General features: G+C 32.9%; 8 protein-coding genes across 22 annotated transcripts; 3 read left to right on the plus strand and 5 right to left on the minus strand.

The window, feature by feature from the left end:
* Positions 1 to 3,567: 3,567 nt before the first annotated feature.
* Positions 3,568 to 10,491, minus strand: LOC127725244 (uncharacterized). Of its 2 annotated transcripts, none has more exons than XR_007992882.1 (5): positions 9,873 to 10,491; positions 8,876 to 9,016; positions 6,054 to 6,165; positions 5,654 to 5,790; positions 3,568 to 4,637 (listed from the first exon to the last, which is right to left on the minus strand). XR_007992882.1 is itself a non-coding variant. In XM_052232100.1 (5 exons), exons 1-5 carry the CDS (start codon positions 10,132 to 10,134, stop codon positions 4,310 to 4,312), a joined length of 966 nt encoding a protein of 321 aa, XP_052088060.1. In that variant the 5' UTR covers positions 10,135 to 10,490; the 3' UTR covers positions 3,568 to 4,309. The 2 variants fall into 2 exon arrangements, 1 of the variants encoding a protein (XP_052088060.1); XM_052232100.1 differs by having other exon boundaries at positions 8,890 to 9,016; positions 9,873 to 10,490.
* A 4,540-nt stretch (positions 10,492 to 15,031) lies between these two features.
* Positions 15,032 to 41,281, plus strand: LOC127725245 (SWI/SNF-related matrix-associated actin-dependent regulator of chromatin subfamily A containing DEAD/H box 1A-like). 12 transcript variants are annotated; one of them, XM_052232106.1, is made up of 23 exons: positions 15,032 to 15,073; positions 16,686 to 16,853; positions 18,189 to 18,317; positions 18,519 to 18,573; positions 20,228 to 20,448; positions 21,745 to 22,019; positions 22,430 to 22,526; positions 23,098 to 23,165; positions 24,276 to 24,419; positions 25,067 to 25,290; positions 26,445 to 26,535; positions 27,172 to 27,271; positions 28,427 to 28,565; positions 28,922 to 29,057; positions 31,007 to 31,144; positions 31,492 to 31,587; positions 32,264 to 32,512; positions 33,745 to 33,846; positions 34,731 to 34,826; positions 35,916 to 36,034; positions 37,076 to 37,258; positions 38,325 to 38,431; positions 39,127 to 41,281. In XM_052232106.1, exons 2-23 carry the CDS (start codon positions 16,691 to 16,693, stop codon positions 39,195 to 39,197), a joined length of 3,003 nt encoding a protein of 1,000 aa, XP_052088066.1. In that variant the 5' UTR covers positions 15,032 to 15,073; positions 16,686 to 16,690; the 3' UTR covers positions 39,198 to 41,281. The 12 variants fall into 12 exon arrangements, with proteins under 12 accessions (XP_052088066.1, XP_052088065.1, XP_052088064.1 ...); XM_052232105.1 differs by lacking the exon at positions 18,519 to 18,573 and adding an exon at positions 18,586 to 18,640; XM_052232104.1 differs by lacking the exon at positions 18,519 to 18,573 and adding an exon at positions 18,987 to 19,041.
* A 14,844-nt stretch (positions 41,282 to 56,125) lies between these two features.
* Positions 56,126 to 79,660, minus strand: LOC127725247 (probable serine/threonine-protein kinase kinX). 3 transcript variants are annotated; one of them, XM_052232116.1, is made up of 11 exons: positions 79,466 to 79,660; positions 72,978 to 73,163; positions 71,075 to 71,179; positions 70,473 to 70,502; positions 65,327 to 65,668; positions 64,370 to 64,402; positions 63,648 to 63,668; positions 62,830 to 63,090; positions 62,338 to 62,799; positions 60,794 to 60,841; positions 56,126 to 58,359 (listed from the first exon to the last, which is right to left on the minus strand). In XM_052232116.1, the coding sequence occupies exons 1-9, from the start codon at positions 79,508 to 79,510 to the stop codon at positions 62,338 to 62,340; spliced, it is 1,485 nt and encodes a 494-aa protein (XP_052088076.1). In that variant the 5' UTR covers positions 79,511 to 79,660; the 3' UTR covers positions 56,126 to 58,359; positions 60,794 to 60,841. The 3 variants fall into 3 exon arrangements, with proteins under 3 accessions (XP_052088076.1, XP_052088074.1, XP_052088075.1); XM_052232114.1 differs by having other exon boundaries at positions 62,338 to 63,090; XM_052232115.1 differs by lacking the exon at positions 63,648 to 63,668 and having other exon boundaries at positions 62,338 to 63,090.
* Positions 79,661 to 79,694: 34 nt separating this feature from the next.
* LOC127725946 (uncharacterized) lies at positions 79,695 to 163,900 on the plus strand. Its single transcript, XM_052233250.1, has 28 exons — positions 79,695 to 79,855; positions 86,437 to 86,644; positions 87,355 to 87,872; positions 90,933 to 91,070; positions 92,502 to 92,705; positions 93,608 to 93,862; positions 98,790 to 99,955; positions 100,950 to 101,074; positions 101,468 to 101,482; positions 123,172 to 123,224; positions 129,561 to 129,603; positions 130,623 to 130,717; positions 134,441 to 134,585; positions 136,015 to 136,175; positions 136,501 to 136,593; positions 140,700 to 140,836; positions 142,025 to 142,184; positions 144,459 to 144,572; positions 145,685 to 145,818; positions 149,783 to 149,846; positions 150,422 to 150,538; positions 151,937 to 152,016; positions 153,236 to 153,369; positions 155,097 to 155,182; positions 156,885 to 156,976; positions 160,086 to 160,227; positions 161,832 to 161,948; positions 163,817 to 163,900. The coding sequence occupies exons 2-28, from the start codon at positions 86,512 to 86,514 to the stop codon at positions 163,898 to 163,900; spliced, it is 4,605 nt and encodes a 1,534-aa protein (XP_052089210.1). The 5' UTR covers positions 79,695 to 79,855; positions 86,437 to 86,511.
* On the minus strand, positions 111,862 to 120,329 carry LOC127725248 (guided entry of tail-anchored proteins factor 1-like). Its single transcript, XM_052232117.1, has 5 exons — positions 120,224 to 120,329; positions 118,204 to 118,369; positions 117,475 to 117,542; positions 116,362 to 116,476; positions 111,862 to 112,593 (listed from the first exon to the last, which is right to left on the minus strand). The coding sequence occupies exons 1-5, from the start codon at positions 120,302 to 120,304 to the stop codon at positions 112,520 to 112,522; spliced, it is 504 nt and encodes a 167-aa protein (XP_052088077.1). The 5' UTR covers positions 120,305 to 120,329; the 3' UTR covers positions 111,862 to 112,519.
* Positions 163,901 to 188,366: 24,466 nt separating the features above from the next.
* LOC127725249 (zinc finger protein 37-like) lies at positions 188,367 to 192,756 on the minus strand. The gene is made up of 2 exons (XM_052232118.1): positions 192,664 to 192,756; positions 188,367 to 190,811 (listed from the first exon to the last, which is right to left on the minus strand). Exon 2 carries the CDS (start codon positions 190,746 to 190,748, stop codon positions 188,868 to 188,870), a length of 1,881 nt encoding a protein of 626 aa, XP_052088078.1. The 5' UTR covers positions 190,749 to 190,811; positions 192,664 to 192,756; the 3' UTR covers positions 188,367 to 188,867.
* A 9,526-nt stretch (positions 192,757 to 202,282) lies between these two features.
* LOC127725250 (uncharacterized) lies at positions 202,283 to 208,416 on the plus strand. The gene is made up of 2 exons (XM_052232119.1): positions 202,283 to 202,434; positions 206,771 to 208,416. Exon 2 carries the CDS (start codon positions 206,777 to 206,779, stop codon positions 208,379 to 208,381), a length of 1,605 nt encoding a protein of 534 aa, XP_052088079.1. The 5' UTR covers positions 202,283 to 202,434; positions 206,771 to 206,776; the 3' UTR covers positions 208,382 to 208,416.
* A 73,398-nt stretch (positions 208,417 to 281,814) lies between these two features.
* LOC127725251 (uncharacterized) lies at positions 281,815 to 286,972 on the minus strand. The gene is made up of 2 exons (XM_052232121.1): positions 286,906 to 286,972; positions 281,815 to 284,234 (listed from the first exon to the last, which is right to left on the minus strand). Exon 2 carries the CDS (start codon positions 284,226 to 284,228, stop codon positions 282,624 to 282,626), a length of 1,605 nt encoding a protein of 534 aa, XP_052088081.1. The 5' UTR covers positions 284,229 to 284,234; positions 286,906 to 286,972; the 3' UTR covers positions 281,815 to 282,623.
* Between the last annotated feature and the right edge of the window lie 1,386 nt (positions 286,973 to 288,358).

Here is a 288,358-nt window from a genome sequence, read left to right on the forward strand (position 1 = left end):
AATCAAGAAAGATAATTCTTTGCTTTTGATTTTCAAATCTAAACACCACAAATAATATACACACGCTTTTCAGGAAGGATTTCATTTGTTATCTGATTTTTCTTTAAAAAAACCTATATGTTGTTGATACATAAATTTCTGTTTTAATGATATAAAATAATCATATGGTCAACGACTTCGTTTTTTTTTTTTGGTCTAATTATCAATTTGTTACCTAGTTGGCAGTGAAAAACGTTTTACGGCCTGCAACGCGATGACGATCATATCGTAACTACGATTATTTCGACGTGTTGTGGTATTTTTTCACATAGAACACCCCTTTTAATGATGTATACCGTAAACACGAAGTCGGTGACCCTAACTTTATTTTACGTCATTAAAACGGAAATTTATGTATCAACAACATATAGTTTTTTAAAAAAAATCTATGTCTTAGAAATTAGAGATTTGATGATTTTTAAAAGACAAATTAAATAAGGTTTTTCGCCGATTTTATGTGCTTTCTATATAAATGTTGACCCATTTTGAAAGAGATTTCAGCAGTAATATTTCAGATGATAAAAGAAATCAATGCATTATTTTTTCGATTTTCAGTTGTAGTTCATCGAGGTAGAGTTGTATTCAAAAGTTTACTAAAATCTGTGACATAGCCCATTTCCTCTAACTTGACCTTAACATTAAATTAAATGGCAAATACTCTCAATCAGAAATTTTGTTTTTCCTTCTCCCTAATCAGAATTTGTTTTTCACAGTTGGGATTGGAATTTGTTTGGTTTTTGTTAAAGAAAAAAATACATTCCCCACATGCAGGTCACTAATGTCTATCAGTTAAAAAATGACTATTGTGGAGCCATAAAATACTAAAATACAAACAAGCAAGGTACAATTCAAAATATATGTATAACATATATCATTCGAAAAACGGGCTCCAGTCGGTTAGCCCTTTGGTCACAACGTCACATTTGAATACTATTATTGCCCCATGTCACCAGGTCATCTTAAAGTATACAGTTTTAAACTGATCTGAATTTCTGCTTTAAACATCATGAAAGGTCAGAGGTAAACCAACGGGTCTTATTACATTTTTTTTAATTTAAAACAGAAATATATCCATTTTGTTACATCTTGTGATCCGTTTATTTGGCAATCGCCAATGGCAGTCAGCAGGGTTTAAGAACATCCGTTGTTCGACCTGTTAGTCAAAAGCGTTTTGTTTAAATACACTTTTTCACTTTTTTTTTATATATATAAACAAGTCTAAATTGAAAACAACGTTCAAACCTATGATTGCGTTGGATAAAAACCGCAATTTTTATACGTGTGCATGTAAAACAAATTTCTTGGTAGAGTGGTCTAAATACAGCACAAACAACATTTTCAAAAAGACCAAAAAAGTGAAAAAGTATATTTTAACAAAACGCATTTGACTAACAGGTCGAACAACGGATGTTCTTAAACCCTGCTGACTGCCATTGGCGATTGCCAAATAAATTGATCACTAGATGTAACAAAATGGATCTTAATATTAATTTAATACCATACAGAAAACAAGAAACTTGCGGAAAAGATGATATACCACAAACATGAGGTGCAAAAATTTGTACACCATATCCGGATTTCGACAATTAATGTCTCTTCAGTGATGTTAGGGATCGAAACGGAATTTGGAAGGCCATATAATTTACCTCAGTTTAGGATAGACTCTTGAATTTTAAAGAGTCGAAATAGGATCTTAATATTAATTTAATACCATACAGAAAACAAGAAACTTGCGGAATAGATGATATACCACAAACATGAGGTGCAAAAATTTGTACATATATATATTAAATTTTTTTATATCGATTTAGATTGAAGGTGAACCTCTCTGTTGCAAATTGTGAACCATCTTCAATTATACAACACAAATATATATTGCATCCGCTTTTTGGTGTAGGGAATGAGAATAAATTATTGACAGGTGTAAAATTAGAGAATAGGCAGGTGTTTGCGAAATATCCAATGCCACACTGAGGTGACCAGTCGAAGGAGACCGTAGCGATGCTTTTTTTATTCACGCAGACTTTTTTTAATTTCATGCTGTATTGTAGGAAATCCGGCATTTTTCTTTGTGTCTAAAAAGACAAATTTTCTTCCATTGTGGGAGGACGGATTTTAATAACTTTGACATGTATTTGATTGTGCTATATAATTTCATTTTTTATGATTATTTATTGAATGTTTCTGTTATTCATTTAACCTGAAATCGCCTTTGAAAAGTGCGAACATGTTTGTAATGTTCCTGGATATTAATATTTCCCCTCCGGACTTTGTCATTACACCTTAACACTTGTATTGGTCTCCGTGTTTTCCAGTTGGTCCGAGTACACAGTTATTTCGTAGTGCATTTCTTTTAGACAATAAATGAAAATTAAAAAAATCCCACCTGCGCTTTCTCAATAATATTTTTACAGTGTGTTGTACTACTTTTGGGACAAATTATATCAAAATTATAGAAAACTTCATCGGCTCTAACTCAAAATATGGACAATTTTATGTTAAGGGGGTCTTCAAATCTTTTGACAGCTTCCGTAGTGCTAATTTTTAACATTTTTCAGCTGGACCAAATCACTACTTTACTTTAAAATTCATGACCCAAATTTTTTTACAGTGTCATTTCACCCCCCTACTTGCTATTTGAGTCATAAAACATGGAGAAATAAATTTAGAAGGGGTATAAAAAAAAATGGCAAGTAACACACTGTCCACACTAGGGACTACATTTACAACGAAAATCAAAGGACGATAACTGTGTACTCGGACCAGTTAGCTTTCTTTTTCGTTTCCCCCCCCCCCCCCCCCCCCCCCCCCCCCCCCCCCCCCCCCGTTCAATTTATAAGCGGAACTTGTCCTGATGACATGCTAATGCAGTAAAATGTTTCATACTTAAAATGTATGTTAATGTAATTACGCATTGTTTTCCCTAATGGGAATTTATTCTTTACATTAAAGTATACATCTGCTAGAATGGGGTGTATGATTCTTTCTTGAACAATTTCTATTCAACAGTGGTCGATTGTATAATTAGCTAAGTTATCAGTGTGGTTGTTTTGTGTGTTGGTTTTAAAGGGACGATATTTTGTAGGCAAGAGGCTTTGTAATATTAGTTTCAATTGAGAATTATTTTTACTCTAATGCAGATCGCTTCAGAATACAGAGTGAACACTTTGGTCTCGGTTGTTTTCTTTATCTTCATTATTGATCTGCAGCGACTAACACCCAATTGCTAAAATTGGTTAAATGGGACGTCTGTAGTGTACCCTAACCCCGAATTACAGATCTCCGTTCTCTTATAAGGATTGTTAAAAAAGGGAAAGAATACTCCCCATTAGAATTTATAAAGGAGCTCTTCATGTACATTTTGATCCAGGGATACTGATAGCATTTGAAACCCCCCTCTTTTTTATATATTGACATCGGGCCTTTTATAACAGGCTATGCAATATGCTTGTGCTCATTGTTTGAGGACAGTTATTGCAATCATACCACGTCTTCTTATATTTATTTATTTCAAAGATATATCGCAAGCTGGTTTGGTTATTTTTAATATTTGATACATAGTTCATTTTATCAGTTTTATGCGTAAACATTGATTAAATATAATTTATCTGATACATATAGATAGGATTTCAACATAAATACAATGATAACCAGTAAAGCTGATGATACATTTTAGCATGATAACTCTTGTGTAAATAACTAATTTAAAAGAAGGGAGAAAGAGACTTACTCGATCCCACTATTTTTTTTTTATTTAAAAGCCAATACATCTGTTTACGATTAAAATTTAAGCTCATTGCATTAAACGATATATAATAAGAAAAAAACATATCATATAAAAATGTAATGAATAAAATAAACCATATTCTTAACTACCATACTTGATAGTACAAGAATAGGAAATATATTAAATAAAAAACATACCCAAAAACAGTTTTCCAATTTTACCAAAAATAACGGGAAACAAGTATATAACAATGTAAAATCCCTTTCCCTTAAAATAACTGAGATTTTCAGACCCACACGATGCTGTTATCAGTATTTTAGATATACTTTTCCAACTCACTCCTCGAGTGACACATTTGTGCTTACTTTTTATTGAACTGATCTTTATCATTTGTGCAAGACTTTTCGTTGTTAACTGACCAATATTTTTCAATGATGCTACTTTTCTAATCTGTATCTCCTTTTCCTAACAGATCATTTTTGAACTATTTTGTTTACAATCATACATTTCTAACGTTTCGCCTTCCTCAATTTTAACTGAACATTATCTAGATAGTTCGTCCTTAATATCATCTACAGTGTACATCTGTTGCAACTCTTCCCCGGAACGCAATGACGTACTGCTTCGCCTTCTTTCGTGGTGGTGGTGGTGATGGTGGTGGTGTTTATGAGGTTTGCGTATGCGAATTGTGATTGGTGGAAGATTAATACGATATGTGTTTAACCTTTGACAATGTCCTTGTCGATGAAGAACCACTGAGAAAATACAAATGAGAAACAGTATTCCTACAGTAATTAGTATGACTACTAACGCAGTATTCATTTGGCTATCATGGTTTGGGATGTCGCTTGACTTTAATTTGAACATTTGTCTGAAACATAAAAACAGGTTTTAGTGTAATTGTAGAATATGATGAATTCCCTCTGAATATAACAATTGTGAATAGGAATTTAACTAAAAGTCGCCATACAAAACATTGTCAGACGAGTTTTGTTCTATTGTGTTATATTTTTAATAGATATAAGAAGATGTGGTATGAGTGCCAATGAGACAACTCTCCATCCAGGTCAGAATTTGTAAAAGTAACCCATTATAGACATATTTTTTATTGCCTATTTTTTATAGTTAATCTTTATTTAATTATTTAATCACAATGCTTATTTCATATATATACATTTTCTCTATTTTTCTTTACATCTTTAATTCGTTTTAGTACATATCAGTCTTGATAGATTCTTAATCAGAAACGCTGATCTATTTCATAATTCTCAGACGTTTCTTTTACTGAGAAACCAGCGTATTTTTTGTTACCCTTATAATTTTGTCTTGAAAATATTTGTGATTTTGTCCTATAGAAGCGATAGCAATATAATGTTTGAAAAACGGAAATGAATCATCTAAAATTTTATATTGTTCTATAAATGTTAAAGTTGAAGTCATCCTTTTGAAACTTTTACGTACGCCATCACGAGTTGGTTGACCATTATGGAATATCTGTTTCACAGATGACGACGGATATGTTCCAATTCAGTTTTGTAACCACAATCCGGTGGTCTTTTCCTCGAATGTGATCTACCAAATTAGACTTATCACCGGATTTGTACTTACATGAGCAACACGACGGGTGCCACATGTGGAGCGGGATCTTATCCTTCCGGAGCACCTGAGATCCCCCTCCCCCCAAGTTTTTGTTTGGTTCGTGTTGCTCAGTAGTTTTCTATATTGTGTTTGTGTACTGTTGTTTGTCTTTTCGTCGTTTTTCGTTTTTTGCCATGACCTTGTCAGTTTGTTTACGACGTATGATTTTGAATATCCCTTTGGTATCTTTCACCTCTCTTTTAAAACAGTGATGTAATGTAATGTCTGAAAGGAGATATTAAAGCTTACCTGAATCTTGAAACCAAATGATTTAACCCTGGTGAAATTTTGTCTTCCTTTAGTAAAACTTCGGCTTCAATTTGAATTTTAAGCAAGCGTTCCTTACCAAACATTTCATTCACCATTTTACCTGCTGATATTTGGACCTGAAATAATTAAGTCGTTCTCGTTTGTACATGTGTTAGTTTTGACCATCAGAGAACTATATTTTAATTAGATTGCCATTTTTCATATGCGACAGGATTAAATGTGATTCAACAAATTATCAACGGAACAATTTTAACCATGCGCTACTGAGATATATTATTAACAACGCTTTCCTTTCATCCAAGATGAAAAACATTTGCCATTGAATAGAATCAAGCGGTAAATGATTTAAATGGGGGCTATACGTTAAGACAACACATACCATCTTAAGTTCTCTTGAAACAAATATTACCACATCATTGCCACAATTACCATACGACCAAGAAACATTGTGGAGATAATCTGTAAAATTCTTTGCTGCTTCATTTTCCCCACTAAAATAAAAATATCATTACAGAGCCTGAATTTGATGCTTAACTCAAAGAGATCAATGGTGTCGAAAGATGAAAGTGTGACATAATAAAATAAAGTATAATTAACACTTATAGTTCTATATCATATCTTACAATTTTCAATTTCACAACTTAGAACTATTGAAGCTTCCTTGTAAACAGCAATCCTCCATCAAGGAAATCATGGTAAGAAATGCAAGCTTTTGAATATCGTATCAAAACTGGGAGATATTTATTTCATATGCATGCGCTGCTGGAATGTTGCTACATAGAAATGGGGAAGTTCACAATAAGGAAGCTGAAATCATCCTTTTTGTCGTAAAGTTTTGTTCTCAACCGATCATTATTGACAAATCTCGCTGAAAGTCAAGATATGAAGCAAACTCAACTGTATCTGTTGTATCCTTTATTTCAAGTTCGATTGGATAGACGCGTACATCATAGTCACCAAACTTTGAACTATTTAGTGAGAGGACATTATCTATATAGCGGAACGTGAAGTTAAAGGATAATTCTAGCTTCTTTTTATTCTTTTAACGTATATACTACTACATGTATACGTCATGTGTTTTTGTTCATTGTTGAAGGTCGTATGTTATTCACATCTTTGTCTTTAGGCCTTAAATAGATGTGTTTGGCAAAATTGTATACAGCTATATATTAAATCGAAAATGATCGAAAAAAAAAAGAATAAAAACACAATGTCCAATCCGATACTTCTCTAAAAAATGATAGATAAGGTCCTTAATATAGCTCTTATTTTTAGCTATTTTCCCCTAATAATCTATGTTAAAACAATGACTATATGAAAACAGTAACAAATAAGGATATGTTGTATGATCACAAATGAGACCACTATACACCAGAGATCAAATGATAAGAATGTTAACAACAATTTCAATGTTGACAATACAGAACATAATAGATCATAAGAATAACAATACAAGGCATAATATACAGAAACAGTTGAAACATTGTCTACAGTGGGAAATATATATCATGTATGCATCAACTCAAAATTGGAATTTAAAACAATGTATGTATAAGAACTAAACATACAGTTGATTAAATCCACGCCATTTTGACTTTGTTGGATAGTTGTTTCATATGCCATCATGCCACATCTCCTTATTCTATGTGGCATTGGAAACATTGCTCCGCAAACTGCCAGAGTCGATATCTACTTGTATTTTTTTTTATAATTCATTATCTTATACTGCAATTAAAAAAAAGTGCTAGTATGACAAAATACAGTAATGCATCTGAATCTGTGTGACTTGTGCATATATTATTAATCAAACCAAATTAATCATCTATAATTGAAGCTACGTGATAACTTGATGTATTGTTGAGATACATATACAAATACAACATGAAGATGTAATAAAGACAATCACAAACATATTTACTTCATCCTTGGAATTGATTAGTTGTTTATCTATAGGAGCAGATGCCAGTATTGTTCTTTTTTATTCTACCACACATATATTTCTTGTTATGATTGACCATCTGAATTAGAACGGTTTTATATCAGTTATCTCCCCTGAATTCTATTATGTATGTAACAAGGCATTCCACGACAGGTTACGCAAGTTGTCGTCGCGTTTCGTTCACCTATTTTGCCTTTTATCGTCATTTATTTGAGATCTTCCAAGATGCACTTGGTTCATTATTGAGACGTTGAAACGTTTTTAATTCTTAATCTGATTTTGAATATTGCTCTTAAAGTTTTAGTTTTTCGCTACTCTTCTACATTGGTGATACACAAGGTTATAATCAGCTTCGAGTGCTATAGGGAAACATGTCATTTATATTGTTTTAAAGTTGCTTTTATTTTTTATTTTAATCATTATTATTATTATATTTTATGACAGAAAAATAGATGTCCCTTTTTTCTGGACCAATTAGACTGATTAGCGCTAACTGCACATTTTAAAATTTTCCTTCACACACACACACACACACACACATATATTTATTTACTTATAATTTCCCAAAAGATTGTGCAATTGTTTCTCATTGAATGTTAAAGAACATGCAATAAAATGTTATTACTTAATAATATGCGGTGCAAATGCCAGATATGTCTTTATCCCTGTAAATTATTTTTAAAAAACCAACTCATCCATAGATAAAACAATAAGATGATGGCTATAACCCATGAAATAATTGATTTAATCCTTCAGAGAATAGTCATTGATGTATCTTATAGCACATTGTATTTCATTTGTAATGTACTTAAGTATTGTTTAACTTGTTCTTCGAATCAATATAGTGAATGGGTAATCTAGTAGTGGTAAGATCAAGTTAGTATCCAAACACACTTTATGGAAAACCTTTGACATTCTCATTTTTTTACAAAATAGACCTATTCAGCTATGGTAAAATGTTACGATGAATGTATGCATATGTTTTCTGTACGATTTTGTCTCATTGATGCTCATCAAACATCTATTATTCACATTTAAGGGTCTGGATGTGGGTCCTACGTTTCTGTATTCTTAACTTTTCTAGTACATTTTTCTATGTTCTTTCTTTATTTTTTACCCATTATTCCCTATTCTATATTTTTCTTGCCTTTTATTCTGTATGTTTTATCCATTATTCTCTATTCTACAAACCCCATCCAGACCCCCATATGTACCTAGTTCATAAGCAGTAGTAGTGTGTTTTCAACCAATCAAATACTTACGGTAGATAACTCACCCTGGTATGTAAGTAATCGAGGGTACCAACGCTATCGAAATGATATACCCTCCTTCATCCTCACAAGACAAACACGTACAAGGTGTTGTTGTACGTATAGCTTCAATCTCTTTGTCCAAGCCGTCAGCTACAAGATAGGAATTACAGAATACATTTACGTTGATGTCGAGTGATCATTTTAGTGTCTTTATACCTGAGTTTATCTGAGTTATTAGAAATGTGCAATGCAAGTTTGCATTATTAAAGCAAAATCACATTTATATACTAAGGCTCTGCACGTTAGAGAACCCTGGCAACAACTCTCTAGGGAGTCAGTAAGGCAACCTTTCTGTTCCAATACAACAAAGTATCCTTATTTTCCAGTATCAGTCCAAATCTCCCGTCATTCATCCTTCCAAAACATACCTATTGTCATTATTGTTAATGTGTTATCGTCATGAGACTGCATCAAATATTTGTCACTGGACGTTAATTTATGCTTGTTCGTGGTCATGTATGTATACTTTCCGTTTTCCTTAGTTGACATTTTTTAGGGTTATTTTTCTTCATTTCTGAAGGAATGTGAAGGGTTAGAAATTAAATATTAAATTTATCTTTTTGCAACTTATACATAGGGTCCACAAGGAGCATTAAAGAGTTTAAATATATAAAAATATAACAGGAAAAGAACTGAATGACTGATAGGAACGCTATAATTTTTTTCATTTTTATTTAACTTCTCTCTCATTTTCTTAAGTTGGTACACACAATAAGGAACAATTTTATTTCATTTGCTACCTTTTGCTCATTCTTTTGATATGAATAAAAGTTTGGAAAAATACATATATAGGCTACATCAGGACATAACGAAAAGACTGTAGAAATTTCTATGGATACGCCACTGCTATTAATGAAATCGAATGGTAGCAAATCAGTCTTTCAACATACCATTGCTCAAGTCTAGGTTTTAGTTTCATTTTACTTCAATTAATAGTATTTTTTACCTTGCTCAGTACTTATAATATGTCCAGGGTCACATATCCAAGAAGATTTACATCCTCTCCCACAAAAGTCACTGTTAATATCCGTCTGAGGATTAGGAAAATCTTCCTTGTCCCATGTTTTAACAAATCGTTTTGTCACACAAGGTTTTGTAGTATAATTATCTCCTGATTGTGCACGCACAGTGGACGATCCAAATTCCTTGACAATTAGTAAAACTATCAATAATTGCAAAACGCTTCTGTATGTAGAACAGTTAAACATTGTATCAATGGTATATCAGAAATATCGAGCAATGAACCATGAACTTACGGCTCTAAACAATAACTCGTCCGTATTTATTCTTTTGATTCCATTGGCTAACATGTATTTTAAAGTGTCCTGTCCGATAATGATCTTTTTTTTTCTTCTTTTTTATTTTTCAATTTTAAAAATTACAGTGTAGGAGCTACATTTTAATGCATGCATTCTCTGACCCAAGTGAGACAATAATTGATTAAAGAGTCAACCGATCCGCAGACATAAGTCATTTTTAAAAGACGCGTTGTATGATATCGTATATGCATTTATTTGTTGTTCTATTCGATCTCCTCATGCGAATCTTTAAATTATTCAACGTCTAATGATTAAGTATAATTACATGTTAAATAACAACATTTAACACGTTCAAGATTATATTTCACCATTTTTTTTACATTTGATTGGAATTTTTGTACAACTTCTTTAAACAATAAAGTGATCAATATAAAGAAGAAAAAAATACTAAAAATCTATTAAAAAATAATGGTAAAGTAAACACAGGTCTAAAAATAAAGTGATACTGTAGTATTGATAGTGAGTCTGGAATACATGTTTATTAAGAAGTCAATAATACATAAAAATGGTAACAGGAATTGTCAAACTATTGGACAGTACAACAAACCACACAAACCATATATAACCATGACTACGAATAAAATAGACAACCACGAACAACACATATAGCCTGATTTGGTACAGGCATAAAACCAGTTTATGTGTGTGTGTGTGTGTGTGTGTGTGTGTGTGTGTGTGTGTACAAACGTTGCCCCCTCTGCTTAACTAGACTATATGTCGTCCAGTCCAGCTACCAATAGGATTACAATTTACATAATATATATGTCGTCCAGTCCAGCTACCAACAGGATTACCATTTACATGATATATATGTCATCCCGTGAGTCCAGCTACCAACAGGATTATCATTTACATGATATACATGTCGTCCAGTCCAGCTACCAACAGGATTACCATTTACATATAATATATATGTCGTCCAGTCCAGCTACCAACAGGATTATCATTTACATAATATATATGTATATGAATAAGTTGAGGTAAGATTGCCAATGAGACATCTTTCTAACTCGTAAAAAGGAAAGTATAAAAACAACTAAAGACTACCGCAATGCTTTTAACAATGAGGAAATATCATACTATATATCCGTACAGTAAGCTTTGAAACGCGTCTGTATTGCAAAAAGTGTTACAATATAGAGTACAACTAACAGCCTGACTTAGGTTTCACACTTAGACAACAACCGGCGACAACCACTGAACAGCAGGTTTCCGACTTGGAGGAACAAGCCTCGTTAAGGACCGCAAAGTGATTTTGAGATGAAGAACAGCTGTAAATTTTGTGTTTCTTTAGGGTTTTTTTTTCATGTGCGTGAAGTGATTTTGTATCAAGGATTGACACGCTATATCCTTTCTTTCAATTCCATAAAGAATGTAGCGAAATTAAACATGCTATAACGATTGTATTATGATATGTCGGGGAGCTACTTAGGTCCAATTGCTACTTATCTGAAGCCTTGTGTAAGTTACCTTGTGAAAACGTTATCCTCCACTAAAAGTTCTTCAAATGTTGAGATAGTTCTCAAAACTTAATTTTTTTTAATAACATATGCTCTTAATTTATGGCCGGAAAAAGATTGAATGTTATTTCAAATGACTAATATGTCATGCTAAAAGCTTTCTTTGGAGGAAAAATACAGAATTGATTAGAGGTTCAGCCATGAACCACCAAGTTTAACAGGTAAAACTCATACATAAACCTCAAAACAATAAAGGTTAGCAACAGAAAATGTCAGCACAATACTTCGACCTTAAAGTGTTTTTTTTTTTCGAGCAATAGGGTTGTTGAACAGATAATAATACGCCGAGATCAAAATGACGTACAACAACAACTAATGAAGCTCAGATTTAGTCAAAATTTTATATTCAAGGAGCTCCGTAATGCGAGTTCAGAACATCAATGAATAATTATGGACTTCATGGTATATTTCTGGACCTCCATAATCAAGTTCCTTTTATCCGGATCAGGATATCCTGAAATATTTCAGTACATCCATAATTCGATTTCGTGATACCTGAAATATTTCTGGAGCTCCTAATTTTTTTCAGGACATCCAGAATTCGAATTATGCAAGTACTGAAATATTTCAGGATATTATGAAATTCAATTGTGGAGATCGTGAATCAAATTATGGAGGTCAACAAATATTTAAGAAAAATCTATCTGTTAGTCGTAATAATGTGTGGAGGTCTATATGATATATTATTTATGGAGAACCGAGTAGGATATTTTGTTCATGCAATAAAGATTAACACAGAATATTAGTTTGATATTCTTTTAGAATATTGAAAGATGATATGCACTTGTATCAAACGTCAATTCACAAAGTTTAACAACAAACATTAAATTATATTATATGTATTTCAAATGATCTCTTAATTAGTATGGTTATCGAAGATTTTCTGTTTACATATAAAGTAAAGCAATAATTTTACTAAACAAACAAACAAGTACTTGCCATGTATGAATAAAGAACTGAGAGGGGCCATATACAGAAAACAAATGCTTTATTCACAATATACTAAAAACCGGAGTGACAAAAATTGGGAGAAATTTAGAAAACAAAGAAATTTGGTAACTAAGATAAAGAGAAAATCAATAAAAGTATACTTTTTACAACGTTGCTCTGGTGGGTCAAAATCATGCGAGTTTTGGAAAACAGTCAAACCATTTTTCTCAAAAAAGGGGAACTGTGGAGAACAAAAAATCTTATTGTGTGAAAATGACAAAATTGTAAATAGTCCAAATGAAGTTTCAAATGTTTTTAATAATTTTTTCTCCACAGTAGCAGACAAAATTGGAGCAGATGTGGTATATGACCCCTCAAATCACCCAAGTATAAAAGAAATTTTGAGTAACAGAAAGCATGTTTCTGACTTTGAATTTAAGAAAGTATCTAACGAAAATGTCAATAATATCTTGAATAAAATAAACATAAAGAAGGCTACTGTAACAGGAGCTGATGGTATTCCAGCAAAAATAGTAAAAAATTGTAAATCTTATATTGCACCACAGCTGACAACTCTTGTAAATTTGTCAATTGAAAATAACTGTTTCCCTGACAAACTTAAAGAAGCCCAAGTGACCCCCCTTCATAAAAAGAGTGACCCATTATTAAAAACAAACTATAGACCAGTTAGTGTCTTACCCATATTTTCTAAAATCTTTGAAAAAATATATGAAATTCAACTAACTGAATACTTTGATAAAATATTTAATCCTTTTTTGTGTGCTTTTAGACGTGGACATGGATGTCAGACCACACTTCTCAGAGTGTTAGAAGATTGGCGTGAAGCTCTCGATAAAAACCAGTACATTGCAGCGGTATTAATGGATCTTTCTAAGGCTTTTGACTGCCTGCCTCACAATATCTTGCTAGATAAATTATCAGCATATGGTGTATCCCCCCATGCAGTTGCTCTTTTAAAGTCCTATTTATTTAATCGTAAACAACAAATTAAAGTCAACAATGTTCTGAGTGGTTGGGCTGACATCCATAAAGGCGTAGCACAGGGTTCTATACTAGGGCCATTGTTGTTTAACATATTTATAAATGATATTTTTCTTTTTGTTAAAAATGGTAGTTTGTATAACTATACAGATGACAATACTTTGCCTTTCTGTACTCCAGATTTTGATTTATTAATTTCAACTTTGGAATCTGAGTCAAAAATACTTATTGAGTGGTTCCGGGTGAATAAAATGCAAGCAAATCCCGATAAGTTTCAAGTTTTGGCTGTTGGCAAAAAGACCTTTGAACAAAACCCATCTATACATATTCAAAACTCGAACCTTACATGTGAAAAAACAGTAAAATTATTAGGCATTGAAATTGACTATCAGTTAAATTTTGATGTTCATATCAGCTCAATCTGTAGGAGGGCATCACAGCAATTAAATGTTTTAAAACGTTTGGGCTCAGTTTTGGATAGACTTAGTAAACTTACTATTTTTCATACCTTTATTCTTAGTAATTTTAATTTTTGTCCTTTGGCATGGCATTTTTGCACTGAGAAAAATTCCAAAAAATTAGAAAAGGTGCAGGAAAGAGCACTCCGTTTTGTATATGAGGATTTTACCAGCCCCTACGAGGACCTCTTACTTAAAGCTAAGGTGCCCTCCTTGCAGATTAGACGGATTAGAACAATGGCTCTAGAAACTTTTAAGATTATAAATAATATAGCTCCTGTGTGCTTACAAAATTTGGTGAGTGTCAAAAAATCTAAGTATTCTTTCAGGTATGTAAATATTTTAGATGTTCCACAGGTAAAGTCAACCCGTCACGGTAAAAAATCTTTCAAATTTGCTGCCGCTACTTTATGGAACAGCCTTCCAAACCATTTCAGGACTGAAAATAGTTTTTCACATTTTAAAAGTCTTGTTCAGTCCTGGAATGGTTTGGAATGTCGCTGTTCTGCTTGCAGATAATTCTTGAGATGTTTATTATTTATGTTGCTTTTGTTTGCTCTGGTCTAGCATGTTTCATTTCATTTTAAATTTGTTGCTAAATTTTTATTGCATGCTATGTAAGTGAGATTTAACTTCGTATAACAGGTTGTTTTATATGTCAAATTAGACTGTTTTTATGTTATGTATATGTTTTTATATTCGGTCAAAAGCTCCTTAGAGCTTGTGTTGTGTCTTTTAACTTATGCCGAATCAAAATAAAGTTTTCTTATCTTATCTTACTTTAGTAAATGGATTTGCTCACATTAGACTCAGTGTGAGTTCGGGATTGTTGTGCAGGTTTTAGGTTGAAAAAACTCTCTAATCTGAAGGCACGTTTCATTCTTCAACTGTCTCAGATTCTGGACAAAGAAAAATGTGGTAAAATGTCACCATAAAATCGCCTTGAATGTATCAGTATAAATCAAATAAGACATTTTAAATGAAAGACAGCTTTCTGAGATATATTTTTCTCTCAATACATGTTCTTGCTAGGCCCAAATCTCAAAGAAATGCCTCAAAAGATCACTGGTTGTACCCGCCATTTTTCAGCTTCACGGACAACCAATCGTTCGATTGCAGAATATTGTGTTGTTATGAGAATGCTAGAAGTTTGACACTTGTTCGACTTTTATATTGATCTTTCAAGACATTTTAAACTAGAGGAAATCACCTAGTGAGACTTTTTGTACAAAAAATACTAGAAAAAAAGATGTGAGCACATTTCTTTAGTTGTGGACATTTCTGAAACAGCTAGAAGTAGAACTGGAGTTCACCAAATATCTGAAAAACTAATTTATTTTTCCTGAAAGCATTAAATTTGTATGGTGTTTTGTATTGATTGGTGGTGTGGCTTGATTATAATTATGTCACTAGAAATATTAAATGTACATTTTCATCTAAAAAACCTATTTAATAGCCATGACAGACTTTGTGTGGTGTTGAGTTGGGGGTTTTGTCCTTGGTGGTGTGTTGTACATAATATGTTAGTGACACATCTCCATTAATCCTGTTAGAGAGTGTTCATCATGTTCATGGATACCACTGTACCCTCACAGCTTTCGAGGGGAGCTCCGAATAACGGAGGTATCAACCCAAACATACATACTAACTTAATTAAATTTTCATATTTTGATGAAGCTCTCCAATTGCTTGTTGTTTGATTAATTTTACACTGTTATACATGTAATTAATTGTTGTACACAAATAAAATCAATTTATATATATAAAGATATAAGGATTAATATTGCTAATGTGGCATCATTGCTAATGAGACAATTACAACTATCCGTTGACCATAAGGACAAAAATGTGAATAGTATGTTTTAGAAAATGCTGATTGAACATCACAGGTGCCAAAAGAAACTACTATATACACCTTATTGCTATAAAATCTGATCCACAAAACAGTCACTTAGACAACTTCCTTTTTGGGTCAAATGTCGCAAAAACAAATGGCATCAATAATTAGCTGAGGGAGGAAAAAGTTTAGAACGTGCACATTTTGAAATTATGATTGATTATCATCTAATTTTTTGAAACACAAATTAAATTCATACAAATAACTTGTTTGAAGTGTTTATGATGGTTTAAACAAGTCTATTTGAAAAGCGTTATGCACAATACATTGATTAAACAAGACCCCAGCTAGCTTCAACTGGTTTGTGACAATGAAAAGTTGTGTTATTTCAAAACTGATCTGGATTGGCACAAATAATGATAATGTTTTATTAGGTGCCGATTTGACTAGCATCAAACTGACTATAGCTTGACATTCTAGAAAGGATGCAGATTTAATCAGGTGTCAAACTGACTAGAATTCCCTTTTATAAGTATATATGATTTGTTTCATATGTGTATTTTTTTCTTTATTTGCTTTTGACCTTATCATTTATATCATGTCTTTAAGGATTAAAGAAGGAAGATAACATTCATCAGATTGACAAGTTCTCAGGGTTAAATTAAATCATAACTTAATTCTGGTATGTTTCAGGTAAAATGAGTGGAAATCCTAAGCTAAACACCCTGCTGCAGTATAGATTTATTAAAAAGCCTGTAAAAAAGATCCAGTCAGACAACAGTGATGAAGGATCAGAAAACAGCCAAGAAAATCAACATTCAGACACTGTAGATACATGTAGTTCCACACCAACTCTAAATGGTAAGTGGGAAGATCTGTTGATGTGTTATTGGTAGGTCACTACGATTCTCCTGTAATGCCTAGTTTTTGCAGCTACAGTTCAAGAGATTCTGGAGAAACCGGTAGTCATTTCAGAATCATAGGGGGATGTGAATTCTCTTTTTGAAACTAAAAATTCTTTTTTGTACTACATACAATTTCAATTTTGTTTTGTGTCTGAACTTACCATTACAGTTTTCTCAGTTCATGTCAGGCAACACTGTTGAAGATTAAATAAAAATAAAAAGAAAATATCATTTATTTATCAAAGTTCAATGAGGAAAACTATTCTGTTTATGATATTATGATATTCATTGTTTATCATATGAAAGACTTCATTACATCAAAGTCATATGAAACAAGTTTCTTGTAATTTTAATGTTATTGAAATTATTGAACCAATGCATGCATATATACTAAACTAAGTCATGTATGCACTATTTTTATACTTCATAAGAATCTATAACGTATTATCTACAAATAATATTTCATTCAGTGAGTGTTGATCGCAAGCTAATTAACTTTCGAGTGTGTTGCCAAAGTTTACCGGATCATGACATTGATAAACAATCAACAAAGAGCATGTGGAAAAGTAACAAATAAGTGAATAGATAAAACCATGACATTTGTTCCATGCATTCCCATTTGTTAATAAAACTTTTCCTTAACAGTTGTTTAATGATTTTTTGTATTAAATTTGTTCTTTTGGAATCAGTTATTACTATTTACCTTCAAGTGCAGGTTTGTTTACATTCTTTCATCATGGTTTTCCCTCGCACTTGGGCTGTGCAGTGGCTGAAGTTCTAAAGAGAGGTTCTGGGAATTAGTGTACAGGAGGACAATAATTCAATAGCAGTACATTTATGAAGATTTTGATAATATAAAGGATTTTCTTTTACGAGAAAGTTTTATAGTAAAACTTAACCATTCGAGTATATAAAACATACTCAACTTTTTTTTTTAAATTTGAAGTTTCATATGACTTAAGATATTTACTTACATGACTTATAAGGAAAGTTACTGATGACAAAAGCTACTTGATTATTCTTTTAGTGGTCAGGAAAAGGGAAGTTATGAACAGGAAAGGGACTCCTTTATCCCATTTACCTAGTAGTGAGAGCCCTGCATTGAAATTGTGATCATTTAGAGGATTCCCAGGCCTGAAGCTCTGGAAATGGTAGAAGCCATTTACTAAATTATTATTGATTACACATATATTTTTATTTAGGGGATTTCCTGGAAACCTTACTAGAAAATCTAGGCAATTCAATAGTAAGTCATTGACATTGTCATTATTGGTAGCTTATATTTATTTAGGGGATTCCCAGACAGTAGTACCAGAAACGCCAGAGATTCCTACTAGTCCCTCATCTCCAGTATTTCAACAGAAAAGTAAATTGATCAAGAAGAATGTGATAGAATCAGATGAGGAAGTTGAGTCTTCAGGTGATTGGTTGTCTAAAGATCAAGGCATTGTGACAAATGGCAATGGTTGTCAAAGGTAAGTCATCAGGTGATTGGTTGTCCAAAGATCAAGACATCATGACAAATGGCAATGGTTGTCAAAGGTAAGTCTTCAGGTGATTGGTTGTCTAAAGATCAAGGCATCATAACAAATGACAATGGTTGTCAAAGGTAAGTCATCAGGTGATTGGTTGTCCAAAGATCAAGACATCCTGACAAATGGCAATGGTTGTCAAAGGTAAGTCTTCAGGTGATTGGTTGTCTAAAGATCAAGGCATCATGACAAATGGCAATGGTTGTCAAAGGTAAGTCTTTAGGTGATTGGCTGTCTAAAGATCAAGGCATCATGACAAATGGCAATGGTTGTCAAAGGTAAGTCTTCATGTGATTGGTTGTCTAAAGATCAAGGCATCATAACAAATGGCAATGGTTGTCAAAGGTAAGTCTTCAGGTGATTGGTTGTCTAAAGATCAAGGCATCATGACAAATAGCAATGGTTGTCAAAGGTGAGTCTTCAGGTGATTGACTGTCTAAAGATCAAGGCATCATGACAAATGGCAATGGTTGTCAAAGGTGAGTCATCGGGTGATTGGTTGTCCAAAGATCAAGACATCATGACAAATGACAAGGTTGTCAAAGGTGAGTCATCAGGTGATTGGTTGTCTAAAGATCAAGGCATCATGACAAATGGCAATGGTTGTCAAAGGTAAGTCTTCAGGTGATTGGCTGTCTAAAGATCAAGGCATCATGACAAATGGCAATGGTTGTCAAAGGTGAGTCATCAGGTGATTGGTTGTCCAAAGATCAAGGCATCATGACAAATGGCAATGGTTGTCAAGGGTAAGTCTTCAGGTGATTGGTTGTCTAAAGATCAAGGCATCATGACAAATGGCAATGGTTTTCAAAGGTAAGTCTTCAGGTGATTGGTTGTCTAAAGACCAAGGCATCATGACAAATGGCAATGGTTGTCATAGGTGAGTCTTCAGGTGATTGGCTGTCTAAAGATCAAGGTATCATGACAAATGGCAATGGTTGTCAAAAGTAAGTCATCAGGTGATTGGTTGTCTAAAGATCAAGGCAATGTGACAAATGGCAATAGTTGTCATAGGTGAGTCTTCAGGTGATTGGCTGTCTAAAGATCAAGTCATCATGACAAATGGCAATGGTTGTCAAAGGTGGGTCATCAGATGATTGGTTGTCTAAAGATCAAGGCATCATGACAAATGGCAATGGTTGTCATAGGTGAGTCTTCAGGTGATTGGCTGTCTAAAGATCAAGGCATCATGACAAATGGCAATGGTTGTCAAAGGTGAGTCATCAGGTGATTGGTTGTCCAAAGATCAAGGCATCATGACAAATGGCAATGGTTGTCAAAGGTGAGTCATCAGATGATTGGTTGTCTAAAGATCAAGGCATCATGACAAATGGCAATGGTTGTCAAAGGTAAGTCATCAGGTGATTGGTTGTCCAAAGATCAAGGCATCATGACAAATGGCAATGGTTGTCAAAGGTAAGTCTTCAGTTGATTGGTTGTCTAAAGATCAAGGCATCATGACAAATGGCAATGGTTGTCAAAGGTGAGTCATCAGGTGATTGGTTGTCCAAAGATCAAGGCATCATGACAAATGGCAATGGTTGTCATAGGTAGGCACTGTCATTTACACAAAATATAATCTTTGTTATAATTGTGGTAAAACAAAACTATGAGAAAACCAATAGTCTGATTTATGACAAACCATTTTACAAAAGACAGCAACCAGGGACACTTGTAACTTTATTACCAGCCAATAGCCTCTCTAATCTGCTTCCATTTACATTTGTTCAGTATCGACTAGAAAAATGGAGGAAATTTAATTGAGAACATTTTTTTAATTCTCCTGTTTTTTTTCCAGTACAAAGTCAGCTTCCAAAAGAAAACAAAAGTTACATGTTAGGAATGAACTTGAGGAATCTTCTGACGATGAAGAACTTGATGGAGGACAAACAGACAAGGTCAGACAGATTAAAGATATGTTCCCACAAGTCAGTACCAAAGATGCTGTTGCTGTTCTCAGGATAAAGTTATGGAACACAGAGGATGCTGTTGACATATTTATGTCTGGAAGAGTTACTGGTGAGACTAGTCTTGAACAATGTTGAAAGGCATACAAATTAAGATATTGGGAAGTTTTTTATTGTTTAAAATCGATTTCAGAAATCATAATGGAACTAGTTTTCAGAATAACAGATCGAAAGAATTCAAAAAATGAAAATGTTGATGAAAGCATACAAATATTAAACAGTCATATGTGGTTCTTTCATTACTTTTCATAATAGCCACTTTTGCATGCTACATCTGTGACATACATGTATGTTGTTCATATGTTAAGTCCACATTTTGTTGGAAATATTCACTACAGTCATAATTTTGCTGTGACTGGTTATTTTTATGCCCCAGCCATATAGTGGCGGGGGCATTAAGTTTTACCCTTGTCCCTCAAAATTGGTTTCCGTCCTCTAACTTTAGTTTGCCTCAACCAAATGTTATGAAACTTATGCACAATGCTTATAATCACAAAACACCGATCAAGTTTGAATTTTGATGGCGTCACTTTTTTCCGTTCTAGAATTATGTCCCTTTACAAATGGAAAAATTGCTGAATTTTTCATTTCTGTTCTCTAACTTTATTTTGCCTCAACCAAATGTTATGAAACTTATGCACAGAGCTTATTACCACAAAACACATATCAAATTTGAATTTTGGTGGCGTCACTTTTACCGTTCTAGAGTTGTGCCCTATAACAAAGGGAAAAATTGCTGAATTTATCGTTTCCGTTCTCTAACTTAAGTTTGCCTCAACCAAATGTTATGAAACTTATACACAATGCTTATTACCATAAAATTCAAATCAAGTACAAATTTGGGTAGCATCACTTATACAGTTCTTGAGTTATGTCCCTTTATAACATTATATGCAAGCGGGGGCATCATCTGTGTCCTATGGACACATTCCCCATTTATTTTTAAATCAAACTGTATGACATCAAACACAAACTGCAAAGCGTTTTTGCTCAGCAATCTTTAAACAGTAGAAATCTGAATGATTAATCAAATCATAATGATAATTGTTGTTGTTGTATATAGTATGTTAATCATAGAAAGCTTACTGCGGATTAATTTATTTTTGCTGTACCAATTTTTGAGATTGATCGATAGTTTAACAAATTCTAATTACAAGCTTATAGAAGTTTTTATATTTTTGAAAACTAACATTTGTGGCAAACTTTAATCACCGAATCCACTGAAATCAGAACCCAACAAATAATGAATCAACAGTAACAAATCACTTCTTTCCTAAGCAAACCCACACACTTACACCCATTCTCCCTGACAACTGAAACCTTACAATCTACTTTTTCCTGTATTTAGAAACATTAAATCCACCTATGAAGAAGAAACGAGTTATCAGATTTAACAGTAGCGACTCAGAACAATCTGCTCCTCCACGGAAGAAGTGCCGTCGTGTCGAGTCTAGTGACAGTGAAGACATGGACAGTCAAACGACTGTCTCATATTCTCAGACTGCAGACAGTCAAGCTACTGTGGAGTACAACGTAGACAGCCAGGAAACAATACCAGGTTCTCAGGATCAAAAGGAGCAGATTAAATTCCTCGTTGAAGCTTATCCCGAAAAATCTAAAAAGGTAAAATTAATTACAGATGACTATAAGATGCTTGTTTTTGTCTGTTTTTGATTTATATGGTCAATATCTTACTTCTAATTATCCTCAGAAAAAGATGACAGTCATAAAATACACAATTTTTTGAAAAGATGAATAGAACTAAAATTATTACATTGGTTGAAAGGAAATACTGAGATATCCCAGGAAAATAAAAACTGATAATTTCACTACTCTTGACGTCATTTGTCAATGGCAAGGCATTGTCGATGACATGCATTACGCACATCCCTAAATTTATTTGTTGTTTAGTCACTTAAATACTTTTCGATAGTATAAGTTGTGGATTAACTTTTCTAGAACTATGTGAATTATTTGTTTTTTAGCAATCAAAGTTCAGCATGTGCATCAGTTTAAACATTGATATTTTTCAGTACTTGAAAAAGTTGTTATCAAAGAATAACTGGTCTATTGAGGCTGCAACAGAAAAACTAGAACAAGCTGCTAAAAGGTCCACTGATGATTATGCTGGTTCGTATATAGTACATTGTTTTGAACCATTTCTTGTTCGTTCAAAGTTACATGAGCTATTGTCTCCCTTTGTAAATCTGTTTAAAAATTGCTTTTAAATGTCATACAACCAACAATGATAACAAAATAAATCTTTTGGAACATATGTTGTAAAAAGGGACTGAAATCAGTGAAAGCATAGAGATGCAGGATCAAAGCTACATTGTTTATTAGGGCTATTCCCAAAATATATTACTGCTAATTCAGAAATTATTACATGCATTTAAATTTTAAAATATTGATCAATGGATAAAATGAGAGGTAAATTCTGGAAATGCTGCCCAACAAAATAAAAATAAGATTAAAGTTTTAAATACAACATATATTTAATTTGAATTGTCATATTGTTTTAAGGGCACTAATAGTTCAATCTTTATTCGTGATGCAGCAATGCCAAAAGAAATATATTGGTTTTGGGGTTCAGGAGAATGTTTTGCAAGAACCTATAAAGAATAATGATGCTATAACTTTGTTTATTATGTGTTCTTGTTCAAAAACATATATGATGTTGAAAATTGATTTTGATTGACAGATGCTTTAGATGATGAAGATGGGGATTATGATAGTGATGAATGTGTAGACAGTGAAGACAGTATTGATGTAAGTATGAAGATGAGGATTATGACATTGAGAGGAGTATTGATGTAAGTATGAAAATTAGAATTATGACATTGAGAGTAGTATTGATGTAGGTATGAAGATGAGGATTATGACATTGAGAGTAGTATTAATGTAAGTATGCAAATGAGGATTATGACATGGAGACCAGTATTGATGTAAGTATGAAGATATGAATTATGACATTGAGGCCAGTATTGAATTAAGTATAAAGATCAGGATTGTGACATTGAGACCAGTATTCATGTAAGTATGAAGAAGAAGATTATGACATTGAGACCAGTATTCATGTAATTATGAAGATTGGGATTGTGGCATTGTGATCAGAATTGATTTAAGTAAGAAGATGAGGATTATGATATTGAGGCCAGTATTGATGTAAGTATAAAGATCAGGATTATAACATTGAGACCAGTATTGATGTAATTATGAAGATTGGGATTGTGGCATTGAGACCAGTATTGATGTAAATATAAAGATAGGATTATAACATTGAGACCAGTATTGATGTAAGTACGAAGATGAGGATTATGACATTGAGACCATTATTGATGTAAGTATGAAGATATGAATTATGACATTGAGGCCAGTATTGTTGTAAATATGATAATGAGGATAAAAGTTAGGACACTGATTTTAGTTTTAAGATGAGGATTATGGCAGTAATAAATGTTTATACAGTCTGGTTAGTATTATCATATGCAAATGAGGTTTATCACACTATTGACTTCAGACAATGATGATATGTTTTGTATTAAAGTATGAAGACCAAGATTTATAATTGTAAAGAATGTAAACAAATGAGACAATTTTCTGCATTACATGTCAACTGTTATCATATATTCTTTTGATACTCTGGCTAGGCATTGCTAGTCACTAATTGATTGGTGCAGTTCCATATCCACTAGGCACAGATATTCTTACTCTAGTTTAAAGGTTTTGTGATTATTCTAAAGATGTTTGTCTTTCGATTGTTTGATTTGTTATTTTGCTATCTTATTGGTGTATAAACCACATTCTAATTTATTTTCATGTATATGTATAGCTATTCACATGTACAAAGGAAAAGAATATTAATCATTTTACTGACAGGAAGAAGATACTGGACAGAGATCCATCATTCTGTCATTCTTTGATGATGCTACATTAGAACAACTTAGCACTATGCCTGGAGTATCCAAAAGGAAAGCAGAGATTATAGAGGCACTGAAACCATTTAAAACATGGGATAAACTGGTTTGTAATGTTAATCGTTTGGTTTAAGTGTAAAGGTTTAAAAATGTTTCATTCAAATTTGAATAAAGATGAGTTTCAGATATGGTTTGTTGATCTGTAGTGACTTAGGTTGTTCTGAACCTCTTCTTTAGTCTCATGATTTATTCTACATGCTGTGTATTGATTGCTTAGCAATGTCACAATCTGGTAAACTTCGGCAACAAACTCGAAAGTTAATTAGCTTGCGATCAACAGTCACTGAATGAAATATTATTTGTCGATAATACATTATAGATTTGTAATAGATATAAAAAATACTGTGCATACAGGACTTAGTTAAGTATATATGCATGCATTGGTTCAATAATTTCGATAACATTTAAATTACAAGAAAGTTGTTTCATATGACTTTAAAGTATAATAATGATTTACAGATCAAGGTTGTGTTTTATTTCAATTGACTGAATTTTCATGAAAAGGCTACAAGGGGAGGTGCATATTCATATTTTAAGTGTGCACTTACAATGCAACAAAAGGTCTGTCATATGATATGAAATGTGATCCTTAGTTGTCATGACTTCATTTTATTTTAGGTTCAGTGTTTCACCACAACAAAAGGTTTATCATATGATGTGATCTTTAGTTGTCATAACTTCATTTTATTTTAGGTTCAGAGTTTCACCACAACAAAAGGTTTATCATATGATGTGATCCATGGTTGTCATGAGATTATCCGTGTCAGGAATGTTGTGATCAAGCTGATGGAGAAATGTGAGAAAATATCAAAGAACATGGAGAGTATCGTCTCCTATCTGACAAATAAACAGGAGCTAGAGGAGGCTGATAATGATGATATACAGATAAAAAAGCAACCAGGAAACTTAAATCCAAGGTAAAACAATCAGGTAATCTTAATCCTGGGTAAAACATTCAGACAATCTTAATCCTAGGTAAAGCAATCAGGCAATCTTATTCCTAGGCAAAGCAATCAGGCAATCTTATTCCTGGGTAAAACAATCAGGCAATCTTATTCCTAGGCAAAACAATGGGGCAATCTTAATCTGAGGTAAAGCAATCAGACAATCTTAATCTAAGATAAAGCAATCAGGCAATCTTAATCCTAGGTAAAGCAATCAGACAATCTTAATCCTAGGCAAAACAATCAGGCAATCTTAATCTAAGGTAAAGCAATCAGACAATCTTAATCCTAGGTAAAGCAATCAGGCAATCTTAACCCTGGGTAAAACAATCAGGCAATCTTAATCCTAGGCAAAGCAATCAGGCAATCTTAATCCTGGGTAAAACAATCAGGCAATCTTAATCCTGGGTAAAACAATCAGACAATCTTAATCCTAGGTAAAGCAATCAGGCAATCTTAATCCTGGGTAAAACAATCAGGCAATCTTAATCCTAGGTAAAGCAATCAGGCAATCTTAATCCTGGGTAAAACAATCAGGCAATCTTAATCCTAGGCAAAGCAATCAGGCAATCTTAATCCTGGGTAAAACAATCAGGCAATCTTAATCCTAGGTAAAGCAATCAGACAATCTTAATCCTAGGCAAAACAATCAGGCAATCCTAATCCTGGGTACAATGTTCAGACAATTTTAATCCTAGGTAAAACAATCAGGCAATCTTATTCCTAGGCAAAACAATCAGGCAATCTCAATCCTGGGTAAAATATTTAGACAATTTTAGTCCTAGGTAAAACTATCAGGCAATCTTATTCGTAGGCAAAACCATCAGGCAATCTAAATCCTTGGCAAAACAATCAAGGCTATTAGGGCTGTTCCAGAAAATACTATGTCCCCCCCCCCCCCACAAAATCGATATTTTGTATCACTTATTCTGTTGATCATTCCTATGGATTCTAAGATGAACAATTTCTGTCTTATTTCTATGCACTTATGAATTTATCTTGATGTAGATTTGAGGAGGCCATATTTAAAAACCTATTGTAAGATCTTCATGATGGAATTGACTTTATAGATCATCATAGGATGGAGATTAAGGTTAATAGTTAATACATTCTTTTACTTTTTACAGCTATCAGTTGAAACCTTTCCAGATGGTAGGACTGAATTGGTTAAGAATAATGCACACACAGCATTTAAATGGTATCCTAGCAGATGAAATGGTGGGTATCTGTGTGGAATGTGTTTTGGGGTTAAGTATGACAAAATGATCAGCAGCAAGGACGGGTCTGTTTTTTTTATACCTAACAATAATATGGTGTCTTGACACATTTAATGGTTTATTACATTAATGGAGGGAAGGTGAGAGTTTGGGATTATCACACATGGAAAATAAAATGGACCCCATAGATTTTTGTGTTACCCTTGTGTGTCCACTACTCAGCTATAAAGTATGATATTTATCCAGATTTTGTTTTATTATGCCTGTAGATGATGACCTTATTTTATTGTTTAGTTGTATATTGATGAGTGTTAGTTGTTATTTTCATTTGTTTAAATTGGTTTACTTTTAATATTTGACAGAATGTTAGACTTGAAACAAAAGAAAATATGATAAAAATTGTAGTTACCCATACTTTTTGTTCAAGCTTTTATATAGTTGCATAAGTTTCTCAGTTTTCTCAACAGAACCTTATAGCACATTTATAACAGAATGTATTATAGATATGATTGCTGTAATTTTGGGGAAGCAGTACTACATGTAGTTTTGGCAAAGTCTTTTTTATCTTGAAATTTTCATATATTGGCTATTCAGAAGACCTTTAGTAAAACATCAATGTATATTTTATCTTCTGCAGGGATTAGGTAAAACAATACAGACAATAGCATTTCTGGCACATCTGTTAGAGGAAGGAGAGAGTGGACCACATGTTATCATTGTACCATCATCTACAATAGGTATAAACTTCAAACTAGGTTGACAAATTACATGTTATCATTGTACCATCATCTACAATAGGTATATACTTCAAACGAGGTTCATAAATTACATGCTATCATTGTACCGTTATCTTCAATAGGTATTTAGTCGAAACCAGGTTCACAAATTACTTAAGTAAGAAATGACATGGAATTAAGTAGTAAAAAATTACATTGTACAAATTTATGTAAAAAATCTTTTAAGTTTGTTACTGAATAACATTTAGATCATTGAAAAGTCATGGAATCTCTGGAAAAGTTGGATATGGATGAATATATGTTAAAGAGGCATTAGCTACAAGATATAAAAAAAAATTAAAATATGATTTTTTTTTGTTCAATCGTTAGTGAAAGTGAAATAGTGAATAATAATTTGCTTTTAGCAGCCAGTTTGGTTCAATTTTGTCAAAATTAGCAAAGAAACATCCCTGATGAATTATTCACCTGCAAGTGAATAATTCGACCTCATTGAATCGTTATTCATGTAACCTTCAATTTAACCCCTAAGCTGGAGATGGGTTACGCATGAATTAGGCGTGTTCAGTTATTAGTAGGAAAAGAATGTCAACATTGAAAATATATTTTTAACCTATAATATGAAATCAAACAGACCTAGAAAAATCCAATTGCATGGGTTCGCTATCTATTTATATCTATATTTATGTTTATTTCGGGTAATATGACCGTTGGCAGTCTTCTGAGGTCACCACGATGGTAAATTAGATGGCATCTAGACTAAAATACACACGCAATTCTGATACATATTATCGAGCTCATGCATTGTAAATTGTTTATTTTAGACTTTTTATAATTTGGATATACGTTTTAGTATATTATAAATCAAATATGAGAATTTGAGTCAAATCGGTGAACATGAATTTGACAGCTAATGCCCCTTTAAAGTGCAGTGTTTTGATATACAGTAAAATGAAAATATACACTTGTATGTCCATCTACATTTTGTACAAAAGCAAGAGAATGTTTTGATCAAATTTGTATGGCATATTTGAATCATTAGACAATTTTCTTTGTTTATACTTTCTTGTCTCTTTTTTGCGAAAATTTCCAACTTAACAGTATCAAACAGCTTTTCACTAAAATGAATAAAATTGAAATTAATTTTGCTCTTTATAGACAATTGGTTGAGAGAGTTACATACTTGGTGTCCAGAGTTAAAGCCTCTGATTTATTATGGCTCTATGGATGACAGAAGATCAGTTAGGCAGTCACTTCTGTATGACAATTATGACAACTACAATGTAATAATTACTACGTAAGTACTATCCAGAGTTAAAGCCCCTGATTAATTATGGCTCTATGGATAACAGAAGATCAGTTCAGGAGTCACTTCTGTATGACAATTATGGCAACTACATTGTGCTAGTTACTATCTAAGTACTGTCCAGAGTTAAAGCCCCTGATTTATTATGGCTCCATGGATGAATATCGGTTCTGGCATTTATTCTATATGACAATGATGACAACTACAATGTGCTATGTGTTACAATGTAAGTGCTTTTTAGAGTTTGTGCAATTTTATGTTTGAATGAAAACTTGTGGGAGTGCATGGAATTATTATTTGCCTCTAAAATTAAGAAGGTGGTAATGATAATTTTTTTTTCTTTTCAGATACAATATGGCTACTGGCAATGTTGAGGATCGATCTCTGTTTAAGAAGCTAGGTTTCCATTATGCAATATTTGATGAAGGTCACATGTTGAAAAACATGTCCTCCATGAGATATCAAAATCTAATGAAAATCAATGTAAGTATCAAATGTGTGTGTGCGATATCTCATCTTATCTCAGAAATATGTCCCCCATGAGATATCAAAATCTAAATATTAGATTAATGTTAAGTATAAGATGTGTCTTTGTGAGATATCTCATCTCAGAATCTCAGGAAGAAACAAGAAAATTGTAAATCTATTATTTAATCCATAGAACACTATGAACAATCGGGGACAAATCAGTACATATAGATTTATAATCGCCAAAATTGATTGTCTGAGTTGAAGAGTTTTTACCTGTTTTCTTCAATATGTTAAACCTTGACTTCTGATGGATGAATATACTTTTCATTTTAATTAAGAAAATAGGAAATACTCTTCAGTATATCAAAATTTCATTTAGCAAATTTGTTTAAAACTTAGTAAAAAAATACACAAAAATGTCACTCCCTTTCCAGTATTGACAATGCCGATCTGAAATGTGAAACTGATTTAAATTCTTGTTATCTCATAAAATGAGAATAAAGATTCTGAAATCAATTAAAATTGAGAATGGAAATGGGGAATGTGTCAAAGAGACAACAACCCGGCTAAAGAGCAGAAAACATCTGAAGGCCACCAATGGGTCTTCAATACAGCGATAAAATCCCACACCTGGAGGCGGGCTTCAGCTGGCCCCTAAACAAAAATGTGTACTAGTTCAATGAAAATGGACGTCACACTTAACTCCAAAACATATAAATGAACTAGAATTAAAAAAAATACAAGACTAACAAAGGCTCCTGACTTGGGACAGGCACAAAATTGCGGCGGGGTTAAACATGTTTTGTGAGATCTTAACCCTCTCCCTATACCTTTAGCCAATGTAGAATAAACAAACAGCAATATGCACAGTAAAACTCAGTTTAAAAGAAGTCTGAGTCCGATGTCAGAATAGGTAACAAATAATAAATTAACAAAGGACTACTAGCAGTTACTGACATGCCAGCTCCAGACCTCAATTAAACTGATTGAAAGATTATGTCTTCATCATATGAAAATCAAGCACAATCCCTCCCATTAGGGGTTTAGTATCATAAAATATATGAGAAGAACATAACCCGTTTCATGCCAACAACTGGTTTTAGAATAAATGTGTTTATTTCCGATGCAAAGACCCTATGAGTGAATCAATATTAATACCAAAATATGCCATCTAATATGACAATTAACCTACCTGAGTTTTGCTTTAATGACATTGTTTGCTTGTTCTCACCTGTTCAACCTGAAATGCATTTATAAAATAAGTTCAAACAGATGTAGGGATCATGTAAGTGTTCTCACAAAAAAACTATGTGAGACTGAAGTATGTTAACAAAAGAAAATGAATTTTAACTTTAAGGAAGGTTACAAATGAGAACCAACGAAAGTCCATGCTATTACCTCAATATGCTTGTAACATTTTGCGATCTCTCTCTTCTGTTAAATTATTGATATTGAAGTTTTGAAAGATTTTTTATATAATAAGGAGATGTGGTCATCATATCAATGAGAAAACTATCCATTAAAGACCAAAGGACAATGAAATGAAAAATTTCAGGTCATAGATTAATAAAAACTTGAATTACATACTGGTTTACCATTGGACGTTAATAAGAAACAATCAATAACATACTGGTTTACCATTGGACGTTAATAAGAAACAATCAATTACATACTGGTTTACTATTGGACATTAATAAGAAACAATCAATTACATACTGGTTTACCATTGGACGTTAATAAGAAACAATCAATTACATACTGGTTTACTATTGGACGTTAATAAGAAACAATCAATTACATACTGATTTCAAATATGAATAAGTTTGTTCTGTAACAAATCCTTAATTGGTTAATTCAGAAATGTTTGATTAGCCTGTCATATATTGCACTTTGAATCAGTTTAAAAATTATATGTTATCATGCCTTTATCATTTCTTTAATTTATTGTGTTTTTTTTTCAGGCTGAAAGAAGATTATTGCTTACAGGGACACCATTACAGAATAATCTACTAGAACTAATGTCTCTTTTAAGTTTTGTCATGCCAGAAATATTCTCCGGGAAGACAGAACATCTCAAAAAAATATTTTCTATGATAACTGTAAGTGTAAAAGACAAATGTGGTTTATCGTTGTCTATATTTTGCACATTTTAAAACATTTTTTTAAGCTTGATATGAAAGTTGTAATTGAGAAAAAAATTTATATTGTGAAAGAAACAGGAAGTGACTTGACAAGAATTTACATGATTGGTCTCTAGATAAATTATTGCAGAATTACAGATTATACTTACTTTAACCAATTTCCCCAAAATAAATCATGGAAACAAGTAAACAAAGAAATTATGGCTTTGTGCAAGTTGTTTTTTTTTTATTACAGTATTGTTCATGTGTTCCAGTATTATATGTGTGTATTATAATTTGTTATGATCTTCTTATTAATGTTTCAGAGAGCTGGTGATGACAAAAGCAAGTATAGTGCAGAGAGAATAGCTCAAGCTAAACGTATCATGAAACCATTTTTACTGAGACGTCTTAAATCAGAGGTAAGAACTGTGTTTATCATATAAGATGTTAAATAGAACATACTTTTAACACTTTGTATATTTTCAAAGTCCAAAACCGGGTTGTAGTATTGTGATGTCAGTTGGGCAGTTAGGCAGACGTATGGATGAGCAGAGAAAAGTAGGTACCTCATTTGTGTAATCAACTCCTACAATTTTCAACCCAGATCCTTGAAACTTTACAGGAAGATTGAACATATGTTGAATTTGTGCACCTGCTATTATGAAATTGTTTGAGGAATTTTTTCTCATATTTCCAGACTGGAACTAAGTAATTTTTCAGCAAAATTTATGAAAGAGGTTTTCAACTTCTCCTACAGTTTTCAACCCAGATTCCTGAAACTTCATAGGAAGATTACACATATGTTGTAGTTGTGCACCTGCAAATAGGGAATGGTTTCAGGATTTTTTTTATTTTTCCAGACTTAGGAACATCTTTTTTTACCAAAATTTATGAAAGAGGGTACACGTTTTGTGTTATCAAATCCTCCTACAGTCTTCAACCCAGGTTTCAAAGATTGCATGTATGTTGATGTTGTGAAATATTTTTTTTGGGTTCCCCTTTGCAAATCATGGACATTGCAATGGTTTGGGGTATCACTTTGCAAGCTTTGCCCTGAGTATCTCCAGCGTTTTAAAATATTTGATTTTTTATCAGGTCCAGAAACAATTGCCAAAGAAATCTGAAGAATTAATCAGATGTGAAATGACTTCTGAACAAAAAATAAGCTATGAACAGACTGTGAAAACTTTTGCACAGAGATTGAAAGAAGAAGGGAATGAAATATTAAAAGGAGGTGGAGCATCTATATTGATGCAGCTACGCAAAATAGCTAATCATCCCTTGTTACTACGTAATCATTTCAGCGATGATAAACTCAGAAAAATGTCAAAAATTATTGCTAAGGTAAGAAAAGATTTTTTTCAAATTCAGAAATTGGTATAAATTGAAAAAAGCAAAAAAGGCAGAAAATTTCAAGAGCTATAATATTAAAAAGATGTAATTGGCAATAGAAAAAGTTATTTCATGGTCCATTTATCAGAACATACATCTACATTCATGTATTATTTGCTTTGTTAACTGTAAAATAAAGTGTATACTTGTCTCTACCATCTCCATTTCATTAAACCGCCTCGGGTGTCTTGTGGTAGTGTGTTCGCCTCAAGTGTGGAAGGTCGTGGGTTCGTGCCCCGGCTGGGTCAAACCAAAGACTTTAAAATTGGTATTTGCTGCTTCTCCACTAAGCAAGCGGCATTAAGGAGTAAGAGCAAAGGCTGGTCAGCTCGGAGTCAGAATAATGTGTCCGGGTAAGGTGACATAAAATTGAGAATGGAAATGGGGAATGTGTCAAAGAGACAACAACCCGACCATAGTACAGACAACAGCAGAAGGTCTACAACAGGTCTTCATGTCTTCTTGCGAACCGTTACCTGGTGAACTAGCACGTTAAAATCCGGCTCAGCGTGTCGGTCTAGTATAAAGCAAGGTTAAAACTCATATTACATGAACATGTTCTCGTCCTGAATATGCATATTAATTTGCTGCTGGACGTTAAGCAGCCATCATCATCAATTTCATTAACTGATTACAGGTGACTGATGTCATTTTGAAAATTTTTATATTAAACCAAACACATATGATACAAGAAATTGGCAACTACTTCAAATCTCATATACCACACAGCCCTCTTGAATTCATTAGAAATGTTAAACTACAAATCAAATTCTTATTTTTTCCAAAAATCACATACAAATTTGAACAACACCTGCAATTCCCTATCAAGAAATTATTTATAACATTACATTTGAACCATCAAAAACAAAAATAAAGTATCAACCATACCAACACCACCCTTCTTTCTGTGATTTTGTTAAATTTACAATATTTTTATGTTAGTTTTTGTAACTTGTAGTTAATTAAATCTTTATTTTCTAGGATAGTTTTTCAGCAATAAATTAACTCCTTGATTAAAAAAAAACTTAATATATCAAGAAGTAAGAAATGATTTATCCTATGGGCTTTAAATGTACAAAAATTATGTTTATTTTAATGTTAAAGTTAAATGGGGATTTGAAAGATTTTTTCGTATGATATTTCCTCTTGACAAATTTTATTTTTGTGCATGTTTTGTATTGTAGGAGCCATCACATATTGACAGAGGAGCTTTGCCACAACTGATTTATGAAGATCTACAAGTTATGCATGATTTTGAAATTATGAATCTCATAGACCATTATAAGGTATTAAGATCTCATAGATCATTATAAAGTAAGATTTGAAATTTTGAATCTCATAGATCATTATAAAGTAAGACTTGAAATTTTGAATCTTATAGACCATTATAAGGTTAGACTTGAAATTATTTACTTTGCCTTAAAGTTTTGTTCCTCACAGTGTGGCTCTTCCCATGAAATTAGCCAGTACAAGAGAATCATACTTTGGTGAAGCGCGGTAAGGGCTATTCCATTTTAATCAATGTGTAGGGTAGGTATGGACTATCAAAATCTCCCCACAAATATAATACAATGAATAATTTTGCATACATGTCCAAAAATAAGAATTCCTTTTTACCCTCCCACATTCATTTTAATGGAATATTCCTAAAATATCTTGTCATAAATTTTACAGAGGTATTATACAAAAGGAAAACATTATGAATTTTTAACTCTTAAAAAGATTTAAAAAAGATTGTGATGGTATTTGCAGAAGAAAGTAGAAAAATCTATAAATATGTCTGATGGTTTAAATCAATAAAACACAAAAAAAACTTTTGATATTTGTACAAATCTATGTGAATCATTCTTCATTCTTTTGATCTATGTATATTTTTATTACTGTAAGTTGATAATTAAAGTTTTTACACATCACTTAGTTAATAATTTAAATTTTTACACATCACTTTGTTGATAATTAAAGTTTTTACACTTAGTTGATAATTATCGTTCTGAAACATTATGTTGTTGATAATTATTGTCATTGTTTAATCAACCTTATAATATATCTTCTTCCATCTATCAGTATTCAGACTGCATTTAAGAAGTGCAAAACAAAATTTCTTAAAATTACTACATTATTTCTCCATTCACAGTAATTTGATGTTGACAATATTTGTGTTTCTTTGTAGAGTTATTTAGGACAATTCCAGCTAGACCAATCAGTAATAGGAGCATCAGGGAAATTTATCAAATTAAAACAATTACTACAGGACCAAAAGGAAAAGGTATGTGTAGCGATACATATAGTCCTAGATTGATCTGATGTTGTATGGACTGTTTAGGACTTTCTTCGGCAGAGGGACATCAGAGCACATTCCATATCGAAACTCTGAAAATTACCAAACCAGAATCCCAATAGATCCGTTTTGAAGTATCATTTAATACATGAGCTTTGGTTTGTGCTACAGGGGTTAGAACATTGATAAAAATAATATATTTATGGAATAAAATGAATAATGAATCCAATAAAATATGATTTTGGGACCGAAACTTGCCCCAAGTAAGTCTTGGTCAGCAATTTCCATGCTTTCTTAATGGGCTGCCTTCTGATGTCCAACAGCCCAAGTAATTCCAAAAAGGCTGTCCAAGCAATCTTAGACAAGGGTATATGTAGGATAGTAAATCTTAATGGAAACCCTTTAGGTCAGTTTCTATTGGTAAGGTTACTTAGGTCATGGTCCAGTGACTTTGAATTAATTAGCTATTTTCATTGTTTAGTTTTCTGCTTAAGTTAGTTTGATGGGAACTACTTGTGATAGATCAATGATATTTTGTATAAAGTTGCATTACTATCAGTCCGTATCAGTTTGACCACTATTTTGAAGCCCTGCCCCCCAAGGTCATGGTCCATTGACTTTGAATTAATAAGAAATGTTGCTGTTCGTCAGATTGTCTTTTTTTGAATTTTCAGGCAAGACATATCTCTGTGTCAACACTTTATGTGTATTTTTCTTATGATCTTTTTTAGTGATAATTTTTCATATCATGCTACTTGTTAGAGATAGAAAATTATAGCTAGTATCCAAGGACTGTTAGCAACAGCATTTTTTTTCTAAATCAAGGGAAATGTATGATGTCATTAACCTGTGTCGTTGATGTTGCCTAGGAAACAGTGATAAACAGATTATCAACAGCCTTTAGATTGATTGTAGCTGAGAAACACCCTATTGTTTGAAATACCACCAATAATCTATGAGTACATACTTATTTGAAAAAATTATTATCATCCTGAATATTATTGAACACTTGGGATATTATTATTGGATATTAATTTATCATTAGTCAAAGAATTACATTTTTGCTTTTTATTTTAGGGAGAGAAAGTTCTTATATTTAGTCAGTTTACAATGCTAATGGACATTATGGAGAAATTTTTAAAACAAGAGAAACATAAATATTTAAGATTGGATGGCCAGACACCTGTTACAGAGAGGTATATAGAAACTTTTAATATAGCAATACCAAAAAGTCTATTTTGGAAGTCAAACAAAGGATAAATCATGAAAACATTGTCTGGTATAATCATTTAGATAAGTCAGATTTTGTAACAAAACATATTTTTTAAAATGATCTTTTTCATTGTATTTATTGAATAATAATAAAAGGAAATTTGAGGACATCAATGGAACAGCATCCAAACAATACAAATATATCTTAAAAACAGGCTTCTAGAGGTCTCCTACCAATGAACTAGCCTTCCATATGTAAGCTCTAAATTAACTCTAGTCTACACAAGTTATAGAGATATCAACACAGATCGTTAAAAATCTCATATCAACACCAATGCCTAAAACGACAAAAAATTTCAAGATTTCACTTTTATATTAAAAAAAAAAAGATACATAGGAGAAAACTTAAGCATTAAACGTTTTCACTACAATCACAAAAGGAGTAGGCCCGGTAAGACCCTGTTTTGGCCCCAAAATATAGCGTTTTTACTAAGTTAAGAATGTAAACTTTTAGCTATTTATTGGAAAGTAAAATACTTTTGTTACATAAATATGGGTTGTTTTTGACAATACAATGGACACAATTTTAGCATTTGTGCTAATTTTAAGATGGTTTTTGTCTAAAATGGAAGTGGCCGCACTTGTGTTCAGTCTTAATATTTAGCTTTATGTTGTATTTAATGATAAAACATAACATATTTAAATGTTGAGACTGAACATGAATGCGGCCACTTCCATTTTAGACAAAAAACATTTGAAAAGTGACGTTTTATGGCATATCAAAAATCTTTCATCAGATGTACTTTGAATTTTAGACCGAAATTAGCCCTTACCGGACCTTCCCCTTTTTTGAGACAGATACATGTAGTATGTTTCAACCTTATAGTGATCCTGTTTGCCAAAGCTACTCAATAACATTCTTTCACATTACAAACAAGAAAAGATATTTTTTTCAACAAGTTAGTGATATAAAGTTTGTCTGTCAAATATACTTTATAAGAAAATAACATACTATTACTTTTCAGACAAGATCTGATTGATAAATTTTCCAATGATGACAGTTTGTTTATCTTTATGCTGTCTACCCGAGCTGGAGGTATGGGGATTAATTTAACAGCTGCCAGTACAGTTATTCTGCACGATATAGACTTCAATCCATATAATGATAAACAAGCAGAGGACAGGTGTCATAGGGTTGGCCAAACCAGGTAATTTGTAAAAATGTACAATTTCTTTATATAGCATTATGGGAAAGCCACGAAAAATTTAATTCCTATTTTGACAGATTTGATATATTTTCCCCATGTTTCCAATGTGTAAATGTTCAGTTGCTCAGTACAAATGGTCAGTATCCAGCATACATTGTAGAATACATTTACTGTACTGCTATCCAAAATTTCGCCTCTCTTTTGTAAATTTAGCTTTTAATTTTGAGAAATCCATTACATGACATCCATGTCATCTATGTCAACCAATAAACATTGGACATAAGATAATATATGGGAGAAATACATCACTTGACATCTATTTCAACCAATAAACCATGGACATACCCATCACATGCATGTCAACAAATAAACCACGGACATAAGATAGTTTTGGATTCTAATTTGGACACATAGTCAACAATCCCAAATGTTGTTTCAGTGAGAAGGTTGTTCACAATACCAGCTGTTTAGATCATCATTCAACAGATTTTAATGGTTTTAGATGTATTATTGTTTTGACCTAAATCAGTGAATGAATTAAACATTATGGTACTCACTTTGATAATGCGCCTATCGTGATCTTATGTATTTCAATATACTTTAGAATTGGTTTCAAGTATCATATATTCAAAAAGTAAACATATGGACAATCTTAATAATATACATGTAATATTTATATAAAATCAGTTTTATGGATAGACCTGACAATCTAACAGAATTTTTGTTATGTTCTTATTTCATTTATCTGCATTTTACTTTAACAATATGGATAAAATCAAATTAACAATTAAATCAAATTTAAATTCTACTGGTTATAATAATCATCAATAGCATTGATGATATAATTGGCATATAATGTAGATTCATTTCTATTCAGGGTTTACCAATTTTTTTCGTAGATTTGGTGAAAATAAGTAGGGCAAACCACAAATTTAAATGTTCAACGAAGTACAAATTTCAAATAGGTTTTTCTGCAGATTTTGGCAAAATTATGAAATTGATATCCATGAAAATAGATGACTCCACATTAACTGAGGTAATAAATAACTTGGCCGTTTTTTTACAGAGAAGTGAGCATCATTCGGTTGATCAGTAAAGACACGGTAGAGGAAGCCATGTTGAGATGTGCGCAGGAAAAATTAAAACTAGAAAAAGATATAACTACTGATGAAGGTTTGTATCATTGTATTTATAAATTATTTTTCTAGTTAACTACTAAAGCATGCTTTGTAGTATATCCTGATAAAAGAGAGGCGAAAAATACCAAATGGACATTTTAACTCATAAGTCAAAAATAAACTGACAACGCCATCATGGCTAAAAAGAAAAAGACCAAGAGACAAACAATAGTACATAAAACACAACATAGATAAACCAATGTGTTAACTGTTATAGAACCTGTTTTCTTGTTAGTAATATTGTTTGGTAAGGTTAGCTCTAGTTCGAGGATCAAAATGGCTTCTGTGCCTATAATAAATTTTGACAGTAAAACAAACCCAGTATTAAGCAAATTTCATATAGACTTTTTCTTGCCAAGACAAAGTCCAAAAAGTGAGACAGAGGCGTGCTGTTTCAGACGGCGTCAGCAGTGTCAACAGTGTTTTGTTTGTGATCGTCAGTTTAAGGTGAACCACTAGTGGTAGGTCAATGATATTTGATATGAAGTTGTATTTGCTTTGGTACATCTCATTTCTATGGAGATTATTTGGCCCTACCAGCTTAGTCATGGTCTATTGATTGAAATTATTGCATAGTTTACATGTTTTAAAGTTTGTGATCAGGTCAGTTTCTAATTTTCTAATTCTAATCTGATCCTGATACTACCAAAGATGTAGCTCTATTTGATACTATGTACTTTCTTCTTACAGGATCTGAGTCTGGCAGTTCCAAGGATGTAGCCTCATTGTTAAGACAAGCTCTGGCTGATAGCAGTGTATGATGACAGTTTATATTAGGCATATTTGTATATACATGATATAAGAACAAAAGAGGAAGTATGAATGTAGATTAGATATATGTAGCCATGTAAAAATGTTTGAATGAGGTTTAAAATATAATTAGTTCTAAAAGGAGGATGAAATAAATATAGGACCAAATGTTTTACCAGTGAATTACTGGTGTTTAATTGCTGTACATATAAGTTGAAAAAATAGCTTTTTTAGGCAGGGAATTTTAACTATGAACTCTGGTGATTGTGGCAAATGATTGAATCCTTCTGAAATGTCTCTTAATTAATAGTGTTATTTAAGAGTCATAAATCAGGATACTGTCAACTTCTGTCAGTAACAATCATCCTGTTTATCAGTGATTAGTTTCCCAATGGTCAGTATGATTTTTAACTGAAACACCTTGCATGTACTGTCCGTGTAAATATCAAATTTTATAAATGTTTATACTGTTCTGACATGTGACAATTAAAAGAAAATGAAGGTTAATAATGCATGAATTAATTACTTTGTAAAGTTATTTATCATTGATCTTGTCTTGTAACTGATGTTTATCCTGTACAGAGCATGTTATGATTACTCCACGCAGAGTTTGAATTAAATGAGATTGAGAGATTTTATGGTGTCAGAGTGTATGTATATAGCGTCAACTCATACTTGACATCAAATTATGATCATATTATGAGCACATCTATTAAAGCAAAATTTTAGAACACTATTTCTGTTTGAGTCCAGTCTTTAAGATGAGTATTTATCTTAATGTTAGAAAAACAATAAGAAAATCTGTTTTATAGCATTGAATCAATTATCAACACTGACACTGTATTGTATTCAGTTTTTTGTTGTTGATTTATAAATATTTTTCATTTGAATAAGTTGAAATATCGATGTACATAGTACAAATTGGGAACAAATATTAATTTATTGTTGTTTTTGTAAAAATGAAATAGAATAAGGCAAAGCTATCCATGTGAGTTTTTCATTTCATTGAAATTTATCAGATTTTTTTTAATTCGTTTAAAAATTAAAGACCCACCATTTAAACATATGTCATTGTGAAACTGTAATTTGTCTAAATGTTAAATAGACAGCTTTGTGATAAATTGAGAGCATGATTGACATCATTTATAGAATTTGATATTTTATTTGGTGACATTTGTTAAAATGGAATAATTTATAAATAAAATGTTGATATGTGTATACATGTTGTATTTGTAAGAAATATTGTTAATGTTAAATAATATGGCTTGTGAAACTTAAAATCATTTGTACATTTATCATATTTTAAGAAAAAATCATTTATTTTCTTCACTTTTTTTTTTGTTTGTTAAATAAAGGCCACAATTAAGATAAATGAAAGGTAGGCCCTGACCACTTTACAATGCTACCTATTGATAATGCTTACTGATCATGTCATTAGAACTTAAATGTATTTACGGGATGTGCATTTGGTGTTTGAGGTTGTTATGGTTGTAAATTATTTAACAAACCCTCTAACAGGCATCATTTGTGTTTTGTTCTTTGAGATGATGGTACTTTAAAGATGCGTTATAGAATATTTTGTCAATAAATTTTTAAATGACAGACTATAATTACAATTTTTATAAATCATTGCTTTGTAGATATTCACCTGTGGTAGTGCTAGTTTTATTGGTAGACAAATAGTTTAAAGTGCTTAGTTAAATAACCTTTAATTTTTTTTCTGTTTTGAATATGTGATTACATTGTGTCCTGGAACACTCATTTTTTATCAAAAAAAAAAAAAAAGAAAAAAAATTGTAGGTGGCTTTACAGATTTGGAACATTCATTTTACACGAAGAGTTCTGTGTTTTTAGCTCACCTGGCTGAAAAGGCCAAGTGTTCTTTTCTCATCACTTGCATCCATCGTCAGTCGCCCGTCGTTGTTAACTTTTACAATAATCTTCTTCTCTGAAACTATGGGGTCAAATTTAACCAAACTTGGCAACAATCATCATTGGGGTATCTAGTTTAAAAAATGTGTCTGATGACCTCACCTGCCAACCAAGATGGCCTACATGGCTAAAAATAGAACATAGGGGAAAAATGCAAGTTTGTCTATTAGGGATCATAGATTTATTCTTACGAGGAAGCTCCGAGCATGCTCGGAGGATGCTCGGAGCTTTTTCAGTAGGCTCTTCTCTGCAGTTTATGTGAAAATAATTATCATGATCCATTAAGATGTCAATCAAATCTACACCACTTCTATAATAAGGAAAGTTGAGCATTATAGAGGAAGCTCAATTAACACCTGTGTAAACAACTGATCTATTCAAATACATTTTGCATGACATTTTACAAATTATAGAAAAGATAAAAAATTCTTCAACAGTACTGTGTAATGCTTGGATAGAAATCTCATCTCCACAAAAAAGTGAAAGTCATTTAACAAAAAATATACAATTATTATATTTATTAATCATATCTCTTTTTTTATAATAAAAAAAATTCTCAAATCTTATAATTAGATGATATGATTTAAATATAGTTTATATTATATAATATGCTACATAAAAGTTATCAAGACACAAACAACAGTCAGGGGGCGATACTAAACAAGTTATTTTTTTTAGTTACTTATATTAATAGGTATTTTTTGTTTTTTTAAATTATTTGATATAAACTCAATAGTTATTTTAAATGTCAAAAGTGGACTAAATGTAGTTTTTAAGAATTTTTTCATCATTTCATTAAGTAAAATTAAGTATTTATCCAACTTGAGATGAGTATAGAGAGATTACTTTAAAAATAATGACAAAAATATTACTTTTATAAATTATTTTATACATCTTCGAAAAACTAAGCATACTTACAATTACATGTATTTAAGGAACATATGTAATTGTTTTTGATAAAGATTTCAAATTATAAATAACTTCAAGTCTTAATTAAATCACAAAGTTCCATCCACTTATATTTGTTCAACTATAAGATTTTGAAGGAAAATGTTATTTAAATAGCCCCAAGAGACCAATCTATGACCAAGAAGTGTGGCATCAGAAAGGCAGTTAGTGTTTCAGGAGGATTTAAATAGTTTTATACTGCATGGGGAAAATAACCAGATGTGAAAATTTGTTAAAGCTTGTAAAACCTGTATGAATGGACACCTATAGAAATAATATTAACAGAAGTTACTTATTCATGATATATAAGTAATATTTGAAACAACCTTGTTTTCAATATAACTTGTATAAGTAATTTTGAAAATTACTTGTTTAAGTAATGCCCCTAACTATTAAAATAATGATAATTTTTTTTTTTTTATAAAATAGCAAAGTTAGTTTTTTATAAAAAAATTATGGCTACTCTAAGAAAGGTTGAGGAGGTAATACCACCATTGTTTTCCCTCTAGTACGTCTCACTTTAATTGTCATTTTTTTTATAATTGTGCAGATTTGGTTTTATTTTAAATAAAGAAGTGAAGTTTTATCCTGACCTGTACTTGAATGAAAATCTACCGTAATATAAAATTGTTTCCCCCTATCAGTCTTTGTTTAATTGGTATTTTTCCAAAAATATGTGCAGAATTTATCTATGTTTTAAATAAAGAAATACTTGAAATGAGTAAAGTTTTTTCTTGTCCTGTACTATAGTAATAAAACAACATAATTTTTCAGTGCATATTAGAAAGAAGACATCACCAGAATTAACCAACCAAATTCTATCCCCCTTTTTTTTTCTCTGTTTACAAGCTTTAGTAGCCATGTCCCCTAAAATTGCAAAAATATTTTATATAAAAAACTAACTTTGCTATTTTATAAAAAAAAATACCATTGTTTAGTTAAGGGCATTACTTAAACTAGTAATTTTCAAAATAACCTATACAAGTTATATTGAAAACAAGGTTGTTTCAAATATTACTTATATATCATGAATAAGTAACTTCTGTTAATATTATTTCTATAGGTGTCCATTCATACAGGTTTTACAAGCTTTAACAAATTTTCACATCTGGTTATTTTCCCCATGCAGTATAAAACTATTTAAATCCTCCTGAAACACTAATTGCCTTTCTGATGCCACACTTCTTGGTCATAGATTGGTCTCTTGGGGCTATTAAAATAACATTTTCCTTCAAAATCTTAGAGATGAACAAATATTAATGGATGGAACCTTGTGATTTAATTAAGACTTGAAGTTATTTATAATTTGAAATATTTATCAAAAACAATTACATATGTTCCTTAAATAATTGTGCTTAGTTTTTCGCTTAGTTTTTCGAAGATGTATAAAATAATTTATAAAAGTAATATTTTTGTCATTATTTTTTAAGTAATCTCTCTATACTCATCTCAAGTTGGATAAATATTTAATTTTACTTAATGAAATGATATAAAAATTCTTAAAAACTACATTTAGTCCACTTTTGACATTTAAAATAACAATTGAGATTATATCAAATAATTTAAAAAAACAAAAAATACCTATTAATATAAGTAACTAAAAAAAATAACTTGTTTAGTATCGCCCCCTGACTGTTGTTTGTGTCTTGATAACTTTTATGTAGCATATTATATAATATAAACTATATTTAAATCATATCATCTAATTATAAAATTTGAGAATTTTTTTTATTATAAAAAAAGAAATGATTATTTTAAAAATATAATAATTGTATATTTTTTGTTAAAGACTTTCACTTTTTGTGGAGACATGAGATTTCTTTCCAAGCATTACACAGTACTGTTGAAGAATTTCTAATCTATTCTATAGTTTTGTAAAATGTCATGCAAAATGTATTTGAATAGATTAGATGTTTACACAGGTGTTAATTGAGCTTCCTCTATAATGCTCTACTTTCCTTATTATAGAAGTGGTGTAGATTTGATTGACATTTTAATGGATCATGATAATTATTTTCACATAAACTGCAGAGAAGAGCCTACTGAAAAAGCTCTGAGCATCCTCCGAGCATGCTCGGAGCTTCCTCATAAGAATAAATCTATGATCCCTTATTTTGAAAACCGTTATAAATAGAGAAAATCTGAATGGAGCAAAAATTTTCAGAATGTTGAGCTCTACAAATTGTCCATATACGTCAAAACTGCCAGACGACTTCTAATAGGAGTAATTTCCCTTAAATGACAAATTTTACCTCTATTTTTTTATTTTTGCCTATTATCTTGAAAACTATTATAGATAGAGAGAAACTTTTAATTGCAAAAATGATCATCAAGACAAGTTCCACAAATAATTCTGCATGGTCGAAATCGTCAGTCGACTCCTTATTAAGAGTTATTGCCCTTTGATGACAATTTTTACCAATTTTTGCGTTTTTGCCTTATATCTTAAAAATTATAATAGATAGATAGAAACTTAAAGAAGCAAAAATTATCAGCTTAACTGGTTAATGGTTTATCTTAATCTGTAGTTTGCATTTGCACTATTTTAAGACAATAGAAATGATTGGTTGCTTGTTTACTTCCCTTCAGAACTAGATAATTGTAACAGTAACAAACAAACTAAAGTTTTTGCAAGAAGTAGGTAATATTTGTACATATAAGTGCTGATTATCTTGTAATCAAAGTAACCTTTATAAATGATCCTAAATAGTACAAGTTGTGAATTTGGAGTGAAAACTGTGAAGTTTGAGTTCCAAAACTTCTTAAAAAAATATTCATATATATATGGTTTTATGAAATCGTAAATTTTTATTAAAATGTTTATCTCAATTTATCACTGAAGTTGTCATTTAGAAATCAATTTCTTATGTCCATCAAAAAATAAATGTAGAAAGTAGGGTTGTATAGGAAATTTTCTCTAATTCTTACTCGATTTATTCTTTTCCTGACCTGTTGATTATTTTTATTTAATCAACGTGTGGTTCGTTTGATCTAAGTTCTTCATTGATCAAAATTTGATTATAACGTCAAATTTTCTTGTTTTCCTCTGAATTTCCTATTGTGTCATGAAAAAAGGCGACCATGTCTGATGACATCACATAGAAAGAACACATCTTTTTGCAGATCATTTGAAAAGAAGAATTAAGATTGTCTGTATATCGTTTAAAAGTCATAAGAGAAACAGATTCCACCACCAAATCTCGTTCAATAAGATATTTATCCACTCTCGACAGTTAAATTTTAAATATTTAAAAGGCTCTGTGAGCCTTGCGTGTTAAATTTGAAAATTTTACTGCCTCGAATGGATAAATATCATATCACACTAGATGCAGTTGTAGAATCTATTTTTATCATGTATGTTAAAAAGTCATGTGGTGATATATATTTTCACATTAGAATGGTTCATTAATGCAAATTTCTATAGAATTGATGGACAAGAAAATACAAAAGACATTTAGAGGGCAACATACAGTTCTCAATGGTAGTCTGTAAAATATGTTAAGGTCAACATTGTCACATGTCTATAAAAGTTGTAAATAAATGAAATAGAAACAAATATAAGATCCACCAATTACTTGCATTTAAAAGCAGAATCTTTGAAAAGATCTCCACATGACTTTCAATCTTTTTTTTTTGTAGTGCTTTATGTTTAGGAAGTGCTAAAGTTACACCTATTTACATTAAGTTATAGACGTTAGAAGCTGTGAACAAATGCTTGTGTACAGATGTTATCTTATGTGAATAAATATTATTGTTTTGTAAGTACTATAGTGTTATTTATTTCTCTTGAAGAGTTTTGAAACTTTAGGGCATTTAATACAGAAATAAGAAAATGTGGTACAAAGTGGTGCCAATGAGATCTATCCACTAGAGACCAAATACTGTGGATGTAAGCTACTAAAGGTCACTGTAAGGCCTTCAACAATGAGATCTATCCACCAGAGACCAAATACTGTGGATGTAAGCTACTATAGGTCACTGTAAGGCCTTCAACAATGAGATCTATCCACCAGAGACCAAATACTATGGATGAAAGCTACTATAGGTCACTGTAACACCTTCAACAATGAGATCTATCCACCAGAGACGAAATGCTGTGGATGTAAGCTACTATAGGTCACTGTAAGGCCTTCAACAATGAGATCTATCCACCAGAGACGAAATGCTGTGGATGTAAGCTACTATAGGTCACTGTAAGGCCTTCAACAATGAGATCTATCCACCAGAGACCAAATGCTGTGGATGTAAGCTACTATAGGTCACTGTAAGGCCTTCAACAATGAGATCTATCCACCAGAGACGAAATGCTGTGGATGTAAGCTACTATAGGTCACTGTAAGGCCTTCAACAATGAGATCTATCCACCAGAGACCAAATACTGTGGATGTAAGCTACTATAGGTCACTGTAAGGCCTTCAACAATGAGATCTATCCACTAGAGACTAAATACTGTGGATGTAAGCTAGTATAGGTCACTGTAAGGCCTTCAACAATGAGATCTTTCCACCAGAGACCAAATACTGGATGTAAGCGACTACAAGTCACTGGAACACCTTCAACAAAGAGATCTATACACCAGAGACCAAATGCTAAGGATGTAAGCTACTATTGGTCACTGTAAGGCCTTCAACAATGAGATCTATCCACCAGAGACCAAATGCTGTTGATGTAAGCTACTATAGGTCACTGTAAGGCCTTCAATGATGAGATTTATCCACCAGAGACCAAATACTGTGGATGTAAGCTACTATAGGTCACTGTTACACCTTCAACAATGAGATCGATCCACCAGAAACCAAATGCTGTGGATGTTAACAACTACAGGTCACTGTAAGACCTTCAACAATGAGAAGAATCCATAGTAGCAATAAAAGACCCCCGAAATGACAAATCTAAAATAATTCAAGCGAGAATACCAAAGGCCTGATTTACAGGCACATACAGAATATGGTAGGTTTTGAATTGTTTCTGAGAAATCAACCCTACCCTATTAAACCTTGAACAGCGGTGTAACAGCACAACATAGTAATAAACTGTAACAAGAGTGCACACGCTAAAATGTCTTGCCTGCTTTACTGACCATTGATTTTATGTTGAAAGTCTTAAAGATTTGAACTTTGGTGGACAGTTGTCTCGTTGGAAATCATACCGCATATCCTTATTTTTATATTAAAGATACATGTTTTTACAACAAGTATCACATAAACTTGACATTTTTATAGATCCATGACAATAAGGTCAAGGTCAGATAAATTCTGTCAGACTGACATATACACCTTACAATTATTCCATACTACAAATAAAGTTGACCTATTGCTTATGGTAATTGAAAACAGATCAAAACACAAAAACTTAACACTGACCAATGAACCATAAAAATGGGGTCAAGGTCAGATGATACCTGTCAGACAGACTTGTACACAATTGTTCCACATACCAAACATATCTGACCTATTGCTTTTAGTATTTGAAAAAGAGACCAAACAGAAAAACTAAACAAGGTCAAGGTCAGATGATTCCTGCCAGACAGACATGTACACCTTACAATCATTCCATACATCAAATATAGTTGACCTATTGCTTGCAGTACTTGAAAACAGATCAAAACAGGAAAACTTAACATTGACCAATCAACCATGAAATGAGATTAAAGTTCAGGAGATAGGTCAGAGGACACAGTTATCGTCATTAACAAATATAGTCCCTTGTGTGGACAGTGTATAACTTACAACTTTTTTTCATACACTTTCCAAATTTATTTATTTATATTTTATGCATGAAATATTAAGTAAAGGTATGAAATTACATGTTAAAAAAGTTTGGGTGCTGAATCTTTATGTTAAGTAGTGATTTGGTCCAGTTCAAAAGGTTAAAAACTAGTATGTCTGAAGCTGTCAAACTGAATTTTAGACCCCCTTAACATAGAATTGTCAATATTTTGAGTTAGAGCTGGTAGACTTTTCTATAATTTTGATATTATTTGTCCCAATAGTAGTACACTACACTGTAAAAATCTTTTTGAGATAGAGCAGGTGTGATTTTTTTAATTTGAATTTATTGTCTAAAAGAAATGCACTACGAAATAACTGTGTTCTCGGGCCAGATGATGTCTGCCAAACAGACATGTACACATTACAGTCATCCCATACACCAAGTATAGTTGACCTATTGCTTATAGTACTTGAAAAACAGACCAAAGCAGAAAAAATCATCAATGAACCATGAAAATGAGGTCAAGGTCAGATGAAACCTGCCAGACTGACATGTACCCCTTACAATCATTCCATACACAATGTTTTCGTTTTCAAGAAAGGAGAAGAAGCATCAAGGCCCATTTTTGGTTCAAGAAAATGAAGATTTTGAGACCAATATCGCTAATATTTCCATATTTTCAGAAAAAAAAGTTCAAATTTTGATCGGTATATCACAATGTGTCAAAGCTAACAAAAAATCCATTTAGAATATAGCAAAGTACTCTCGACCAATGAAATTGTAGAATTGGATGCCTCTTAATTGTGAAGAATGAATGTAAATCATGTTCTTAGTAAGGGATTATCCTATTATTTGTGTCTATTTACAGTTCATAACAAAGAGTTTCTATAAATGAGTTACAACTGCCGCGAAGCACATTTATCAGATTGAAAGGATTTATCACACAGTGATTGAAACTGACTAAAAGTTGAATTGTGAATTAAACAAAAATCTCAAAATAAGTTGAAGTTTACTGGTGCAGTAAAATTGGTACCGTGAATTTCATTATGAAAATATTAATAACTTCAAATTACTATAAAATTAGTCAATACCAAAGCAATGCAAAAAAAAAAAAAATTCTTTCAGATAAAAAATAACCTAAATCTTATTGGCTGTGAAATAAAATTTAGTTGTAACTCAAATGTATTAATTGATTTAAACTGTAAATAAAAAAGGATAATTCCTCACTAAAATATTACATGATTTACATTCATACTCGCAATCAGGAAACATACAATTCCTACCTTTTCTTTCTACTGTTGTGTCACCTTATATCTATAACGCATTTTTTTTTAAATATTTCCCAAATGATAAGAAAGTCCTCACATCACTAAAACTTATCCATAAATGACATGCCGAAAAAGGAAGTCATGCATCAATTATAAACATTGTACTGACAATGAAACTAATTCTTGGATAGATCATTTGAGCCTTGAGCACTTTACAATATTCTAAGTTTGTAAGAGAATGATAATCCCTTACTTCATGATAAGTACTCGCTAACGCTCGTACTTATTCATGAAGAAAGGGATTATCATTCTCTTACATATACTTAGAAAATAGGTCTTCTTGTTCGAAAATTTATGTATCAGCATTCTTTTTATAAACCCTTAATTTAGCATACATTTCAATTTTCCACCAAATTTAATGAAAACATGCTAATTTCAATTTGATTTTGATTGCATCAACAAAAAGGTTCGATGTGCCTATTTCACGAAAAGATAGAAATTACCAATTATATGCAGTTTTCCATTAACTCTATACTAAAGTGGGAATATCATACCCAGCCAAGAAACAATAAAATAACTTTAGTTATTAAAATAATCTCATCAAAAATATAAAAGATATTATTTTGGTGAGCAAATACATTTCTAATCCAAAATATATTTAAAAGTTGAGACCTAAAGCAATCATCAATCGATCAATCAATAAATCAATCTATGAATTGATACAAGACTCAAATCTTTTCACCAACCTCCTAACAAATGTATATGTATGATAGCATGCTATTTATATGATACAGTATTATATTATAGAAACCTCTAGCTGTTATTTTAGTCAATTATACAATATAAAAATAAGAAGATGTGGTACGATTGCCAATGACACAACTCTCCACCAGAGACCAAATGACATAGAAGTTAACACCTATAGGTCACCGAACGGCCTTCAACAATGAGCAAAACCCATACGGCATAGTCAGCTAATAAAAGGCCCCGGAATGACAAATGTAAAACAATTCAAACGAGAAAACTAATGGTCTGATTTATGTACAAAACAATGAACGAAAAGCAAATATGATACAAAGCAACAAACGGCAATCACTGAATTACAGATTCCTGACTTGGGACAGGTACATACAGAATGTGGCGGGGTTAAACATGTTTGCGGGCACCCAACCCTCCCCCTAACCCGGGACAGTGGTGTAACGGCACAACTTATGAACAAACTATAAAAATCAGTTGTCAAGGGCTTTAAAACTTATCAGATCGATACAAAGCAAAAGACTATTTGGATGAATAAAATAGAATAATAAATAATTCAAAAGAAGTATCAGATGTCTTTGATAATTTGTTTGCTACTGTTGCTGAGAAAATAGGAAATGATGTACGTGATATATGATCCATCAAACCATCATAGTATAAATGCCACACTTGAAAACAGGTACAAAATGTGAATTCCAAAAGGTGACACCAGAAAAAGTGGAAAAAATCATAAATAAAGTAAATGCGGAAAAAAGCAACAGGAGCAGATCGGATACCAGCAAAAATTGTAAGAGCAAGTAGATCTGTCGTTGCACCTCAGCTGACAAGTCTTATAGATTTGACTGTAGACACGGGCATATTTTCAGATCGACTTAAAGCAGCCCAAGTAACACCCTAACACAAAAAGAATGACCCATTACTGAAATCAAACTACAGACCAGTCAGTATTTTACCTATTTTTTCAAAGTTGTGTGAAAAGATATTTGAAATACAGTTATATGACTTCTTTGTTTCCCTTTTTAATCCTTATCTATGTGCTTTCCGTAGACGACATGGATGACAGACTACGCTGCTCAGATTACTGGAAGACTGGCACAAAGCCCTAGACAAAATTTTTTATACAGCTGCAGTTCTTATGGATTTATCACTAAAAAGCTTTCGACTGTTTACCTCATGCTATTTTCTTAGATAAATTATTAGCATATGGTGTTTCCCCACAGTCTGTATCTTTGCTAAAATCATATCTTTCCGACAGAAAATGGAAAATTAAAGTCAACAGTATTCTGAGTAGGCGGGCTGTCATCCAAAAGGGATACCCCAAGGTTCTATATTGGGGCCCCTTTTGTTTAATGTCTTCATAAATGATGTTTTTTTTATTTTGTTAAACATAGTACCTTATACAATTATGCTGACGACAATACTCTGTCTTTTAGCAGTCCTGATTATGACCATCTCATATCTATATTACAATTTGATTCTCAAGTGCTGATTGATTAGTTCAGAGAAAATAAGATGCAGGCAAATCCTGATAAATTTCAGGTTATTGCTGTAGGGAAAAAAACCTTTGGAAAAACATTCCTAACCAAATTCAGAAAAAAATATTTTATCATGTGAAGAAACCGTCAAGTTACTTGGAATTGATATTGATTAACAACTAAAATTTGATGCACATAGAAAGGCATCAAAACAGCTGAATGTTCTCAAGATTAAATAAACTTACAATTGTCCATACTTTCATTTTGAGTAATTTAATTTTTGCCCTTTGGCTTGGCATCTTTGTACAGAGAAAAAATTATAAAAAACTAGAACAAATACAAGACAGATCATTAAGATTCGTCTATGACGACTATTTATCATCCTCTGAAAAAAGGAGGCGAAAGATACCAAAGAGACATTCAAACTCATAAGTCGAAAATAAACTGACAACGCCATGGCTAAAAAAGAAAAAGACTAACAGACAAACAATAGTACACAAAACATAACATAGAAAACTAAAGACTGAGCAACTCTTCTTGAGAACGCAAAGGTTCCAACCCTACAATTGCAAGTTAGACGCATCAGGACAATACCACTTGAGACTTACAATATTTTGAATAATTTTGCTCCTTCGTTTTCAATATTTGCTTCATGTTAAACACACAAAATATTCTTTTAGATACAGTAACATTTTGGAAATACCACAGGTAAGAACTACCTCGTATGGGGAAATATTTTAGTTTTGCTGCTGCTTCTCTATGGAATAGTTTACCGGACCACTGCTTCACACATTTTAGAAGTCTTGTTCAGTCCTGGAGTGGATCGGACTGTTTTTGCTCTGCCTGCAGGTAATTTTTGATACATTTTTTTATTAATTTTTATGCTGCATTAACTGCTTGCATGCAATTGATTTTTTTTTACTTTGTATTAAATACTAGAATTATAGTTTTACTTTAACTCATTTATTGAAAATGTTTAAGCTGCAAATTCAAAAAATTATTCCTTTCTTTTTTATGTATAAATAAGAAGATGTGGTATGTGTGCCAATGAGACAACTATCCATCCAAGTCTCAGTGTGTAAAAAGTAAACAATTATAGATCAAAGTACGGCCTTCAACACGGAACCTTGGCTCACACCGAACAGCAAGCTATAAAAGGCCCCAAAAAGACTAGTGTAAAACAATTCAAACAGGAAAACCAACGGTCTAATCTATATAAAAAACGAGAAACGAGAAACACTTATGAACCAAACCAACAAATGACAACCACTGAACAATAGGCTCCTGAAAAATGCAGCGGGTTTAAACGTTTTAACAAGCGCCAACCGTCACCCTAACCTGAAACAGTGGTATACCATTGCAACATTAAAAGACACAATAAAATATCAATTGAAATGGCTTAACTCGATCAAACGAAAAAAAGTAAATATACACTGAACGAATAAGTTTGATCTATGACACAATATAAATGAAAAAGATGTTGCAATGTCAAAAAGACAACTATAACCTAGGACAAAATGGCATTAAATAAAGTAACGTACACAGGTAAATTTGAATATAATAGTTTTGTTGTTAGGAGTACAGAAACATTTTTTACAAAATAAATTTGTTATTCATAGTACGAGTACAGAAGTGAACATTTTTTCGTTATACTAATCTTTGTGCTTCATATATATGCTTTTAGTGTTAGCAAGATACTATTTATTTGCATGCTGCATGTCGTGTTTTATTTGTTATTATTTATGTTTTTATATTCGGTGAAAAGATCATTAGAGCTTATGTTTAATTTGATTGTCAATATGCCGAATCCAAATAAAGTTTTACTTACTTACTTACTTACTTAAGACAACTCTCCATCCAAGTCACAATTTGTAAAAGTAAACCATTATAGGTCAAAGTACGGCCTTCAACACGAAGCCTTGGCTAACAACTAATAAAAAAATAATTTTTCTGAATCTATTTTAATTTGGCATGATTTTTTTCTATGCACCTTTTTTCAAGATGAATATGGGATGGATTGAGAGTTCAATAGACTAGTTTTTACCTTTCAACATGTAAATGTGCCTTCCTCGATAGACTGATTTACCTTACCAGATGTTTATGTGCCTGTCCAAGTAGCCTGGTTTACTTTGATACATGTTTATGTGCCTGTCCCAATATATAATGGTTTATCTTGCAAGATGTTTATGTTCCTGTTCCAATAGACTGGCTAGCCTGCCTGTCTCACTAGACTGGTTTACCCTGCCACATGTGTATGTGTCCATCTCAATAGAATGGTTTACCCTACCACATGTTTATGTGCCTGTCTCAATAGACTGATTTACCCTGCCACATGTTTATGTGCCTGTCTCAATAGACTGATTTACCCAGCCACATGTTTATGTGTCCATCTCAATAGACTGGTTTACCCTGACTGCCACATGTATATGTGCTTGTCTCAAGAGACTGGTTTACCTTACCACATGTTTATGTGCCTGTCCAAGTAGACTGGTTTACCCTGCTACATGTTTATATGCTTGTCCCAATATAATGATTTACCTTGCCAGATGTTTATGTGCCTGTCTCAATAGACTGGTTACCTTACCACATGTTTATATGCCTGTCCCAATAGACTGGTTTACCCTGCCACATGTGTATGTGTCCATCTCAATAGAATGGTTTACCCTACCACATGTTTATGTGCCTGTCTCAATAGACTGATTTACCCTGCTACATGTTTATGTGCCTGTCCCAATAGACTGGTTTACCATGCTACATGTTTATGTGCCTGTCCCAATATATAATAGTTTATCTTGCCAGATGTTTATGTGCCTGTCTCAATAGACTGGTTATCTCTGCCTGTCTCACTAAACTGATTTACCCTGCCACATGTTTATGTGTCCATCTCAATAGACTGGTTTACCCCGACTGCCACAGGTTTATGTGCCTGTCCCAATATACTTGTTTACCTTACCAAAAGACTGCCCCAAAAGACTGGTTTACCCGGCCTGTCTCACTAGACTGGTTTACCCTGCCACAAGTTTGTGTGTCCATCTAAATAGAATGGTTTACCTGCCACATGTTAATGTGCCTGTCTCAATAGACTGGTTAACCCTGCCACATGTTATGTGCCTGTCACAAAAGACTGGGTTACCTTGCCTGTCTCACTAGACAGGTTTACCCTGCCACATGTTTATTACTTTGCCTGTCTCATGTGACTAGTTACCTTGCCACATGTTTTTGTACCTGTCCCATTAGACTGGTTACCTTGCCACATGTTTATGCGCCTATCTCAATAGACTGGTTTACTCTGCCACATGTTTGAGTGCCTGTCCCAATAGACTGGTTTACCTTGCCTCAATATACTGGTTTACCCTACCACATGTGTATGTGCCTGTCCTAATAGATTGGTTTACCCTGCCTGTCTCACTATACTGGTTTACCCTGCCACATGTTTTTGTGCCTGTCTCAATAGACTGGTTACCTTGCCACATGTTTATGTGCAGTCTCAATAGACTGGTTTTCTCTGTCATATGTTTATGTGCCTGTCTAAAAACACTGGTTTACCCAGCCTCAATACATTGGTTTAAACCGGCCACCTGTTTATGGTGCCTGTCTCAATAGACTGGTTTACTCTGCCACATGTTTATGTGCCTGTCCAAATAGGCTGGTTTACCCGGCCTGTCTCACTAGACTGGTTTACCCTGTCACATGTTTATGTGCCTGTCTCAATAGACTGGTTACCTTGCCACATGTTTATGTGCCTGTCTCAATAGACTGGTTTACTCTGCCACGTTTATGTGCCTGTCCCAATAGGCTGGTTTACCCGACCTGTCTCACTAGACTTGTTTACCCTGTCACATGTTTATGTGCCTGTCTCAATAGACTGGTTACCCTGCCACATGTTTATGTGCCTGTCCCAATAGGCTGGTTTACCCGGCCTATCTCACTAGACTGGTTTACCCTGTCACGTTTATGTGCCGGTCTCAATAGACTGGTTACCTTGCCACATGTGTATGTGCCTGTCTCAATAGACTGGTTACCTTGCCATATGTTTTTGTGCCTGTCCCAATACACTGGTTTACCCTGCCACATGTTTATGTGTCCATCTCAATAGACTGATTACCTTACCACATGTTTTTGTGCCTGTTCCAATACACTAGTTTACCCTGCCACATGTTTATGTGTCTGTCTCAACAGGGTTAGGGTTAGGTTTAAATTTGTTCACACTTTTCTACATTCAAGGTGATAAAGAACATGACACATTGAATAGTTTGTAGATTCTTTATAAACATGTTAACCACTGGAGGCTTGTTTTGACTCACACACAAACATATATATTTCTTAAAAATATAACAAACCTGTCAACTTATTAGGTATTGAAAACATCTGTTTTATTACTGTTGCATAAATTTTTTGGTCTGAGCGTTCCAGATGGAAGGTTAATCCAGAAAAGGCTTCAGACTAACAAAAATTGTAAACGTTACTTTCATATTTATTGAGACATCAATGGCAACACTCCAATACAGAAGATGTTTACTCAAAAGGAACGAAAATAGAGACTAGCTAACAAATGAGGTCAATGCTCTATACTACCAACTCTGTGGGAACAAAGTTTCTCTGTGATGACCATACCATCTTGTGAACAATTCTGTGATGATAACACAAAGTGTTTCAAGTTTAAAGCTCACCCAGATATAACTTGATACTGAACATTTAGAGGCTGTATTTTGTAGTTCAGCACTATGGTTTGACAAACAAAAAATATATGAGTGACAGTTGGGCAGGAGGAGATAAAACAGTACTTCCCTCCTTTTTCATAGCAGCTACAAGAATAGTAATTCTATACTGGCAGAAATAAACAAGATATTATTTACATGTTATTTTAATGGAAAGAAAATGGCATTAAAATACACGATACATATGTTTGTATATAAATAAAATAAGAAAATTGCAAAAAGAAAAGCATAAACATATATTCTTTAAATAAAAAGCTGTTTGATATTTTGGTGTCTATTTCGATAACTTAGATGTAAGATCTATACATATTTTCTTACTTCTGATTGACAGAATGGTCACATAGTTTGTAAAAGTCTCTAAAATGGACTGAAAACTTATCCTTCTCAAAAAATGAACAAAGACTTATTTACTTTTTGTTTTTTTCAACTATTATCCCTGATGAGCACTTGGTGACAGTTATTACATATATTAAACAAAGGAATATGGGATGAAGGTACAGACAAATTTCTGCATTAAATAAAATATTTGTGACTTTTCTTCTCAATTTATCATTCTTTTCCTCTTTAAACTGGTGGTCAGCTCAGACAGTTATATATTAAATCTTAATAATTCATTTAAAACATGCTTTTAACATAGTACACAACAATTAAGACACTGTTTACTTTTATACCATTTTATGATATAAATAACAAACTAAAAAATCATAAACAAACTAAATATAACAAAATTGTATGAAAAGGCTGAAGGAAAAAATATCATCTTACAATCTTCTGTCCATGAATAAGGATTCAATCTAAATCTTAAGATACTTGCAAAAGTTAATGTTTTCTTTTGTAAATTAATGAGATTTCATGTAAATTCTGCATTTCTTCCTAAAAGTTTAGCATATGCTTTTATTTTTTCATGAAAACTAGTTTTTTGTTTCTAATTAGTCATATATGGAAATGATAGATATAAAAACATTGTGAAAAAAAACATTTTATTGGTTGATTTTCACAGGACATAAGGGGCTTTATCTTGGTTTTCTTTACCACATAAAGACCATCATCATTCATGGACAGAGAGGACACAATCATTCATAAAAACACATAAACATTGCTGTAAAAATGTTATATTGCAAAATGGAAACTTGGAATGGTTCTATGATATCATGTATTACCCGATATTTGCTCCAATTTTGGAATACAATGTATCTGAATGAAATCGATCAGTAAAAACAATCCATATAAGGGAAATAAATTAAACAAACAAATATCAAAACTGATGAGACAATCTTTTTAAAACTACAGCACAAAAATCTTTCTTTATCTTCATCTTGATTTCTATAAGAAGAAGGCTAAAAGACGAAAAGATAAAGAGTTCATGGAATCTTTTGTTAAAATTCATGAGGTTCAAAGGTCAACTCTATTATGCTAAATTCTTTTTTATATGTATCAAGTGTGATAAAAGAGACAGATTTTGATTTTTATTTCAACACATAGGTCATTAGTTTTGTGATATTGCAAACTTCCATGTAAGTGTTGACTAACAACCACTGTTGCGGCTCATCAGTATGATAGGGAACTTGAGAAACATTGAACCATAACATTTTTTATAGCCAATATATATATATTTGACTGTCCAAAATGTACAAAATACTGCAGAGATAAATGCTGTCATTTTCACAAATTTGTTTATGTTTTAAAAACGGAGTATGCATTCATTATTACACAAGGAGTATGTGTTCGTTAATACACAAAGAGTATGTTAAGAAGGAATTGCACTATAAAATTACTTCAACAAAAAGTTTTCTAATTTTGATCAAACAGGAAATACTTCTCATTCCTGTATCAAATCTATGATTAAGCCAAAACATATAAAAAGAAACATTTAGATTTGAAAAGATTCATTATAACTTATAATTGATGAACAAATATAAATATACAGGCTGCCACTATATCAAGCTATAGTTTAAGCTTATTACATCGTTATTAAAAATACATACTTATAATTGGTTCTACAATTCCCTGTCTAACAGAGACTCTCTAAAACTACAGATTCCTGACATTATATGGCATGTACTGTGTTCTAATAAGTAATGTCAATAGTACTGAGGTGGTTAGTAAAAAAGCACAAAAATACCCAAACCATTTTGCAAATACTGAAATTAACAAATGCTTATTGGAACACACATATTGCAACTATCAATCTCTTTAACATTTCTCTGCCTGTCAATGTTTGTGGAAAAGCACAGAATGTGAAACATGGAAAGCATTTGATGATAACAAACAGTCCTTCAGCAGTAAACTGGAGTAAGTTCTGGTCATGATGAGCTATGAAGATGAGCAAAATTATTGTCAGGCAGGAAACCAGTCAATCAGCACCTAAAAGATAAAAAGAATACATGATTCTTTATTCCTAGAGCCCATTATTTTGTTGAATGCTGTCAACTTAATCAACCCATAACTATTTTTGTTGTAATTGGAACTGTTTAGTCTATTGTATCCAGTGTGATTGCAGTTTTGTCTTGTGTTGCAACAGTTATTTCTAAAAGAAAGAAAAAAAAAACCCATTTTTCTGTGAATGCATTTCAATTATCTGGTATATTTCAGATGTATATCAGTGGCATTATATTAAAAACTTCTATCTTCATTTTTATACACTCTATAAAGTTTTTAGGTTTAGTTTGTTTGTTAACATTAGGTTTCAATCCTCTAAAGGACCCTAAGATGACAAGATTAGCCAGGGTCAATTAAATGTTAAAGGTATTTAGGCCAAAGGGAAAAATTGACAATGTCACCAAGGCTAATAAAATGCTCCCCTGGACGCAGCTATATACGACCGCAGAGGTCGAACCCTGAACAGTTGGGGCAAGTATGGACACAACATTCAAGCTTGATACAGCACTGAATTTGGATTGTGATTAAATATTTGACACAGCATAGGTTTCTGACACAGAATGAATGTGGTCTATGAACTTAAAATTTTTTAATTTACCTATTCAAACCATATCAATTTTATTTGCTTTTATATTTAAATCAGAAATAACCAAATTGAATTTAAAATGGAAAATTTTAAAGAAAAAAAAATCCCTCCCCCAAATTTTTTGAACCCCCTTATGATTCATCACCCCAAACTCAATCCCAGCCTTCCCTTTGTGATATGGAAACTTGTAGTACATTTTCATAAAGATCTATACACTTACACACAAGTTATTGTCCTGAAACTAGAAAAATGCTTGTTTTTTGCCCCTTTTTGGCCCCTAATTCCTAAAAATTTTGAGGCAATTACCCCCAAAATCAATCCCAGCCTTCCCTTTGTGGTATGGTACCTTGCAGTACAATTTCAGAGAGATCCATACACTTGAACACAAGTCATTGTCTGGAAACTAGAAAAATGCTTATTTTTGGCCCCTTATTCCTAAACGTTTTGGGCAATTACCCCCAAACTCAATTCCAGCAAGATCCATACACTTACACACAAGTTATTGTCATGAAACTAGAAAAAAAGCTTGTTTTTTTACCCTTTTTTTGCCCCTAATTCCTAAAATTTTGAGGCAATTACCTCCAAAATCAATCCCAGCATTCCCTTTATGATATGGAACCTTGTGGTACAATGTCAGAGAGATCCATACACTAACACACAAGTTATGTCTGGAAGTTACAAAAATACTTATTTTTGGCCCCTTATTCCTTAACTGTTGGTACCATAACCCCCAAAATCAATCCCAACCTTCCTTTTGTTGTATTGAACCTTATGGTAAAATTTCATAGAGATCCATTCACTTAAACTAAAGTTCGAGTGCGAAAACCAATATGTCTTCGGACGATGACGACGACGCCGGACAACTACGATGACGCCAAAGTCATACCAATATACAACCGCAAAATTTTTTTGCGGTCGTATAAAAATAGAACATACAGGGTCAAATGCAAATATGTCTATTATCTTGAAAACTGATAGACCTATTGTTTATTTTGATCAGACTACTGCTTGTTAGGTGTTCTTTTCTTGAAATGATGACTTTTTAACAATTTTTGCTACAACAATTTTTAGTTCAGACTTTAATTTGGACAGCAACCCTATTTTACGTATAGATAAATCTAAATTATTCCATTGCTATATAGGTGATTGGATATAAGAGTTTCTGGTACTGGAAACTCTGTCAAAAATTTGATAACCATTTTTATCACTATTTTGTTTATTTTTTCTCTGATCTTTTTTTGTTATAATTTTTCATACCATACTACTTGCTTGAGATAGAAAATGATCACTGAAACTAAGGACGCACATGCTGTTGTCAATGTTAATATCAACAACGTCATAGGCAAAATAGAGATAAACAGATTATCAATGGTCTTTCAAACTCTAGGATGTTTCTCGGCCACATCTCATCTCAGGGCTGTCGCCCTTTGATGAGATGGTAGCTGAGAATTACTCTCTTGTTTGAAAAACAATGGATAATCTACAAGTCAGGAGATAAACTAGTAGTTTGAACAAGGCTTATTCTGTAAACAATTACCCCACTGGCAAGGATTTTTTTATCTATATTATGTAAAAATCAACTCAATGACTACAATTTTTACATTATCCTTAAACAATGAACGCACTGACAATTATTTTTACAACTCAGTGTCTAGTTATTTTTGCAAAAAAGAAAAATATCTTCCTATGAGTTTTGAGTATGTCAATTGACCTGTTTTCCAGGGAAGAGTTTAATTTCCTACTCAAAATAGTAAACTGTATAAATCTGAAAAGATCTGATTGTGATTCAAGTGTATGCTACAAGATCTTTCAAATATAAATGCAAATTTATACCTTCAAATATGACTTAGATTTTCTCTCTTATTCTGTTTGTTCACCTCCCTGCAAGTAAAACAAAGAAAAAATAGTTTAGTGATTACATGTGTAAATTGACAAATGAAGCAACAGAAGTTAGACTATTGCCTTTGATTGGTCCCTGAAAGTATAACATTGAAATTAATTCTGAAGTTCATTTTTATGAAAATGTATAAAGTACAAAACTATAATCTAGCCATTGAATGGCAACAGTATTAATTAATATTTGTTTAAAAATGTCAAATTTATACATCGTTCTATAATTTCTGAATATGAATTTAGCATAATTGTTATAAAAAATATCTTTGAGGAAAAATATAAAAATGGAATAACAAATATAAATATATTCATCAATGAAAATTGTGAGAATAAATTTCAAATAAAACTACATACTGTGATAAAAATATATAAACATGTTTAGGGCTGTTCCATCAAAACATACATGGTACCAGTCACCATAGAAATGATTTTAGAGTCATGCATAGTGCATACATTTTAAACTTGCACACCACAATGTTTCACACCCACTCAAAGTGGCAAATTAGAGTTGCCTTCCCTGGGTCCCATGTATGTTTTTATAGAACAGCCCTTACTAACTAGAAATAAATTTTATGACAATTAAAAAGTATAGGAAATGCAGAAAACATCAGAAATAAATTTTAATTCATAAATACTAGAAGCACTAGATTCTCTCCAACATGATCAAGATCCCTGATCTTGATAACATACACTAGTCTAAACAAAAATGTTATTCTTAAATGTTATAGTATGTTAAGGTAACAAAATATCAATTTAAAAAACAAAAACTAAGATAGGTTCAACTTATACAGTCTTAAACAATGGTTCACTCAGGATAATTAATTCAATTATTCAAATAAACAGAAGTAACTAATGTTAAACTGTATCATTATTTGTTCCTTGTTCATGCCATGCTCAAACAAAACAACAACTTGAATTCCTAATTGTTCCTTGGTCACTCCATGCTGACAAACTTTTCTAAAAATATACCTAGCATTTAGCTGGTGTCTACAGACATATGACATAAATACACACATACTATGTACCGGTACCTAGAAAAATGCCATCACACTCCATGCTGGTTAGCAATATTCTGTCATCTGTGGTGTGAATTAATATTGCCTATAAAACACCATGCCAAACAATTAAGTTAAATCTACTTTCATCATTTCAATCTTTGTTAGAACATCACACTCCATGCTGGCTGGCAAATATTCTGTCATCTGTGGTGTGAATTAATATTGCCTTTAAAACACCATGCCAAACAATTAAGTTAAATCTACTTTCATCATTTCAATCTTTGTTAGAACATCACAATCCATGTTGGCTGACGAGTATCCTGTCATTTGTAGTGCCAATGATTCTCTATAAAACACCATGCCAAATAATTGAGTTAAATCTACTTTCATCATTTCATTCTGTGTTAGAACATCACATGATGCTTTTAGGCATGAAACAATATAATAAGCTCTTTGTCTGTCAATTTCACACTTCATGCATAATACCTAATCTTCCATTTCTCTCCTGCGACGTCTTCTTCTCTCAGCAGCTGTTTCTTCCACACCAGAAGAGTCTTCCTCCTTTTTAGTTCTCTCTTCACGTCGTCGTCTTCTCCTTTCTTCTAGAGACTCTGAGACCCCAGAATCCTCTTCATTTCCTCTCCTGGAACTTGTAGCTTCCTCAGCAGCTGCTGCTTCTTCCTTTTCTTTCTTTTCTCTCTCCATTCTTCGTTTCCTTCTCCTTGCTTCTAAGGAATTGTCCTCCTCTTCCTCAACTTCTATTGGTTCTGGAAGTTTCTCCTCTACCTTTTCCTCCACTTTTTCTTCTACTTTTGGGGGTTCTTCTACCTTTTCCTCTTCCTTTGGAGGTTCCTCCACTTTTTCTTCTTCTTTTGGAGGTTCTTCTTTCTTTTCTTCTACCTTCTCCTCCTCTTTTCGGGGTTCCTCTACTTTTGGAGATTCTTCAACCTTTTCCTCAACATTTGGAGTTTCTTCCACCTTTTCTTCTTCTTTTGAAAGTACTTCTTCCTTCTGAGACTCCTCTACTTTTCCTTCCTCTTTTGTGGCCTCTTCAATCTTTTCCTCCTCCTTTTTAACTTCTTTATCTTCTTCTTTCACCTCTTCAATCTCTGCCTCCACTTTGACATCTTCCTCCTTTTTCTCTTCATCTATTGTAACATCAGATGATAAAGTAAATGTGGCTGTCTCATCTGTTTCTTCAGTTTTAGTTTCCTCAGCTTTCACTTTTAATTCCTCTTTCTTCAAATATATATTCAATCAAATTTGATGTGTTATGGCATTTAACTTGCAGTATGTGATAGAACTCCCTCTTAAACAAGTTATGATATAAAATTAGAAATACAAATAAAATATGATTATCTACCACACTAACAATGAGCATGTTCTTTCCCTTAACATGTGTTATTTCAAAAAAAGAATTACTACTGATACATATTAAATACGTTTTTTTTTATAAACAGACATAAAATTAGCCATTTTATACATTTTATAGCTATTTGCACTTTTTAGCTGACTGATTACAATTATAACCACTACTTCTGAAAATAATTAATATAGAAACACATCTAATATAAAAATATTCAACATTATCAATATTACATTCAGAACATTAATGTGTGAAATAAGCTATTATTATATTAAGTCAGAAAGTATTGTTTTTACATACTAATGAAAAAAAGATTTTTAATTAGTAAATTATATCTTAGTGCAGAACAATTAACCTCTAAAAAGAAACAAAAGTAATTATGTTAGTAAATTTCCATGTTATTTAAGGGGAGATATTCCATGCCACTTACTTCTTCTCCTTTAGACTCCTCCTATAACATATTTTGTTCAAATCATTAATTTTCCTGTTATTCAGCATTTTTCAAATTCTTAGTTTTTTAATGTTAAATCTCTCCATTTTGATTATATTTTTTGACAAAATTCAATCTGTCAAATAGAGCTCAAGATAAATAAAAAAATTGTAATTAAATAAATTGCTTCGCTGAGCGCAGCTGGATACGACCGCAGATGTCCAACCCTGAAAAGTTGGGCCAAAATGGACACAATATTCACGCTTGATACAGGTCTGAATTTGGATTTTAACTAAATTTTTGACACATAATAGGTTTCTGACACAGAATAACTGTAGTCAAAGAACTTCAAATTGGTTATATGATTTGAATTTATATTCAATTTATTGCTTTTGTGCAATACACTATGCTGTTCCTTTAGTAGTTATAAACCTTGTGTTAAAATTTTATTGATTTCTTTTTACTTATACTAAAGTTATTATCCGGAAACCATCTGTCTTCAGACGACGCTGACGACGACGACAACGTGATACCAATATACGACCAAAAAATTTTTAATTTTTTCGGTCGTATAAAATTTTTTTTTAATTTTTACGGTCGTATAAAAACTGTGAATTTTCCTTCTATTACTTTTTTCATAGTTAGATCAATCAATTACATGTACATTATCCTTCAGCAAACTTTTATCTATTTAAAGAAAACAATATTTGAGCCAAATTTACCTTGTTTTCATTTTCCTCCTCAACTGGCTTTTCCTGAAGATATTTCAATTACATAATTAATACATAATACAGAAAAAGTTTGTCAAAACTATACTGTTTCAATTAAAGAGATCAATGATTTACAAAAATAACTTGTTCATAGCATGATTTAGTTTTTGACTTTGTGGTAGGGGGCAAATCTACACAATATCAGCTACATTTGTGTACTTTCAAGTCTAATCAAGGGACATTGGCCATAAAAAATACAGAAAAGTCAAAGTATTGATCATCAAAAATATTTACATCATTTATCTTCTCAGGAGATATTAAAAAGAAAGAGAATCTTTTATAATCTATACCGGTAAATAAAAAATGGATTTGTTTTCCACAGAAAAAAATCACAGAATTATTTCAGTATGTTCTTAAAACCATTAAAAAGGCATGCATCATTGTCACTAAATATTAAAACTAACAGATTACTGGTTCATCATTCCATTTACTAACTACTATAAAACTTTCTCAACACAAAAAACAATATGTATGTACTACAATTATAAAAAGTGTCCACTGAAACAAGGTTCACACACATGATGGTCAAAACTTGCTGTCAAACATTACATGTAAAACCAGAAAATATTCAAAATAAGTTAAACTCTGAATATATTTATCTGGAACATAAAACTGTTCATAAAGTCTGAAACACTCTGGTAAAACCACACCATGCTTTGTCTATTCTACTGTAAATCCATGGAAAGAGTTAATACTTCATTCCAGTCTGCTGTGTGCGGAGCAATGGGTACACCACTGGCATCATCATGCATCCTTATCACTCTTGGAAACACCATGCATGTATTCTGTTGGTTTGTTGTTTTAAACCAATCAACAAATATTTTATATTCATGATATTTATTTCAGTTTGGTCATTTAGATAAAAATCAGGAAAGAGTATCATGCAATGTTCCACACAGTATGAGTAACCTTTTCCTCAGCTTTTGTTTCTTCTTTTTCTTCCCCATCTTCTACATTTTTGTCATCCTTTGCTTCAACTTTGCTATCTGTTTCATCCTTCTTTTCCTCCTCTCCTTCTTTCTTATCTTCTTCATCTTTCTTTTTCTCCCCTTCTTCCTTCTTTTCCTCCTCTCCTTCCTTTTTTTCTTCTTCCTTCTTTTCATTACCTTCTTCCTTTTTTTCTGCCTCTCCTTCAGTCTTTTCCTCTTTCTCTTCCTCAGGAGAATCTGGTTTATTTTTCTCATTTTCTTTGTCTTCCTTTTCTTTAACTCCCTCTTTCTCAGCAACCTCTTCTATCAATTCAGTTTTCTCCTAATTTGGTTTTTAATATAAATATTAGTAAAAATCATGAAGTGGAGAGAAAAGTATCAAAGAACTTGTAAAGTTTTGGAAGAAACGACATGGAATTAAATATTTTTTTATCATCAGATTTTAATTGCATCATCACAAATCAGTCCTATTTTTAAACTTTCACATCACATTACAAAGGACGAAGAACAAATTCCAAATTGACATGGACGATTGTTGCCCATGAATTTTCATGAATTATACCACTTTCAAGAAAATAAAGAGAAAAAATAAATGTGTACACACAAGGAGATCACATTTAAAAATAATATTATTCTAGCTCAGTTTTCATATCACATTTTAAAAGGGATTTTTATTGACATATATGGAACAACTTCATTTTGGTAAAAGTAATCAGATCTGATGCATATTAACTTAAACAATTTCTGTATTTATGAAACTGATGCTGTGTACCTTGGTTTATGTCAACTTGGAAAAAATACATTATACAATCATATAAAAATGTTTACCTATTTCTTTAACTAATTATAATATGCCTATTTTTCTTGAAATGAAAAGGAAGTAACATGCCACATCACCCTGTGTTCCTTTTTATAGCCTCATCAATTTTAATTGTATCAAAATCAGGATTAACATCAATATCATGCACAACTAATGACAGTGTACATGGATGGGACTGATATCCACATACAAGGTTAACAGCTTTACATCGTATGTCAATTTGCCATGTCTATTTAAAAGTCTACTTTTTGGTAAAAGGTAATTTTCAAGATTAGTTCAATTATCATGATGCACATTAAGCATGGAAATAATGCTAGAAAAAATAATATGCCTGATCATTTTGTGCATCTTTCAAAAATCACCACAAGGCTCAAAGATTCTTTAAAGCTGTCAACTCTTGTTGCTGTCTAATTGACGAATACCCTATTCTGTCTAATTGACGAATACCCTCTTCTGTCTAATTGAGGAATACCCTATTCTGTCTAATTGACCAATACCCTACACTGTCTAATTGACGAATACCCTATTGTCTAATTGAGGAATACCCTATTCTGTCTAATTGATGAATACCCTATTCTAACTATAAGCAACAAAAAAGTTTTAGTAAACATGTTCATTGTTTAAATTTAGCTTCCTTCAACTGTAATGGAAATGCATGCTTTAATAACATATTCAGTACCGTATTCTGGCTTGTATAGTCCGCGGTTTTACTCTCCAAAATTGAAGCTGCCAGGCAGGGATGCCGATTATAGAGTACGATAAGCAAGAAATAAGAGAAAAACTCGAAACCACAAGGTTTAAAATTGAGAATGGAAATGGGGAATGTGTCAAAGAGACAACAACCCGACCATAGAGCAGACAACAGCCGAAGGCCACCAATGGGTCTTCAATGCAGCGAGAAACTCCCGCACCGGGAGGCGTCCTTCAGCTGACCCCTAAACAAATATGTATACTAGTTCAGTGATAATGGACGTCATACTAAACTCCAAATTATACACAAGAAACTAACATTAAAAATGATACAAGACTAACAAAATCCAGAGGCTCCTGACTTGGGACAGGCGCAAAAATGCGGCGGGGTTAAACATGTTTTTTGAGATCTCAACCCTCCCCCTATACCTCTAGCCAATGTAGGAAAAACAAACGCACAACAGTACGCACAGTAAAACACAGTTTAAGAGAAGTCCGAGTCCGATGTCAGAATAGGAAACAAAAGAAAATAAACAAAATGACAATAATACATAAATAACAACAGACTACTAGCAGTTACTGACATGCCAGCTCCAGACCTCAATTAAACTGATTGAAAGATTATGTCTTCATCATATGAATATCAGGCACAATCCCTCCTGTTAGGGGTTAAGTATTATACCATCATAAAATATATGTTTACATTCCGCCATGATTGTTATGGAAATTGTAGAGGGCCCCTTATCATTTTCAAAACTAATATTTTACCTAATCCATATTAATGTGCAATTTTAATTCAAAATTCATTTTAAAGTCAATACTTCTTAAATCAATTGCTTCCTTACAAATTTCTTGTTTCTTTTTCACAACATAAACTGGAAACTGCTATTATTTAACGGAATGAAAAAGTGTATAAGTCAGCCGGTAACCAGCTTATGCATAACGATGAATAAACTACAAAACTAAAACGGTTATTCGTTCTTTTTGGTGATTCATACTGACACATGTGTTTTGTTTTAGCTTAAGATCCTTCAAACATTAATTTGATGGATGTGTTTAACAGTATTTTACTAAAGAATGGAACTGTTTTAATTTCAAAGTCGTGTTCTAGTAATATCTATAAAATACGGTTTTTCCGCACACTCTCACCGTATTGTTTTCTATTTACACGTGCTATTCTTACTTTCGGTTACAACTTTCCCAATTGTTTTTTTTTGTTGTGATTTTGACTTATTTTAACATTCTAGAAATGTTCTAGAGTCATTTACAAGCATTTTCAACTTCTACTTGATGGAAAACAGGTTTTTCCATGAAAATACAACAAACGATCACATATGATTTGATATTACCGGAGTTTTAAGGAACATTTTTGACCAGTTTCAAAAAGTTTTTTACCTGAATTTTCATGTCGAGAAGGGGGATGCGGACTACTGTAAATTCAGAAATTATTGCGTGCATTTATTATTGCGATTTTGTCATTTTAGACTAAAATGGGATTTTAATATTTGCGATATTGAGAAAAATCTTGTTTAATTCATATAAAAAATTTCAAAATGCGAGCTTAAATTATTGCGATTATAACCCTGTCGCATTTTTCGCAATAATAAAAACATCACAATAATTTGTGAATTTACAGTATGTACCAGTGAGAACTATACAAGGCCGGTTACAGTAAAAGTATTTTGCAAAAATTCTGGTCTCATCATTACAGTTTAAATAGATTTTTCTCTCAACTAGGAAATAAACACACTTTTAGACTGAGTAAAAAAAATCAGCATTAATCATTTTTTTTTCAAATATCTTTAAATATCAATTACATAACAATACCCACCAATAATGAGTAAGGGCAACTTAAAGAGACATAACCAAAAAAATCCACTTAGAAGGCTATTTGAATTTCATATAAATTGGATTTTCCTACTAGAAAGGATACTCTGTGCCAAGGGGTACTGATAACTCTTCAAATCAGTAATGCATTTGTAAATTTTATTTTCATCAATAACCTTATGCATTTATATGATACAGAATGAAGAATTATTATTTTTATTAAAAGCTTTTGATATATTTATGAAATTGTTGGCACAAACATACCAGTAATTTTTAAGAGTTGTGTCCCTTAGCATACAAGCAAACACAATTGACTGATAGCTATATATAGTGTCAGCAGCAGTTAGAACATAAATTTATGCAATCATCCTTAAACAGACTTGAAAATTTATGTAGCCAAATTTTGTTTACTCAGTATATTTGTAAGTTAATCAATATCTAATACAACTGTTAGTATTATTAAATAATGTACAACACATATTTCTATCTCACTATTTCATACACAAGACGATGTAAAGGTTTTATCATATAACCTACATTACAGAGTACATTCAGGAACTATGGTGACATATTTATCTATCCTTGTAATGCTTTAAAGGGTAAAGTAATCATGGTAATGCATTTTAACATTAATTTTCCATCAGAGCTATTACAGAAAATTGTTTTGGGAAGGAACTTATAATAAATAATGAAAGCTTGAATTGCTTTGAAAAGAAAATATAATTCTTAATTAATTTGCTTCAATATATATGTAGGACTCGGAGGTGCGATGGGGACGCTGAAGTGTGATGGTCACGCTGAAGTGCGATGGTCTACGCCGAAGTGCGATGGTCCGTTCGCTGATGTGCGATGGTCTATTTGACGCTTGACAGCTAGTTTAAAATATACAGATGTGCAGTTATTATGAGAAGTACTTGTAGATTTCTTCAATAGTTAGTAAATGAATTTACATTCATTATTGTATATGTCAGTCCTTAATTACAGTTGCATACTAAATGAGAGATCGTCCTCTTTGATTTTCTACATGTGGACATAATTCTGCATTAACATTTTATCTTTACTTTGTTCCTCTCATGAGTTCCTCGTTTACCGTAATATAGTAATACGGAGAGTCTGTCTGCGAACCTGTATGTACTTACAGAATGTCACACTCCATCGTACGTAAAGAGGAACCTTTTGAAGATTTCGGGTAACGCTACAGAAGGTTAACTTTCCCCTATCCACCAATCCTCCCTGTGTCTCGTAGTATTAAAAGTTTATAAGCCCCTTATCAACTTACAAACATGGAAAACTGCTCATAACATACACATTGACTTCTACATCGACATGAAAAGAATTGAAAATGTAGTTTGAGTAGACCATCGCACTTCAGCGTTATCACCATCGCACTTCAGCGTGACCATCGCGGTTTGGAGTACCATCAGGTTCAGAGTCCTACATATATATAGTGGAAGTAAAAAAGACAGCCTTCCATACTTTTTATGTAAAATAGCCCTAACAACAACCATGAAATTTATAACTGCAAAAACTGCAAAACTGCATTAACGCCATTAAATAGTAGGTGTCAATGATACTTGTTCATAAATACTCTAACCAAAATTTTAGAATTAAGCATTTACAATATACAGAATTCATTTAATATTACGAATTGAGGAAATTAAAAAAGAGAATATTACACAATGATCAAAACGGGGGAAAACTTATTGCAATCAGACTTTATATTCCCCAAATGTAAAAAGAGATTTTGATTGGATAAAACACCATGCACATGCCATGTTACCATGGATACCTCATCTTTCTTTTCTTCATCTTCCTCCTCCTGATACAAAAATAGGATAATCATGTACCAATTTACTGGTCAAGGTAACATTTTTTACAACATATGATACATGTATATGAAATCTCTTGTACATGTTGTACAATTAATATACGGTGTATAACACAAAATCAAATAAAAAATATATGTGATATAAGCCAATCTTTCTTTTATAATATAATTTTTTATATAAAGAGGATAATTCCATTAGTTATAAAACTAAATTTCCCTTCATATATATATATATTAGGTGACCCATTGGAAACAAGAGCTATAATATGTAGTTATATATAATTACATGGCAAGTTCTTATTTTTATTGAGGGAAGACAAAATCCTATTGTAGATTGTTCATAAATCATGAAACATTAGTACCAGTATAATCTATATAACCTACATGACCTGTGTAATGTGGCAATAACAGAAAAATAAAATCTCCACTCAACCAGCAATTCAAGTGTATCACCCTAAATTGGCATATCATTAGGAAACCTCTACAACATGTACTGATGATTTAACAGAGTGGTCAAGACCAGTTAATCTATTCCCTACCCTTGTAACGAGATGATTACTTACTCCTGTTACGGTCACTGATGCTTCAGATGTTTTCTTAGGTGGCGCCATTTTCAAAAATTCGTATAATAAATTGTCTTCAACATTTAAATCAAAATCTTCATAATCCTGAAAAAGAAATGTTATCCTATAAATATACATGATGTAATGATATAAAACTTAAAAAAAAATATATCTATAAATTCATAAAATAACAAGATATGTTTTTCACAATTCAGTCAATGACAGAAGTCGGAAAGGCATGTTGTTAAAATAATCTCTTCATTTTAGTAGGTGCCTAATCTATCTTAAGTATTTGTCCATGTTGTCAGTTGGTGTCATTGTTTCTATTTTTTTCAATTGAGAATATGGTGCTGTTTCAGATATTAAGTCTTCTATGTTTAATTTATTCACAACAGGTCTAGATTCCATGCATTTTAGAATTTTTCTTACAATGTATGCTTTTGTCCACTGATCAAACCAATATCATGATCTTCATGATTACTTTGGTTAAATTGTATTGATTGGTTGGTTTCTCATTGTTTATTACTTTACATCTCTTTTTGATGCATACATATTATTGTATTTACATAAAGCACTACAGAAAATTGTTAATGAAGTTGTTGGAGACTTATTCTTACTGCCATTGCTTGTCTCTTAAATATGTGAAAATAGTTTTGGGACAGACGGAAGGACAGACAAGGGTAACACTTAATGACCTCTTCCCCTAGTGGAGGGGGCATAAAATTCCCTTTCACTTATAGACATTATAATTTTTTATTTACATAACAATTTAAAATTTTCTGCCAAACTGTGATCACTTTACAACCAACCAGCAAAGCTTCAAAATTGCTAAATTAAATAAAATGCTTCGCTGAGCGCAGCCTGATACGACCACAGAGGTTGAACCCTGAACAGTTGGGGCAAATTTGGACACAATATTCAAGCTTGATACTGTCTGAATTTGGATTGTGATCAAATTTTTGACATAATATAGGTTTCTGACACAAAATAAATGTGGTCAAAGATCTTATAAATCCATTGCACAATACTGTGCAATTGAAGATTTCTTCTTGAAACTTTTCAAAAATTCTATTTTTTAAAAATTTGGAACAAAAAATATGAATCCCTTAAAAAAATTGGGAAAAAAATCCCCCCCCCCCCTATTTGAAACCCCCCTTGGAGCAATAACCCCAAAACTCAATCTCAGCCTTTACTTTGTAGTATGAAACCTTGTAGTACAATTTCAGAGAGATCCATACACTTACACACAAGTTTAATTGTCTGGAAACTAGAAAAATGCTTGTTTTTGGCCCTTTTTTGGCCCCTAATTCCTACATTTTTGGGACAATTAACCCCAACCTCAGTCCCAGCCTTCCCTTTATTAAATGGAACCTTGTGGTACAATGTCAGAGAGATCCATACACTAACACACAAGTTATTGTCTGGAAACTAGAAAAATGCTTGTTTTTGGCCCTTAATTCCTAAACTGTTGGCCCCCATAACCCCTAATATGAATCCCAACCTTCTACTTGTAGTATTAAACATTGTGGTACAATTTCAGAGCAATCGAAATACTTATACACAAGTTATTATCCTGAAACTAGAAAAATGCTTGTTTTTGGCCCCTTTTTGGGCCCCTAATTCCTAAACGGTTGGGACCATCATCCCCAAAATCAATCCCAACCTTCCTTTTGTGGTATTGAACCTTCTTTACACATTTCATAGAGATCCATTCTCTTAAACTAAAGTTATTGTCCGGAAACCAATGTGTCTTCGGACGACGACGACATCATACCATTATACGATCCCAAAAAATTTTTTGCGGTCGTATAAAAAAGATGTCTGTCTAAATTTGTATTAATATTTAGGGGAGTATCCCAGTAATCATCTGAGAAAGTTCTTAGTTATCTCCCCTGATACCTACACCACAATATTCTTCCTCATTAAATATCTGTGGAGGTAATGGAACTGTTGATCCTTCTCGAATTTGACTGTTAGCTCTCATAAACTTTTTGTCTTCTTCATTGTTTGGACAAGAAATGTCTATGTTTTCAAATTCTATCTTAAAACTTTCTAACGTGGACTGAACATGCTGCTGCTGTTTCCTCATCTGCAAACAAATAAACAAAAACATTTCATCAATGAGTGTCCTTATACATGTAGTTATATATATATATATAAATAGATAAGGCATTGTATAACATATATATATGTTAAACTATAACATAATCATTTCATCAATGAGTCTTTATACAGGTACATTTTTTAGTTATTGTGTACAAGATTGTACAACCTTCAATAGGATTTACTGCTCAATTACAAATGATGAACATTATATACAGGAAGAATTTATAAGTTCACTTGTTTGAGACTCTTATCATATAGTTTATTAACATAATTTCATTATTTGAGAAATTGAGAAGGCCCAGCAACTTATTTCAATAGTGGTGTGGGATTAATGTACACTAGGACTTAATATCATATTACATTACTCAAAATTATGTAAAATTATACAGGGGTTTTTCTGGGTATTTTGGGAAAAAGGACCCTGGCCAGTTTTGGGAATTTATTTACGTGATTTTCAATGAAATTTGGAAAATAATTTTACCAGATGTGAGTTTTAGTGTGTTTAGTTCACTAATAAATATCTTTTTTTTGTGAAAATAAAGTAAGAAACTACATGATTGCTATTAATAATTTCATTTTCTGTTCTTTTTGTTTTAAAACTTAACAACAAGGTACTCAAGTTTATTTTAGTATCAAAATATTGTAGTTCTTAAAGCACATGTGATAAAAATTTATTGCCTTTTTTATCTTTAAAGACAGTAACAGTTAACATGGTTAATATAATAAATAATTCAGGGACAGAAATAAGATGTATTTAAATTGGTCAGGCAGGCTTACACTTTTTTAAATGCACCTGTTTTTCCATATTTTTACTAGCCCTTCAAAATTTAATGGATTTTGACATGAAAATTTGTGAACTAAAAATTTTGAGATTCTGCATAAAATATTTCCTTTGTTTTTCTTTCTATTTAAATTTTTCATATATCTTTTGGTTTTCAATTCTAGTGTTTATATTTCATAGCTGTATTTTTTTTATTTATTTATTGTTTTTAATCGGCAAACCCAGAATTACACGTATCCGCTTCCGGAATCAGATTCGGTATTGTAATTGTCTACATTTCTGATTTACATGGCAGCCATTGTTTGTCAATGTTGTTGTTGTCAGTCAGAAATGTTTCTACTTGGATTTACACATTACTTGTTGGCGATTTTCGGCATAAAGCTAGCGGTTGAACAAAATGAACATCACTGTCATGAATAATAAAGATGAAAATGAATTTATAGATTGTTTGGGAATTTTTCTCCAAAAATTGGGAAAAATGTAGGGTTTTTGCCATTGGGAATGGGTCCGAATACCGGACCCTGTGGAATGCTAGAAAAATCCATGAAATACTTCAGCCTAAATTACTGTAGGCAAATATTTGTATGGGGCATGGTATTCCTGTTAGTCTAAAATGTTTTAAAATAAATTACAATATAAAAATAAGGAAGTGTGGTAAGATTGCCAATGCAATGAGCAACTATCCAACTATTTCAAAATAAATCTGGCAGATTTTACAGTATTGTGTTCTGCCTCCTACTTCCATGATAAATAATTAAAGAAGGCATTACACGAAAAAAAATTATATTTTCTGAAAATTTATTATCAGTAGATCATAATTCTTCAAAAAAGGAGTAAATAATGTAAGAGATTATTGAATGGTTGCCAAGGAAACAGGGATACCCACATTTTCTCCTTTTGCACCCTGGACCAAATTTTCATTAATTTTGGTTTAAAGCCTTTAACCAGCAATAAAACCAAAATAAATTCTGAAAGGTAAAGGATTTAGGAAGATATTCAGCATCTTACACATTACTATTTCTAATATATTAGTGGAAAAAAAATATGTTCAAGATGATGGACATGTGACATATGGAAAATGGGACAAAAAGTTTATGTTTTTCAAAGTAAATGACATCTAATACACAGTAAAAAGAATTGAATAAGTATAAAGTTGCATGTGTTGCCAATATTTACTTTTTACTAGTTTAATTTGTGCCAGATTCTTGAAAGAAAACATGTTTTGAATTAAGGCAGTTGCTAATGTGAAGGAGACAAAAATGAGTAACGTTAGCGACATTTGGACATGTCACATTAGCAACAGCATCTTTAAAAAATAAAATGTATGCACACAGTCATGCTTTATAAATGCTTTGAGTAATTAAATTGTACAGTCTGGTTTAGAATATCTAAATATACAGAATGTCATTGGCAGGTGTACTTTGTATCAAATGAATATACAAGAAACCAATTTGTAATAGTAACATTAGCAACATCTTCTTCAGTAATACATTAAGAAAATTTGCTATCTAGATGGGTCGCACTAAATGGGGCCAAAATTGTTACAGGAGGTGAAAAATAAGATTCATGATATCTTTATCGAAAAAGTTTTAAGATGTAACTGAATGATTCTTCTAGATCTGTTCATATCTTTAGTCATGAACTGAGATGTTGATATGATATGAGTACCAAATGCAATAAGAACTGTTCTTTGTACCAGATTGACACACCAGATTTTATGGATGGATGGATTAATTATTGTTTAAGGTCCAGTGTCAAACTAGTATGTGCACATCAGGACGAGAACAAGTTGATGTAATATGATCCTGCTTTGTACTAGACCGACACGCTTAGCAGGATTTTCCACAAAGACACATTATACAGACTCTGTTGCCTCTGTAAGCTGACCTTGCTTTTGCTCCTAAATGCTGTCGGCTTGGATGAGAAGCAGCAAAGACCAATTTTAATGTCTTATTTTATCTGGCTGGGGATTGAACCTGCAACCTTTGGCACTCAAAACAGAAAGGGGGATATGGATTATTTATGAAGCACAAGCCAAAATGCCCATGTAATGTCTGGCAAGTAAAAATCAAACAACAGAAGAATGAACAATTTCAAATCAATTCGCAGTGAAGATGGAAATACCATAGTGATCAATGCCTCAATGACTTTCACCATGGATTGTGGTAAAGAAAGTCTTTTGTAGTCTTCAGAACACCTTGCTTTGCCCATTTAATTCATGATGCATTTGCATTCAAAAGTCTAAAATACTGCCTAGAAGCTTAATAATATTTTAATGTTTGAAAAATTTATCGTCTCTGTTAGTTCTGGAGGACTTCATCTGAAAGAAAATAAATTGAAAATATTACTGGTATATGAATATAATTTAAAAAATGAACGACTATTAAAATTTTTAAAATGTATTGAAGTACTGCCTTCAAATTTACTTCAATCAAGACATAATTTTTTGCCGAATGCTTTCAGTATATATGGTAATTAAAGATATGTTGTCGTCATTAATTGTAGCTAGAACAGTTCAAGTTACCATCTTCTTTTAATGATTACCCGAGATTATGCTAAAATAAGCCTGAAAATCAAATGTATGTTTACCATTTGGTAATTTTGTCTGTGAGCAATGACTTTTATGCCAATTTTGACAATTTTAAGAACTGGACTAATTTTGGCAATTAATGAACTAAGTTGTTATTATAAAAATAGAAGATGTGGTATGAAGCTCTTCGAAAAAGGAAAAAGAATATTACCTTCAAATATATATAGTAATGAGCGCCCCTTCATTACTGAGGGGGGTAGGAGGGGTCCTGATCCCGAAATCCTGGGCTTAAAAACATGGAATCCCGAGGTCCCAAATTTAAAAAAACTTTAATCCCGACATCCTGAAATTCGAAAAAAGAATTCCCGGATCTCGAAAGGATCAATCCCGAAATCCCGAGCTTAAAAACACCCGATCCCAGAATCCCAATAAAGGACCTACCCCCCCCCCCCCCCTCATTACTATATATTAGGCGGTTTTAATTTTCTTATATAACATCACATCAACAATTACTGTCCCAAAGTAACGATCGCTACATAAAAATCTGTCCACCTTATACCGTTCGCATCAAATTATTTAAAGAAATGTATTTTGATGAACTAGAAGACTCAACTGTACGTAAAATATGGTCAAATCTCGTTGGGAGATGAAAAACCACAACAAAAGTTTCTTAATGTGACATTTAAATGACATTACTTGATTCAACGTTTTGTTGAGAATGTCTTTTTGATGGACGGAATACAATAAAGGACCTCATGTAACGATATAACAGACAACTTACCTTCTTTGCTTTCCCATTATGTGAGGAAACCGGCTCCGCATCCATTTCTGCAAAGGGCGATATCGTAACTCCTATACAGGAGAGTTACAGATCTAAATATATATTGCTCACGTGACATTGATTTGGACGGAAACGTAGAGCAGTAACGTTCGCAAAAACTAAAACAGCCAATGATATTGATTCCGAAAGTCCTTTGACCCCCTTTCGTCATCAAAATTTAATGTGATTGCTATTTATATCAATTATTTATAAAACCCAAGTTAAAAATAACAATGGGCCGTCTGAGAACCAACAAGAAAATTGCGATTGTAACATACCACAATGGACGAAAAAGATGTGACGTTCGCAATAATATTATAAAATTACCTTTTTTAGCCTTTACCAATAAAAATGTGCCTTAAAATTATAATTAAAACACAAAAGAAAACTTTTTATTAAAATATAAGTCCATGTTATTAGGCTCCACTTATGAATAATACTTTAAAATTCCACTCCAAATAAGCTAGATGTCAGTCAAGTAGGTCACAATGTCTATTCAATGTCCAATATTTTGAAATTGAAAACCCACTAATTCTAACAAAAAACATAAACACAGGGTGATTTTTATTTTTATTTACTCAGAAAGACACCTTTTATTAAATAAAATAATGCATTACTTCATTTCACACTCTGTTTCACAGTTTCAGCAATTCCTTTTTTGATGAATACAAAAAAACAATACTTCCTTTTAATTGTAAAATCTGCCATCTGTTAAATGATTTATTAAAGATATGGAAAACAGAACTTCCATAAATTATAATGTACATCTATTAAATAGTATTGTTTTTCTTAATATCCCCATCACACTTGGATCACGATCCCGCTACAACCTCAGAAATTAGGGAAAATTTGGGAAGTCGTAGTAAGGACGGGACAAGGTCTTCATGATTGTGGAGGTCCACTACCAACTTTGAACATGCTCAAAACATTTGTAGTGCAGTCGTGGCCAAAACTAGTTGTAGTAGAAGTGTAGGAAGGTCGTAGTAAGGACATATTAAGATCGGGATTGGCATAGAAGCATCCTATTGGAAACGTGGTGCAATCGGGAAGCCAATGGAAAAGATTTCGCTGCCACCTTATTAAGATTTCACTGCGACTATCCTTATTTCAACACATCTTTATTACGCTTCTACTATGATATTGAAATGATTATACAGTACTATGATATCAAATACACACGATACATGTACGTTGATACATATTATCGAGTTCATGCATTGTAATTGTTTATTTTAGACTTTTTGTAATTTGGATATAAACTTTTTAGTATGTTAAAAATCAAATATGAATTTGACACCTAATGCCCCTTTAAGATTTTATGATTTTAGTATAATTACATGTATGCTATTGTTAAGGAGTTTAATGTGGCGTCTATTTCGCTGAATTTGTATACATTATTGTTAAGGGGCAAGCTGAAGCCCACCTCCAGATGCGTAATTTTCTTGCTGCGTTGAAGAGACATAATTTGGTGGCCTTGGGCTGTTTTCTGCTCTTTGGTCGGTTGTCATCTCTTTGACACATTGTCGTTTCCATTCGCTAATCTATTATTTTATACGGTTTTGCAATATTTATTGTTGAAATTTAATCAATTAAATCTATATTTGCACATCTTCTTCCAAATACTGCCCAAATTCAACATAATCACATAAGATAATCTTTATTTCAGACTCAAAAACCGAAAAGGTCCATGTTCAGTAGTTGTCGTTTGTTGATGTGGTTCATAAGTGTTTCTCGGTTTTTATATATAGATTAATCCGTTGCCGTTGGTTTTCCTGTTTGAATGGTTTTACTCAATTTTTGAGGCCCTTTATAGCTTGCTTTGCGGTGTGAGCCAAGGCTCCGTGTTAAAGACCGTACTTTGACCTATAATGGTTTACTTTTATAAATTGTGACTTGGATTGAGAGTTGTCTCATACCACATCTTCTTATGACTTATATCTATAATATTCTGACACCTGTATCATCATCCGTTATGGCTTATGCAGTTACTTCAGACATACAATATTTACTGATAAAGACAACAGTATGAAATAAATCAAATAGTTTTAAAACTCTTCTGAGGTTAGTTTGAAGTTCGAATATGTTTTGTTTACATTTAAATTTAGTAGGTGGGGCACTCAACTGTCAAAAATAGTAAACATTGATGCATCTCACCTTTGAATTGCCTGTTACTGATGATATGTAAACTTTGATCACCATTTTGACGAAAAATTATAGCAAAGAAATGACCAGAAGAAATCGAACGCTGATCAATATTAGGTAATCAATCTTATCATATAAGGATGGCTCAGATTTCTGCTGGATTTGCATAAAATTATTCCGGGTTTATCTTTCACCCATAAAACGTCGACAAAATATTACTTCCGGACCACACTTTCAGTGACGTCACAAATTCTTCACACATCTGTTGTGGCTTGTTGCTGGGCAGGTAAACAAATGCACACCGGGGTCAAATAGTTTCACTTTACATGTGTTCATTTGTTTCGTTGCATTAGAAATTTGTAGATAAAGCAAAATATATTGGAAATAGTGGACTTTTGTCAGGTAATTTGAAAAAGAACAAGGTTTTTTTGTATCATATATTGTGTACTTACACTTTACAGTACAATTTATATCTCAATAATATGTTAATAGTACTGGGGAGCTCACATGACTGTACTTTGCTTGCTTGTACTCATGCTACTGGGCGCATAGGGCAAAGACGTCGCTTTCTTATCCACAACTATTTACCAGACTTTCTAACGCATTATATTATATTATTATTAACATGTAACTTTTCTTTATCTGTTACATTATCATTGAGTCAAGTCTGGTAATTTGGTTCATCTAGTCAGTTAGTACATTTTGTTAACATAACTGTCAAGGATTTGTCTGTATTCATTAACTATGTGATTAACGTCACTTACTTTACCTATTGTTTATGGATATCAGGTCTGTTCGTTCCCAGAACACGTTCGCACCCTACACGTTCGCACCCCACATGTTTGCCCCCTGGTTTCATTAGCACCCCATTTTTATACAAATACGGGATGAATTATGCAATGTTTTTAAAATGTATATATCCAACTATTTATATTTTCATGAATAAAAATTCCGATTTGTGAATTTTCTAAATGAAATTAATTTTTTTTTGTGATTAGATGATTAATTCTGAAATGTTAATTATTTACGATAACTGATAAGCTAATTTCATATTATTGTTGTTGATAATGTCGATATCAGTCACAATTACAAAGGCTTTATCACATCCCTAACAGTATGACGTCACATCATCGATACCAGTCACACTTGCACTAAATACAGCACAAAAAACATTTTCCAAAAGACCAAAAAAGTGAAAAAGTATATTTTAACAAAACGCATTTGACTAGCAGGTCGAACAACGAATGTTCTTAAACCCTGCTGACTGCCATTGGCGATTGCCAAATAAACGGATCACCAGATGTAACCAAATGGATCTTAACTATTAATTTAATACCAAACAGAAAACAATAAACTTGCGGAAAAGATGGTATACCGCAAACAAAAGGTGCAAAAATTAGTACACCATATCCGGATTTCGACAATTAATGTCTCTTCTGTGATGTTAGGAATGGAAACGGTATTTGGAAGGCCATATAATGTACCTCAATTTAGGACTATTAGACTCTTGAATTTTGAAGAGTTGAAATAGGATGAACGGATCATATAAACCTGAAGGCAAATATAATACAAGCCCAAACGAAAAAATATAAACAAGTCTACATTGAAAACAACGTTCAAACCTATGATTGCGTTGGATAAAATCCTCAATTTTTATACATGTGCATGCAAAACAAATTTCTTTGAAGAGGGGTCTAAATACAGCACAAACAACATTTTCCAAAAGACCAAAAAAAGTGAAAAAGTATATTTTAACAAAATGCATTTGACTAGCAGGTCGAACAACGGATGTTCTTAAACCCTGCTGACTGCCATTGGCGATTGCCATATAAACGGATCACCAGATGTAACAAAATGGATCTTAACTTTTAATTTAATACCAAACAGAAAACAATAAACTTGCGGAAAAGATGGTATACCGCAAACAAAAGGTGCAAAAATTAGTACACCATATCCAGATTTTGACAATTAATGTCTCTTCAGTCAGTCAAAGATATAACTCTATAGCGTTATTACAGAAAATAACTTACATGTACATGTGTTATTACAGATACTTTCATGAGTTGTCTACTCTTTATTCCTTAAATTTTGTAAATCTGTAATAACATATGTTTGTTATTTGTAAAATTATTTCATTTATAGTGGCTCTAGGGAACTCTTGAGACTTTGCGCAGAAACTAAATGCATAGCCTTAATAACTAATTTTTTAATTAAGTTAATTCATTTTTGATTAACCATGGTTAATCAATGAGACGAGGCTATTAAGGGATAAACTTAGCTGTGATAACAAGGCTAGGTTATTAAAGGAATGTAACTTATTATATAAGACACTTGGGAATTACTGAGAAACTTGTGCAGAACCTCATTACATGCTCTGGTCATTATTTCTTACAATAAATTAAAATACATTGTAATTAAGCATGATGTATGTCTGAGCAAATGCTTTGAAGTGATATAGAGAAGCTGTGATAACACCCTTTAGTTATTACAGGCATATTTTTTCTGTAATAACATATAGGTGTACTATGCAAAATTGGCAAACTATGAACTGTTATATCTTTCAATAGTTAAGTATACATATAGACAAAAGTAATATCAATAGAACTTTTATACATTTTAACTGAACTAATGATGTATATTGTCCCTTTGAAACATGTAACATACATATGTTATCACAGTTCTTTGATTTTTTAGTCCACATGTATGTTATTTTTCTGTAATAACCCTATAGAGTTATATCCCTGACTGTCAGTGATGTTAGGAATCGAAACGGTATTTGGTCCAAGTACACAGTTATCGTCCATTGATTTTCGTTGTCCACGAATAGAGTCCCTAGTGTGGACAGTGTGTTACTTGCCAATTTTTTATATACCTCTTCCAAATGTATTTCCTCATGTTTTATGCATCAAATAGCAAGTAGGGGGATGAAATGACACTGTAAAAAAATTTGGGTCATGAATTTTAAAGGAAAGTAGTGATTTGGTCCAGGTGAAAAAGGTTAAAATTAGCTCTTCGGAAGCTGTCAAAAGATTTCAAGACCCCCTTAACATAAAAGTGTCCATATTTTGAGTTAGAGCCGATGAAGTTTTCTATAATTTTGATATGATTTGTCCCCAAAGTAGTACTACACACTGTAAAAATATTAATGAGAAAGCGCAGGTGAGATTTTTTTTTATTTTCATTTATTGTCTAAAAGAAATGCACTACGAAATAACTGTGTACTCAGACCTAAGATTTTTGAAGGCCATATAATTTACCTCAATTTAGGATAGACTCTTGTATTTTGAAGAGTCGAAATAGGATGAACGAATCATATATATATATATATATATACAAGTCTGAATTGAAAACAACGTTTTATATATATGTAAGTACGTCTGAACCAGTGACAACTCTACAACAGATTTATCCATCGGATCACCAGCAGTGATGGTGATACATGGCTGTGTACATTCTGTATATATACAACTCATCTTAACATCAGCCCAACAATGTTAGATCTGTAAATTTGCTTTCGCAAATTTTTTTATTTTCGAACTCATGCTACTGAGATATCGTGACACCAAATCGCCTGCACTGTATCCGACGCGCTAGACCACACGACCACCTAGGCTTCACAAATGTTAAGACGAATTTTATATATATATATATGTTCTGTTATCTGTTGCTCTTAAAACTAGATGTTCCTCTTTTGGTCGATATTTGCAAAATAGCTATATAGCAATAATTAATTTGTAATATTTCTGCTTATAATTTTCATTATTAATTCAGAGTATCAATACCAGGGTTCTCATTAAGGAGAGTGCATGCATCCTGAATGCACCATATTTGGAACCAATGCTTCCAAGGGACGTGTCCTGGTAACAACCAGAGTCCTTTCATCATGCCACATCTCCTTATTTTTATTTTGAAGCATTGTGAGCTAAAATGTGCTTCTCTTTAGCATATTTGTTTTTCGTTCATTATTTTGTACATAAATTAGGCCGTTAGTTTTCTCGTTTGAATTGTTTTACTTTTGTCATTGGCCTTTTATAGCTGACTATGCGGTATGGGCTTTGCTCATTGTTGAAGGTCGTACAGTGACCTATAGTTGTTAATTTCTGTGTCATTTGGTCTTTTGTTGAGAGTTGTCTCATTGGCAATCATACCACATCTTCTTTTTATATTCTCTTTAAAGTCTCACCACTTCTCCCAGTCAGTTTCAATAGGAAGCACTCCTATCTTTGATTTTGAAGTCGCGTGAGTCCTGTTTTACTAGAGCTGTGATGAAATAGAAGTTCTTACATAATATTTGTTCTATGTGGAAAAAATATTACAGTATTTGAAATTTTTGGATCATGTGGATAAAGGGTATAGAATATTTGTTATAAGTTATAGGAACAGATATTACATGTATTATGGCCTTGTTTATAACTGTTTCCAGTGGAACTTCTGTTAGGCAGAACAAATATACGTTGACAGAGCTATTATTTGAAGAAAAGTATTGCTGACCAAAAATGCAAGAAGAAGGAATAAAGTTCCTTTGCTTTTTCAGTTTTTGTGTGTTTTTTGCTGTGCATGTACTGATTTTGTGCTATGGATGGATACCCCATATATCCTGTAGTTTTTCTATTCTAGTACATTTTTAATATATGTATAGACTTAGAAAATCCAACAATCTGAGAATTGATTACACATTTTACTTGTATAGAAATATAGAAAAAAGAAGATTATCAAGTGGATTGCAACACTTATGTCGGGAAAGTGTCACATGCTAATAGCAATCCTTCATGGCAGCATCAACATCTGCTGCTTTAATATTTAGGTTCAGTCTGTGGTCAGTTTTTTTAAGACATCTATTACTTTGTCAAATCCTCAGGGAAGTTTACTGAAATTGGACAGAATCTTTTTTTATGATCAAAAGACAATACAGAGGGCACAACAATTAAAAATATTTTTTCTATTTTTCAATATTTACTGTCAGACATACAGACTTAGGTAGGTTTTTTTTTGCAGTTAACATGCAGATACAGTCTGGGGTTAAAGTTTGTTAGACATTAAATACTTTGTCAAACCTTCAAAGAGTTTTATCAAACTTTAGTAGAAGCTTTTTTATATGATTAAAAGAGATAATATCTGAAGCAAAGTTTGAAAATATTTTTTTTCTCATTTATCAGTATTTTACTGATACATGTAGATACATTTTTTTTTTATAGTTAGCATTAACACCCTGGCTGGGATTTATTCTTTTGACATGATAAATTGTAAACTTTCATGGATTGTTATGCAACTTGGATCGAAACTATAAATCTTTATGATCATGAAATAACATGCGAAGAAAAATTTTGATTTAAAAAAAAATTCTTTATTTTACTGATTAGTGGACTCAGTTCTTACAATCAACAGTACACTTTTACACTGACACCAACAATTGCCAGAGCCCTTTACAAATTTTTTAACTGAATTTTCATTGCAATTTTTACTAACAGCTTCATATTTTGCTATGGTCATGTGGTTGATTAAGCCTAAATCAGCCATATACCAGTTTGGTCAATTAAGTTGTTATGAACATACATGTAGTTTATACATGCATCACAAAGAGTATTTGGGTCAATATCCCTGATGTACCTCAAATCTAGGAACTCAACTGTCAGTAGAAATGAAAAAAAACCTGTATGCAATGATATTGGACATGATGCTATTTTTAGTAATTGACTGAGCTTAACCTTTTGTTCCTTTTTTGAAATGCAGAAAACCAAATAATAAAGTTGTTTATAAAAAAATTAAATTCCAGAGAATTTTAGAACTGTGTAAAAATCAATGAAATAAGGACTTTTTACATGCTCAAGCCCTACACTTGGGACTTTTAAGAGTTTCCCAAATCGTGAAAAATTAAATTTCACTTGGACGTGACTTTGTACCCTGAAAATTTAACCATATCTGTCTCGGCTTTAAATCAATCCATCATACATATTTAAGTTTACCATATAGCCAAAGGAATGGAAGAAAAGGGATCCCTAGTCGCCTATCTGAAATGAATTGTGCACATGATTCATTTATGACAGAGTTCATTATTTCTCAATTTTCTATTTTGAATCATAGTTTGACAGCCTCTGTGGTTTTGTGGTAGCCTGCTTGTCTTTAGTGTTGGCGGTTGTGGATTCGATCCCTGGTTATGTTAAACAACAGACTTTAAAATTGACATTTGCCATTTTTCTGCTTATCTCACCGCATTTACACGATTTAGGAATACGAGCAAAAACTGGTTCTATTAGAGGCTGATTAACGTTTTTGCGCACTTTGACAATGTCATCCTGCAGCCTGTTACCATGTGAATAAGCATGTTACAAATCCTGCTGAATATGGCAGAGTAAAGCATTTTTGAAGTCACCAACCCTCCCCTAAACACTATTTCATTCATCCATGAATCCTATTTTAAAATATTCATTTGTAGAATTAAATGTTTGAAGAAAAATCATGTTGTAATGTTATACATACACACATAAATGTACATGTTTTAAAACATTACTTTGTTGAGAAATGATACATGTATATGCATACCAAGAAAAGATTGAAGAACCAATTTTAATATTTACCAGGAAAGTTGACATCAACAAATAAAGATTATAATGGGAATAATATCAAATAAAGAAGTATATTTTAACAACAAATAGCTCTTCTTTACTTGGACTTAGTCTTGTTTGATATGTTAAGATGGCTTCCAATATCAGAAAAATGTTTTCCTGTACAGTGTCATGTCTTCCTGTGGACTCTTACCTTGTGAACTATCATGTTAACAAAAAATCTGTCAAAGCCTGTTCTTGTAGTGCAAAGCAGGGATATGACTCATTGGCACTCATACCACATCTTCTTATTTATATTTATATATGAGGCAACTTAAAATGATAAAAAAATGAAATATTTGTCATGCTTAAAAGAAAGAGTCAAAGAAATGTAATTAGTACTTGAGTTTTATTTACCTAACTATCCTATATTTTTTATAGGTATGTGGAGCCTGAATTGATATGGTACTTTAAATACAGAAATAAAAGGATTTCCAGGATAACGACAAATTCAACATGGCTTCTCGGTATAACGGACATAAAGACAAGGATGATTATGACGATTATGATTACAGTGATTCATTTGTTAGTGATGAGGATGACGAGAGTGTCAAGAAACATTCGCCCCCAACTCGAAAAGTAGCACAAGGTGAGAGAAACATCAATATACATAACTCTAATCATTTAAATGCATCAGCTTTGATCAAGTTTCAAAGATGATTTTATGTGTCACTACTTTCTAAATTGTGTCATGAATTAATGCGAAATTGCATCATCAAAACAACCATAGATTGTAAACAATGGCTAAATCAGAGTATAATTTAATTTACATCATGTACATGATTTTTTATTTTTATTTTATTAAGACATTTTAAACATGTTAAAGAAAGGTATTTGTAAATGCATCCCAATAGGCATGATATTTAAATGATAATCAATGTCAGCAAAGATCAAATGAAAGATAAACAAGGTACACTCAACCATACAAAATGGTAAAAGGTGGAGCCGCTTTGAGTAAAAGCTATCAAAGGAAAAGAATCCACATACATATATATATATTTATAAATTATTTATGATTTTAGTCAAGATACATTGGCAATAAGATGATTAGAACCATGTATGCGAAGTGCTATTTTCAGACCGAATTTTGGTAATTAGTATAGACAAGGTTTCTGTGAATTATTAAATAACAGTCCACAAATACACTATGTACCAGTTGGCAACGTTTGATACATTTATCTTACAGTTATGTTAATACTCTACAGATCTGGCAACTGTATATCATGTTTTGATATTTGTTGTCATAATCCTGTTGTTCATACAGAACTGTGAAAATGAATCCCTTTTTATTTTTGACAGTAACAGCGAGGAAGAAGCCTCCGACTAATAGAGGACACAAAGGGAGAATATCGAGCAGAGCGACGGCTCAGTCACAGGAACCTAAATTAGACAATGCTGTCCAGAGAATGTTGTCGTCCAAAAACTTACGAATTAATGAATTAAAAAATCAACTTCAAGATTTCCGGATACATTTGGATGAAATGAAAGAAGAGAACAAATTGTTACAGAAAACACAAAAAAGACAAGAAAAGGCATTAGGGAAGTTTGAAAATGAGGAGAGTGATTTACCACAGCTAATGCAAAGACATAACAATGAAGTGAGAACTTTACGGGAACAGTTGAAAAAAACACAGGATAAATATCAACGAACAGACCGATACCTAAGGGATGCTGAGGACGAGCTAGATAAAACTAAAAATAAACTGAAAAAATATAAAAATCTTGCCGAAGACAAAAATCTTTTGGAAAGACAGGATTTACAAAAGAAAGTACAACAAGCCGAAATAGATTTAGAAGAAAGGGATGTTAAAGTTAGGGTAAGAATTATTTACTTCTGGTTACATTTTTTTTTTCTATATTTACTATTAATATGCTTAGAGATCTGATAACCATAGACTATTCATAATGTGTATTATTTTGACCTTAATTTGAAAGACAGAACTCTGATGTATTGATTTGACCATTATTTAAGAGATGGTCCAGTGAAGCATATCTTGTAGATTTTGGAATTCTGTACATTATATAAAAATAAGTAGATGTAATATGATTGCCAATGAGACAACTCTCCACCAGAGACCAAATGACGTAGACGTTAACAACTATAGGTTACTGTACGGTCTTCAACAATGAACAAAACCCATACCTCATAGTAAGCTATAAAAGACCCTGAAATGACAAATGTAAAACAATTCAAATGAGAAAACTAATGTATAGTTAAAGAAAAGAGTATACATGTAGTATGAAATACTATAAAATTTGTATGTAGGACTCTGAACTGTGATAGTCCCGCTGATGTGCGATGGTTTGAAGCTGGAGTGCGTTAGTCACGCCGAAGTGTGATAGTGGCATTGTGACGCTATCTTATTGATAGCTACACCGAAGTGCGATGGTGGTAGCACTGAAGTGCGATGGATTACATAAATCATTTTTCAATGATTTTCTTGTTCACATGTCGAAGTCAATTTGTTAGTTAGAAGTAGTTTTTCTGTATTTTTTATGTAAAACATCGAGAGTATATCCCGTTTGATTTAAAACAGTCATGATAAATAGTCATATTACATTTCCAGTCCTCACTGTATCTCTGTAGTGTAGTGTACACTGTTCTTTGTAAGTAGCTTGAACAAAAAAAGCAGTCGTTAATATATATATATAATCGTTCAGAAATTGATGCTACATACAAAAGCTTTTTTCCTTAAAACCAGTTCTAATACAAATACTTCTTGGTTAGTCAGAACAAAACAAAATAAGCGAAAAATCTATACGGCTGATGTGAATTAGTACAAGGAATGAGATAAATCACCGATTTTTTTTACCGCACCTGGAGAAAATATTGAATATTTGGTATTTATATACAAACTTTTAAAAAAATTCAAGCTTTCATAATAATTGGACATCTGTAGATTTTAAACTTGCATCACGGGTCTTATAGACCATCACACATCAGCAAAAGGACCATCACCCTTCTGAGCAGATCATCGCACTTCAGCGTGACCTTCATACCTCAGCATCCCCATCGCACCTCCAACTCCTACGTATATATAGACTAAAATTTTTAGAAAAAAACATCTAACTATTCATGTATTGTCAGACTTGCAAATAACAAAATCCCTGGTACTGTAGTTCCAAAAATTTAAATTATAAAGCTTTTAAGGGCTTATAATACAGTACGTAGCAGGAGAAGATAATTACTGATCCATGTTTTACATGTTGTCCGAACATTGTTTATATTATGCTTCAGAATTTCCCAGTAAACACACTGACATCATCAAATAAGCTTACTGTCACAGATAGTTACAGGACTTCACAACAATTTCATCTTTTTTACCTTTCAACTAGGCGACTACATTCAAAGCCTACAAACTAAGATACACTTAACAAAAAAGGGTGAAAATATCTTTTTTTGTTTGAAAGTTTTTGAAAACTAAAAATTTGTGTTATTATATCAAATAAACCAAAATTAATCTAAAATAATATCTTTAAAATTAAGTCATGAAGGTATATTTTTCTTTGCATATGCCGATATTGCATATGAAATAGTTTTAAGGTGAAAATCCCTTTAGTATGTTGTACATGGTGGCTTGTTCAATTGTTTTTCCTGCAGTTATCATGGAAACCAAACCTTTTATCCCTGAATGTTCATCTTATATTTGATCAGGTGATATCATTATCACAGGTATTTTCTGATCAATGATACAACTGATGATCAATAATTTCTCTTGTCATTAATTTTTTACATTCAATCTTCGATAGTAATTCCCAGCAATTTGTTAACGTTATTATCACTATCTTGTACATTAATCATTGAACATGCAATTTCTATGGTCATGGGAATAAAATTTTGTTGTGAATTTATTATTTAGGAAGTTTACGATGTTGATAGTAAATGTTTTTGGAATTATAGTGACACCTGTACTAGAAATATGCTAGTATGACATGTACAAAGTATTAGAATTTGTCAATGGGCCAATACACAATAGATTTTTATAACAATCAATAACGAAGGTTTTGACCCCTGGGGTATTCAACCATATTTATCTTTATTGAGTGCCATTAAATAATCCTATTATAACTATTAAAGACAAGGGTATTATCTGGACAGATCTTTGTTGTGGTTTTAAAAGTCACCTAAATAATGTGAAATTGATGATCGTTTATAAACAAATTTGAAGTCAATAGCCATCACAAAAATTCTAAGTCATATTATCAAAAGAAAATTAAACTATTTTATTGAAACAGACAAATGATGCTATTTAACCTTACTGCTAAGGAAAATACCTCTATGGAATATATAAACTTTTTTTTTAAAGTAGATTTCTAACCACTTTCTATTGGAAACTTTAACAATAAAAGGTGTCAATTATTTTACTGTAGTTTTGTTTTACATGTTTTAGCAGAACCCTAATTTCATAATCCTTTATCCAATATCAGACTCATAATGATGCACATGTAATACAAGGAAGAATTTAAACAGACCAGATAAACCATTTCTTGCAAATCCAAATTGCATGTCAGACATATCGTAAAATGGATGAGGCCTTAGATTTATTTCGCATTCTCACCATCCACACATTTTTGGTGGATACCTTATAGCTATTTCCCTGTTAAAAGTACCAAGTCTTACACAGGCGCAGGCTTGAACAAGGGAGGCTGAAATTCTCAGAGCTATCAAATGAAGGATTGGCACAATTAACATGTATAATTATATAAGCATGATAAGAATGATGTTTTGAGAGTTGAGTAAGAGAGAAACCTTTTTACAAAGTTCATATGCTTTTTTGTTTCCCCCTGTTTACTACTGTTTACTATTATAAACATGATATTTAATGATATGAATAGATACATGTACGTTTGTTATTTGATGTTTCTTTTCTGTATAGGATTTAGAGAAACATATCAATCATTTAAACAAGAATCATCGTCATGAGTTAGGAATAGAAATAGCACGCCACCGAGATTTTCAGCGACAGATGGAAGGTTTACGGAATGACAACGAAGAATTACAGAATAGATTAAAGGTTTGTTAAGTAATCTTTCTTATATAATTTGTATCAGGTTTGGTATTTATATATATATATATTAATAAAAAGAGATGTAGGATGTACATAATGGAGACAGCAATGAAACACAACTAACTAAATAACCTCCAGAGGTCAACATACAGTCTTCCACAGGTACATGTATCTATATGTACACATGAGCAGATATATATGTATTTACTGCAGGGAAAAAAAAAGAAATAGAATGATATGGAATGGTTTTTCACATTCATAAAATACAACACCTAGCTTAAATATATGATGTATTTCACTACCAGATGTGTATATATGAAGGACTCTGAATCGCAAAGGTACTCCGAACCATGATGGTCATGCTGATGTGCAATGGTTTGATGCTCAAATGTGTTTTTGATCATGCTGAAGTGTGATGGTGGCATTGTGACGCTATCTTGTGGATAGCTACGCTGAAGTGCAATGGACTACATAGACTATACTTTCAATGCTTTGCATTTCGATGTAGAAGTCAATTTGTTTGTTAGAAGCAGGTTTTTTTTCTGGTTTTTAAGTTAATAAGGGGCTTATAAACTTTTTAATACTACGGGAAATGGGGAGTAATTGGTGCAGAGGGAAAAGTTAACCTTCTGTAGTAGATTTTTTTTTAAATCTACAGAAGGTAAACTTTTTATTTACAATGCAGTGTGGCATTCTTTAAATACATACTGGTCCTCAGATAGATTCTCCGTATTATAATATCAAGATAAACGAGAACTCATGAGAGGAACCAAGTAAATGTTAACACAGAAATATGTTCACATGCAGGAAATCAGAGAGGATGATCTCTCACTTAGCATGCAACTGTATCTAAGGACATAGATAGACAATAACGTATACTTGCAAATTTATATACTAACCATTAAAAAAACTGTTTCACATGATAGTTGAACATCTGTAGATTTTAAACTAACCATCATGCGTCATATAGACCATCGCTCATCAGCAAACGGACCATCACACTTCAGGGAGACAATCGCACATCAGTGTGGGCATCACACTTCAGCATCCCCAACTCACCTCCGAGTCCTACATATATATGGAGAAAATACAAACAACCATTAGAAAATTTTTATGACAAAACAACACATTATAGCACAATGTCATGAACTATTTAGTTATATTGGTCATGAAATGTCCACACAGGTATCAGTATAGACAAAATATAGAAAAAAAAACTCTCAAAATCATATATTTCCTGAAAAAAACATTTTCTTTCCTTTTCACAGATAGCCATGGTTCAAATGTATTTCGTCAGTTATAGAAAGTCATAGTAATGTCAGAATGATATATGTGTTGTGTATAGTTATGTTACTTTATAGAAGTGTTGGACAGTAAAATATATATGATTTTGAATGGTTTTTATAGATTTGAAATTTGTTAAATTTATCTTTCCAGGAAAAAGTAAAAGCTGTTGAACTAGCAAATATTTACAGTTTACGGAAAGGTAAAAAATTACCTGCCTCATATAGTGGGACTCCAAACAGAACGCCACCACCAGGACGTAGAAAACGTAATCCATCACTACATGAAATTACACCTAGAGAGAAAATGAAAATGTTTGAGGACAAACGGAAAGAAGAGGAACGTCTTCAAAGAGAGGTAATTTATTTTTAGTGTTCTGAATCCTGTTTATATGCAGTACTATTGTATTTATAAATCTCTTTACATACATTTGTTTGGGCTATAAACCTGTTTGTCATATTTTAATCTCATAGCAGTGTGTATTAGAATTTGTTCACTCTTGAATCTAAAACGAAGATAGAATTTCATGTAAAATAATATTATTTAAGCAATTTTGATAATCTTACAGCAGGTTTCCTTAGAGTTTTTGAGACACATTTTGAATTGGCATAGCTCAGTCATAGCAAACTGAAAAAGTTTTATGCTATCAGTTTCATGAACCAATTTAGAATTTTTGTGTATCAATAAACCTAGCAGAGTTTATAGGCATTTTGTCTGTGAACCCTTGCTTTGACATATTGCAAGTTATAACATCTTTAGTTTTCATCTTACTGTTAAATAGACATCAGATATTGTAAATGTACAAATGAGTAATAGGGCTTTGTATCAATGTTTACAGATGTATTGGAAAGTAAAAGAGGTGGGTTGATGAATTTTGTATGTTTCATGGTCAAGGGTGTCTTAAGTTTGTTTTATGGTGTTCCAGGTGTATGCAATCAAAGTTTTAGTGTGGGAGTAGCTGCATTTTCAAAATATTTTACAGTTCCCTCTAATGCACTTTTAGTTTTTCAGTTACAAATACATGACATGGCGATTATTTTGAGTAGAATGTAGTATATCACTTTATGTATGATGTTTTACCAATGATTTTATATGGTGATACACGGTACAATGGTTGTGATTTTTATTTTGTTTCACATTATTAGAAAGGGAGATAATTCACATGGTTATTTACATTCAGTGTCACTGTGTGTGGTGTTGTACACATCTTATAACCCCATTCCTTCCTCAGCTTTGTGTATTTTTTATATATTGCACAGTTTCAGAGAGGTGATGGACCTAAAATGGCTTTCCAAACAGCAGGAAGTAGTAATAGAAGTATCCATAAACACACAGACTCTAAAAAACAGACAAATCTTACCTATAGATCATCACATAATAACAGTTTTGATAAAGACAGAGAATTAGATAGCAAAAAATCTAGCAATGACCTGAACTCCTCCTATAATAAGGGACATAGTGAGACAAATTATAGTTCTGAACCTCCTGGTTATGACTATAGTACTACACAAGAGGTACACACTTTGTTTGATGTTGTGTTAACGTTGTACCACACACACCCCTGTTTTGTTTTGTTAAGTTGTCACCAAATGTTAAGTTATGCATGTATAGTATTGAATTTACATTTATGTTGAAGAGTTTGGGAAACAAATATCTTTTGTAGTTAAATGTAAATTTTTCCTTTTTTTTTACAAAATTTTAAGCACTTAAAACTTACCCACCAGTCGTGTATATAATTATATGGGAATTTGTTTAACATTTCAGTTCCATATGAGACTAAGAAAAGTCAGTTCAGTTTACTTTATATATAGATTATGCATGAAGCTATTTTCTTTCAACAAATTCTTTATTGTTTTGCATGAACAAAATTGCACACGTCAGGATTTGTTTTATTATTGTTTTAATATTGCTGGAATCATATGTAATGTATCAGTTTCATACGTTTTGGGGAAGTGGGAGAGGGGAGGCAAGGAGGTTAAGCATTAACAGTATTTTTTTTTCACTTTGACTTGCAGATAATAAGTATTTTCTTATTTCACTCCAAGATTTTTTAATCCTATATTTACTAGCTAAACAGAAATTCCGAGCAAGGTGTTTTCTCCAAACCCATGATGTTTGGGAGTAAACAGAAAGGACAGATTGATCAGGTAGTTCCTGGAGTGCTGTGCAGAGTTTTGTCCCCTGTCTTTTGTGTTTTGATGTCTTACGAGTATTTTATGTTCCAGAGCTTAAAAATCTATGTGCAGTTTGATACAAACTTTAATACATATCATATCTTTTTGTTTTATCTTGATTCAAATAAAATTTTTGAGCTACCACAAAACTTTTTCAAGCTGGTATATATTAAGTGCATAAAAAACAGTATCAGGGGGAGATAATATGGTTTTCAAATTTTATGATGACACTAATGATAGGTATCCAATATTTGATGAAAACATTCAGAATTTTAAGGCAGTCGCAAGGAAAATTGGACTTCATTCATAAAAGCAGATTGAATCCACAATATTGAGATTTTGGTAACTATGAGTGTATCGGTTAGTTCCAATATGAGACAGTAACTTCTATAACATTGTTCCTATAAGTCGGCAAAATAATACTTCTGCAGAATATGTGTTTCCAATTGATAAGTGTAAAAAAAGTGGAAGAGACAAGGTGTTTGCTTAAAGCTGAAAAAAGTACTCATTCAAGAATGTTTTTCAAAATTTATCGCAAAAACATAAATACTATATTATTTTTTTTCTGAGTGAATACGGAGTAATCTGAAAATTACCAACACACTTGACTTCTTCTGTGATTATATGAATTTACCATAACCAGATTCTACCGATAGTCTTCAACTTGATATCAAAATATAATATCTATCAACTAAGAAACATTTAAGGCATTTGAAATGTTATATTTTTACTTAAAATATGCCAAAATCAGACTAAAATATCTATAATAGTAAGCTAAGGGCTGGTAATCTTTGCATATAAATTTGAGAGTGCATATAAAAATATGATTTGTGACCAATGAATTTGTGGAGAAAAAAAATAAGCATTATCAATTTTGTATCATTTGCCCTTAATTTAACATTTTCAATTAAATATTTGCCTATTACTTTATTGCCATTTCGTTCTATGTTTGTTCATCATAATCATATGTGCTTTATAGATAAACAGGAATTCTGATGAAGGAATTTTCTCAAAGCCAATGTTGAGCAAGCAGAGAGAGAATAACCCCTATCAGCTTTCTTATGAAAAGGTAGCATTGGTTTAGTAAAGAAAACTTTTCTAAGCAAGTGCTAATTATTTTTAAAAAGTGCTCTCATTTTAAATAGATATATTTAAGAATATTTGTTTTTCAATCCTTTTACTATCAGCATTACACATGGTCTCTGTCAATCTGTACTTTGTTGTCTATTGTTTTAATAATGTTGTCAATTAATAAAAAGGTTATAGCATTAAGTTTTTATTGAAAAATAATTCAACTGCAACCCATTCAATGAGATTTTTCTGTGAAATGAAATAATTAACTTACATGATTGACATGACACTATGAAGAGATTAGGATGAATGATAATAGATACATTCCATTTTCTGCAGAAAAAGGAGAAGTACTCTGATCAATCATCAGTATTTTCCAAACCTCCCTTATATAGGAGGGGAGATAACTCCAGCAGTTACCCAGACAAGGTATTCCTCCAGAATCACAGATTTGATTGGATGACTGTACACTGTGCTATAAATAATGAATGTTATAACATGTATTACACTTTCAGGATTTCCATTGCAGTGTGACACATTAACTAATTTATAAGAATCTTTGTTTGCAGCATTTGTCTACTAGTTGTAATTTGTTTGTGAATAGAAAATCTAGATAAAAAACTACAAGTGGTTCTTTTGGTCTTGTTGCCTGCCATCTTATCAAAACTAGAAAGCTTGAACTTTTATGGAAATGGAAAAAAAGTCCTTTAGAATTTTCAATGATACCCCTTAAGCATAATAGATATAATAGAATTTAAAGAAAAAAATCAGTAAGCAGCCTCTGAACCTTGATTTTTATCCTAGTGCAATATGAAATATATATATGTTTGTGGAATACTTAACAATAGTGTGTTTTGTCAGAAAAAAATGAACAAATTGTACTTGAAATTTGTAGAATTTATTTGACCTTCAGATGATTTATTTGGCAAATGAAATTTTTCCATCAGTTTCCCACTAGATGTCAATTTTCTCCTCATTGAAATTGGTTAAAATGTATTTGGTAATGTGATTATTAATTATCTTTTAAGAAAATATCGTGTTCCTGAAATGTGTATACAGTTAATATTTAAGAAAATGTTTAGTCTCAATGTTTGCATGCAAAAGCCTGCATTTTTGAAATCAGATTTGCCACTATTTCTTAGCACTGCATGATAAATTATAGAAAAATCCCTTGTATGTTTTAGAATCCCTGCATGCTCCTTAATATTTAACAGTGATTCATGTAAAACTACTAAGTAAGTCCTATTCACCAGCATATGACTTTTAACTCCTTTTTTAAAATGGATCTTTATTTACTGAACATTACTACAAAATTGATCTTATGACCGTAATCCAACACAATTATCAGTAGAAAAAAGTAGACTAGGAACAGATGAATATGATAAAAAACTAAGCAGTACTTCATCATTTCATTGGCAGAAAAAACACAGGACTGGCCGTCACAAAGAAAAAATCAGTGCCAATCCGATCTTCCTAACAGAAAGCAATGAATACAGTCCCTCTCAACCAAACACTGATAGGCCACCTAAGGTATCGCTGTGTTCTATAGTCTTCCTGTCACTAATAATTAGTTTATAGTTCTTGCATGATCCTCTCTTTCTTGTTCTGCTTTGATATAATAACAAGCCTTGTCAGTTCTTGTTTTATTTGTTTGTATTTTTGTCTGTTATTTTCCCCAACTTTGATATGTAACCATCTGCTGTTTGAAATTATTCATGTACATATAGCAATATATCTATAATGTAGCTTTTTAACATAGTGCAAAATGTACCCAGCATTCTATTTCATTTTTGTCTCGCTACAGTGAAAGTTGGGAATTCTTATTTTGTCTTCCCTAATATAATCATATATTGTAAATGGATGCATCAGACATGTAAAAAAAATTCATCAAAGATACCAGCCTTATAAATTTGGACGGCAGACATACATTTAGTCTACAAAAGACTCATCAGTGAAACTCTAATAAAAAAAGTAAAAAGACAAAAAGTCCAAAGTTAAAATGCATTCAGAATTCTGAAAGGTTTTGCCAAAAGTGAATATTCTTAATACGATGAGTTTATTTTTAAACTTCCACTGTACCTCCTGTGTGTTTTTATTTTTAGTCTCTTGAATATTATCCATTTGTAGATGTGATTAGATTTGTCAGATATACCCATAGGTATTTAACTATAACTTGATAGTAACCAGTAGTACAGTATCCTGTGTTGTCACTGTACATAGTATACCTGTAACACTTCTATAGTGTATATAGTAGCTTTATTACTCTGTGCATTCACTCTGCTATCACTATTTCAGCTCAGATTGTGTCAATTTTATAGATTTAATGTTAGAATATAATAAATAGCAGAATATGTCTTTCAGCTTTAGGTCACACATCCGTTCCTGAAGGAGCATTAATAAATAATCTAAAAGACTTTGTGCAAACAATTATGAATATAATATAATGAAATTGAATAGGTATCTAGCTTTAGCTTTCGGTTGATCAAATGAAAACATAACATTCTGTGTATAATGACATGTTTAGCTCATTGAAATCAACTGTGTAAAACATAGGTAAATGGATCTTGTGTCTTGGAGTATTTTTTATTAAATCGGCCTTGAATCCCCCGAGTTAAATTGTAACCCTGGTAACCCCTGTTGGCTCCCATTACATATCACAACATCCAAGGACTATCATTCAGAGACTAATCACAACAAAATATCAGATCCAAAGGAATTAGAAGTTCGGGCCATAGAAATTGTATATCACAATTCATAAAACAGAAAGATAAGATTTCTGTTCACTATCGTAAATGTCAGTAGAACAAGATTTTGATTTTGCTTTAGATCATCAAATCTCACTGATGAATAATTGATTGAACTATATAAATTGTTACGATGTTTATTCAGCTTTGTCAAACATATAGGTGATACTGGATTGTATACAGAACTAATCCACTATGGATGAATTTAGGGTTAATTACCGGCTATTTTATATTTTGTCTAGTTATTGTTTTATTTCTGTAAAATTAGTGAATGGTGTAATTTAGCTGTTGTTTTAATACTGATGAAACTGCATGCAATTGTACTAGTACTTCAATGTAGCTTATTGTGTTTATAGCTTTTGTAATTTATTTATATTTCAAAATCCGAAATATTTATAATTCCCAGTAGATCAATGTGACAATTCTCTTATATTTTGAATCTTTTTTTTCAGCAACAAGAAAGACATAAGAGGGATAGAGAGGAGCAGCTTAGACAGAGGGCAGAGGAGGATGATCGAAGGAGACAGAGGGAGCGTGATGAACAAGAAATGAGGGAATTAGAACAATTAGAACAGGAGAGAAGACAGAGGGAGTCTCGGGATAGGGAGGAACAGAGGAAACGGGACCAGGAAGCAGAGGAATGGATGAAGAAAATGGAGGTTGAGAAACGGCAAAGGGAGTCTGAAGAACATAGAGTTAGAGACGAACAGCAGAGGAAGGAAAGGGAAGAAAGAGAAAGACGAGACAAGGAAAGGCATGAACAGGAAAGAAGAGCAAGAGACGAAAAAGATAGAATGGAAATGGATGTTCAGCTTGCAGAGGAGAGAATGAAAAAAGATGAATTACTTAAGAAGTTAAGAATGATTGATGAAGGACAGAACAAACGGGAAGAAAAGAAAACAACAACAGGAGGAAATGAATTGTTTTTTGTTACTTCTAATAAACAGAGGCGTGACAGCGATGCGGGGTCTGCCACGTCAAGTAAGAAAAGTAGTTATTCATTCACTAAACCTGTTGAAAATATGCATCACGGTAAACCTGCAAGGGAAGACGTTACAGTTCCTTACATAGAACGTCAGAAAAAGCAGCAAAATTCACCTCCTGTGGGTGGCTACCAGCCATCATTTGGGATGAGTAGCGGGATAACTGGAGGTGGTAAAAAGACTAAAAAATCTACTGGGCAGGTGATCTTTGATGATTATGACAAAGATGACAAAGCTAAGAAACCACCACTAAACAAAAAAGCGGACTTAATGTCAGAACTGTTTGGAAATCAGGCGAGTAAACCAACAAAGTCCACTGATTTAGATAGTAGTGAGGATGTTTTCAAACCGCCTGTAAGGACAACTAAAACAACCGCAACAAAAACATCAGGTTTTCCCTGGGATGATGATAGCAAAAAATCAACTACAACAATATCAAAAAATGAACGAGCATCGTCATTGTTTGGAGGTGGTGGCAGTGGTATATTAGACGATAATGAATCATCTGTGTTCGATTCAACGAAAATGTTGCCAAAGAGAGGCAGGCAACCAAACACAACATTTCAGTCAAAGCCAGCTGTTTCTGCAATAGACCATTCCCATTTCGATGATGATATTGAAGAAGTTATTTTGTAGTGACTAGGTTCTCAATGAAATAGAAAAATTCAGGGAAATATTATAGCTAGAGTGTTGATGCAAGTTTGAAAAAGTTTAAATTCAAGAAGATTTCTTGAGAGTATGATGTACCTTTCCAACAAATCAGACTTGTCATTCACAAGGAAACAGAAAAAGCAGTCATCTGACAGTGACCTGAAATGGTGTATAGAGCATGACTCATAACAAGCATTATTAAACCAAGATCTACTAGAGAAAGGCCAAAATGTGACAATGAGAAATTTGTGCATTCATAAACTAGGTTAATGTGTGGTAAAATTTCTGACAGCATAAATTTGTTTTCATTAGAAAGTAAGAAAATAACAACATGACCATCATGTTGATTAAAATTTATTACAATCATGTAGGTACAAATTTCGATTTCGAGTACATACATTTTGTAGCTAAATTTGTACATATATTACATGTTGGAGGAATTTGTCTCAGTAGACAGTATATATATGATAGCTACTTTTTGCCACTGAAAATTATCACATGTTTTTAAAATGTATGAGGGATAATCATTGTATTATCAGAATGATAACCCTGATTAATTTGAATGAGAAACTTTAAGATCATGCTAAATTTTTGAAATAATTATGAGAGTGATCAGCATGATGGAAACAAATGATAACAATAATTCACAATCTAACGTCATAGACATGCACACAGTAGATATGTTATTCAAATAAACACCACTTTAGGAATGTTTTTTACCAATTTGATTTTTCAAAGGTTAATCATGTTAATAGGTCAGAAAGTCGGCCGAATAAATAAGTGAAAATCAAATCAGAAGCAAGCTTTTTTGGAAAACAATGACTATAAGCTCTGTTGGAAATTTCTGAAATTTGCCTTACTGTGGACTTAGTTTTGTTTGTCACTCACTTTAAATAATCTTGGTTTATGGGAAAAATATCTTTTTTATGGAGTTATAAATTTGCTGTGTGAGACTCTGTGTATTTAAAAAATTAACAGTATAAGCATAGCATTTGGTCAGGTGTGGTCTTGTGAAATCATGATGGCCACAGATATTGTTTCCTATGATTACAGGTGCCATCATCATGATTTCACTGTACCCTTATTTGAAGTTATAAGTACTGGTATGAAATAAATATATTAACAATGGGATTTTTAAAGAGCCAAAAAGTTCAAAAATAAATTTGCATAGGAAGAAGTGAGATGGAATGATTTTCCTCCATGTGTATTTATGTGTAGCGATCACCTGACCTATATCTTGTACATGAACTTTCTTCTTACAGAACGGAATAATTACTGGTACTTTCTGCAATGCAATGCCATAGTTTATAATGTATACATAATTTTAACAATTCTGCAATTTCCTGTGAAAGTAATGACATATTTTTGGCTTGAAAATTCTTCAGACAAACAGATACATTATACAGATTTCAAATAGTGGTAATTTATAAGATGAAACTTGACAAAGTACTGGTATCATTCTTAGATAAGGAAAAACTAACTATTTCTATTTCTAGGTGGAGCTTATACTGGTACTAGCACAAAAATATAAAAAAGTTTATAGTAGCTTTTAATAAATATATATAGTAGCAAAATCAAATATAGCAGTGACTGTAATTGTGCCAATTATAAAAGTGATAGTCATATATATAATAACTACAGTAATAGTAATAGAATGTATGTACATGTAATAATGCTGGAGTTTGTTGATATAATTAGACAAGTCTTGTCATTCGACTTACTTAAACATAAATAAGTAAAACATATTAACCTAGATTGAGAAATTCTTATACACTTATTCAATGTATAGGAATAAAAAAATTAAATGTTGGTGCTCTCATTTAAGGATTTCAGAAAAAAGATTATTTTTTATGGATAAAAAGCTCAAATTATCTTATCAGAAATGGCATTGTAATACTGTGCTTCATACATTTTATAGGAACAAAAATTGTAAACATTCTACTTAAAAACAAGACTTTTTACAATATAATGTAACTTAAGTTGTAGCTTTTGATAAACATTTAGTGGTGCTACAGTTTTATTTGAAGCTTGCTTCCTTGTGAAGATTATCTGTATATCTAAGTGCTATGGAATAAAATTGCAGCAAGTTTGTAATGAACAATTATTTATTTATTTACTCTTGTTAAATTATGTTTGTTTATTTTGATTTTGTTGTCATGGTGTATGTCTGTATTGATTGAAATTAGTGAATTGTCTCCCCTTCCATACAGATATTTTTTTTTGAAATTATGAAAGTGATTAATAAAACTTGATCTTACTTATAATTTCTAACATCAACAAATTTTCCAATGTATTGTTAATATAATTAAGAAAGATATATCAGAAGGAATATATCTATTCTAAGGGGAGATAATTACACGTTAAAAGTTCACAAATTAGGAGCTGTAAATTATCTGTTCTGGATCTATTAAAATCAGCATATTATATGTATGACACCTGCAGTTTTTAATTGACAGTTTATAAAAAAAAAATCATCTTGTAAAAATTGATTCTTCATTGAAGGATATTTCTAGTTTATTGACAAATGCACATTACAATACATGAAGGAAAAAACTGAAATGACTTATTGATTTTGCTTTCAAAAGAAAAATCTGTATTTAATATTGATTTATAATCTGAAGTAAAAAATAGACAACTGTTTTACACTGTTATAAGTTTCAACATGTTTACAGTCAAAATAAAAATCCAATTTGATTTGAAGTCTGCCTAGATAATTTACAGTACCTAACTGACATTTACTTTCTTTCATGTGTACACATTGTTTTTAAGTTAATGACCTGTTTTATTTATGTAAATATGTAACGTCTGTGATATAGAAAGGGATTCCGTCCTGATTTGTCTTTGCCATATTGTCATGACATTAATCAATGTTCCTATTTGTTCAATTTTAATTATTTTTTTTATGATCTTGTTAAACTTTTATCTGCTTATTTTTTGTATGTTACGTCCAGAACAAATCTTAATTGCAATAATATCTCACAGCGGGTTTGAAGATCTGAATGTTATAAATTGTTCTATCATTTCATCATCTTAAGTTGAAATTGTTTTAAATTTTTATGTGTTTTAAATCGCCATGTCTCCAACTCGAAATTGTGTTTAAAACTGTAAAAATTATACACGACTTAATTTTCCAGAGGTTTTTATGACAAAATATTACTTCTATTTCCAAAAGCACAACTAATGACCCATGTTATCACTTCGAATATAAATTTAACCATTTCTTAAAGGTAGATTTTGAAGTGTTATAAGCGACTGAAATCACAATTTTGTTTTTATTTAACTCATATAGTCTTTATAGCATCAAAAATTGAATTTTTATGACTCAATATCACAAAAAAATGTAAATATGAAATTTTGAATTGCATTTATGTGTGCCTCATTATGCACATGTGGAGGGTAAATACACTTTTAATATACCTTAATACACATTTTGTAATCCTTGAGAATCATAGTATGCTTTAAAGAACATTTAGAAAGATTCTATAGTAAATTGTCACTTCTTGTGTGTTTTATGCTAAAGTATCTGATGATGCCCTACAAATGAGGAGGCATGCTATTCATTTATCAATCAAATTAACATCATTTCAGAAGGATTGAAGAATTTGACTTTTTTTTAAACAAAATAAAAAAATATATATTGTAATTTAAGACTGTCTTTGTCCATTGCCTGTAGTCAATCTGCAGTACATTAGAACATTTATCAAGATATATGTTTTGGTAATAAAGTAATGTAGAATTAACCTTTATAGTCAATTAAAAAAAAAATATTCCAAACTTTAATTAACTAGCTTATTTCATTTATAAAACTTTTTAGTGTGCCTAAATATGATAAATAGTGCAAGGAAAATTTGAAATCACATAAACAACATATTATCAGATGGCATTGCAATTCTTTTTACTTGAATACTTACTGGGTTGGAGGGGGGAGAGGGGGTTATAACTTAAAACTACATACAAAGTCTTTAGTGAAAGTCATATTTCACCAACAATAACTTTAAATATTTTATATGAATAAATCAGATTGAATGTTAACGAGATTTAGTGACATTTTTGTCCAAGTCTAGTTATGTTGAGACACAATCAACCTCAAACATATCCAGATATTTTACAATGATGTTTTATATTTTTGTACATGTTTTATATGTGTATGTGAGTAGAGTCATTACACAATCTACAAAGGACCAACATTTTCATTGTCTAACATCATAACGATAATCATGACATTATGAAGATATATAATAAAACAACAAATTAATTTATTTAGTGTTTTTCTTTTTTGACCTTTATTGCCAGAGGCAAGAGCAGGACTAGTTACAACTTTACTACATATGCTAATAATTTTTATGCCCCCGCCATAGCGGTGGGGGCATTAAGTTTTACCCTTGTCCGTCTGTACGTACGTACGTACGTCCGTCCGTACGTCCCAAAATTGGTTTCCGTTCTCTAACTTCAGTTTGCCTCAACCAAATGTAATGAAACTTATACACAATGCTTATTACCACAAAACACAGATCAAGTTTGAATTTTGGTGGCGTCACTTTAACCGTTCTAGAGTTATGCCCCTTTATAAATGGAAAAATTGCAAAATTTTTAGTTTCCGTTCTCTTACTTAAGTTTGCCTCAACCAAATGTTATGAAACTTATACACAAGGCTTATTATCACAAAACACAGATCAAGTTTGAATTTTGGTGGCGTCACTTTAACCGTTCTAGAGTTATGCCCCTTTATGAATGGAAAAATTGCAAAATTTTTAGTTTTCGTCCTCTAACTTAAGTTTGCCTCAACCAAATGTTATGAAACTTATATATAATGTTTATTATCACAAAAAACAAATCGAGTTTGAATTTTGGTGGCGTCACTTTAACCATTCTAGAATTATGCCCCTTTATAAATGGAAAAAATTGCAAAATTTTTATTTTCTTCTAAATATCAAGTTATTTTTAAAATTGGAGTTATCTTCCTTTGTCCATGATTATAGTTGAATCAACTACAATCAATGCTTTATACAATGCAATGTTTAATTTTGACTTCCACTGATAAAACACAGATCAAGTTGAATTTGGGTAGTGTCACTTTAACCATTATTGAGTTATGCCCCTTTATGAATAGAAAAATTGCTGAATTTTTAGTTTCTGTTCTCTACTTAAGTTAGCCTCAACCAAATGTTATGAGACTTACACACAAAACTCAGATCAAGTTCAAATTTGGGTAGCGTCACTTTTACTGTTCTTCAGTTATGTCCCTTTATAACTATATGATATGCAAGCGGGGGCATCATCTGTGTCCACATGTGGACACTATCCACATTTATTTGTTCTTGCCTCAATCTGAAACATATATTATAGGGTACCTAGTTTGAGTGATCTTTAATGCCTACAGTTTACCTCCAAAGATTAAAGATAAACACCTCTTACTTTGGACAGATTTGGAACATTTTTGTTGTTGAATGTTATTGAGAGTATGTATTTTGTCATCTGCAATCAGTCTTCACGATAAACTTTTGAATCTACAGGCCCAAAGCTGAATTTTACAAATTTTTTAGTTAGATTCTATTGGCCTGTAGAGTTGATTTTTACAGGCCCAACCGCAATTTTACAAGCCTGGGCTGGTGGGCCTGTGGTTGAATGCGATGACTGTGCAATTCAAACAATTTTTCTTCACCATTATTCAATCATTGCAATTAGGATATAATTGAGTTTTTTTGTTATTTTCCAAAATTTTCATAACATTTTACAGTTTTTTTTTTAGCTCCCTTGCCCAAAGGGCCAAGTGAGCTTTTCTCATCACTTGGCGTCCGTGGTCCGTCGTTGTCGTCGTTAACTTTTACAAAAATCATCTCTGAAACTACTGGGCCAAATTTAACCAAACTTGGCCACAATCATTATTGGGGTATTTAGTTTTAAAAATGTCCGATTACCCCGCCAGCCAGCCAAGATGGACGACATGGCTAAAAATAGAACATAGGGATAAAATGCAAGTTTTGTCTATTATTTTAAAAACTGTTATAAATAGAGAAAATCTGACAGGGGCAAAAACGTTCAGAATGTTGGGCTCTACCAATTGTTATTGTGTCAAAACTGTCAGACGACTTCTATAAATAGGAGTTATTTTTTTCTTCATTTTTACCTTTTATCTTAAAAACTATAGATAGAAACTTTAAAATGCAAAAATGATCAGCAAAACAAGTTCTACAAATAAGTCTACATGGTCGAAATCTTCAGTCGATTTTACCAATTTTTTGCGTTTTTGCCTTACAACTTAAAAATTGTAATAGATAGGTAGAAACTTTAATAAGCAAAAATGATCAGCAAGACAAGATCTACAATTAAAACATATGGAGGAATTCGTCTGACATCTCCTTATAGGAATTATTGCCCTTTAATAAAGATTTTAACCTTCTTTTTTTTTTGCTTTTTGCCTTATATGATAAAAATTATATTACATAGACACCTTGAATCACAAAAATGATCAGCAAGGCAATAATCAAATTTTGTCGCAACAGTTAGTAGTCTGTCACGCTTTATAAGAGCATGGAAGTATTATACTGATAGGAACTCCAACAAACCGACTTCAAACGTTTATAGTGCGATGCTGCAAAATCGTTAAGTATCTGTTAATTAACTCGACATGGCATATAGATGCATTGGTACATCGTGATTGTTCATATTTACGGAACATACCGAAATAACCGGATGTGTACTTAATTGTCAAGGAAATGACATACTAAATGACAAATATGTCAATTTTGACGATTTTTGCTGCGTTAAAACAAATAAAAAGAAATAAAAGAAAACCCTTTGACTGTTTTCACAAAAAAAAAACTGAAGAGTAAAAATACTCTCAAGCCATGAACATTTCAGTTTTAGTTACAATCAATTTAAATAGTAAGATTTTTATTTATGAGAGCTAGGCCGTTGGCTAAACATGCATAACTGTTATAATATACATGTATGATTGGCTCGAAAATCATAAAAAGGGCTTTGATCGGCAAAAAATATAATATTTTGGCATAATGAAATAGCGCATGGGCAATCATATCATATCTATTTTATTTAAATATTAGCATGAATAACAATAAATTCCTTGTGTGAAGAAAAAACCGGTTGTAATCTGCATCTGAGGTTTATTGCTAAATTTGACAAATATTTTGATTAATTGTTTACTGAAAGTCAAATGGCAAATATTTCATGCAATTCAACAAGAAACAAGTCATTCCTAAAAAAAATTCTGTCAGCCGTCAGATCGAGCAATCCCGAACTAGGTTGAAGGTTGAAAGTTGTTTTTAACTTTTGAATTATTATAAAAGGTGTAACAATTCATCTGTCTCGCAACCTGATACATGCTACATTGTATGTAGAGGTCATCATGTGCATGTAATTATTAAATTCTTTTAGTTCTTAAAACATATTTGATAAATTCGTTAATAACATTTTTCTACACTGAGACGATAGCGATAACCATAAATATTCTTGTAACATTCAATAAAAATTTACAACTTAACTTAAATTTCAGTGATCCTTCGCCATCTTACACACTACACGCGCATCACATTATTTTCTGCAAACACCCAACTTCAGGTACATGTAATTTTTAATATCGGATATTTCCCGATTTCAAAGTTCCAATGACTAAAACATATTAAACAAAACTGAAAATAATCTTGCCCTCTTTCCGAATGCAGTTAATTTTCTTTTGTCATTCTGTTAAACATGGACTGATTTTTTAGATCTTTTCAGCTTTTGCCTTCATTTATTGAACGGAAACAAGTGTAGTTATTCATGTGGCGATTCACAAATAACCACGGGAGTTTCCTTTGGTAGGTAGAGAAGACACTCAATACCAAATCACGTGATAAGACCAGCTTCGGTAAACAGAATAGGCGAAGGCGGCATCGCAGATACCCAACAAAGGAGTTATCACGTACTTGACAAAAACAGTCGGAACTTTTTATTTTCCTAAAGAAATCAGTGGGATGCGAATTTGCTAATTTTTCGATGGAGTTCCAGTCAATATAATACTTCCATGATGAGAGTGATTGCCCTTAAATGAAGATTTTTTTTTACCCTCTTTTGTGCTTTGAGCAAAACTAAAGAAGACTGAGAGGAACTGAACAGACTAAATGATCAGCAAAACAAGATCAACAAAATAGAGATTTTTTTCATGAATTCTATTCTCATCTACACTGGTTTGAGAGTGTTCTTTGTTGAATATGCACATAGACTAGTTTCAAATAAAAAAAAAAGTGGTAGTCTGGCAGTTTTCTCATTGAAATACCTGTTTGCTAAAGGCAGAGGTATATATCTGTTTACTGTAAATTCAGAAATTATTGCGATGTTTTTATTTTTGCGAAAAATGCGACAACGTTATTATCGCAATAATTTAAACTCGCATTTTGAATTTTTTTATATGAAATGAACAGGATATTTCTAAATATCGCAAAAATTTAAATCGCATTTTAATCTAAAATGACAAAATCGCAATAATAAATGCACGCAATAATTTCTGACTTTACAGTATTAAAGATCAGTAAAATGTAATTTACACAAAAAACCCTACACATCATAAAAATCTTGCCACAGAGTTGCACCACCTCGGAGATCTCATGGTAGTGAGGTCACCTCAAGTGTGGGAAGTCCCTGCCAGGTCAACCTACAGACTTGAAAATTTTTATTTGCTGCTTTTCTGCTTAAAATGAGACATTTGAAAGCAAGAGCAAAGATTGGTCAACTCAAGAGTCAGAAACATATATAAGGAAAGGGTGGCTGTTACCTTGTGAACTAGCTTGTTTAAAACCTTGGCTCAGCATGTTGGATGATTACAAAGCAGGGTTCATATTCATATCACATTCACATATTCTCATCCTGAATGGCATTTAATTTGCCACTTGACGTGCCAAGCGGCCATCCATCATCATCATCATAATTTATACTTAATTATATCTGGCATTCTGGCTTCAGTGCTATAAAGTTAAATCAATAACAATAAAACCATTTAAGCTAAGAAGTTTTTTATCTAATATGAGGATTATGTATTCATCATTTAAATGACTAAGATAAAATTGGACACAACCACTGACAACCTTTCCCAACACTGGAGAGATACATTATACGTGGTGGAAAACAAAAGGTATTATTAAAAATAAGTACAGAGAAAAGCACTTATCTCTAAAAAATTGTATAATAGATAAAAAGAACAACCACAACAGTTATTAACAATATCAAAGAATGCTAGTAGTTTCTGAAAGCAAGCTCCTACTTCACCTACTGATATGTGATCATGCTCCTACACTTATGAGGATGGCAGACTAGATTTCCGACAGCAGTATCATAAAATGAACAGGAAGACAAAATTTTGTGTAATGCCCAGAATAAATGTGTAAAGATGACACGATCCATTTGTAACCTTTATCAGTACGTCTATTTAGTCAAAGAAAGGATTTGTAGAACAATTCCTATTAAAATTGTGCCTCTGTTGTCATGCTTAGCATACCCACTTTCAATTCAAAGTATCAAAAAACATGAAGTAGGAGTCTTAAAAGAACCAAAGCACACACACATTTCAACTCATCATCGTTGGGCTTCTGACCAAATAGTTTTGTGAAGAAATTTTTAATAGTCATTCAACAGTAAAAATTCCAAAGTATCAACAAACAGTAAGTATGTACATGTCAGTTTGGCATGTTTCATCATACCTTGACATCATTTTCATGGTTCATTGGTCAATGTTAAGTTTTTGTGTTTTGGTCTGGGTTTTTTTAAATACTATAAGCCATAGGTCAACTACATTTGGTGTATGGAATGATTGTAAGGTTTACATGTCTGTCAGGGTTCATCTGACATTGACCTCATTTTCATGGTTCATTGGTCAAAATTTGTTTTCCAGGTTAAGTCTGTTTCTTAGATAGTATCCTATAAGCACTAGGTCAACTATATTTGGTGCATAAAATGATTGTGAGGTGTACATGTTTGTGGGACATGTTTCATTTGACCTTGACCTCTTTGTAATGGTTTATTGGTCAATGTTAACTTTTCTTAGTTAAGTTTGTTTCGTAGATACTATAGGCAATAGGTTAACTATATTTGGAATGATTGTAAGGTGTACATCTGTCTGGCATGTATAATCAGACATTGACCTCATTTTCATGGTTCATAGGTCATTGATGTTATAAGCAAAAAGTCAACTATATTTGGTGTATGGAATGATTGTAAGATATACATGTCTGTCTGGCTGGGTTTATTTGAACTTGACTTTATTGCCATCTTAATCATTGATAATGTTAAGTTAGTGATACTAGTAGTAAAACCTTTATTTTTTAGACTGTTAACATTGATTAAATCATGGTCAGTAAAGCAGGCACATTTCAGCGTGTACAATCTTGTTTACTAGAATTTGGTTAATACAACTACTGTTGGACTGCTAGACCCTGAAGGTATCATCAACCCAGTAGTGAGTGCTTCAGCACTTACATGATTTATAACATACCTTTCTCAAACTTCCTTTGATATAAAAAACGTATAGTTCCAACTTCCTAAAGCAGTGTTGACCCTCAGTGGATTGGGCTATACTTTGTATGTCTCTATTGGTGATATAACTTCTCATGCTTTAAAGTATATATACATTATTGGCTTTCAAGTGTTTGTATTTGAGTGTACCTGATGAAGGTAAATCCAGACAAGTGTTTTGGAGGCATTAAATTATATAGAGTGTTATTTTCATTTTCTAGCACTTAGCCCAATACAACTGCTAATGGACTACTAGTCCCTGTTGTTGTCATCAGCAGTGTAGTAAGTGCTTTGGCAAAAATGAAATGCAAAATTTTCCTTGTACAATGAGTGTTGTAAAATTTCAAAATATCTGCAAAAAGGAAGTGGCAGCAAGGCAGATATAAAAATTGATCACTCACTAAAACTGAACATATCAAGCTGAAAAAAAAAATTATTTATTCCCTTCAGTATGAGCCAAGAAAAATTTGACGAAAAGTTTTCTTATACAATGAACGCTGTCAAATTTCAAACTATCGGCAAACAGAAAGTTGTTGGAGGTGGATGTGAAAATAGCTTAATCGCTACAACTTAACATTATGAAACTGCAGACCAAATATTAAATCATTCTCATCAATAGGAGCAATGAAAAGTTTGACAAAAATTTTCCTTGTACAATGATGTTATAAAATTTCAAACTATAAGCAAACAGGATGTGAATGCACAGCTGATGTAAAAATTGCATACTCCCTACAACTTAACATTATCAATCTGCAGATTAGATATAAACCATTCCCTTTGATAGAAACCAAGAAAAGTTTAATCAAAATTATCCTTGTACAATGAGTGTTGTAAAATTTCAAACAATTAGCAAACAGGAAGTGGTTGCAAGGTGGATGTAAAAATTGCTTACTCCCTACAACTCAACATTATCAATCTGCAGACCAAATATATAATCATTTCCATCCATAGAAGCCAAGAAAACTTTGATAAAAGTGTTCTACCCTAGGTCTTACTGACGGATGAATAGAGGGATGGAGTGGAGCGGATACTAGATTTGCATTCAAGTTCGGTAAAAATATTAAGATACTTATGTCCAACTCACTCTGACAGGGAAAGTTGACCTCGGATGAATTTGGTTCTCCTTTTTAGGGTTTGAGAGTTCCAGATGAAGGTATATACAGAAAATGCTATGCATGGACCAAATTTCCAAGTTTACTTTCATTTTCTTCCACTTGGTCTATACCACACTATAACATATTTTGATCTGAGCATTCCAGAAGAATTTAATTCAGAAAAGTGCTTCAGTAATTATTTTTTTTTTTAATAGTAAATTTGTTGGATCATTTTATACAAATAAGAACTTAATCTCTTTGGACAGGTCACTGGGAAAATGAAACATAAAATGTTTACTATATTTAAAAGCATTTATATATAAATAACAATTGTATCTAACTAGTCAATAACAAAACGAGTATAGAATTCAAACATTGTCAATCAGAAAGCATGCATTGTTTCTACAACTACAGTGGTGAGACTACAAAACTTTATAGAGTAAGTTTCATGTCCACTGACAGTTGATAAATACACGAATATGCATATCATATCAAGACACAAACTTACTGAGTAACATCAGATTATTTAACCAATTAACAATGGCTAACATACATTTTTGTTCATTTTTTAAATAATAGTCAAAGGGAGATAATCATATTTACATTTGACAGCAATGTTAAAATTGTCAAAATAAAATCCTATCCCATAGGAATAAAATAGAAATAAAACATGTTGATAATATAACTCTTTGCATTATTTTCTCTACAACAAAAACCTCATATTGATATGTATTTTCAGATAGTTTCTTTCTGGCATTTCCATTTTTTGGAATCTCATTCATTCTATATATCAGCTCAGTTAACCATATGTATCCCTCCTGTCTCTGACTAGAATAAATCTTATAATTTACACTCAATTTTTCCTGAAATCTTCAACCATGATATTTCTTCTCAAAACAATCAATGGCACATGGATTCTTTGAACACAAGTCTTTGGGGGCACTAACCACATCATTCTATAAACATTTTTATTCTGTATATAACAGAATTACAAACTAAAACCCAACATCCAATACCAAGTCCTCCTGTAAAAAATAGCAATAAAATACATCAGAGACAATTCATTTAACATGTGAGAACCAATATTACCAAGGGTACTCTAAGAACAGGGAAGATAGAGAGAATGAATAAATACACTTATACATGCAGCTGATAGACAACAGTTACAACTTTTCCATTTTTTTTTCTATTTATATCATGGTTTATATATATTTATATAAATCAGCATGCTTTAAATAGACATTTGAGCTCAATTTTCCTCAATTTTCATTAAATCACTGATGATTGAGGAAATAATTGTAGTTATTTATAATTAGTCACATATTATTTGTTTTACATTTAAGAATTATTAAATTACACACTAGAATTTTTATGTCATTAAAAAAGAAAGATAAACCTTGCCTGCATATCATTTCAAAATTATTGGAGAAACATATTTTGTGTGATTCCATATTTCTGCAATCTGGAGTTAAATTTTAAATTAAATATTCCAAACACTTGGCAAGCCTTGAACTTTAAATTTGAAAGGAGAAATATCACCTTACTCTATGTAGTGGCAGAAGCTATATCTATGTTGTAAATGTACCCAATAAACAAGTTGAAATGCTATCATTTTATTTATCTGCTTGATACACAAGTCAGTATTGCTAAATGTACCCCATATGGCATTAAGAATATTAAGTTTCATAAATCCTTGTTTTAAAGAAGTGATACCATCATGAACATCTTTATTCTTTTGTCTTTATTGATTTCTTTCTCACTGGCAACCATACCACATCTCCTTATAATAAAATGCTTCGCTGGGGCGCAGCTTGATACGACCGCAGAGGTCGAACCCTGAACAGTTGGGGCAAGTATGGACACAAAATTCAAGCTTGATACAGCTATGACTTTGGATTGTCATTAAATATTTGACACAGCATAGGTTTCTGACACAGGATGAATGTGGTGTAAGAACTGGAAAAAATTTAATTTACCTATTATGGTGGAATATCCATAAACTAAATTGTTTGTTAATTTCAATATATCAAAGAATATGTAGAATTCAATGTTTGATGTAATGTAATAAAGTTGAAATTTGGACCGTTTTTGTTCAATGTGGACAAATTTGGTAACATGTATAAATAATCAAAAATCTAAATACATGGGAGCCCATTTAAATACATCATAAAGGTATTAAAATAGAAAGTGACATCATAGTCATGGCTAAAAATAAACAAAAATCCTTAATCAGCAACATTTAAAGTAATATCTAAAAATAAAATTCCTTTGTAACCATAAAAGCCCATTTAAATACATCATAAAGATATTAAAATAGAAAATGACATCATAGTCATGGCTAAACATAGCAAAATCCTTAATCAGCATCATTTAACAGTAATATCTAAAAATAAAAATTTCTTTGCAACCATAAAAGTAAAATAGAAAATGACATCATAATCATAGCTAAAAATAAACAAAAGTTTTTTTATTGGCAAATTTTAAATGGAGTTTATTATACTAAAACAATAAATTTGCAACCATAAACATGATAAAACCCCATTTAAACACATCATAAAAGTATTAAATAATTCATCTACATCATAAGCTATAAAAATAGAAAATGACTTCATAGTCAAGGCTAAAGGTAAACAAAAAACCTTCATCAGCAAAATTTTATATTGGCAAATTTCCAATGAAGTTTATTACACTAAAATTGTTGGCAAATTTCCAATGCATTTATTAACAATAAAGTTATTGGCAAATTTCCAATTTACATAATTTAAAAGCAGTGTAGATGAGATATTTAAATGAGTTTGAATTACCAACCTTACACTGCTTTTAAATAATGTTCTTTACTCAATTATTTGTCTATTAAAATGGAAACCCTTGTTTTTTAACCTTTTTTCCCCTTATTCCTTAAACATTAGAGCCATAACCCCCCCCCCCCCCCCCTCCCCAAAGCCAATTATTACTTTCCAATGTAACTTAAATTTCCAATATACATAATTTTAAATTTCAATTCCTCATGATATATAACCGTATCATTATTATTTTCTTTCATATATAAATCTGAAACAACCATCTTTAAATGGAAAATTTTAAAGAAAAAAAAAGGAAAAAAAAAAATCCTACCTCCCACACATTTTTTCAACCCCCTTTTGATTCATCATCCCCCACCTCAATCACAACCTTCAATTTGTGGTATGGTACATTGCAATACAATTTCACAGAGATCCATACACTTGAACACAAGTTTTTGTTGCAAACTAAAAAAATCCTTATTTTTGACCAATATTTGGCCCCTTATTCATAAATGTTTGAGCAATTAACCCCAAAACTCAATTCCTACTTTCTCTTCGTGATAAAAAATAACTAACTTAAAATGTAAATTTTAAACAAAAAAAAAAGGAAAAAAAAAAATTACCCCTTTTTTGACCCCCGCCCCCCTTATGATTCATCACCCCCACCCCCCTTTCCCCCCAAACCAAGCTCAATAACAGCCTTGCCTTTGTGGTATGGTACCTTGTAATACAATTTTAGAGAGATCCATACACTTGAACACAAGTTATTGTCTAGAAACTAAAAAATGCTTATTTTAAACCCCTTTTTAGGCCCCTTATTACTAAACGTTTTGGGCAATTACCACAACACTCAATTCCAGCTTTCCCTTTGTGAAATGGAACCTTGTAGTAAAATTTCAGAAAGATCCATACACTTACACACAAGTTATTGTCATGAAACTAGAAAAATGCTTGTTTTTTGCCCCCTTTTGGCCCCTTATTCCTAAAATTTTGAGGCAATTAACCCCAAAATCAATCCCAGCATTGACCCTTTGTGATATGGAATCTTGTGGTACAATGTCAAAGAGATCCATATGCTAACACACAAGTTATGTCTGGAAGTTACAAAAATGCTTATTTTCGGCCCCTAATTCCTTAACTGTTGGTACCATAACCCCCAAAATCAATCCCCACCTTCCTATTGTGGTATTGAACCTTATGGTGAAATTTCATAGAGATCCATTCACTTAAACTAAAGTTAGAGTGCGAAAACCATTGTGTATTCGGACGACGACGCCGGACGACGACGACGCCGGACGACGACGACGACGACGCCAACGTCATACCAATATACGACCTCAAAATTTTTTTGCGGTCGTATAAAAAATGACCTCTCCTTATTTGTATATCTTGTTTGGTAGATGTAGGGAGAAATAGTATCTTTCTTGTCCAATCTAATCTCCCCAGAATATTTCCAATCAAATAATTCAATATAATAGCCATGGAACTTATTATGGCCTCTAACTTTTAACTGTTGACTACACTTTTACCAAAATTCCTTGTTATTTAAAAAATGTGCCTCATGTCATGAATGTACCAGTGGGATATTGTAACTTAAAAAACTGTTGGAAATGCTACTTTTTTTGCCTGTAAAATTTCTTGTGTATGAATGTACCATAAGCACCTGTGGGAAATGCTACTGTTTTGGACTAAAATTTCTTAAGTAGAACATACCTGAAACACCTGTGGGAAATGCTACTATTTATGTCAGTATAATTTCTTGTGTATGAATATACCTGAAACACCTGTTGGGAATGCCACTATTTTTGCCAGTATAGTTTCTTGTGTATGAATATGCCTGAAACACCTGTGGGAAATACTATTTTTGCCAATATAATTTCTTATGTATGAATATACCTGAAACACCTGTGGGAAATACTATTTTTGCCAATATAATTTCTTATAAAATTGAGAATGGAAACGGGGAATGTGTCAAAGAGACAACAACCCGACCAAAGAGCATGAATATACCTGAAACACCTGTGGGAAATGCTACTATTTTCTGTACTGGATAAAACCATTCTGGGTGGAACTGTAGTAATGGTTCTTGTCTGTATGAAATCATTAATGAAATCATTACTAAAGCCTGTAAACAAAATAATGGTGTAAAATAAAATACAGTATAACAATGAATATATCACAAAACATAAATTATTGGTGTCAAATAAAATACAGTACATTTTATAACAAGGAATATATCACAAAACATAAATTATTGGTGTCAAATAAAATACAGTACATCTGATAACAAGGAATCTATCACAAAACATAGAACTTTGGTGTAAAATAAAATACAGTACATATTTGATAACAATGAATATATCAAAAAACACAGAAAAAAAAGAAGTAAAATAATAAAAATACCGAACTCCAAGGAAAATTCAAAAAGGAAAAGTCCCTTAACAATTGGCAAAATCAAAAGCTCAAACACATCAAACGAATGGAAAACAACTGTCATATTCCTGACTTGGTACAGGCATTTTCTTATGTAGAAAATGGTGGATTAAACCTGGTTTTAGAACTTTGCCAGATTAAAAATCAAAATTACTTTTTAACTCTACAATTAATTTATTGTTCTGCAATTAGATTTGATGTCAGTCCTAAATCAATGAATGACAAAAAATCATATGGTGACTTTGCAAAACATTTTTTTGTAAAAAAAAAAAAAAAAAGAATTTGCTGAATTTATGTTGGCCATTTACATGCTTGACTCTGTCATATTCCATACAATGTAAATTTACATATCTCCTGATTTTTGTGTCTTAATCCACCATTTTCTACATAAGGAAATGTCTGTACCAAGTCAGGAACATGACAGTTGTTTTCAATTCGTTTGATGTGTTTGAGCTTTTGATTTTGCCATTTGGTAAGGGACTTTTTAGTTGCAGCTTGATTGACATACCTATACAAAAAAATTACCTCTCCTTTAATTCATTAAAAATGATAAAAAAAAACCTTCAAGTTGTTTGCTCGATGATAATCTCTTCAATTCGTAGACTGATTCTATCAAAGTTTTAACAGATGTTTTATAATAATGAACTCCTAGGAAACACACCAAAGAAAGGCACACTGAAGAATACTTACATGTAAAACATAGATGCCTATTTGTACTGCAAAACCAACCATAGCACATTTGTTGTTTCTATCTGAGGCTGAAATTACACAAAATATAAAACAGTTGTTATTTGAACTGCTAAACGAAACATAGCATATTTACTGTGTCTGTCCAATGCTGAAATTACACAAAACATACAAAACAGTTTGTGATTTGTAATGCTAAACAAATCATATGAAATAAGGATATGTGGTATAATTGCCAATGAGACAACTATCTAATAGAGGCCAAATGACATGCATGTAAGCAAATATAGGTCACTACATCCTTCAACAATTAGCAAAACCAAACCATATAGTCAGATATAAAAGGCTTATGTTAAATTACTTACAAATTTTAGAATTTGAACATTCCTGATGAAAATAAATGCAGAAAAGCCCTTCAGACACACCAAGTGTTGTTTTCATTTTCTAGCAATACCGATGGACTACTAGTCCCTTAGAATATTATCAGCTCAGAGCTCAGTGAATGGTGCTGAATCATTTATAACATACCTTTCTTAAATTCTCCATTCATAAATTTAGAAATTATAAAGAAACTAAAGTTCAAACTCCCTCAGGTAAAAGCAAGAGCTCCTAAATTATGGTCAGCAACATAGTTTTTATAATTGATTAATAAGATACAACATATATCTAAAGATTACAGTAATAAATTTGAAGCTTCTAATCATTTTTTTTTAAAATAAAATCATTGATTACTTTGTTGTTTAACTTGAGTTAACAATTTATCAATTTTCCTCTGTATCTTTGCATGTCTGGCAAACTCATCCACCATATGTACCCCATCTTGTTCTGTCTTCAGATCTTTAATCTGTGATCTTATGTTCAGTTCTGTATCACTTACAGGGTATATCTTCTTACTCAGCTAAAACATAAAAATAATCATATATTCATTTCTGTACAGATCTAACCAAATGTTTGTTAATTCGTGTGGAATGCACATTTTTCACATTGCGATCAGTTTTCTTCTGTCAGCTGAGCTATTCAAAACGTCCATAGTTATTATCTTAAGAATATGGAGTTCAGTCACAGTTGGTTCACGTCTGATCCTTAATTCTTCTATAAATATTTCAGTGGCAGACTAAGAAAATTTACAAAATAAACATATTGTTTGGCAAGCAGCTTGAAAAGGAATATAACCTTTTAAATGCAATAAATGGATGAAGCACCAACTATAGGCAATTTTCATAAAGTTCTTGTATATGAAGTAACAAATTTTGATGAAAATCAGAATGTTATAATGTATGCTCTTGAGTAGCCAGTAATGGAAGTGAAAGAAAATACTTCAGAAAGAGTTGTTAATTTTTCTTTGAAATAACATACAACCAATCTATTAAGTCAATGCTTTCACCACGTTTCTAAAGAAATAAATAGTTGTTGTCTTTGAATTTCTTTACTTATATATATGAAAAATTGCTGTTTCATCAACTTGATAAAATTGTAAAAATGGAGAATTGCTGATGATGAAATTGACTGTTGTGAACAGCCCTGTCTTTAATTTGTGCCTATAACTATACAGATACTGATAGCTATGATACATCTAGCTACTGATAGCAATATCTAAGTATACACATATTGACTCAAACTGCAGATATACATAACTTGTTCAGTTGAATGAAATCAACTATACATATAGGTGTCTACCATTTTCATGATTGGTGAAATGTTAAGGTTCATCATAACAATTGGACAAAAATGGCTGTTTTTACACCAGGAAAATTATTTACAGACAAAACATTTGCAGTTGGATGTACACCTCTGAGGAGCCAAAAATTTCTAGAATTAAACTTTTTTTCTTAACCTGATTTTTGGGTTCATATGACTGTAAGAAATTAATTGGTGAAGAAAAAATCATATGGTGGTGCACTTCTTTTTTTGCTACAGCCCTTTGAAAGTACCCAATTTAAATGATTTTCCCATTTTTCATCAATTTTTACCTATTTTTGGGCTGTTATCATGAAAAAAATTACAGTTTCACAATTAAACTTTTTTTCATACTTTCACTAAAGATGAAGTGGACCAATCTAAATAAATTCAACTTAAAAATACAATAGGTTGGTGTTAAAATTAGAAAGTTTCATAAAATTTTGTTGCTTTTTCCAGTCAAATTGACCATGCTGTCAATTTTGTAAATTTGTGATTTTTCTCTTTTTTTTTTAGAACAAAAAGCATCTTATTTCAACTTCTTTGTTATAATTGATTGAAAAAAAACATATCTAAGAATTCTGAAAAGAAAAAATTGATATGGGATGTATGTATTTTGGTAAAATCATTTCTTTGTACTCCTCACCCATTTTCTCAACATTTTGGCTGATGACACTGACCGGATTGGTTATAAAATTTCAAAATTTTATTACTCAAAAACTACTTATAGTAAATAGATGAATTTTTCACAGAGTTTAGTTTGATTACAATATTTTTTAAATTCATTGATATTTTCCACTTGTATCACATAAGAATACGATCATCCTAAAGGTCTAGCAGCCACTAGTTTATATGTAAAGCTTAAATGCCTTTTGTGTTTCAGAAAGTTAAAATCTTTTTTAGGATTGTTAAAACTTTTCCAACTATTCAAGTTTGTTTGTACCAGAGGTAATTTGTTATGTGTAAAAACAGCCTAAAACATGTGTTATGGTGAACCTCAATATATAAGTTCGTTAAAAAAGATATTTTTTAATCAGAAGAAGAAAAATTGAATGCTATATGGAATGATTCATACTTGTTTAGAAATTATCTGGGTAAAATTCGACATAATATTAAACAAAATCACCAAAATTAGAACTAGTATCAGCAAAAACATTTTTTTTTCAGAGAATTATTCAACGTCAACCACTATCTTGCTTTTGCTCAATGGTTTGTGTTACTTTAAAGCGCTTTGAAGATGGTAAATGATGTGTTACAGACGACTAAAATTTTGTTAGGATTGTTCATTCTCAGAATCATTAAATAGGTTACTCAAATCCAAACTAACAATTTAGAACACAACATATAGCCTGTCTATTAAATATGCACTTTAAATAGACGTCAAATGGACGGTTTTAATATACAATTTTTGAATTTATTCATATTTCCAGGAATATACTTTGCTTTCTTTCAAATCAAATATAGTAGTTTATCAATGTTCAAATCTCATGTTTTCTTTTATTAAGAAGACAAATCAAGGTAACAAACAAAAACTTAGGGAATCCAATGGACCCTATAGGCAAGGACGTATATTAGATAGGGAACGATTCCGGGTGCGTCTGATATCTTATGATATACATGCAAATAAAAGTGTAAGTAAAAAATATATATAAATAGAATAGTTTTGAAAACAAAAATTTACGACAAAAGATATGATTTCAGCTTCCCAATCAGTGTGAACTTTCCATTTCTATGTAGCAACATTTCAGCAGTGCCTGCATGCGGAGTATATATCTCTCAGTTGATACGATATTCTAGGGATTGTATTTCTTATCATGATTTCCTTGATAGAGGGTTGCTGCTCACAAGGAAGCTATTAAACCAAGAGTTCCAAGTGACGAAGTTGAAATCATCCCTTTCACGGTATATTTTACGGATGCCATCACGAGTTCGTTGGCCGTTTTGGAATATCCGTTTCACGGATAACAATGAATATGTTCCAATTGTCGTAACTTCAATCCCGTCACACCCTTTTCCCCTGTATGTGACCTATCGAATTAGACTTATCACCGGATTTGTACTAACACGAGCAACATGACGGGTGCCACGTGTGAAGCAGTATCACCTGAGATCAACCCCCAGTTTTTGGTGGGGTTCGTGTTGCTCAGTCTTTCGTTTTCTATGTTGTGTTTTGTGGGGGGGTTAAAATAAATTTAAAATAAACAGGCTTGATCCTTTTTCTGTTGAAAAAATGCAGGATGTGCCATTCCATTCCCCCATTCCCCGATTCCCCCTTAAAAAATAATAAAAATTCAATATATATGAATTCAATAACAATATAAATGTATAAAAAGAATGAATTTCCTATTTCATTAGTGAATGAAATGTTATGAAAAAATGGATTTTGTCTTGTTATTAGATATATATATATAGGCATATATTTTGGATTTTAAAAAAAAATTTCATGCTTATAGGTTTTTATATGTCTCTAAAAGTGTTGATCAGGATTAGACACGTGTCACAATATGATCCAATCGCAGCTTACCGTCCAAAATTGGTGACATAAGTTGAATGATTTTCTTCAAGATTTGCTGCCTTTTTGAACATGTATTACACGGACACTTATTTATAGGATCAATCGTGCATTGGTGAGTTGATAGGGATTTTATCTTTTGATTAGATTTGATTTTTTTCCTGTCTTTTTTATTGAAATATAAACGTCGGTACCAGCATTTCTTTACTTTCAGCATTGTCCAGAATACTATTCATGTCCATATATTGAAAAAAAGTACATCTACGGACCGACCATTTAGCTTCAAAGGGGGAGTATTTTTTTTCTGAGTAAGAAAATTATTTTATTGATACAAATGATTGTTTTACATGTCAAAACATATAGTTACTTTATTGTGCTACAATTCATTGATTATTTTCACAGATTTTGTTGAATTTTCGACTTATTTATCATTTAATTATATAGTGTTTCTATTTGTCTAGGTTTTGTAAAATAAGTTTTGAGATTATTATTTGTACTGGGCTTTAACCATAGAGCCACTTGGTCTTTTCAGACCTGTCTGCTGCTATTTATAGAGAAGAAATGACAATATATGTTAGCTTTTTATGAAGAGCTTTCTGAAACCTGAACGTTGGCTAGCTAGCTATAAAACCAGGTTTAATCTACCATTTTCTACATTAGGAAATGCCTGTACCAAGCCAGGTATATGACAGTTGTTTTCCATTCGTTTGATGTGTTTGAGCTTCTGATTTTGCCATTTGATAAGGGACTTTCCGTTTTGAATTTTGTTTGGAGTTCGGTATTTTTGTTATTTTACTTTTTGACACCATAGAGAAGATGACACTGCATTTTAATGCATATAGGAGGGTGTGGATAGGGTTTCAGTGACAGAATAGAGAATAACGGAAAAAAAATTAAAGAATAGAGAATAATGGGATGCTAAAATATAAAGAATAACTGCAAAAATAAAAGAATTAGGTAAAAATATATTGATTACAGAAAAGAACAATGTCCAGAATACAGTTATCAAGTAATTACAGAATAGCCATTATTTTTAAAGATAAAGAATAATGAGCGAAAAAATTAAAGAATACAGAAATGAAGGACCCCATCCTTACCCTCATATAGACAAGATGTAGTTTTGGTAGTTTTAAGTTCTGCAAAGCCAAATATGAAGGATCAGAAACTCAGGTTCTGGGTTCGAACTGTTTATCATCGCGGCAGACAGGGGTAAAGAGTTGGAAAAATATGTCGAAAGTGACACAGAAAATACAAAACGTTGAAGAAACCTCCTGTTACAATGTATTGCTTTTGCATTTTTCAAAAGTTCTGATAGTTTTGGAAGAAGAAGTTACATTTATGTTTCATAGGTTTTAATTAATTTTTGGGTACGTTTTAATTGTATGTTCTTTTGAATTTTATATTGGTAATTAGTTGTATATTTGGTGATCCTCTGAGAAGACATTATAAACAGAGCAAGAATATCGAGTTCTCTACTGTGGAGGTTCCCGCAAAATTTATGATAGCATGAGAAAACCTAAATAACAGAAATTTTAACATGGACACTGGGTCTTCAGTTTCAAAAGTATACTTTTATGATAACGAGAGTCTATATACAGCATACTGTTTTATTCATCATGATTGCAATATCAACTAGTTTTTATATTGTTATTTATCTGGTCAAGAATTTTTTTTTCAATTGAGGTATAATCCACTATTTGACATATAGCGAGATAGACAAATTGAGGTATAATGCAGTTTTTATAACAACATTTTTGAAGAGATAATGGAGCAATTTTTTGCATATACAGTAGACTCCACCTAATCGGATATCGTCAATACGAATATATCGGCAATTGTAATATTATTTCAAAACACCAAACCCTTCCCCATATGTTTAATATTAATTTTATTGGGTGATCGAATATCGGATATAAGAATATATCAGTGTTCTCCCCAGGCCGTTTTAGCGCTGGGGTATTCAGCGCTATCGCATTTCAGCACTGTTCTATTGGACAGACCGCAGCGCTATCCAATCAAATATCAGTGCTATTGTTTTTCAATTTTCAATTTTCCGGTGTTCAGCTGTAAAATTTCGATCACGTGATCAACTGGTTGATTTGTCGGAGATCGATGAGATACCTTTCAAAGTCAAATATGGGAGGGATCAGTTCAATGAAAAAAATGGCGTCATAATAATAGGTCTTTTTGGCAGTCCGAGATCTCCCAAATTGGGGGATCTCGGACTGCCAAAAAGACCTATTTATTTCCCAGAGTTTTTCACCTTTAAGAATAAAAAGGTGCATAAACCTCATGAAATGGGTGGATAGTGCTCCATAAATCATTCCCAAAGTATTTAAAGAAAGGTTTACCCTTTGACAACGTGGTCTTCGTCTATTTTTTTCAATCATTTACGATTATTTCATTACTGTTTAGTGGTTACAACTAAACTGGTAAACTTCATGGCTTGAAGGAAGTATTCCTGTTGTCTAGGGATTCATTATAAGCCCATATTTTACGATAACTTGTCTATGCATTGTTTTTTTTCCAAAATCGAATCGAGGATAAAACAAAACAAAATCGCGTAAATAAATATAAATTATTGTGTTATGCCATCTAATTATCATTAAATGTCAATTAAATGTTATTTTGAAATCGATGATAACAGGTGATTGCTTGGATATGAATTGGCATTTAATGATAAATAGAAGCATCCATTTGGTCAAAGTGTAAACAGGAAATGGAAGTTGTAGAAGGGAGACAATTTAGGCGGGAAAAATTCTTAAACTAGTATTGTCAAATCTTGTCAATTAATTTTGGTGGCAATAATTCAAACATTTATAAAGTTATCAAACACAACCTTTAAATTTGGTATTTTTGTTTGAATTGGCAAATATAATTTTTTCATTCTAACTCACCTTAAATAATAAAAAAAAATCATTAAACAAAAATGAGGTTTCTATTAGATGCATCTTGGAAGTATGTAAGCCTTTACTTAAACATGTCTGCATTAACATTTAATTACTTATAGAAAGGGTAATCCACTTTTTCTTTTGATATGAAATAAGATACTGATTTTAGTTGTGAATTTTTAAATTGAAAGAAGTAAACATTAATAAAAGTTAATGAAAACAGTCAAATTTGGCCATTGGAAACTTAAACTAGTGTCAGTTAAATATGAAGCTGTAAATGAAATACATAACTAGTTAAGTTAAACAACTAAAAGTTAGAGAAAAAGTATACCTACTGTGCTATATTGCAAATAATCACTCTTATAAGAAAAGATTGAGAGGGATAGTAATGAAATCAAATTATTAAAATTATCTAGGCATTTTAATTAAAAGCTTAATATAATAAAAATGTAACTTATTTGGTAATAATGCATATATATATGTGTATTAAAATGCAGGTCTTTTTCTATTTTATACAATATAACCAACATGGCAGTTGTAAGTAAATGTAACATTACATCGCAAACGAGAAAGGTGAATCAATCTAATATCGTGCGGTTACCACAGCGCTATAAAAAAATCCTGGGGAGAACACTGATATATCATCAAGAATATTCAGGAAAATTTAGTCAATTGAGGTATAATCCACTAATTGATGGATATTCATGACTGGTTTCCTTAAGCAGTGTTAAGTCTGCATCAGTTCCAACTTTAAGATTTGTCAGTCAAAAAGGACAGGAAGAGACTATCGAACAAAAATTAGATTTAATAGATGAAAACTCAGAATTTATAAGTAGAAAAAGGAGGGTCATATTAGGTTTTGGGTTTCTCTAACAAAATGCAGCTTGAAGTGTCAGAATCAATTACATGTCATCACCAAGTGGTCATCAAAGCTTGTTATGGTAAATGCAAAGATGCTCCAATATCTCTTAAGAATTTGTTTTGATAAAAACTGCATTATACCTCAATTGGTGTATCTCATTATATGTCAAATGGTGGATTATACCTGAATTAAGGTATAATCCACCAATTAATGGTTATCCCTGACCTTTACAACCACAGGTATCAATTTATTATAGCCTTCCCATTGTTTGGAACAAGTACCTGTGTTACAACCTACAGGGAAACGGGAGTTTATAGATTTGGTTACCAGGTGTTTTCATTGCCACTGACTAAGTTCCTCACTATCCCAAAATAGAGGGGTGCTGCCCTTCAGTCTTTACACTTGAAAAATGTGCCATTTCCATTGCCCCTATAAAATTCCTCAATATATTTTGACCAACCATGTCAAATGGCTTCATACTTTTTCAATGATTTTTTGTTTATATGGGGACAATAACCCCAATTACAGTAGAAAAATCAATAATAAAAAAAAAAATCAATCTACTAATGAACTCAAAATCTTTAACTTTTTATTTTCTAACTTTTTTGTTTTCCCGCATTTGCCCAGAAATCTCTTTCTTTCTTCCGTCTCGTTTGTCACGAGACTTATATTTATCAGTCGAGTAAAATATAGGAAGGAGCACAATAACAATTTAATTTATTAAAATTATTCTTTGATATGAAAAAAAATGTTACGTGATGATAATGTTTCTTTGTTTACATTGAAAATGATGTCACAACTAAAATCCCTAACAACAGGACCAACATCGGAAACATTTGCGTATTTCTGTTTCTTTTTCAACAGACTCTGAAGTTTAAATATGCTAATTTATACGGACTTTGTCCCCTTTCACAAGTAACACCTGCCTCATATTACTAGACTTGTTAAGCTTGATTGGATGTTACAACTTTTTTTAATGTTTTGATAACAATAAATTGTATAAATAATTGGCCGATATCTATTAGCGCCAAAATGAATCCATTTGAGCCACAACTTATTTGCGCCAAAGCTACTTCTGCCAGAGCTCCAGATAAGCTGCGTATTTGCGTGATCACGCAATGCAAATGATTAAAAACCCAATGCAATTGCCCATTGCAGGGTTCAATAACCCAATTAATTCAAAGGAAAACCCAATTATATGTCAAAACCATGAGTTCTTAACGCTTTTATTCGCTATCGTTTGCATTATTTACCCTTATCTAATTACAATCGTCGCATAAATCTATTTTTATAATATTTATAATTGGAAATTTCCTTTCGTTCTAAGAATAGAGCCCTGCATCAAGTAGCTGAAATGGGTCCCTGTTGGAATTTTCCGTTGCTCAAAAGGTACACATGTTTATGAAAACATTTCGATCTTCTCGGCGTTTATCCAATTAGCGTTTGTCATGTTTTCATATTTTTTTCGAATTGCTCGGGACTTATCGTAACATACAATGAATTAAAACGAAAATAAATGTCCGGTAAAAATATTGAATAGAAGCATGTTTTCAGCTTCTTTTTGATAGCTGAGGACAAGTTATGATGATAACAAGACTCAGCTAGTGTTTTATGAAGTGTCGGTCGAAAGCACAGGCGTGTTTGCGTACCTTAACGAGAACATTGCTAGAACTATAAACACGGGGTTTCTTCAAGAACGAAATCAGTTGGAAAAAGTGAAAGGCCAAATTAATTATGACATGATATGTAGTTGGAAAGCATCGGAAACCAAAAGTTCTAATAAGGGACATCTTAACCCAGATTTATGTTAATTAAATTAAACAAAAACATTCAGCTATAATTTTAGTTTATATATTATTTTTTCATTTTTAGTTGATGAGTGAAAACACATATCCATTTTTTTACGTCAATGCAGCTTGACACTTTATTTTGGTCTAATTGTTCTGTATGCTTAAGATAGCTGTCTTATTGGCAAGTGTTATTTATTTATTTGATGTTGCAGAATTATTTGTAAATTGAAGTTGAATGTGGTGTCCGTAATTAAACCACCCTTTAAACCTGGTCAAGGTTTTGGGGTATATCTTAAATCTGGGAACTACTTATTATTTTCATTAAAAAGTAGATCTGGCAAATAGGTGAAAGGACTGGCAAAACTTTCTTACAGCACCTAAATTTCACATATATTACATAAAAATCTTAACACTAAGCCACACCTACCCCAAATAAACTGTAGGATATCATATGGGATCTAGAAAGGTAATTAGTTACTGTCCAACTAGTGATACCAGCTGCAGTTTATATAAGTTGCGAGAAAATACAAAACTGGCAGAACGTTTAAAACGGGACACAAATCAAACGTACAATTGCTCGTCAGTGAATAAACCAAACAAAACAGCTAGCACATTTACAAAGAAAGAAACATTTTAAAGATGGAAAAACATCTTGGGTTGATATAATGTGATTATAACATGTATAACATGCCTAAATATTCAATATTGTGTTGATGAAAAAACCCAATACATTAAGGAGCTTGGTGGTGAAAAACCCAATTTGATATTTTCTTGAGGGGTGAATCGGAATTGATAATGCAATTAAAAAACTCTATCACCCAATTACATAAAAAAATTATGGGTAAAAACCCCAATTTGTGAATTCTTATCTGGAGCTCTGCTTCTGCGCCACTTCATTTTGAAAACTATCATGACTATAGGTTCATTTGCGCCAATAAAACAATCATACGATTGTGCCAATTTCATCAATATACCTATTTTTACTTATATATATCTACTAAACTATTCTAGAAGGATAACAGATAACATATCAGTTGCTTTTCATTTTGCATACTGTTCTCAAAATCTGTCTTTCTAGTTTCTGAGTATTATTTTCATGTATATGGTCTAATTCCCCACTCCATAACTGTACAATATTCATCTGTAAATAGCCAAGCAAAACACGACTTGACTGTACATCTTCATTTTTCTTAATAAATGCCTGATGGAAATCGTGTTCTTCTACAACGATGATAGAGGTTTCCTCTATCAGACTGTTTTTTTCTCGAACAATATATCAGACATCTTTACATGTGAAAAACTATTCTATTACTGAACAATTTATTTATTGGTGAGTTTTCTTAATTTTGATAGGTTAGTTATTGTACATGTTACATGCTTAATATAGGTAAGGAAAATACAGGTGAATGTGGTGCAATTTGATTTCATTTTTTGGCACAGTTAATACCATCAGGAAAAAAAAGAGTGTGGCACAAATGATACCTTTTCAAAACTGTAATTGGAGCAAATTGATTCTGGCCAAATGAGATGATTGCATAATGCTAAAAGTCACTTTACTGACAATTTTAAAATATAAGCCAACTTATTTTACATTTAAACAGCTACATTTAATCATATAAATGGAAATGAGGATGGCTTTGATATTTTTGTGTGTAAAAATAATTTTGATTGATAAAACTAATGACTTATATTAGTGGAACATTATTTTCTATTCATAACCAAATTATTGAGTCCAGTTATAGTAAAACTGTTCTAGAGCTTTAAGATGCTGTGCAGGATGCAATTCATTTATTTATCTGCTACAAATTAGAGCATGAAATTGTTGTGTAGCAGAATAACTTAACTTGCATGTACAATAACTTAGCATGATAGACATCTTCAAATCTGAATCAATGAAAGTATCTGGGCAATAAATAATCAGGGAAAAAAGGCAAGCGAGTGAAAGGCAAATGAAACTTTATTTATATATGCTGCAAGAAGGAAGTTGAGTTTGGGTTAAAAAATTAAAGGGGCTATTAGAATTTTTCAATGTAAAAGAAAAAATTGTTTTGAAAAAAAAATTGCCATTCAGCTTGTTCAAGGAATAGATATTTTATGAAATGTAGGCATTCCATGAGGACATCCCTGTAGCTGGCAAAATTGTTTTAAAGATGTTAAGAATCATAATTCAATTGACAAACACAGATGTCTTAAAAATGACTTGATAGAGGACTTGCGTTTGAAAATGAGGCAAAAATATTTTTACATGTGCACGGGAATTTTATGATGCAATGCAAGAACTGGTCTTAAAATTTGTGTCTTTCTTTATTGTAAATATTCATATAAGAAGATATAAAAAGTTCTTTTTTCTTTTGCAGGGGTGTTTTGCATACAAGGGAAAAAAGAAACGAGTCAACCCAGGTGAGGTTACAAATTGTAGAAGATTTTGAAAATTTATAACATCTTTTTATGAAAAAAATAAAGAGATACCACCATGACCCAGGAGTTTTGAGATTTATAACCTGACAATACCACAACCAAAGGATGCAAATAAAAAAATAAGCCACAAAACACAACATAAAAAGTAAAGATTCAACAAAACAAACCCTACACAACTAAAGGTTTTATAACACAAACCCTACACAACGAAAAGTTATACAACACAAACCCTACATAACTAAAGGTGATACAACACAAACCCTACATAACTAAAGGTGATACAACACAAACCCTACACAACGAAAGGTTATACAACACAAACCCCACATAACTAAAAGTGATACAACACAAACCCTACATAACTAAAGGTGATACAACATAAACCCTACACAACTAAAGGTTATACAACACAAACCCTACACAACTAAAGGTTATACAACACAAACCCTACATAACTAAAGGTGATACAACACAAACCCTACATAACTAAAGGTGATACAACACAAACCGTACATAACTAAAGGTTATAAAACACAAACCCTACAAAACTAAAGGTGATACAACACAAACCCTACATAACTAAAGGTGATACAACACAAACCCTACAATACAACACAAACCCTACATAACTAAAGGTTATACAACACAAACCCTACAAAACTAAAGGTGATACAACACAAACCCTACATAACTAAAGGTGATACAACACAAACCCTACAATACAACACAAACCCTACATAACTAAAGGTGATACAACACAAACCCTACATAACTAAAGGTGATACAACACAAACCCTACATAACTAAAGGTTATACAACACATCTGTGGGAAAGAACTTGGGATAGTTGAAAGGTGAAAAGTATGAACAAGTCTACAAGCTGTGCACCAGAGAGAAAATGTGACAATAAGTCATGTTGACTTTGTATTAGTTCAGATTGGGTTGCATTTCTTTCGCAAAGTAATAAAGGATACTTAAAAACATTATATTTGAATTTTTCAGCTGATTACTTTAAAGCTTGTGAACATCCAGTCTCTGGAGTTTCCCGACAGTCAACATGTGATCAGACATGGGAAGAAATTGATCAAGAAATACAAGTAAAGTTATTATACCCCAAATCTAAATTGTTTGTAATTTCCATATGTATGGCACATGTTTATTATAACTTTCCTACTTTAAGTTTATGATGTAGAAAATTAAGTAGTTTGGTGAAAATTATTAGTTTCCAAACATTTAATAGATCTTTTGCTCTAATCAAGTTTTGATTTTCTTCATTATTATTAATTTTTAGAAAGTTCATTTATTGTAACTTTTATACATATTTTTTTGTAATTCTGATTTATTTGAACACTACATGAATAGCGAATAAAACAGGATAATTAAGTCTCCCAAACGAAGTTTGGGAAGACTTATTGTTTTTGCTCAGTTCTTATTATTAAGTCTCCCAAACGAAGTTTGGGAAGACTTATTGTTTTTGCTCAGTTCTTATTATTATTATTCTTCTTCTTCTTCTTCTTCTTCTTCTTCCGCCGCTTTTAAATTTGAACTTGTCCGCACCCGTTCTCCAAAACTGCTTGTCAGATTAACTTAGGGTTTCACAATATGTTAGACTAACATGTCTAGTGGTGCAATCAGGGTTTTGTTTGTGCAATGGGGTTTATAAAGGGGTACTTTGAGGGGCAAAAAGAAAAGAGGGTTTTACTATAGAACCCTATGGGATTTTATTTTTTTAAATGTTCAAATGATTATAAATTGAAAACCGTTTGTGATAGACACAATCTTTTTAATTGAAAATGTTCTAAATGATAAAGCCCATTAAATGAAATACAGGGTTAGTCCCCAGGGATCACCCCCACCCCCTGCCATTTAAGAAAGTTCTAATACCTTGTAAGTGGTCAAGATTCCCACCCCTAAACCATATATATTCTGGTTTGTCATGCTAAGATGGTTTGAATGATATACAGGGTTAGTCCCCAGGGGTCATCCCGACCCCCTGCCATTTGAGAAAGTTCTAATATCTTGTAAATGGTCGAGATCCCCACCCCTAAACCATATATATTCTGGTTTGTCATGATAAAGCACATCAAATGCAATACAGGGTTAGTCCCCAGGGGTCACCCCAACCCCCTGCCATTTAAGAAAGTTCTAATATCTGGTAAGTGGTCAAGATCCCCACCCCTAAACCATATATAATCTGGTTTGTCATGCTAAGATGGTTTGAATGATATACAGGGTTAGTCCCCAGGGGTCATCCTGACCCCCTGCCATTTGAGAAAGTTCTAATATCTTGTAAATGGTCGAGATCCCCACCCGTAAACCATATATATTCTGGTTTGTCATGATAAAGCACATCAAATGAAAAACAGGGTTAGTCCCCAGGGGTCACCCCCACCCCCTGCCATTTAAGAAAGTTCTAATATCTTCTAAGTGGTCAAGATCCCCACCCCTAAACCATATATATTCTGGTTTGTCATGCGAAGATGGTTTGAATGATATACAGGGTTAGTCCCAAGGGGTCATCCCGACCCCCTGCTATTTGAGAAAGTTCTAATATCTTGTAAATGGTTGAGACCCCCACCCCTAAACCATATATATTCCTATTTGTCATGTCTCGAACATTTGAAAGACATATACGGTCAGTCCCCAGGGGTTCCCCCCACCCCCAATGTTCTAATATCTTGTAAATGGTTGAGATCCCCACCCCTAAACCATATATATTCCTGTTCGTCATGTAGTGAACATTTGAATGACGTATAGGGCCAGTCCCCAGGGGTTCCTCCCCACCCCCAATGTTCTAGTATCTTGTAAATGGTCGAGATCCCCACCCCTAAACCATATATATTCTGGTTTGTCATGCCAAGATGATTTGAATGATATACAAGGTTAGTCCCCTGGCATCACTAATGCATATAACTTTACTGGACCAAACCAATTTTCACTGGATGTTGCCCAATGTCAGGCGACCCTGGGAATTACGAATTATGGGAGCTTCGTTTGGGAGACTTCGTAACAGCATCCTGTTACAATCATTTCTTGTTATTATTATTCTTCTTCCGCCGCTTTTAAATTTGAACTTGTCCGCACCTGTTCTCCAAAACCGCTTGTCAGATTAACTTAGGGTTTCACAATATGTTAGACTAACATGTCTAGTGGTGCAATCAGGGTTTTGTTTGTGCAATGGGGTTTATAAAGGGGTACTTTGAGGGGCAAAAAGAAAAGAGGGTTTTACTATAGAACCCTATGGGATTTTATTTTTTTAAATTTTCAAATGATTATAAGTTGAAAACCGTTTGTGATAGACACAATCTTTTTAATTGAAAATGTTCTAAATGATAAAGCCCATTAAATGAAATACAGGGTTAGTCCCCAGGGATCACCCCCACCCCCTGCCATTTAAGAAAGTTCTAATATCTTCTAAGTGGTCAAGATCCCCACCCCTAAACCATATCTATTCTGGTTTGTCATGCTAGGATGGTTTGAATGATATACAGGGTGAGTCCCCAGGGGTCATCCCGACCCCCTGCCATTTGAGAAAGTTCTAATATCTTGTAAATGGTCGAGATCCCCACCCCTAAACCATATATATTCTGGTTTGTCATGATAAAGCACATCAAATGTTATACAGGGTTAGTCCCCAGGGGTCACCCCCACCCCCTGCCATTTAAGAAAGTTCTAATATCTTGTAAGTGGTCAAGATCCCCACCCCTAAACCATATATATTCTGGTTTGTCATACTAAGATGGTTTGAATGATATACAGGGTTAGTCCCCAGGGGTCATCCCGACCCCCTGCCATTTGAGAAAGTTCTAATATCTTGTAAATGGTTGAGATCCCCACCCCTAAACCATATATATTCCTGTTCTTCATGTAATGAACATTTGAATGACGTATAGGGCCAGTCCCCAGGGGTTCCTCCCCACCCCCAATGTTCTAGTATCTTGTAAATGGTCGAGATCCCCACCCCTAAACCATATATATTCTGGTTTGTCATGCCAAGATGATTTGAATGATATACAAGGTTAGTCCCCAGGCATCACTAATGCATATAACTTTACTGGACCAAACCAATTTTCACTGGACGTTGCCCAATGTCAGGCGACCCTGGGAATTACGAATTATGGGAGCTTCGTTTGGGAGACTTCGTAACAGCATCCTGTTACAATCATTTCTTGTTTCCAATATTTCCATGATAAATATTTCAAATGAAACATTAAATGTGAATTGAATGTTTCTATATACATTTCATCCAAGAAATTTCTTTTGTTAATCTATCATACTAGAAAATGTATTTCTTGGTTTCTAGAGAGCTACAGCTAATATGGATAGAAATAGATTCTTACATTGGTACCAGTGGAATATCAGATTTATCCAATTGAAATAGTTAAATTATCGAATTTTAAAGCCCTGCCTCGGCAAGGACTTCAGAATTGATAATTTAATTATCAAGATTGGATAAATCTGATAATCCACAAGTAACTAGATATGTAAGAATTTATTTCCCTAATGATTATAGAATAAATTTTCATCTTTGATGAACGAATATCCCCTTCGAGTGCCTTCCACATTCCATGAAGTCGTCAATTTCTCTATTTTTATACAATGGGTCCAGAAAAGGTTAAATTGCCAAAGAATTAGAGAAAAAAATATATCAGTCTGTTGGCTTGCCATATAAACATTTCTTAGCCTGATGTACCAGTCTGTTTGCCTTGTAAAAAGTACTCTAATATCCAGTCAAGCTTTAATAATGTAATTCAAAACAAATCTGTACACTTGATTTGACTATATTTGATATTTTTCATAATTTGATACATATATTTCAGATACTGAGATCTGACTTGAATTCTAAGATATTTGATGATTTACTGGCATTTACCAGCTCCTGCCATGAAAAGTTTAGTCTAGACCATGATCAGGATCACAAAGACTCTTTTGTTACAGAAATACCCACAGCTGCCCTTGTAACTGGTGAGCATGAAATAATAATCAGACTGTTTATGTATTGTAGATGTAGCATATGATCATTGTATATAGATATAGGAAGATGTGGTGTGAGTGCCAATGAGACAACTCTCCATCCAAGTAACAATTTATAAAAGTAAACCATTATAGGTCAAGGTATGGCCTTCAACACGGAGCCTTGCTATGTATGTAAATATGATTGAGTTCCCAAAAAACGTACAATCATACCTGTCAACCTATGAAAATGATCATGACCTGCATTGAAGAAGAAAATCTCAGGTCATAACGCGTACGGACTTTTTCGGCTGAATTTAAGTATTTAGGGGACATTTCTCACATGGTTAAGTACTAACTGAAAATAATTTAAAACTTTAATTTTATTTTTTCATTGCATAATAAGCCTTTTGAAATATTTGTCTTTTCAAGCTAAGCCATACCCCCACTTTTTGTTTTATTCATAGTTTTATATCAATCCTCAAGCTACTTGTTTCACAGTATGGATCATAATGTGCAGCCTGTCCAAATGTGTTGATATTGAAATATAATTAAAAAAAATTAAGCATTTAAAGGAAGTAAAGATAGAAAAAATAATTTGTAAAATAATTTTTTAATTGTTCTAAGGTAGAAAAATAAAAGAATGTAATATTCTGATATGTATTTACATTCAATTTGTTTTAGATTTAAACTTTTAACAAAAAAAACCCATAAAATTAAGGAGTATATTGTGAAAGGTGACACAAAAGGGGAAGTAACTCAAATTTATTGTCAAAAAACTTTGAAATGGACAAATTATTTATGACCTTAAGCTAAGGTAATTCTCGGTAATTAATAGTGTGTTTGACACCAAAGCTGCCAAGTGAAGCCATGCACTTCATGGGTCACTTAATCTGACAGTTAACACAGCTAGTTGAACTTCCTGTCCAGGAAAAATTACGAATTTGCCGGTATTTCAAAGGAAATCACTTATGAATCAGTCTAAAGGCTCAAGAATCTGGGTGAAAACGGGTCATTTTCTGAATTCCCAGGTTATTTAACGACCTAACGGGTATTTACAAAATCCCGGGTATGGGGTGAAATTTTCGGGTGTCATCGGAAGGATATGGGTCAGTTAACAGGTATGTACAATGTTTCTTCATATTTAGTACTGCTATTCCTTAATTAGCAGGAGGTTGTTAGCATATTGCGGTTAAAGCATCATTCTCCAGATTGTAAGCATATTGGAGAATATATGAATGTAAAGTATGAAAAGACATGCAGATATACTGCTGAAATTTTAGAAAATTTTCTAATTTATTTGCTTTGCAAAATTTCAACATACTTAATAAATGGTACATGACCAAGCTATTTTTCTCTGCCACATTCATCATGTTATATTATATGCCTATTCCATAAAGGGACCTCCGTGATAATTATTTATTCTTAAAACAATTGACAGGAGTGAACACACCTGACCATGGTGTTATGTTCTCCACATTGGTAGAACTGTTACATGAGAGAGTATCTCCATTGGTGGCCATACTCAGGTCTAAGGATTGTAACAGAGTGAAGAATGTTCTCACTAAGACACTGGGACAACTTCTACAGAATCCAGATATGGTAATTGTTATGTATAAACCAGTTAGATACAGAGTGAGGCTATAAATTTTTATGAGATGTCAGTAAAACTGTGAAATAGCATCATTAAGTAAAATTCTAGAGGCCAACAAAATGCAACATTTCACTTCACTTCTTTTGAAATTAGTTGTATTTTTAAAATTCTGGAGTTGTGGTATGATTTGCAATGAGACAACTATCCTCCAGAGTCCAAAGACAAAGTTGTAAATAATTATGTATTGTTTTTTTCTGTGTAAATGTATGTTTACTTGGAGGAATGAGGTAAAAATAATTTTAATTCAAATTTCAAATTGTGATTATGTTTCAGTTTACCGATGAAGAAGAGGACTTGATAACCAACACTAAAAATTTACCATGTACTTTGTCTACATTATCTGCTTGGTATAATACTAAATATAAGGTAAAGATTTACCATGTACTCTGTCTACATTATCTGCCTGGTATAATACTAAATATAAGGTAAAGATTTACTATGTACTCTTGTCTACATTATCTGCCTGGTATAATACTAAATATAAGGTAAAGATTTACCATGTACTCTGTCTACATTATCTGCCTGGTATAATACTAAATATAAGGTAAAGATTTACCATGTACTCTTGTCTACATTATCTGCCTGGTATAATACTAAATATAAGGTAAAGATTTACCATGTACTCTGTCTACATTATCTGCCTGGTATAATACTAAATATAAGGTAAAGATTTACCATGTACTCTGTCTACATTATCTGCCTGGTATAATACTAAATATAAGGTAAAAATTTACCATGTACTCTGTCTACATTATCTGCCTGGTATAATACTAAATATAAGGTAAAGATTTACCATGTACTCTGTCTACATTATCTGCCTGGTATAATACTAAATATAAGGTAAAGATTTACTATGTACTCTGTCTACATTATCTGCCTGGTATAATACTAAATATAAGGTAAAGATTTACCATGTACTCTGTCTACATTATCTGCCTGGTATAATGCTAAATATAAGGTAAAGATTTACTATGTACTCTGTCTACATTATCTGCCTGGTATAATGCTAAATATAAGGTAAAGATTTACCATGTACTCTGTCTACATTATCTGCTTGGTATAATGCTAAATATAAGGTAAATGTTTACTATGTACTCTGTCTACATTATCTGCCTGGTATAATACTAAACATAAGGTAAAGATTTACCATGTACTCTGTCTACATCATCTGCTTGGTATAATGCTAAATATAAGGTAAAGATTTACCATGTACTCTGTCTACTTTGTCTGCTTGGTATAATACTAAATATAAGGTAAAGATTTACCATGTACGTTGTCTACATTATTTGCCTGGTATAATACTAAATATAAGGTAAAAATTTACCATGTACTCTTGTCTACATTATCTGCCTGGTATAATACTAAATATAAGGTAAAGATTTACCATGTACTCTTGTCTACATTATCTGCCTGGTATAATACTAAATATAAGGTAAAGATTTACCATGTACTCTTGTCTACATTATCTGCCTGGTATAATACTAAATATAAGGTAAAGATTTACCATGTACTCTTGTCTACATTATCTGCCTGATATAATACTAAATATAAGGTAAAGATTTACCATGTACTCTGTCTACATTATCTGCCTGGTATAATACTAAATATAAGGTAAAGATTTACCATGTACTCTTGTCTACATTATCTGCCTGGTATAATACTAAATATAAGGTAAAGATTTACCATGTACTCTTGTCTACATTATCTGCCTGGTATAATACTAAATATAAGGTAAAGATTTACCATGTACTCTGTCTACATTATCTGCCTGGTATAATACTAAATATAAGGTAAAGATTTACCATGTACTCTTGTCTACATTATCTGCTTGGTATAATACTAAATATAAGGTAAAGATGTACCATGTACTCTTGTCTACATTATCTGCCTGGTATAATACTAAATATAAGGTAAAGATTTACCATGTACTCTGTCTACATTATCTGCCTGGTATAATACTAAATATAAGGTAAAGATTTACCATGTACTCTGTCTACATTATCTGCTTGGTATAATGCTAAATATAAGGTAAAGATTTACCATGTACTCTGTCTACTTTGTCTGCTTGGTATAATACTAAATATAAGGTAAAGATTTACCATGTACGTTGTCTACATTATTTGCCTGGTATAATACTAAATATAAGGTAAAGATTTACCATGTACTCTTGTCTACATTATCTGCCTGGTATAATACTAAATATAAGGTAAAGATTTACCATGTACTCTGTCTACATTATCTGCCTGGTATAATACTAAATATAAGGTAAAGATTTACCATGTACTCTTGTCTACATTATCTGCTTGGTATAATACTAAATATAAGGTAAAGATGTACCATGTACTCTTGTCTACATTATCTGCCTGGTATAATACTAAATATAAGGTAAAGATTTACCATGTACTCTGTCTACATTATCTGCCTGGTATAATACTAAATATAAGGTAAAGATTTACCATGTACTCTTGTCTACATTATCTGCCTGGTATAATACTAAATATAAGGTAAATATTTACCATGTACTCCTGTCTACATTATCTGCCTGGTATAATACTAAATATAAGGTAAAGATTTACCATGTACTCTTGTCTACATTATCTGCCTGGTATAATACTAAATATAAGGTAAAGATTTACCATGTACTCGTGTCTACATTATCTGCTTGGTATAATACTAAATATAAGGTAAAGATTTACCATGTACTCTTGTCTACATTATCTGCCTGGTATAATACTAAATATAAGGTAAAGATTTACCATGTACTCGTGTCTACATTATCTGCTTGGTATAATACTAAATATAAGGTAAAGATTTACCATGTACTCTTGTCTACATTATCTGCCTGGTATAATACTAAATATAAGGTAAAGATTTACCATGTACTCTTGTCTACATTATCTGCCTGGTATAATACTAAATATAAGGTAAAGATTTACCATGTACTCTGTCTACATTATCTGCCTGGTATAATACTAAATATAAGGGAAAGATTTACCATGTACTCTGTGTACATTATCTGCCTGGTATAATACTAAATATAAGGTAAAGATTTACCATGTACTCTGTTTACATTATCTGCCTGGTATAATACTAAATATAAGGTAAAGATTTACCATGTACTCTTGTCTACATTATCTGCCTGGTATAATACTAAATATAAGGTAAAGATTTACCATGTACTCTGTCTACATTATCTGCCTGGTATAATACTAAATATAAGGTAAAGATTTACCATGTACTCTGTCTACATTATCTGCCTGGTATAATACTAAATATAAGGTAGAGATTTACCATGTACTTTGTCTACATTATCTGCCTGGTATAATACTAAATATAAGGTAAAGATTTACCATGTACTCTTGTCTACATTATCTGCCTGGTATAATACTAAATATAAGGTAAAGATTTACCATGTACTCTGTTTACATTATCTGCCTGGTATAATACTAAATATAAGGTGAAGATGTATCAACTTAACTATTCTTGTTCTAAATTGGACTTCTTTCTTAATTCCAAATTGTTATTTCACAACTGCACACCTTTATATGAGCAAAACAATATAAGAATAAAGTAAACTAACAGTTACATGAAAGTGGAACAAGGGTTTAGTCTCCAGCATTAAGGTCCAAGGACACAATATTCCTTCTGTGTGGATACTGGGTTTCTGTCTGGTGATGAATTGTCTACTGGTTAAATCAGTTAGGATCAGAGTAATCTTATCTTTAAATTTTGCATTCTTAGCTTAAAATATTTATTGTATACCTAAATGAGATGATGTGGTATGATTGCCAATGAGACAACTCTCCACCAGAGACCAAATAGAAGTTAACAACTATTATAACAATGAGCAACACCCATACCACATTGTCAGCCATAAAAGGCCCAGAAATGACAAATGAAAAACAATTCAATCTAGAAAACTAACGGCCTGATTTATGTACAAAACAATGAAAGAAAAACAAATATGATATACAGCAACAAATAACAACCACTGAATTACAGGTTCCTTACTTTGGACAGGCACATACAGAATGTGGCGGGGTTAAACATGTTTGAGGGTGCCCAACCCTCCCCTAACCTGGGACAGGGTGTAACAGCACAACATATGAACAAACTATAAAAATCAGTTGAAAAGGGCTTAACTCAGAATGTATATATTCTGTTAATGCTAATGTTTAAAAAAAAATAAGCTCTTTTAGACATTTTATTTGTATTTCTAAATATCATGCCAAATTGAAAGAAAACTTTATTTTTTATTCACTCTGAAAATAAGTACGAACAAGAGATATAAGCAATAATTGATGAGACATTAGCATAAAATTATTTCAGTGTAACAAGTAGTAGTTACTTCATATGTAAATCATATGTTTTGCGGGTAGACTACTTCATTGGACCTCTTTGGTAGTTATGAATTGAATGATTTAAAACATTCATTGCTGTAAATAATAACAAATATTATGGTTTACTTTCAGCTACCCCACAGTCCAACAAAGAAGAGAAAGTCAGTCACTATAAGTGAGCACCAGAGATATCCTCCTATAGTTATTGTATTTGAAGATTTGGAGAGTTGGGTCCCACAGATATTACAAGATTTCATCACAATTTGTAGGTCTGTACTTAATCTCGAGTTTGTTTGGGATTATTAAGTATTAAATGTGTTTCATATTCATTACATGTAACTAGCATACAGACAACCCCTATTGCACTTTAGGTTGTTAAACCATTCTGTTTTACGTTGAAATAAAATATAAAGTTTCTTGCTTTATATTTGGTTTGAAATGATTAGGTCTAGTATAATTTTTTGCACTTAAGGACCAAAAAAAAGGGGGGTATAATTTGTAATTCAGATTAAGAATGTTGATAAAATATTGATGAATGAAATACCAGAGAGATTATAGAGAAGATGAACCATTTCAATACTGTAAACTGGGAAATTTTCGGGCCGTCTTTATTTCGCGTTTTATGAACACAATCTAAATTCGTGCTATTTTGAATTCGCGATTTCCCTGTGGCCTATAAAAATATTTGCATAAAGGATATAGAAACTGATCAGCTTTATATGTATAGTAAATCAAGTGATAAAATCAATCAGAAATATTTTGTTTTCGGTTCATTAATGTTGAAGGAGAATAAAAGTTGTGTCATGTTTGCTTGTAAAAACACAAACACAATAACAGTAAAGAAGACCTAATTAAGAGTGAATTAAAATAAAATGTTGTCAGGATAATTGCTAATTAAACGATCTTTTGATATGATTAATCTGTGTAGCAGATCCCACGAGGTGATACTTTTAAAACTGATTGACAGGTGTCATTTACATATTTGTAACGAGTGTTGTTTACATAACAATATCCATAATGTCCGCTTGCTTGAGATGTCTTCCATGTTGATGAGATTAACTAGAGTTAAAGTCATGATTTCTAGTATTGCTTTTCATTTAGAAATATAATTATGATTTGAGGTATCCATCTGTCCTCTGTAAAATCCGTGTTATACAGTGGTCCTCTACATATCCTATTCTTTTACGTACATGTTGGTCTTCATCTTATGAATAGAGTTTCCTTCAAATTTTCACGGTCGTTTTATTTTTCGCGTTTCAATTCTTACAGCCAAAATAAAACTGCCGCGAAAGTTTCACTGTTTAAAGTAACATCTTTTCATTTGTGTTTGGTCTTGTTTGATTTCAGTAACTACATAAATATGTTACCAATCATTTTTGTATTCATAATTGTATGATTCCAGTAACTATATACACCACTTGCTAATCATGTTTGTGTTTGGTTTTGTTATATTTCAGTAACTACATACATCACTTGCCAATAGTATTTGTATTTGGTATTGCCACATCAGTTGCTGCGGTCCACAGATTGCTCCCTAATACTGTGTCATCACTGTTATGTATGGAAAAGTTCCAAGCACCTCCCTCTACTGAATATTTAACTCTTGTCATAAACCAGGTAACATATAGAAAAGTTTCAAGCACCTCCCTCCACTGAATATTTAACTCTTGTCATAAACCAGGTAAAATATAGAAAAATTCCAAGCACCTCCCTCCTCCGAATATTTAACTCTTGTCATAAACCAGGTAAAATATAGAAAAGTTCCAAGCACCTCACTCCACTGAATATTCAACTCTTGTCATAAACCAGGTAAAATATAGAAAAATTCCAAGCACCTCCCTCCACTGAATATTTAACTCTTGTCATAAACCAGGTAAAATATAGAAAAATTCCAAGCACCTCCCTCCACTGAATATTTAACTCTTGTCATAAACCAGGTAAAATATAGAAAAGTTCCAAGCACCTCCCTCCACTGAATATTTAACTATTGTCATAAACCAGGTAAAATATTAAAAAATTCCAATCAGCGCTTCATACTAAAAATGTGTGCACGATCAAGGCTTTTACAACCATATTATATAATAAAAAAAAGTATTCAATTCTTATAATTACATTTATATGCTACATCTAGGAAATTACGAGTTATATCAAGATTTTCGTTTGTTTTCCTATGCATTGTAGTTACGTTGTCATTGGAAACAGGTGTAGTCATGTCTGTTGAATTTTATTGAAAAATACAATTGGATATAATTGGAATACCTCGTGACTGCTTTCAGTCTATCAAAGTATGGATTCTTATGAAACATACATGTAATGTAATTATTGTGAAATAAGCTTTCGAAACTACAATCATATATGATCAAGTACATGAACTTTTATATTTGACTTAGCATTGTAATACTAGGTATTAACCCAGGATTTAACTTCTGGAAAATACTTACTAAAAAAAATATTGCGGCGGCGTTAACTAACTACTTAAAAGCTGTATATTTTAGAAGCTGGAAGACCTGAATGCTTCATACTTTTTATATAGATGCCTAACCATCTTTATGTTATGAAGTTTCCGTCTGTCCTATGTCCATTGTTCTTGACCTCGTTTTCATGGTTCAATGACTACTTGAAAAAAAAGTAAGATTTTTTTGTAATGTTAATTTCTTTTTTATTATGAGTAATAGGATAACTATATTTAGTATGTGTGTACCTTGCAAGGTCCTCATGGCTGTCAGACAGTTTTCATCTGACCTCGACCTCATTTCATGGATCAGTAAACAAGGTTAAGTTTTCGTGGTCAAGTCCATATATCAGATACTATAAGCAATAGGTCTACTATATTTGGTGTATGGAATGATTGTTAGGTGTACATGTCCAACTAGCAGGTGTCATCTGACCTTGACCTCATTTTCATGGTTCAGTCGTTAAAGTTAAGTTTTTGTGTTTTGATCTTTTTTTCTAATACTATATGCAATAGGTCAACTATATTAGGTGTATGGAAATGTTTTACTATGTAGATTTTATTTGACCTTGACCTCATTTTTACGGTTCATTGCTCAGTGTTAAGTTTTGTGTTCTGGTTTATTTTTCTCAAACTATAAGCAATAGGTCAACTATATTTTGCGTATGGAATGATTGTTAGGTGTATATGTCTGTCTGGCAGGTATCATCTGACCTTGACCTCATTTTTATGGTTCATTGGTCAATGTTAAGTTTTCATGGTTAAGTTTATTTCTTATATACTATAAGCAATAGATCAACTATATGTAATGCATAAAATTGAGAATGGAAATGGGGAATATGTTAAAGAGACAACAACCCGACCAAAGAGCAGACAACAGTCGAAGGCTACCAATGGGTCTTCAATGCAGCGAGAAAATCCCGCACCCGGAGGTGGTCCTCAGCTGGCCCCTAAATAAAATTGTGTGCTAGTTCAGTGAAAATGGACGTCACACTAAACTCCAAATAGATTGATTTTAAGGTGTACATGTCTGTCTGGCATGGTTCATTTGACCTTGACCTCATTTCTTGGTTCATTTGTCAATGTTAAGTTTTCTTGGTTAAGTTTGTTTCTTAGAAACTATAAGCAATAGGTCAACTATATTTGGTGTACAGGCTGATTGTAAGGTGTACATGTATTTCCGGTTTGGTTTATCTGACCTTGACCTCATTTTCTTGGATCATGTTAAGTTTATGTGATACTTGTAGTAAAGCTTTATATTTAGGACTATCAACATAAAATCAATGGTCAGTAAAACAGGCGAGACATTTCAGCATGTGCACTTTTGTTTATATAATCTCTGGTATTAAATGTTTTGCAATTTATGTTTTAAAGAGGAAAGTTTATGAATACTTTTACTATGGTTTAATGTCTTAATTTCTTTCTCCTTCTATTTACAGATAATAATGACATCCAAGTTTCCATTTAAGCTTGGATCAAAGGTGTTCCAGTTGTTATTAGATATATTTCTGTACCATGATTTCTCTGTTCTAAACTTCATCAAAGGATTACAGGTAAAGTCCAAGATATTCCAATTGTACTTGTACAGATAGATTATATCTATTTTTGTATCATGTCCTTTCAGTTCTAAACTTCATGAAAGGTATTCCAATAGGATATCTTTATTTCTCTAATTCCTAGCCAATTTATCATTTTATCATTTTCCTGACGTGTTGATTATTTCAATTTCTCTAATTCTTACAAGATTTATTCTTTTCCTGACCTGCTGATTATTTTTATTTAATGTGTGGTTTGATCTCAGTTCTTCATTGGTCAAAATTAGATTATGAAGTCAAATTTTCTTGCTTTCCTCTGAATTTAAGACCATGCCTGATGACATCACATAGAAAGAACACTTCTTTTTGCAGATCATTCGAAAAGAAAGATTGAGTTAGTCTGCAAATAATTAGAGAAACAGATTCCACCATCAAATCTTGTGCAATACGATATGACTTGATGCAGTGGTAGAATCTATATATATATATATATGTTTTGTTAAAATATACTTTTTCACTTTTTTGGTCTTTTGGAAAATGTTGTTTGTGCTGTATTTAGACCCCTCTACCAAGAAATTTGTTTTGCATGCACACGTATAGAAATTGCGGTTTTTATCCAACGCAATCATAGGTTTGAACGTTGTTTTCAATTTAGACTTGTATATATTTATATACTAGTCTGTCACATTTTGATAAGAGCAACAGCTTTACCCTAAAAGATGTTTTGCTATAAAAAGTATTTTACAAAGATGTTAGTGTAAAGTATCTATGGGTAAAGCTGTTGCTAATATACATTTCGATAGACCAAAAACTATACATAGAATGACCATATAAGGGCAAATACATCCATTTCAACCTGCTTATATCATCATAGTGACAAGATTTTATAAACCTGTTAATTTAACAATAAAATTAGCTAAATGTTGAAAGGCTTGGATAAGTTTAGTATTTTTGTGATTTCAGGGGCCTAATAATTGTCCCTACTTGTTCTTGAATAGTCCTGCTTTTAAAATATTTTCTCATTTCTGTACTTTTATATAGTGTGTCATTAGAACAATCTTCATCTAATAAGACTTCTGTATCAGCACATCAAGAATACAAATGTAATATTATATTATATTTTATTTCAGTTCTGTATTCTGGACCATTTCTTCTCGTTCCCCTGCAGTCGTATATTATGTCATCATGAAGACTTACACCAGACAATCAAGGACCTTAAACACCATGATATCGAATCTGTTAGAATGACACCATCCTTTATGAGGTGACAAAATCCATATTGTTAAACACCATGAAATAGAATCAAAGTCCATCTTGTTAAACACCATGATATAGAATCAAAATCCATATTGTTAAACACTATGATATAGAATCAAAATCCATATTGTTAAACACCATGATACAGAATCAAAGTCCATATTGTTAAACACCATGATATAGAATCAAAATCCATATTGTTAAACACCATGATATAGAATCAAAATCCATATTGTTAAACACAATGATATAGAATCAAAGTCCATATTGTTAAACACCATGATATAGAATCAAAATCCATATTGTTAAACACAATGATATAGAATCAAAGTCCATATTGTTAAACACCATGATATAGAATCAAAGTCCATATTGTTAAACACCATGATATAGAATCAAAATCCATATTGTTAAACACAATGATATAGAATCAAAGTCCATATTGTTAAACACAATGATATAGAATCAAAATCCATATTGTTAAACACAATGATATAGAATCAAAGTCTATATTGTTAAACACCATGATATCGAATCTGTTAGAATGACACCATCCTTTATGAGGTGACAAAATCCATATTGTTAAACACCATGATACAGAATCAAAGTCCATATTGTTAAACACAATGATATAGAATCGGTTAGAATGACACCATCCTTTATGAGGTGACAAAATCCATATTGTTAAACACCATGAAATAGAATCAAAGTCCATATTGTTAAACACCATGATATAGAATCAAAATCCATATTGTTAAACACTATGATATAGAATCAAAATCCATATTGTTAAACACAATGATATAGAATCAAAGTCCATATTGTTAAACACCATGATATAGAATCAAAATCCATATTGTTAAACACAAAGATATAGAATCAAAGTCCATATTGTTAAACACCATGATATAGAATCAAAGTCTATATTGTTAAACACCATGATATAGAATCAAAGTCCATATTGTTAAACACAATGATATAGAATCAAAGTCCATATTGTTAAACACAATGATATAGAATCAAAATCCATATTGTTAAACACAATGATATAGAATCAAAATCCATATTGTTAAACACCATGATATAGAATCAAAGTCCATATTGTTAAACACCATGATATAGAATGAAAATCCATATTGTTAAACACAATGATATAGAATCAAAGTCCATATTATTAAACACAATGATATAGAATCAAAATCCATATTGTTAAACACCATGATATAGAATCAAAATCCATATTGTTAAACACAATGATATAGAATCAAAATCCATATTGTTAAACACCATGATATAGAATTAAAATCCATATTGTTAAACACCATGATATAGAATCAAAGTCCATATTGTTAAACACAATGATATAGAATTAAAATCCATATTGTTAAACACCATGATATAGAATCAAAATCCATATTGTTAAACACAATGATATAGAATCAAAATCCATATTGTTAAACACCATGATATAGAATCAAAGTCCATATTGTTAAACACCATGATACAGAATCAAAATCCATATTGTAAAACACCATGATATAGAATCAAAATCCATATTGTTAAACACAATGATATAGAATCAAAATCCATATTGTTAAACACAATGATATAGAATCAAAATCCATATTGTTAAACACAATGATATAGAATCAAAGTCCATATTGTTAAACACCATGATATAGAATCAAAGTCCATATTGTTAAACACCATGATATAGAATCTGTTAGAATGACACCATCCTTTATGAGGTGACAAAATCCATATTGTTAAACACCATGATACAGAATCAAAGTCCATATTGTTAAACACTATGATATAGAATCAAAGTCCATATTGTTAAACACCATGATATAGAATCGAAATCCATATTGTTAAACACAATGATATAGAATCAAAGTCCATATTGTTAAACACCATGATATAGAATCAAAATCCATATTGTTAAACACAATGATATAGAATCTGTTAGAATGATACCGTCCTTTATGAGGTGACAAAATCCATATTGTTAAACACAATGATACCTATTTAATTCATAACTCAGTTTGGTAATTTATTTCAGCTATTAAATAGTTATTAACAAGGTATTTTAATTCTAGAGTTATTTCCCATGTTTGTTTAATTGATAATTTTATAGTAATCTTTTGTGGCAACAAGATATTTTTGATATAGACAAACCAAGACCTGCTTTTCTGTTAGTTTAGTATACCTGTTTATTATATACTTCGTAGTAAATACATGTAAACTGTATCAGTCATCTGTCATATCAACATAAGTCATGGTTTGCACAGGTTTTTATCAAACCCATTATTTGTATTAACCGGTATGTCAAGTCAATTGAAAAACAGTAACTTGAGGTATGTAATAAATTGTATATGATATGGCTTTTTCAATATCACACACCTTATGAACCCTCAACTAATATAATCCCTCTAGCATTGTCTAGCAGAGCTCTTGGGATTATATTGGTGCCTCAGGTTGATACAGGTGTGATATTGAAAAAGTCGATTTATCTGGTTGTATTTTTGTAATTTGCATGATACAAACAAGTGTTTTCTTTGTTTCACCAGCAAACCAGAAGATGACTTGATAAGTTTGTGTCAAACTTATCAACCTCCGTTCATACGTTATGACGTCGCTGATATGTCCAGGTCAAAGTTATTTAGGCTGGGTCAATGTATTTGACGTCACAAAGCCATGATATGCAATTTTATTAAGAGCTGAGCAGAGTAATACAGACAGTGGGACGACCTATAATCTATTAGAAATGCAAATAATCTTTTTTTCCTGTCAGACATTGGGTCCTGCATGTAAGACAGTTTTTCCAGTCCTATCAACTGTTTGCAAACCCTCTTATTTTGAAAAATAATAACTAGTTGGATTAAGATACGCCTTAAACTTGACTAGAACGACCAGGTTAAATAAGGATATGACCATGGGGTGGTTTCATGACTGAGACCACATTTAATTTAAATTATCCTGCAACATCAAATAAATAAATGAGAATGTTGTACTAACACTTACCAATAAGACTTTATGGTTGGTTGTCTTATTGTTTGGCATAAGAACATTTAGATAAAAAAATAGACAGTGGCAAGCTACCTTTACATTAAAACAAATATGTGTGTTCACACATTAACTAAAATGAAAAAAAAAACTAAAATGATACTTGTTTTTGTTTAATTTAATTAACATAAATCTGGTCATTAGTTTTCCCTTAATAGAACTTTTGGTTTTCAATGCTTTTCAATCTACATAACTGATTTGGCCATCTATTGTTCCAACTGTTTTAATTCATGCACCACTTATTTGTCATATGGATACGAAACCCGTGTTTGCCGTACTAACAATGTTCTCTTTAAGGCACATTTTCCCGCCCTGGACGCGCCATTGCAGGAACCATGCGTCCTGATAACACTTGCCGAGTCTTGCCATCATCAGAATTATCCCTCAGTTATCTAAAAGAAGCAGAAAAAATGCTTCAAAATTGTTACCTGAAATTTACTTTCGTTTTCATTCATTGCTATGTGTAAAGATAAACCCAGAGAAATACGACAATAATTATGCTCAGATGACTTACACCAATTGGATAAACGCAGAGAAGATCGAAATCTGTTTACATCAGCACATTTACCTATTACCGGCAATAAATGTGTCAATAGAACTTTTGGTTTTCAATGCTTTTCAACTACATAATTGATTGTGAAGCCAAGGTAACCAGGACCAACAGAAATTTTAATTTTGAAGGCCCCAAACAGTAAAAATATTTGCCGGTCATTGGGTCTGACACAAAGACGTCATTTGCCCGACCCTCTAAATTTCTGCCCCCTAGGTCTGACAGGTCCGACGATTAGCTGCTCACTGATCTATATAAGTGGCATAATTTCTCTGACATTTTATTAGAAGGCAATGCAATTAGGAAGAATCCACTGTATAGGTTTTGTTTATACCTATCTTTATCTATATTTCAGGTATGTTGAAAGCAGTCAGCCAAAACAACAGATAGATCTACTGGAAAATGATGAATATACAAAGGTTATTAAACTTAATAGTACTGCCTCTCAATGGCTCAAAGATAAAATTGTATGGAAATGTTTTATTATGAGATCTTGATAGTCAATAATTGTTTTGTCCACAAGATCTGGTTGACAAATCTTTTAAAAGATTTATATGTATGTTTAAAAAAACTCATCATAGATACCAGGCTTAAAATTTTATATGTTTCATCTACAAAAGACTCATCAGTGACACTCGAATAGAAAAAGTTTAAAGGCTAAATAAAGTACATAGTTGAAGAGCATTGAGGACCCTAAAGGTTTGGCCAAATACAGCTAAGGTAACCAAGTCCTGGGGTAGAAATATTTTAGTATTTTGAAAACACAAGTTTTGTAAACAGTTAATTTATAATTATAACCATATCGATGAAACATTTATATATTGTTCTACCAATTCTGTAATTTTATTTTTTTTGTGTTTTATTTACTTAGTACTTTGGTTTTTTTTCATTGGAAAGGGATAGAGGAATTAATTTCTTTAAAAATGATGTTGTTATAACCACTTTAATTACTTCTTTAGCGTTTCAGGTTTTTAGTTCTTTGTTTATTTTTCAGAACGTCATTGAGAAATTTATGACTCAGATTAACAAATATCATGAGTTGTTTTTCCCTGTGTTACGATGTCTTCATTGTTTGGTCAGTAAACTTCCAAAGCATCCATTGGGTAAACAGGTATGGCTTATGTGAATTTAATTATTTTTGAAATAAAAAAAAAAAACATTTGTGTATTTTTTAGCTCACCTGGCCTAAAAGGCCAAGTGAGCTTTTCTCATCACTTGGCGTCCATCGTCATCCGTTAACTTTTACAAAAATCTTCTCCTCTGAAACTACTGGGCCAAATTTAACCAAACTTGGTCACAATCATCATAAGGGTATCAAGTTTAAAAAATGTGTCCGATGACCCCACCTGCCAACCAACATGGCCGACATGGCTAAAAATAGAACATAGGGGTAAAATGCAGTTTTTGGCTTATATATCTGAAACTAAAGCATTTAGAGCAAATCTGACAGGATAAAAATGTTCATCAGGTTTAGATCTATCTGCCCTGAAATTTTCAGACAAATCAGACAACTCGTTGTTGGGTTGCTGCCCCTGAATTGGTAATTTTAAGGAAATTTTGCAGTTTTTGGTTATTATCTTGAATATTATTATAGATAGAGATAAACTGTAAACAGCAAGAATGTTCAGCAAAGTACGATCTACAAATAAGTCAATATGACCAAAATTGTCAATTGACCTATTAAGGAGTTATTGCACTTTATAGTCAATTTTTCGTAAATGTTTGTAATCTTTTACAAAAATCTTCTCCACTTAATCTACTGGGCCAAAAAGAGTTAAACTTAGCCACAATTTTCAATAGGGTATCTTGATTGAAAAATGTATCCAATGACCCTGTCATCCAACCTACATGGCCGCCATGGCTATAAATAGAACACAGGAGTTTACTATAGAAGTCTAAGGGAAAATTGTAAAAAAAAACAATTTCAAATGGTCACAACTTGAAAACTAATTTAAATAATGATAAGGGGTCTTCAGTATCTATTGTAAGATTAAAAAAGGATGAGCTGCTTTTGATTTAACTACTGGGCCAAATTAAACCAAACTTGGCCTCAATCATTATTAGGATATCTAATACTATTTATTATGATTTTAACTTTATTTTACATGATTTCCAAAAACACAGTAGATACAGGTGAGCGACACAGGCTCTTGAGAGCCTTTAGTTTTTAATAAAGTTAAGATTTACTGCTATTTTCAACAGAAATAACAAAATTCACATGCATAAAACTGTAAAATGAAAATGTTTGCAGTAAATTTTGTGTTGTGTGGTACATTACAAATAAATAGGAAAGGCACAAATTTAAAGAAGGGTACACATCTTGCTCTTATCAGTTTTTAAAATGCAGATATTTTCAGTCAACAACTTTTCAAAGATGAAAGGACATACAGTAATAGCACATTATATAGGAATATTACAAGCTGCTAAAAATATTATGTTAATTTTTATGACATTACCTTGACTGACAGATTCATGTATATGTGAAAAAATATATCTGACCTGTTTTCAGTTGAGAGAAGTATATTCTATGACCCTTGGTAGTTTTATATGTGAAACTGAGCAGTACAAAGATGCTATAGAACTGTTAAAGTAAGTGACCTAACTGTAAACTCTATATACATATAAAATAAGGAGATGTAGTATGTTTTCTAATGAGACAACTATTCAACAGAGTCCAAATGACCCGGATTAAGCATCTATAGGTCGCTGTACCGCCTTCAAAAATGAGCAAAACCCATACCTTACAGTCAGCTATAAAATGTTCTGACATGACAAAATGTATGATTACAATTTCCAAGTTTTGTATTGAACAAAGAAAGTTCCTGCTTTGATGGTCTTTAGTCATATTATACACAGATAATATTTAAATTGTTTATACCATTACCAAGGTTTGAAATAATTTATAAGCATACAGTGCCCCTGAGCAACCTATATCAGCCTTTTAAAAATTGTATCTGTTAAAAATTGCCATACTGCAGTTACTACTGAATATAGATATTAAATTATTATTTATTTGCATTCATAAGTCCAAAAACTTTTTTTTTAAATACTTATATGATATAAAAAATTTCCTGTCATTTAAAGTTGACTTGATATCAAATTGTATGACATCAACGAGAATTTCATGTGAATTTAATTTGTAAAATATTCGTTTCACTTTAAATCCATATAATTACTTTACATGAATGTTTCTTCAGAATATGTACTTTTGATTGGCAGATAATAATCCAGAGGCCTTCCATAATTAGATTTTATTTCTCAATAAAATTCAACATTCATAACTGCTCATGCTTCCCATGATAATGTCACAACAATGCAAAGGAAAATAAACAAAAAACTTGACAAGCCTTGTAATTTTATGATTAAGCATAAATATTCTAAGAATTCTTTCTGTAATTTTATAGGGTTGTGAAAGCATTGATGGTGCACACATTTTTAGGATGAAGCACTTCCTCACTTAATGCAAAATGTGCTTTGATTTTACACCCCAATAAAATTACAAAAAGAAGCATTCAATTCTTATAAAGTCAATTGTAAATTTATTGTGAAATATTTTTTACTTTCTTTGGATTCATTTATTTTCGTGGGTACCAATTTTCGTGGATTGATGAAAACATGTATTTTCATGGACATTTAATTTCGTGATTTTGCCGAAGTCTGCATACTACCTTACGGAAAATTTGTAATTTGTTAAACATTTAAATTAGTGGTTCACCTTTACTTACGAAATCCTCGAAAATTGGTATCCACAGTATGTAAAAACCATTAAATTATGAAAACAGTTAAGTTGGGAGTATTTATACCACAGAATGATGTCAAAAGATGAACTAACAGAGTTGATGAAGGCCAGTATACAGGAGCTTGGACAAGATTTACATGACGACCTACAGGATATACCTCAAGATCTGGAAAGGTTTCTACAGAGATTTGACACATTGCATGGTATGTGAATGGGGTTGGGGTCTGACCATTTCTAGAATTTTAATTTTTAAGAATTTATTGCAGTTGTTATATTTATGGGCAATAATGACATATGCTTACTCAAGATTGCTTTCAGACTTATTGGCTTGTTTGAATTAGTGCTTAAAGTAACAGTTTTCACTATTTTATTTTATCAGAGAGTTGTGGGATCTTCTTCTTTTGACAGTTCGGTATCATTTTTGACCAGCTTATAGTATTGTGATGTCAGTCAGACGGGTGGATTTGGGGCTGGAAGGGAAAGTGGGTACCTAATTTGTGTGATAAATTCCTGCTACAGTTTTAACCCAGATCCCTAAAACTTCACAGGAAAATTGCACATATGTTTAAGTTGTGCACCTGTTATTATGAAATTGTTTGAGGAATTTTTTTCTCATTTTTGCAGACTTGGGATCTTCGTCATTTTTCAGGAAAATTTATGAAAGAGATATTTAAGAAAAATTCTTCTCCCCTTTCATGTAATTGCAACTACATTGTAAACATTCTACATTGATAAGTCACAAATATTACAACCAGCCCATTTGAGACTTTGACTAATTTTTAACCTTTACATGCAACTGTTTAATGATTACTGACAACAGGGGTATCTGGCACTCATGATATAGCCATTTTAACAACTGTTTAATGATTACTGACGACAGGGGTATCTGGCACTCATGATCTAGCCATTTTAACAACTGTTTAATGATTACTGACGACAGGGGTATCTGGCCCTCATGATCTAGCCATTTTAACAACTGTTTAATGATTACTGACGACAGGGGTATCTGGCCCTCATGATCTAGCCATTTTAACAACTGTTTAATGATTACTGACGACAGGGGTATCTGGCACTCATGATCTAGCCATTTTAACAACTGTTTAATGATAACTGACGACAGGGGTATCTGGCACTCATGATATAGCCATTTTAACAACTGTTTAATGATTACTGACGACAGGGGTATCTGGCCCTCATGATATAGCCATTTTAACAACTGTTTAATGATTACTGACGACAGGGGTATCTAGCACTCATGATATAGCCATTTTAACAACTGTTTCATGATTACTGACGACAGGGGTATCTGGCCCTCATGATATAGCCATTTTAACAACTGTTTCATGATTACTGACGACAGGGGTATCTGGCACTCATGATATAGCCATTTTAACAACTGTTTCATGATTACTGACGACAGGGGTATCTGGCCCTCATGATATAGCCATTTTAACAACTGTTTCATGATTACTGACGACAGGGGTATCTGGCACTCATGATATAGCCATTTTAATAACTGTTTAATGATTACTGACGACAGGGGTATCTGGCACTCATGATATAGACATTTTAATAACTGTTTCATGATTACTGACGACAGGGGTATCTGGCACTCATGATATAGCCATTTTAACAACTGTTTAATGATTACTGACGACAGGGGTATCTGGCACTCATGATATAGACATTTTAACAACTGTTTAATGATTACTGACTACAGGGGTATCTGGCACTCATGATATAGACATTTTAATATTGTCAGTTTTACAGAAAATAAATGATTGAATGTGAATACAATTTTGTTACGAAATAACTGTTTTGCTAGTAGAAGTAGGAAAATAATAAGCATTTAAAGGAAAATGTTTCTGATATCATGTTCCGTTTTAAAGTATATTGGTATAGGCAAGAGATGTTTTCTTTCTTTTACAAGAAATACCAGAGGAGGAAGAAGAAAATGACAGCCAAGAAGAATCAACATTACATTTAGAGAAAACAGATTTACATAACCTCAGAAAGGTAGAAATCATAAACAAGTAAATACAGTAGTACCTGAATTATATAATCCCCTTGGAATCAACATTACATTTAGAGAAAACAGATTTACATAACCTCAGAAAGGTAGAAATCATAAACAAGTAAATACAGTAGTACCTGAATTATATAATCCCCTTGGAATCAACATTACATTTAGAGAAAACAGATTTACATAACCTCAGAAAGGTAGAAATCATAAACAAGTAAATACAGTAGTACCTGAATTATATAATCCCCTTGGAATCAACATTACATTTAGAGAAAACAGATTTACATAACCTCAGAAAGGTAGAAATCCTAAACAAGTAAATACAGTAGTTCCTGAATTATATAATCCCCTTGGAATCAACATTACATTTAGAGAAAACAGATTTACATAACCTCAGAAAGGTAGAAATCAGAAACAAGTAAATACAGTAGTACCTGAATTATATAATCCCCTTGGAATCAACATTACATTTAGAGAAAACAGATTTACATAACCTCAGAAAGGTAGAAATCAGAAACAAGTAAATACAGTAGTACCTGAATTATATAATCCCCTTGGAATCAACATTACATTTAGAGAAAACAGATTTACATAACCTCAGAAAGGTAGAAATCATAAACAAGTAAATACAGTAGTATCTGAATTATATAATCCCCTTGGAATCAACATTACATTTAGAGAAAACAGATTTACATAACCTCAGAAAGGTAGAAATCATAAACAAGTAAATACAGTAGTACCTGAATTATATAATCCCCTTGGAATCAACATTACATTTAGAGAAAACAGATTTACATAACCTCAGAAAGGTAGAAATCATAAACAAGTAAATACAGTAGTACCTGAATTATATAATCCCCTTGGAATCAACATTACATTTAGAGAAAACAGATTTACATAACCTCAGAAAGGTAGAAATCATAAACAAGTAAATACAGTAGTACCTGAATTATATAATCCCCTTGGAATCAACATTACATTTAGAGAAAACAGATTTACATAACCTCAGAAAGGTAGAAATCCTAAACAAGTAAATACAGTAGTTCCTGAATTAAATTCACCCTTGGACGACAATTTTAATTTTATCAGTTACTATTTATTTGTCTGAAAATGCTTTTTACAAACAACTTCTCCCTAAAACATGACCAGCAATCACATTTTTTGTCCATTAGTGCTGAATTTTATTTCAAAAGAATGATGGATGTTTAATTATTGAACTTAATGGCAGTGACCACTTTGGTCATAAATCATAAGGGTTACCCCTGGGAGATTAATATCCTTCATATATCATCTCTTAACACCATCATCATTGTTATTATTTAACAATTTAACTATTAATGGATAAGTGATGAATTATTTTTTACGTTTAATAGCCAATTCAATATTGCATTCTCTCTCTCTCTTAAGTAATCAATACTTTTGGAGCTTAGATTTCTTGTATGTTTTACTGTGTTTGCAAGTTAAAAGTCATGTGTGAAAATAAAAGAAATTATGATACAAGTTTGCATAGTACTTGCCATACAGTTTAACGTAGATTCTATATCTTAGAATTGGCCATTTGACATCTTATTGCCAACATATTGAATCTAAAATATACATGTATACTGGTAGTAAGATTTTTAAAGCAAATTACACTAACACAGGATAGGAGATGCACTTGGAATTAATCCTTTTCTTTTAAATAATTCTTTACAGAAATTGATGGAGGCTGGGAAAAAAAGTAAGAAGTTATCACCCTATGAAAAGCTTCGATTGGAAATTGTAGATTATTATGACAATGTATTCAGGTTTGTTATTATATGATAATGTCCTTTGAAAATTTTAATAAAAAGATATCACTAATTTATTAAATAAAGTTTGGTATTGTAAAAGTCTGTTATATTTGGCATACCAATGTAAGTGGATTTCTAGGCTTACTAAATTATGAATTTCAATTCCTATAGAAACGCATACTTTACCAGGTTTTGTTATGTGCATAATTAAAAAAAAAAAAAAAAAGGAGTCAAAGATTTTTCATAATTCACAGAAATAAAAAAGAAACACCAGTATAGAAATGTTAACAAGTAATTTTAAACTATGGCCATCACTCATCTAGAAAATGTAGTGAAATGAGAATTAAATAGTAGCTTGTTATTTCTTATTTTACATTGATAAAAATTAGAAGACTGTCAATAAATGTTTTATTCATGTACCTGTGCAAATGAATATTCATCTTATACTAAGTGTTTTATTTTTCTAGGAAATATCTTGACCTACATCTTTTCCTTTACATGAAGTGTTTTATGTTTCCCGGAAATATCTTGTCCTAAATCTTTCCCATTATATGAAGTGTTATTTTTCCAGGAGATATCTTGTCCTAAATCTTTCCCTTTACATGAAGTGTTTTATGTTTCCAGGAAATATCTTGTCCTAAATCTTTCCCTTTACATGAAGTGTTTTATGTTTCCAGGAAATGTCTTGTCCTAAATCTTTCCCCATTACATGAAGTGTTATTTTTCCAGGAAATATCTTGTCCTAAATCTTTCCCTTTACATGAAGTGTTTTATGTTTCCAGGAAATATCTTGTCCTAAATTTTTCCCATTATATGAAGTGTTATTTTTCCAGGAGATATCTTGTCCTAAATCTTTCCCTTTACATGAAGTGTTTTATGTTTCCAGGAAATATCTTGTCCTAAATCTTTCCCTTTACATGAAGTGTTTTATGTTTCCAGGAAATGTCTTGTCCTAAATCTTTCCCCATTACATGAAGTGTTATTTTTCCAGGAAATATCTTGTCCTAAATCTTTCCCTTTACATGAAGTGTTTTATGTTTCCAGGAAATATCTTGTCCTAAATCTTTCCCATTACATGAAGTGTCATTTTTCCAGGCAATATCTTGTCCTAAATCTTTCCCTTTACATGAAGTGTTTTATTTTTCAAGGAAATATTTGTCTTGTCCTAAACCTTTCCCATTACATGAAGTGTTATATTTTTCCAGGATTTATGTGTCTCGTCCTAAATCTTTCCCATTACATGAAGTGTTTTATTTTTCCAGGAAAAATGTGTCTCGTCCTAAATCTTTCCCATTACATGAAGTGTTTTATTTTTCCAGGAAAAATGTGTCTCGTCCTAAATCTTTCCCATTAGATGAAGTGTTTTATTTTTCCAGGAAATATCTGTCTTGTCCTAAATCATTTCTATTACATTATTAAAGTGTTTTATTTTTCCAAGAACTGTCTTGTCCTATATCTTTGCCTATACATGAAGTGTTTTATTTTTCCAGGAAATATCAGTCTTGTCCTAAATCTCTCCCATTACATGAAGTGTTTTATTTTTCAGGAAATATCTTTATAAATCTTACCCTTTACTTGAAGTGTTTTATTTTCCAGGAAATATCTGTCTTGTCCTAAATATTTCCCTTTACATTTACTTTTCTAGGAAATAACTGTTTTGTCCTAAATCTTTTCCCATACATGAAGTGTTTTATTTTTCAAGGAAATATCTGTCTTGTCCTAAATCATTTCTATTACATTATTAAAGTGTTTTATTTTTCCAAGAACTGTCTTGTCCTATATCTTTTCCTATACATGAAGTGTTTTATTTTTCCAGGAAATATCAGTGTTGTCCTAAATCTCTCGCATTACATGAAGTGTTTTATTTTTCAGGAAATATCTTTATAAATCTTACCCTTTACATGAAGTGTTTTATTTTTCAAGGAAATATCTGTCTTGTCCTAAATCTTTCCCATTACAATAATATTGATTATTTCTAGATATATCTGTTGTGTCCTAAATCTTTCCCTTACATGAAGCATTTTATTATTTCAGGAAATATCTGTCGTGTCTTAAATCTTTCCCCTTATATGAAGTGCTTTATTATTTCAGGAAATATGTCTTCTTCCCATTACATTATTTTTTTTACTTTTCCAGGAAATATTTGTCTTGTCCTAAACCTTTCCCATTACATGAAGTGTTATATTTTTCCAGGATTTATGTGTCTCGTCCTAAATCTTTCCCATTACATGAAGTGTTTTATTTTTCCAGGAAAAATGTGTCTCGTCCTAAATCTTTCCCATTACATGAAGTGTTTTATTTTTCCAGGAAAAATGTGTCTCGTCCTAAATCTTTCCCATTAGATGAAGTGTTTTATTTTTCCAGGAAATATCTGTCTTGTCCTAAATCATTTCTATTACATTATTAAAGTGTTTTATTTTTCCAAGAACTGTCTTGTCCTATATCTTTGCCTATACATGAAGTGTTTTATTTTTCCAGGAAATATCAGTCTTGTCCTAAATCTCTCCCATTACATGAAGTGTTTTATTTTTCAGGAAATATCTTTATAAATCTTACCCTTTACTTGAAGTGTTTTATTTTCCAGGAAATATCTGTCTTGTCCTAAATATTTCCCTTTACATTTACTTTTCTAGGAAATAACTGTTTTGTCCTAAATCTTTTCCCATACATGAAGTGTTTTATTTTTCAAGGAAATATCTGTCTTGTCCTAAATCATTTCTATTACATTATTAAAGTGTTTTATTTTTCCAAGAACTGTCTTGTCCTATATCTTTTCCTATACATGAAGTGTTTTATTTTTCCAGGAAATATCAGTGTTGTCCTAAATCTCTCCCATTACATGAAGTGTTTTATTTTTCAGGAAATATCTTTATAAATCTTACCCTTTACATGAAGTGTTTTATTTTTCAAGGAAATATCTGTCTTGTCCTAAATCTTTCCCATTACAATAATATTGATTATTTCTAGATATATCTGTTGTGTCCTAAATCTTTCCCTTACATGAAGCATTTTATTATTTCAGGAAATATCTGTCGTGTCTTAAATCTTTCCCCTTATATGAAGTGCTTTATTATTTCAGGAAATATTTCTTCTTCCCATTACATTAATTTTTTTACTTTTCCAGGAAATATATGTCTTGTCCTAAATCTTTCCCATTACATGAAGTGTTTTACTATGATTCTGCAGCAGACGTCAAGAGACAATTGAACTCTTCACCCAGATCAGCAGTACAAACAGCATTGGCTACTCCTCATCATTATCTTCAGGTAAACATGCTTTCTTATGTTTTTTCTTTTTGATCTGCAGTGCAGAATGTTAATGGTAAAAATGGTTAAGACATTGAGCATGAAAACTAGGTCAGAGGGATAGACCTTTACACGGATTCTGACTCTCTATGTATGTACATCTTTATTCAAATTCAGATAATCTTACAACTTGCATTATGAAATATGAATTAAGATGCAAAGATGTTCTTCCTTTAAACAAGTTTATACATACACCAACAACTTTCAAGCATGCAAGAGGGGGGGTCGGACCTTTATCAGGACTCCAGGATCGGGTGTTTTTAAGCTTGGGATTTCGGGATCCGGGAATTCTTTTTTTGAAATTGGGGATGTCGGGATTTAAATTTCTTTAAATTCGGGACCTAAGGATTTCATGTTTTTGAGCACGGGATTTCAGGATCAGGACCCCTCCGACCCCCCCTCCCATGTAATTAGGATCATATTAACTTGCTTGTCATATGGATCAACTTAATAAGCTTGTGAGAAAGGATGATACTTTTGGTGAAATAATATAGGCTTAGACCAGCAGGGTACCTGTGTCCTAGACATCAACACCATGTGGACACTTGCAGTTCCCTTTAACTTTCAGGCAAATAATACTCTTGACCTTTTTGGATAAAGAAAATGTTGGTTAACAAGACAGCAACCCAGAAAACATCTATATGTTGAGCCTGCAACATTTTGTTGTGAAAGCGAGACCGAGATCCTAGATTCCGTCAGCGGCGTCATATTTAGGTTCAGTCTGTGGTTATTTAGACATCAATAACTTTATCAAACCTTTTGAATTTAAGACAGAAGCTTGTTCATGTTGTTTATGATGAAAAGACAGTATCCACAGCAAAATTTTGAAAACTTTTATTTCCATTTTCCGTATTTTACTGATATGGACTTATTTTTTTTTACAGTTAACAACAAAAACAAGTAGATACAGTCTGGGGTTAAAGCCTTCATAGAATTTTATGAAACTTTGGCAGAAGCTTTTTTATGATTAAGAGATAATGTCTGAAGCAAACTTTTGAAAATATATTTTTTTCATTTTTAGTATTTTTCTGATAGATGGACTTACTTTTTAACAATTAATATTTACAGACAGTCTGGGAATAAAATTTTTTGACATGATAAAGAAAAAGTCTTCAATTTTGTATTTTGCTGATAAGTGGACTCACTTTTTAAGTCAACATTACACTTTTACACTGACCTCAGCAATCGCAGACGAGACGCAGGGTTCTGCAGAACCCCGTACAAATTTATTTCATCTTTTACTTGTCCATGGCTTATGCAGTAAAGATCCAAGCTTTAAAGAAATAATGAAATATGTAGCAGAATTCAACAGAAATGAATATATGGAGTTGTGGGGTAAACATCAACCTTTCAATTGATGTTTTTAAAAGTATACATATAAATGTCACTATTGTAATATTATCAGCTGAAAAATAATTTGAATAACAGTTTTTAAAATCTGAACTGTATTACGGTAGTAATGGAAGAACAGCAAGAGCATGCTTTACATCAAACTTGTATTGTATTGTGATTGATTGATTGTTGGTTGCTTAACGTCCAGTGGCTATTGTATTGTGATATTTCAGTGTAAATGTTGTGACATGGAGCCTGGTATTATAAGTTCTACAATGCCAGACCTCTGCATAGTATATAAATTACATCTGGAATGTACACAGCTGATTAACCTGTTTGATTGGCTACAGGTAAGTGTAATATCAGGGAAACCATATAATAGTTGAGACCATACTTTTTATGCATTTTGTTATTACAATGAGCATAATTTGTCTCATGTTTTGTTTGTTTTTTTTTAATAACCAAAATATCCTATATCATGGTTGTGATATAGAAAGAAGATATATAGTGTAGTAATTTATGACAGCAATCTGTACATACTTGACTAAAGCAAAGGAACAGTTTTTGTATTGATGTCCTTCATCTCAGTGTCTTAATGAGGCCTAAAACACAAAAAGCTCTTTAATTTTCCTTACATTGAATAAAATCAACATGCATTTCCACGCACTCACTTGGATACAATTCTTTTGTTTTATTTAATGTATTACAAATAATTAAACACACAAACTCTTCACCAGAGACCAAATGACATAGAAGTTAACAACTATAAGTCACTGTACAGCCTTCAACAATGAGCAAAATCCATACCTCATGGTAAGCTATAAAAGGCCCTGAAATGACAAAAGTAAAACAGCTCAAACTAGAAAAATTAACAGACTGATTTATGTACAAAACAATGAATGAAAAACAAATATGATTTACAGGAACAAACGATAACCACTGAATTACAGGCTCCTGACATTGGGACAGGCACAAACAGAATGTGGTTGGGTTAAACATATTTGTTGGAACCAAACCCTCCCCCTAACATGGGACAGTGGCAGTACAACATAAGAATAAACTATAAAAATCAGTTGAAAAGGGCTGAACTCATCAGATCGAAACAAAGCAGAAAAACAACAAAACACAGACCAGTAATGACATCCCTCACAACAAAAAAGACACTTAATTACAGATCTGAGAGTACTCGTAGTTATGAACAGCTAGTTCAAGGCCAATAACAATTAATAAATAAATCAAGTATCTAAGACTAAAATTTCAATCAGTACATACACATCCAACTTACAATGGATTTAGTGTAAAGACGTCATTAATAGTCAGAGAAAAACGTTACCTTGTGCAATGCCAAAATATAGGTATTGACAGATTGTAGAACTGTGAATGTGTATATGTAAATAACAAATATATTAAGTATGGTTTAAATTTACTAATAACAATATTTATACCAATAAAAACAATATTCAAAGATCTAATTACAGTGTTGAACTGGTAACCTTTTAGAATAAGTTTATTTAAAGGATCAATAAGTTTACAAAGATTGTATCTAAATTTACGGACTTCGTAAACAACATCATCGTAAAATTAGGATGTGCTATCCCATTTGTAATGATTCATCTACAGGTACAGCCAACTTCCAAACCAAATCATTGTATCTATGGAAGAATTTAGTAAAAGTTTAAGTAATTTGTGGTAACAATATCCTTGACTTAGCAATTTACCAGCAATACATAGATGACGTTCATTGAAATCCAAAACATCACTACACACAGGGGCATAGCCAACGAGTTGTGATTTATAAACACTGTAACATAGTATCAAAGGAACATCACCATCCAAAATAGGAAAAGTAACAATAGGAACGAAAATTTGTTCCTTTGTCATAAATTTTTGTGTAGAGTTTCCAGTGTAAAACTGAAATATCTAATTAGATTTAAAAACGGACAAGAAACAGAGATGACAGTGTATATTTAAATCAAATTATTGATTGTCCCATGTCTGGTTCCAACTAAAAATAGTGAAATTATACTGCACTTCAACATGACATACGCATACCCAAAGAACTTTCATATGTGATACTTATTTCATATACATTCTATTATTTGGCTTTTTTTATAACTAGAAGTTATTTAGCATATATCTCAAACTTTATTATCCTTAGCTTTAACATCAACAAATATTGTGCTTAATCAGCTGTTTGTATATTATTGTATCATGACAGGCTTTTGTGACTGTTGTAACAACAGGAGAGGAGGAAGATGAAGGAAAGAAGAAGGCAGTGGATAAAGTATTACAGTATCCTTAGTGTAAATCAACAAAGTGGTTTAAACTGTCACATGATAATGTGCCTGTCCAAAATTAGGAACTGTGTCAATACTTTATCATATTTTAGTATTTATGTCCTTTGGGCTTTTTGTGTGGCTGATAGATATTTTGATGTTAGGTATGGTATGGTATGGTTTTGACATGGTATAGAAAAGGATGTTAACAGATACAAGACACTGAAGAGGGTCATAATAGGGGTACCTTCATGACGAATAACCGTAAAAAATATGGCCACATGATGTTAAGGATCATAGATTTATTCTTACGAGCAAGCTCCGAGCATGCTGGGAGGATGCTCGGAGCTTTTTAAGTAGGCTCTTCTCAGCAGTTAATGTGACAATAATTATCATCATCCATTAAGACCACTTCTATGATAAGGAAAGTAGAGCATTATAGAGGAAGCTCCATTAACACCTGTGTAAACATCTGGTCTATTTAAATACATTTTGAATGAAATTTTACAAAACTATAAAATAGATTAGAAATTCTTCAACAGTGCTGTGTAATGCTAATATTGGAAAGAAATCTCAAGTCTCCACCAAAAGTAAAAGTCATTTAAATATTATAAGATTTGAGAATTTTTTTATTATAAAAAAAGGAATAATTATTAAATACAATAAGAAAATATTTAAATGACTAACGTTTTACCAGTATATTTCATGGGGAAAATAACCAGATGTCTGTGAAAATTTGTTAAAGCTAGTAAAACCTGTATGAATGGACACCTATAAAAATAATATTAACAGAAGTTACTTATTCATGAAATAGAAGTAATATTTGAAACAGCCTCGTTTTCAACATAACTTGTATAGGTAATTTTGAAAATTACGTGTTTAAGTAATGCCCCTAACTAAACAATGGTAATATGTTTTTTTAAATAGCAAACTAAGTTCTTTTATAGAAAATTATGGCTACTTTAAGAAAAGTTGTAATTCATTAGTGGAAGCCTGGTTTGAGGGGGTAATACCACCATTGTTTTCCCTCTAGTACGTCTCTCTTTACTTGGCTTTTTTTTTTTATTGTGCAGATTTAGCTTTGTTTTAAATAAAGAAATACTTGGCATGAGTAAAATTATTTTCCCCCTATAAGTCTTTGTTTAAATGTCATGATTGTTATATTTAAAAAAAAAATGTGCAGAATTTATCTATGTTTTAAATAAAGAAATACTTGACATAAATAAAGTTTTATCCTGTCCTGTACTACAGTGAAAATATAGCATAACTTTTCAGTGCATATAAAAAGTAAACATCACCAGAAGTTAACCAATCAAATTCTCTCCCCCTTTTTTCCCTGTAGAATATGGTATATTTTTATTGCTTTGAAACACCCAAGATACATGTTTACGACTCAAAAAAACTTTTCTGCAATGAAATGGAGGGTAAATTTCAAACAACTGTCAAATTAAATGGAATATAAAAAAAGACCAACCCTTTTCGCATGAAACTGAATGTACTATGTTTTGGTAGTATGGTTACAAATCAATAACCATAGTTTGTGTCTTTGATGACTTTTATATTTCATTTTATATAGTATAAATTTAAAATATATTTATATTTTAAATATAAAATTTGAGTGTTTTTTTTTGTATCATGTGAATTGAAAGAAAGGATAATTATTAAGAAAATGTTTTAAAATCATTTTCTTTCTGTGAAGACTTGATACCAAGCATTGTACAGTAATATTGAAGAATTTCTCATCTATTTTATAGTTTTGTAAAATTAATACAAGATTTGTTTGAATAGACCAGATGTTTACACAGGTGTTAATGGAGCTTCCTCTATAATGCTCTACTTTCCTTATTATAAAAGTGCTATAGATTTGATTGACATCTTAATGGATCATCATAATTATTGTCACATAAACTGCTGAGAAGAGCCTACTTAAAAAGCTCCGAGCATGCTCGGAGCTTCCTCGTAAGAATAAATCTATGATCCCTTAACGGTAATTTTTTGTGCATGACGATAAAATGAACATTTTCTTTATGACGGTAAATAAATGGCTGATTTTTAATGACTCCCGTTAAATTCTTTCCTAAAATAACAGTAACGGTTAATTATTTGAGACCTCTGACGAATCACGATAAAATTTTAACCAATTTGACGCTAACGGTAGCCGAAAATGGCCATTTGACGCCTGACAGTAAAGGGCATTCCTACCCTCACTGAACAGTCTTCAACAAAGAGTTAAACTTTTACTGTATAGTAAGCTATAAAAGGCATCAGCATAACACATTTTGAAATAATTCAAAAGAGAAAATCAACCGCCTGATTTATGGGAAAAAACAAAGCAGACTGAAACCAACAACAACAAAAAAACAGGCTCTTGATTTGGGACAGACACAGGAAGAAAATGGTCGGGTAAAAAACAGGCTCTTCTTGACTTGGGACAGACACAGGAAGAAAATGGTCGGGTAAAAAACAGGCTCTTGACTTGGGACAGACGCAGGAAGGAAATGGTTGGGTAAAAAACAGGCTCTTGACTTGGGACAGACACAGGAAGAAAATGGTCGGGTAAAAAACAGGCTTTTGACTTGGGAAAGACACAGGAAGAAAATGGTCGGGTAAAAAACAGGCTCTTGACTTGGGACAGACACAGGAAGAAAATGGTCGGTTAAAAAAAGGCTCTTGACTTGGGACAGACACAGGAAGAAAATGGTCGGGTAAAAAATAGGCTCTTGACTTGGGACAGACACAGGAAGAAAATGGTCGGGTAAAAAACAGGCTCTTGACTTGGGACAGACACATGAAGAAAATGGTGGGGTAAAAAACAGGCTCTTGACTTGGGACAGACACAGGAAGAAAATGGTCGGGTAAAAAACAAATTTGTGAGTCCTCAACCCTCCGGCGAACTAGTGACAGTGTGTAACAGCACAACATAAGAACAAACTAGAAAGTTACCGTAAGTTGGGAAAAGTCTCGATTCATTAGATCAGCACTAAGCACACAAAAAGACAGAACACACACATTTCCGATCTAAGAGTAGTCATGGTTACTGTAAACAAGTGCAAAACCATGTCCACTTAGTAAACAAACCATGTTTTAGCAGACTAAAGTATGACTTGATAAGTCCCTGTTACAGTTTAAGAAAACCTCCATGAAGGGGTTATTCTCACTATACTTGTAACTATCAAATCAAATTTTTCCCTACAAAAATTTCTGTATTTTTGATTACTGATGATAGAAAAAATTGTTTGGTAAAGTGCAAGTTATTTTTGAAAGAATACACTGGAATTTGATTTTCAAAGCATGATTTCCCAATATCATTTTGATGTTATGTACTGACCAAAACATTCTTCCACTGAATTACAGGCTCCACCTCAACTTGAAAAGATCTGATCTTAATCTGATTGATTTTACACAAAATTACTATTTTTGAACTTTTAAATTTTGGTGCAATTGTTTGTATTTGGAATTTCAACCTTTAAACCTTTGTGTTTGAGGAATTGTTAAAAAAAACTGAAGCAGTGCATTGGATACATTTTAGAATTTTTTCTCCAATTTACCAAAAAATTGACAGTAAGGCCACACCAAAATAGATAATTGTTGTTCAGATTTTTCAGATGGAAAAAGAGGGGTGGCAAGAGGAATTTTTTTTTCACAATGAATATGATAGAGCCATATACCTTTAATTAAAAGATTATTTTCTGGTTAAAACAGAATTTAACAACAAACAATAATTTGTTGTATAATTCCAGTATATATACTTTTAAAATGACAAAAAGCCAAATTAAGGTAACAGTTAATAGTTTCTCAGATGTTTTTTATAGTGAATTTCTTATATACCAGGCTTTAAATTATTTTAAATACTTCCTTAACCTTTGTCACCAGAGCTCGATTTATAAGAGCTGTATCAGAGTTACAGTTCCTTGGATTTATAAAACCTACCAAGAGGAAGACCGACCATGTGGCAAGGCTAACATGGGGAGGATGTTAAAAGACAGAACAAGCAGTCTGACGTTGAGGGGATAATTGAACATATCTACAAAATTCACCAAGGCTATAGCGGAGAGAATGATGGAATTTTGTTGGATGACTACAACAGATCAAAATCTGCCTCAAAAAGATTACATTTATGGAAAATGGCAGTATTTGCAACCATTTATGGAAAGTGGCAGTATTTGCAACCATTTATGGAAAGTGGCAGTATCTGCAACCACAAATATGTTTTAATCAGATATAACCTGTTTCTTCAGCAGATGTAAAGTTATGACATTAAATTATATTTTGGCAAACTTTTTTACCTTCATTATCCAACAACAGGATTATCTAACTCTGACATCCACACATAGTCTTTATCAGTTAAGGCCAAACAAACTGAACACCAAACATTGCCAAATGTGGAATCGATACAAAATGTTCATCTTGCATTGACATTAAAAAATATAATTGTACATAGGAAAATATGCAAACTGACCAAAAAACTATTACTTTGGTATCAGTAAATCTGTATTTGGTAATGTAGAGATGTCAAGCAAAATTTGCAAATATGTTGTTGCCATGCAATTAATTTATATAAATTTTAAATCTTTCTACAAAGTGCCTGTTGAGGAAGGCTAATTAAGCACAGGAATTTTAAATAAAAAAAGATGAAGAACCTTCTGATCATCTACATTTCATTTGGAATTCATTTATCAAATATTATCCTTAATAAACTGTTGACACAAAGATATGTTTCACCTGTCTGCATAAAATGCAGAATTAGAAAAGGCAATCAGATGGACAGCAACATTGCTAATTAATTCAAAGTCGTTGTACTATGAACTAGTGGGCAGGGCCTCAAACGGGTCAACAAACTGAGATTTATGGACAGTAATGTAACTTTATAGAAAATATAATTCATAAATTAACATAACATAAGTAGTTCCTATCAAACTAAATTAAGCAGAAAACTTAACATTGAAAATTGCTAATTAATTCAGTCACTGGGATATGATCTAGGGAGCAGGGCCTCAAAATAGGTGACAAACTAATATGTACTGATAGTAATGCAACTTCATACAAAATATCATTGATCTATCACAAGTAGTTCCTATCAAACTAACTTAAAGAGAAAATTTAACATTGAAAATTGCTAATTAATTCAAAGTCACTGGACCATGACCTAGGGGGCAGGGTCTCAAATTAGTCATCAAACTGATATGCACTGATAGAAGTACAACTTTATAGGTGGATCCAGGGGGGCCTGGGCCCCCCTTTCGTTGGAAAAATTTGGTTGATTATATAGGGAATCACTGAAGCATAGCTGGAGCGGCCCCCCCCCCCCCCCCTTTGGATCCGCCACTGATAAGTTCATAGAAAATATCATTAATCTATTACAAGTAGTTCCTATCAAACTAACTTTAGCAGAAAAGTTGACAATTGTTGACATCATCATGGCCAGAAAAGCAATCCCTATGTCTCGCTTTCCTCAACTTTCATCGCAGGCGAGACAAAAACAGACCTGTGGCAGTAACCTTTAGAATATTTTCTACCCTGCCTATTATAGGTAAGACTAGACAAAGTGATGCCTAGCACTCCACTCTGAAGTAACTGTCAATGTAGGACTTTCTTTGAGATATTATTATGTCTTGAAGACACAGATGATGCCCTTGTAGATACAAAGTGTTATTTTTCAAAACACAAAGTTGAGCATGGGAGCACATAGGTCTATGGTTCACTGTAGGAGGAGTTACATGTATCAAGAAACCCTATGCACCTCTTATGCAAGAGTATACTCCAAAAATGACAAAGTTCAACTATCTCCCAAAAGAGCAAATATCAATAAAAAACAAAACCCTGACCACATGCACACCTTCAATATATGTACAAACAGCCAGCAAAGTGAAAACTTCCTAGCATCCAAACTGTAGGAGGAGTTATTTGGAATAGCTATATACCCATATGGCATAATGGGACGGACAGAAGGACGGATGGACAGGGGTAAAACAATATGCCCCCCAACTTTCAAGGGGACGAATCTACCCTGACTTTTATAGGTAAGAAGAATTTCAATGGGATGAAAAACCACAAATCCAAAGGACCAACAACTAAATGGCAATAAGACCAACAATGGTTCCCAAAACTAGAGATTGAGAAACAACACAATTTTCACTTAAAACAGGAATGATGATATTGGATGGCTGTTTTAAGTGCAGTGGCAAATTAAATGCATATTCCTGAGAACATGTAAATGTGATACAAATATGTACCTGGCTTTGTACTTGACCAACACATTAAGCCAGATTTTTGATGTGCTAGATCACAAGGTAACAGTCTGCAGGAAGACGGTCACCATACCAGGATACATTAGGCCCGAAAACACCGTTATTTTGTACTTGCATTTCTTTTAGACAGTAAATGCAAATTAAATCAAACAGATATAAGAAGATGTGGTATGAGTGCCAATGAGACAACTCTCCATCCAAGTCAAAATTTAAAAAAGTAAACCATTATAGGTCAAAGTACGGTCTTCAACACGGAGCCTTGGCTCACACCGAACAGTAAGCTATAAAGGGCCCTAAAAATTACTAGTGTAAAACCATTCAAACCGGAAAACCAACGGTCGAATCTATATAAAAAACGAGAAACGAGAAACACTTATGAACCACATCAACAAACGACAACTACTGAACATCAGATTCCTGACTTAGGACAGGTGCAAACAAATGCAGCAGGTTTAAACGTTTTAATGGTACCAAACCTTCACCCTTTTTCTGAAACAATAGTGTAACATCACAACATAGAAAGACACACTATAAAATATCAACTGAAATAGCTAAACTCAATCAAAGGACATATTAACACCAGTGAACATACACTGAACAAATAAATTTGACCTATGATACAATGTAAATACAAAATAAATAAACTAAGGGAAGAATAATAAAAGTAACATGTTATATCGGTATGAAATGTTAAACAAATTAAGAAAAACAATATGCTCGAACAAAAATATCAGCCATTTGCAATAACTTTAAACACAGGTAATTGAAAATAATTTTGTTGTTAGGTATACGTGTACAGTTCCAATAGAGAAAGGAAATATTTTTACAAAATAAATAATTTTGATGTACATAGTACGAAGTGAAAATTTATAGTAATACCAAACACTTATCAAAGCTGGTATATAGACCAGATATAACCCTGAATAACATTAAATAACAAAAAAAGCATTACAATTAGTATCAGGTCAAATAAACAAGAAAGTACGATTTGAGAGTACTCGCAGTTACTGACAGCTAGTTAAATGCCAAAACAATTAATAACAAAAAATCATGCATCAGAGACTAAAATCAACTAAAACACATCCCAGGGATTCAGTATTTTAACATCATAGACAGTCAAAAAAGACATGACTTGTGCAATGCCAAAAATAAATGTATCGACAGACAGTAAGATAGTTAAGTACTGAACATCGGATGACCGCAAGTTCTTGTGGATGGTCAAAAGCACTTGTCACAGAAAATAATCACATCTCTATACATGAAACTGAGGTTAATGTACAGAGATATATTTTTTTCTGAGACAAGTTCGTACATGGATGATGAATAAATGACAGGAAATTCAACCTCACCGTAATAACTAGTATATTTAATGATACAAATCAGTATCATGACACTGGTTTGTTGTTATATAATTATATTAATATAACAGTTACATATATATATATAATTTACATCCATTTGTATATCATTCTATTATACTATTCTGATAATAGTGCAGTGCAAGTGCATGGTGGACACTTTTCTGTAAAAATTCGATTTTTCTAAAAGATTGGATATGAGAAGACATTCATATTTTCCCGCAAAAACAATTACAGAGTTACTGGTCCTTGCCGGGATTCTTGAGATATTCTTCCGCATGCTTTAACACAATTTTTCGGTACGTGTGCATAGATATTATCAATGATTTTTTACTTATATATATATAAATATATATAAACAAATCTAAATTGAAAACAACGTTCAAACCTATGATTGCGTTTAATAAAAACCGCAATTTTTATACGTGTGCATGCAAAACAAATGTCTTGTTAGAGGGGTCTAAATACAGCACAAACAACATTTTGAAAAAGACCAAAAAAGTGAAAAAGTATATTTTAACAAAACGCATTTGACTAACAGGTCGAACAACAAATGTTCTAAAGCCCTGCTGACTGCCATTGGCGATTGCCAAATAAACGGATCACCGATGTAATAAATGGATCTTAACTATAAATTTAATACTAAACAGAAAACAATAAACTGGCGGAAAAGATGGTATACCGCAAACAAAAGGTGCAAAGGTTTTTGTACACCATATCCGGATTTCGACAATTAATGTCTCTTCAGTGATGTTAGGAATCGAAACGGTATTTGGAAAGCCATACAATTTACCTCAATTTAGGATAGACTTGAATTTTGAGGAGTCAAAATAGGATGAACGGATCATATAAACCCGAAGGCAAATATAATACAAGCCCAAACAAAAAAATATAAACAAATCTAAATTGAAAACAACGTTCAAACCTATGATTGCGTTGGATAAAAACTGCAATTTTTATACGTGTGCATGCAAAACAAATGTCTTGTTAGAGGGGCCTAAATACAACACAAACAACATTTTGCAAAAGACCAAAAAAGTGAAAAAGTATATTTTAACAAAACGCATTTGACTAACAGGTCGAACAACAAATGTTCTTAAACCCTGCTGACTGCCATTGGCGATTGCCAAATAAACGGATCAACCGATGTAATAAATGGATCTTAATTATAAATTTAATACTAAACAGAAAACAATAAACTGGCGGAAAAGATGGTATACCGCAAACAAAAGGTGCAAAGGTTTTTGTACACCATATCCGGATTTCGACAATTAATGTCTCTTCAGTGATGTTAGGAATCGAAACGGTATTTGGAAAGCCATACAATTTACCTCAATTTAGGATAGACTCTTGAATTTTGAGGAGTCAAAATAGGATGAACGGATCATATAAACCCGAAGGCAAATATAATACAAGCCCAAACAAAAAAATATAAAAAAATCTAAATTGAAAACAACGTTCAAACCTATATATATATATATATATATATCTAACAACAAAACATTTTCATATTATTAATTTATGTTCTAAACAAAAATATTTTTATCAGTATTCATTGAAGAGATGTATTTATTACAAACGATAAGGAATGTTAGTTTGCACTCGTTAATATCCGCGTATTTATCATGTTCATAGATCGGTTACAAACCCAAAACGAAAGTTACGTAATGGAAATCTAGGCGATATCAATACATCGGAATGCCCTCACGGTCATCGCGATGTAAAAAATCGCAGCTGCACTTTCTTAATAATATTTTCACAGTGTGGAGTTCTACTTATGGGACAAATTTTATAAAAATTAAAGAAATCTTCATCAGCTCTAACTCAAAATATGGACAATTTTATGTTAAGAGGGTCTTGGAATTCTGTTTGACAGCTTCAGACATACTGATTTTTATACGCCCGTTTACGGGACGTATTATGGTATACCATTGTCCGTCTGTCCGTCCGTCCGTCGTACCGTCCGTCCGTCCGTCTGTCCGTCCGTCGTCAACATGTCGGACATTAACTCAAAAACGCTTTAACCAATTTGCATAAAACTTTGGTGAGTTGTTTATATCTATTGACGTGAGCTCCCTTTCGTTTTTTTTATAAATTTTAGATATTACGTTTCCGAGTTATGAGTTTTTATTCATTAAAAAAGGGGGATTTTCCAGTTTTCGGACAATAACTCAAGAATGCTTTCACCAACTTGCAAGAAATTGTGGTGAATTGTTTATATCTATTGACATCCCCCCCCCCCCCCTTTCGATTTTTATAAATTTTAGATTTTACGTTTCCGAGTTATGGGGTTTTATTCATTAAAAAAAGGGGGATTTTCCAGTTTTCGGACAAGAATGCTTTCACCAACTTGCAAGAAATTGTGGTGAATTGTTTATATCTATTGACATGAGCTCCGTTTCGATTTTTATATAATTTAGATTTTACGTTTCCGAGTATCAGGGTTTTAGTCATAAAAAAGGGGGATTTTCCAGTTTTCGGACAAAAAATCAAAAATGCTTTCAGCAGTTCTTATGAAACTTTGGTGAATTGTTTATATCTATTGATGTAAGCTCCGTTTAGAATTTTAGAATTTTTTCATTTATCATTTCTGAGTTGTGGAGTTTTATTCATTAAAAAAGGGGGATTTTCCAGTTTTCGGACAATAACTTCAGCAGTTCTTCTGAAACTTTGGTGAATTGTTTATATCTATTGATGTAAGCTCCGTTTAGAATTTTATAAATTTTTCATTTATCATTTCTGAGTTATGGGGTTACATTCATTAAATAAAATGCTTCGCTGAGCGCAGCCTGATACGACCGCAGAGGACGAACCCTGAACAGTTGGGGCAAATTTGGACACAATATTCAAGCTTGATACTGTCTGAATTTAGATTGTGATCACATTTTTGACATAATATAGGTTTCTGACACAAAATAAATGTGGTCAAAGATCTGACAAATCTATTGCGCAATACTGTGCATTTGAAGGTTTCTTCTTTCTGCTTGAAACTTTTCAAAAATTTGAAAAATTTTGAAAAAAATATGAACCCCTTGAAAAAATTGGAAAAAATCCCCCCCCCCAAACTTTTTGAATCTCTCCTTAGAGCAATTACACCCAAACTCAATCCCAGCCTTTCCTTTGTAGTATGGAACCTTGTAGTACAATTTCAGAGAGATCCATTCACTTAAACACAAGTTGTCGTCTGGAAACTAGAAAAATGCTTGTTTTTGGCCCCTTATTCCTCCATGTTTGGGGCAATTACCCCCAAACTCAATCCCAGACTTCCCTTTATAATATTGAACCTTGTGGTACAATATCAGAGAGATCTATACACTCACACACAAGTTATTGTCTGGAAACTACAAAAATGCTTGTTTTGGCCCCCTTTTGGCCCTTAATTCCTAAACTGTTGGCACCATAACCCCCATAATGAATCCCAACCTTCTACTTGTGGTATTAAACATTGTGGTACATTTTCAGAGCAATCAAAATACCTATACACAAGTTATTATCCTGAAACTAGTAAAATGCTTGTTTTGGGCCCCTAATTCCTAAAGTGTTGGGACCATCATCCCCAAAAACAATCCCAACCTTCCTTTTTGTGGTATTGAACCTTCTTAAAAAATTTCATAGAGATCCATTCACTTAAACTAAAGTTATTGTCCGGAAACCAAATGTGTTTTCATACGACGACGCAGACGACGACATAATACCATTATACGATCCCAAAAGTTTTTTTGCGGTCGTATAAAAAGGGGGGATTTTCAAGTTTTCGGACAATAACCCAAAAATGCTGTCAGCAATTCTCATGAAACTTTGATAAATTGTTTATATCTTTTGATGTAAGCTCCCTTTACATTTTCATAAATTTCTAATATATGACATTGAGAATTAATTGAACTTTATTTGTTTATAGTCTGCCGACAGCAGATTTACTTAGTATTGCGCAACAGCACAGTGTATTGCACAACAGCAAGAAATCTTTAATTGAATATTAATTCAATTCATATAACCAATTTCAAGTTCTTTGACTACATTTATTCAGAAACCTATAATATGTCAAATATTTAATTACAATCCAAATTCAAACCTGAATCAAGCTTGAATATTGTGTCCATTTTTGCCCCAACTGTTCAGGGTTGGACCTCTGCGGGCGTATCCAGCTGCGCTCAGCGAAGCAGTTTATTAATCTTGTTCAAGTGGAACAAATCACTATTTTAAAATTCATGACCCAAATTATTTTACAGTGTAATTTCAGGTCAGGTCAGATGAACCCTGTCAGTCAGACATACACCTTACAATCATGCTATACACAGAACATTGTTGGCCTATTGCTTATTGTCCCTGCAGTGAGACCCATCAAGTAATAGTCTCGTTCATTCTGTCTGAACACACGTCCATACGCAATAGAAAGTTTGACAAGCAGCTTTCATTGTAGGTAGAATTATACGTGGTCATTTTCACTTGATAATGCTATATCATTAACTTGATTTGACATTTTTTTAGGGAGCAATGGACCTTTGGCCATTTTTATGCACCACCTACGATAGTAGAGGCGCATTATGTTTTTTGTCCCGCTTCAGGTTAAAGTTTTTGGTCAAGGTAGTTTTTGATGAAGTTGAAGTCCAATCAACTTGAAACTTAGTACACATGTTCCCTATGATATTATCTTTCTAACTTTGATGCCAAATTAGAGTTTTGACCCCAATTTCACGGTCCACTGAACATAGAAAATGATAGTGTGAGTGGGGCATCCGTGTACTATGGACACGTTCTTGTTATTTGTATTCTAACCTGGATAATTCTGAACAATGACACCTATGACGCAACTACTCCGAGTACGGTTTACAGAAAGCTCTGGCCGATACTTGGTATAATATTGTATGCCATCATGTGCAGTTTGTACCCTCATTTTGATTTGACAATCAGACCATGAAAATGAGGTGGAACCTGCCAGTTAGACAAGTCATGAACTATTTTCAGTGACAATGCACATTTTTTCTTCATGTATAATTTGAGTAATTTAGCCAATTATAGCTTATCCAGTGGTAACATGCTTGTAATCTAGCCCACAAATGACCCATTGGAATCAATTGGCATTTATTTCTAGATCTTTCAGTCCTGATTTTCATGAAAAGGATCAAATGAGAATTTTCTACAAAGGACCATACATATATTTCTCCTATCATTCAAGTTAGGTCCACTTGAGAAGATTAAAATGTGAAAAGTAAACAGATAAATGATGGACACCAAGGGATGCAAATAGCTCACATTGACCATGATGGTCTGTTTAATCTAAACAAGAGAGCACACACTGAAATGTCTCGTTTGCTTTACTGATCAGGATTTATTTTATATTCGAAGTCATTAAGATGAGTACTACAAGTATCACATTAACTTAACATTATCAATGATCTATGTAAGTGAGGTCCATGTCAGAAGAATCCTGCCAGTGACAGTGGCAATATATATTTGTTCTGCCTAACAGAAGATCCCCTGGAAACTTTGTTATAAAACATGCCATGATATTTGTTCCTGTTGAAAAAAGATGGACATGCCAAAAGAACTAACTTAAACTAAATCTAACATAAACAGCAGCAGTTGTCCTTTTCTAGATTTGGACATTTCAATCTCTAAAGGAAAACTCCATACTAAAATTTACGACAAAAGAGACGACTCTTCATTCCCTATTGTTAATTTTCCTTTTTTAGACGGCGATGTTCCTTTGGCTCCATCATACGATGTTTATATATCCCAACTCGTTCGTTGTGCCCGTGGGTGTGTAGTGATGTCATAGATTTTAACGAACGTAATCAATGAATCACTGGTAAATTCAGTATTAAGTCAGGGATTTCGTTACCATAAACTACGTAAACTTTTTACTAAATTCTCTCATAGATACAAAGATTTGATTAGTAAATTTGGCTGTACCTGTAGAAAACTAATTAAAAACGGTATTTCACATCCTAAATTTTACGGTAATATTGTACTTGAAGTATTGGAGTACCAGTCAAAGAATTATTTTAAATCGATACGAAAATGAGTGTGATTGTGTCTGTTTGTATAGCAGCTTCAACATATTAATATCAAGTTATTTTCCATGATAACTTTGAATGTCATGGCGATTTTTATTTTATTTAATTCACACACAGAATAGCTAAATAAATATTTACTGTCCAATGGAACCTATAAATTTTAACTCATCATAATGACTTGTTTAATCAAATCATTAGTCTATAATTGGTTTGTTTATTCAACAATTGTCTGATGATTGTGAACTAAGGTAATGCCACTCGTAATCACTTAATTCAATCAAATCCTGATTGATTAAAGTTACGTAATCAACAAGGTCTTTATAGTTTGATCTTTTGTTTGGTGTTATGTGTTATAATAATTAATTGTATATTTTTTTTTCAGGTAACATCAGAGGCTTCTATAACACATTCTTTTTTTTGTAATATCGAATATAGTCAATATATTTTTTTAAAGTTGACAATATTTTGAATAGTTGTGTGTAGATAAAAAAAAACAAGTTATATGAGTATCCATTATTCTTTATTGCAAGATAATAACAAAATAATTACACTGAATGTACATTTTCACTCTCTAAAATATAATATCATCACTACAGTAACTATGAATATAACAATAAATTCATACACACTATCTCTGACACTCACATTAATATATATAACACTTAAATCATTTACACTAACAGTTACACTGTCACTTACATAATATAAAAGGGGTCACACTTGCAGCACTACAATAACATATACAGTAACTAGCATACGCAGTACATATATAATATATAGAACTAACAGCACTATAATTGTTCAATTTGATTAGCTCACCAAGAACAAACGCACTATATATATTATTCTAAACATAAAGAATACTCATGAAGCATTTAATAAATAAATGTTATATAAACATATAGATTGTAGCCGCACTAACATAATACAAGTCATACAGTTCACTCAATGTCAATTAAATCACTCGCTGTCAGTGTCTTCTTCTGGTTCTGGGTCTGGCACAGGAATGTCGTACATGTGTCCGACGGCATGAAGGAAGAATAAGGTGGTGATGGTACCGTCTTGAAGTTGCTCCCATAGTGAAGAGAGGCGTCCCTGTGACCGTTGATACTTGGTGCATTGCCAACGGGCAAGACTCTGTTCATCTACCAGACGCACCTGCCTCGAAACAGTTTTGGCTTCCTTGATGAGCGCTGGAACCATCTTGTAGAAGTGGAGTTTGTATGTATCAGCTTGGGGATCGGCTTGTACCGTTGTGTATGTAACTATTTGTTATTACACAGGATGAAAGACTTGTTAAGATCACAGTCAATTGAAAGAAAATGCTAATTACTGCTGATTAATGTTGATGTCTGTTGATTGTACTAAATTCTGTTATATACGTTTTTATTATAATTATACCCAATAATCTTGAAAACTTGTAATGAAAACATAATCAACATAGTTGTTTTAAACTCATCTAAAGAAAATATTTGTCAAAGGCCAATTTTTTTTTACCGTACACCTTTTACATTATAATAAAATTCATAAACATTTATGAATTACAATTAATATATATCTTTATTTTTATTCCTTATAAATATATTTTTTATTGGGCCGGATCGACTTTTAATATGGGCCGGATCGACTTTTAATATGGGCCGGATCGACGTTGGGCCGGATCGACGTGGGACGGATCGACTTGGGCCGGATCGACGTGGGGCCGGATCGACATGAAACCGCGGAAATCACTATATGATCCGTGTAAACTCATCGAACCTTTAAAGAAACTTATCAGTAAAGGTTATCTTACCAATGTTGTAATTAGATCTTTGAATAAAGTTTACATTGGCACTAATATCGATTTTGTCATCAGCAATTTAAAACATAACTAAATTTGTGTTCATTTCAAACGGGATGTATAAAGACACACCCACGTTCATTTTGATCTATAAAGAGGTTAACCCCTAACTATCCTACTGCCTGTCGATACATTTATTTTTGGCATTGCACAAGTCATGTCTTCTTTGACTGTCCATGACGTTAAAATACTAAATCCATGTGATGTGTTTTAGTTGATTTTAGTCTCTGATGCTTCATTTTTTATTATTAATTGTTTTTTGGCTTTTAACTAGCTGTCAGTAACTGCGAGTACTCTCAAATCGTACTTTCTTGTTTATTTGACCTGTTGATACTAATTGTGATGCTTTTTTGTTATTTAATGTTATTCAGGGTTATATCTGGTCTATATACCAGCTTTGATAAGTGTTTGGTATTACTATAAATTTTCACTTCTTCGTACTATGAATTAACATCAAAATTATTTATTTTGTAAAAATATTTCCTTTCTCTATTTGAACTGTACACGTATACCTAACAACAAAATTATTTTCATTTACCTGTGTTTAAAGTAATTGCAAATGGCTGATATTTTTGTTCAAGCATATTGTTTTTCTTAAATTGTTTAACATTTCACAGCGGTATAACATGTTACTTTAATTATTCTTCCCTTAGTTTATTTATTTTGTATTTACATTGTATCATAGATCAAATTTATTTGTTCAGTGTATGTTCACTGGTGTTAATATGTCTTTTGATTGAGTTACAAGTACCCAGCCACGACCACTTGTATTTGTATTATTTGTATTTTTATCCATCTGATGAGTTAAGCCTTTTTCAACTGATTTTTACAGAGGATGACCTTCAGGTCATTCCGATGTATTGCTATCGCCTAAATTTCCATTATGCAAATTAGTTTTGGGATTTCAACCGATCTATAAAAATTATAGATCCGCGGTCATTACAAGGGAAAAAAGTGCATTTTTATACCTGCGATTCCGTTTTCCGTTCGTACGATGTTTCATCAAAAAATGGAATCATTTCAGTTGTTGATTTAGTACTGAAAATTTGACTGAATTATCTCTTTTTAAATACGGTTTTATATGTTTAATTGGTGTTTAAGAAAGAGGTCAGGTGCTCATGTTCATTCATAAAATTATCGTTCATTCATTCATAAATTTATCGTAAAATCAAAATCACTACACAGGTCACACAGGTTGTATACGTAATGTCAAATGATTACCTGTAATCTAAAAATAAACAAACTTAACTGACTCCCCTTACTATAGTGTGTGATAACATTTTGTGAGGAAATTCGATGTTTGCTATACCACTGTTCATTTCAACGCACTTTATGACGATACCACTTTATCAATATGAATGAAATTTTTTGCAGTGTTTTAAGAAATAATTTTACTTTAAAATCGCGTATCATTTGTGAACTATTAAATGTTTTACAAGGACGAATTTTCTGTATAAAGTCAATAATTGTGTGAACTTTTGAAGCCCAAACTTTTTATAGCCTTAAATACGCTAATGAAAGATCCGAAAACTATACCCATACAGAACGACATGTTTTTGAAATTGTAGCAAAACTTTTGGTTGACAAATTTTAATTCGTTATTGCATAAATATTAACTTGAAATATCTGTCATTTTCTCCCTACCAAGTTTACCCCTATTACTCATTATGATGTGGACTGGACATTGTTATTGAATCTTATGCAATTTGATTGGATTAAGTTATTATTAGATTACCTTCAAACTGTTTATGCTTTTTCGTACGAGTATATCGATTAAATCAGAGCGTGCATGAATGTGTACAGTAAATTAAATGACCTGCAAACTGGACACTGGACCAGTCCATATTACGTTTTATCAATGAATAGATTTTTTTTTTGTATTTTCCAAATTACAGGGCTCATAAAGGGCATAAAATCAGATACAATTGATTTACATAATTGATAACAACAACAATATTATTAATAATAGCGGCATATGAATGAAACTTAAGGTATGAAAGGTAACAATTGCCACTTTTTATCTTTTCACATAATTTTCCACATACACATTAGATAAATTATTTTTGATAGCCTATTGCGGAGAAAAAAGAGAAAGTTTACTGTATTAACATTCTATTCCATTAAATACGCCATTTTTCGCAGAAAAACATTTTATGCACGGCTACGCCAGGTAAAATTGTTGTTTATCCTAACAAAAAAATACAATTTTCAGTTTCATTAGAATATTATAATAATAATAAATCCCAAATTTATGTAGTCATTAGATAAAGTCCTTATATGTCCGATCTGCCTATTTTTGGACATCAAAAGACAATACGATCGTTTTAAGGTCAATTTCGTTTACCTCACACAATCTTGTTAGGCACTATAATGAAATGGACCTGAAATTTATTTCACATGTTTCCTGAAAATTGATAAATATCAAAGCAACATAGAGCTGTTTGTTCTAGTTCGTATAATGACAATTTAATGTCATGTTTGTTTGTGATGACCCCCCTTTTCGGGATTGCATCAGAATTATAGTTATCTCGTATCGCATGAGGATGACACATATCAACTGAGCAATTATGTTTGGGACTTAGTTTTAAGAAATGATGTCAAAGTAACATTATGAAAATATTTTTAGTAAGCTGATATATATATTTATTTTTTACATGTTTATGTCTTGTAAGATATTTTATTTCTTGCCCGTTTTTCAACATTTGCGTCTGGAAAGTTGAAATGTTTTAATTGAATGGTTAATTTAAATTAAACCATTGTGGTGACGTCAGCCTATTCATTTACCGTGGATTCTTTTTCTAGAATCAACGCTTCCTAAATCTGCCGCTGAAATGGACTCACCAAATTATATTCAATTGTTTCCTTTGTGTGTCTAATTTCATTAAGTTTGAATTGGCTAATTTACTGATTTCTGTTCACTAATGGAATTATTTTAAAAACTTACCTTTAATTTTTGTAATTTGTATATGCCTTCACTGGGAATTGAACCCTTCCTTGAAATCTGTTATGAATGACTGACATCAACACATCGACGAAACCTCTCGGCTACCAATCGGTTACAACTTAGCAGTCTATTTTATATATATAAATGAACATCGGACACACAGGGGTTGTACCTTTATATATACACAATGGGCAGTCTTGTAGTATAAGTTGGTAGCCGCGAGGTTAGCATCCTTAAAATCAACAAGTTAAAAGATAGGGATTTGTCGGTTTAGGTTCGAATCCCTGTATTATCTCTGTTGTCCCAATTCTGTTTTTTTTTCTAATTCTGCATGTTATAGTGGATATTTTTGTAATAATAGCGAGTTTAACCGTTTATTTTTTGGATTATTATTGGCTATTTCACTTGTTTGAAACAAAAATGATTACAGTCTATTTGTCAATTTTTGTTGTATAAATATAGTATGATTTCATCTGTTTTACAATATAAGTTTACAAATGTTTGTTCGCAAATTCCTATGCGAGAAAATCGTGATGTGCCTTGAGTGCTAGAAATTTCGGTAACATACTTATTATATATACTTTATATATGCTCTTTGGTCGGGTTGTTGTCTCTTTGACACATTCCCATTTCCATTCTCAATTTTATTAGAAATAAGTTCGAATATGTCTTATTTTGTAAAAACAGATAATATTCAGATGCCTGATAATATAAAGATCTTTAAAGGTAGAAGTGTTATATTTGTATTTTGTTAACCAATTAATTGTGATCTGAGATTTATCAATGCATCGTTGGACACGATAACATGGTTATTTAAACTCACTTACAATACCTTCTAATTAAGAAAAGGCTTTAATTTTGAAAGAAATTAACACAATAGTTTAAGTTATAGATACAATGGATAAGCGTAGATTCATGAAAAACAAACCATTCGCCCTCCGGGCTCATGGTTTCTTTTTCAAGAATCCACGCTTATCCATTGTATCTATATAACTTAATTATGCAAATTGTTAAAATTAAATCAATAAAGGAAATTATTGCCCAGTTACAAACACTACCAGGGGACAATCCATATTGATTTTTTTTTTAGTTATATGTTTCAGCACATGTATAATTAACCCCAACTTTAGCCTGGTAAACTTGTTGTCTCCTTGTGAAATATAAAACATATTTAAAATGATTTCCTGCTAAAGTCTTTTATTGATATAAAGTTAAAACCGTCTTGCTTCTCACTAGTCAACACTCCTGTCCTGTCCTATCAGGTTTAATTCTTATATATATGGATGAAAAATAAAAGTCCACAAAGCTTTAACATGGCAGCAATTGCTTTTACAGCCTTTAAGGCTTTGATTTTTTTTACAGAAGAGTGTCCACCATGCACTTGCACTGCACTATAATAATAGTAGAATAGAATGATATACAAATAGATGAAAATTATATATACATGCAACCGTAATATTAATATAATATATAACAACAAACCAGTATATTCTCTGGAACTATTATTATATTAGTATAATAGTCTAAGGTATACTGATTTGTATCACTACAATATAATAGTTATTACGGTGAGGTTGAATTTCCTGTCATTTATTCATCATCCAAGCAGGAACTTGTATCAGAAAAAAAAATCTCTGTAAATTAACCTCAGTTTCAGGTATAGAGATGTGATCTGTTTCTGTGACATGTGCTTTTGACCATACACAAGAACCTGCGGTCATCCGATGTTCAGTACTTCAGTACTTTGATTATAGTTCGTTCTTATGTTGTACTGTTACACCACTGCACTGTCCCAGGTTAGGGGGGGGATCCCGCTAACATGTTTAACCCCGCCACATTCTGTATGTATGTGCCTGTCTCAAGTCAGGAGCCTGTAATGCAGTGGTTGTCGTTTGTTTATGTGTTACATATTTGTTTTTCGGTTCATTTTTTGTACATAAATTAGGCCGTTAGTTATCTTGTTTGAATTGTTTTACATTGTCACTTCGGGGCCTTTTATAGCTGACTGTGCGGTATGGGCTTTGCTCATTGGTGAAGGCCGTACGGTGACCTATAGTTGTTAATTTCTTTGTCATTTGGTCTCTTGTGGAGAGTTGTCTCATTGGCAATCATACCCGTGACATCTTCTTTTTTATATTTAAGCCATTTCAATTGATATTTTATAGTGTGTCTTTCTATGTTGTGATGTTACACTATTGTTTCAGATGAGGGTGAAGGTTTGGTACCATTAAAACGTTTAAACCTGCTGCATTTGTTTGCACCTGTCCTAAGTCAGGAATCTGATGTTCGGTAGTTGTCGTTTGTTGATGTGGTTCATAAGTGTTTCTCGTTTCTCATTTTTATATAGATTAGACCGTTGGTTTTCCCGTTTGAATGGTTTTACACTAGTAATTTTTGGGGCCCTTTATAGCTTGCTGTTCGGTGTGAGCCAAGGCTTCGTGTTGAAGACCGTACTTTGACCTATAATGGTTTACTTTTATAAATTTTGAATTGGATGGAGAGTTGTCTCATTGGCACTCATACCACATCTTCTTATATCTATGTATACCTTATAGTCATTCCATACACCAAAAAAAGTTGACCCATTGCTTATAGATGTACACCATAAACAAGACCAATACTGGTATGGACCTGCATAGCTGCATGCAACTACAAGTTGCTGTACAGCCTGCAACAATGAGCAAAACCCATACTGTCAGCAAGCTATAAAAGGCCTGACCTAACAAAATTTAAAACAATTCAAAACCAATTGTTCAGAGAACAATTGAAGGTCTTTCCACATCAATGGTCTAAATAATTGCTAAGCTACTTCCAGTCTACTCGAAGTTACTATTGGCGTCCAATCATAAGTTCTTTTATACTGATTCAATATATATGGTCTCTATACTTTTGTCTGAAATACGGGAGATAATTTGCTACATCCGGTTTGGAAAATGTCATTTCTAGTCTCATATGATAGCTGTATTCACACCGATTCCAAAAATTTATGGTTTCTATATACTTTTGCCTGAAATAAGTATGATATTTGCCAACTTTCAGTTTTGACAATGTCACCTCCAGTCTCATATGATAGCTGTATTTACACTTATTCCAAAAAAATGTGGTTTCTATATACTTTTGCATGTTATAAGGGAGATAATTAGCTACTTCCGGTTTATTGAAGGTCACTTCCGGTCTTAAATGAAAGGTTTATGTATGCCTATTTAAAAGACATATGGTTTCTCTGTAATTTTCCATGAAATAAATGCAAAAATGACTACTTCCGGTTGACATTTTTCAAGGTCATATGTCATCCAACATTTTGCACAAGACCCTATGGATTTATCATGAACTAAGTTGAAATAATAGTCAATTAACCTTAAATTAAAACATTTCAGGGGCAAGAACTCCTACAAGATGTCATTGGATTGTTTCAGACCAAATGTATCATATCTTCGTCACTATAAAGCAAACATTTTGCACTAGTTCTTTTATATATATCTTTACAAGTGTCAGAGATCATAAATCAAGGAAGTCAAAATTGAGAACATGACCTTGACCTTTGAACTTTACATGAAATACATTTTTGTGAACAAAGGACCTCAAATTAAAATATATAAGGTCTCTATCACTAACAATTCATGTGATACATTAATAACTTATGTCAAACACAAAAGGGGAAACAACTCTCATATGGAGTCTTCGTATTGCTTTGATCAAAATTGGACAAAACATGCGAAGGATATAACGAGCAATTTGGTAAAATAAATTTGTTGATTTCTTATACGATTAAGGAAGAGATGCAACCACAAGGAAAACAGTGTTTGGGGAGATAACTCTTACAAAGACAAATGTGGATAGTGTCCACATGTAGACACAGATGATGCCCCCACTTGCATATCATATAGTAAAAGAACGGTAAAAGTGATGCTACCCAAATTTGAACTTGATCTGAGTTTTGTGTAATAAGCATTGTGTGTAAGTCTCATAACATTTGGTTGAGGCTAACTTAAGTAGAGAACAGAAACTAAAAATTCAGCAATTTTTCTATTTGTAAACACGCATACCTCCAGAACGGTTGTGTATAAGTTTTATAACATTTGGTTGAGACAAACTAAAGTTAGAGAACGGAAAAGAAAAATTCAGCAATTTTTATGTTTATAAAGGGACATATGCATAACTCAAGAATGGTAAAAGTGTCGCCACCAAATTTCGTACTTAATCTGTATTATGTAGTAATAAGCATTGTGCACAAGTTTCATAACATTTGGTTGAGGCAAACAAGTTAGAAAACGGAAACAAAAAATTTGTACTTGATCTTAGTTTTGTGGTAATGAATATTGTGTATAGGTTTCATAATGTTTGGTTGGGGGCAAACTTAAGTTACAGAATGGAAACTAAAAATTTTGCAATTTTTTCCATTTATAAAGGGGTATGACGGTTAAAGTGACGCCACCAAAATTCAAAATTGATCTGTGTTTTGTGGTAATAAGCATTGTGTATACTTTCATAACATGTGGTTGACGCAAAATCAAGTTAGAGAACAGAAACCAATTTTGGGACATACAGACGGACAAGGGTAAAACTTAATGCCCCCCACCGCTACGGCAGGAGCATAAAAAGTATTCAGTCAAGCAGGGTCAGTTTCAAAGCCACATAAACAGAGCGATATCATATACCAAACATCTAAGCAACATCTTGCGAAACAAAAATTACACGCATGAAATAAAAGTGGCAATAGAAGAAAAAAAAAAATTAAAAACCAATTGTTCAGAGAACAATTAAAGGTCTTTCCACATCAATTTTTCTAAATTATTGATAAGAAGTTACTTCCGGTAAACTCAAAGTTACTATTGGCATCTAAGAGGTTTCTTCATACTGATTCAATGACTATATGTTTCTATATATTTTTGCCTGAAATAAGGGAGATAATTGTCAACTTCCGGTTTAAAAAAAGTCACTTTCGGTTTCACATGATAGCTTTATTCTCACTGATTCCAAAAATATATGGTTTCTATATACTTTTGCCTGTAGTAAGGGAGATATGAGGTACTACCAGTTTATTGAAGTTCACTTCCGGTCTCAAATGATTGGCATTTGTATGCGTATTTAAAAAATATATAGTTTCTAGGTACTTTTCCATGAAATAGTGCAAAAATGGCTACTTCCGGTTTACTCAAGGTCACTTCCGGTTGATATTTTTTAAGGTCATATGTCAACCAACAGTTTGCAAAAGACCCTATGGCTTTATCATGTACAAAGTAGGAGTTATAATCAATTAACCTTAAATTTAATCATTTCAAGGACAATAACTCCCATAAAATGTCATTGAATTGTTTCAGACCCAATTTATCATATCTTCATAACAATCAGGCAAACATTTTGCACAAGTTCTTTTATATATATATATATCTTTAAAAGTGACAGAGGAGATCATAAAACAAGGAAAAGTCAAAATTTAGAATATGACCTTGACCTTTAACCTTGACCTCAATTTTATTTTAGTGAATCAAGGACCTCAAATCAATCTACTTTAGGTCTCTATCACTTACCATTCATGCTATACATTAATCTATCACTAATGTCAAATACAGAAGGGGAAATAACTCTCATATGGAATCTTTGTACCGCTTCCGTCAAAATTGCACAAAACATCCTAGGATATAACGAGCAATTTGGTAAAATAAATTTGTCCCTTTCTTTTACGGTTATGGAGGATATGCAGTGCACCCACAAGAAAAACAGTGTTTGGCATGTTTGGGGAGATAACTCTTACAAAAAAAAGTCTACGGTTAGGCAGGGATAGTTTCAAAGGCGCATAAACTATGCGATATTATATACCAAACATCAAAGCGACATCTTGCGAAACAAAAGTTACACGCAAGAAATAAAAGTGGTGGAAGAAGATAAAAAAAAATATAATAATCAGAACAAATACAATAGGTCTTTCCACAGAAAAGTGGAAAGACCTAATAATCACAACAAAATCAATAGGTCTTTCTTAAAAAATCAACTTTTTTATGTTGAAAATATCCACAGCTAGCAATTGTAAATTCATGTAGTAAAATTTTATAATTAGTTTGGTTTTTACTAATCATCAAAAAACTTGTTGACATTTACAATTTATTCTTGAGAAGCTAATACATATATAAGTAGCTACTATATTTAATATATAACATGAATCTTATAATCAATGAATCAATGAAATCTACTAATGTAAATCTGTTTACTTACAAAACATTATTTACCGACATGTCACATGACCAAGACCTTTTTTTTTAAATGTTGGTTAATTTTTTTTAAAAAGTTGTCATTTTTAAAGTTCAAAATATAAAATTTGTCAAAACTGTATAATTAAATTTGTGTGTAAGTGTATTGTCTAAAAATAGAAAAAATTCTTGTTAAAATTAAAATTAATAAAATGTCAGTACAATTAATGCATTAACTACAGTTTTTATCCACCTATTTCATGTACTAGTATTTAACATGACAAAGTTTGAATGTTAATATCTTAAATCCTGTATGACAGCATTTTGCTTTTGTTTTCATTTAAAATCTCCAGTTTGAAAGTACACAACATGTATACTAGTGCACTTATTTACAAATTCTATGCAGTATACATTTCATCATCAGACAACCCATCAGAATAATGCTCCTCCTCCTCCTCCTCTTCTTGTTTAAGTTTACTCCTACGACTCTGTGCTACAAGTTTAGCTGCCTTAGTTGTTGGTTTTCTTCTTTTTGAAGTGCGCTCCGGTGGAGATTCTTCATTACCTTTTCTTCTCCTCTCTTGATATGTACCTTTCATGTGCTGTTGTATATGTTTCTTCAGATGATCAGCACGTTGATAAAACTGATGACAGTACAGGCATTCAAAAGGTTTCTCACCAGAATGTATTAACATGTGTCGTTTGACATGCTCTTTTCGACGGAAACTTTTGTCGCATTCAGTACACGAGTAGGGTCGCACATCATCATGGATTTTAACATGACGACGCCAGTGCTCACGTTTTAGGAATACCTTGCCACAGACAACACATGGATAATCTAACTGAGTTTTGCGCTCTTTATTATGCCTTCTTCTATGTTCCTCTAATTTCTTATCTAGGAAATGTTTGTCACAGATGTCACACTTAGCCATTCTGACTTTAAGTATATCTTTATCAATGTTACCATCGCTGTCTTCATTTGTGTCACTTTCGTAAACTTCCTCAACGGTCAACTTAGCTTTTCTTGGTGATGGATTTTTACGTTTCGACTTTGATGTGCTAGGTGCTGACATTTTAATAAACTCTTGGTCCTCCTCTATAGCCTTACTTACTTGATCAACTACATAATCAATGGCACTTGTATCAGTCTGCTCAAAATCTTCATACACTCTCCTCCTCTTTGGTCTATGACTTTTTCGAAGAGGTTTCAAACCTTCAGCCAACGTATCACCTGCAACTTTGTCTTCGCTTTTTCCAATTGTCTCAAATCTGCCGACAGCATTATCAGTAAAAGTCATCTTTAGTTCCCCAGCATCAGTATTGGAGACCACTACTGTTTGTATTTCTGAATCAATTTCATTAGAATTAGCTGAAACTTCCACTTGGCTGTCAAGCATGTCATTAACAGCCAAAGCATAGGATTTCAAATCAGCATCTACATCATCCTCCTCCTGTTTCTCAGTTTTAATGTTAACAATGCTAGAACTTGAAGCAACAACTGTTTTCTCTTTTGACTGATCAATGGTGGTTTTGCCAGTAGGACTGGTATCATCAGAAATATTATCATTTTCTATATCATTACGCTCTTTTGAAACAGGAGATACTGATTCATTCATCTTTTTTGCCAGACCTTCTTTGGAAACAAAATTGACAAATTTTTCAATGTCATCGATAAATGTTTCAGGTCTTACTTGGTCTGTCGTGGGAGTACTTGACATAGAGGGAGTTTCATTATCGGATATTTCTATATCTAAAGATGCTGAAATCTGTGTTTGCTTCAGACCATCAGAAGTTGTAACAGTTTCTAAATTTTCTAATGGAGACATTTCATGGTTTTCCTTCAAAGCATCAATACTTCCACAAGGTATGATTGAGTCTGTGTTATTTAAAATGTCTGTATTGTCAGTTTCCATGGTTACAGGAGATGTTATTGATTCTGTATTATCATGATCAACAGTGTCACTATCTATATTTATATCTTGAGCTGAATTATCCTTACAGACAAAATCCAATAAGTGTTCTCTCTCGCCATTTGTATTTTCATCTCTGCTCTTGGTAACCATGGAATCTAATTCCTGAGGGTTTTCCTGTGTAGTACTGTGTTCACTTGTACTTTCTGTGATTTTCAAAGCAGCAGAAGCACTAAGAGCAGCGGAAGCATTCAATGCTCCTGCCATATCGACTTCAGTGGACGAATTACCAGTGGTCATCATTTCTATGTGAACTTCTTTATAAATGTCAGACTTTGGGTCTTCTATAGGAATTAAGCTATCTTCCATTTTTTTCTTTCTGAGGGAGCCACAAAGTCTAAATTTTCACTTCACTCTGGCTTTCTATAAACCCTGAAAAGGAAAATTTGTTATGAATAAATATACAAAGTCAGTCACAGTAGATATAAATGTAATACACAAAAAGAATGAGATTTTATGCAAAGGTTTATACATGTATGTAGCAACTTTCTAATAGGCTCTAGAGGCTCCTTAAGGACTGGTGGTACCTGTAGCTACATGTATGCATAACATTGTTTGTGTCTCTTTATGTTTTAAAAGAAACTGGCCTTTCGGCAGCTAAATGAACCTAAAAAATGCATGTAACACTTTTGAAACTCCATTTTGAAAAAGTTAGAGAATTTCCAACACCCAACAAAAAAAACCATGTTACAATAATTCTTATATGATTTGCATAATAGGGAATACGTTGATATGATTGGTCGAGAGGACTTCCGGTAGTTGTTCTTGACGTTGTTTATTTTTCGATAGACGACGTTGACCAAACTTCTTTTCGTAACCAATGTAAACAAGATGGAGGCGATAATAACACAATCCAGCTCGATGTTAACAAAATGTATTTTCACTTCACGTTAATCATTAAATTAAATAATAAACACAAAACATTCATTTGAATGATAATAAGAGTTTTTGGCAGTTTATTTATTATCAGATAGGAAATTTCATGGAGTACATATTTTTGCGTTTACCAACAGATATATTCATGTGCCAGGCCTATTCAATGACACAAATATACAATTTACGTGTGATAGAGGTTACGAGTGTGGGAAAATTAATTCCTTTTCTCCATTTTTAAAGAATTATAAGGATTAAACGCCTTTTTAAAGGAATTTATTGGTGTATAAACTCGACCAATTCACTCACAAACAAATAAAAGTCCGAATATTATGATAATATATATGAAAAAAAAAAGAAAATTTAATATTTGATATTAAATTAAACATTTTAAATGATGCTTCATTTTAAAAATAAAACTGGTGATACATTATTCATCGGTATGTAACTGTGTTGGTTGTATTATTTAAGAAGAACTTTATTTTTTTCATACAGTTTCGAAATAAAAAAAAAACAGTATAGCAATACACAGCAAGTTGGCATACCTTTCATGCCTTTATTCATCAGGATTAAACTACTTTTCAATAGTGAGACAAGTACATAGACCTTAATTCAGCTGGATTTAATTCTTTTTCATATGTGATTGGGGTGATTTGGAAGACCTTATTCATAAGGGTTAAACTACTTTTCAATAGTGGGGCAAGTTGGTCAGCCTAAAATCATCAGGATTAAACTACATTTCATAAGTGGAGCGATTTGGAAGGCCCAAATTAAGCATTTTCATGAGTGGGGCGAGATAGTAGGCCGATTAAAACCCTTTCTTTTCACAAGTCGGGAGAGTTTGTTAATATGAGTGGTGCGATTTGGTAGAAAGTTGGATTCTGGGGACTATATTGGCTATATTCTCGACCTGACTACAAGACATTACACTTGTTACAGAGTCGCATTAAACTTCACCTAACAAGAGAAAATATCAGAGGCATAAAAAAAGGTATTGTTGTATAATGTCAATAGTTTGTGTCACTAATTCTTATGTCAACATGGTCATGGGCCAGATTTCAAAATAGTGATATGGATTTTGTAAACTGATCCATTGGATAGCACCTGAACCCCCCTTTTTTGTTTACAGGAATCAAATTAATTCAATGAAAGTAAAAATAATCTTAGTATAGTAAAATGAAAATGTCTTGAATAATGGTAAATAATGGAGACACTTGAAAAGCAGATTTCATAAATTTTCGTTGCCATGCCAATTCATGGTAAAAGGGTACCTCGTATATAACAACAGTTATCCTTTGATGCGCTAAAATAATAACAGGGACAAAGTTCAAATTCAGCACGTGTCTTATACCTTTATTCCTTATAGGGAAGACAAACCACTTGCAAATTTCCTTTGTGGGTGTAGGGGGGTGCGGAAATGATGTCAGCAATAAGGTCTGAATTTAATGCTGAATTTTGATTGGATAAAATTATATTGTGTATAATAGTAAAGCAATACCGGTGAAAAGCAGTTGTTATTCCGAAACAACATTCAGATCTATTTTTTAAAAGCACTATTTTAATAGGGACTTATCATTTTTTACCTGGGAGGGGGGCTGGTCATTTTGAAATGAAACATACAAAATTTCTTGATCCCCCCATAATATTTCACTATTTGTATTTGATCCCCCCGTAAAAACATTTAAAAATTGTGATCCCCCCTCTATTAAACATGCCAAAAACACATTTGAGGGAAAATTGCCTTACAATAGGGGTCTTCCATGAGGCCTCTTCCATGAATATTAGTAGGTAGAGCAAGCCAGTGCTTTGAATAGCTTTTTCTGACTTTTTTTCTAATTTCCTATATTGGGCTATTAAAGAAAACTTTATCCTTAGTAACTCTGTAAAAAATATACATTAAAATGTAAACTTTTTGAAACAGTAGCAACACATTATTTACTTAGAGGGATCTATTATATGTCCCTCTCTTGAACGCTGCTTAAACTTAAGTTTTACGTACGGCCTTATTGAAACCTCCATTGAGTCGCTAAACTTTTATATGGATAGTTCATGCTTACAGCTTGAACAATTCAATCACTCATTTATTGTCACATTTCATTCATAAATGTTTGATAGTAACCTCAAAATTTTGACTTATTAGCATAAAAAAGTACAAATTTTGAGGGAGTGAGAGGTATAAATGGACCCAAAGCGATCTTGTAATGAAACAAAAAGATACGTTAGTGTTGTTCATCATCTCAGAATCATCTGTTGTATCAATATTCAACTGTTTGTATGCAGATTAGATGAATATTTAATCATTTATTGGATAATTTATTGCTCTACACTATATTCTTCCATGATGCGGCGTGATTTGTATTTTTGGACAAAATTTTGCACAAATCGCTGTAGATTTCGTTTTAATTTATACTTAATTTCTCTCAAACTATTAAGCTGATTATAACAAAACTTGGCAGTAATGCTTGTTAATTTAGTGATCGAAGTGAGTGAAATATAACGACTAAATTATTCGGATTATGAAGCACCTATGCATTTTATATGGGACAAAATGACACAAAATGGCAGCTTCAGATCCTACATCACTAAAGTCTTGTGATGTCTAACTTAATTGTATATGAATGATGTTAAAAATATATTTCGATTTGACTGTTGTAATGTTCTTCTTGGCATTTTGTCTTCGTTGAAGTATGTGAACTACTTATTTCTATGTGCAAAAAATATTGATCCCCCACATTGAATTTATAAAAAAAATTTAACCCCCTTTTCCACATACAGAAAAAAAAACTTGACCTCCCCTGCATTTTGACCAGCCCCCCCCCTCCCAGATAAAAAATGATAAGTCCCTTACTCGAGACTATTTAAAAAAAAGTAACCGACGCCCTCCTAATATGAGCATATCGTAAATCATCTGTTTTACTTTTTTTTTTAATCATATTCAACTGCCCTAAATTTGACGTCTAAAGTGTGACAACTTTGAAAATTGAGCACAGGCACTTGTTACTTCAGAATTCAGAAACTGTACATATTTTGATGCTAGAGGAGGTTGTAGTGTTATTGATTACATTATTGTATTGAAATTTAATGTCCCTATAGTCAATCATAATAATAATTATTATAATAATAAATAAGCTTTATTTAGAGTCGGCAAGGTATACAAACAGAGACAACATAAGCTCTAATGAGCTTTTAACCGACATACAAGACATTTATAACAATACAACATATAACAATACAACACATAATACACATGCAATAAATTACACAGCACAACATGAAGCACTAAAAAGCATGACAATGAATATACTAAAATGGAATTTTTACCAGGTAATTTTATTTGGGACAATAATTGTCATGAAACATATACACACGATATTTCATCACCATAAGTGATAAGCAAGTTAGTCAATTTTATGGCAGATGTTGATACATGAGTATTACAGATATAAATCAAATGACAAAACAATTTAACAGAACTTAGATAAGTACCTGGGTAGCAATCGAGCGCAGAAACGGGTACATTCTCACTTATAAGGTTATTTCACCTCTACGAACCAAAAGCTTACACCAGAGACAAAAAAATTAAATAAAAGAAAGCATTTAAAGGGTGCAACGTATAAAAAAGTGAAAAAGGACCGAATAAATAGCGAATAAGTAACAGGGTATAAGTTGAGCGCTGAAACGGGTACATACGCGCTAATAGGGTTATTTTACGTCTACGAACCCTTAGCTAACACAAAAAGAAAAGAAAAGAAAAGAAAAGAACAGAAAAGAAAGCATTAAAAAGGTACAACGTTTAAAAAGGAATAAGAAGCAAATAAGTAACAGGGTAGCAGTCGACCGCGGATACCGTTACATTCGCGCTAATAGGGTTATTTCACGTCTACAATACCTTAGCTAACACCAAAAAAAAAAAAAGAAAAGAAAAGAAAACATTAAAAAGGTACAACATATAAAAAGCGAATAAGGAACGAATAAGTAACAGGGGTATCAGTCGAGCGCTAAAACGGGTACATACGCGATAATAGTAGTGTTATTTCTCTTCTACGAACCCAAAGCTAACACCAGAGACAAACAAATAATTCAAAAGAAAAGAAAGCATTGAAAAGGTGCAACGTTAAAAAAGCGAATACGGAACGAATGAGTAGCAAATAAGTAACAGGGTATCAGTCGACCGCTGAAACGGGTACATACGCGCTAATAGGGTTATTTCACCTGTACGATCCCAGAACTAACACCAGAGACAAGAAAATAAAAGAAAAGAAAACATTAACTTGGCCCGGGAAAGGTACAACATATAAAAAGCGAATAAGTAACAGGATCTGTCGAGCGCTGAACCGGGTCCACACGCGCTAATAGGGTTATTTCACCTCACCAAGCCTATAGGTAACACCAGAGACAAGAAAATGAAAGAAAATAAAGCATTAGAAAGGTGCAATGTATAAAAAGCGAATAAAGAACGAATAAGTAGCGAATAAGTAACAGGTTATCAGTCTAGTGCGGAAAGGGGTACACATGCGTAAATTGGGTTATTTCACGTCTACGAACCCAAAACTAACACCAGAGACTAGAAAATAAAGCATTAAAAAGTGCAACGTATAAAAATCGTATAAGGAACAAATAATTAGTGAATAAGTAACAGGGTATCAGTCGACCGCGGAGACGGGTACAAACGTGCAAACAGAGTAATTTAAACTCACCGAACCCATAACTAACATCAGAGACAAGAAAATAATAGAAGAGAAAGCATTAAAAACGTGCAACGTGTGAACGAATAAGCAGTGGGAAATCTAGTGAAAAAGAAAAAAAAATCTTCTTCTTATGATAGAGTCGAGAAAATCAATAATAAGACAAAGCCGATGACGACACCGATCAAAAGTTATTTCTAGATAACAATTGTACATTTTAAAGAAATTATTTGTTAAACTGTGTTATTAGAAATACGTGTAAATTGAATAGATCTATTGTTACGAATAACAAATAACAATGGATTTTGACCACAGGGTGTGACGAGCGGGGTTTCTTGAAACCCCTGCTTCTATACATCCCGAAAACATCCATTAATGTTTTAAAAACTGCTGATGTACAGTGAAATTGAATCATTTTTCAATGAAATCCGTGGTAAACATATTCGCATATCAAGTTGCGAATGAAGTGCTATCAACATGTCCTCATATTGCTAAAACCAATCGTTTTGAGAGACGAAACAAGGTTAACTGGACATATTTGAAGACCTTGACAAATTGTATCAAGTCCTTCAAACAAACACAGGACAAGAGATATGTATCCAGCTATATATATCTTCCAGACCATATGAGTATTTGAACCATGACTATCCGCGTATATACTCGTATGGTCCGTTAAACTGACACGATGAACGTTTAAAGAATTTCTGGAGTAAGCATTCTTAAAGGCCGAAAATTTCGTCCGTAACACGGAAAAAGAGTCATATTTGATAAAATATGCACTGGGGTCACCCACTGTTCAAAACCATTGCCCCGGCAGTTCTGTATGGCTAGGGATTATAGATTCTGCTCTAATAAATAGCTTTTGGGTAGTACTACAACGAGGGGCAAACGAATTTCTGGGGTAAGCATTCCTAGAGGACGAACATTGCGTCCGAAAAATGGAAATAAAGCCAAATTCGATAAAATACGCATTGGGCGATAGACACAGTCATCGATGATAATAGCATGTCCGAATTTAGTTCATATGAAATGTCAAAGATTATAGAAAATCATGAAAAAATCCAAACATAGAAGCAATCATCACCACGTTTGTATGTCGGAGTAATTAGGAAAGACTGCACCGAAAGTGACATGCGAGCCTTCCTAACTGACAACAATATCAATATATATAAAAAAAAAAGATGTGGTATGATTGCCAATGAGACAACCTGTACAAGAGACCAAATGACACAGAAATTAACAACTATAGGTTACCATACGGCCTTCAACAATGAGCAAAGCCCATACCGGCCTTTAAGAATGCTTACCCCAGAAGTTCTTTATCCTCCCGATGTAGTACTATATAAGAGCTAATCATTGAAGCAGTTCTATTGTTATACTTCATAGTTTCTATTTCTGAAACAAGTGTAAATTGAATAGATCTATTGTTACGAACAACAATGGATTTTGACCACAGGGTGTGACGAGCGGGGTTTCTGGAAACCCCTGCTTCTACATCCCGAAAACATCCATTGTTATTCATAACAAAAGAAATTGTTTTTTTTTTAATAACATAAACATAATTAAGATATTACTAATAGCGTTCACTGCAAGTTGTTTCAAGACATATTAAGGTTCGTGTGGACCCTTTGGCTAATATGGCTGTATTTTCACCTCAAAATTTAATCAGAGTACAGACAAATCTGTGTATCTGGAAAAGTTTTAAGGCATAGCATGCCTTAGATAAATAGAATTTGAATATATTTTATGTTTCAGAAAATTAAAAACTTAACAGGATTTTGCAGTGCACTTTTTTTCATTCCTCCAGAAGGTGCCAAAATAAAAGTTTGAGAACTTCCCCCACAGGTAATAATTGAAGTGAACTGTATTGATTGACATGGACAATAGATGGACAATAGATACCTGACAATAATTGGTGATTTAAACTGTTTACATGAGTGGACCATATCAAGTGAAACTCAACTGTTTGTTAATTTTATCATCTTCTTTTCCAGATGCACAGGTTTGTCTGTACTCAGAGTAAATTTTGAGGTGAAAATGTAAGACACAATAGTGTCCTGTGAAAAAATGTCCACCTGGACAGTTTTTCATAGAATTTTGGTATTAAATAATGTCCATTGCCATGAAATATTGTCCCTTAAGTGGACAGATTTTTACTGCAAAAGTTATGAAATAGTGTCCACCCACAGGACAAGTTTTCATAGTAGTTGCTATTAAATTGTGTCCTCCAAGGGAAGTAATACAAATGTCATTAAAAAGTGTTATCATACTTGAATTTTAATAAAATCTGAACGATTGATTAGAAATTGATTAATATACACATGTAAACAAACAAATAATGGATGGAAGTGAATATAGAGACATTTAAGGTCTAAGAAATACCCAGCTAATGCTAATGACAATGAAAGAAGAACAATAAGAAAGAAGTGAGTAAAGTACAAAATCAAATGTGAAGAACTTTACTATATTTATTATGAGGAGAAGGAAAAAGACAATATAGAATTTTGGTATTAAATAATGTCCATTGCCATGAAATATTATCCCTAACATGCCTAAGTGGACAGCATTTTACAGCAACAGTTATGAAATATGGTCCACCTACAGGACAATTTTTTCGTAGTAATTGTTATTAAATTGTGTCCTCGAAAGAAAATAATACTGAACAACATGTGTTACTTGTTTGAATTTAAATCATTATACATGTATATATATATTAAAAAATATAAATAAGAAGATACGGATGGTATGAGTGCCAATGAGACAACTCTCTGTCGAAGTAACAATATATTAAAGTTCGCAATTATAAGTTGAAATACGTCCAGTAATAACAAGGCAATGGATATCATTTAACACTTTAATCATATAAAAAATGTCCTGGCGGGCATAATATCCTGTGAAAAAATGCCCACCTGGACAGAATTATATTATTAAATAATGTCCATGTTCATGGACACTTTTTCATACCTGAGGACATATTTTCATAGGAAATTGTGTCCGGGACACATTTAAATAAGTAAATATTGTCCATAGACAGTATTTACTATGAAATAATGTCCGGTGGCCATTATTTCATGGGGGACATTATTAAATCCTACAAAAACGCAGCCATTTTTGACAAAGGGTTCACATAAACCTTAAAAAAAACATATATCAGGAAATTCGAATAGTGAACAAAATATTAAGCATTTATTTTGAATTAAAAAAAAATCATTTAAATACTCACTTGCTTGAAGCTAATTTTTTTTTTTATCTTATATGGCAATGTATTAAAGAGCATACATGTAAAGAATTTTTATTTGAATTATACATCAAAAACATAGAGTTTTAATTTGGACTAAGTCTTACTCATAAAAGATCATAAAATAAATATAAATGTTTGGAATGTTGAAAACTAATGATGGCACCCAGGGGCGGATCCAGCCATTTCCAGGATAAATGGGGGTTCCAGTCATATGTCATATATTGATCATATTGATCGTAAAAAAGGAGGGTTCCAACCCCAGGAACGCCACACCCTGGATGGCCCCAAAATATGTAATCTGTATTTTTGTATGTTAAGCGTGTCCGGTTGTCTGGTTTCTAATCCAGACACACCTATCTGTCAGTATGTTCGAATATGAATGTTTGTTTAATGTTGAGAAGAAAGGGGGGGGGGGTATAAAACCGTAACATATAAAATACATTTATGATTACCTTCATTAAACTGATACATGTAAGTACTTTGGATTATAAATATTGCTTTTATCTTTAGTCTCTTCTACCTAATCCAACGCCTGACTCAAAATGTCGTCCGTCTTATATCCGTCCATATTGACAACTGCATACAAGGAGCATGATGTATTTTTTTTAATAAGAATGCACGATACGGTCAACCTTGATCTGCTGATCCATATTAGCACATGAATTTAACGGGAATATACAAAACGGCAACTTTGACATTTGTAAAATCTATTCACTTGTCAAAGTTTAAATGAAGATCGTCAGAGTAAGGTTACTAGTGGGGTATCATCTAAAAAGAATTTCTGGGGTAAGCATTCTTAACACGGAAAAAGAGTCATATTTGATAAAATATGCACTGGGGTCACCCACTTCTTCGAAACCATTGCCCCGGCAGTTCTATATGGCTAGGGATTATAGATTCTGCTCTAATAAATAGCTTTTGGGTAGTACTACAACGAGGGGCCAAAGAATTTCTGGGGTAAGCATTCCTAGAGGACGAAAATTGCGTCCGAAACATGGAAATAAAGCCAAATTCGATAAAATACGCATTGGGGGCACCCACTTTCCGACCCATTGTCTCGGTAGTTCTTTATGGCTAGGCATTATAGACGCTGCCCTAAGGAATAGCTATTGGATAGTTCTACACCGTGAGGGTAAAGAATTTCTGGGGTAAGCATTCTTAAAGGCCGAAAATTTCGTCCGTAACACTGAAAAAGAGTCATATTTGATAAAATATGCACTGGGGTCACCCAGTTGTTCAAAACCATTGCCCCGGCAGTTCTGTATGGCTAGGGATTATAGATTCTGCTCTAATAAATAGCTTTTGGGTAGTACTACAACGAGGGGCAAACGAATTTCTGGGTATGCATTCCTAGAGGACGAAAATTGCGTCCGAAAAATGGATATAAAGCCAAATTCGATAAAATACGCATTGGGCGATAGACACAGTCATCGATGATAATAGCATGTCTGAATTTAGTTCATATGAAATGTCAAAGATTATAGAAAATCATGAAAAAAGACAAACATAGAAGCAATCAACACCACGTTTGTATGTCGGAGTAATTAGGAAAGACTGCACCGAAAGTGACATGCGAGCCTTCCTAACTGACAACAATATCAATATATAAAAAAAAGATGTGGTATGATTGCCAATGAGACAACCTCCACAAGAGACCAAATGACACAGAAACTAACAACTATAGGTCACCGTACGGCCTTCAACAATGAGCAAAGCCTATACCGGCCTTTAAGAATACTTACCCTAGAAATTCTTTATCCTCCCGATGTAGTACTATATAAGAGCTAATCATTGAAGCAGTCTATAATCCCTAGCCATAAAGACCTACAGAAACAATGGGTCGGAAAGTGGGTACCCCAATGCGAATTTTATAAAATTTGGCTTTTTTGCTTGTTTCGAACAAAATTTTGGGCCTTTAAAATAGCTTACCCCAGAAATTCTCTACTATCCCAATGTTAAACAATATAATAGCTATTCATTGAAGCAGAGTCTCTAATCCCTAGCCATTAAGAACTACCCAAACAATTGGTAGGAAAGTTGATGACCCTAGAGCGTATTTTATCAAATTTGGCTTTATTTCCGTGTTTCGAACGAAAGTTTGAGTCTTTAAGAAAGCTTAACCCAGAAATTCTTTACCTTCCCATTGTAGTACTATCCAATAGCTATTCATTGAAGCAGAGTCTATAATCCCTAGCCATTAAGAACTACCCAGATAATTGGTTGGAAAGTGGATGACCCTAGAGCGTATTTTATCGAATTTGGCTTTATTGCCATATTTCGGACGAAATTTTAGGCCTTTAAGAATGCTTACCCCAGAAATGCTTTACCCTCCCGATGTAGTACTATATTACAGCTATTCTTTGAAGCAGAGTCTATTATCCCTAGCCATAAAGAACTACGTACCGAAACAATGGGTCGGAAAGTGGGTACCCCAATGTGTATTATTAGAATTTGGCTTTATTTCCGTGTTTCGAACGAAATTTTGGGCCTTTAAGAAAGCTTACCCAAGAAATTCTTAAACATGCATAAAAACGAACCATATCCGGGACTTCACAGATCTATAACTCTTTGTGATTCGTCATGATTTTTCTAATTGTAAATTCTAGTTATAGACCGTAAAGATGAGTTAGAAATTTGTAAACTTAAGTTAGAAATTTGTGAATAGGATATAAAAAACTTGATATTTATCTTTTTTTTTCAAACAAAACAAGTCAAAAACCATGAATTTGAAAAAAATAAAATTGTTACTCAAGTTGTTTTTCGAACGCAATTGCAGGATGAGAATTGCTGGATAACTTGACACTAGTAAAAAAATCTTATTTATCATGGTTTGATAATGTCAATAAAAATGCTATCCGTTCTTTTTCATTTAATATTCAATGTAAACAACAAATAAAGGGTTTAGCATCGGGTGTACGTTAGTTATACACTTCGGGATACGGCCGTCGGGGTTTCTTATCCAGGCACACCTATCTCTCAGTGTATTACTATTACGTATGTACATTTAATTTTATTTCTATAGGTAGATTGATTTATTTAAAAAATAGACACATTATAGAGATAGTTAAAAATAGAACTTGAGCCAAGGCCAAACAACTCGTGTGTGATATTGATTATTGCAAAATCTAATAGAGACATAATATTTAAAACTGTTCTAAACCTGATTTTCGTTACCACCAAACAATCTCCAAAGCTTGTGAGTATAATAAATTGTTTTGTTTTTATGACTCACGAAAACATATTTTCATTTCTCTGTTTTCATGAATTTCATGATGTAATTGCACAGGCACTTGTCTCTGAGACAAAATAACAATAAAGTATATAGGTAAAACAATATAGTATATAGGTAAAAAAAAATCAGAGACAAGTGCCTGTGTGTAAATAATAAGGAAAACAACACTATAAATTGTATTCGTCCAAGGCGCTTTTCATCAGGAACGCTAAAGTCAAAATCAAAAGCAAAATATTTAAGACCGGAAACATGTATAGACATGAAGATCTAGGGGGACCTTAAATTATTAATAGCCAAATTGATCTAAGGTCAACTTTGATAATCAATAGGGGAAATATTAAGGAGACTCTGTATGGGTTTAGTGAATTGAGCTCGAGATTACCATGACGACAGCAAAATGGTTAAAAAAAATAAAGAATATAAAAAAATAGGCCCCAAAAATTAAGAATAGAAAATAACGAGGTACTAAGTTCTAAAGAGGAGTATAATGATGTGCTAAATTATAAAATAAAATAAGAATAATTGACAAAATATTTTAAGAATAGACAAAAATGAACAAATAGATACTCTCTCTCTCTCTCTCTCTCCGTTAGCAGAGATGCATATTTAAAGAAATTGTGACGGGCATTGACTACTTGTAGGTTATGTAGGGGAGACATTAATGTTATGTTTAGGAAAAACGTCACAGTGTTTTATATTCGAAAACCTGAAATTGGGGTAAAAAAACTGAAATTGACGAAATGAAATTAAGGGTACGACAATTTAAGTTAATTATGCACCAATTTATAGAAATTGTGACGGACAACGATTATCTATGTGTTGCAGAGGAGACATTTACGCATCGTTAATGAAAAATTTCAGAGTGGTTTATGTTCGAAAATTTGAAGTTAGTGTTAAAACATATAAATTGACATAATGAAATTAGGGGTAAGGTACTTTAAGTCAATTTGGACACATTTATAGAGATTGTGACGGTAAACGACTGTATAAGTGTGTAGATGCACCAATGTAGCCTCTACAACTACTATATATAGTCGTTGCCCGTCACCATCTTTATAAATTGGTTCAAAACTGACTTAAATTGCACTAATCCATATTCTCATTTTGTCAATTTCAGTTCTTTTAACACTAGTTTTAGATTGTCGAAAACATACCACCCCTAAACGATGCACGTATGTCTCCTCTACAACATCTAGATAGTCGTTGTCCGTCACAATCTCTATGAATTGGACCAAAATTAACTTTCAGTGCCCTAGCTACCTAAATTCATTTTGTCAATTTCAGTTATTTTACCCTAACTTCGGATTTTCCCACTCTGGAGTTTTTCCTAAATGTTGCGCCAATCTCTCCTCTACAACACCTATCAACACCTATATACTTGTTTTATACCTAATTTGATTTGGCAATTTCAGATTTTCAGTTAACCTAACTTCAGATTTTCGAACATAAACCATTCTGGAGTTTTTCCTAAACGATGCGTCAATGTCTCTTCTTTGCCACTTATATTGTCGTTGATGTTCTTAGATGTGTAGGAGTCCCATACTATTGCTTCAATTTATAGAGATGGTGACGGGTAACGACTATATAAGTGGTAAACGATGCGCCAATGTCTTCTCTTCAACACCTTTATAGTTAGTGTCCTTCACAATCTCTATAAGTTGGATCAATATTAACTTATTATAAATTGCCATACCCCCCTCCTAATTTCATTTTGTCAATTTCAGTTGTTTTAACACTAACTTCAGATTTTCGAACATAAACCACTCTTAAGTTTTTCTTCAACGATGCGCCAATTTCACCTCTACATCATCTATATCGTCGTTTCCTGTCACAATCTCTATAAATTGGTCTTAATTAACTTAAAATGACCGACTCCCCTTCTTAATTTCATTTTGTCAATTTCAGTTTTTTAACCCTAACATTAGATTTTTGAACATAAACCACTCTGAAGTTTTTCCCAAACGACGCACCAATGTTTCCTATACAACATCTATATAGTCGTTGTCCGTCACAATCTCTATAAATTGGTCCAAAACTAACTGAAAGTGCCAGACCCAAAATTTCATTTTGTCAATATCAGTTTTTTTCACCCTAACTTCAGACTTTCGAATATAAACCACTCTGGAAATTTTTCTAACAATGCGCCAATGCCTCCGCAACACGTTTATAGTCGTCGCCCGTCACAATCTCTATAGATTAGTCCAAATGAACTTACATTGCCCTACCCCTAAATTGATTTTTTTTATCCTAGCTTCAGATTTTCGAACATAAACCACTCTGACTTTTTTCTTATAACGATGTGTCAGTGTCTCCTCAATCTCTATAAATTGGTCTAAATTAAGTTGAAATACCCAACCCGCTTATTTCTTTTTTAACCCCAACATTAGATTTTCGAACATAAACCATTCTGTTTTTCCTAAACGACGAGTCAATGTTTCCTTAACAAAAGGGAGGCGAAAGATACCAGAGGGCCATTCAAACTCATAAGTCAAAAATTAACTGACAGCGCCATGAATAAAAAAAGAAAAAAGACCAAAAGACAAACAGACAAACAATAGTACACAAAACACAACATAGAAAACTAAAGATTGGGCAACATGAACCCCACCAAAAACTGGGGGTGATCTCAGGTTTTCCGGATGGGTAGGCAGATCCTGCTCGACATGTTGTACCTGTCGTGTTGCTCATGTTAGTGCAAACCCGGTAATAAGTATAATTCGGTAGGTCACATTCGTGAAAAGGGACGGGATAGTTACGACATTAGGAACATATCCGTTATATTCTGTGAAACGGATATTCCATAACGGTCAACCAACTCGTGATGGCGTCCGTAAAACTTACAAAGGGATAATTTCAACTTCACCACTTGGAACTCTTAGTTTAATAGCTTCTTTGTGAGCAGCAACCCTCTATCAAGGAAATCATGATAGGAAATATAAGTCCGGGAATATCGTATCAACTGGGAGATATATACTCCGTATGCAAGCACTGCTGGAATGTTGCTACATAGAAATGGAAAGTCCACAATTGGGAAGCTGAAATCATCTCTTTTGTCGTAAAGTTTTGTTTTCAACCGACCCTCATTGCCAATTTCTAGATGTACGTCAAGATATGATGCAGACTTAACTGTATCTGTTGTATCCGTTACCTTAAGTTCGATGGGTTTGATGCATTCAACATAGTCACCACATTTTGAATTGTAAAGTGAGAGAAAACAGTAAAATAAAAATAATACCGAACTCCTAGGAAACTTCTGAACGGAAAGTCCCTAAGCAAATAGCAAAAATCAAAAGCTCAAAACATCAAACGAATGGACTTGGTACAGGCATTTCCTTATGTAGAAAATGGTGGATTGAACCAGGTTTTATAGCTAGCTTAACCTCTCACTTGTATGCCAGTCACATTGGCACTCCATTCGTCACAACTCGGCCGATTCCGTACCTTCATCTAGAAGGAGAGTAGCGGATTCACCCGAGGATTGCCGATTGATTGGCACTCATACCACATCTTCTTATATCTAATTAGTAGCAGATGCAATCTCTTGATTACCGAATGAGTCGGCAAATGTATATCCCATATGCAAGTGAAGTTGGTATGTTGCTACTGAGATGGGGGAAATTAATAATTTCAAAATTAAAACAGTCTCGTTTGTCATAGATTCTGGTACTGAGATGACTTTAAGAGACCAGACAATGTAAACTGAACCTTTTCGATATCTAGACAAAAATTTATTATGTTCCTCAAACAAACCCAGAACAGAAGGAAACTGACACTGCTACATACATTGAAATAATATATAATGAATACAGAATGAATATTTCATTTGCAATTCAAACATAATTTTTGAGTATATTTATTATATGATATAAGACAGAACACTGAACATGCATACCAAAAATACATCTTATATTTTGATTTCCAATGATTCTTTCAAATAAGTGAGTGTCTTTGAAAATTGTTTTGTTTTAATAGTATGAAAACAACAATGTTTTGGCGTAAAATAAAAATCCGAACGGCTCTGAAGATTTTTTTATTTTGATCACCTTAACTTCCTCTGTACAGCTCTGAATTATCGATAAACCAAACTGACAATTATTGCAACAGTCATACATGTACAATTTCATATCACGTGAGTCAAGAAAGACCTCAAACTTAAAGATCGCATTTTTGCCATTTGACCATCAATTTGTAAGAAATGTACATTTTAATACAGTTTATAAAATGCTGGGAATATAAATTTGTGGGTAAATTTACTTCACATTTGACAGAGTTGTTAATAGACTATTACTTTTTTTTGTAGAGAACCATGGGTAATTGGTTTATAAAATCCGATAAGAATACTACCGTCTGTGACCTTTGTGAAACCATCGCTGCTGATAATCATTGCAAATCCTGTTTGTTTAATCTTTGTCAAGATTGCGTTTGTGATCATTCCAGAAACAGAAGTAAAAGAAAGAAGTATGAGCACGATATTGTGTCTTTTACACAGAAAAAAACTCAGATACATTCCCCACTATGTCAAAAACATAAGCTTGTAAGATGCATCAGAATTTGTAAACAATGTGAGATACCCGTATGTCAAGAATGTGTATTTACTAGAGACCATCAAAGTCACAGAACACTGTATCTTTCCAGTTTTATCGATGATCGATACCATGAGATAAATAAGGAAAATGCTGAATTGGAGAGTAAAGTAATACCAGAGTTTAAACAGAACCTTGTAAGGATAGAAAACGCAATCTCTACCACTACATCTGCCTACGACGAACTGGATAAATCTATTCAGGAGCATAGAGAAAATTGTTACCGAAAAATGGATGAAATTTTTGACAGATATCAGAACGAGGCAGATGATTTAAGGAAAGAAGATAGTTCTGCATTGCATAATTATCTATCAAATGATAGTGCATATTTAAAACAAGCATGTGTCATTTTACAAAGAAATAAAGATATTATGAGTTCAGCAGATATTAACGATGTCGTAAATTATCATCACAAGAAAGCAGATACTATTTCAGAATTTGAAATTCGACACCCTCAATTTGACACGAAACTCGTTGATTGGAAGAAGTTATACTTCGAATTAGGATATCTTAAAATATCGGATAAACCAAAACTTATTCGGTCAGTCCCGACTCCGATGGTACCCACAAGAGCATGTAGCTTACCGAAAGATCAGTTCTGGGTTTGTGGACAGGATAATATGATTGCGCGCATAAATATGGATGGGGAAGTTCTTGAAACAGCTGAAGTGCCAATAAGTTTACATGCAAATGACATTTCTATTACAAACAATGGTGAATTAATCTTCACAGAAGGGAAACCTGGCAAAGTAACCATCATTAAAGAAGGAAAGAGAGTAACTTTTATAGAAGTAGGTCCACAGTGGCACCCGAGTGGTCTACATTGTACAATGGCAGGGGATATATTGGTAACCATGTCTGATGACAGTTATGAAAATAATAAAATCGTCCGGTACACACACGGAAAAGCAGTTCAAGAAATTCAAAATTATGATAACGGAAAAGCTTTGTTTCATCCCGGTCACAAAATATTGTTTGTAACCGAGAATAACAATGGAGACATTTGTGTGTCAGATACGAATGGATGTGTAGTAATTGTTTTAAACCAATTCGGAAATTTCAAATTTGATTACGACACTACCCGGGCATTATACGATTGTCCAGAATTAACAACGTTTAAACCTGGATGTATAGTTACGAATAGCAAGTGTGAAATACTTTTCACTGTACAAAACTTTATATTTGTCGTCGATCATAACGGACACTTTGTACAATGTATTGATAATTGCAACATGACAATGGCGTCTGCTCTGTGTTTGGACTACACGGAAAGGATTTGTGTCGGAGAGTTTGCTAAAACCAATTTGAAAATCATTAAGTACAGATAATAACCAAAATTTTAATAAAACATTTTATTTTTCTTTCTAATTGTCTTAACACTAGTCAAGCATGCTTGATTTTGTTTCTGCTACCAAAATGGTTAATTTTGTCCGTCCGTGAAAATTACTCACAAATGTAAATGGTTACATCTTGTGCGTTGAACAAATAGCTTCCGTTTTTTTTCACCAAAAAAGACAAGAAATAAATTGTGAAATGTTCGAAGAATTGTTCTAATTATTTCCCATTGGCCGATATTTACGCTCCATTTTAAAGTGAATTCTTCTTCTCATCATTACATTAGAATATTTTAGAGAAATTATAAGAAAATTTACTTTCAAGTCATATTCTAGCTTTATTAAATTTTTTATCTTCCATTCTTCCGAGGCCTGTTGATTATTTGTATACATTGTACGTGTAATAAATGTGAAATTACTAATTTAAAACTAAGCACTTGGTACAATATAATTTATATATATTTTTTTTAATTGCAACATACTTTATTGAAAATTTCAACATTTGTTAGTTGGATACAGAAAATATCGGTACCTTATTTCGGCCTCGTTAAACATTATTAGTATATAATAGATAAAACTAGTTAGTACATTGTGAATGTTCGAGAGCTGGCTACCGGCAGAGTTCTGAAAGACGATGCTCATTTAGATAGACTCAAAGTTGCATATGTTCGTGCACCGAATCCGTCAGACTACTTTTTACCAGAAGTGCACTGGCACCGCCGAAATTAATCTTGAACCAGATTATCATACTTCCGATAGTGGTGAGTTTTGTCCGTCCGTGAAAATTACTCACAAATGAAAATGGTTACATCTTGTGCGTTGAACAAATAGCTTCCGTTTTTTTTTCACCAAAAAAGACAAGAAATAAATTGTGAAATGTTCGAAGAATTGTTCTAATTATTTCCCATTGGCCGATATTTACGCTCCATTTTAAAGTGAATTCTTCTTCTCATCATTACATTAGAATATTTTAGAGAAATTATAAGAAAATTTACTTTCAAGTCATATTCTAGCTTTATTAAAATTTTTATCTTCCGTTCTTCCGAGGCCTGTTGATTATTTGTATACATTGTACGTGTAATAAATTTGAAATTACTAATTTAAAACTAAGCACTTGGTACAATATTATATATATTTTTGTTAATTGCAACATACTTTATTGAAAATTTCAACATTTGTTAGTTGGATACAGAAAATATCGGTACCTTATTTCGGCCTCGTTAAACATTATTAGTATATAATAGATAAAACTAGTTAGTACATTGTGAATGTTCGAGAGCTGGCTACCGGCAGAGTTCTGAAAGATGATGCTCATTTAGATAGACTCAAAGTTGCATATGTTCGTGCACCGAATCCGTCAGACTACTTTTTACCAGAAGTGCACTGGCACCGCCGAAATTAATCTTGAACCAGATTATCATACTTCCGATAGTGAGACAGAAGCTATATAAACGTTACAATCTCAACAGAATCAACCGATTGTGCGTCGTTCTACACGAAATCGCATACGTCCTCAATGTTAGTCTTTTAATACAAACTCTTCCGATGAAGTTACAACACAATCAAACGCTTATTCTAATGCAATTATTTTGTATCAATGGCTCTGATTGGATGACAGTAAGCTTGTCTGTAACTAAGGAAGCCGACATATTGAATTGCGGAATGTATTGACATGTAATGTTTACAATAATAAGCAAAAAAAAACTCCCTTGTTGGACTCTGTATTCGGGAAATGATTGCAAAACAGCCGAGCGAGCATCCTTAAAACATCCGAGCGAGCATCCTTAAAAAGCATCCGAGCCCGAGCGAGCATCCTTAAACTAAACATCCAAGCGAGCATCTTTAAACAAAACATCCGAGCGAGCATCCTTAAACAAATTATCCGAGCGAGCATCCTTAAAAGACAGCCGAGCGAGCATCCTTAACAAAACATCCGAGCGAGCATCCTTAAAAGACAGCCGAGCGAGCTTCCTTAAACAAAACAGCCGAGCGAGCATCCTTAAAAGACAGCCGAGCGAGCATCATTAAACAAAACATCCGAGCGAGCATCCTTAAAAATCATCCGAGCGAGCATCCTTAAAACATCCCAGCGAGCATCCTTAAAAACAAAAAATTCTTTTGAATAGGGGCAGATTTTTTGGATGCATGTTTCCAAGCAACTGTTCTGTTTCAATAATGTTTTCCCGTATTTTGTAAACCATTTGCACCTCCATTATGAAAATCTGCTCCCTATTTTTTTTGTTTGCCTTCTGTTTGTGTACAAAAGAGGGACGAAAGATACCAGAGGGACAGTCAAACTCATAGATCGAAAACAAACTGACAACGCCATGGCCAAAAATAAAAAGACAAACAGACAAATAAAAGTACAGATGACACAACATAGAACACCAAAGACTAAGCAACACGAACCCCACCAAAAACTGGGGGTGATCTCAGGTGCTCAGGAAGGGTAAGCAGATCCTGCTCCACATGTGGCACCCTTCATGTTGTTTATGTTATTACACATCCGGTAAATAGTCTAATTCGGTAAGTCACATTTGTGAAAAGGGAGGGTACTGTAGTTACGACATAAGGAACATATCCGATATCATCTGTAAAACGGTTATTCCATAACGGTCAACCAACTCGTGATGGCGTCCGTTAAATTTACGAAGGGATGACTTCAACTTCACCATTTGGAACTCTTGGTTTAATAGCTTCTTTGTGAGCAGCAATGTTTATCAAGAAAATCATGATAGGAAACACAAGCCCGGGAATATCGTATCAATTGGGAGATATATACTCCGTATGCAGGCGCTGCTGGAATGTTGCTACATATATTAAGTTTCTCGTGAATAATAAAATACATATATGAAATTATGATAGAGGACATATTTGCCCTGTTGCTCAGATCAGAAGTACCTGTTTTTATATTAGTCAACTTCCGGGAACCAGTGCGCTCTAATATGCAAATAAAGAAATGTTAAATTTGTCAGCACAAGTCAGGATAACGTATAGTTCTACTATGAAATGATTGCCACTTTATTTGAACTTAAGACAGCATAGCTATAAAGGCTTAAGAGTGTCTAATAGAAAGCAATGGGGCCATGAATTAGAGGATTTATTCCAGAAAACACATTTGAAGCAAGTGCGTATGTGCGTTTCAGTAGCATTCTTTCTTTCTTCGCTCAGAAAATACATCTTTAAAAACAATGGACAGAACTCTTAAAGCTTGTCGCACCTTGCGCTCGACGACGACATCAGTTATACGCCTTGGAATACACCCAGCCATTGTAAATCCAATTGTATGCGCAAAGATTATCCGTCAGCTCTGCTATCCGAAAGCACTATACGGTTGTGAACTCTGGGGAAAACTTACCTGCACTGAAACACTGATGCTTGAAAGAACTCACCACTATATTTGTAAATTTATACAAGGTTTACCTAGAAGAACAAGAAGCGACATGTGCTTGTCATTGTTAGGATGGCTTTCAATTGAAAGTTTTATATGTGAACGGAAACTGTTGTTCTTTGGAAGAACATGTCGCCTTCCATACTCAGCTGTCTCATTCCGTATTCTTCTCCGTAGACTCATTGGTGCTAGATATAATCAATATGACACCAGATTAGGTTTTGCTTGTGACATTATTGAAATACTCACAAAATATGGTTTATCGAAATATGTAAATCAGTTTCTCAATGATGGACAATTTCCTAGTTCTGCAACTTGGAAATCGATAGTCAAGTCGTCAATTTATCAGGTTGAAGTAGTAGAGTGGCATCATCGTATGGCAGTGGATCCCGATTTTGTTGTTTTTAAAGACATTCACTCGTTTTGTGTACCGCATGCGGCGTGGAGAGTAGCACTACGTCACCCACTGATGCGCAGGCAGGCCCATTTTGTAACATCAACGTGCTGTCTTATACGTGAAAACTTACAAAACAACAGAATATTATGTGATAAATGTGGTAAACTTTTTGATGATCCTTGTACCCATGCAATACTATCATGTGACTATACAGTTGATGCTCGAGATCAATTTTGGAGGAGTGTTATAGACATAAACATGATTACATTTAGTGTTCACTTAGGAAATATGACTGACAATAAATTGCTAAATTGTATTCTTGCCTGTGACACCGATTTTGATCTAGAGAATGAGGAACGTGAACAGTTTTACTTTGCGTGTGTAAATTTTATTTACAATTCTTGTAAATGGTTACAGAACTGCAACTGCTACTAGTAGTACACACATTACTGTATCTTCAAAAAACTTTAAAGCACATGTGTAAATAATTGAACTTTTCGTCGTGATCCCGTCTTTATTAACTGTCTCTGTGTAAATCATAACTCGTTTTGTTTGTATATGATTAATTGTAATTGTCTTTGCTTTGTTATATACTCTCCAATAGGAGGCTAATAAATTATATATATGAAATGATTGCCACTTTATTTGAACTTAAGACAGCATAGCTATAAAGGCTTAAGAGTGTCTAATAGAAAGCAATGGGGCCATGAATTAGAGGATTTATTCCAGAAAACACATTTGAAGCAAGTGCGTATGTGCGTTTCAGTAGCATTCTTTCTTTCTTCGCTCAGAAAATACCAAAACAAGAAAGTAAATAAGTAGACTAGACACATGTGCAATAGCTTTACGATTTGATTTTCTGACATAATGGCTTTAATATGCATGAAATATTTGCTACAAGACTTTAAGTAGAAAACATTCAAATCAATCCGCTATATTTGATACAAAGCAAAACTGGCAGTGCTATCAGATTTATATGATAATATATTTTTTTCCAGCCATCTGTGCACACGGGAAAATTAAGTGATGCACGAATAAAAGGAGATGTGAGGTACTAGAATACGTCAATGAGACAGTAACCCAACTACAGAAATAACCGAAAGACATCTAGAGGAGGACGTGTAATCTTCAACAAAAGACATGTGTCCTAACAATATGTATTATAAGTGCTGTCAGATTTATAAATTTTTTCGAAGTAGTCGAACTACTGTATCACTAGCCTGTCAACACTGAGGTCGTGAGATCGAATTCCGCACGGGGCTGGTGAACTCGACTCTAATCTTAATTGGCTAGGATTGTCAGTTTTCCTACCGAAGGTCGGTGGTTCTCTCCGAGCTCTCCGGCTTCCTCCGTCAATATAAACTGACCGCCACGAAATAGCACAATAGGGTTGAAAGTGGCGTTAAACACCAATCAATCAACCAATCAATCAATCAATCAATATATATTTTTCAGCCAGCAGTGTACACGGAAAATTAAGTGTGAAATAAAAGGAGAATCAGAAGGGAATTATACGACAATGGAACAGCAGCCCGACGACAGAAACAAATTAAAAAAAAATATCTTGATGTATATATATACAGTCTTCGACAAATAGATAGGTGACCACACTTACACAATATGTCTCGATTCCATGACAGATATAAATAAATTCAACAGAAACAATTAAAGATCTGCTATTAACACTCAATTCTCTAAATAAAAGGGGGGAGACACATGACGATATGACGTTCCTCACTGACGTGGGACACAGACACAGAAACGTTTAAGAAAATGAAATGTATCGGGGTTAAACTAAAGTTTTTTTTTAAATCTCAACCACCCCCCTTATATCTTACAACATTACTAGGAGAGAAAAGGGATTAGTTACATCTAAGATTTAATCCCGTCGCCTCAATGTACGTACGGGTTTCACTCAGTCCCGACGAGGGCTAAGTTCCCAACAGAATAGACTGTAAGTAGTAGACTGCGGTTAGATTAAAAATTTTACAATGCAAACTTATATGTAAAAATTGATTCCTGAAAAAGGTATAATAATACGGAATTATTTCAAAGTTTTGCAAAATTTGTGTTTGTTTTCAGGAAGAAACCATGATAAAGACTCGTTTTATCTTTGAGTCGTTGTTTAAATTTTTTGAGCACTATTTAATTTTAATCTGTGCAGATCACAACTTCAAAAAATACGAAAAATGCCAAAAACCCTACAAACGTATATTATACGTATATAAACAATCCAGATTTTTGCCAATACCTTCTCTGAAGAAATTTTGCAAATTGTGTACTATATAAGGGTTTTAAACCCTACACATCGTATGCTAACCTCTGAAAGAAGTAGCTTGTTTTGTTTCGTATTATGTATGGAAAACATTCTTTTGTGGTTTTGTTTTACTTTTGTTTATTGCATTGTTTTGTGTTTTGATTTTTCTATTAGAAAAGGGGGGTGCCGTGAAATATATATTTTTTAAATGTAAAACATCAGCTATAAAATGAGATATTATTTTCAATGTTTAGTATATAGGTAACAATTTGTTGACACATACAACATAAAATATGACTAGAAAAAGATGCAAGGTATATATCAATAAAACACCAACCCAACAACACACAACTGAACGGCATGAAATTCGCTGTTTTTACTTTTTTATTTTGTCAGTTCAAATATACATCACTTTTCACGTGCAAGGGGTGGAGTTTTGATCATAACGGCATTATAGTGAAGTATATTAGCCAAAAACTTTGAATTTTAGCGCTAGACTTTCTTCAGCTCAGGCCTACGTAAAATAGGCGAGTAACAGTGTTGTGCAGTTCCGTCAATCTGAGTAGATGTACATTTTATATCACAGTATAATATCGACAACAGACGAAAAAACAGCATAATTTTCAACGTAAACGATTAAAACTGCTAAAGTCTGCTTTCAGTCGAAGTCAGAGTAACACTGGCATAACCATTCCGTGAGGGAGAAAACAGTCGTAAGACGAAGTTGACATCACAATGGTACCAGATGTAACTAGAAAATGGAGAAACAATCCACTAAGTTGACCATGTAGTGAGGAAGTCAATTTAATCGGTCGTCTAATGGTAAAACAGGGAGAGGATCTAAGAAATCGGTCTACACTGCAGTGTAAGAGGAATAATCAACAGATAACACTGCCGAAGAAGCAGTTAAAGTGATAGCACCCAGACAGAATATTACAGAACAAAGACAATTGCATATTGAAAACGGCTCTTTTTAGAGCCACAAAATCATTTCAAAAAGAGTATGTCTATTGTTGATATAAAAGAATGTAACAACGAAAGAAGGAATTTTTTTTTTCATTTTCCTCTTCATTTAATTTTCGCTTATTTGAATTTGTCTCCAGAAAATTAGTAAGACTTACATAGAGCGTGCAATGACGTCTGTGCTAATTTCCCAAAATGGTTTGTGTGTAAATTCTTTTAGTTTGCGCTTAACTTGACTACCAGATAGGAACGACTAATTCGGGCCCGGTCACAAAGAACATACAAGAAAGAAGAACATATGTTAGACAAAATAGTTCCTACGCATAACTGCAGTAACTTTGTCAAAGTACAAAAACATGGGTAATTTTGGTATCAAATGAAAGCTTAATGTCTTGGGATTACTGTAAAACTCTTGATGAAAGTATCTCGTGAATAATAAAATACATATATGAAATTATGATAGAGGACATATTTGCCCTGTTGCTCAGATCAGAAGTACCTGTTTTTATATTAGTCAACTTCCGGGAACCAGTGCGCTCTGATATGCAAATGAAGAAATGTTAAATTTGTCAGCACAAGTCAGGATAACGTATAGTTCTACTATGAAATGATTGCCACTTTATTTTAACTTAAGACAGCATAGCTATAAAGGCTTAAGAGTGTCTAATAGAAAGCAATGGGGCCATGAATTAGAGGATTTATTCCAGAAAACACATTTGAAGCAAGTGCATATGTGCGTTTCAGTAGCATTCTTTCTTTCTTCGCTCAGAAAATACCAAAACAAGAAAGTAAATAAGTAGACTAGACACATGTGCAATAGCTTTACAATTTGATTTTCTGACATAATGGCTTTAATATGCATGAACTATTTGCTACAAGACTTTAAGTAGAAAACATTCAAATCAATCCCGAAGTTGAAGTGTCATTTGTTAAAAGGACAAAACTTGCACCAAAGAACCCTGAAAACGAAAACGACTCTACACACAAGATTGATGTACACTTTCCAAGATCCGTATGTAATCCTCCAACTTCCGAATTTAGAGGTGTATCAAGAACCAAGAAGAGAATATCCCGATTTTATGTTGGCGGAATCGATAAACGAACTTCATCCGAAAATGCAATGCGTTCTTTTTTAGATAGTCGGAACATAAAGGTGACTTTCCTACGATATTTTGACAAACACTACAGACGGAGTGCATCTGCTCACCTGAATGTCGCAGCTGAAGATGAAGCTCTGATTAAGAATCCTGAATTCTGGCCAAAGGGCATTTTTGTTAAACCATGGTTGCCATGGAAGCAATTTGCAGCAGAACATTCAATTTCGGTACCTGACAACAACAATCATGGATACGATTAGTTTAAATTTCATGTGTTGGAATTGCAGAGGAATCTTTTCTAGCATTCCCTATCTCTCAGAAGTCTTATGTAATTGTAATATTGACATTTGTGCTCTATCTGAGCATTGGCTCCGATCATATCAATTGCATATACTTGACTCAATAGATAGTAATTTTGTGTCTATCTCGAAAGGCGTAGACGAATCAAATATTGAATCCTTACGAGTTAATGATAGATCAGGAGTAGCATTCTTAGTCTCGAAAGTCATTTATCCGTATACATCGGTGATAGACTGTAACAACTCTAGATTCTTTGGAATTGAAGTTAATATTCCAAATTGTGAAACATTTTTTGCGTTTTGTGCGTACTTACCTGCATCTTCTCGCTCAATTGATTTCTTTCGTGAACATGTAGAATATATGTTTGAACTATATGCTACTTATCAGGAAATTGGGACAGTAGTTTTATTGGGCGACTTTAATACGAAAATCAATGGACCAAGATACATGTTTTCAGCAGACCAAAGAAGTGATTTTTTCCGTTCACTTATGATTGAACATAACCTAGCGTCTGTAAATATGGAGTCGATTTGCACGGGACCCGTTTGTACGTTTCAGTCGCATCATGGAGGTCCGGCTACCGGAATAGATCATATTATAATTAACTTTGACAAAATTGAAAACATTCGGAAAGTGAGTGTCTTAGAGAACCATACTTTTTGTGTCTCTGATCACCACCCAGTACTATGTACGTTCGAATTTCGTGGAAAGGGAGCTAACTTACAACCTCCAGTGTTTGTAAATCGTCCAAAAGTGGCATGGGACCGTGCGCGAAATAAAGGCACAATAACAGACTATTCTTATGCAGTATCTCAAAATCTGTGGACTTTAGAGTATCCTAGTGGACAAATTAACGAAACAACGATTGAAAGTTATTACGATAAGATTCTCAATTCTATAAAAACTGCTGAGATTGAAACTTTACCACATATCAATTATAAAGGTTACATGAAACCATACTGGAACAACAACCTGACTCTTTTACGTAACAACATGAGATCCGCTCGAAAAGAATGGATAAATCAATGTCATTGCCATGACAGCAATCGTGATGCATTTGTGACATATAAAAATACCAAAAGGCTTTTTCGTGCTGCACTTCGTAAAGTATTTGATGAATTTGAAAGTTCAACTGCACGCAAGTTAGAAAAAGAAATCGATATAGATCAAAAACATGCATGGAACATTTTAAACAGACGAAAGAAGAAGTCTTCCGACAAAAGTATGATTATCCTCTTGTATAAAGGTGATAACAAAAGCCGAACTGATACAAATTCTTATCGGGGAATTTCGTTAGTACCAAGTATTACAAAAGTGTTCGAAAAACTTACCGACATCAAGCTCTCCAGCATACGAACAGATTTTCCAAACGGACAGCATGTAGCGTATCAAAAGCTCTTAAGCAGCCTCAATGCGTCTTTTAATCTTCAAGAAGTCACCCTTCATCATATTGAAAAGAATGGGACTATCTATATTGTTTTACTCGACAGCACAAAAGCTTTCGATACTGTTCCGCATGATGGACTTCGTTTAAAACTGCACGAGTACGGAGCTCATGGTAAACTTTAGCTTTTGCTTGACAGTATGTACACTAATCTGTATGGTGCCGTGTCATCAAATGGTAAATTGTCTAAATGGTTTGAACTAAAGCGAGGTATTCGTCAGGGAAGTTCGTTGTCAGCTAAACTGTACTTGATCTTTATAAATGACCTTATAAACGAACTAGAATCTTCAAAAGAAGGTGCATTCTTTCATGATCTTAATGCTAGCTCTCCAGTTCAGACAGACGATATTGCTCTTATTGCTACAAACTGCGTTTCGACACAACGGATGGTAACAATATGTGAGAACTATAGTAACATGTGGGGTTTCACGTTTTCACCAGCAAAAAGCAAATTATTACAATTCGGTAAACGCAGAACTTCTACTCCAACATATCTATACCAAGAACCGATCAACTATGTAACTTCTGCTCGACATATTGGTATTCAACTAGACACATCTTTAAAAACAATGGACAGAACTCTTAAAGCTTGTCGCACCTTGCGCTCGACGACGACATCAGTTATACGCCTTGGAATACACCCAGCCATTGTAAATCCAATTGTATGCGCAAAGATTATCCGTCAGCTCTGCTATCCGAAAGCACTATACGGTTGTGAACTCTGGGGAAAACTTACCTGCACTGAAACACTGATGCTTGAAAGAACTCACCACTATATTTGTAAATTTATACAAGGTTTACCTAGAAGAACAAGAAGCGACATGTGCTTGTCATTGTTAGGATGGCTTTCAATTGAAAGTTTTATATGTGAACGGAAACTGTTGTTCTTTGGAAGAACATGTCGCCTTCCATACTCAGCTGTCTCATTCCGTATTCTTCTCCGTAGAGTCATTGGTGCTAGATATAATCAATATGACACCAGATTAGGTTTCGCTTGTGACATTATTGAAATACTCACAAAATATGGTTTATCGAAATATGTAAATCAGTTTCTCAATGATGGACAATTTCCTAGTTCTGCAACTTGGAAATCGATAGTCAAGTCGTCAATTTATCAGGTTGAAGTAGTAGAGTGGCATCATCGTATGGCAGTGGATCCCGATTTTGTTGTTTTTAAAGACATTCACTCGTTTTGTGTACCGCATGCGGCGTGGAGAGTAGCACTACGTCACCCACTGATGCGCAGGCAGGCCCATTTTGTAACATCAACGTGCTGTCTTATACGTGAAAACTTACAAAACAACAGAATATTATGTGATAAATGTGGTAAACTTTTTGATGATCCTTGTACCCATGCAATACTATCATGTGACTATACAGTTGATGCTCGAGATCAATTTTGGAGGAGTGTTATAGACATAAACATGATTACATTTAGTGTTCACTTAGGAAATATGACTGACAATAAATTGCTAAATTGTATTCTTGCCTGTGATACCGATTTTGATCTAGAGAATGAGGAACGTGAACAGTTTTACTTTGCGTGTGTAAATTTTATTTACAATTCTTGTAAATTGTTACAGAACTGCAACTGCTACTAGTAGTACACACATTACTGTATCTTCAAAAAACTTTAAAGCACATGTGTAAATAATTGAACTTTTCGTCGTGATCCCGTCTTTATTAACTGTCTCTGTGTAAATCATAACTCGTTTTGTTTGTATATGATTAATTGTAATTGTCTTTGCTTTGTTATATACTCTCCAATAGGAGGCTAATAAATTATATATATGAAATGATTGCCACTTTATTTGAACTTAAGACAGCATAGCTATAAAGGCTTAAGAGTGTCTAATAGAAAGCAATGGGGCCATGAATTAGAGGATTTATTCCAGAAAACACATTTGAAGCAAGTGCGTATGTGCGTTTCAGTAGCATTCTTTCTTTCTTCGCTCAGAAAATACCAAAACAAGAAAGTAAATAAGTAGACTAGACACATGTGCAATAGCTTTACGATTTGATTTTCTGACATAATGGCTTTAATATGCATGAAATATTTGCTACAAGACTTTAAGTAGAAAACATTCAAATCAATCCGCTATATTTGATACAAAGCAAAACTGGCAGTGCTATCAGATTTATATGATAATATATTTTTTTCCAGCCATCTGTGCACACGGGAAAATTAAGTGATGCACGAATAAAAGGAGATGTGAGGTACTAGAATACGTCAATGAGACAGTAACCCAACTACAGAAATAACCGAAAGACATCTAGAGGAGGACGTGTAATCTTCAACAAAAGACATGTGTCCTAACAATATGTATTATAAGTGCTGTCAGATTTATAAATTTTTTCGAAGTAGTCGAACTACTGTATCACTAGCCTGTCAACACTGAGGTCGTGAGATCGAATTCCGCACGGGGCTGGTGAACTCGACTCTAATCTTAATTGGCTAGGATTGCCAGTTTTCCTACCGAAGGTCGGTGGTTCTCTCCGAGCTCTCCGGCTTCCTCCGTCAATATAAACTGACCGCCACGAAATAGCACAATAGGGTTGAAAGTGGCGTTAAACACCAATCAATCAACCAATTAATCAATCAATCAATATATAATTTTCAGCCAGCAGTGTACACGGAAAATTAAGTGTGAAATAAAAGGAGAATCAGAAGGGAATTATACGACAATGGAACAGCAGCCCGACGACAGAAACAAATTAAAAAAAAATATCTTGATGTATATATACAGTCTTCGACAAATAGATAGGTGACCACACTTACACAATATGTCTCGATTCCATGACAGATATAAATAAATTCAACAGAAACAATTAAAGATCTGCTATTAACACTCAATTCTCTAAATAAAAGGGGGGGGGGGGGGGAGACACATGACGATATGACGTTCCTCACTGACGTGGGACACAGACACAGACACGTTTAAGAAAATGAAATGTATCGGGGTTAAACTAAAGTTTTTTTTTTAAATCTCAACCACCCCCCTTATATCTTACAACATTACTAGGAGAGAAAAGGGATTAGTTACATCTAAGATTTAATCCCGTCGCCTCAATGTACGTACGGGTTTCACTCAGTCCCGACGAGGGCTAAGTTCCCAACAGAATAGACTGTAAGTACTAGACTGCGGTTAGATTAAAAATTTTGCAATGCAAACTTATATGTAAAAATTGATTCCTGAAAAAGTTATAATAATACGGAATTATTTCAAAGTTTTGCAAAATTTGTGTTTGTTTTCAGGAAGAAACCATGATAAAGACTCGTTTTATCTTTGAGTCGTTGTTTAAATTTTTTGAGCACTATTTAATTTTAATCTGTGCAGATCACAACTTCAAAAAATACGAAAAATGCCAAAAACCCTACAAACGTATATTATACGTATATAAACAATCCAGATTTTTGCCAATACCTTCTCTGAAGAAATTTTGCAAATTGTGTACTATATAAGGGTTTTAAACCCTACACATCGTATGCTAACCTCTGAAAGAAGTAGCTTGTTTTGTTTCGTATTATGTATGGAAAACATTCTTTTGTGGTTTTGTTTTACTTTTGTTTATTGCATTGTTTTGTGTTTTGATTTTTCTATTAGAAAAGGGGGGTGCCGTGAAATATATATTTTTTAAATGTAAAACATCAGCTATAAAATGAGATATTATTTTCAATGTTTAGTAAATAGGTAACAATTTGTTGACACATACAACATAAAATATGACTAGAAAAAGATGCAAGGTATATATCAATAAAACACCAACCCAACAGCACATATATATCTTTATTCTGTCAAACCTTTGCAAGTACAATGGTATACAGACACTACATGACATCAATAATACAGACATAAATACATGAATACACAGAGCAAAATATGTACACTATTTACAATTATACTGATAGTATTTAGCCAGGAGGGCACACATGGGAATTTATAAATCTAATGAAAGTACACAGCTTTCTCAATTTAGATTTTATATTTAAATTCATAATTTTCTTAAACATAATTATATTTGGACGATTTACATATTTTTTATCAATACATTCGTTTCTTTTTATTGACATCTCTGTGCACATCATAATATAATGATACTCATCTCCAAGATCTTTAGCGTTACATAATTTACAATTTCTTCTATCTCTCTGAATATTTGTCCATCTCCCTATCTCAATGGGTAATTTATGGTTGATGGTTCTAAATTTGCATAAAGTATAAATATCACGAAATTCTAGAATATCAAAATAGTTCTCAAACCCAAAAGTATCCTTAAAAATTCGATAATTTAATGTCTTCGAACATGCTTGCACATTTGAAAGCCATGTTTGTTGAAACTGATCTTGGAGTGATGTTCTGATTGTATTCTTTAACCAAATGTCACTAATACATGTTTGAGATAACCACACAAAAGATAATCCCGTTTCATTAAAAATGGATTCAACATGGTTTAACCAACTAAACTTTACATCGTTTTCATTTGACAGCTTAAACAGTAGTTTATAAATGATCGCTGATAATTTAGTCGGTTTACCACATACTAATTTCACCCAAAATGATACCATACGGACTTTAATATCTAAATTTATGGGATATCGTCCAAGTTCACCATATATTACACAATTTGGGGTAGAAGACTTCAAGTGCAGAAGAAGCTTACAGAATTTTAATTGAACTCTCTCCAGAATCTCGTTATTCCCAAACCCCCAAATTTCACAACCGTACAATAAGACCGGTTTCACTAATTTGTCAAATAAATCTAATTGACAACTAATAGATAAGCCATGTTTTCTCCCCTTTTTGATCACCTCATACATTGCCTTTGTAGCTTTTTCTGCTAAGTGTTTTCTACAGTGTTTAAATGTGCCATTTCGTGAAAAATAGATCCCAAGATAGTTGAATTCTTGAACGATATCTATAACAGAGTTATCATATGTAAAACTGAGATTTTTGGGTTGCCTTCCATTACTAAAAATTACAATTTTTGTCTTTTCTACATTAACTTTCATTTTCCAGACATCACAATATGAGTGGAATTTATCTAGCAATAATTGAAGATTTTTGGCCAATTCCGCCATTAGCACAGTATCATCTGCATAGAGGATTGCAAACAGTTTAACATAAAGATCTAATTTTTCTTCGAGTGCATCTTCAATAGTGTTCAAACCAATCAAGTTCTCGTTGATAAAAAAGTTTTCCAAATCATTTAAGAAAAGTGAGAACAGAAAAGGAGATAAGTTTTCCCCTTGACGTAGGCCAATATTGCATGAAAAATAATCTGATATATTGCCATTATAAGATAAACATGACTTAATATTTTCATACATCTTATGAATTATGTTATACATATGACCATTTATGTTATTCAATAACATCTTATACCATAAAGCGTCTCTTCTGACTGTGTCAAACGCTTTTTCAAAATCCACAAATGCACAAAACATTTTTTTCTTTTTTAATTTCAAAATTTCAAAGAAAGAGTGCAGTATAAATATACAATCGACTGTTGAATATCCACTTCTAAATCCAAACTGATTTTCATTTATTAATAAAAATTCATCGGAAAAATTTGATAATCTATGACATAAAATCGAAGTGAATAATTTCCCAACACAACTGACAATTGTGATAGGTCTATAGTTTTTTGGATCAAATTTGTTTCCCTTATTCTTATAAAATGGTTTGATCGTGCCAATTACCCAAGATTCTGGTACAATCCCAGTTCTAAAAACTAAGTTAAACAATTCAACATATACCTCAATTAAAAAATCACTAGAAGATTTAATATATTCATTTATAATCATATCGTCGCCACAGGCTTTGTTACTTTTTAGTTTCTTAATACAATTCATAATCTCGTCCTTTGTAATTGGACCATTAAGTGTACCATTTAAATCATTTAAAGCATATTGGTCTACATTTGGTAACTCAATAGGATCGGGGGTGCCTGTATTTAGATCTCTGAAAAAATTTAGTAAATTATCAAAATTTATGTCCGGTTGTTTCGTGTGTTCCCGCTTATTTAAAATATTCCAATACTCTTTTGAATTTTGAGATCTGAGGTTTTTTAATTTTTTAGTCATATCACGTTTATGAGTTTTTATGGCTTGGTCCATAACTTTTTTATATTTTCTCTCAGCATCTTTAACTTCGTTATATAATAAAAGCGAAGGTGAAAATTTGAGCCTGCGCTTAAGCTTTCTAAAGTTTTGCCTCGCAAATTTGCAGTCATAATTAAACCATGGCTTGTCTCCCTTCTTTTTAGGGGCTCGCTTTTTTGGTTTATCAGTTCGTGTTCCAAACGTTGTCTTAGCAGACTCTAAAACAACTAATCCAATCTCATTTACAAATGCGTTGACATTTTTATCATCAACTTTTTCTAAATTCACATTTTTCAAATTACGTAACAACCTGTCTAATCTATCAACATTTATATTAGCTCTAAATTCAGTTACCATTTTATGATCCCATTTATTAATCTTTTGTCTTGACTGATCATTTGGACTGTTCTGTTCATTACATACTGTGATCAATGAGTTGCTTTCTAAGCGTAAATACAATGGACAATGAACATCTGAATACAAGTGTGAAAATTCTAGTACATCAAAATCAATAAGTTTTTCTAAAACGTTAACATTACTCAAACAATAGTCTACAAAACTAGCATTTCTGCAGGTAAATTTCCCAGTCTTATCATTTCCCAGTCTACCATTCATAATGAATAAGTTGTTACATTTACAAAAGTCAAGCAGATTATTACCGTAACGTGTTTTCCCTTTATCCATACTAATACGATCTCTGGGTATATTATACAATTCTAAGTTACATACATCATTTATAGGTACACCCTCCAAATCAATACTAATATCTTTTTCGTCAATAAATACATAATCTTTCTCATTTGAGGTACGTGCGTTAAAATCACCAATAATAAAAATATGTTCAAATGTTGTAGAAAATTCCAAGTATTCATTTTCAATTTCATTGAATGCATCAGGGGAAGAGTATGATGTATATTCTGGTGGGATATAGACCACTCCGAAAAGTATATCCTCGTTATTTAAAAATTTAGAAATTTTACACCATAGAACAAATTTACTATATGTTTCAATCACTTCTATAGAGTTATTCAGATTTTCTCTATACCCGATTACAATGCCACCTGATTTAACTCTTGATATTTTACGTCTATTTTTGAATTTTAATTTGTAACCAGATAAATGAATATCATCCATATCGTCAGTTTTTGATTCAACAAAGCAAACAACATCATGTTTTCGGATCAAACTTTCAAATTCTGGATATTGTAGTCTATGTTTTAGGCCACAACAATTAACATATAAAAGATCTATAGCTTTTTTATCTGTAATACTATTTTTTGACAAATAGGCAGATTCACCTGATAAAGACGCACTTATGTCTTCATTATTTATAGTAATATTTTCATCAACATCAATATCTACAAGAACGTTTAAATTTCCAAAAATACAATTAATCTGTTCAAATGTTTCATCATTACACAAAGTTTTATTACAATTACTATTTACATTATTTTCAGCAATGTCTACATATTTATTATCAGGTTTATCAATTTGTGTCGAACTGTCAATATGTTGCACTCCTCGGCAATCCTAGTAATGAGCCTTCGGAGTTGAACCTGTGCGGGATCGTTTCTTGGGGTTGCTATCAGATGAGGGGGTTGATTTTGGTCGTTCAATACGCGGTGGTGTGGCGTCACTTTGGCGCTGTGGTGAGGCGTAACTAAGACGCTGTGGTGTGGCATCACTTTGGCGTAGCGACGAAGATCCACCTTGGCGTGTCGGTAGACTGTCATCTTGGTATGGGATATCTGCTATCTCGGCATCGTCGGGGATTTGGTAAAGCTCATTGTCTATAAAGAGGCGGTCTCGTACGAGTGTTGCAATTTTCCTGTTTCGCTTTGCCTCTTTCATAATAGGATATAGCTTTCGTCTCCTGTCCTCTATTTCTTTGGGGAATTGTTGCTTAATGCCGTATCTTGTGTTTCGTAGCCTGTATGCATTATCTAAAACGTACTGTAGGTCACAATGATATAGGAAACGTGCTACTATGGGTCTTCCGCCACCTTGATATCGTCCAAACCTGTGAACGTTCCCGAACTCTATTTTATAGTCAATGCCTAGTTCGTTGTTAAGAAAACACCGGAGAAGTTCTTCGGTGTTTTCATCTCTGACGTTATAAAGCCCGGTAAAAACAAGATTGTTCTTCATGGAGCGGCACTGAAGGTCGAGCACTTTTTCCTTCATGTTTTCAAGCTCTGTTTGGCAGTTGCATTCTTGTCGCTGGTCACTCAATTCTGATAAATTTTTGAATAGTTTATTTATACAGGCTTTTGCTTGTTCTAGTTCCTTTGAGTTTTTCTCGGTGACGATTTTGTTTCTGTCGCATCGAGCTTTAACATCGTCAAATAGGTTCCCTATCCCTTGGACATTGGTTTCAAGTTCCGTTACTTTGGTTTGACATGTTTTTAGTCCCTGCTCGTTAGTTATAACCCTGCTGGTCAAGGATGTTATTATATTTTTAAATTCACCGAAATTTTCAATCCCCTTTTCAACAACTTGCAATCTTTTATCAATACTCGATACCAAGCTAATAAAAGTGTTCAATAGTAAAGGTACGCTTAGATCGTCTCCATTGCCTTCAATAATTGACCTACTATCTTCCATTAGTTTACGAGTCTCGCTTAAAGCCATTATGTGTATTGCGGATGTGTGTAAACACTAAAGGGCATAGTTGAATATTAAAGTCCAAAGTCCAACTTTGATGAACTGGCCAGTAGCGCTTTCAAATACGTTATATTGTTCAATCTTAGTGAGTTGTATTCGTTACGTGTAGGTGTTATGTACTATTTTGGTGATGTCTATGAAGGATAAACAATTGCTGTGAAAATAGATAAAGATTTACTTTTCTTTGGCTTTCTTCATCCGAAAATAAAGTCCGTTCGATATCGATTCCAATCATATATCACATATCTCCATAGCAACTTCGATTTTGCTACATTTTCAATATTTTGTACTCTGATAATTTTACACGTCCATCATTCTTAAGGGCACATAACTCTCTCCTACACAACTGAACGGCATGAAATTCGCTGTTTTTACTTTGATATTTTGTCAGTTCAAATATACATCACTTTTCACGTGCAAGGGGTGGAGTTTTGATCATAACGGCATTATAGTGAAGTATATTAGCCAAAAACTTTGAATTTTAGCGCGTGACTTTCTTCAGCGCAGGCCTATGTAAAATAGGCGAGTAACAGTGTTGTGCAGTTCCGTCAATCTGAGTAGATGTACATTTTATATCACAGTATAATATCGACAACAGACGAAAAAACAGCATAATTTTCAACGTAAACGATTAAAACTGCTAAAGTCTGTTTTCAGTCGAAGTCAGAGTAACACTGGCATAACCATTCCGTGAGGGAGAAAACAGTCGTAAGACGAAGTTGACATCACAATGGTACCAGATGTAACTGGAATTTGGAGAAACAATCCACTAAGTTGACCATGCATTGAGGAAGTCAATTTAATCGGTCGTCTAATAGAAAAACAGGGAGAGGATCTGAGAAATCGGTCTACACTGCAGTGTAAGAGGCAAATCAACAGATAACACTGCCGAAGAAGCAGTTAAAGTGATAGCACCCAGACAGAATATTACAGAACAAAGACAATTGCATATTGAAAACGGCTCTTTTTAGAGCCACACAATCATTTCAAAAAGATAATGACTATTGTTGATATAAAAACATGTAACAACGAAAGAAGGAATTTTTTTTTTCATTTTCCTCTTCATTTAGTTTTCGCTTATTTGAATTTGTCCCCAGAAAACTAGTAAGACTTACATAGAGCGTGCAAGGACGTCTGTGCTAATTTCCCAAAATGGTTTGTGTGTAAATTCTTTTAGTTTGCGCTTAACTTGACTACCAGATGGGAACAACTAATTCGGGCCCGGTCACAAAGAACATACAAGAAAGAAGAACATATGTTGGACAAAATAGTTCCTACGCATAACTGCAGTAACTTTGTCAAAGTACAAAAACATGGGTAATTTTGGTATCAAATGAAAGCTTAATGTCTTGGGATTACTGTAAAACTCTTGATGAAAGTATCTCGTGAATAATAAAATACATATATGAAATTATGATAGAGGACATATTTGCCCTGTTGCTCAGATCAGAAGTACCTGTTTTTATATTAGTCAACTTCCGGGAACCAGTGCGCTCTAATATGCAAATAAAGAAATGTTAAATTTGTCAGCACAAATCAGGATAACGTATAGTTCTACTATGAAATGATTGCCACTTTATTTGAACTTAAACAGAATAGCTATAAAGGCTTAAGAGTGTCTAATAGAAAGCAATGGGGCCATGAATTAGAGGATTTATTCCAGAAAACACATTTGAAGCAAGTGCGTATGTGCGTTTCAGTAGCATTCTTTCTTTCTTCGCTCAGAAAATACCAAAACAAGAAAGTAAATAAGTAGACTAGACACATGTGCAATAGCTTTACGATTTGATTTTCTGACATAATGGCTTTAATATGCATGAAATATTTGCTACACGACTTTAAGTAGAAAACATTCAAATCAATCCGCTTTATTTGATACAAAGCAAAACTGGCAGTGCTATCAGATTTATATGATAATATATTTTTTTTCAGCCATCTGTGCACACGGAAAATTAAGTGATGTACGAATAAAAGGAGATGTGAGGTACTAGAATACGTCAATGAGACAGTAATCCAACTACAGAAATAACCGAAAGACATCTAGAGGAGGACGTGTAATCTTCAACAAAAGACATGTGTCCTAACAATATGTATTATAAGTGCTGTCAGATTTATAAATTTTTTCGAAGTAGCCGAACTACTGTATCACTAGCCTGTCAACACTGAGGTCGTGAGATCGAATCCCGCACGGGACTGGTGAACTTGACACTAATCTTAATTGGCTAGGATTGTCAGTTTTCCTACCGAAGGTCGGTGGTTCTCTCCGAGCTCTCCGGCTTCCTCCGTCAATATAAACTGACCGCCACGAAATAGCACAATAGGGTTGAAAGTGGCGTTAAACACCAATCAATCAATCAACCAATCAATCAATCAATCAATCAATCAATCAATATATGTTTTTTCAGTCAGCAGTGTACACGGAAAATTAAGTGTGAAATAAAAGGAGAATCAGAAGGGAATTATACGACAATGGAACAGCAGCCCGACGACAGAAACAAATTAAAAAAAAATATCTTGATGTATATATACAGTCTTCGACAAATAGATAGGTGACCACACTTACACAATATGTCTCGATTCCATGACAGATATAAATAAATTCAACAGAAACAATTAAAGATCTGCTATTAACACTCAATTCTCTAAATAAAAGGGGGAGACACATGACGATATGACGTTCCTCACTGACGTGGGACACAGACACAGACACGTTTAAGAAAATGAAATGTATCGGGGTTAAACTAAAGTTTTTTTTTTAAATCTCAACCACCCCCCTTATATCTTACAACATTACTAGGAGAGAAAAGGGATTAGTTACATCTAAGATTTAATCCCGTCGCCTCAATGTACGTACGGGTTTCACTCAGTCCCGACGAGGGCTAAGTTCCCAACAGAATAGACTGTAAGTACTAGACTGCGGTTAGATTTTAATGCAAACTTATATGTAAAAATTGATTCCTGAAAAAGGTATAATAATACGGAATTATTTCAAAGTTTTGCAAAATTTGTGTTTGTTATCAGGAAGAAACCATTATAAAGACTCATTTTATCTTTGAGTCGTTGTTTAAATTTTTTGAGCACTATTTAATTTTAATCTGTGCAGATCACAACTTCAAAAAATACGAAAAATGCCAAAAACCCTACAAACGTATATTATACGTATATAAACAATCCAGATTTTTGCCAATACCTTCTCTGAAGAAATTTTGCAAATTGTGTACTATATAAGGGTTTTAAACCCTACACATCGTATGCTAACCTCTGAAAGAAGTAGCTTGTTTTGTTTCGTATTATGTATGGAAAACATTCTTTTGTGGTTTTGTTTTACTTTTGTTTATTGCATTGTTTTGTGTTTTGATTTTTCTATTAGAAAAGGGGGGTGCCGTGAAATATATATTTTTTAAATGTAAAACATCAGCTATAAAATGAGATATTATTTTCAATGTTTAGTAAATAGGTAACAATTTGTTGACACATACAACATAAAATATGACTAGAAAAAGATGCAAGGTATATATCAATAAAACACCAACCCAACAACACACAACTGAACGGCATGAAATTCGCTGTTTTTACTTTATTATTTTGTCAGTTCAAATATACATCACTTTTCACGTGCAAGGGGTGGAGTTTTGATCATAACGGCATTATAGTGAAGTATATTAGCCAAAAACTTTGAATTTTAGCGCGTGACTTTCTTCAGCGCAGGCCTATGTAAAATAGGCGAGTAACAGTGTTGTGCAGTTCCGTCAATCTGAGTAGATGTACATTTTATATCACAGTATAATATCGACAACAGACGAAAAAACAGCATAATTTTCAACGTAAACGATTAAAACTGCTAAAGTCTGTTTTCAGTCGAAGTCAGAGTAACACTGGCATAACCATTCCGTGAGGGAGAAAACAGTCGTAAGACGAAGTTGACATCACAATGGTACCAGATGTAACTGGAATTTGGAGAAACAATCCACTAAGTTGACCATGCATTGAGGAAGTCAATTTAATCGGTCGTCTAATAGAAAAACAGGGAGAGGATCTGAGAAATCGGTCTACACTGCAGTGTAAGAGGCAAATCAACAGATAACACTGCCGAAGAAGCAGTTAAAGTGATAGCACCCAGACAGAATATTACAGAACAAAGACAATTGCATATTGAAAACGGCTCTTTTTAGAGCCACACAATCATTTCAAAAAGATAATGACTATTGTTGATATAAAAACATGTAACAACGAAAGAAGGAATTTTTTTTTTTCATTTTCCTCTTCATTTAGTTTTCGCTTATTTGAATTTGTCCCCAGAAAACTAGTAAGACTTACATAGAGCGTGCAAGGACGTCTGTGCTAATTTCCCAAAATGGTTTGTGTGTAAATTCTTTTAGTTTGCGCTTAACTTGACTACCAGATGGGAACAACTAATTCGGGCCCGGTCACAAAGAACATACAAGAAAGAAGAACATATGTTGGACAAAATAGTTCCTACGCATAACTGCAGTAACTTTGTCAAAGTACAAAAACATGGGTAATTTTGGTATCAAATGAAAGCTTAATGTCTTGGGATTACTGTAAAACTCTTGATGAAAGTATCTCGTGAATAATAAAATACATATATGAAATTATGATAGAGGACATATTTGCCCTGTTGCTCAGATCAGAAGTACCTGTTTTTATATTAGTCAACTTCCGGGAACCAGTGCGCTCTAATATGCAAATAAAGAAATGTTAAATTTGTCAGCACAAATCAGGATAACGTATAGTTCTACTATGAAATGATTGCCACTTTATTTGAACTTAAACAGAATAGCTATAAAGGCTTAAGAGTGTCTAATAGAAAGCAATGGGGCCATGAATTAGAGGATTTATTCCAGAAAACACATTTGAAGCAAGTGCGTATGTGCGTTTCAGTAGCATTCTTTCTTTCTTCGCTCAGAAAATACCAAAACAAGAAAGTAAATAAGTAGACTAGACACATGTGCAATAGCTTTACGATTTGATTTTCTGACATAATGGCTTTAATATGCATGAAATATTTGCTACACGACTTTAAGTAGAAAACATTCAAATCAATCCGCTTTATTTGATACAAAGCAAAACTGGCAGTGCTATCAGATTTATATGATAATATATTTTTTTTCAGCCATCTGTGCACACGGAAAATTAAGTGATGTACGAATAAAAGGAGATGTGAGGTACTAGAATACGTCAATGAGACAGTAATCCAACTACAGAAATAACCGAAAGACATCTAGAGGAGGACGTGTAATCTTCAACAAAAGACATGTGTCCTAACAATATGTATTATAAGTGCTGTCAGATTTATAAATTTTTTCGAAGTAGCCGAACTACTGTATCACTAGCCTGTCAACACTGAGGTCGTGAGATCGAATCCCGCACGGGACTGGTGAACTTGACACTAATCTTAATTGGCTAGGATTGTCAGTTTTCCTACCGAAGGTCGGTGGTTCTCTCCGAGCTCTCCGGCTTCCTCCGTCAATATAAACTGACCGCCACGAAATAGCACAATAGGGTTGAAAGTGGCGTTAAACACCAATCAATCAATCAACCAATCAATCAATCAATCAATCAATCAATCAATATATGTTTTTTCAGTCAGCAGTGTACACGGAAAATTAAGTGTGAAATAAAAGGAGAATCAGAAGGGAATTATACGACAATGGAACAGCAGCCCGACGACAGAAACAAATTAAAAAAAAATATCTTGATGTATATATACAGTCTTCGACAAATAGATAGGTGACCACACTTACACAATATGTCTCGATTCCATGACAGATATAAATAAATTCAACAGAAACAATTAAAGATCTGCTATTAACACTCAATTCTCTAAATAAAAGGGGGAGACACATGACGATATGACGTTCCTCACTGACGTGGGACACAGACACAGACACGTTTAAGAAAATGAAATGTATCGGGGTTAAACTAAAGTTTTTTTTTTAAATCTCAACCACCCCCCTTATATCTTACAACATTACTAGGAGAGAAAAGGGATTAGTTACATCTAAGATTTAATCCCGTCGCCTCAATGTACGTACGGGTTTCACTCAGTCCCGACGAGGGCTAAGTTCCCAACAGAATAGACTGTAAGTACTAGACTGCGGTTAGATTTTAATGCAAACTTATATGTAAAAATTGATTCCTGAAAAAGGTATAATAATACGGAATTATTTCAAAGTTTTGCAAAATTTGTGTTTGTTATCAGGAAGAAACCATTATAAAGACTCATTTTATCTTTGAGTCGTTGTTTAAATTTTTTGAGCACTATTTAATTTTAATCTGTGCAGATCACAACTTCAAAAAATACGAAAAATGCCAAAAACCCTACAAACGTATATTATACGTATATAAACAATCCAGATTTTTGCCAATACCTTCTCTGAAGAAATTTTGCAAATTGTGTACTATATAAGGGTTTTAAACCCTACACATCGTATGCTAACCTCTGAAAGAAGTAGCTTGTTTTGTTTCGTATTATGTATGGAAAACATTCTTTTGTGGTTTTGTTTTACTTTTGTTTATTGCATTGTTTTGTGTTTTGATTTTTCTATTAGAAAAGGGGGGTGCCGTGAAATATATATTTTTTAAATGTAAAACATCAGCTATAAAATGAGATATTATTTTCAATGTTTAGTAAATAGGTAACAATTTGTTGACACATACAACATAAAATATGACTAGAAAAAGATGCAAGGTATATATCAATAAAACACCAACCCAACAACACACAACTGAACGGCATGAAATTCGCTGTTTTTACTTTATTATTTTGTCAGTTCAAATATACATCACTTTTCACGTGCAAGGGGTGGAGTTTTGATCATAACGGCATTATAGTGAAGTATATTAGCCAAAAACTTTGAATTTTAGCGCGTGACTTTCTTCAGCGCAGGCCTATGTAAAATAGGCGAGTAACAGTGTTGTGCAGTTCCGTCAATCTGAGTAGATGTACATTTTATATCACAGTATAATATCGACAACAGACGAAAAAACAGCATAATTTTCAACGTAAACGATTAAAACTGCTAAAGTCTGTTTTCAGTCGAAGTCAGAGTAACACTGGCATAACCATTCCGTGAGGGAGAAAACAGTCGTAAGACGAAGTTGACATCACAATGGTACCAGATGTAACTGGAATTTGGAGAAACAATCCACTAAGTTGACCATGCATTGAGGAAGTCAATTTAATCGGTCGTCTAATAGAAAAACAGGGAGAGGATCTGAGAAATCGGTCTACACTGCAGTGTAAGAGGCAAATCAACAGATAACACTGCCGAAGAAGCAGTTAAAGTGATAGCACCCAGACAGAATATTACAGAACAAAGACAATTGCATATTGAAAACGGCTCTTTTTAGAGCCACACAATCATTTCAAAAAGATAATGACTATTGTTGATATAAAAACATGTAACAACGAAAGAAGGAATTTTTTTTTTTCATTTTCCTCTTCATTTAGTTTTCGCTTATTTGAATTTGTCCCCAGAAAACTAGTAAGACTTACATAGAGCGTGCAAGGACGTCTGTGCTAATTTCCCAAAATGGTTTGTGTGTAAATTCTTTTAGTTTGCGCTTAACTTGACTACCAGATGGGAACAACTAATTCGGGCCCGGTCACAAAGAACATACAAGAAAGAAGAACATATGTTGGACAAAATAGTTCCTACGCATAACTGCAGTAACTTTGTCAAAGTACAAAAACATGGGTAATTTTGGTATCAAATGAAAGCTTAATGTCTTGGGATTACTGTAAAACTCTTGATGAAAGTATCTCGTGAATAATAAAATACATATATGAAATTATGATAGAGGACATATTTGCCCTGTTGCTCAGATCAGAAGTACCTGTTTTTATATTAGTCAACTTCCGGGAACCAGTGCGCTCTAATATGCAAATAAAGAAATGTTAAATTTGTCAGCACAAATCAGGATAACGTATAGTTCTACTATGAAATGATTGCCACTTTATTTGAACTTAAACAGAATAGCTATAAAGGCTTAAGAGTGTCTAATAGAAAGCAATGGGGCCATGAATTAGAGGATTTATTCCAGAAAACACATTTGAAGCAAGTGCGTATGTGCGTTTCAGTAGCATTCTTTCTTTCTTCGCTCAGAAAATACCAAAACAAGAAAGTAAATAAGTAGACTAGACACATGTGCAATAGCTTTACGATTTGATTTTCTGACATAATGGCTTTAATATGCATGAAATATTTGCTACACGACTTTAAGTAGAAAACATTCAAATCAATCCGCTTTATTTGATACAAAGCAAAACTGGCAGTGCTATCAGATTTATATGATAATATATTTTTTTTCAGCCATCTGTGCACACGGAAAATTAAGTGATGTACGAATAAAAGGAGATGTGAGGTACTAGAATACGTCAATGAGACAGTAATCCAACTACAGAAATAACCGAAAGACATCTAGAGGAGGACGTGTAATCTTCAACAAAAGACATGTGTCCTAACAATATGTATTATAAGTGCTGTCAGATTTATAAATTTTTTCGAAGTAGCCGAACTACTGTATCACTAGCCTGTCAACACTGAGGTCGTGAGATCGAATCCCGCACGGGACTGGTGAACTTGACACTAATCTTAATTGGCTAGGATTGTCAGTTTTCCTACCGAAGGTCGGTGGTTCTCTCCGAGCTCTCCGGCTTCCTCCGTCAATATAAACTGACCGCCACGAAATAGCACAATAGGGTTGAAAGTGGCGTTAAACACCAATCAATCAATCAACCAATCAATCAATCAATCAATCAATCAATCAATATATGTTTTTTCAGTCAGCAGTGTACACGGAAAATTAAGTGTGAAATAAAAGGAGAATCAGAAGGGAATTATACGACAATGGAACAGCAGCCCGACGACAGAAACAAATTAAAAAAAAATATCTTGATGTATATATACAGTCTTCGACAAATAGATAGGTGACCACACTTACACAATATGTCTCGATTCCATGACAGATATAAATAAATTCAACAGAAACAATTAAAGATCTGCTATTAACACTCAATTCTCTAAATAAAAGGGGGAGACACATGACGATATGACGTTCCTCACTGACGTGGGACACAGACACAGACACGTTTAAGAAAATGAAATGTATCGGGGTTAAACTAAAGTTTTTTTTTTAAATCTCAACCACCCCCCTTATATCTTACAACATTACTAGGAGAGAAAAGGGATTAGTTACATCTAAGATTTAATCCCGTCGCCTCAATGTACGTACGGGTTTCACTCAGTCCCGACGAGGGCTAAGTTCCCAACAGAATAGACTGTAAGTACTAGACTGCGGTTAGATTTTAATGCAAACTTATATGTAAAAATTGATTCCTGAAAAAGGTATAATAATACGGAATTATTTCAAAGTTTTGCAAAATTTGTGTTTGTTATCAGGAAGAAACCATGATAAAGACTCATTTTATCTTTGAGTCGTTGTTTAAATTTTTTGAGCACTATTTAATTTTAATCTGTGCAGATCACAACTTCAAAAAATACGAAAAATGCCAAAAACCCTACAAACGTATATTATACGTATATAAACAATCCAGATTTTTGCCAATACCTTCTCTGAAGAAATTTTGCAAATTGTGTAGTATATAAGGGTTTCAAACCCTACACATCGTATGCTAACCTCTGAAAGAAGTAGATTGTTTTGTTTCGTATTATGTATGGAAAACATTCTTTTGTGGTTTTGTTTTACTTTTGTTTATTGCATTGTTTTGTGTTTTGATTTTTCTATTAGAAAAGGGGGGTGCCGTGAAATATATATATTTTTTAAATGTAAAACATCAGCTATAAAATGAGATATTATTTTCAATGTTTAGTAAAAAGGTAACAATTTGTTGACACATACAACATAAAATATGACTAGAAAAAAATGCAAGGTATACATCAATAAAACACCAACCCAACCATTAAATTATTTCTATAAGAATCGGACCATACTAATCTACATAAGTCTTGTCAAAACTTACATGATCTTACATTGTGATTAGGTGCCGTGTTTGTTTTCTTTGATCACGTTGATGACTTTATATCTCCTTAATCAAGCTATGTCCTTGTGTATTATTAGAGTGACAATAACGTGTCATATTTAATTGCAATATAAACAGTGAAATTAAATTGTGTTATTTGCATGGGCAAAATTAGTGTCGAACATCGTCTACGTTTGAAAATTGGTTGGTCGCCATTTTTTTACGTAACTTCGAAATTTTATCAAAACAAAAAGCATGTATCTACTTTATCAAAAAGACAAAATATTTGATTCTATGCTGCTTTAAGGTAAGACAAAAACTGAAAACGCATGCATCCAACAGTTTTTTTTTTTTTATTTTCATCGTAAAAATATTACAATATATATTTTCACAAGTCGACCTACGCTGTCAACATGGTCAATGCAGAGACATATAACACATTGTATTATATGTCTCTGGTCAATGTAAACAATGCATGGTTGATGCATATAAATCTTTGTTTTGAGTGCGAGAGACTGTTTCTAATAAATTTATTAAATTAAAGGTGAAATAAGAAATTTCTAAAAACAATAAGACACACTTTTATAAATATTTCACATATACATTTCGTGTCTTTGTTAACTTCCGACATCGGCCGCCATTTTCAAAATATTGTTTACGAATGCCAAAATGTAAACTTTTCAATCAAATTTTGAAGCAAAAAGTTTGTTACCTAAACTGATTTGGGTTTCGATTTCATTTAAATGAATGTGTTGTCGGTCTTTTTAGGGGTTAGAAGGATATTATAAACAAATAATAAGTTGAGAAAATTGATCATATAAGAAGGTCCCATTGCAATTTTATCGAGTTTTAACGAAGAAGTCAACGGAGGCTGTATGGTTATGTCACCTCCATTTTCAAACTTAATTTGAAGCGAGAAATCATATTTCTGAACTGAAACTTAAAACATTTTTAATTGTAAAAATGAAAATACTATAAAACGCGGGGTTGGAAGGTAAAATACACAATGTAACAAAAAAGTTATGATCGTTTAATCTATGTAGCCCGTTCATTTTCATTGATAATCAATCGGCCATTAATGATATACAACTGAATTGTAAAAGTCACGTGATGACCGCGATAGTTGGATATGAACACACAACTGAACGGCATGAAATTCGCTGTTTTTACTTTATTATATTGTCAGTTCAAATATACATCACTTTTCACGTGCAAGGGGTGGTGTTTTGATCATAACGGCATTATAGTGAAGTATGTTAGCCAATAGACTGGTTCCCGATCGCAATATTCAGTATGTTACACATATACCAATATAACGACCGGGACGGACTTTACGTTAATTTGAACTTGTTTACAACGTTCTTCAAAATCGGAGGTATTTCTAAACCAAACGCCATCATTTGGCGAACTTTTGAATGATGGCGTCCCTGGAAACGCCCCTTCACAGGATGAATTCCGATATCAATCTCTCGGAGATCTGGGACTAGTCCCAGCGGAGATGTTATTTAGATATTATAACTTAAAAGATAAACAGGAACAAATAAGAATAAAAAAGATAAAAAATGTTTTAAATAAAAAACAATTGTTTGATGCCAAAACTAGGACATGAACAGAGAAATGAAAAGACACAATTTAAAAATTTTTAAAATTACGCACTTCAAAATTATTTCCAATTATTTATGTTTTTTTTGTGAATATATATATAGGCCACGCTGCGCGAAAACAGTAAATAATCTTCAGATCAATGAAGGACTACTGAAAACCTAAAGAAGAAGAAGAGATTCTACGATCATACTTATTCAAACTTTAATCACTGTTTTATTTTTTCAATGGATTTCCTTCAACTCTAGATTTTGTGAAACGAAAAAATTCTATATATAAATAATTTTAAAAAAGAAATTATGAAAAATATTGTTGCCAAAACTCGGACCTTAACGGGAAATTAAAATACCCGCTGAATTGACCAGATAATCTCCGATCAGATTTTGGGGGAGGGGGAGGAGGATGGGTAGTTTTTGTTTAAATCTTTCATATATCCTTATAAGGAAAGTTGAGAGGTTTAGCTAGCTATAAAACCAGGTTTAATCTACCATTTTCTACATAGGAAAATGCCTGTACAAAGTCAGGAATATATGACAGTTGTTATCCATTTGTTTGATGTGTTTGAGCTTTTGATTTTGCCATTTGCTTAGGGACTTTCCGTTAAGAATTTTCCTCATTGTTCGGTATATTCAGTTTTATTTTACTTTTGCTACAACATTTGGTCAGGTTTTGTTCAGAGTTTTCAATCTGGTAAATAATAATTATTCATGAAAAGTTACTAACAGATGATGGACTTCATGGGGTTTGCAATAGCCCATTCTAGCTTTTGTCAAGGTCCATATTATTATTGAAAGCAGTGCTCTGGCAATATAACGTCCTTTACCACTTGTAAGAAATTAAGAAATTTTGGCAAAATTCTCAATTTCCTAGCGCAATAACTCTCACAAATCAAATACCAACAGCAAGAGACTCAACTTGAAATCTCACTTATAAATATAAGCTTACAAACCAAAAATAGAAACATCTCAAACTGAAACTGAAGTGACAAGGATAGACAGATGGACGGACAGACCAAAGGAAAACATATAAAGTCATGGTGTTTACAAGAACACTTAACACATAACATAGGTAAAAATCTCTTTGTTCTTATTGTGCTACAATCTGGATAATGCACATCTAAGGTGTGCATTAACTACCTCAGATATACTGCACAGTTCAAAAGTACTCTTACCTTTAGGGGCGGATCCTGGATTTTGAAAGGGGTGTAATTCCATAAAATTAAAAAAAATATCACCGAGTGTAGCGAGACTAAACACAAATTTTTGACGATTTTAGTGTCAAAATATGAAATAGAAAGTGTTTCTCATTCCTTAAACTAGGACAAAAAATATTTCATTTTGTGTACAGTGTAAATCTTAAATAAGTGCTTCAAAGTCAAACCAGATAATAACTATTTTATTTATTTCTGCCAAAAAAGAAATGCATTTTTGAACATCCAAATAAATGAAATCTGATTTGGATTACCAGGTAGTTTTTGTGCTCAATGGAATTTATTACGACTTGTTGAATATTTATTCCTATTAAGTGACTATTTCGGGATCGAATTTAATGAAGATCATATCCAAGTGTGTGTCAAAATAGGGGGCGGCGGATTAGTTGCAGATTAATCAGACTTCGTTTAGATGGACATGTCTTCAAAAATAGATACAGTAGGAAAAAAATTGTGGGGACTGGGGAGTTAAAGATTGGAAAGTGAAACTTTTTTTCTGTTTATTTAACTTTCTAAATTTAGGTACATCTCTCCTCGGTTTAGTTTTTATTGGTACTAATATTGATTTTTTTATCAGTAAATTAAAAGCAAACCGTCATGACCGTAAATAGTATTGTTATATACATACATGTAATAAAAAATAATGGCAGACATCAAGTATTATGCAAACTGGGTCAGATACCAATAAGTAAATTATATGCTATTTTTCTGGAGTGTGATACAATTTCATTTTTTAGCCCAATGTATGAATACACCCGTATTATTACAGCCTTTTGTCATCATAGGCTTTTTCCTAGTATCGATAAACCTGAAAATCATAAACGGCATTTTCTTAAATTAAAATATATAAATAGAGGTATTGATTTTATTAACTTATCTAGTATATTCAATGACTCTACCATCCAAAGCCAAATACCTCCATATTTTGATAATATAGAACCACCTATTATTTCGTATTCTTATAAAAAAAACCAGCAGAAGTTTGATTTTTAATTATACGTCAGTTACATCAGACGTCAATATAGAAAATAATGTTCCTTCCACTTGAGATTGTGAAACATCTAGTCTTAGATATGTTCCCTATGGTCATGTCCTTACAGGAGACCTCAACATCGTCGAAGACCGTGAGGTCATAACTTTTCTTAAGAAAGGACCGAAATATCGTCCTCCATCTAAAATAGATTGGAAACAGTGTCGTCAGATCATTAAAGACGCTCTGTCTGTCTACTGTAAAAATTGGCGTAAACGTGAAAAATCTGATAAAAAATCTCTAGACAGTTATTTGAATAAAATTATGAATACTGTTAATATTCGTATATCTCATTTTGAAAACAATTCTGAAATTAGTAATAGGGTCCATGATATTCCCATTTCCAGAATAAAAAATAAACTCCAAGTACTCGCAAAGCGGTTTGTGTTCGTACCGGCAGACAAAGCAGCAAATAATGTAGTGGTGGTGTGACGCATATACTACACGGAAGTTCTCCAAAACGAAATTACAAATTCATCTACATTCAGGTCCGTACGCTCCACAGAGAGTCAAATTGTAAACAAGCATATCACTGCCACTACCCAGCTTAAGGCCTCTTCCGAACATTTGAAAGTCCCTACTATGTACTGGTTACCTAAATTGCACAAAAAAACATTTAAATTCCGTTTCATCTCCGCATCTAGTAAGTGTTCTACTACTAATTTATCAGTGCTTCTAACTACCTCCCTTACTACTATTAAAGAACTTGTTATTAACTTTTGTAATAAAGCTTATGAAAATAATGGTATTAATTATTTTTGGAGTGTTAAAAATTCTTTAGAGGTTTTAGATAAAATACATGCTTTTGATGGTCCTGTTAATTCTGTTGACAGTTATGATTTTTCTACTCTCTATACTACACTTCCACACAATCTTATCAAGAAAAAGTTTTCATAACTAATTACAGCTGTTTAATTAAATGGTCTTTTGAAAAATCGCATTACAAATTTATTTGCTGTAACTCGTTTAAAGCCTTTTTCTGTAACGAATGCTAGATACACTTACTGGAAATGTGAAGATATGATTGAAGCTTTAAATTTTCTCCTGGACAACATATATGTACGTTTCGGCGATAGAATGTATCGACAGGTAGTAGGTATTCCTATGGGCACTAACTGCGCCCCTTTAATAGCAGATTTATTCCTGTATTGCTATGAATCTCAGTTTATGACCAAACTCAGTAAAGACACGTCATTGTTACATTTGGTTGATACATTCAACAATACCTTCCGTTATCTAGATGATATTTTTTCGTTAAATAATCCAGAGTTCTCTAAATATACTACCGAAATTTACACAATAGAACTTACTTTAACTAAATCTAACATAAACAGCAGTAGTTGTCCTTTTCTGGATTTGGACATTTCAATCTCTAAAGGAAAACTCCATACGAAAATTTACGACAAAAGAGACGATTTTTCATTCCCTATTGTTAATTTTCCTTTTTTAGACGGCGATGTTCCTTTGGCTCCATCATACGGTGTATATATATCCCAACTCGTTCGTTATACCCGTGTGTGTAGTGATGTCATAGATTTTAACGAACGTAATCAATGCATCACTGGTAAATTATTAAATCAAGCATTTCGTTACCATAAATTACGTAAAACTTTTGCTAAATTCTTTCATAGATACAAAGATTTGATTAGTAAATTTGGCTGTACTTGTAGAAAACTGATTATAAACGGTATTTCACATCCTAAATTTTACGGTAATATTGTACTTAAAGCGAGGAAATCACTATGTGATCCGTGTAAACTCATCGAACCTTTAAACAGGCTTATTAGTATAGGTTATCTTACCAATGTTGTAATTAGATCTTTGAATATAGTTTACATTGGCACTAATATCGATTTTGTCATCAGCAAATTAAATTTGTATTTTTTTCAAGTGGGATGTATAAAGACACACCCACGTTCGTTTAGATCTATAAAGAGGTTAAACTCCTAACTATCCTACTGTCTGTCGATACATTTATTTTTGGCATTGCACTAGTCATGTCTTCTTTGACTGTCCATGACGTTAAAATACTAAATCCCTGGTATGTGTTTTAGTTGATTTTAGTCTCTGATGCATGATTTTTTATTATTAATTGTTTTGGCTTTTGACTGGCTGTCAGTGACTGCGAGTACTCTCAAATCGTACTTTCTTGTTTATTTGACCTGTTGATACTAATTGTATTGCTTTTTTGTTATTTAATGTTATTCAGGGTTATATCTGGTCTATATACCAGCTTTGGTAAGTGTTTGGTATAACTATAGATTTTCACTTCGTACTATGAACATCAAAATTATTTATTTTGTAATAATATTTCCTTTCTCTATTGGTACTGTACACGTATACCTAACAACAAAATTATTTTCATTTACCTGTGTTTAAAGTTATTGCAAATGGATGGTATTTTTGTTCGAGCATATTGTTTTTCTTTCATTGTTTAACATTTCTTACCGATATAACATGTTACTTTTATTATTCTTCCCTTAGTTTATTTATTTTGTATTCAAAATTATTTATTTTGTTAAAATATTTCCTTTCTCTATTGGTACTGTACAGGTATACCTAACAACAAAATTATTTTCGTTTGCCTGTGTTTAAAGTTATTGCAAATGGATGGTATTTTTGTTCGAGCATATTGTTTTTCTTTAATTGTTTAACATTTCTTACCGATATAACATGTTACTTTTATTGTTCTTCCCTTAGTTTATTTGTTTTGTATTTGCATTGTGTCATAGGTCAAATTTATTTGTTCAGTGTATGTTCAATGGTGTTAATATGTCCTTTGATTGAGTTAAGCTATTTCAGTTGATATTTTATAGTGTGTCTTTCTATGTTGTGACGTTACACTATTGTTTCAGAAAAAGGGTGAAGGTTTGGTACCATTAAAACGTTTAAACCCGCTGCATTTGTTTGCACCTGTCCTAAGTCAGGAATCTGATGTTCAGTAGTTGTCGTTTGTTGATGTGGTTCATAAGTGTTTCTCGTTTCTCATTTTTTTTATAGATAAGACCGTTGGTTTTCCCCGTTTGAATGGTTTTACACTAGTAATTTTTTGGGGCCCTTTGTAGCTTACTGTTCGGTGTGAGTCAAGGCTCCGTGTTGAAGACCGTACTGTGACCTATAATAGTTTACTTTTATAAATTTTGACTTGGATGGAGAGTTGTCTCATTGGCACTCATACCACATCTTCTTATATCTATGTATACACATTCATGGATTTACAATCTGTCGATACCTGTATCTTGGCATTGCACAAGGTCATGTTTTTCTCTGACTGTTTATGACGTCTTTACACTAAATCCATTGGATGTTGGATGTGTACGGATTGATAATTTAGTCTTAGATGCATGATTTTTTTTATTAGTTGTTAGTGGCTTTGAACTAGCTATCAGTAACTGCAAGTACTCTCAGATCTGTACTTAGTGTCTTTTTGTTGTTTGGATGTACAAGTACCCGGCCACGTCCACTTGTATAAATTTGTATTATTTGTATTTTTATCCATCTGATGAGTTAATCCTCTTTCAACTGATTTTTATAGCTAGTTCTTATGTTGTACTGTTACACCACTGTCCCAGGTTAGGGGGAGGGTTGGGATCCCGCTAACATGTTTAACCCCTCCACATTCTGTATGTATGTGCCTGTCCCAAGTCAGGAGCCTGTAATTTAGTGGTTGTCGTTTGTTTATGTGTTACATATTTGTTTTTCGTTCATTTTTTGTACATAAATTAGGCCGTTAGTTTTCTCGTTTGAATTGTTTTACATTGTCATTTCGGGGCCTTTTATAGCTGACTGTGCGGTATGGGCTATGCTCATTGTTGAAGGCTGTACAGTGACCTATAGTTGTTAATTTCTGTGTCATTTGGTCTCTTGTGGAGAGTTGTCTCATTGGCAATCACACCACATCTTCTTTTTTTATAGTCATGAATCCCTGTGTTCTGGATTATAATATTATTATCATTATTATTGTATTATTGAATATTATTTATCAGTTCTTGTTTTGTTTTAAATAGTTTTTTAAGCAGCTGCTGAAGGATCTCAATGGCATCAGATGACCAGATGAATTTGTTTTCATCATTCAAAATAATTGGGGATCAGATAAAAATAAAATATTAACCGTTCACTACATGTGCATTTAACTCATTTATGAAGACTGCAAACACACTTATCTTGGAACATATAACATGATATACATGTAGAGTGGACCATATCAAATGAAACTCATGTGTTTGTTTATTTTGTATTCTTCTGCATACTGGGAAAAAAAACACATCAAATGTCAAGTTTTTTTTTACATTATTTAACCTAACTGATATACAACTTTTTCCTATATGGGGCATGTCATGCCTTAAAACTTTCAGTTTCAGGTATGCACCAGTTTGTCTACACCCATAGTAAATTTTCAGGTGAAGGGGTGACCATATCATGCATATGTGTAAATTCCCTCTTATGAACAGCTTGTCCTCATGTTTTTCATTTGTATAAGTATAATATGGACATTTCCCCACATATAAATTTGGCTTCAAAACTTCAACACTTACAGCATTGTACATTGTAGTCGTCATACAGTTATTATTAGACTATTTCGATGATTCAGCAAAAAAAATTGAATTTGTTTTGCATTATATCTTGTCCAATACTTATTTATGAAGTCTACAGGCATAATTTGTAGGATAGTGGTTAGCGTTGACAGTTAAACCTAGTCTGACCCACATAACAAGCCCTTTTTGTAAGACCAGTTGGATGTGCTTGGATTAAATCGTTTGCACATTTTTCGTCTGTGTCCCAATTTGAATCATTAATACCTTAAATTAAAGCAAATACTTTTTTGCAGAAATGTGCAATGTTATTTTCTTATTTTCTGCCTTCTAAGTCCAAATTTTAGAGCTTTTGTTTACCTGAGGCGGACTCCCAGATGCCGACCTCCGGTCCATTTTAAATTTTAAAAATAACCCCGTACCGGGACCTCGTGACAGCGTATGGCTATTAGCTAATACCTGGAATGTAGTACCGGGAACCAGGATAGTTAGCCAAAAACTTTGAATTTTAACGCGTGACTTTCTTCAGCGCAGGCCTACGTAAAATAGGCGAGTAACAGTGTTGTGCAGTGCCGTCAATCTGAGTAGATGTACATTTTATATCACAGTATAATATCGGCAACAGACGAAAAAACAGCATAATTTTCACCGTAAACGATTAAAACTGCTAAAGTCTGCTTTCAGTCGATGTCAGAGTAACACTGGCATAACCATTCCGTGAGGGAGAAAACAGTCGTAAGACGAAGTATACATCACAATGGTACCAGATGTAACTGGAATATGGAGAAACTATCCACTAAGATGACCATGCAGTGAGGAAGTCAATTTAATCGGTCGTCTAATGAAAAAACAGGGAGAGGATCTGAGAAATTGGTCTACACTGCAGTGTAAGAGGAAGAATCAACAGATAATACTGCCGAAGAAGCAGTTAAAGTGATAGCACCCAGACAGAATATTACAGAACAAAGACAATTGCATATTGAAAACGGCTCTTTTTAGATCCACAAAATCATTTCAAAAAGAGTATGACTATTGTTGATATAAAAACATGTAACAACGAAAGAAGGATTTTTTTTTCATTTTCCTCTTCATTGAGTTTGGTTATTTGAATTTGTCTCCAGAAAATTAGTAAGACTTACATAGAGCGTGCAAGGACGTCTGTGCTAATTTCTCAAAATGGTTTGTGTGTAAATTCTTTTAGTTTGCGCTTAACTTGTCAACCAGAAGGTATAGAACGACTAATTCGGGCACGGTCAAAGAACATATATTAGAAAGTAGTACATATGTTAAACAAAATAGTTCCTACGCATAACTGCAGTAACTTTGTCAAAGTACAAAAACATGGGTAATTTTGGTATCAAATGAAAGCTCAAGGTCTTTTGATTACTGTAGAACTCTTGATAAAAGTTTCTCGTGGATAATAAAATACATATATGAAATTATGATAGAGGACATATTTGCCCTGTTGTTCAGATCAGAAGTACCTGTTTTTATATAAGCCAACTTCCGGGAACCAGTGCGCTCTAATATGCAAATAAAGAAATGTTAAATTTGTCAGCACAAGTCAGGATAACGTATAGTTCTACTATGAAATGATTGCCACTTTATTTGAACTTAAGACAGAATAGCTATAAAGGCTTAAGAGTGCCTAATAGAAAGCAATGGGGCTATGAATTAGTGGATTTATTCCAGAAAACACATTTGAAGCAAGTGCGTATGTGCGTTTCAATAGCATTCTTTCTTTCTTCGCTCAGAAAATACCAAAACAAGAAAGTAAATAAGTAAACTAAACACATGTGCAATAGCTTTACGATTTGATTTTCTGACATAATGGCTTTAATATGCATGAAATATTTGCTACAAGACTTTAAGTAGAAAACATTCAAATCAATCCGCTATATTTGATACAAAGCAAAACTGGCAGTGCTATCAGATTTATATGATAATATATTTTTTTTTCAGCCATCTGTGCACACGGAAAATTAAGTGATGCACGAATATAAGGAGATGTGAGGTACGTACAAGAATACGTCAATGAGACAGTAACTCAACTACAGAAATAACCGAAAGACATCTAGAGGAGGACGTGTAATCTTCAACAAAAGACATGTGTCCTAACAATATGTATTATAAGTGCTGTCAGATTTATATATTTTTTCGAAGTAGTCGAACTACTGTATCACTAGTCTGTCAACACTGATGTCGTGAGTTCGAATCCCGCACGGGCTGGTGAACTCGACTCTAATCTTAATTGGCTAGGATTGTCAGTTTTCCTACCGAAGGTCGGTGGTTCTCTCCCGAGCACTCCGGCTTCCTTCGTCAATTAAAAACTGACCACCACGAAATAGAACAATAGGGTTGAAAGTGGCGTTAAACACCAATCAATCAATCAATATATATATATTTTTTTCAGCCAGCAGTGTACACGGAAAATTAAGTGTGAAATAAAAGGAGAATCAGATGGGAATTATACGTCAATGGAACAGCAGCCCGACGACAGAAACAAATTAAAAAACATCTTGATGTATATATACAGTCTTCGACAAATAGATAGGTGACCACACTTACACAATATGTCTCGATTCCATGACAGATATAAATAAATTCAACAGAAACATTTAAAGATCTGCTATTAACACTCAATTCTCTAAATAAAGGGGGGTGGGGCATGAAGATATGACGTTCCTCACAGACGTGGGACACAGACACCGACACGTTTAAGAAAATGAAATGTATCGGGGTTAAACTAACTTTTTTTTTTAAATCTCAACCACCCCCCTTATCCTACAACATTACTAGGAGAGAAAAGGGAATAGTTACATCTAAGATTTAATCATGTCGCCTCAATGTACGTACGGGTTTCACTCAGTCCCGACGAGGTCTAAGTTCCCAACAGAATAGACTGTAAGTACTAGACTGCGGTTAGATTAGAAATTTTGCAATGCAAACTTATATGTAAAAATTGAATCCTGAAAAAGGTATAATAATACGGAATTATTTCAAAGTTTTGCAAAATTTGTGTTTGTTATCAGGAAGAAACCATGATAAAGACTCGTTTTATCATTGAGTCGTTGTTTAAAATTTTTGAGCACTATTTAATTTTAATCTGTGCAGATCACAACTTCAAAAAATACGAAAAATGCCAAAAACCCTACAAACGTATATTATACGTATATAAACAATCCAGATGTTTGCCAATACCTTCTCTGAAGAAATTTTGCAAATTGTGTAGTATATAAGGGTTTCAAACCCTATGCATCGTATGCTAACCTCTGAGAGAAGTAGCTTGTTTTGTTTCGTATTATGTAAGTAAAACATGTTTTTTGTGTTTTTGTTTTACTTTTGTTTTTTGCATTGTTTTGTGTTTTGATTTTTCTATTAGAAAAGGGGGTGTCGTGAAATAGATTTTTTCTAAATGTAAAACATCAGCTATAAAATTAGTTATTATATTCAATGTTTAGTAAATAGGTAACAACTTTTTGACACATACAACATAAAATACGACTAGAAAAAGATGCAAGGTATACATCAATAAAACATTAACCCAACAACACACAACTGAACGGCATGAAATTCGCTGTTTTTACTTTATTATATTGTCAGTTCAAATATACATCACTTTTCACGTGCAAGGGGTAGTGTTTTGATCATAACGGCATTATAGTGAAGTATGTTAGCCAAAAACTTTGAATTTTAACGCGTGACTTTCTTCAGCGCAGGCCTACGTAAAATAGGCGAGTAACAGTGTTGTGCAGTGCCGTCAATCTGAGTAGATGTACATTTTATATCACAGTATAATATCGGCAATAGACGAAAAAACAGCATAATTTTCACCGTAAACGATTAAAACTGCTAAAGTATGCTTTCAGTCGATGTCAGAGTAACACTGGCATAACCATTCCGTGAGGGAAAAAACAGTCGTAAGACGAAGTTGACATCACAATGGTACCAGATTTAACTGGAATATGGAGAAACTATCCACTAAGTTGACCATGCAGTGAGGAAGTCAATTTAATCGGTCGTCTAATGAAAAAACAGGGAGAGGATCTGAGAAATTGGTCTACACTGCAGTGTAATAGAAAGAATCAACAGATAACACTGCCGAAGAAGCAGTTAAAGTGATAGTACCCAGACAGAATATTACAGAACAAAGACAATTGCATATTGAAAACGGCTCTTTTTAGAGCCACAAAATCATTTCAAAAAGAGTATGACTATTGTTGATATAAAAACATGTAACAACGAAAGAAGGATTTTTTTTCATTTTCCTCTTCATTGAGTTTGGTTATTTGAATTTGTCTCCAGAAAATTAGTAAAACTTACATAGAGCGTGCAAGGACGTCTGTGCTAATTTCCCAAAATGGTTTGTGTGTAAATTCTTTTAGTTTGCGCTTAACTTGACAACCAGAAGGTAAAGAACGACTTATTCGGGCCTGGTCAAAGAACATATATTAGAAAGTAGTACATATGTTAAACAAAATAGTTCCTACGCATAACTGCAGTAACTTTGTCAAAGTGCAAACACATGGTTAATTTTGGTATCAAATGAAAGCTCAAGGTCTTTTGATTACTGTAGAACTCTTGATAAAAGTTTCTCGTGGATAATAAAATACATATATGAAATAACAACGAAAGAAGGATTTTTTTTTCATTTTCCTCTTCATTTAGTTTTCGCTTATTTGAATTTTGTCTCCAGAAAATTAGTAAGACTTACATAGAGCGTGCAAGGACGTCTGTGCTAATTTCCCAAAATGGTTTGTGTGTAAATTCTTTTAGTTTGCGCTTAACTTGACTACCAGAAGGTATAGAACGACTAATTCGGACCCGGTCACAAAGAACATACAAGAAAGTAGTACATATGTTAAACAAAATAGTTCCTACGCATAACTGCAGTAACTTTGTCAAAGTACAAAAACATGGGTAATGTTGGTATCAAATGAAAGCTCAAGGGCTTGGGATTACTGTAGAACTCTTGATGAAAGTTTCTCGTGAATAACAAAATACATATATGAAATTATGATAGAGGACATATTTGCCCTGTTGCTCAGATCAGAAGTACCTGTTTTTATATTAGCCAACTTCCGGGAACCAGTGCGCTCTAATATGCAAATAAAGAAATGTAAAATTTGTCAGCACAAGTCAGGATAACGTATAGTTCTACTATGAAATGATTGCCACTTTATTTGAACTTAAGACAGAATAACTATAAAGGCTCAAGAGTGCCTAATAGAAAGCAATGGGGCTATGAATTAGTTGATTTATTCCAGAAAACACATTTGAAGCAAGTGCGTATGAGCGTTTCAGTAACATTCTTTCTTTCTTCGCTCAGAAAATACCAAAACAAGAAAGTAAATAAGTAAGCTAAACACATGTGCAATAGCTTTACGATTTGATTTTCTGACATAATGGCTTTAATATGCATGAAATATTTGCTACAAGACTTTAAGTAGAAAACATTCAAATCAATCCGCTATATTTGATACAAGGCAAAACTGGCAGTGCTATCAGATTTATATGATAATATATTTTTTTTCAGCCATCTGTGCACACGGAAAATTAAGTGATGCACGAATATAAGGAGATGTGAGGTACAAGAATACGTCAATGAGACAGTAACTCAACTACAGAAATAACCGAAAGACATCTAGAGGAGGACGTGTAATCTTCAACAAAAGACATGTATCCTAACAATATGTTTTATAAGTGCTGTCAGATTTATATATTTTTTCGAAGTAGTCGAACTACTGTATCACTAGCCTGTCAACACTGAGGTCGTGAGTTCGAATCCCGCACGGGCTGGTGAACTCGACTCTAATCTTAATTGGCTAAGATTGTCAGTTTTCCTACCGAAGGTCGGTGGTTCTCTCCCGAGCACTCCGGCTTCCTCCGTCAATTAAAAACTGACCACCACGAAATAGCACAATAGGGTTGAAAGTGGCGTTAAACACCAATCAATCAATCAATATATATTTTTTTTTCAGCCAGCAGTGTACACGGAAAATTAAGTGTGAAATAAAAGTAGAATCAGATGGGAATTATACGTCAATGGAACAGCAGCCCGACGACAGAAACAAATTAAAAAAACATCTTGATGTATATACACAGTCTTCGACAAATAGATAGGTGACCACACTTACACAATATGTCTCGATTCCATGACAGATATAAATAAATTTAACAGAAACATTTAAAGATCTGCTATTAACACTCAATTCTCTAAATAAAGGGGGGGGGGAAGGGGGGGCATGACGATATGACATTCCTCACTGACGTGGGACACAGACACAGACACGTTTAAGAAAATGAAATGTATCAGGGTTAAACTAACGTTTTTTTTTTTTAAATCTCAACCACCCCCCTTATCCTACAACATTACTAAGAGAGAAAAGGGAATAGTTACATCTAAGATTTAATCCTGTCGCCTCAATGTACGTACGGGTTTCACTCAGTCCCGACGAGGGCTAAGTTCCCAACAGAATAGACTGTAAGTACTAGACTGCGGTTAGATTAGAAATTTTGCAATGCAAACTTATATGTAAAAATTGAATCCTGAAAAAGGTATAATAATACGGAATTATTTCAAAGTTTTGCAAAATTTGTGTTTGTTATCAGGAAGAAACCATGATAATGACTCGTTTTATCATTGAGTCGTTCTTTAAAATTTTTGAGCACTATTTAATTTTAATCTGTGCAGATCACAACTTCAAAAAATACGAAAAATGCCAAAAACCCTACAAACGTATATTATACGTATATAAACAATCCAGATGTTTGCCATTACCTTCTCTGAAGAAATTTTGCAAATTGTGTACTATATAAGGGTTTCAAACCCTATACATCGTATGCTAACCTCTGAAAGAGGTAGCTTGTTTTGTTTCGTATTATGTAAGTAAAACATGTTTTTTGTGTTTTTGTTTTACTTTTGTTTTTTGCATTGTTTTGTGTTTTGATTTTTCTATTAGAAAAGGGGGGTGCCGTGAAATAGATTTGTTTTAAATGTAAAACATCAGCTATAAAATGAGATATTATTTTCAATGTTTAGTAAATAGGTAACAACTTTTTGACACATAAAACATAAAATATGAATAGAAGAAGATGCAAGGTATACATCAATAAAACACCAACCCAACAACACACAACTGAACGGCATGAAATTCGCTGTTTTTACTTTATTATTTTGTCAGTTCAAATATACATCACTTTTTACGTGCAAGGGGTGGAGTTTTGATCATAACGGCATTATAGTGAAGTATATTAGCCAAAAACTTTGAATTTTAGCGCATGACTTTCTTCAGCGCAGGCCTACGTAAAATAGGCGAGTAACAGTGTTGTGCAGTTCCGTCAATCTGAGTAGATGTACATTTTATATCACAGTATAATATCGACAACAGACGAAAAAACAGCATAATTTTCAACGTAAACGATTAAAACTGCTAAAGTCTGCTTTGAGTCGAAGTCAGAGTAACACTGGCATAACCATTCCGTGAGGGAGAAAACAGTCGTAAGACGAAGTTGACATCACAATGGTACCAGATGTAACTGGAATATGGAGAAACAATCCACTACGTTGACCATGCATTGAGGAAGTCAATTTAATCGGTCGTCTAATAGAAAAACAGGGAGAAGATTTGAGAAATCGGTCTACACTGCAGTGTAAGAGGAAGAATCAACAGATAACACTGCCGAAGAAGCAGTTAAAGTGATAGCACCCAGACAGAATATTACAGAACAAAGACAATTGCATATTGAAAACGGCTCTTTTTAGAGCCACAAAATTATTTCAAAAAGAGTATGACTATTGTTGATATAAAAACATGTAACAACGAAAGAAGGATTTTTTTTTCATTTTCCTCTTCATTTAGTTTTCGCTTATTTGAATTTTGTCTCCAGAAAATTAGTAAGACTTACATAGAGCGTGCAAGGACGTCTGTGCTAATTTCCCAAAATGGTTTGTGTGTAAATTCTTTTAGTTTGCGCTTAACTTGACTACCAGAAGGTATAGAACGACTAATTCGGACCCGGTCACAAAGAACATACAAGAAAGTAGTACATATGTTAAACAAAATAGTTCCTACGCATAACTGCAGTAACTTTGTCAAAGTACAAAAACATGGGTAATGTTGGTATCAAATGAAAGCTCAAGGGCTTGGGATTACTGTAGAACTCTTGATGAAAGTTTCTCGTGAATAACAAAATACATATATGAAATTATGATAGAGGACATATTTGCCCTGTTGCTCAGATCAGAAGTACCTGTTTTTATATTAGCCAACTTCCGGGAACCAGTGCGCTCTAATATGCAAATAAAGAAATGTAAAATTTGTCAGCACAAGTCAGGATAACGTATAGTTCTACTATGAAATGATTGCCACTTTATTTGAACTTAAGACAGAATAACTATAAAGGCTCAAGAGTGCCTAATAGAAAGCAATGGGGCTATGAATTAGTTGATTTATTCCAGAAAACACATTTGAAGCAAGTGCGTATGAGCGTTTCAGTAACATTCTTTCTTTCTTCGCTCAGAAAATACCAAAACAAGAAAGTAAATAAGTAAGCTAAACACATGTGCAATAGCTTTACGATTTGATTTTCTGACATAATGGCTTTAATATGCATGAAATATTTGCTACAAGACTTTAAGTAGAAAACATTCAAATCAATCCGCTATATTTGATACAAGGCAAAACTGGCAGTGCTATCAGATTTATATGATAATATATTTTTTTTCAGCCATCTGTGCACACGGAAAATTAAGTGATGCACGAATATAAGGAGATGTGAGGTACAAGAATACGTCAATGAGACAGTAACTCAACTACAGAAATAACCGAAAGACATCTAGAGGAGGACGTGTAATCTTCAACAAAAGACATGTATCCTAACAATATGTTTTATAAGTGCTGTCAGATTTATATATTTTTTCGAAGTAGTCGAACTACTGTATCACTAGCCTGTCAACACTGAGGTCGTGAGTTCGAATCCCGCACGGGCTGGTGAACTCGACTCTAATCTTAATTGGCTAAGATTGTCAGTTTTCCTACCGAAGGTCGGTGGTTCTCTCCCGAGCACTCCGGCTTCCTCCGTCAATTAAAAACTGACCACCACGAAATAGCACAATAGGGTTGAAAGTGGCGTTAAACACCAATCAATCAATCAATATATATTTTTTTTCAGCCAGCAGTGTACACGGAAAATTAAGTGTGAAATAAAAGTAGAATCAGATGGGAATTATACGTCAATGGAACAGCAGCCCGACGACAGAAACAAATTAAAAAAACATCTTGATGTATATACACAGTCTTCGACAAATAGATAGGTGACCACACTTACACAATATGTCTCGATTCCATGACAGATATAAATAAATTTAACAGAAACATTTAAAGATCTGCTATTAACACTCAATTCTCTAAATAAAGGGGGGGGGGGGGGAAGGGGGGGCATGACGATATGACATTCCTCACTGACGTGGGACACAGACACAGACACGTTTAAGAAAATGAAATGTATCAGGGTTAAACTAACGTTTTTTTTTTTTAAATCTCAACCACCCCCCTTATCCTACAACATTACTAAGAGAGAAAAGGGAATAGTTACATCTAAGATTTAATCCTGTCGCCTCAATGTACGTACGGGTTTCACTCAGTCCCGACGAGGGCTAAGTTCCCAACAGAATAGACTGTAAGTACTAGACTGCGGTTAGATTAGAAATTTTGCAATGCAAACTTATATGTAAAAATTGAATCCTGAAAAAGGTATAATAATACGGAATTATTTCAAAGTTTTGCAAAATTTGTGTTTGTTATCAGGAAGAAACCATGATAATGACTCGTTTTATCATTGAGTCGTTCTTTAAAATTTTTGAGCACTATTTAATTTTAATCTGTGCAGATCACAACTTCAAAAAATACGAAAAATGCCAAAAACCCTACAAACGTATATTATACGTATATAAACAATCCAGATGTTTGCCATTACCTTCTCTGAAGAAATTTTGCAAATTGTGTACTATATAAGGGTTTCAAACCCTATACATCGTATGCTAACCTCTGAAAGAAGTAGCTTGTTTTGTTTCGTATTATGTAAGTAAAACATGTTTTTTGTGTTTTTGTTTTACTTTTGTTTTTTGCATTGTTTTGTGTTTTGATTTTTCTATTAGAAAAGGGGGGTGCCGTGAAATAGATTTGTTTTAAATGTAAAACATCAGCTATAAAATGAGATATTATTTTCAATGTTTAGTAAATAGGTAACAACTTTTTGACACATAAAACATAAAATATGAATAGAAGAAGATGCAAGGTATACATCAATAAAACACCAACCCAACAACACACAACTGAACGGCATGAAATTCGCTGTTTTTACTTTATTATTTTGTCAGTTCAAATATACATCACTTTTTACGTGCAAGGGGTGGAGTTTTGATCATAACGGCATTATAGTGAAGTATATTAGCCAAAAACTTTGAATTTTAGCGCATGACTTTCTTCAGCGCAGGCCTACGTAAAATAGGCGAGTAACAGTGTTGTGCAGTTCCGTCAATCTGAGTAGATGTACATTTTATATCACAGTATAATATCGACAACAGACGAAAAAACAGGATAATTTTCAACGTAAACGATTAAAACTGCTAAAGTCTGCTTTGAGTCGAAGTCAGAGTAACACTGGCATAACCATTCCGTGAGGGAGAAAACAGTCGTAAGACGAAGTTGACATCACAATGGTACCAGATGTAACTGGAATATGGAGAAACAATCCACTACGTTGACCATGCATTGAGGAAGTCAATTTAATCGGTCGTCTAATAGAAAAACAGGGAGAAGATTTGAGAAATCGGTCTACACTGCAGTGTAAGAGGAAGAATCAACAGATAACACTGCCGAAGAAGCAGTTAAAGTGATAGCACCCAGACAGAATATTACAGAACAAAGACAATTGCATATTGAAAACGGCTCTTTTTAGAGCCACAAAATTATTTCAAAAAGAGTATGACTATTGTTGATATAAAAACATGTAACAACGAAAGAAGGATTTTTTTTTCATTTTCCTCTTCATTTAGTTTTCGCTTATTTGAATTTTGTCTCCAGAAAATTAGTAAGACTTACATAGAGCGTGCAAGGACGTCTGTGCTAATTTCCCAAAATGGTTTGTGTGTAAATTCTTTTAGTTTGCGCTTAACTTGACTACCAGAAGGTATAGAACGACTAATTCGGACCCGGTCACAAAGAACATACAAGAAAGTAGTACATATGTTAAACAAAATAGTTCCTACGCATAACTGCAGTAACTTTGTCAAAGTACAAAAACATGGGTAATGTTGGTATCAAATGAAAGCTCAAGGGCTTGGGATTACTGTAGAACTCTTGATGAAAGTTTCTCGTGAATAACAAAATACATATATGAAATTATGATAGAGGACATATTTGCCCTGTTGCTCAGATCAGAAGTACCTGTTTTTATATTAGCCAACTTCCGGGAACCAGTGCGCTCTAATATGCAAATAAAGAAATGTAAAATTTGTCAGCACAAGTCAGGATAACGTATAGTTCTACTATGAAATGATTGCCACTTTATTTGAACTTAAGACAGAATAACTATAAAGGCTCAAGAGTGCCTAATAGAAAGCAATGGGGCTATGAATTAGTTGATTTATTCCAGAAAACACATTTGAAGCAAGTGCGTATGAGCGTTTCAGTAACATTCTTTCTTTCTTCGCTCAGAAAATACCAAAACAAGAAAGTAAATAAGTAAGCTAAACACATGTGCAATAGCTTTACGATTTGATTTTCTGACATAATGGCTTTAATATGCATGAAATATTTGCTACAAGACTTTAAGTAGAAAACATTCAAATCAATCCGCTATATTTGATACAAGGCAAAACTGGCAGTGCTATCAGATTTATATGATAATATATTTTTTTTCAGCCATCTGTGCACACGGAAAATTAAGTGATGCACGAATATAAGGAGATGTGAGGTACAAGAATACGTCAATGAGACAGTAACTCAACTACAGAAATAACCGAAAGACATCTAGAGGAGGACGTGTAATCTTCAACAAAAGACATGTATCCTAACAATATGTTTTATAAGTGCTGTCAGATTTATATATTTTTTCGAAGTAGTCGAACTACTGTATCACTAGCCTGTCAACACTGAGGTCGTGAGTTCGAATCCCGCACGGGCTGGTGAACTCGACTCTAATCTTAATTGGCTAAGATTGTCAGTTTTCCTACCGAAGGTCGGTGGTTCTCTCCCGAGCACTCCGGCTTCCTCCGTCAATTAAAAACTGACCACCACGAAATAGCACAATAGGGTTGAAAGTGGCGTTAAACACCAATCAATCAATCAATATATATTTTTTTTCAGCCAGCAGTGTACACGGAAAATTAAGTGTGAAATAAAAGTAGAATCAGATGGGAATTATACGTCAATGGAACAGCAGCCCGACGACAGAAACAAATTAAAAAAACATCTTGATGTATATACACAGTCTTCGACAAATAGATAGGTGACCACACTTACACAATATGTCTCGATTCCATGACAGATATAAATAAATTTAACAGAAACATTTAAAGATCTGCTATTAACACTCAATTCTCTAAATAAAGGGGGGGGGGGGGAAGGGGGGGCATGACGATATGACATTCCTCACTGACGTGGGACACAGACACAGACACGTTTAAGAAAATGAAATGTATCAGGGTTAAACTAACGTTTTTTTTTTTTAAATCTCAACCACCCCCCTTATCCTACAACATTACTAAGAGAGAAAAGGGAATAGTTACATCTAAGATTTAATCCTGTCGCCTCAATGTACGTACGGGTTTCACTCAGTCCCGACGAGGGCTAAGTTCCCAACAGAATAGACTGTAAGTACTAGACTGCGGTTAGATTAGAAATTTTGCAATGCAAACTTATATGTAAAAATTGAATCCTGAAAAAGGTATAATAATACGGAATTATTTCAAAGTTTTGCAAAATTTGTGTTTGTTATCAGGAAGAAACCATGATAATGACTCGTTTTATCATTGAGTCGTTCTTTAAAATTTTTGAGCACTATTTAATTTTAATCTGTGCAGATCACAACTTCAAAAAATACGAAAAATGCCAAAAACCCTACAAACGTATATTATACGTATATAAACAATCCAGATGTTTGCCATTACCTTCTCTGAAGAAATTTTGCAAATTGTGTACTATATAAGGGTTTCAAACCCTATACATCGTATGCTAACCTCTGAAAGAGGTAGCTTGTTTTGTTTCGTATTATGTAAGTAAAACATGTTTTTTGTGTTTTTGTTTTACTTTTGTTTTTTGCATTGTTTTGTGTTTTGATTTTTCTATTAGAAAAGGGGGGTGCCGTGAAATAGATTTGTTTTAAATGTAAAACATCAGCTATAAAATGAGATATTATTTTCAATGTTTAGTAAATAGGTAACAACTTTTTGACACATAAAACATAAAATATGAATAGAAGAAGATGCAAGGTATACATCAATAAAACACCAACCCAACAACACACAACTGAACGGCATGAAATTCGCTGTTTTTACTTTATTATTTTGTCAGTTCAAATATACATCACTTTTTACGTGCAAGGGGTGGAGTTTTGATCATAACGGCATTATAGTGAAGTATATTAGCCAAAAACTTTGAATTTTAGCGCATGACTTTCTTCAGCGCAGGCCTACGTAAAATAGGCGAGTAACAGTGTTGTGCAGTTCCGTCAATCTGAGTAGATGTACATTTTATATCACAGTATAATATCGACAACAGACGAAAAAACAGCATAATTTTCAACGTAAACGATTAAAACTGCTAAAGTCTGCTTTGAGTCGAAGTCAGAGTAACACTGGCATAACCATTCCGTGAGGGAGAAAACAGTCGTAAGACGAAGTTGACATCACAATGGTACCAGATGTAACTGGAATATGGAGAAACAATCCACTACGTTGACCATGCATTGAGGAAGTCAATTTAATCGGTCGTCTAATAGAAAAACAGGGAGAAGATTTGAGAAATCGGTCTACACTGCAGTGTAAGAGGAAGAATCAACAGATAACACTGCCGAAGAAGCAGTTAAAGTGATAGCACCCAGACAGAATATTACAGAACAAAGACAATTGCATATTGAAAACGGCTCTTTTTAGAGCCACAAAATTATTTCAAAAAGAGTATGACTATTGTTGATATAAAAACATGTAACAACGAAAGAAGGATTTTTTTTCATTTTCCTCTTCATTTAGTTTTCGCTTATTTGAATTTTGTCTCCAGAAAATTAGTAAGACTTACATAGAGCGTGCAAGGACGTCTGTGCTAATTTCCCAAAATGGTTTGTGTGTAAATTCTTTTAGTTTGCGCTTAACTTGACTACCAGAAGGTATAGAACGACTAATTCGGACCCGGTCACAAAGAACATACAAGAAAGTAGTACATATGTTAAACAAAATAGTTCCTACGCATAACTGCAGTAACTTTGTCAAAGTACAAAAACATGGGTAATGTTGGTATCAAATGAAAGCTCAAGGGCTTGGGATTACTGTAGAACTCTTGATGAAAGTTTCTCGTGAATAACAAAATACATATATGAAATTATGATAGAGGACATATTTGCCCTGTTGCTCAGATCAGAAGTACCTGTTTTTATATTAGCCAACTTCCGGGAACCAGTGCGCTCTAATATGCAAATAAAGAAATGTTAAATTTGTCAGCACAAGTCATGATAACGTATAGTTCTACTATGAAATGATTGCCACTTTATTTGAACTTAGGACAGAATAGCTATAAAGGCTTAAGAGTGCTTAATAGAAAGCAATGGGACTATGAATTAGTTGATTTATTCCAGAAAACACATTTGAAGCAAGTGCGTATGTGCGTTTCAGTAGCATTCTTTCTTTCTTCGCTCAGAAAATACCAAAACAAGAAAGTAAATAAGTAGACTAGACACATGTGCAATAGCTTTACGATTTGATTTTCTGACATAATGGCTTTAATATGTATGAAATATTTGCTACAAGACTTTAAGTAGAAAACATCCAAATAATTCCGCTATATTTGATACAAGGCAAAACTGGCAGTGCTATCAGATTTATATGATAATAAATTTTTTTTCAGCCATCTGTGCACACGGAAAATTAAGTGATGCACGAATAAAAGGAGATGTGAGGTACTAGAATACGTCAATGAGACAGTAACCCAACTACAGAAATAACCGAAAGACATCTAGAGGAGGACGTATAATCTTCAACAAAAGACATGTGTCCTAACAATATGTATTATAAGTGCTGTCAGATTTATATATTTTTTCGAAGTAGTCGAACGACTGTATCACTAGCCTGTCAACACTGAGGTCGTGAGTTCGAATCCCGCACGGGGCTGGTGAACTCGACTCTAATCTTAATTGGCTAGGATTGTCAGTTTTCCTACCGAAGGTCGGTGGTTCTCTCCGAGCACTCCGGCTTCCTCCGTCAATAAAAACTGACCACCACGAAATAGAACAATAGGGTTAAAAGTGGCGTTAAACACCAATCAATCAATCAATCAATCAATATATATTTTTTTCAGCCAGCAGTGTACACGGAAAATTAAGTGTGAAATAAAAGGAGAATCAGATGGGAATTATACGTCAATGGAACAGCAGCCCGACGACAGAAACAAATTAAAAAACATCTTGATGTATATATACAGTCTTCGACAAATAGATAGGTGACCACACTTACACAACATATCTCGATTCCATGACAGATATAAATAAATTCAACAGAAACAATTAAAGATCTGCTATTAACACTCAATTCTCTCAATAAAAAGGGGTGGGGGGTGGGGGGGGGGGGGGGAATGACGATATGACGTTCCTCACTGACGTGGGACACAGACACAGACACGTTTAAGAAAATGAAATGTATCAGGGTAAAACTAACTTTTTTTTTAAAATCTCAACCACCCCCCTTATATCTTACAACATTACTAAGAGAGAAAAGGGAATCGTTACATCTAAGATTTAATCCCGTCGCCTCAATGTATGTACGGGTTTCACTCAGTCCCGACGAGGGCTTAGTTCCCAACAGAATAGACTGTATGTACTAGACTGCGGTTAGTTTAGAAATTTTGCAATGCAAACTTATATGTAAAAATTGATTCCTGAAAAAGGTATAATAATACGGAATTATTTCAAAGTTTTGCAAAATTTGTGTTTGTTATCAGGAAGAAACCATGATAAAAACTCGTTTTATCATTATATATATATATTAATTAAGTCATTGTTTATATTTTTTGGGCACTATTTAATTTTAAACTGTGCAGATCACAACTTCAAAAAATACGAAAAATGCCAAAAAAACCTACAAACGTATATTATACGTATATAAACAATCCAGATTTTTGCCAATACCTTCTCTGAGTAAATTTTGCAAATTGTGTACCATATAAGGGTTTCAAACCCTATACATCGTATGCTAACCTCTGAAAGAAGTAGCTTGATTTGTTTCGTATTATGTAAGTAAAACATGTGTTTTGTGTTTTTGTTTTACTTTTGTTTTTTGCATTGTTTTGTGTTTTGATTTTTCTATTAGAAAAGGGGGGTGCCGTGAAATAGATTTGTTTTAAATGTAAAACATCAGCTATAAAATGAGATAATATATTCAATGTTTAGTAAATAGGTAACAACTTTTTGACACATAAAACATAAAATATGAATAGAAGAAGATGCAAGGTATACATCAATAAAACACCAACCCAACAACACACAACTGAACGGCATGAAATTCGCTGTTTTTACTTTATTATTTTGTCAGTTCAAATATACATCACTTTTCACGTGCAAGGGGTGGAGTTTTGATCATAACGGCATTATAGTGAAGTATATTAGCCAAAAACTTTGAATTTTAGCGCGTGACTTTCTTCAGCGCAGGCCTACGTAAAATAGGCGAGTAACAGTGTTGTGCAGTTCCGTCAATCTGAGTAGATGTACATTTTATATCACAGTATAATATCGACAACAGACGAAAAAACAGTATAATTTTCAACGTAAACGATTAAAACTGCTAAAGTCTGCTTTCAGTCGAAGTCAGAGTAACACTGGCATAACCATTCCGTGAGGGAGAAAACAGTCGTAAGACGAAGTTGACATCACAATGGTACCAGATGTAACTGGAATATGGAGAAACAATCCACTAAGTTGACCATGCAGTGAGGAAGTCAATTTAATCGGTCGTCTAATGAAAAAACAGGGAGAGGATCTGAGAAATTGGTCTACACTGCAGTGTAATAGAAAGAATCAACAGATAACACTGCCGAAGAAGCAGTTAAAGTGATAGCACCCAGACAGAATATTACAGAACAAAGACAATTGCATATTGAAAACGGCTCTTTTTAGAGCCACAAAATCATTTCAAAAAGAGTATGACTATTGTTGATATAAAAACATGTAACAACGAAAGAAGGATTTTTTTTCATTTTCCTCTTCATTGAGTTTGGTTATTTGAATTTGTCTCCAGAAAATTAGTAAAACTTACATAGAGCGTGCAAGGACGTCTGTGCTAATTTCCCAAAATGGTTTGTGTGTAAATTCTTTTAGTTTGCGCTTAACTTGACAACCAGAAGGTAAAGAACGACTTATTCGGGCCTGGTCAAAGAACATATATTAGAAAGTAGTACATATGTTAAACAAAATAGTTCCTACGCATAACTGCAGTAACTTTGTCAAAGTGCAAACACATGGTTAATTTTGGTATCAAATGAAAGCTCAAGGTCTTTTGATTACTGTAGAACTCTTGATAAAAGTTTCTCGTGGATAATAAAATACATATATGAAATAACAACGAAAGAAGGATTTTTTTTTCATTTTCCTCTTCATTTAGTTTTCGCTTATTTGAATTTTGTCTCCAGAAAATTAGTAAGACTTACATAGAGCGTGCAAGGACGTCTGTGCTAATTTCCCAAAATGGTTTGTGTGTAAATTCTTTTAGTTTGCGCTTAACTTGACTACCAGAAGGTATAGAACGACTAATTCGGACCCGGTCACAAAGAACATACAAGAAAGTAGTACATATGTTAAACAAAATAGTTCCTACGCATAACTGCAGTAACTTTGTCAAAGTACAAAAACATGGGTAATGTTGGTATCAAATGAAAGCTCAAGGGCTTGGGATTACTGTAGAACTCTTGATGAAAGTTTCTCGTGAATAACAAAATACATATATGAAATTATGATAGAGGACATATTTGCCCTGTTGCTCAGATCAGAAGTACCTGTTTTTATATTAGCCAACTTCCGGGAACCAGTGCGCTCTAATATGCAAATAAAGAAATGTAAAATTTGTCAGCACAAGTCAGGATAACGTATAGTTCTACTATGAAATGATTGCCACTTTATTTGAACTTAAGACAGAATAACTATAAAGGCTCAAGAGTGCCTAATAGAAAGCAATGGGGCTATGAATTAGTTGATTTATTCCAGAAAACACATTTGAAGCAAGTGCGTATGAGCGTTTCAGTAACATTCTTTCTTTCTTCGCTCAGAAAATACCAAAACAAGAAAGTAAATAAGTAAGCTAAACACATGTGCAATAGCTTTACGATTTGATTTTCTGACATAATGGCTTTAATATGCATGAAATATTTGCTACAAGACTTTAAGTAGAAAACATTCAAATCAATCCGCTATATTTGATACAAGGCAAAACTGGCAGTGCTATCAGATTTATATGATAATATATTTTTTTTCAGCCATCTGTGCACACGGAAAATTAAGTGATGCACGAATATAAGGAGATGTGAGGTACAAGAATACGTCAATGAGACAGTAACTCAACTACAGAAATAACCGAAAGACATCTAGAGGAGGACGTGTAATCTTCAACAAAAGACATGTATCCTAACAATATGTTTTATAAGTGCTGTCAGATTTATATATTTTTTCGAAGTAGTCGAACTACTGTATCACTAGCCTGTCAACACTGAGGTCGTGAGTTCGAATCCCGCACGGGCTGGTGAACTCGACTCTAATCTTAATTGGCTAAGATTGTCAGTTTTCCTACCGAAGGTCGGTGGTTCTCTCCCGAGCACTCCGGCTTCCTCCGTCAATTAAAAACTGACCACCACGAAATAGCACAATAGGGTTGAAAGTGGCGTTAAACACCAATCAATCAATCAATATATATTTTTTTTCAGCCAGCAGTGTACACGGAAAATTAAGTGTGAAATAAAAGTAGAATCAGATGGGAATTATACGTCAATGGAACAGCAGCCCGACGACAGAAACAAATTAAAAAAACATCTTGATGTATATACACAGTCTTCGACAAATAGATAGGTGACCACACTTACACAATATGTCTCGATTCCATGACAGATATAAATAAATTTAACAGAAACATTTAAAGATCTGCTATTAACACTCAATTCTCTAAATAAAGGGGGGGGGAAGGGGGGGCATGACGATATGACATTCCTCACTGACGTGGGACACAGACACAGACACGTTTAAGAAAATGAAATGTATCAGGGTTAAACTAACGTTTTTTTTTTTTAAATCTCAACCACCCCCCTTATCCTACAACATTACTAAGAGAGAAAAGGGAATAGTTACATCTAAGATTTAATCCTGTCGCCTCAATGTACGTACGGGTTTCACTCAGTCCCGACGAGGGCTAAGTTCCCAACAGAATAGACTGTAAGTACTAGACTGCGGTTAGATTAGAAATTTTGCAATGCAAACTTATATGTAAAAATTGAATCCTGAAAAAGGTATAATAATACGGAATTATTTCAAAGTTTTGCAAAATTTGTGTTTGTTATCAGGAAGAAACCATGATAATGACTCGTTTTATCATTGAGTCGTTCTTTAAAATTTTTGAGCACTATTTAATTTTAATCTGTGCAGATCACAACTTCAAAAAATACGAAAAATGCCAAAAACCCTACAAACGTATATTATACGTATATAAACAATCCAGATGTTTGCCATTACCTTCTCTGAAGAAATTTTGCAAATTGTGTACTATATAAGGGTTTCAAACCCTATACATCGTATGCTAACCTCTGAAAGAAGTAGCTTGTTTTGTTTCGTATTATGTAAGTAAAACATGTTTTTTGTGTTTTTGTTTTACTTTTGTTTTTTGCATTGTTTTGTGTTTTGATTTTTCTATTAGAAAAGGGGGGTGCCGTGAAATAGATTTGTTTTAAATGTAAAACATCAGCTATAAAATGAGATATTATTTTCAATGTTTAGTAAATAGGTAACAACTTTTTGACACATAAAACATAAAATATGAATAGAAGAAGATGCAAGGTATACATCAATAAAACACCAACCCAACAACACACAACTGAACGGCATGAAATTCGCTGTTTTTACTTTATTATTTTGTCAGTTCAAATATACATCACTTTTTACGTGCAAGGGGTGGAGTTTTGATCATAACGGCATTATAGTGAAGTATATTAGCCAAAAACTTTGAATTTTAGCGCATGACTTTCTTCAGCGCAGGCCTACGTAAAATAGGCGAGTAACAGTGTTGTGCAGTTCCGTCAATCTGAGTAGATGTACATTTTATATCACAGTATAATATCGACAACAGACGAAAAAACAGCATAATTTTCAACGTAAACGATTAAAACTGCTAAAGTCTGCTTTGAGTCGAAGTCAGAGTAACACTGGCATAACCATTCCGTGAGGGAGAAAACAGTCGTAAGACGAAGTTGACATCACAATGGTACCAGATGTAACTGGAATATGGAGAAACAATCCACTACGTTGACCATGCATTGAGGAAGTCAATTTAATCGGTCGTCTAATAGAAAAACAGGGAGAAGATTTGAGAAATCGGTCTACACTGCAGTGTAAGAGGAAGAATCAACAGATAACACTGCCGAAGAAGCAGTTAAAGTGATAGCACCCAGACAGAATATTACAGAACAAAGACAATTGCATATTGAAAACGGCTCTTTTTAGAGCCACAAAATTATTTCAAAAAGAGTATGACTATTGTTGATATAAAAACATGTAACAACGAAAGAAGGATTTTTTTTTCATTTTCCTCTTCATTTAGTTTTCGCTTATTTGAATTTTGTCTCCAGAAAATTAGTAAGACTTACATAGAGCGTGCAAGGACGTCTGTGCTAATTTCCCAAAATGGTTTGTGTGTAAATTCTTTTAGTTTGCGCTTAACTTGACTACCAGAAGGTATAGAACGACTAATTCGGACCCGGTCACAAAGAACATACAAGAAAGTAGTACATATGTTAAACAAAATAGTTCCTACGCATAACTGCAGTAACTTTGTCAAAGTACAAAAACATGGGTAATGTTGGTATCAAATGAAAGCTCAAGGGCTTGGGATTACTGTAGAACTCTTGATGAAAGTTTCTCGTGAATAACAAAATACATATATGAAATTATGATAGAGGACATATTTGCCCTGTTGCTCAGATCAGAAGTACCTGTTTTTATATTAGCCAACTTCCGGGAACCAGTGCGCTCTAATATGCAAATAAAGAAATGTTAAATTTGTCAGCACAAGTCATGATAACGTATAGTTCTACTATGAAATGATTGCCACTTTATTTGAACTTAGGACAGAATAGCTATAAAGGCTTAAGAGTGCTTAATAGAAAGCAATGGGACTATGAATTAGTTGATTTATTCCAGAAAACACATTTGAAGCAAGTGCGTATGTGCGTTTCAGTAGCATTCTTTCTTTCTTCGCTCAGAAAATACCAAAACAAGAAAGTAAATAAGTAGACTAGACACATGTGCAATAGCTTTACGATTTGATTTTCTGACATAATGGCTTTAATATGTATGAAATATTTGCTACAAGACTTTAAGTAGAAAACATCCAAATAATTCCGCTATATTTGATACAAGGCAAAACTGGCAGTGCTATCAGATTTATATGATAATAAATTTTTTTTCAGCCATCTGTGCACACGGAAAATTAAGTGATGCACGAATAAAAGGAGATGTGAGGTACTAGAATACGTCAATGAGACAGTAACCCAACTACAGAAATAACCGAAAGACATCTAGAGGAGGACGTATAATCTTCAACAAAAGACATGTGTCCTAACAATATGTATTATAAGTGCTGTCAGATTTATATATTTTTTCGAAGTAGTCGAACGACTGTATCACTAGCCTGTCAACACTGAGGTCGTGAGTTCGAATCCCGCACGGGGCTGGTGAACTCGACTCTAATCTTAATTGGCTAGGATTGTCAGTTTTCCTACCGAAGGTCGGTGGTTCTCTCCGAGCACTCCGGCTTCCTCCGTCAATAAAAACTGACCACCACGAAATAGAACAATAGGGTTAAAAGTGGCGTTAAACACCAATCAATCAATCAATCAATCAATATATATTTTTTTCAGCCAGCAGTGTACACGGAAAATTAAGTGTGAAATAAAAGGAGAATCAGATGGGAATTATACGTCAATGGAACAGCAGCCCGACGACAGAAACAAATTAAAAAACATCTTGATGTATATATACAGTCTTCGACAAATAGATAGGTGACCACACTTACACAACATATCTCGATTCCATGACAGATATAAATAAATTCAACAGAAACAATTAAAGATCTGCTATTAACACTCAATTCTCTCAATAAAAAGGGGTGGGGGGTGGGGGGGGGGGAATGACGATATGACGTTCCTCACTGACGTGGGACACAGACACAGACACGTTTAAGAAAATGAAATGTATCAGGGTAAAACTAACTTTTTTTTTAAAATCTCAACCACCCCCCTTATATCTTACAACATTACTAAGAGAGAAAAGGGAATCGTTACATCTAAGATTTAATCCCGTCGCCTCAATGTATGTACGGGTTTCACTCAGTCCCGACGAGGGCTTAGTTCCCAACAGAATAGACTGTATGTACTAGACTGCGGTTAGTTTAGAAATTTTGCAATGCAAACTTATATGTAAAAATTGATTCCTGAAAAAGGTATAATAATACGGAATTATTTCAAAGTTTTGCAAAATTTGTGTTTGTTATCAGGAAGAAACCATGATAAAAACTCGTTTTATCATTATATATATATATTAATTAAGTCATTGTTTATATTTTTTGGGCACTATTTAATTTTAAACTGTGCAGATCACAACTTCAAAAAATACGAAAAATGCCAAAAAAACCTACAAACGTATATTATACGTATATAAACAATCCAGATTTTTGCCAATACCTTCTCTGAGTAAATTTTGCAAATTGTGTACCATATAAGGGTTTCAAACCCTATACATCGTATGCTAACCTCTGAAAGAAGTAGCTTGATTTGTTTCGTATTATGTAAGTAAAACATGTGTTTTGTGTTTTTGTTTTACTTTTGTTTTTTGCATTGTTTTGTGTTTTGATTTTTCTATTAGAAAAGGGGGGTGCCGTGAAATAGATTTGTTTTAAATGTAAAACATCAGCTATAAAATGAGATAATATATTCAATGTTTAGTAAATAGGTAACAACTTTTTGACACATAAAACATAAAATATGAATAGAAGAAGATGCAAGGTATACATCAATAAAACACCAACCCAACAACACACAACTGAACGGCATGAAATTCGCTGTTTTTACTTTATTATTTTGTCAGTTCAAATATACATCACTTTTCACGTGCAAGGGGTGGAGTTTTGATCATAACGGCATTATAGTGAAGTATATTAGCCAAAAACTTTGAATTTTAGCGCGTGACTTTCTTCAGCGCAGGCCTACGTAAAATAGGCGAGTAACAGTGTTGTGCAGTTCCGTCAATCTGAGTAGATGTACATTTTATATCACAGTATAATATCGACAACAGACGAAAAAACAGTATAATTTTCAACGTAAACGATTAAAACTGCTAAAGTCTGCTTTCAGTCGAAGTCAGAGTAACACTGGCATAACCATTCCGTGAGGGAGAAAACAGTCGTAAGACGAAGTTGACATCACAATGGTACCAGATGTAACTGGAATATGGAGAAACAATCCACTAAGTTGACCATGCAGTGAGGAAGTCAATTTAATCGGTCGTCTAATGGAAAAACAGGGAGAGGATCTGAGAAATCAGTCTACACTGCAGTGTAAGAGGAATAATCAACAGATAACACTGCCGAAGAAGCAGTTAAAGTGATAGCACCCAGACAGAATATTACAGAACAAAGACAATTGCATATTGAAAACGGCTCTTTTTAGAGCCACAAAATCATTTCAAAAAGAGTATGACTATTGTTGATATAAAAACATGTAACAACGAAAGAAGGATTTTTTTTCATTTTCCTCTTCATTTAGTTTTCGCTTATTTGAATTTTGTCTCCAGAAAATTAGTAAGACTTACATAGAGCGTGCAAGGACGTCTGTACTAATTTCACAAAATGGTTTGTGTGTAAATTCTTTTAGTTTGCGCTTAACTTGACTACCTGAAGGTATAGAAGGACTAATTCGGGCCCGGTCACAAAGAACATACAAGAAAGAAGTACATATGTTAGACAAAATAGTTCCTACGCATAACTGCAGTAACTTTGTCAAAGTACAAAAACATGGGTAATTTTGGTATCAAATGAAAGCTTAAGGTCTTGGAATTACTGTAGAACTCTTGATGAAAGTTTCTCATGAATAATAAAATACATATATGAAATTATGATAGAGGACATATTTGCCCTATTGGTCAGATCAGAAGTACCTGTTTTTATATTAGCCAACTTCCGGGAACCATTGCGCTCTAATATGCAAATAAAGAAATGTTAAATTTGTCAGCACAAGTCAGGATAACGTATGGTTCTACTATGAAACGATTGCCACTTTATTTGAACTTATTAAGACAGAATAGCTATAAAGGCTTAAGAGTGCCTAATAGAAAGCAATGGGCTATGAATTAGTGGATTTATTCCAGAAAACACATTTGAAGCAAGTGCGTATGTGCGTTTCAGTAGCATTCTTTCTTTCTTCGCTCAGAAAATACCAAAACAAGAAATTAAATAAGTAGACGAGACACATGTGCAATAGCTTTACGATTTGATTTTCTGACATAATGGCTTTAATATGCATGAAATATTTGCTACAAGACTTTAAGTAGAAAACACTCAAATCAATCCGCTATATTTGATACAAAGCAAAACTGGCAGTGCTATCAGATTTATATGATAATATATTTTTTTCTCAGCCATCTGCGCACACGGAAAATTAAGTGATGCATGAATAAAAGGAGATGTGAGGTACTAGAATACGTCAATGAGACAGTAACCCAACTACAGAAATAACCGAAAGACATCTAGAGGAGGACGTGTAATCTTCAACAAAAGACATGTGTCCTAACAATATGTATTATAAGTGCTGTCAGATTTATATATTTTTTCGAAGTAGTCGAACTACTGTATCACTAGTCAACACTGAGGTTGTGAGATCGAAACCCGCACGGGTCTGGTGAACTCGACTCTAATCTCAATTGGCTAGGATTGTCAGTGTTCCTACCGAAGGTCGGTGGTTCTCTCCGAGCTCTCCGGCTTCCTCCGTCAATAAAAACTAACCGCCACGAAATAGCACAATAGGGTTGAAAGTGGCGTTAAACAACAATCAATCAATCAATATATATATATTTTTCAGCCAGCAGTGTACACGGAAAATTAAGTGTGAAATAAAAGGAGAATCAGATGGGAATTACACGTCAATGGAACAGCAGCCCGACGACAGAAACAAATAAATAAAAAAAAAACATCTTGATGTATACATTCAGTCTTCGACAAATAGATAGGTGACCACACTTACACAATATGTCTCGATTCCATGACAGATATAAATAAATTCAACAGAAACAATTAAAGGTCTGCTATTAACACTCAATTCTCTAAATAAAAGGGGGCATGACGATATGACGTTTCTCTCTGACGTGGGACACAAAAACGTTTAAGAAAATGAAATGTATCGGGGTTAAACTAACGTTTTTTTTATATCTCAACCAACCCCCCTTATATCTTACAACATTACTAGGAGAGAAAAAGGAATAGTTACATCTAAGATTTAATCCCTGTAATTACTAGACTGCGGTTAGATAATTTTTTTGCAATGCAAACTTATATATAAAAATTGATTCCTGAAAAAAGTATAATAATACGGAATTATTTAAAAGTTTTGCAAAATTTGTGTTTGTTATCAGGAAGAAACCATGATAAAAACTCGTTTGATCATTGAGTCGTTGTTTAAATTTTTGGGCACTATTTAATTTTAATCTGTGCAGATCACAACTTCAAAAAATACGAAAAATGCCAAAAACCCTACAAACATATATAATGCGTTTATAAACAATCCAGATTTTTGCCAAAACCTTCTCTGGGGAAATTTTGCAAATTGTGCATTCTATAAGGGTTCAAACCCTATACATCGTATGCTAACCTCTGAAAGAAGTAGCTTGATTTGTTTCGTATTATGTATGGAAAACATTTTTTGTGGTTTTGTTTTACTTTTGTTTTTTGCATTGTTTTGTGTTTTGATTTTTTTTTAAGAAAAGGAGGGTGCCGTGAAATACATTTTTTTTAAATGTAAAACATCAGCTATAAAATGAGATAATATTTTCAATGTTTAGTAAATAGGTAACAACTTTTTGACTCATAAAACATAAAATATGAATAAAAGAAGATACAAGGTATACATCAATAAAACACCAACCCAACAACACACAACTGTATAGCATGAAATTCGCTGTTTTTACTTTATTATATTGTCAGTTCAAATATGCACCACTTTTCACGTGCAAGGGGTGAAGTTTTGATCATGACGACATTATAGTGAAGTATATTAGCCAAAAACTTAGGCGAGTAACAGTGTTGTGCAGTTCCGTCAATCTGAGTAGATGTACATTTTATATCACAGTATAATATCGGCAACAGACGAAGAAACAGCATAATTTCAACGTAAACGATTAAAACTGCTAAAGTATGCTTTCAGTCGAAGTCAGAGTAACACTGGCATAACCATTCCGTGAGAGAGAAAACAGTCGTAAGACGAAGTTGACATCACAACGGTACCAGATGTAACTGGAATATGGAGAAACAATCCACTAAGTTGACCATGCAGTGAGGAAGTCTATTTAATCGGTCGTCTAATGGAAAAACAGGTAGAGGATCTGAGAAATCGGTCTACACTGCAGTGTAAGAGGAAGAATCAACAGATAACACTGCCGAAGAAGCAATTAAAGTGATAGCACCCAGACAGAATATTACAGAACAAAGACAATTGCATATTGAAAACGGCTCTTTTTAGAGCCACAAAATTATTTCAAAAAGAGTATGACTATTGTTGATATAAATTATCGTCTAAAAGTTCATGCCTGATGAACACCATCTGAAAGTATATGTATACGTGTGAAGAATTTGAAATCTTTGTCTATTTGTCTTTTTGTGTCCTTAAACGCCACAACGATCCCTCAGTTTCTTGGACGGCAACTTTGACTTTCTTCTTCCATTGAATGTAAGTCGGGAAATGACCCGTACTCAGTTTAGTATCAAAGTCTGACAGCCTATAATTGATCAGAATTCTTGGTATATCAGGAATAAATCCAAGCTGGTGTTTCACACAGTTATATTTAAATTCTATTGATCGGGTAGGAAATATCTGCTTCGGAAGCATTGAGTCTTTCATTAACACTATCTTTCCAAGAAATAACAATTTCCGTTCATCTGTGTATGACTCGGCGGACTGCCAGCCAATTAACGCATTGACCATATCAGATCTAGTTTGCCTTGGTAGTCCCTGTATCGATTTACACACATATCGCTGTGCACGTTCTAGCAATAAAATCTCGGTCGTTGTAATGTCGGTCCACAATTCACATCCGAAAAAAGCTTTTGTGAAACATAGCTGACGAACAATACGGTTACAAGTGCCAATACTAATAACGGAAGGATGTAATCCTGATTTGATTACTATTAACCCTAATGCTGAAGATCGTAATGTTCTGCAGGATAGAAGTGTTCTATCCATAGAATTTTGTTTACTGTTCAGCAGCACTCCTACGTGTCTTGCAGAAATTTCCAATGGTATGCGGCTTGTAGAGTTTAATATCCGTATGTTGTTTTTGTTTTAAAAAGATAAGTTGAATGCTTTTCAGTGGGTTAAACTTAAATTTCCAAACAATGCTATAATTTTAGCATACTGATACCATCGTCTGAATGTTACCACAGTTTGTACTGATCAAAGCGATATCATCTGCTTGTACGGGCGATGAAATATGAATGTCCGTTATGAGTATGCCACGTCTACAATCGGAGAGCTCTTCTAACAAGTCATTAATGTATAAAAGATACAATTTAGATGATAAGCTGCTCCCTTGACGAACACCACGATAAACTGGGAAGAAACGTGAGATTCGTCCGTTGTAAAGAAATGCACTTTGAGCGTCTGAGTACATATTAGCTATAAGCAACATAAATTTCCAGTTACACCATATTCAAGCAATTTATACAACAATCCATTGTGTCAAACCGTATCAAATGCTTTTGTTGAATCGAGCAAAACAACTATTATAAATTCCTAGTCTTTCAAGATGGTGACAAATGGATTCATGAATATTAAATGATGTATGCAAACACGATAAATACTGCTGATATGCCGTTTGCTGTGGGTTTCGATAATTTTATCAAACACTTTTCCGATACACGGTAATAAACCTATTCCTCGATATGAGTTTGGATCTCTTTTGCATTTAGTTCCTCCTTTGAATAAAGGAACAATCAAACTTGATTTCAAAGATTTGGGAGAATAAAAGTTGTAACAAAAACTAAGTTGAATAGCTTTGTCATATGATTTCTCAAACTGTTACCACCGTATTTCAGGTGTTCATATTCAATGTTATCCAATCTAGACGCTTTGTTATTTTTCAGGTTCTTTAAAACTGTCCCTACTTCGTTAACTGTAATATTTAGCTTAGCGTTGTCATAAAATGTTCCTTTGAAATGTTTCTGAGCGACCTCAACTGTTTTGTTTATCTCCCGTTCCTTGTCACAAATTGGTTCTGATCCGGTATTTTGTTTGAAAATTGACTCAAAGTGCTCGGCCCATCCGTCTAAAATATCACATTGTCTTCCATTTACAATTAGTTTTGATAAGCAGCTCTTTGACTTTTTATTTTTGTTCAAAAATGACCAGAGATGTTTTTGATCTATATCAAAATCCTTTTCGAGTGAATCATATGTCTCTTGCATATGCTTTTGATATGCATTTCGTAATTCTCGACGGAAATTTCTCTTTGCAGATTTGTACTCTAGAAATATGATATGTTCAACCCTTGGTCTATTTTCAGAAACCCATAGTTGACGTTTTAAAGTCATATGTTGATGCAACGCATTTCATTAATATATCCTCCAGAACTAGAAATTAAAGAAATAACAGACACGGCTTCCTCCGCCTCATTTTTAGACTTATACCTCGAACTTGACATAAGTGGTCATCTCAATACCAGAATCTATGACAAGCGAGACGGTTTTTAATTTTAAAATTATAAATTTTCCCCACCTTAGCAGCAGTATACCAACTTCACCTGCTTATGGGATATACATTTCCCAACTCATTCGGTATTCAAGAGCTTGCAGCTGCTACTCAGACTTTATAAAACGTCACCAGTGTATGAGCAGAAAGTTGATGAGCCAAGGTTATGTCAAAGAACGTCTCGTCCTGTTTCTAAAAAAGTTCATTGGAAGATACCAACACCTTGTTGATACATATTCCGTATCAACTTCACAAATTATACATGATGGTCTTGAAGTATAGATTCTAGGTACTGACATTTGTTTATCTTCTTAATTACGTGTTAAAGTTCCCCTTTTTTTGTCCTTGTATATTTTTTAACCTTTACTGTTATTCATATTTGATTATATACTTATGACGTGGATCGGTACTTATACATCCCGCCATTGTGTTATTGTGCTATGGTCAATTTTGAGTTCTTGTCTTTCATTTTTGCTTATGTACTTTGTCTATATGCCATTTTGTGTTTCTTTGTTGAAACAGTTATTCGTTTTTTTATAGTGATTAAGATAATATTACAATGTTGACTGCTGTACCCCAATTTTTGACGTTTTTACCTATAATGTCTGTTTGTTTTGCTCACACATTATTGTCAATATAATGGAATTCTATGCAACTGTCATATAAGTGAGGGGTTTAGCTAGCTATAAAACCAGGTTTTATCCACCATTTTCTACATAAGGAAATGCCTGTACAAAGTAAGGAATATGACAGTTGTTTTCCATTCGTTAGATGTGTTTGAGCTTTTGATTTTGCCATTTTATAAAGGACTTTCCGTTTTGAATTTCCCTTGGAGTTCAGTATTTTTGTGATTTAACTTTTTACAAGTATATAGGTGGTGACAGGTTGAGTCCAGTATGGTTTTAAATATTTAACAAAAGTTTTGTGTGATAAAGTTGCTGTTTCTGCTTTTTGTATTGCATCGACGATATTTATCATCTTGGTCTTGAAGTATAGATTCTAGGTACTGACATTGTTTATCATCATAATTACTTGTTAAAGTTTCCCGTTTTTTCTTGTCCTTGTATATTTTTAACCTTTACTGTTTATCCATATTTGATTATATACTTATGACGTGGATCGGTACTTATACATCCCGCCATTGTGTTATTGTGCTATGGTCAATTTTGAGTTCTTGTCTTTCATTTTTGCTTATATACTTTGTCTATATGCCATTTTGTGTTTCTTTGTTGAAACAGTTATTTGTTTTTATAGTGATTAAGATTATTTTACAATTTTGACTGCTGTACCCCAATTTTTGACGTTTTTACCTATTATGTCTGTTTGTTTTGCTCATACATTGGAATTCTATGCAACTGTCATATAAGTGAGAGGTTTAGCTAGCTATAAAACCAGGTTTAATCCACCATTTTCTACATAAGGAAATGCCTGTACCAAGTCAGGAATATGACAGTTGTTTTCCATTCGTTAGATGTGTTTGAGCTTTTGACTTTGCCATTTTATAAAGGACTTTCCGTTATGAATTTCCCTTGGAGTTCGGTGTTTTTGTTATGTTACTTTTTACAGGTTGAGTCCAGTATGTTTTTAAATATTTAACAAAAGTTTTGTGTGGTAAAGTTTCTGTTTCTGCTTTTTGTATTGCATCGAGGATATTTGTACAATAACACTCTATATCACGATCAGAACATCCTTCGGTCGGTATTTCAACTTCCCACAGATACTGTGAAGTTGCAAAAAAAAAGTCTTCCAAACTGTTCTTTTCTCGCGCCTTTTCCATGATACTTTACATGGTTTTTTTATTGTTTCAGTGTCTATATTACTGTATTGTCTAATGTTAGCTTAGCTATGATTGGGTGATGATCCGAAACATTGAATGAATGATCGTCTAGCACACGTGATGCATCTACCAGACTGATATTATCCTTTGATATCAAAACATGGTCTTTAACTATAGATAGACCATTTTCATACGACTGGAATGTACATGTATTTCCTTCCCCAAAGGATTGCAAATGTAGAGAAACGAAGCTCAATTCGTCCAAAAATTTCACAAATGTTTCAGATTGTGTATCTCTAACGGAACTAAAAGATCTTGGACCATTTACTTTGGCGTTTATATCTCCAAGAATGATGACCGTTCTTAGCTGAGAGTATATCATATATATGTCATACAGCCGCTCAACATAAATTCTGAAATGTTCGAAAGGTTTAGACGATGCAGGTAAGTATACACAGAAACAATATATACTCTCGGGGTGAATAGTGTGAATTTCTATTCCTGTTATACGAGTTTCGTCTATATCAATACAGTCTACATATTTGACGATTGGAGATTTAACAATAAAAGTCACACTCCCTCCATTCGAATTTTGAATGCTTCAGGGTGGCTTTTATCAACACATTTCGGATTTAAAGATAAATAAGTCGAATCAATACTGTCGAGTACATTTACACAGTGTCTTCGCAACCAATGTTCCTGTAAAGCACATATATCAACATTGTGGACTTTCAAGCACTCCACTAAGTATGGGACGCTTGACATAACCCCTCGACAATTCCATGACATTAATGTTAGTTTACTAAACATGTTCATAAAAGTGTCAAATAAGATAGATATGATTACTAGATATATTATACTGTTAATTGCCATTGTTTTCATTCTTATAACTGGTTCTCTCTTGTTGCTGACGACGGTATAACTAACGTTTGACAAAAATGTCATCTGGCGAAAAGTTCGAATTATACACTCTTTCTTTTTCCGATTGTCGCTCATTAAGTTGAGCAGAGTTACTATATAATCCTTTTGTGAAAACCGAATATAAGTGAACTTGATATTGTTGACAGTTAGGAAGGCTCGCATGTCACTTTCGGTGCAGTCTTTCCTAATTCCTCCGACATACAAACGTTCGACTCGTTTGTCCGGTACTGCCCTGAAATTGTTTAACAAAACCATGTTTTAATCACTCGATATAACAAGTTCAATGTGTTCTGGTGATGATTGCTTCTGTGTTTGGCGTTTTTTTCATGATTTTCTATAATCATTGACATTTCATATGAACTAAATTCGAACATACTATTATCAGCGATGACTGTGTCTATATTTATAGAATTATCATAAACTATATCTTCTCTGCCTCTATATTGATGTTCAGTCGTCGTCTTTCCTTGTTCCATTTCTGGGATCTCTACCGTTTGAAATTTTGACAGAGTTTTTGGGCTAACACACGAAATGAGACCAATGTCACCGTCTATTATTATTTTCGGAGAATTTGGATGATTCTTTGTTTTTATTTTTGTCGTTTTCATGTGACCACTTCTGTGTAAATCGGAGATACTTCTGTTGTTTACTTTGACGTCCGATTTAACTGTATCTGTTTCTTCGGTCAAGTCGTATATATCTTTTCTCACTAATTTAAAGTTGGCACATAAAGCATCTACTCTGATAAATTTTGAGTCTTCAAGCCTTGTTATTCTAGAATCTGCTGACTTTTCGGATGTTTTCATAGCATCAATATCTTCATTTACTGACTGAATCTTGGTTGAAATTTTTTCTGTTTCAGTTGTAAGAGAACTTATAACCGTATCGATTTCTGAAATATCCCAATAAATAAAAAACTAGAATAACATACAGAAGCAGCAATCATGACATATATAAACAGCTAAACGACATATTGAAACAGCTAGAATGACACACAGATACAGATAGAACTACATACAAAAAAAGACACACAATGACAAAGAGAACCAGCCAGAGTGACTCGTAGAAACAACCACAAAGTGACATACAGAAACAGCTAGAGTGACATACAGAAACAGCTAAAGTGACAAACAGAAACAACTTGAGTGACATTCAGAAGCAGCTACAGTGACATACAGAAACAGCTAATATATCATATAGAAACAGCTAGAATGACAAACAAAATACAGCTTATCGACATATTGAAACAGCTAGAATGACATATATAAACAGCTAGAGTGCACGTGACATATATAAACAGTCAGAGTAACAGACATAAACAACTAGAGTGACATACATAAACAGACACCGTAACACAAAGAAACAGCTAGAGTGACATACAAAAACACAAAGTGACATACAGAAACAGCTAGAGCAACGTACATACATAGCACGAGTGACATACAGGATCACACAGTGACATACATGAACAGTCAGAGTAACAGACAGAAACAACTAGAGTGACATACATAAACAGCCAGCGTAACACAAAGAAACAGCTAGAGTGACATACAAAAACACAAAGTGACATACAGAAACAGCTAGAGTAACGTACATAAAGAGCGCAAATGACAAACAGGAACACAAACGAACACACAGAAACAGCTAGAATAACGTACATAAACAGCACGAGTGACATACAGGAACACAAAGGAACACACAGAAACAGATAGAGTAACATACATAAACAGCTAGAGTGACATACAGGAACACAAAGGAACACTCAGAAACAGCTAGAGTAACGTACATAAGCAGCACGAATGACATACAGGAACACAAAGGAACACACAGAAACAGCTAGAGTAACATACATAAACAGCACGAGTGACAAACAGGAACACAAACGAACACACAGAAACAGCTAGAATAACGTACATACACAGCACGAGTGACATACAGGAACACAAAGGAACACACAGAAACAGATAGAGTAACATACATAAACAGCTAGAGTGACATACAGGCACACAAAGGAACACTCAGAAACAGCTAGAGTAACGTACATAAGCAGCACGAATGACATACAGGAACACAAAAGAACACACAGAAACAGCTAGAGTAACATACATAAACAGCACGAGTGACAAACAGGAACACAAACGAACACACAGAAACAGCTAGAATAACGTACATACACAGCACGAGTGACATACAGGAACACAAAGGAACACACAGAAACAGATAGAGTAACATACATAAACAGCTAGAGTGACATACAGGCACACAAAGGAACACTCAGAAACAGCTAGAGTAACGTACATAAGCAGCACGAATGACATACAGGAACACAAAAGAACACACAGAAACAGCTAGAGTAACGTACATAAACAGCACGAGTGACATACAGGAACACAAAGGGACATACAGATACACAAGAATGGGATGCAAAAATACAAAGTGATAAACTAGACAATAGTGTTATTCTAAGGGAAAATGTTAAAAAATTTACTCTTTACGAAATTGGAAGGATGAAATCATCATGTTTTTAAAACAATTTGGCCGAAAACTTAAGAAAACAGTCAAGATAAAAGTTACTTAAACCGAAAACTCAACCTGCAAGTGTTTCCATATATGCGAACAAACCATGAACAATCTCTTCTTGTATCCATATTTCTATTTTTAATCTTGCTTTTTTACGATTTGTCATTATTTTATATAGCAATTTTACTACGGTCACGCATCCGATTTTCAAACTGAAAAGGCCGAAAGTTTTCAAAGTAGGCAATGTTCATTTGTACACAAACAGAAGGCAAAAAAAAAAATAATAATAGGGGGCAGATTTTCATAATGGAGGTGCAAATGGTTTAAAAAATACGGGAAAACATCATTGAAACAGAACAGTTGCTTGGAAACATGCATCCAAAAAATATGCCCCTATTCAAAATGGCTGCATTAATCGTAAAGTGGCCTGTTGATTCGACTTAGGAATTGACATATTTGCATTTTTATTTTTTAGAAGCCTGTGTAATCCTATTGTAATGGCTGTCGTCATTACAAGGCAATATGGCCGCTATGCAAATTAGAAAAGTATCCCAAATTTTGCAATAATTAACGGCGTTGTATTGGAAGCTGTCAGCTGATACAGCAACTAATAGTTCAACTTTTCCAAACTATAATGAAAATTGTATCAATATGAAACAACAAAAATATGTCTCACACACAGAAATAAACTCTTCATAGAAACAGCCAAGAAGGGGGTCTTTCATTTCTGTATTCTTTAATTTTTTAGGTTATTTTTCTCTATTCTAATATTTTTGCTCATTATTCTCTATTCTTTATATTTCAGCACCTCATTATTTTCTATTCTTTATTTCTATGCTCTGTATTTCTCTATCCTTTTTTTTGGGTCCATTTTTCTTTAGATTTGATCCATTATTCTCAATTCTGTAAACCCCATCCAGACTGGCATGGATACCAGGCTTAAAATCTTGTATGCCAGACGCACGTTTCGTCTATTAAAGACTCATAAGTGACGCTGGATTCAAAAAAGTTATTAGGCCAAATAAAGTACGAAGTTGAAGAGCATGGAGGACCAAAAATTCCGAAAGGTTTTGCAAAATACAGCTAAGGTAATCTACTCCTGGGGGTAGAAAATCCTTAGTATTTCGAAAATTTCTAAGTTTTTTAAACAGTTTATTTATAATTATGATCAAAATAAACACTTATTACAGATTAATAATAAAACAAATCTATTCAGTACAAAAGGTACATCCATCCGCTAAACTGACATCCATTGCATTGTCAAGTACTTTTTTTTCTCACAAAATTTTCACTTCGCAGTTTCTATTTATAAAAATAATAGAGCTCTTTTAAGGATGCTCGCTCGGCTGTTTTGTTTAAGGATGCTCGTACGGCTGTTTTGTTTAAGGATGCTTGCTCGGCTGTTCTTTTAAGGATGCCCGCTCGGCTGTTTTGCAATCATTTCCCGAATAATGAGTCCAACATTTAGAATTAGTCTTTCAAATATTTCTTGAATGTTCTACCGTTCACAAAATTAACATTTGTGTAATACGATAAAAAGAAACCCAACATATTAACAATTAAGTATTCATGATAAACAAAACAACATTGTCATAAAACACAAACCAACAATGTGTTCATTAAAAAATATCACTATTCTACACATGGCGGTGATTTTGACTGTTTTAGACTTTTGTCTATGCGAATTCAACTTATCGCATGGTATCAATAAGGCATTTTGTGCCGGTTCACTTTTAAACTGCACACGATATTCTGTCAATCGGTTGATTCTGATGAGATTGTAACGTTTATCTAGCTTCTGTCTCACTATCGGAAGTATGATAATCTGGTTCACGATTAATTTCGGCGATGCCAGTGCACTTCTGGTAAAAATTAGTCTGACGGCTTCGGTGCACGAACATATGCAACTTTAAGTCTATCTAAGTGAGCATATTTTTCAGAACCTTGCCGGTAGACGGCTCTCGAAGATTCACAATGTACTAACTAGTTTTATCTATTATATACTAATAATGTTTAACGAGACCGGAATAAGGTACCGATATTTTCTGTATCCAACTAACAAATGTTGAAATTTTTAATAAAGTATGTTGCAATTTAAAAAATATAATATTATACCTAGTGCTTAGTTTTAAATTAGTAATTTCATAGTTATTACATGTATACAAATTATTAACAGGCCTCGGACGAATGGAAGATATAAAAATTTTAATAAAGCTAGAATATGACTTGAAAGTAAATTTTCTTGCAATTTCTCTAAAATATTCTAATGTAATGATGAGAAGAATAATTCACTTTAAAATGGAGCGTAAATATCGGCCAATGGGAAATAACTAGAACAATTCTTCGAACATTTCACAATGTATTTCTTGTCTTTTTTTGTGAAAAAAACCGGAAGCGGTTTGTTCAACGCACAAGATGTTACCATTTACATTTGAAAGTATTTTTTACGGACGAACAAAACTAACCATTTTGGCAGCAGAAACAAAACCAAGTATTGCTTGATTTGTGTTAAGACAATTAGAAAGAAAAATAAAATGTTTCATTGAAATTTTTGTTATTACCTGTACTTAATAATTTTTAAATTGGTTTTAGTAAACTCTCCGACACAAACCCTTTCCGTGTAGTCCAAACACAGAGCAGACGCCATTGTCAGGAAGCAATTATCAATACATTGTACAAAGTGTCCTTTATGATTGATGACGAATATAAAGTTTTGTACAGTGAAAAGCATTTGACACTTACTATTCGTTACTATACATCCTGGTTCAAACGTTGTTAATTTTGAACAATCGTTTAATGCCCGGGAAGTGTTGTAATTAAATTTGAAATTTCCGAATTTATTCAAAACAATTATTACGCGTCCATTCGTATCTGACACACACACGTCTCCATTGTTATTCTCGGTTACAAACAGAATTCTAAGACCGGGATGAAACAAAGGTTTTCCGTTATTGTAATTTTGAATTTCTTGAACTGCTTTTCCGTCTGTGTACCGGACGATTTTATAATTATTATAACTGTCATCAGACATGGTAACCAATATATCCCCTGCCTTTGTACAATGTAGACCACTCGGGTGCCACTGTGGACCTACATCTATAAAAGTTACTGTCTTTCCTTCTTTAATGATGGTAACTTTGCCAGGTTTCCCTTCTGTGAAGATTAATTCACAGTTGTTTGTAATAGAAATGTCATTTGCATGTAAACTTATTGGCACGTCAACTGTTTCTAGAACTTCCCCATCCATATTTATGCGCGCAATCATATTGTCCTGTCCACAAACCCAGAACTGATCTTCCGGTAAGCTGCATGCTCTTGTGGGTACCATCGGAGTCGGGACTGACAGAATAAGTTTTGGTTTATCCGATATTTTAAGATATCCTAATTCGAAGTATAACTTCTTCCAATTAACGAGTTTCGTGTCAAATTCAGGGTGTTGAACTTCAAATTCGGAAATATTATCTGCCTTCTTGTGATGATAATTTACCACATCCTTAATATCTGCTGAACTCATAATATCTTTATTTCTTTGTAAAATGACACATGCTTGTTTTAAACATGCACTATCATTTGATAGATAATTATGCAATGCAGAAATATCTTCTTTCCTTAAATCATCTGCCTCGTTCTGATATCTGTCAAAAATGTCATCAATTTTTCGGTGACAAATTTCTCTATGCTCCTGGATAGATTTATTCAGTTCGTCATAGGCAGTTGCAGTAGCAGAGGTTGCATTTTCTATCCTTAAAAGGTTCTGTTTAAATTCTGGTATTACTTTACTCTCCAAATGGGCATTATGTTTATTTATCTCATGGTATCGATCATTGATATAACTGGAAAGATACATGGTTCTGTGACTTTGATGGTCTCCAGTAAATACACATTCTTGACATACGGGTATTTTACATTGTTTACAAAATCTCATGCATCTTGCAAGCTTATGTTTTTGACATATTTGAGAATGTATCTGGGTTTTTTTCTGTGTAAAAGCCACGATGTCGTGCTCATATTTCTTTCTTTTACTTCTGCTTCTGGAATGATCACAAATGCAATCTTGACAAAGATTAAACACGCAGGAATTGCAATGATTATCAGCAGCGATGATTTCACAAAGGTCACATACAATAGTATTCTGACCGGATTTTATAAACCAATTACCCATGGTTCTCTACAAAATAGAAATAGTCTATGACAACTCTGTCACATATGAAGTAAATTTACTCACACATTTATATTCCCATATCATTTTATGTACTATAATACACTGAAAATTTCTTACAAATTGATGGTCAAATGGCAAAAAAGTGATCTTTAAGTTTGAGGTCTTTCCTGACTCACGTGATTTGAAATTGTACATGTGTGACTATTGCAATAATTATCAGTTTGGTTGTTCACATGTTTGACTGTTGCAATAATTATCAGTTTGGTTGTCATGTGTTGACTGTTGCAATAATTGTCAGTTTGGTTTATCGATAACTCAGAGCTGTACAAAAGAAGTTAAGTGATCAAAATAAAACAATCATCAGAGCTGTTCTGATTTTTATTTTTAGGCCAATACATTGTTGTTTTCATATCATTAACAAAATTGACAGTCACTTTTTTGTATTTATTTGAAGGAATCATTGGAAATCAAAATATAAAAAGTATTTTTTCGTATGCATGTTTAGTGTTCTGTCTTTTGTCATATATTGTATATACTCAATTGTCATATGATGTTTGAATTGCAAATGAAATATTCATTCTTCATTCATTATGTATTCTTTCAATGTATGTAGCTGTTAATTTCTTTCTGTTCTGCATTTGTTTGAGGAACATAATAAATTTTGTCAAGATATCGAAAAGGTTCAGTTTACATTGTCTTTTCAATTAGATTATAATTGTTTTAACCATATCAGGACTTGCTAATAGCACAATATTTGTAAGCATATATAATGTTGCTGTTTTACTGTCTTTAGTTTTTAAATCTCTTCCACCCTCGTATTTGATTGGCTATCCAACTATTGTAATTCAAGCCCAACCGAAGAGTCGTATAAAAACGAGACATACATCGGACGAAGTTATAAGACGACCAAAAGGAACATACTAATAAATCAAACTTTTAAAAAAATGTTGAGTTATTTGAAACACTATCCCAGGCAAAGATGACCAGAGCGGTTTTATCCCAGGCGAAGATGACCAGAGCGGTTTTATCCCAGGCAAACATGACCAGAGCGGTATTATCCCAGGCAAAGATGACCAGAGCGGTATTATCCCAGGCAAAGATGACCAGAGCGGTATTATCCCAGGCAAAGATGACCAGAGCGGTATTAAATGTTTTAAATTTTGGTTTCATTGTTTTTTAAGTTCATACTTGATTTGGCCTTCCAACTGTTCAGTTTGATTCGAGCGCCACTGATGGGTCTAATGTAATCCAAACGTACATCTGGCGAACTTAATTATTAGCTTTGTATCTTTGTTGAGTTTTCACTGTTTGGATTCATCATGAGACTGATATCGTTTGAAGAATAACTCCTTTTTCAAATTGAAATACCCGTTTTCTAAAGATTACGGATGTCACTAGTAGAGCAGAAAACTGTTTACTATTCAGGGAACACCAGATATATAGGTATCGAATTTTTATTTAAAAATCTTATGATTCCATGTAGTTTTTTGTAGACTATTGTTTGTCTTCTCTCTTATCCCAAGGGTTGACTGAAGAAATGAAATATGGTCAGCTTGAATCTCAATTGGCTGTAGAGCCCATGCTTAAGAAGGTGTACGTTTGGCCTTGCGAGATGTATTAATAAACAGCCTTGTCCGGTCTGAATGAAGACGTCCATGCAGACAAGTGTATGGATAAAAAAGACGTCTTAAAAATATTACAAAATCAGAGAAAACTGAGGGCCTGGTTGGGAGTGTTAATTTCTGTTTTTATTTTGTTTTTAGGCCATTTTGTATTTTCATCATTTTTACTCGGTATTCTCTATTCTGTTAACCTTATACAGACCCTCCCAACTGTATAAACATATTTTAATAATGAAATATTTTTAATGCCTCTGTCCAACATTATTGCAGAATTTAAAATGTACATATTGTTTTCATTCTTTAATCAAACGGTTGTGTTATATGTCCCTTTATATTGTCCTAAATTTTCATGAAATATTTCCATATGGACGTTAAAAGATCAACAGTTAATCAATAAATGCAACAGGCTGGGCGTATTCTCAGAACAAAATATACTACACAGTCGGGACTAAGAATATAAATGATTTTATTTAACTTCCTCTTATACACGTAATAAAACGAACGGAGAGATGGTATCTATTTGTCCATTTTTTCTTTATTCTTTATCTATTTTGTCAATTATTCTCTATTCTTTATAATTTTAGAACCTCATTATTCTCATCTTTATTTAATGATTTAGTACCTCATTATTCTGTATTCCTATTTTTGGTGCCTATTTTTTGGTGTCTATTTTTCTGTATTCTTTATTTTTTACCCATTTTGTTGTAGTCGCAATTCCGTAAACAATGGTAAATCAATGCAGACTCTACTTAATATTTCCACTATTTATCTATCAAAGTTTACTTTAGATCGATTTGGCTATAATTTTATGTCCCTCTAGGTCATTCAGCTCTTCACAAGTTTCCGGTCTTAAACATTTTGCTTTTGATTTTTGATTTTAGCGTTGCTGATGAAAAGCGTCTCGGACAGATACAATTTATAGTGTTGTTTTCCTTATCATTTACACACAGGCACATGTCTTTGAATCTTTGTGCCTGTGCAATTACAGCATGAAAACAGAGAAATGAAAGTATGTTTTCATTAGCCTTAAAAATATATAAATTATTTATACTCACAAGCTTTGGAGATTGTTTGGTGGTGTAATAAAAATCGGGTTTGGAACAGTTTTAAATACTATTTCTATTAGATTGTGCAATATTTAATATCACACCTGAGTTAATTGTTTGGCCTTGACTAAAGTTCTATTTTTAACAATCTCTTTGTGTCTATTTTTAATAATGTCTATTTTTAAAACAAATAATCTACCCATAAAAATTAAATTAAATGTACATACATAAATGTATAGCTAGTTTAGGATCAGTGTATACATTAAATGAAGACATGATCAAATATATCTTGTTGTATAGTTTAATTATTGTTACCCTAGATGTAAACATATAAAAACACGCGAAGTGTGAATTCTCATTAGTAATCGATCTGACATTCACAGAGAAAGAGTAGGTTATTTAATGTAAGAATACTAGTAGTTTAAATCGAAGCCGTTGATGTGATATTTTATTCCTATAAACTATTTAAACCTTGTCAATGGGGACGATCTTTTGATTTTCTAGGGGGGGGGGGGGGGGGGGGGGGGGGTCAGGATGATGTTGAAAATGAATAACTTAGCCTAGTTAGAACTGGAAATAAATAACTTTGCACAAGACAGCATGGAAATGAACACAAAATAGAGGAAACAAATGTGTTCAAAGGTGAAATTATATAATAAATAAACATACTTAGTAAGAGATGAAAAAAAATGATCAATCCGAAAAAGGTCCTCCTGCACCACCCGAATATCAAATTGTCGTTCCCGAATGTAGACGTCCGTAAACTGCAATAACTCTTTCCGGGTCAGTTGGTGACTTGTATGGAAAGCAAAACTTTTGTAACCATCGTAACTATCGGTGCCACATGTGGAACAGGAGCAGTTTACCCTCCTGGAGCTCATGAGTTTAACCTCAGGTTTTGAAACACGGGGAATCCGAATACTTTTTTGGGTATCCTTCTTTCTTTTGAGAAATGTTGTACATACTCAATTTTCACATCATATAGCATTTGATATTTCATATAAAATATCCATTCATCATGTATATGTTCCGGACCATATGAGTATTTGGACCATACGCGTATGGTCATGACCATATGTGAATACCCATATGGTCCGACCATACGCATATGGTCAGACCATATGAGTATTATACTCGTTTGGTTATGTACGGGCCGGACCATCTGAGTATTTAGACCATATGGGTATTTTTCAAATAAATTCTAACATCCTCCGCAGGAGCACACAGCTCATTCAATCTCCGAACCCAAACCGACACGAGTAACTAACTGAATTCCTTTATCTTTAAATATTGTCTGAATCTTGGTGTATTTGTTATCTTGCCTTCACTAGAATCTATTTATTAATAAAGTGTTTTATCTTGTCGACTTTTTCGTCCGGAAAGGAATCCGCAGACGTTTTGAGGATGTACTTTTTTTTTCTTTTTTTCTTAGCGTTTGAATTATTATTTCAGAGAAGAAAAA

The sequence above is a fragment of the Mytilus californianus genome, unplaced genomic scaffold (assembly GCF_021869535.1).
Source record: "Mytilus californianus isolate M0D057914Y unplaced genomic scaffold, xbMytCali1.0.p SCAF_15, whole genome shotgun sequence".
Lineage (NCBI taxonomy): Eukaryota > Metazoa > Mollusca > Bivalvia > Mytilida > Mytilidae > Mytilus > Mytilus californianus.

Bases quoted from the DNA above. Each gene is read 5' to 3' on its own strand.
- LOC127725251 (XM_052232121.1), bottom strand. From the start codon at position 284,228: ATGGGTAATTGGTTTATAAAATCCGGTCAGAATACTATTGTATGTGAC.
- LOC127725250 (XM_052232119.1), top strand. From the start codon at position 206,777: ATGGGTAATTGGTTTATAAAATCCGATAAGAATACTACCGTCTGTGAC.
- LOC127725248 (XM_052232117.1), bottom strand. From the start codon at position 120,304: ATGTTTTTGCTGATACTAGTTCTAATTTTGGTGATTTTGTTTAATATT. The intron at 118,370-120,223 runs GTATGAATCATT...TTTATGTTTTAG, and splicing joins CCCAGATAATTTCTAAACAA to CTGAGTAAGAAGATATACCC. The intron at 116,477-117,474 runs GTAAGTATTCTT...TTTTGTTTACAG, and splicing joins TAGGCATCTATGTTTTACAT to GCTTTAGTAATGATTTCATT.
- LOC127725247 (XM_052232114.1), bottom strand. From the start codon at position 79,510: ATGGTGATCAAAGTTTACATATCATCAGTAACAGGCAATTCAAAG. The intron at 63,669-64,369 runs GTAAATTTGGCT...AATATGTTATAG, and splicing joins AGGAGGAAAATGAAAACAAG to GAGGAGTCTAAAGGAGAAGA. The intron at 63,091-63,647 runs GTAAGTGGCATG...ATATATTTGAAG, and splicing joins AGGAGTCTAAAGGAGAAGAA to AAAGAGGAATTAAAAGTGAA.
- LOC127725244 (XM_052232100.1), bottom strand. From the start codon at position 10,134: ATGTTTAACTGTTCTACATACAGAAGCGTTTTGCAATTATTGATAGTT. The intron at 9,017-9,872 runs GTAAAAAATACT...CCTATCTTGTAG, and splicing joins TATTATAAGTACTGAGCAAG to CTGACGGCTTGGACAAAGAG. The intron at 5,791-6,053 runs GTATGTGTTGTC...TAATTATTTCAG, and splicing joins TTTCAAGAGAACTTAAGATG to GTCCAAATATCAGCAGGTAA.
- LOC127725946 (XM_052233250.1), top strand. From the start codon at position 86,512: ATGGCTTCTCGGTATAACGGACATAAAGACAAGGATGATTATGACGAT. The intron at 140,837-142,024 runs GTCTGTACTTAA...GTTATATTTCAG, and splicing joins GATTTCATCACAATTTGTAG to TAACTACATACATCACTTGC. The intron at 156,977-160,085 runs GTTTGTTATTAT...TTACTTTTCCAG, and splicing joins TATTATGACAATGTATTCAG to GAAATATATGTCTTGTCCTA.
- LOC127725249 (XM_052232118.1), bottom strand. From the start codon at position 190,748: ATGGAAGATAGCTTAATTCCTATAGAAGACCCAAAGTCTGACATTTAT.
- LOC127725245 (XM_052232101.1), top strand. From the start codon at position 16,691: ATGAGTGGAAATCCTAAGCTAAACACCCTGCTGCAGTATAGATTTATT. The intron at 20,449-21,744 runs GTGAGACTAGTC...TCCTGTATTTAG, and splicing joins TATGTCTGGAAGAGTTACTG to AAACATTAAATCCACCTATG. The intron at 32,513-33,744 runs GTAAGAAAAGAT...TTTGTATTGTAG, and splicing joins TGTCAAAAATTATTGCTAAG to GAGCCATCACATATTGACAG.